Genomic DNA, 288,358 nt, shown 5'->3' on the forward strand with positions numbered 1-288,358 from the left:
CATGCGTGTCAGTGTGCGCGGCCGATGTCGATGTACTACAAACGCAAGAGGACTTGTTGTTTACTACATTAACCTCTTAGGTACGGTTGACTTTTGTGCGCGGCTGTTTCTCTGTACGGCAGAGTTTGACGCGAATTACGCGTAAAAGATATAAAAATGCAATGTGTGATGGATAATACTGTTCTCCACTCAAGCACATTGGAACGAAGTTTTTGATAATTAAATTATTATTTTTCTTAAGGATATGATGCATATACTTTAACTTTAATAATTGAATTTAATAATGAATAATCCAATTGATTGTGATATATTTTAAAGCAGAGTACGACACATAGACGACGCAAATTTCAAACTCATTGCGCGATAGTGTTTTTCAAATTGCTCTTCGTTTTCTATTTCCGAACTACATTTTGAGGTTAAAGATTCTAAAGAAATTCAAGGGTACGGATCGACATGTTAAAAGGAGCATCTGATAATCTATTGTATATATATATTTCATCTGCTTTATATGTATATATATAAATATATATATAATATATATTATAGTCTAGTATAAAATCTTTCAAAAAGATTCTAACTATATTATTGTTCATTAATCTATCAATCTGTAAAAATTCTAATTTCGGTTTACTCGTATAATGTACGTTTACACATACTGAAACCAGTAATAACTGAATTCTATACTGATTCCACTTTTAATAAATTTAAAAAATAGCAAAATATCAAATCTATTAACCCCAAACTAGATTTAATGCAGCCTACTTTTAAACTATTTAAATTAAATTATACTAAATTCATAAATACTATTTAGAATTAAATTTTATATAAATTTTAAATTTTTCGGGTAAACTACATTTTTAAATTTTTTATAAAGGAAATAATATATTTACGACATTACTGTATATACTTAATTGATGGGTCAACTATTAGATTGTAGTGTAAAATATATGCTATTACTATTTTTCAAATTAATTTTAAAAATTTAAATCAACACTGATTATAAAAATTTACTTTATTATTAATAATCAATTTCATTATTTAATTCTAAAAAAAGAAAAATTCAAATTACAATAGTATATATTTATTGAAATGTAATTTTATTAAATTGAACAATAAAAATTGAATTTATTTAAATTTAATATATATACGTGTGTGTGTATATATATATATAGATCTAGGTGTTACTATTTTAATTCTATGTATTCTGCTTGAAAATTGTTAAAATTGTTATAAAACATTTCGAGGATAAGCAAAGTCTGATGCGAGACAAATGATACGTATAATTTACTTCAAACCGTAAGCGAATGTGTCGGTAGAATGAACTAGTACACAGACGCGTAGGAGACATCCGCGAAAGCATAGTACACTAAAGAATGATAGTGTCGCATCGTAGCTAACGCGTTAAAGAGCTTCGTAACGATACACCAGGAACACTCTCCTTACAGGTAGAAACGATACACATACTGAAACTAATAATAATAATAATTTAATTCTATGCTGTTTCTACTATTAATAAATTTTAAACGTAATAAAATATCAAATCTATTAACTCCCAACTAGATTTAATGCACCCTACTTTTAAACTATTGAAATTAAATCATACTAAATTCATAAATAGTATTTAGAATAAATTTTTATATAAATTTTAAATTTTTCGATTAAACTACATTTTTAAATTTTTTATAAAAGAAATAATATATTTACGAAATTACGGTATATACTTAATTGATAGGTCAATTATTAGATTGTAGTGTAATATATATGCTATTACTTTTTTTCAATTTTATTTTAAAAATTTAAATCTACACTGAATATAAAAATTTAATTTAATATTAATAATCATTTTCATTAATTAATTCTTAAAAAAGAAAAATTGAAATTACAATAGTATATATTTATTGAAATGCAATTCTATTAAATCGAACAATAAAAATTTTATTTATTTAATCAGAATATATATACACGTATCAGTATATATATATATATATATATATATATACATCTAGGTGTTGCTATTTTAATTCTATATATTCTGCATGAATATTGTTAACATTGTTATTAAACATTTCGAGGATAAGAATAGTCTGTTGCGAGACAAATGGTACGTATAATGTACCTCAAACGGTAAGCGAATGTGTCGGTAAAATGAACTACTACAAAGACGCGTAGTAGACAACCGTGAAAGCATAGTACACTAAAGAAAGATAGTGTCGCATCGTAGCTAACGCGTTAAAGAGCTTCGTGATGGTACACCAGGAACACTATCCTTACCGGTAGAAACGATACACATACTGAAACCAATAATAATTTAATTCTATGCTGTTTCTACTCTTAATAAATTTTAAAAATAATAAAATATCAAGTCTATTAACTCCCAACTAGATTTAATGCACCCTACTTTTAAACTATTTAAATTAAATTATATTAAATTCATAAATACTATTTAGAATAAATTTTTATATAAATTTTAAATTTTTCGATTAAACTACATTTTAAAATTTTTAGTAAAAGAAATAATATATTTACGACATTACTGTATATACTTAATTGATAGGTCAACCATTAGATTGTATTGTAAAATATCTGCTATTATTATTTTTCAAATTAATTTAAAAAATTTTAATCAACACTGACTATAAAAATTTAATTTAATATTAATAATCATTTTCATTAATTAATTCTTAAAAAAGAAAAATTGAAATTACAATAGTATATATTTATTGAAATGCAATTCTATTAAATCGAACAATAAAAATTTTATTTATTTAATCAGAATATATATACACGTATCAGTATATATATATATATATATATATACATCTAGGTGTTGCTATTTTAATTCTATATATTCTGCATGAATATTGTTAACATTGTTATTAAACATTTCGAGGATAAGAATAGTCTGTTGCGAGACAAATGGTACGTATAATGTACCTCAAACGGTAAGCGAATGTGTCGGTAAAATGAACTACTACAAAGACGCGTAGTAGACAACCGTGAAAGCATAGTACACTAAAGAAAGATAGTGTCGCATCGTAGCTAACGCGTTAAAGAGCTTCGTGATGGTACACCAGGAACACTATCCTTACCGGTAGAAACGATACACATACTGAAACCAATAATAATTTAATTCTATGCTGTTTCTACTCTTAATAAATTTTAAAAATAATAAAATATCAAGTCTATTAACTCCCAACTAGATTTAATGCACCCTACTTTTAAACTATTTAAATTAAATTATATTAAATTCATAAATACTATTTAGAATAAATTTTTATATAAATTTTAAATTTTTCGATTAAACTACATTTTAAAATTTTTAGTAAAAGAAATAATATATTTACGACATTACTGTATATACTTAATTGATAGGTCAACTATTAGATTGTATTGTAAAATATCTGCTATTATTATTTTTCAAATTAATTTAAAAAATTTTAATCAACACTGACTATAAAAATTTAATTTAATATTAATAATCATTTTCATTAATTAATTCTTAAAAAAGAAAAATTGAAATTACAATAGTATATATTTATTGAAATGTAATTTTATTAAATTGAACAATAAAAATTTTATTTATTTAATTTGAATATATGTACGTGTGTGTGTATATATATATATATATAGATCTAGGTGTTACTATTTTAATTCAATATATTCTGCATGAATATTGTTAACATTGTTATAAAATATTTCGAGGATAAGAATAGTCTGTTGCGAGACAAATGGTACGTATAATTTACCTCAAACGGTAAGCGAATGTGTCGGTAAAATGAACTACTACAGAGACGCGTAGTAGACATCCGTGAAAGCATAGTACACTAAAGAAAGATAGTGTCGCATCGTAGCTAACGCGTTAAAGAGCTTCGTGATGGTACACAAGGAATACTTTCTTTATATTTAGAGATGATAATATAAAAAAAATTGTTTTATTTTGCTAATATATGTTTTACAAGATATATGTTGTTATTTTATGTTTTAGATGTAGGATCGCGTTAGTTATTATTATGTTATATAGATAATAAATCCACACTTCTCGAAGCAGAAAAACCTTTATTGCACACACTTAGAAGGGTCACAAACGTATGAAAGAAAAAAAGGCAAGAGGGGTCCTAAAACTATCGATCAGTTCTGTCGACCGTGTCTAGGAACAACTTCGAATTACTTCTGTTGTAACTAGCCGTCAGCATATAGATGGCGAGCGAGAACTCACGTTGTTATTTTCAACACCCCCTCTCAACGGAATTCGAGCGCTCGTCAAACCAATAGTCTCTAGGTGAGCATTATGACTTGGCCTTCCCAAACTTTTCGTTAACAAGTCAGCTGACATCTCATTCGAGGGCATGTAGCAAATTCCAATGATCCCCTGTTGGAAAATCTCACGAACATAGTGATGTCGGACGTCTATGTGTTTCGTACGACCGTGGAACATTGGGTTTTGTACCAGCTTAGCTGCACTCTGGTTGTCGCAGTATATTTTGGTTGCTCTATCTTCAGCTACTCTATCGAACTTGTTTAGGAATCGTCGTAAGTGTACGGCTTCTTTAGTGGCTTCTGTTAGCGCCATGTATTCGGCCTCGGTGCTGGAAATCGCCACACTTTTTTGTTTTCTAGATTCCCATGATATGGCACTATTTGATAATTTGAATATGAAGCCAGTTCTAGATTTCCTATCGACAATATCACCTCGCCAGTCGGAGTCGGTATATCCTGTTAGATCGTCACCAGTGTCTCTGAAACATAGACCAATGTTAGACGTTCCCTTAAGGTAACGTAAAACCCTTTTGGCGGATAACCAATGACTTCTCTTCGGGTTGTCATTAAAACAACTTAGCGCGCTCACAGCATACATTATGTCAGGTCTGGTAGCTATGGCAGCATACATTAGCGATCCGATCAATGACCGATAGGTGCTCGGGTCAAATTCAGGTGAGTCGTCGTCTTTACTAAGGTTTATTTTCGCTTCTAACGGAGTAAGTGCAATTTTAGCATCTCCTAGACCGAATTTCTTCACCATATCTTTAATGTATTTCTCTTGACTTACCCTAACCTCTTTGGTTTCGTTATTTTGGTAGAATTGCAGACCCAAACAAAAATTCAACTTTCCAAGGTATCTCATTTCGAACCTTTTTATTATGTTCTCTTTTAAATGATTAAACAACTTATGGTTGTTAGTTGCTACTATCAAGTGATCCACATAAACTGCCAGTATGAGGATTTTATCTCCATCTCTTTTTGAGTAAACACAAGGATCTTCTTCCATTTGTCTAAGGTTGAGTTCTTTCAAGAAGCCATTCAATTTATCAAACCATTGTTTACCCGATTGCTTCAATCCATATAATGACTTCTTCAAGTGATATACATGATCTTCCTTGCCCGGTACCTCGAAATACTTGGCTTGTTGCATATAAATGTCTTCCTTTAAGTCGCCGTAAGTGTACGCCATGGTTATATCCAATTGATATAAGTCCAATTTCAATTTGGCAGCTAAAGCCATAATGACTCTAATGGAAGTCAATCGAGCCACGGGAGCGAAGGTTTCGTTGTATTCTATGCCCGGTTTTTGAGCAAAACCTCTCGCTACTAATCTAGCCTTTCTGCGCTCAACCTCTCCATTTTCCTTGTATTTGGTCTTTAAGACCCATTTTGATCCAATTGGAGATCTATTCGCTGGGCATTTTACCAATGCCCAAATATCATTCTTAATCAAGCCGTCATATTCTGTTTTCATGGCTTCCTTCCATTTTTCGGCATGGGGTCCAGATAACAATTCATCCACTGACTCGGTCAAATTATCATTGACTAATTGCACCATTTCCTGATCTATTGGGACTGTTTGGTAAATTTTTCTTGGCCTGCCTACGTTTCCTGTACGTATTATGGTTGGTCTTCCTCGCCCCCTCTTAACCACAGATCTATCTTGGCCACTATTTTCATTTTGATCCATGTTTTCATCATCATCGTGTTCTTGCTCTTGAATCTCTTCTGCGGTTTCCTCGTCAAGTTTTTGGTTTATCAATTCATATTTGAATTGTTCATGTTCATTTTCAGTTTCATCATTGTGGCATTCAATATTTTTTAGGAAGGAAACATCTCTACTTATTATAATCTTTCTTTTATTTGGATTCCATAATCTGAATGCTTTTGTTTCGTCGGCGTATCCAACAAAAATGCATTTTGTTGATCTTGCTTCAAACTTACCTTTATCGGACCGCTTATTTAGTGCATAAGCTTCAGTGCAAAAAATTTTTAGATGATTCACATTTGGTTTCCTTTTGTGCCAAATTTCATATGGTGTTTTACCATGAACTGTTGGGCATCTATTTCTAATATATGATGCTGTGTTAACAGCTTCCGCCCAAAAATGAATAGGTAAGTTTGACTGTATCAACATACATCGTGCCATCTCCACGAGTGTCCTGTTCATTCGCTCAGCCACTTCATTTTGCTGAGGTGTATGGGGAGTTGTAAATTCCCTGCGAATACCACAGTTTTCCAATTCATTTGTGAACTCCTTTCCTAGATATTCTAAACCATTGTCAGTCCTGAGGGCTTTTATCCTTTTTCCTGTTTGTCTTTCAACTAAGGCTTTAAATTTCAAGAATGCGCTCTTAACCTCATCCTTTGTCTTGAGGATATACACATGTACTAGCCTTGAAGTGTCATCTATAAAGGTGGCAAAATACCTTGCTCCGCCTACAGATGCTTGTTTTATAGGACCACATACGTCAGAATGTATCAGTTCCAATATTTCTAATTTTCTTGGTTCGGACCTCTTTGGTATTGGGATTGCTGCCTGTTTGCCTTTCAGACATACTTCGCAAGCATTCATTTTACTCCGTCTTATGTCAGGTAGACCGTTTACCATATTCTTATTTATCAATTTCCACAGGTCAGATTCGTTCAAGTGTCCATATTTGTAGTGCCAGTCCATAAGTGTATTTTTGTTTTCACACACCATACCAACATATTCAGGTCTTGTATCTACAATATACAAATCCCTTTTGCGACTTGCGGTGGTAATGATCTCATCCTTCTCCCCAAGTATTGTGGCCGTCGTATTTGTGAACATGATTCTTTTTCCTTTCGCTGTAACTTTTGATACCGAGATCAAATTTGCCTTTAATTCTGGTACGTACAATGAATTTTCCAATCGGAATTTTTTAAGTTTATTTTTTTTGTAACTAAATAGTATTGCAGTACCTTTACCTTTGACTTGTGCTAATTTGTCATTCGCTAATCTTACCCCTTGATTTTTGATTGGCTCTATGGATTCAAAACAGTTTATGTCACAGCACATGTGTGACGTCGCACCACTGTCAATGCACCATTCCTTCGGTAATTCCACATTTGTATTCAACGAGATATCAGTAATAATACTATTACCCTGATTATCTTCGTCCTGAGTGTTGGAAATATGTAGGCATTGTTCAGTGTTGGGTATTTCAGGGACTTGGGCTAGTTGAGCTTTATGATCATCATTTTTTTTCTTCAAACATTGATTCGCCTTATGTCCACGTTTGTAACAATAAAAACATTCAATGTGTTTTGCCTTATTAGCTTTAGTAAGTCCATTCTTATTTAAGAAATTTTTATTTTTGTCATACCTTTTGTATTTGTTTGAATCTTCCACTTGTAGGGCTTCCTGGTGAACGCTCGCAGCATTCGAATTACGACGGGAATTAGCTTCTTCTAATAGCTTTGTCCTGAGTACTTCTGGAGTAGGCAATTGATCCCGCGATTCGATCGCACATCTAAAATTTTCATACGTGTTCGGGACGCTGTATAACAATAGGATTGACAGCAGATCATCAGCAATTTCAATGTCCATTTCCTTTAGCTTATCCACGTGGCTGAAAAAATTGTTTAAATGATCGGACATATTTTCATTACCGGACATTCTCGCGAACAATAATTGTTTCAGGAGCGTGGCCTTCCTTGCGGGTCCTTTGGATTCGTAAACCTTCTTTAATTTATTCCATATTTCGTGTGAAGTTTTGCAATGCTTCACGTGACATAGCTCACTCGAGCTCACGGCAAGAATAATATCAGCTTGGGCTTTACCATCCCTTTTATTCCATAGAGAGGCTTCATCCGCTGCTTGGGGTTTACTTATTGTACCATCCACATATTCCCATAAGTCATCCTTAACGAGTATTGCTTTCATTTGCATTTTCCACGTGTCGTAATTTTCTCTGTTTAGTTTTTCAATATTAGAACTCATTCCGCTCGACATTTTATGTCCTTCTAATTATTGTATTATAACTCAAGCAAATTTTTTTTTTTTTTTGATAAGGCGTCTTTACGATATTCAAAACTGAATCATCGACCACGTGCTCCCCCCCTTTTTTTTTAGGTTATCTTCTGCGCTCCCTAATATTCTCACTATTTAAAATATTTTCAATAAAAATAATTACTAATTATCGAACCTGGGCCCATAACCTGTTGTTATTTTATGTTTTAGAGGTAGGATCGCGTTAGTTATTATTATGTTATATAGATAATAAATCCACACTTCTCGAAGCAGAAAAACCTTTATTGCACACACTTAGAAGGGTGACAAACGAATGAAAGAAAAAAAGACAAGAGGGGTCCTAAAACTATCGATCAGGTCTATCGACCGTGTCTAGGAACAACTTCTAGTTACTTCTTTTGTATCTAGCCGTCAGCATATACATGGCGAGCGAGAACTCACGTTGTTATTTTCAACAATATATATATAACAATATAACAATTATAACATTATGACATTATAACAATTATAACAATTATAAGAATTACACTTGTTTGGCTACTCTGTTAGTGCTGCTTCTCCCTCCTCTTCTTGCCAAATTGCATTCCATCTTCGTTTGTTGACGGAGCCTGTGATGCAAATAGTCGCAAACTAACACACACAGCAATATGCGTGTCAGTGTGCATGGCCAAAACAGAGTTGTAACGCAAAATATTACACACGCCTTTGGCATATGCACTGCTGAATGACCCGGATAAGGTGTGTCTTGTTTCCCGTATATACATTCTACATTTGCGAACATTAGTGAGAAAACTAATCTCTTATAGGCCGCCCAGCGACGAGCCGATGTACTACAAACGCAAGAGGACTTGTTGTTTACTACATTAACCTCTTAGGTACGGTTGAATTTTGTGCGCGGCTGTTTGTCTGTACGGCAGAGTTTGACGCGAATTACGCGTAAAAGATACAACACTGCAATGTGTGATGGATAATACTGTTCTCCACTCAAGCACATTGGAACGAAGTTTTTGATAATTAAATTATTATTTTTCTTAAGGATATGATGCATATACTTTAACTTTAATAATTGAATTTAATAATGAATAATCCAATTGAGTGTGATATATTTTAAAGCAGAGTACGACACATAGACGACGCAAATTTCAAACCTATTGCGCGATAGTGTGTTTCAAATTGCTCTTCGTTTTCTATTTCCGAACTACATTTTGAGGTTAATGATTCTAAAGAAATTCAAGGGAACGGATCGACATGTTAAAAGAAGCATCTGATAATCTATTGTATATATATATTTCAACTGTTTTATATGTATATATATATAAATATATATATAATATATATTATAGTCTAGTATAAAATCTTTCAAAAAGATTCTAACTATATTATTGCTCATTAATCTCTCAATCTGTAAAAATTCTAATTTCGGTTTACTCGTATAATGTACGTTTACACATACTGAAACCAGTAATAATTGAATTCTATACTGATTCCGCTTTTAATAAATTTAAAAAGTAGCAAAATATCAAATTAACCCCAAACTAGATTTAATGCTCCCTACTTTTAAAGTATTTAAATTAAATTATTCTAAAGTCATAAATACTATTTAGAATAAATTATTATACAAATTTTAAACTTCTCGATTGAATTAATTTTTTAAATTTTTTGTAAGAGAAATAATATATATACGACACTAATATAAATATTTAATTGATAGAGCAACTATTAAATTCTATTATAAAATATTTAATATTAGTATTTTGCAAATTAATTTTAAAAATTTAAATTAATATTAATTATTATTATCATTTGTATTAATTATTTCTCAAAAAAGTAAAAATGGAAATTACAATAGTATATATTTATTGAAATGTAATTTTATTAAATAGAAAAATAAAGATTTAATTTATTTAAATTTAACGCATGTACGTGAGTGTGTGTGTGTATATATATAGATCTAGGCATTACTATATTAATTCTATATATTCTGCATGAATATTGTTAGCATTGTTATAAAACATTTCGAGGATAAGAATAGTCTGTTGCGAGACAAATGGTACGTATAATTTACCTCAAACGGTAAGCGAATGTGTCGGTAAAATGAACTACTACAAAGACGCGTAGTAGACATCCGTGAATGCATAGTACACTAAAGAAAGATAGTGTCGCATCGTAGCTAACGCGTTAAAGAGCTTCGTAACGACAAACCAGGAACCGGTAGAAACGATACACATACTGAAACCAATAATAATTTAATTCTATGCTGTTTCTATTCTTGATAAATTTTAAAAATAATAAAATATCAAATCTATTAACTCCCAACTAGATTTAATGCACCCTACTTTTAATCTATTTGAATTAAATTATACTAAATTCATAAATACTATTTAGAATAAATTTTTATATGAATTTTAAATTTTTCGATTAAACTACATTTTTAAATTTTTTACAAAAGAAATAATATATTTACGACATTACTGTATATACTTAATTGATGGGTCAACTATTAGATTGTATTGTAAAATATTTGCTATTAATATTTTTCAAATTAATTTTAAAAATTTAAATCTACACTGATTATAAAAATTTAATTTAATATTAATAATCATTTTTATTAATTAATTCTTAAAAAAGTAAAATTCAAATTACAATAGTATATATTTATTGAAATGTCATTTTATTATATTGGACAATAAAAATTTAATTTATTTAAATTTAATATACTTACGTGTGTGTGGGTATATATATATAGATCTAGGTGTTACTATTTTAATTCTATATATTCTGCTTGAAAATTGTTAAAATTGTTATAAAACATTTCGAGGATAAGAATAGTCTGATGCGTGACAAATGATACGTATAATTTACATCAAACCGTAAGCGAATGTGTCGGTAGAATGAACTAGTACACAGACGCGTAGGAGACATCCGCGAAAGCATAGTACACTAAAGAATGATAGCGTCGCATCGTAGCTAACGCGTTAAAGAGCTTCGTAACGGTACACAAGGAATACTTTCATTATATTTAGAGATGATAATATAAAAAAAATTGTTTTATCTTGCTAATATGTGTTTTACAAGATATATATAACAATATAACAATTATAACATTATGACATTATAACAATTGTAACAATTATAAAAATTACACTCGTTTGGCTACTCTGTTAGTGCTGCTTCTCCCTCCTCTTCATGCCGAATTGCATTCCATCTTCGTTTGATGACGGATCCTGTGATGCAAATAGTCGCAAACTAACACACACACAGCAATATGCATGCCAGTGTGCGCGGCCAAAACAGAGTTGCAACGCATAATATTACACACGCCTTTGGGATATGCACTGCTGAAAGACCCGGGTAAGGTGTGATTTGTTTCCCGTATATACATTCTACATTGCGAACATTAGTGAGAAAACTAATCTCTTATAGGCCGCCCAGCGACGAGTCGATGTACTACAAACGCAAGAGGACTTGTTGTTTACTACATTAACCTCTTAGGTACGGTTGAATTTTGTGCGCGGCTGTTTGTCTGTACGGCAGAGTTTGACGCGAATTACGCGTAAAAGATACAACACTGCAATGTGTGATGGATGATACTGTTCTCCACTCAAGCACATTGGAACGAAGTTTTTGATAATTAAATTATTATTTTTCTTAAGGATATGATGCATATACTTTAACTTTAATAATTGAATTTAATAATGAATAATCCAATTGAGTGTGATATATTTTAAAGCAGAGTACGACACATAGACGACGCAAATTTCAAACTCATTGCGCGATAGTGTTTTTCAAATTGCTCTTCGTTTTCTATTTCCGAACTACATTTTGAGGTTAATGATTCTAAAGAAATTCAAGGGAACGGATCGACATGTTAATAGAAGCATCTGATAATCTATTGTATATATATATTTCATCTGTTTTATATGTATATATATATAAATATATATATAATATATATTATAGTCTAGTATAAAATCTTTCAAAAAGATTCTAACTATATTATTGCTCATTAATCTATCAATCTGTAAAAATTCTAATTTCGGTTTACTCGTATAATGTACGTTTACACATACTGAAACCAGTAATAACTGAATTCTATACTGATTCCACTTTTAATAAATTTAAAAAATAGCAAAATATCAAATCTATTAACCCCAAACTAGATTTAATGCTCCCTACCCTTAAAGTATTTAAATTAAATTATTCTAAAGTCATAAATACTATTTAGAATAAATTTTTATACAAATTTTAAACTTCTCGATTGAATTAATTTTTTAAATTTTTTGTAAGAGAAATAATATATATACGACACTAATATAAATATTTAATTGATAGAGCAACTATTAAATTCTATTATAAAATATTTAATATTAGTATTTTGCAAATTAATTTTAAAAATTTAAATTAATATTAATTATTATTATCATTTGTATTAATTATTTCTCAAAAAAGTAAAAATGGAAATTACAATAGTATATATTTATTGAAATGTAATTTTATTAAATTGAAAAATAAAGATTTAATTTATTTAAATTTAACGCATGTACGTGAGTGTGTGTGTGTATATATATAGATCTAGGCATTACTATATTAATTCTATATATTCTGCATGAATATTGTTAACATTGATATAAAACATTTCGGGGATAAGAATAGTCTGTTGCGAGACAAATGGTACGTATAATTTAACTCAAACGGTAAGCGAATGTGTCGGTAGGTTGAACTAGTACACAGACGCGTAGGAGACATCCGCGAAAGCATAGTACACTAAGGAAAGATAGTGTCGCATCGTAGCTAATGCGTTAAACAGCTTCGTAACGGTACACCAGGAACACTGTCCTTACCGGTAGAAACGATACACATACTGAAACCAATAATAATTTAATTCTATGCTGTTTCTACCATTAATAAATTTTAAAAATAATAAAATATCAAATCTATTAACTCCCAACTAGATTTAATGCACCCTACTTTTAATCTATTTAAATTAAATTATATTAAATTCATAAATACTATTTAGAATAAATTTTTATATAAATTTTAAATTTTTCGATTAAACTACATTTTTAAATTTTTAATAAAAGAAATAATATATTTACGACATTACTGTATATACTTAATTGATAGGTCAACTATTAGATTGTATTGTAAAATATTTGCTATTATTATTTTTCAAATTAATTTTAAAAATTTAAATCAACACTGATTATAAAAATTTAATTTAATATTAATAATCATTTTCATTAATTAATTCTTAAAAAAGAAAAATTGAAATTACAATAGTATATATTTATTGAAATGTAATTTTATTAAATTGAACAATAAAAATTTTATTTATTTAAATTGAATATATATATGTGTGTGTGTATATATATATATATATATATATAGAGAGAGAGAGAGATCTAGGTGTTACTATTTTAATTCTATATATTCTGCATGAATATTGTTAACATTGTTAAAAAACATTTCGATGATAAGAATAGTCTGTTGCGAGACAAATGGTACGTATAATTTACCTCAAACGGTAAGCGAATGTGTCGGTAAAATGAACTACTACAAAGACGCGTAGTAGACATCCGTGAAAGCATAGTACACTAAAGAAAGATAGTGTCGCATCGTAGCTAACGCGTTAAAGAGCTTCGTGATGGTACACCAGGAACACTATCCTTACCGGTAGAAACGATACACATACTGAAACCAATAATAATTTAATTCTATGATGTTTCTACTCTTAATAAATTTTAAACGTAATAAAATATCAAATCTATTAACTCCCAACTAGATTTAATGCACCCTACTTTTAAACTATTGAAATTAAATTATACTAAATTCATAAATAGTATTTAGAATAAATTTTTATATAAATTTTAAATTTTTCGATTAAACTACATTTTTAAATTTTTTATAAAAGAAATAATATATTTACGACATTACGGTATGTACTTAATTGATAGGTCAATTATTAGATTGTAGTGTAATATATATGCTATTACTATTTTTCAAATTAATTTTAAAAATTTAAATCTACACTGATTATAAAAATTTAATTTAATATTAATAATCATTTTCATTAATTAATTCTTAAAAAAGAAAAATTGAAATTACAATAGTCTATATTTATTGAAATGTAATTCTATTAAATTGAACAATAAAAATTTTATTTATTTAATTAGAATATATATACACGTGTGTGTATATATATATATATGTAGTATCGTGGACAAAAGGCCTAAGATATCGGCCGAACCGTATACAATGTTGCGAGAACCGCGGTGTCGTTGGGTACAACAATGTATCGTCGATCTTTTCAACTGAACAGTTTCGTAGAAAAGGCCTACGTGACCCTGGCCACGAGCGTTTTCGTGACACGTGCACTATAGTGCGGGGAAAAAACAAAAGAGACGCTAAAGACAATGTTAGTTAAGACGCAGGCGAGAACGAATGCAAAAGGCGTGCAGTATGGGTTGAGAATCGAGAGCGTGCGAGTGCGGATGCCGAAGACGAGAGTTATAGAGAGTGATTTGAGCGGAATAAGACTTTTGCGTTTTAGTTCAAGTTGAACATTTATCGTTCTCTGTCCAATTAATCCTTGTTATTTTTATTTATCTTAATAAATAGTATTAGGAGAATTTTACAAACCTAAATTATCCTAATCCCATCCTTTTCCGATACTACATATATATAGATCTAGGTGTTACTATTTTAATTCTGTATATTCTGCATGAATATTGTTAACACTGTTATTAAACATTTCGAGGATAAGAATAGTCTGTTGCGAGAAAAATGGTACGTATAATTTACCTCAAACGGTAAGCGAATGTGTCGGTAAAATGAAATACTACAGAGACGCGTAGTAGACATCCGTGAAAGCATAGTACACTAAAGAAAGATAGTGTCGCATCGTAGCGAACGCGTTAAAGAGCTTCGTAACGGCACACCAGGAACACTCTCCTTACCGGTAGAAACGATACACATCCTGAAACCAATAATAATTTAATTCTATGCTGTTTCTACTCTTGATAAATTTTAAAAATAATTAAATATCAAATCTATTAACTCCCAACTTGATTTAATGCACCCTACTTTTAAACTATATGAATTAAATTAAACTAAATTCATAAATAGTATTTAGAATAAATTTTTATATAAATTTTAAATTTTTCGAGTAAACTACATTTTTAAATTTTTTATAAAGGAAATAATATATTTACGACATTACTGTATATACTTAATTGATAGGTCAACTATTAGATTGTAGTGTAAAATATTTGCTATTACTATTTTTCAAATTAATTTGAAAAAATTAAATCAACACTGAATATAAAAATTTAATTTAATATTAATAATCATTTTTATTAATTAATTCTTAAAAAAGAAAAATTGAAATTACAATAGAATATATTTATTGAAATGTAATTTTATTAAATTGAACAATAAAAATTTAATTTATTTAAATTTAATATACATGCGTGTGTGTGGGTATATATATATAGATCTAGGTGTTACTATTTTAATTCTATATATTCTGCTTGAAAATTGTTAAAATTGTTATAAAACATTTCGAGGATAAGAATAGTCTGATGCGTGACAAATGATACGTATAATTTACATCAAACCGTAAGCGAATGTGTCGGTAGAATGAACTAGTACACAGACGCGTAGGAGACATCCGCGAAAGCATAGTACACTAAAGAATGATAGTGTCGCATCGTAGCTAACGCGTTAAAGAGCATCGTAACGGTACACAAGGAATACTTTCATTATATTTAGAAATGATAATATAACAAAAATTGTTTTATCTTGCTAATATGTGTTTTACAAGATATATATATATAACAATATAACAATTATAACATTATGACATTATAACAATTATAACAATTATAACAATTACACTTGTTTGGCTACTCTGTTAGTGCTGCTTCTCCCTCCTCTTCTTGCCAAATTGCATTCCATCTTCGTTTGTTGACGGATCCTGTGATGCAAATGGTCGCAAACTAACACACACACAGCTATATGCATGTAAGTGTGCGCGGCCAAAACAGAGTTGTAACGCATAATATTACACACGCCTTTGGCATATGCACTGCTGAAGGACCCGGGTAAGGTGTGATTTGTTTCCTGTATATACATTCTACATTTGCGAACATTAGTGAGATAACTAATATCTTATAGGCCGCCCAGCGACGAGTCGATGTACTACAAACGCAAGAGGGCTTGTTGTTTACTACATTAACCTCTTATGTACGGTTGAATTTTGCGCGCGGCTGTTTGTCTGTACGGCAGAGTTTGACGCGAATTACGCGTAAAAGATACAACACTGCAATGTGTGATGGATAATACTGTTCTCCACTCAAGCACATTGGAACGAAGTTTTTGATAATTAAATTATTATTTTTCTTAAGGATATGATGCATATACTTTAACTTTAATAATTGAATTTAATAATGAATAATTCAATTGAGTGTGATATATTTTGAAGCAGAGTACGACACATAGACGACGGAAATTTCAAACTCATTGCGCGATAGTGTTTTTCAAATTGCTCTTCGTTTTCTATTTCCTAACTACATTTTGAGGTTAATGATTCTAAAGAAATTCAAGGGTACGGATCGACATGTTAAAAGAAGCATCTGATAATCTATTGTATATATATATTTCATCTGTTTTATATGTATATATATATAAATATATATATAATATATATTATAGTCTAGTATAAAATCTTTCAAAAAGATTCTAACTATATTATTGCTCATTAATCTGTCAATCTGTAAAAATTCTAATTTCGGTTTACTCGTATAATGTACGTTTACACATACTGAAACCAGTAATAACTGAATTCTATACTGATTCCACTTTTAATAAATTTAAAAAATAGCAAAATATCAAATCTATTAACCCCATACTAGATTTAATGCTCCCTACTCTTAAAGTATTTAAATTAAATTATTCTAAAGTCATAAATACTATTTAGAATAAATTTTTGTACAAATTTTAAACTTCTCGATTGAATTAATTTTTTAAATTTTTTGTAAGAGAAATAATATATATACGACACTAATATAAATATTTAATTGATAGAGCAACTATTAAATTCTATTATAAAATATTTAATATTTGTATTTTGCAAATTAATTTTAAAAATTTAAATTAATATTAATTATTATTATCATTTGTATTAATTATTTCTCAAAAAAGTAAAAATGGAAATTACAATAGTATATATTTATTGAAATGTAATTTTATTTAATTGAAAAATAAAGATTTAATTTATTTAAATTTAACGCATGTACGTGAGTGTGTGTGTGTATATATATAGATCTAGGCATTACTATATTAATTCTATATATTCTGCATGAATATTGTTAACATTGTTATAAAACATTTCGAGGATAAGAATAGTCTGTTGCGAGACAAATGGTACGTATAATTTAACTCAAACGGTAAGCGAATGTGTCGGTAGGTTGAACTAGTACACAGACGCGTAGGAGACATCCGCGAAAGCATAGTACACTAAGGAAAGATAGTGTCGCATCGTAGCTAATGCGTTAAACAGCTTCGTAACGGTACACCAGGAACACTGTCCTTACCGGTAGAAACGATACACATACTGAAACCAATAATAATTTAATTCTATGCTGTTTCTACCATTAATAAATTTTAAAAATAATAAAATATCAAATCTATTAACTCCCAACTAGATTTAATGCATCCTACTTTTAAACTATTTAAATTAAATTATATTAAATTCATAAATACTATTTAGAATAAATTTTTATATAAATTTTGAATTTTTCGATTAGACTACATTTTTAAATTTTTAATAAAAAAAATAATATATTTACGACATTACTGTATATACTTAATTGATAGGTCAACTATTAGATTGTATTGTAAAATATTTGCTATTATTATTTTTCAAATTAATTTTAAAAATTTAAATCAACACTGATTATAAAAATTTAATTTAATATTAATAATCATTTTCATTAATTAATTCTTAAAAAAGAAAAATTGAAATTACAATAGTACATATTTATTGAAATGTAATTTTATTAAATTGAACAATAAAAATCTTATTTATTTAATTAGAATATATAACACGTGTGTGTATATATATATATATATATATATATATATATATATATAGATCTAGGTGTTACTATTTTAATTCTATATATTCTGCATGAATATTGTTAACATTGTTAAAAAACATTTCGATGATAAGAATAGTCTGTTGCGAGACAAATGGTACGTATAATTTACCTCAAACGGTAAGCGAATGTGTCGGTAAAATGAACTACTACAAAGACGCGTAGTAGACATCCGTGAAAGCATAGTACACTAAAGAAAGATAGTGTCGCATCGTAGCTAACGCGTTAAAGAGCTTCGTGATGGTACACCAGGAACACTATCCTTACCGGTAGAAACGATACACATACTGAAACCAATAATAATTTAATTCTATGATGTTTCTACTCTTAATAAATTTTAAACGTAATAAAATATCAAATCTATTAACTCCCAACTAGATTTAATGCACCCTACTTTTAAACTATTGAAATTAAATTATACTAAATTCATAAATAGTATTTAGAATAAATTTTTATATAAATTTTAAATTTTTCGATTAAACTACATTTTTAAATTTTTTATAAAAGAAATAATATATTTACGACATTACGGTATGTACTTAATTGATAGGTCAATTATTAGATTGTAGTGTAATATATATGCTATTACTATTTTTCAAATTAATTTTAAAAATTTAAATCTACACTGATTATAAAAATTTAATTTAATATTAATAATCATTTTCATTAATTAATTCTTAAAAAAGAAAAATTGAAATTACAATAGTCTATATTTATTGAAATGTAATTCTATTAAATTGAACAATAAAAATTTTATTTATTTAATTAGAATATATATACACGTGTGTGTATATATATATATGTAGTATCGTGGACAAAAGGCCTAAGATATCGGCCGAACCGTATACAATGTTGCGAGAACCGCGGTGTCGTTGGGTACAACAATGTATCGTCGATCTTTTCAACTGAACAGTTTCGTAGAAAAGGCCTACGTGACCCTGGCCACGAGCGTTTTCGTGACACGTGCACTATAGTGCGGGGAAAAAACAAAAGAGACGCTAAAGACAATGTTAGTTAAGACGCAGGCGAGAACGAATGCAAAAGGCGTGCAGTATGGGTTGAGAATCGAGAGCGTGCGAGTGAGGATGCCGAAGACGAGAGTTATAGAGAGTGATTTGAGCGGAATAAGACTTTTGCGTTTTAGTTCAAGTTGAACATTTATCGTTCTCTGTCCAATTAATCCTTGTTATTTTTATTTATCTTAATAAATAGTATTAGGAGAATTTTACAAACCTAAATTATCCTAATCCCATCCTTTTCCGATACTACATATATATAGATCTAGGTGTTACTATTTTAATTCTGTATATTCTGCATGAATATTGTTAACACTGTTATTAAACATTTCGAGGATAAGAATAGTCTGTTGCGAGAAAAATGGTACGTATAATTTACCTCAAACGGTAAGCGAATGTGTCGGTAAAATGAAATACTACAGAGACGCGTAGTAGACATCCGTGAAAGCATAGTACACTAAAGAAAGATAGTGTCGCATCGTAGCGAACGCGTTAAAGAGCTTCGTAACGGCACACCAGGAACACTCTCCTTACCGGTAGAAACGATACACATACTGAAACCAATAATAATTTAATTCTATGCTGTTTCTACTCTTGATAAATTTTAAAAATAATTAAATATCAAATCTATTAACTCCCAACTTGATTTAATGCACCCTACTTTTAAACTATATGAATTAAATTAAACTAAATTCATAAATAGTATTTAGAATAAATTTTTATATAAATTTTAAATTTTTCGAGTAAACTACATTTTTAAATTTTTTATAAAGGAAATAATATATTTACGACATTACTGTATATACTTAATTGATAGGTCAACTATTAGATTGTAGTGTAAAATATTTGCTATTACTATTTTTCAAATTAATTTGAAAAAATTAAATCAACACTGAATATAAAAATTTAATTTAATATTAATAATCATTTTTATTAATTAATTCTTAAAAAAGAAAAATTGAAATTACAATAGAATATATTTATTGAAATGTAATTTTATTAAATTGAACAATAAAAATTTAATTTATTTAAATTTAATATACATGCGTGTGTGTGGGTATATATATATAGATCTAGGTGTTACTATTTTAATTCTATATATTCTGCTTGAAAATTGTTAAAATTGTTATAAAACATTTCGAGGATAAGAATAGTCTGATGCGTGACAAATGATACGTATAATTTACATCAAACCGTAAGCGAATGTGTCGGTAGAATGAACTAGTACACAGACGCGTAGGAGACATCCGCGAAAGCATAGTACACTAAAGAATGATAGTGTCGCATCGTAGCTAACGCGTTAAAGAGCATCGTAACGGTACACAAGGAATACTTTCATTATATTTAGAAATGATAATATAACAAAAATTGTTTTATCTTGCTAATATGTGTTTTACAAGATATATATATATAACAATATAACAATTATAACATTATGACATTATAACAATTATAACAATTATAACAATTACACTTGTTTGGCTACTCTGTTAGTGCTGCTTCTCCCTCCTCTTCTTGCCAAATTGCATTCCATCTTCGTTTGTTGACGGATCCTGTGATGCAAATGGTCGCAAACTAACACACACACAGCTATATGCATGTAAGTGTGCGCGGCCAAAACAGAGTTGTAACGCATAATATTACACACGCCTTTGGCATATGCACTGCTGAAGGACCCGGGTAAGGTGTGATTTGTTTCCTGTATATACATTCTACATTTGCGAACATTAGTGAGATAACTAATATCTTATAGGCCGCCCAGCGACGAGTCGATGTACTACAAACGCAAGAGGACTTGTTGTTTACTACATTAACCTCTTATGTACGGTTGAATTTTGCGCGCGGCTGTTTGTCTGTACGGCAGAGTTTGACGCGAATTACGCGTAAAAGATACAACACTGCAATGTGTGATGGATAATACTGTTCTCCACTCAAGCACATTGGAACGAAGTTTTTGATAATTAAATTATTATTTTTCTTAAGGATATGATGCATATACTTTAACTTTAATAATTGAATTTAATAATGAATAATTCAATTGAGTGTGATATATTTTGAAGCAGAGTACGACACATAGACGACGGAAATTTCAAACTCATTGCGCGATAGTGTTTTTCAAATTGCTCTTCGTTTTCTATTTCCTAACTACATTTTGAGGTTAATGATTCTAAAGAAATTCAAGGGTACGGATCGACATGTTAAAAGAAGCATCTGATAATCTATTGTATATATATATTTCATCTGTTTTATATGTATATATATATAAATATATATATAATATATATTATAGTCTAGTATAAAATCTTTCAAAAAGATTCTAACTATATTATTGCTCATTAATCTGTCAATCTGTAAAAATTCTAATTTCGGTTTACTCGTATAATGTACGTTTACACATACTGAAACCAGTAATAACTGAATTCTATACTGATTCCACTTTTAATAAATTTAAAAAATAGCAAAATATCAAATCTATTAACCCCATACTAGATTTAATGCTCCCTACTCTTAAAGTATTTAAATTAAATTATTCTAAAGTCATAAATACTATTTAGAATAAATTTTTGTACAAATTTTAAACTTCTCGATTGAATTAATTTTTTAAATTTTTTGTAAGAGAAATAATATATATACGACACTAATATAAATATTTAATTGATAGAGCAACTATTAAATTCTATTATAAAATATTTAATATTTGTATTTTGCAAATTAATTTTAAAAATTTAAATTAATATTAATTATTATTATCATTTGTATTAATTATTTCTCAAAAAAGTAAAAATGGAAATTACAATAGTATATATTTATTGAAATGTAATTTTATTTAATTGAAAAATAAAGATTTAATTTATTTAAATTTAACGCATGTACGTGAGTGTGTGTGTGTATATATATAGATCTAGGCATTACTATATTAATTCTATATATTCTGCATGAATATTGTTAACATTGTTATAAAACATTTCGAGGATAAGAATAGTCTGTTGCGAGACAAATGGTACGTATAATTTAACTCAAACGGTAAGCGAATGTGTCGGTAGGTTGAACTAGTACACAGACGCGTAGGAGACATCCGCGAAAGCATAGTACACTAAGGAAAGATAGTGTCGCATCGTAGCTAATGCGTTAAACAGCTTCGTAACGGTACACCAGGAACACTGTCCTTACCGGTAGAAACGATACACATACTGAAACCAATAATAATTTAATTCTATGCTGTTTCTACCATTAATAAATTTTAAAAATAATAAAATATCAAATCTATTAACTCCCAACTAGATTTAATGCACCCTACTTTTAAACTATTTAAATTAAATTATATTAAATTCATAAATACTATTTAGAATAAATTTTTATATAAATTTTGAATTTTTCGATTAGACTACATTTTTAAATTTTTAATAAAAAAAATAATATATTTACGACATTACTGTATATACTTAATTGATAGGTCAACTATTAGATTGTATTGTAAAATATTTGCTATTATTATTTTTCAAATTAATTTTAAAAATTTAAATCAACACTGATTATAAAAATTTAGTTTAATATTAATAATCATTTTCATTAATTAATTCTTAAAAAAGAAAAATTGAAATTACAATAGTACATATTTATTGAAATGTAATTTTATTAAATTGAACAATAAAAATCTTATTTATTTAATTAGAATATATAACACGTGTGTGTATATATATATATATATATATATATATATATAGATCTAGGTGTTACTATTTTAATTCTATATATTCTGCATGAATATTGTTAACATTGTTAAAAAACATTTCGATGATAAGAGTAGTCTGTTGCGAGACAAATGGTACGTATAATTTACCTCAAACGGTAAGCGAATGTGTCGGTAAAATGAACTACTACAAAGACGCGTAGTAGACATCCGTGAAAGCATAGTACACTAAAGAAAGATAGTGTCGCATCGTAGCTAACGCGTTAAAGAGCTTCGTGATGGTACACCAGGAGCACTATCCTTACCGGTAGAAACGATACACATACTGAAACCAATAATAATTTAATTCTATGATGTTTCTACTCTTAATAAATTTTAAACGTAATAAAATATCAAATCTATTAACTCCCAACTAGATTTAATGCACCCTACTTTTAAACTATTGAAATTAAATTATACTAAATTCATAAATAGTATTTAGAATAAATTTTTATATAAATTTTAAATTTTTCGATTAAACTACATTTTTAAATTTTTTATAAAAGAAATAATATATTTACGACATTACGGTATATACTTAATTGATAGGTCAATTATTAGATTGTAGTGTAATATATATGCTATTACTATTTTTCAAATTAATTTTAAAAATTTAAATCTACACTGATTATAAAAATTTAATTTAATATTAATAATCATTTTCATTAATTAATTCTTAAAAAAGAAAAATTGAAATTACAATAGTCTATATTTATTGAAATGTAATTCTATTAAATTGAACAATAAAAATTTTATTTATTTAATTAGAATATATATACACGTGTGTGTATATATATATATGTAGTATCGTGGACAAAATGCCTAAGATATCGGCCGAACCGTATACAATGTTGCGAGAACCGCGGTGTCGTTGGGTACAACAATGTATCGTCGATCTTTTCAACTGAACAGTTTCGTCGAAGAGGCCTACGTGACCCTGGCCATGAGCGTTTTCGTGACACGTGCACTATAGGGCGGGGAAAAAACAAAAGAGACGCTAAAGACAATGTTAGTTAAGACGCAGGCGAGAACGAATGCAAAAGGCGTGCAGTATGGGTTGAGAATCGAGAGCGTGCGAGTGCGGATGCCGAAGACGAGAGTTATAGAGAGTGATTTGAGCGGCATAAGACTTTTGTGTTTTAGTTCAAGATGAACATTTATCGTTCTCTGTCCAATTAATCCTTGTTATTTTTATTTATCTTAATAAATAGTATTAGGAGAATTTTACAAACCTAAATTATCCTAATCCCATCCTTTTCCGATACTACATATATATAGATCTAGGTGTTACTATTTTAATTCTATATATTCTGCATGAATATTGTTAACACTGTTATTAAACATTTCGAGGATAAGAATAGTCTGTTGCGAGAAAAATGGTACGTATAATTTACCTCAAACGGTAAGCGAATGTGTCGGTAAAATGAAATACTTCAGAGACGCGTAGTAGACATCCGTGAAAGCATAGTACACTAAAGAAAGATAGTGTCGCATCGTAGCGAACGCGTTAAAGAGCTTCGTAACAACACACCAGGAACACTCTCCTTACCGGTAGAAACGATACACATACTGAAAACAATAATAATTTAATTCTATGCTGTTTCTACACTTGATAAATTCTAAACATAATAAAATATCAAATCTATAAACTCCTAACTAGATTTAATGCAGCCTACCCTTAAACTATTTGAATTAAATTAAACTAAATTCATAAATACTATTTAGAATTAATTTTTATATAAATTTTAAATTTTTCGGGTAAACTACATTTTTAAATTTTTTATAAAGGAAATAATATATTTACGACATTACTGTATATACTTAATTGATAGGTCAACTATTAGATTGTAGTGTAAAATATTTGCTATTACTATTTTTCAAATTAATTTGAAAAATTTAAGTCAACCCTGAATATAAAAATTTAATTTAATATTAATAATCATTTTTATTAATTAATTCTTAAAAAAGAAAAATTGAAATTACAATAGTATATATTTATTGAAATGTAATTCTATTAAATTGAACAATAAAAATCTTATTTATTTAATTAGAATATATAACACGTGTGTGTATATATATATATATATATATATATATATAGATCTAGGTGTTACTATTTTAATTCTACATATTCTGCATGAATATTGTTAACATTGTTATTAAACATTTCGAGGGTAAGAATAGTCTGATGCGAGAAAAGTGGTACGTATAACGTACCTCAAACGGTAAGCGAATGTGTCGGTAAAATGAACGACTACAGAGAGGAGTAATAGACATCCGTGGAAGCATAGTGCACTAAAGAAAGATAGTGTCGCATCGTAGCTAACGTGTTAAAGAGCTTCGTAACGGCACACCAGGAACACTCTCCTTACCGGTAGAAACGATACACATACTGAAACCAATAAGAATTTAATTCTATGCTGTTTCTACTATTAATAAATTTTAAAAATAATAAAATATCAAATCTATTAACTCCCAACTAGATTTAATGCACACTACTTTTAAACTATTTAAATTAAATTATACTAAATTCATAAATACTATTTAGAATAAATTTTTATATAAATTTTAAATTTTTCGATTAAACTACATTTTTAAATTTTTAATAAAAGAAATAATATATTTACGACATTACTGTATATACTTAATTGATAGGTCAACTATTAGATTGTATTGTAAAATATTTGCTATTACTATTTTTCAAATTAATTTGATAAATTTAAGTCAACACTGATTATAAAAATTTAATTTAATATTAATAATCATTTTTATTAATTAATTCTTAAAAAAGAAAAATTGAAATTACAATAGTATATATTTATTGAAATGTAATTTTATTAAATTGAACAATAAAAATTTAATTTATTTAAATTTAATATACATGCGTGTGTGTGGGTATATATATATGTCGGAGATGAAAGAACACCGGAACTCCTCCTTGGATTCGAGGGAATACCGCAACTCTGTAACTTAGATTAAACAAATGCCGCTCCGATTATTCGAGATTTATGATCATGAGCTTGGGCTCCAGGCGACAATCAGTCGTCGAACGTAGCCGCGGTCAAAGGGATGAACGTTTTATCTAACAAAGACACAGAGTAACGCTATACCTCTCCTTAAAAGAAATAGTCGTAGCGATACGTGGCAGTAAATACTTCAATAGTTTCTATCCCGCGGCCCGCCACACGGAGATTTTGTCCTCCGGGTAAGATGATCGCCGGGTGTCGGCATGCCTTTGTGGCGTATGTTTAGCTAACGTGAGGACCCGCTATAGATCTTAAGATTTAGTCAAGCGAAGTCCTTCAAGTAGACTTTGTTGCAACTACGGGAAGATAGTAGAAACCTATCTTCCACGAACGTTGTCCCCCGTCAACAACCTCCCCTCAAGGGCGGCCAGCATCTCTTTCAAAACGCCGATATGGAGATCGACCAATTAGCAACAGCGCTAATTTCCCTCACCTTTGGAACGAAAGCTTTCGTTGACGAATCCGAGGATCTCATGTCCTTAGACACACCCATTATAGTTCTCCTCGACGGCATCGTCGTGTCGGAGATTCATTCTTTCGTACGATCTCATCGACGAATGACAGTGCCACCTTACAACCAGTGAATAACTCACATCTAGTTAACAAAGAGTTAGACTTGAACTGTGCGAGAACATACGTTTACCATCCCGTGACCGCGGATTCGTTTCGAACCTAAGATCATTATCACTAGTGCTACGAGTGCTTAATCTTGTTAATAAGCCCGTGCTAATAAACTCTCCGTTGTATCACGACAATGGCTAATTCTAATGAAAATTCATTAAACGCCCATCTCCATAATCCTGACTTCAATCCGACATATATATACATCTAGGCATTACTATATTAATTCTATATATTCTGCATGAATATTGTTAATATTGTTATAAAACATTTCGAGGATAAGAATAGTCTGTTGCGAGACAAATGGTACGTATAATTTAACTCAAACGGTAAGCGAATGTGTCGGTAGGTTGAACTACTACAGAGACGCGTAGTAGACATCCGCGAAAGCATAGTACACTAAGGAAAGATAGTGTCGCATCGTAGCTAGTGCGTTAAACAGCTTCGTAACGGTACACCAGGAACACTATCCTTACCGGTAGAAACTATACACATACTGAAACCAATAATAATTTAATTCTATGCTGTTTCTACTCTTAATAAATTTTAAACATAATAAAATGTCAAATCTATAAACTCCCAACTAGATTTAATGTACCCTACTTTTAAACTATTTGAATTAAATTATACTAAATTCATAAATACTATTTAGAATAAATTTTTATACAAATTTTAAATTTTTCGATTAAACAACATTTTTAAATTTTTTACAAAAGAAATAATATATTTACGACATTACTGTATATACTTAATTGATGGGTCAACTATTAGATTGTATTGTAAAATATTTGCTATTATTATTTTTCAAATTAATTTTAAAAATTTAAATCTACACTGATTATAAAAATTTAATTTAATATTAATAATCATTTTTATTAATTAATTCTTAAAAAAGTAATATTCAAATTACAATAGTATATATTTATTGAAATGTCATTTTATAATATTGGACAATAGAAATTTAATTTATTTAAATTTAATATACTTACGTGTGTGTGAGTATATATATATAGATCTAGGTGTTACTATTTTAATTCTATATATTCTGCTTGAAAATTGTTAAAATTGTTATAAAACATTTCGAGGATAAGAATAGTCTGATGCGTGATAAATGATACGTATAATTTACATCAAACCGTAAGCGAATGTGTCGGTAGAATGAACTAGTACACAGACGCGTAGGAGACATCCGCGAAAGCATAGTACACTAAAGAATGATAGTGTCGCATCGTAGCTAACGCGTTAAAGAGCATCGTAACGGTACACAAGGAATACTTTCATTATATTTAGAGATGATAATATAAAAAAAATTGTTTTATCTTTCTAATATGTGTTTTACAAGACATATATATAACAATATAACAATTATAACATTATGACATTATAACAATTATAACAATTATAACAATTACTCTTATTTGGCTACTCTGTTAGTGCTGCTTCTCCCTCCTCTTCTTGCCAAATTGCATTCCATCTTCGTTTGTCGACGGATCCTGTGATGCAAATAGTCGCAAACTAACACACACACAGCAATATGCGTGTCAGTGTGCATGGCCAAAACAGAGTTGTAACGCATAATATTACACACGCCTTTGGCATATGCACTGCTGAAGGACCCGGGTAAGGTGTGATTTGTTTCCCGTATATACATTCTACATTTGCGAACATTAGTGAGATAACTAATATCTTATAGGCCGCCCAGCGACGAGTCGATGTACTACAAACGCAAGAGGACTTGTTGTTTACTACATTAACCTCTTATGTACGGTTGAATTTTGTGCGCGGCTGTTTGTCTGTACGGCAGAGTTTGACGCGAATTACGCGTAAAAGATACAACACTGCAATGTGTGATGGATAATACTGTTCTCCACTCAAGCACATTGGAACGAAGTTTTTGATAATTAAATTATTATTTTTCTTAAGGATATGATGCATATACTTTAACTTTAATAATTGAATTTAATAATGAATAATCCAATTGAGTGTGATATATTTTGAAGCAGAGTACGACACATAGACGACGCAAATTTCAAACTCATTGCGCGATAGTGTTTTTCAAATTGCTTTTCGTTTTCTATTTCCGAACTACATTTTGAGGTTAATGATTCTAAAGAAATTCAAGGGTACGGATCGACATGTCAAAAGAAGCATCTGATAATCTATTGTATATATATATTTCATCTGTTTTATATGTATATATATATAAATATATATATAATATATATTATAGTCTAGTATAAAATCTTTCAAAAAGATTCTAACTATATTATTGCTCATTAATCTGTCAATCTGTAAAAATTCTAATTTCGGTTTACTCGTATAATGTACGTTTACACATACTGAAACCAGTAATAACTGAATTCTATACTGATTCCACTTTTAATAAATTTAAAAAATAGCAAAATATCAAATCTATTAACCCCATACTAGATTTAATGCTCCCTACTCTTAAAGTATTTAAATTAAATTATTCTAAAGTCATAAATACTATTTAGAATAAATTTTTATACAAATTTTAAACTTCTCGATTGAATTAATTTTTTAAATTTTTTGTAAGAGAAATAATATATATACGACACTAATATAAATATTTAATTGATAGAGCCACTATTAAATTCTATTATAAAATATTTAATATTAGTATTTTGCAAATTAATTTTAAAAATTTAAATTAATATTAATTATTATTATCATTTGTATTAATTAGTTCTAAAAAAGTAAAAATGGAAATTACAATAGTATATATTTATTGAAATGTAATTTTATTAAATTGAAAAATAAAGATTTAATTTATTTAAATTTAACGCATGTACGTGAGTGTGTGTGTGTATATATATAGATCTAGGCATTACTATATTAATTCTATATATTCTGCATGAATATTGTTAACGTTGTTATAAAACATTTCGAGGATAAGAATAGTCTGTTGCGAGACAAATGGTACGTATAATTTAACTCAAACGGTAAGCGAATGTGTCGGTAGGTTGAACTAGTACACAGACGCGTAGGAGACATCCGCGAAAGCATAGTACACTAAGGAAAGATAGTGTCGCATCGTAGCTAATGCGTTAAACAGCTTCGTAACGGTACACCAGGAACACTGTCCTTACCGGTAGAAACGATACACATACTGAAACCAATAATAATTTAATTCTATGCTGTTTCTACCATTAATAAATTTTAAAAATAATAAAATATCAAATCTATTAACTCCCAACTAGATTTAATGCACCCTACTTTTAAACTATTTAAATTAAATTATATTAAATTCATAAATACTATTTAGAATAAATTTTTATATAAATTTTGAATTTTTCGATTAGACTACATTTTTAAATTTTTAATAAAAGAAATAATATATTTACGACATTACTGTATATACTTAATTGATAGGTCAACTATTAGATTGTATTGTAAAATATTTGCTATTATTATTTTTCAAATTAATTTTAAAAATTTAAATCAACACTGATTATAAAAATTTAATTTAATATTAATAATCATTTTCATTAATTAATTCTTAAAAAAGAAAAATTGAAATTACAATAGTACATATTTATTGAAATGTAATTTTATTAAATTGAACAATAAAAATTTTATTTATTTAAATTGAATATATATTTGTGTGTGTGTATATATATATATATATAGAGAGGGAGATCTAGGAGTTACTATTTTAATTCTATATATTCTGCATGAATATTGTTAACATTGATTTAAAACATTTCGAGGATAAGAATAGTCTGTTGCGAGACAAATGGTACGTATAATGTACCTCAAACGGTAAGCGAATGTGTCGGTAAAATGAACTACTACAAAGACGCGTAGTAGACATCCGTGAAAGCATAGTACACTAAAGAAAGATAGTGTCGCATCGTAGCTAACGCGTTAAAGAGCTTCGTAACGACACAGCAGGAACACTCTCCTTACCGGTAGAAACGATACACATACTGAAACCAGTAATAACTGAATTCTATACTGATTCCACTTTTAATAAATTTAAAAAATAGCAAAATATCAAATCTATTAAACCCATACTAGATTTAATGCTCCCTACTCTTAAAGTATTTAAATTAAATTATTCTAAAGTCATAAATACTATTTAGAATAAATTTTTATACAAATTTTAAACTTCTCGATTGAATTAATTTTTTAAATTTTTTGTAAGAGAAATAATATATATACGACACTAATATAAATATTTAATTGATAGAGCAACTATTAAATTCTATTATAAAATATTCAATATTAGTATTTTGCAAATTAATTTTAAAAATTTAAATTAATATTAATTATTATTATCATTTGTATTAATTATTTCTCATAAAAGTAAAAATGGAAATTACAATAGTATATATTTATTGAAATGTAATTTTATTAAATTGAAAAATAAAGATTTAATTTATTTAAATTTAACGCATGTACGTGAGTGTGTGTGTGTATATATATAGATCTAGGCTTTACTATATTAATTCTATATACTCTGCATGAATATTGTTAACATTGTTATAAAACATTTCGAGGGTAAGAATAGTCTGTTGCGAGAAAAGTGGTACGTATAATTTACCTCAAACGGTAAGCGAATGTGTCGGTAAAATGAACTACTACAGAGACGCGTAGTAGACATCCGCGAAAGCATAGTACACTAAAGAATGATAGTGTCGCATCGTAGCTAACGCGTTAAAGAGCATCGTAACGGTACACAAGGAATACTTTCATTATATTTAGAGATGATAATATAACAAAAATTGTTTTATCTTGCTAATATGTGTTTTACAAGATATATATATATAACAATATAACAATTATAACATTATGACATTATAACAATTATAACAATTATAACAATTACACTTGTTTGGCTACTCTGTTAGTGCTGCTTCTCCCTCCTCTTCTTGCCAAATTGCATTCCATCTTCGTTTGTTGACGGATCCTGTGATGCAAATCGTCGCAAACTAACACACACACAGCTATATGCTTGTAAGTGTGCGCGGCCAAAACAGAGTTGTAACGCATAATATTACACACGCCTTTGGCATATGCACTGCTGAAGGACCCGGGTAAGGTGTGATTTGTTTCCCGTATATACATTCTACATTTGCGAACATTAGTGAGATAACTAATATCTTATAGGCCGCCCAGCGACGAGTCGATGTACTACAAACGCAAGAGGACTAGTTGTTTACTACATTAACCTCTTAGGTACGGTTGAATTTTGTGCGCGGCTGTTTGTCTGTACGGCAGAGTTTGACGCGAATTACGCGTAAAAGATACAACACTGCAATGTGTGATGGATAATACTGTTCTCCACTCAAGCACATTGGAACGAAGTTTTTGATAATTAAATTATTATTTTTCTTAAGGATATGATGCATATACTTTAACTTTAATAATTGAATTTAATAATGAATAATCCAATTGAGTGTGATATATTTTAAAGCAGAGTACGACACATAGACGACGCAAATTTCAAAGTCATTGCGCGATAGTGTTTTTCAAATTGCTCTTCGTTTTCTATTTCCGAACTACATTTGGAGGTTAAAGATTCTAAAGAAATTCATGGGTACGGATCCACATGTTAAAAGGAGCATCTGATAATCACTTCTATATATATATTTCATCTGTTTTATATGTATATATATATAAATATATATATAATATATATTATAGTCTAGTATAAAATCTTTCAAAAAGATTCTAACTATATTATTGTTCATTAATCTCTCAATCTGCAAAAATTCTAATTTCGGTTTACTCGTATAATGTACGTTTACACATACTGAAACCAGTAATAATTGAATTCTATACTGATTCCACTTTTAATAAATTTAAAAAGTAGCAAAATATCAAATCTATTAACCCCAAACTAGATTTAATGCTCCCTACTTTTAAAGAATTTAAATTAAATTATTCTAAAGTCATAAATACTACTTAGAATAAATTTTTATACAAATTTTAAACATCTCGATTGAATTAATTTTTTAAATTTTTTGTAAGAGAAATAATATATATACGACACTAATATAAATATTTAATTGATAGAGCAACTATTAAATTCTATTATAAAATATTTAATATTAGTATTATTCAAATTAATTTTAAAAATTTAAATTAATATTAATTATTATTATCATTTGTATTAATTATTTCTCAAAAAAGTAAAAATGTAATTTACAATGGTATATATTTATTTAAATGTAATTTTATTAAATTGAAAAATAAAGATTTAATTTATTTAAATGTAACGCATGTACGTGAGTGTGTGTGTGTATATATATAGATCTAGGTATTACTATTTTAATTCTATATATTCTGCTGGAAAATTGTTAACATTGTTATAAAACATTTCTAGGATAAGAAAAGTCTGATGCGAGACAAATGATACGTATAATTTACTTCAAACCGTAAGCGAATGGTCGGTAAAATGAACTACTACAGAGACGCGTAGTAGACATCCGTGAAAGCATAGTACACTAAAGAAAGATAGTGTCGCATCGTAGCGAACGCGTTAAAGAGCTTCGTAACGACACACCAGGAACACTCTCCTTACCGGTAGAAACGATACACATACTGAAACCAATAATAATTTAAATCTATGCTGTTTCTACTCTTGATAAATTTTAAAAATAATAAAATATCAAATCTATTAACACCCAACTTGATTTAATGCACCCTACTTTTAAACTATTTGAATTAAATTATACTAAATTCATAAATACTATTTAGAATTAATTTTTATATAAATTTTAAATTTTTCGGGTAATCTACATTTTTAAATTTTTTATAAAGGAAATAATATATTTACGACATTACTGTGTATACTTAATTGATAGGTCAACTGTTAGATTATAGTGGAAAATATTTGCTATTACTATTTTTCAAATTAATTTGAAAAATTTAGATCAACACTGAATATAAAAATTTATTTTAATATTAATAATCATTTTTATTAATTAATTCTTAAAAAAGAAAAATTGAAATTACAATAGTATATATTTATTGAAATGTTATTTTATTAAATTGAACAATAAAAATTTAATTTATTTAAATTTAATATACATACGTGTGTGTGGGTATATATATATAGATCTAGGTATTACTATTTTAATTCTATATATTCTGCTTGAAAATTGTTAACATTGTTATAAAACATTTCGAGGATAAGAAATGTCTGATGCGAGACAAATGATACGTATAATTTACTTCAAACCGTAAGCGAATGGTCAGTAGAATGAACTACTACAGAGACACGTATTAGACATCCGCGAAAGCATAGTGCACTAAAGAAAGATAGTGTCGCATCGTAGCTAACGCGTTAAAGAGCTTCGTAACGATACACCAGGAACACTCTCCTTACCGGTAGAAACGATACACATACTGAAACCAATAATAATTTAATTCTATGCTGTTTCTACTGTTATTAAATTTTAGAAATAATAAAATATCAAATCTATTAACTCAAAACTAGATTTAATGCACCCTACTTTTAAACTATTGAAATTAAATTATACTAAATTCATAAATAGTATTTAGAATAAATTTTTATATAAATTTTAAATTTTTCGATTAAACTACATTTTTAAATTTTTTATAAAAGAAATAATATATTTGCGACATTACTGTATATACTGAATTGATGGGTCAACTATTAGATTGTATTGTAAAACATTTGCTATTATTATTTTTCAAATTAGTTTAAAAAATTTAAATCAACACTGATCGTAAAAATTTAATTTAATATGAATAATCGTTTTCATTAATTAATTCTTAAAAAAGAAAAGTTGAAATTACAATAGTATATATTTATTGAAATGTAATTTTATTAAATTGAACAATAAAAATTTAATTTATTTAAATTGAGTATATATACGTGTGTGTGTATATATATACATAGAGCTAAGTGTTACTGTTTTAATTCTATATATTCTGCATGAATATTGTTAACATGGTTATAAAACATTTCGTGGATAAGAATAGTCTGTTGCCAGACAAATGGTACGTATAATTTACCTCAAACGGTAAGCGAATGTGTCGGTAGGTTGAACTACTACAGAGACGCGTAGTAGACATCCGCGAAAGCATAGTACACTAAAGAAAGATAGTGTCGCATCGTAGCTAACGCGTTAAAGAGCTTCGTTACGGTACACCAGGAGCACTATCCTTACCGGTAAAATCGATATACATACTAAAACCAATAATAATTTAATTCTATGCTGTTTCTACTCTTAATAAATTTTAAACATAATAAAATATCAAATCTATTAACTCCCAACTAGATTTAATGGAGCCTACTTTTAAACTATTTAAATTAAATTATACTAAATTCATAAATACTATTTAGAATAAATTTTTATATAAATTTTAAATTTTTCGATTAAACTACATTTTTAAATTTTTTATAAAAGAAATAATATATTTACGACATTACTGTATATACTTAATTGATGGGTCAACTATTAGATTGTATTGTAAAATATTTGCTATTATTATTTTTCAAATTAATTTGAAAAATTTAAATCTACACTGATTATAAAAATTTAATTTAATATTAATAATCATATTTATTAATTAATTCTTAAAAATGAAAAATTGAAATTACTATAGTATATATTTATTGAAATGTAATTTTATTAAATTGAACAATAAAAATTTAATTTATTTAAGTTTAATATATATACGTGTGTGTGTGTGTGTATATATATATATACATCTAGGTGTTACTATGTTAATTCTATATATTCTGCATGAATATTCTTAACATTGTTATAAAATATTTCGAGGATAAGAAAAGTCTGATCCGAAACAAATGATACGTATAATTTACTTCAAACGGTAAGCGAATGTGTCGGTAGGTTGAACTACTACAGTGACGCGTAGTAGACATCCGCGAAAGCATCGTACACAAAAGAAAGATAGTGTCGCATCGTAGCTAACGCGTTAAAGAGCTTCGAAACGGTACACAAGGAATACTTTCTTTATATTTAGAGATGATAATATAAAAAAAATTGTTTTATTTTGCTAATATATGTTTTACAAGATATATGTTGTTATTTTATGTTTTAGAGGTAGGATCGCATTAGTTATTATTATGTTATATAGATAATAAATCCACACTTCTCGATGCAGAAAAACCTTTATTGCACACACTTAGAAGGGTGACAAACGAATGAAAGAAAAAAATGCAAGAGGGTTCCTAAAACTATCGATCAGGTCTGTCGACCGTGTCTAGGAACAACTTCTAGTTACTTCTGTTGTAACTAGCCGTCAGTATATAGATGGTGAGCGAGAACTCACGTTGTTATTTTCGACACCCCCTCTCAACGGAATTCGAGCGCTCGTCAAACCAATTGTCTCTAGGTGAGCATTATGACTTGGCCTTCCCAAACTTTTCGTTAACAAGTCAGCTGGCATCTCATTCGAGGGCATGTAGCAAATTCCAATGATCCCCTGTTGGAAAATCTCACGAACATAGTGATGTCGAACGTCTATGTGTTTCGTACGACCGTGGAACATTGGGTTTTGTACCAGCTTAGCTGCACTCTGGTTGTCGCAGTATATTTTGGTTGCTCTATCTTCAGCTACTGTATCGAACTTGTTTAGGAATCGTCGTAAGTATACGGCTTCTCTAGTGGCTTCTGTTAGCGCCATGTATTCGGCCTCGGTGCTGGAAATCGCCACACTTTTTTGTTTTCTAGATTCCCATGATATGGCACTATTTGATAATTTGAATATGAAGCCAGTTCTAGATTTCCTATCGACAATATCACCTCCCCAGTCGGAGTCGGTATATCCTGTTAAATCGTCACCAGTGTCTCTGAAACATAGACCAATGTTAGACGTTCCCTTAAGGTAACGTAAAACCCTTTTGGCGGATAACCAATGACTTCTCTTCGGGTTGTCATTAAAACAACTTAGCGCGCTCACAGCATACATTATGTCAGGTCTGGTAGCTATGGCAGCATATATTAGCGATCCGATCAATGACCGATAGGTGCTCGGGTCAAATTCAGGTGAGTCGTCGTCTTTACTAAGGTTTATTTTCGCTTCTAACGGAGTAAGTGCAATTTTAGCATCTCCTAGACCGAATTTCTTCACCATATCTTTAATGTATTTCTCTTGACTTACCCTAACCTCTTTGGTTTCGTTATTTTTGTAGAATTGCAGACCCAAACAAAAATTCAACTTTCCAAGGTCTCTCATTTCGAACCTTTTTATTAAGTTCTCTTTTAAATGATTAAACAACTTATGGTTGTTAGTTGCTACTATCAAGTCATCCACATAAACTGCCAGTATGAGGATTTTATCTCCATCTCTTTTTGAGTAAACACAAGGATCTTCTTTCATTTGTCTAAGGTTGAGTTCTTTCAAGAAGCCATTCAATTTATCAAACCATTGTTTACCCGATTGCTTCAATCCATATAATGACTTCTTCAAGTGATATACATGATCTTCCTTGCCCGGTACCTCGAAATACTTGGCTTGTTGCATATAAATGTCTTCCTTTAAGTCGCCGTAAGTGTACGCCATGGTTATATCCAATTGATATAAGTCCAATTTCAATTTGGCAGCTAAAGCCATAATGACTCCAATGGAAGTGAATCGAGCCACGGGAGCGAAGGTTTCGTTGTATTCTATGCCCGGTTTTTGAGCAAAACCTCTCGCTACTAATCTAGCCTTTCTGCGCTCAACCTCTCCATTTTCCTTGTATTTGGTCTTTAAGACCCATTTTGATCCAATTGGAGATCTATTCGCTGGGCATTTTACCAATGCCCAAACATCATTCTTAATCAAGCCGTCATATTCTGTTTTCATGGCTTCCTTCCATTTTTCGGCATGGGGTCCAGATAACAATTCATCCACTGACTCGGTCAAATTATCATTGACTAATTGCACCATTTCCTGATCTATTGGGACTGTTTGGTAAATTTTTCTTGGCCTGCCTACGTTTCCTGTACGTATTATGGTTGGTCTTCCTCGCCCCCTCTTAACCACAGATCTATCTTGGCCACTATTTTCATTTTGATCCATGTTTTCATCATCATCGTGTTCTTGCTCTTGAATCTCTTCTGCGGTTTCCTCGTCAAGTTTTTGGTTTATCAATTCATATTTGAATTGTTCATGTTCATTTTCAGTTTCATCATTGTGGCATTCAATATTTTTTAGGAAGGAAACATCTCTACTTATTATAATCTTTCTTTTATTTGGATTCCATAATCTGAATGCTTTTGCTTCGTCGGCGTATCCAACAAAAATGCATTTTGTTGATCTTGCTTCAAACTTACCTTTATCGGGCCGCTTATTTAGTGCATAAGCTTCAGTGCCAAAAATTTTTAGATGATTCACATTTGGTTTCTTTTTGTGCCAAATTTCATATGGTGTTTTACCATGAACTGTTGGGCATCTATTTCTAATATATGATGCTGTGTTAACAGCTTCCGTCCAAAAATGAATAGGTAAGTTTGACTGTATCAACATACATCGTGCCATCTCCACGAGTGTCCTGCTCATTCGCTCAGCCACTCCATTTTGCTGAGGTGTATGGGGAGTTGTAAATTCCCTGCGAATACCACAGTTTTCCAATTCATTTGTGAACTCCTTTCCTAGATATTCTAAACCATTGTCAGTCCTGAGGGCTTTTATCCTTTTTCCTGTTTGTCTTTCAACTAAGGCTTTAAATTTCAAGAATGCGCTCTTAACCTCATCCTTTGTCTTGAGGATATACACATGTACTAGCCTTGAAGTGTCATCTATAAAGGTGGCAAAATACCTTGCTCCGCCTACAGATGCTTGTTTTATAGGACCACATACGTCAGAATGTATCAGTTCCAATATTTCTAATTTTCTTGGTTCGGACCTCTTTGGTATTGGGATTGCTGCCTGTTTGCCTTTCAGACATACTTCGCAAGCATTCATTTTACTCCGTCTTATGTCAGGTAGACCGTTTACCATATTCTTATTTATCAATTTCCACAGGTCAGATTCGTTCAAGTGTCCATATTTGTAGTGCCAGTCCATAAGTGTATTTTTGTTTTCACACACCATACCAACATATTCAGGTCTTGTATCTACAATATACATATCCCTCTTGCGACTTGCGGTGGTAATGATCTCATCCTTCTCCCCAAGTATTGTGGCCGTCGTATTTGTGAACATGATTCTTTTTCCTTTCGCTGTAACTTTTGATACCGAGATCAAATTTGCCTTTAATTCTGGTACGTACAATGCATTTTCCAATCGGAATTTTTTAAGTTTATTTTTTTTGTAACTAAATAGTATTGCAGTACCTTTACCTTTGATTTGTGCTAATTTGTCATTCGCTAATCTTACCCTTTGATTTTTGATTGGCTCTATGGATTCAAAACAGTTTATGTCACAGCACATGTGTGACGTCGCACCACTGTCAATGCACCATTCCTTCGGTAATTCCACATTTGTATTCAACGAGATATCAGTAATAATACTATTACCCTGATTATCTTCGTCCTGAGTGTTGGAAATATGTAGGCATTGTTCAGTGTTGGGTATTTCAGGGACTTGGGCTAGTTGAGCTTTATGATCATCATTTTTTTTCTTCAAACATTGATTCGCCTTATGTCCACGTTTGTGACAATAAAAACATTCAATGTGTTTTGCCTTATTAGCTTTAGTAAGTCCATTCTTATTTAAGAAATTTTTATTTTTGTCATACCTTTTGTATTTGTTTGAATCTTCCACTTGTAGGGCTTCCTGGTGAACGCTCGCAGCATTCGAATTACGACGGGAATTAGCTTCTTCTAATAGCTTTGTCCTGAGTACTTCTGGAGTAGGCAATTGATCCCGCGATTCGATCGCACATCTAAAATTTTCATACGTGTTCGGGACGCTGTATAACAATAGGATTGACAGCAGATCATCAGCAATTTCAATGTCCATTTCCTTTAGCTTATCCACGTGGCTGAAAAAATTGTTTAAATGATCGGACATATTTTCATTACCGGACATTCTCGCGAACAATAATTGTTTCAGGAGCGTGGCCTTCCTTGCGGGTCCTTTGGATTCGTAAACCTTCTTTAATTTATTCCATATTTCGTGTGAAGTTTTGCAATGCTTCACGTGACATAGCTCACTCGAGCTCACGGCAAGAATAATATCAGCTTGGGCTTTACCATCCCTTTTATTCCATAGAGAGGCTTCATCCGCTGCTTGGGGTTTACTTATTGTACCATCCACATATTCCCATAAGTCATCCTTAACGAGTATTGCTTTCATTTGCATTTTCCACGTGTCGTAATTTTCTCTGTTTAGTTTTTCAATATTAGAACTCATTCCGCTCGACATTTTATGTCCTTCTAATTATTGTATTATAACTCAAGCAAATTTTTTTTTTTTTTTGATAAGGCGTCTTTACGATATTCAAAACTGAATCATCGACCACGTGCTCCCCCCCTTTTTTTTTAGGTTATCTTCTGCGCTCCCTAATATTCTCACTATTTAAAATATTTTCAATAAAAATAATTACTAATTATCGAACCTGGGCCCATAACCTGTTGTTATTTTATGTTTTAGAGGTAGGATCGCGTTAGTTATTATTATGTTATATAGATAATAAATCCACACTTCTCGAAGCAGAAAAACCTTTATTGCACACACTTAGAAGGGTGACAAACGAATGAAAGAAAAAAAGACAAGAGGGGTCCTAAAACTATCGATCAGGTCTATCGACCGTGTCTAGGAACAACTTCTAGTTACTTCTTTTGTATCTAGCCGTCAGCATATACATGGCGAGCGAGAACTCACGTTGTTATTTTCAACAATATATATATAACAATATAACAATTATAACATTATGACATTATAACAATTATAACAATTATAAGAATTACACTTGTTTGGCTACTCTGTTAGTGCTGCTTCTCCCTCCTCTTCTTGCCAAATTGCATTCCATCTTCGTTTGTTGACGGAGCCTGTGATGCAAATAGTCGCAAACTAACACACACACAGCAATATGCGTGTCAGTGTGCATGGCCAAAACAGAGTTGTAACGCAAAATATTACACACGCCTTTGGCATATGCACTGCTGAATGACCCGGATAAGGTGTGACTTGTTTCCCGTATATACATTCTACATTTGCGAACATTAGTGAGAAAACTAATCTCTTATAGGCCGCCCAGCGACGAGCCGATGTACTACAAACGCAAGAGGACTAGTTGTTTACTACATTAACCTCTTAGGTACGGTTGAATTTTGTGCGCGGCTGTTTGTCTGTACGGCAGAGTTTGACGCGAATTACGCGTAAAAGATACAACACTGCAATGTGTGATGGATAATACTGTTCTCCACTCAAGCACATTGGAACGAAGTTTTTGATAATTAAATTATTATTTTTCTTAAGGATATGATGCATATACTTTAACTTTAATAATTGAATTTAATAATGAATAATCCAATTGAGTGTGATATATTTTAAAGCAGAGTACGACACATAGACGACGCAAATTTCAAACCTATTGCGCGATAGTGTGTTTCAAATTGCTCTTCGTTTTCTATTTCCGAACTACATTTTGAGGTTAATGATTCTAAAGAAATTCAAGGGTACGGATCGACATGTTAAAAGAAGCATCTGATAATCTATTGTATATATATATTTCAACTGTTTTATATGTATATATATATAAATATATATATAATATATATTATAGTCTAGTATAAAATCTTTCAAAAAGATTCTAACTATATTATTGCTCATTAATCTCTCAATCTGTAAAAATTCTAATTTCGGTTTACTCGTATAATGTACGTTTACACATACTGAAACCAGTAATAATTGAATTCTATACTGATTCCGCTTTTAATAAATTTAAAAAGTAGCAAAATATCAAATTAACCCCAAACTAGATTTAATGCTCCCTACTTTTAAAGTATTTAAATTAAATTATTCTAAAGTCATAAATACTATTTAGAATAAATTATTATACAAATTTTAAACTTCTCGATTGAATTAATTTTTTAAATTTTTTGTAAGAGAAATAATATATATACGACACTAATATAAATATTTAATTGATAGAGCAACTATTAAATTCTATTATAAAATATTTAATATTAGTATTTTGCAAATTAATTTTAAAAATTTAAATTAATATTAATTATTATTATCATTTGTATTAATTATTTCTCAAAAAAGTAAAAATGGAAATTACAATAGTATATATTTATTGAAATGTAATTTTATTAAATAGAAAAATAAAGATTTAATTTATTTAAATTTAACGCATGTACGTGAGTGTGTGTGTGTATATATATAGATCTAGGCATTACTATATTAATTCTATATATTCTGCATGAATATTGTTAGCATTGTTATAAAACATTTCGAGGATAAGAATAGTCTGTTGCGAGACAAATGGTACGTATAATTTACCTCAAACGGTAAGCGAATGTGTCGGTAAAATGAACTACTACAAAGACGCGTAGTAGACATCCGTGAATGCATAGTACACTAAAGAAAGATAGTGTCGCATCGTAGCTAACGCGTTAAAGAGCTTCGTAACGACAAACCAGGAACCGGTAGAAACGATACACATACTGAAACCAATAATAATTTAATTCTATGCTGTTTCTATTCTTGATAAATTTTAAAAATAATAAAATATCAAATCTATTAACTCCCAACTAGATTTAATGCACCCTACTTTTAATCTATTTGAATTAAATTATACTAAATTCATAAATACTATTTAGAATAAATTTTTATATGAATTTTAAATTTTTCGATTAAACTACATTTTTAAATTTTTTACAAAAGAAATAATATATTTACGACATTACTGTATATACTTAATTGATGGGTCAACTATTAGATTGTATTGTAAAATATTTGCTATTAATATTTTTCAAATTAATTTTAAAAATTTAAATCTACACTGATTATAAAAATTTAATTTAATATTAATAATCATTTTTATTAATTAATTCTTAAAAAAGTAAAATTCAAATTACAATAGTATATATTTATTGAAATGTCATTTTATTATATTGGACAATAAAAATTTAATTTATTTAAATTTAATATACTTACGTGTGTGTGGGTATATATATATAGATCTAGGTGTTACTATTTTAATTCTATATATTCTGCTTGAAAATTGTTAAAATTGTTATAAAACATTTCGAGGATAAGAATAGTCTGATGCGTGACAAATGATACGTATAATTTACATCAAACCGTAAGCGAATGTGTCGGTAGAATGAACTAGTACACAGACGCGTAGGAGACATCCGCGAAAGCATAGTACACTAAAGAATGATAGCGTCGCATCGTAGCTAACGCGTTAAAGAGCTTCGTAACGGTACACAAGGAATACTTTCATTATATTTAGAGATGATAATATAAAAAAAATTGTTTTATCTTGCTAATATGTGTTTTACAAGATATATATAACAATATAACAATTATAACATTATGACATTATAACAATTGTAACAATTATAAAAATTACACTCGTTTGGCTACTCTGTTAGTGCTGCTTCTCCCTCCTCTTCATGCCGAATTGCATTCCATCTTCGTTTGATGACGGATCCTGTGATGCAAATAGTCGCAAACTAACACACACACAGCAATATGCATGCCAGTGTGCGCGGCCAAAACAGAGTTGCAACGCATAATATTACACACGCCTTTGGGATATGCACTGCTGAAAGACCCGGGTAAGGTGTGATTTGTTTCCCGTATATACATTCTACATTGCGAACATTAGTGAGAAAACTAATCTCTTATAGGCCGCCCAGCGACGAGTCGATGTACTACAAACGCAAGAGGACTTGTTGTTTACTACATTAACCTCTTAGGTACGGTTGAATTTTGTGCGCGGCTGTTTGTCTGTACGGCAGAGTTTGACGCGAATTACGCGTAAAAGATACAACACTGCAATGTGTGATGGATGATACTGTTCTCCACTCAAGCACATTGGAACGAAGTTTTTGATAATTAAATTATTATTTTTCTTAAGGATATGATGCATATACTTTAACTTTAATAATTGAATTTAATAATGAATAATCCAATTGAGTGTGATATATTTTAAAGCAGAGTACGACACATAGACGACGCAAATTTCAAACCTATTGCGCGATAGTGTGTTTCAAATTGCTCTTCGTTTTCTATTTCCGAACTACATTTTGAGGTTAATGATTCTAAAGAAATTCAAGGGTACGGATCGACATGTTAAAAGAAGCATCTGATAATCTATTGTATATATATATTTCAACTGTTTTATATGTATATATATATAAATATATATATAATATATATTATAGTCTAGTATAAAATCTTTCAAAAAGATTCTAACTATATTATTGCTCATTAATCTCTCAATCTGTAAAAATTCTAATTTCGGTTTACTCGTATAATGTACGTTTACACATACTGAAACCAGTAATAATTGAATTCTATACTGATTCCGCTTTTAATAAATTTAAAAAGTAGCAAAATATCAAATTAACCCCAAACTAGATTTAATGCTCCCTACTTTTAAAGTATTTAAATTAAATTATTCTAAAGTCATAAATACTATTTAGAATAAATTATTATACAAATTTTAAACTTCTCGATTGAATTAATTTTTTAAATTTTTTGTAAGAGAAATAATATATATACGACACTAATATAAATATTTAATTGATAGAGCAACTATTAAATTCTATTATAAAATATTTAATATTAGTATTTTGCAAATTAATTTTAAAAATTTAAATTAATATTAATTATTATTATCATTTGTATTAATTATTTCTCAAAAAAGTAAAAATGGAAATTACAATAGTATATATTTATTGAAATGTAATTTTATTAAATAGAAAAATAAAGATTTAATTTATTTAAATTTAACGCATGTACGTGAGTGTGTGTGTGTATATATATAGATCTAGGCATTACTATATTAATTCTATATATTCTGCATGAATATTGTTAGCATTGTTATAAAACATTTCGAGGATAAGAATAGTCTGTTGCGAGACAAATGGTACGTATAATTTACCTCAAACGGTAAGCGAATGTGTCGGTAAAATGAACTACTACAAAGACGCGTAGTAGACATCCGTGAATGCATAGTACACTAAAGAAAGATAGTGTCGCATCGTAGCTAACGCGTTAAAGAGCTTCGTAACGACAAACCAGGAACCGGTAGAAACGATACACATACTGAAACCAATAATAATTTAATTCTATGCTGTTTCTATTCTTGATAAATTTTAAAAATAATAAAATATCAAATCTATTAACTCCCAACTAGATTTAATGCACCCTACTTTTAATCTATTTGAATTAAATTATACTAAATTCATAAATACTATTTAGAATAAATTTTTATATGAATTTTAAATTTTTCGATTAAACTACATTTTTAAATTTTTTACAAAAGAAATAATATATTTACGACATTACTGTATATACTTAATTGATGGGTCAACTATTAGATTGTATTGTAAAATATTTGCTATTAATATTTTTCAAATTAATTTTAAAAATTTAAATCTACACTGATTATAAAAATTTAATTTAATATTAATAATCATTTTTATTAATTAATTCTTAAAAAAGTAAAATTCAAATTACAATAGTATATATTTATTGAAATGTCATTTTATTATATTGGACAATAAAAATTTAATTTATTTAAATTTAATATACTTACGTGTGTGTGGGTATATATATATAGATCTAGGTGTTACTATTTTAATTCTATATATTCTGCTTGAAAATTGTTAAAATTGTTATAAAACATTTCGAGGATAAGAATAGTCTGATGCGTGACAAATGATACGTATAATTTACATCAAACCGTAAGCGAATGTGTCGGTAGAATGAACTAGTACACAGACGCGTAGGAGACATCCGCGAAAGCATAGTACACTAAAGAATGATAGCGTCGCATCGTAGCTAACGCGTTAAAGAGCTTCGTAACGGTACACAAGGAATACTTTCATTATATTTAGAGATGATAATATAAAAAAAATTGTTTTATCTTGCTAATATGTGTTTTACAAGATATATATAACAATATAACAATTATAACATTATGACATTATAACAATTGTAACAATTATAAAAATTACACTCGTTTGGCTACTCTGTTAGTGCTGCTTCTCCCTCCTCTTCATGCCGAATTGCATTCCATCTTCGTTTGATGACGGATCCTGTGATGCAAATAGTCGCAAACTAACACACACACAGCAATATGCATGCCAGTGTGCGCGGCCAAAACAGAGTTGCAACGCATAATATTACACACGCCTTTGGGATATGCACTGCTGAAAGACCCGGGTAAGGTGTGATTTGTTTCCCGTATATACATTCTACATTGCGAACATTAGTGAGAAAACTAATCTCTTATAGGCCGCCCAGCGACGAGTCGATGTACTACAAACGCAAGAGGACTTGTTGTTTACTACATTAACCTCTTAGGTACGGTTGAATTTTGTGCGCGGCTGTTTGTCTGTACGGCAGAGTTTGACGCGAATTACGCGTAAAAGATACAACACTGCAATGTGTGATGGATGATACTGTTCTCCACTCAAGCACATTGGAACGAAGTTTTTGATAATTAAATTATTATTTTTCTTAAGGATATGATGCATATACTTTAACTTTAATAATTGAATTTAATAATGAATAATCCAATTGAGTGTGATATATTTTAAAGCAGAGTACGACACATAGACGACGCAAATTTCAAACTCATTGCGCGATAGTGTTTTTCAAATTGCTCTTCGTTTTCTATTTCCGAACTACATTTTGAGGTTAATGATTCTAAAGAAATTCAAGGGAACGGATCGACATGTTAATAGAAGCATCTGATAATCTATTGTATATATATATTTCATCTGTTTTATATGTATATATATATAAATATATATATAATATATATTATAGTCTAGTATAAAATCTTTCAAAAAGATTCTAACTATATTATTGCTCATTAATCTATCAATCTGTAAAAATTCTAATTTCGGTTTACTCGTATAATGTACGTTTACACATACTGAAACCAGTAATAACTGAATTCTATACTGATTCCACTTTTAATAAATTTAAAAAATAGCAAAATATCAAATCTATTAACCCCAAACTAGATTTAATGCTCCCTACCCTTAAAGTATTTAAATTAAATTATTCTAAAGTCATAAATACTATTTAGAATAAATTTTTATACAAATTTTAAACTTCTCGATTGAATTAATTTTTTAAATTTTTTGTAAGAGAAATAATATATATACGACACTAATATAAATATTTAATTGATAGAGCAACTATTAAATTCTATTATAAAATATTTAATATTAGTATTTTGCAAATTAATTTTAAAAATTTAAATTAATATTAATTATTATTATCATTTGTATTAATTATTTCTCAAAAAAGTAAAAATGGAAATTACAATAGTATATATTTATTGAAATGTAATTTTATTAAATTGAAAAATAAAGATTTAATTTATTTAAATTTAACGCATGTACGTGAGTGTGTGTGTGTATATATATAGATCTAGGCATTACTATATTAATTCTATATATTCTGCATGAATATTGTTAGCATTGTTATAAAACATTTCGAGGATAAGAATAGTCTGTTGCGAGACAAATGGTACGTATAATTTACCTCAAACGGTAAGCGAATGTGTCGGTAAAATGAACTACTACAAAGACGCGTAGTAGACATCCGTGAAAGCATAGTACACTAAAGAAAGATAGTGTCGCATCGTAGCTAACGCGTTAAAGAGCTTCGTGATGGTACACCAGGAACACTATCCTTACCGGTAGAAACGATACACATACTGAAACCAATAATAATTTAATTCTATGATGTTTCTACTCTTAATAAATTTTAAACGTAATAAGATATCAAATCTATTAACTCCCAACTAGATTTAATGCACCCTACTTTTAAACTATTTAAATTAAATTATATTAAATTCATAAATACTATTTAGAATAAATTTTTATATAAATTTTAAATTTTTCGAGTAAACTACATTTTTAAATTTTTAATAAAAGAAATAATATATTTACGACATTACTGTATATACTTAATTGATAGGTCAACTATTAGATTGTATTGTAAAATATTTGCTATTATTATTTTTCAAATTAATTTTAAAAATTTAAATCAACACTGATCGTAAAATTTTAATTTAATATGAATAATCGTTTTCATTAATTAATTCTTAAAAAAGAAAAATTGAAATTACAATAGTATATATTTATTGAAATGTAATTTTATTAAATTGAACAATAAAAATTTTATTTATTTAAATTGAATATATATATGTCTGTGTGTGTATATATATATATAGAGAGAGAGATCTAGGTGTTACTATTTTAATTCTATATATTCTGCATGAATATTGTTAACATTGTTAAAAAACATTTCGAGGATAAGAATAGTCTGTTGCGAGACAAATGGTACGTATAATTTACCTCAAACGGTAAGCGAATGTGTCGGTAGAATGAACTTGTACACAGACGCGTAGGAGACATCCGCGAAAGCATAGTACACTAAAGAATGATAGTGTCGCATCGTAGCTAACGCGTTAAAGAGCATCGTAACGGTACACAAGGAATACTTTCATTATATTTAGAGATGATAATATAACAAAAATTGTTTTATCTTCCTAATATGTGTTTTACAAGATATATATATATATAACAATATAACAATTATAACATTATGACATTATAACAATTATAACAATTATAACAATTACACTTGTTTGGCTACTCTGTTAGTGCTGCTTCTCCCTCCTCTTCTTGCCAAATTGCATTCCATCTTCGTTTGTTGACGGATCCTGTGATGCAAATAGTCGCAAACTAACACACACACACAGCAATATGCGTGTCAGTGTGCGCGGCCAAAACAGAGTTCTAACGCATAATATTACACACGCCTTTGCCATATGCACTGCTGAAGGACCCGGGTAAGATGTGATTTGTTTCCCGTATATACATTCTACATTTGCGAACATTAGTGAGATTACTAATATCTTATAGGCCGCCCAGCGACGAGTCGATGTACTACAAACGCAAGAGGACTTGTTGTTTACTACATTAACCTCTTAGGTACGGTTGAATTTTGTGCGCGGCTGTTTGTCTGTACGGCAGAGTTTGACGCGAATTACGCGTAAAAGATACAACACTGCAATGTGTGATGGATGATACTGTTCTCCACTCAAGCACATTGGAACGAAGTTTTTGATAATTAAATTATTATTTTTCTTAAGGATATGATGCATATACTTTAACTTTAATAATTGAATTTAATAATGAATAATCCAATTGAGTGTGATATATTTTAAAGCAGAGTACGACACATAGACGACGCAAATTTCAAACTCATTGCGCGATAGTGTTTTTCAAATTGCTCTTCGTTTTCTATTTCCGAACTACATTTTGAGGTTAATGATTCTAAAGAAATTCAAGGGTACGGATCCACATGTTAAAAGAAGCATCTGATAATCTATTGTATATATATATTTCATCTGTTTTATATGTATATATATATAAATATATGTCGGAGATGAAAGAACACCGGAGCCTCCCCTTTGGAGCGTTGGGAGGACCCCCTTAGCGCTGTAATCCAGATTTCATCATAGCCGCACTAAGAAACTGTTGTAATTCGATCCGACTGTACTTATTCGAAATTTATGATAGTGAACTCGGGCTCGAGGTGACAACCGTTCGCCGAACGTAGTCGCGGTCAAGGGATGAACGTTTTATCTAACAGAGGCATGAAGTAACTCTATAGCTTTCCTTAAAAGAAATACTTGGGACGGGGCACGACGGTAAACATTTCAACGATTTCTGTTCCGTGGGTCGCCACACGCAGACTTTGTCCTTCGGGTAAGACGATTGCCAGATGCCAACGCATCTTCACAGTATATGTTTAGCTGGGCGAGGACCCGCTACGAATATTAAATTTCAATTGCACAAAGTCTCTCAAATAGACAAATGGCCTGTGCCCCGACTACGGGAAGATAAGAGAAATCTATCCTTCCACGAACGACGCTTCTCGCTAGCAACTTTCCCCAAGGACAGCTAATATCTTTCTCTAACCACCAACATGGAAATTGACCAATTAACAGCAACGTCAATTTCCCTCACCCTTCGAGCGAAGACTTTTCTCCGCGAATCCGATGATCTCGTGCCCTTAGGCACACCCATCATAGTTTTCTTCGACAGCGTCACCGCGACGGAGAGTCACTCTCTAGTGCGATCTCATCAGTAATCGACCTGTCTTTTGTATACGAAATAATTGCCCCCGTGCTCTAACATACAGTGTAACTTAGACGCAAACGAAGGGTAAAGTGCAGTATCCGTTGACCGCGGAAACGTTGCCGGAGCCGAGACCATTGTCATAGCGCCGCGAATATCGAAACCTTGTGATTACCTATCGACGCTGTAAATCTCCCTAATTTGTGTCAATAAACTCAACCATTGTTACACCGCACCTATGGCTAATTCCAACGAAGATTCACCGAACACCCCCACCCCCAATCCTGACGTGTATCCGACATCAGAAGTGGGATTCGGATCGGTTATGACGGTGAACGGAATGAGGGCCATTTTGCGCGGCCTAGTGGAGGAGCTGAATTTGAAGCCGAGTACGGAACCTACCAAAACTGTGCTACCGGACTTTAACCCTGACATCCCGGGCGCCTATCCAGTCGCATGGTGTACCACGGCTGGTCTGATTATGAAGGACCACCCCCTACAAGACCGTTCGCTAGCCACCGCTTTGAGCAGTGCTCTGAAGGGTTCCGCAGCAAATTGGTTTTCGCAGGGAGTGTTCGAAGAAGGCCTCACTTGGCCAGCGTTTACGGAACTTTTTACGACGCGTTTTGGTGGCAAGGATACAGCAACCTCGACACTAATGAAGATACTTAACGAACAACCACAGAAGGGCGAAAACACGGCGGCTTTCGCCGCTCGCGTCCGTTTCCTCATAAAGATGAAGTGGCAACATATAACCTTGCCGGAATTATTCAATGCTATCGCCTTTTATCGGGTGAAGTCAGTCGACCGGCGTATCGAACGAGTGGCACTCGAGAAGGATATCCGGACCGAGGACCAATTTTTAAGCGAAATAAGAGTCTTCGCTCACGAGAAGAGGCCGGCGACAAGCAATACACCAACTAGCCCCGAAACCAAACGACACAAGCTGTCCGACCCCCAGAACAAGTGCCTCTACTGCGGTGCCTTTGGACATAAAATGACGGAGTGCCGCCAGAAGATGCGGGCCGAGAAACGGAAGATACGACGTCCAGAAGGAGGCCGACAAGCTACATCATCTAAGCCGGTTTGCTTCAAGTGTCAAGCGGAAGGACACATCGCCTCTGACTGCCCGCTGCGGAAGGAGAGAGGAGACAACAACGGCCAGGAACGTCGAGTCGAATCCTGCGTGGTGGAGGCCCCAACCGGTAAATTAAGCCTCCAGGGTGAGTCGTTCCCATTTTGCTTCGATTCTGGGGCCGAATGCTCGTTAATTAAGGAGTCCGTTGCCCCGAAATTTCCTGGCATACGAACGGCCGAAGTAGTAGTAATGCGAGGGATAGGGAATACATGCGTTAAGAGTACGTCGCAGATCTTGTCCACCGTATGCATCAACGGTTTTGCGCTCGAGATAACTTTTCACGTCCTCCCCGATAGCCACTTAAAATACGATATCATGATTGGTCGCGAAATTTTGAGCCAAGGCTTCGACGTACATATTACGCGCGACAGTCTCAATATTTGCAAAACGAAAATAGTTAACACCTGTAATAGGACTGTCGAAAACGAGATCGATCTCGGTGAAGTAGACACCGAGGTACTCGGTAACGATAAGGGCCGGTTAATTTCCATTCTCGAAAGGTTTAAAAACTCATTCATCACGGGTTTCCCACGTACTCGTGTAACTACGGGCCAGCTAGAGATACGACTAATTGACCCTAACGTTACCGTTCAAAGAAGTCCTTACAGACTTAGCGAGGAAGAGCGAAAAACCGTGCGGGAGAGAATTAGCGAACTAATTAAAGCAAACATTATAAGACCTAGTAAGTCACCGTTCGCAAGTCCTATATTGCTCGTGAAGAAGAAGGACGGCTCGGATAGACTGTGCGTAGACTTCCGAGCGCTAAATAAAAATACGGTTGCGGATCGGTATCCCCTACCCCTTATCGCAGACCAAATTGCGAGATTACAGAACGCGAAATACTTCATTAGCCTGGATATGGCCAGCGGGTTCCACCAAATCCCCATACATCCCAATTCAACGGAGTATACCGCGTTCGTTACACCCGACGGACAATATGAGTATGTAACAATGCCGTTCGGATTGAAAAATGCACCGTCCGTTTTTCAGAGGGCCATCTTTAACGCCTTAGGCGACCTTGCGTATTCTTACGTCGTCGTTTATTTAGATGACGTCTTAGTTATTGCCGACTCGATAGATCAAGCTCTAGAAAGGTTGAACACCGTACTAGATACTCTTGTGAAAGCCGGATTTTCGTTCAACTTCGCGAAATGTTCTTTTCTGAAAACAACGGTACTTTACTTGGGATATATAATCCATAACGGAGAAGTTCGCCCCAACCCGGGTAAAATACACGCCTTACGTTCCTTACCCGCGCCAACGACCGTCACTCAGCTCAGACAATTCATCGGGTTAGCTTCGTATTTCCGTAGGTTCGTCCCTAAATTCTCGCAGATGATGAAACCCCTGTATGCGCTCACCTCAGGTAGCAAAAACATAACATGGTCAGATAGGCACGAGAAAATCAGACAACAGGTAGTTTCCGTCCTGACCGACGCGCCGGTACTAATGATATTCGACCCTAATTACCCAATTGAGCTACATACCGACGCCAGCTCGGAGGGCTACGGAGCGATCTTGATGCATAAAGTCGAAGGTAAAAATAGAGTAATCGAGTACTACAGCAAAAGAACTACCCCCGCGGAATCTAGATATCATTCCTACGAACTAGAAACGTTAGCAGTCGTAAACGCCATCAAGCATTTCCGTCACTACCTACACGGACGAGAATTCCTTGTTGTTACGGATTGCAATTCGCTGAAAGCGTCAAGTAACAAAGCGCATTTGAACGACGGAGTCCACAGGCGGTGGGCCTACTTGCAGACTTTCACCTTCGACATTATGTACCGAAAAGGGAAGAGGATGTCCCACGTAGATTTCTTCTCGCGAAATCTCGTAGACTTAGGCCACCGTAAAATTGATAAAATTGCGGAGAAAGAAACCAACTGGGCCGAAATATCGGAAGACTGGCTACTGGCCGAACAGCGTCGCGACCCGCAAATTATAGAAACTACCCGCAAACTACGAAACGACGAGCTCGCGGAAGATATCGCGAATACCTATGAGTTGCGCTCAGGTATCCTCTATCGCAAAGTGCAGCGGAGGGGTAGAACCCTCTGCTTGCCCATTGTTCCGAGAGGCTTTAGATGGTCCGTTATCAACCATGTGCATCAGTCGATTATGCACTTGGGTTGGGATAAGACGCTCGAGAAGCTGTACGAGTATTACTGGTTCGAAGGAATGGCGATGTACGTTCGCAAATTCGTAGAGAACTGTCATGCCTGTAGAGTTTCGAAGGCAAGCTCGGGTAAGATCCAGGCCGAGCTACATCCTATACCTAAGACCAGCATACCTTGGCATACGGTCCACATGGACATAACGGGTAAGCTAAGCGGTAAAAAGGATTCCAAAGAATATGTCATTGTTTTAGTCGATGCTTTCACGAAGTTTGTACACTTACATCATACCCGTAAGATAGACTCCTTTAACACCATCGAAGCTCTCAAGTCCGCTATATTTTTATTCGGCAGTCCCTGCCGGATAATAGCAGATCAGGGTAGATGTTTTACGGGCAAGGAATTTCAGGAGTTCTGTGAAAGCAAACAAATTAAAGTCCACTTGATAGCGACCGGTGCTAGTAGAGCCAATGGGCAGGTAGAGCGTGTTATGAGTACGTTGAAAAATATGTTCACGGTAGTAGAGACGACCGGTCGATCATGGCAAGACGCGATTGGGGAGATACAATTGGCCCTGAATTGCACCACCAACCGCGTGACTAAAGCGAGCCCACTGGAACTACTAATCGGTAGGACAGCAAGACCGTACGACTTGTTGCTACCTGATAGCGTTGAAGAAAGAGAAATAGATATCTCTGATGTAAGACAACAGGCGACAAAAAATATAGAAAGTAGCGCCAAACAAGACAAAGAAAGATTCGATAACACCAAAGCTAAAGTGGTTAGGTTTAACGTCGGTGATTTCGTATTGCGCAAAATCGAGGAAAGAAACCAAACCAAGTTAGATCCAAAGTTTAGGGGCCCATTCGTAATAGCAGAGATTTTGGAAGGGGATAGATATACTTTAAAGACATTAGATGGCAAACGATCGTATAAATACAGTCATGATAGATTAAGAAAAATGCCGAATAGTTGCGTTCCTGCTGAGTTGGACGTCTGTAGTGATGACAATGGCAGTGACAATGACGATATGACTACACCGATCTCAGAGGATCATTAACACTATGACTATGACATTTAACACAATGTTTCCACACACAAGCCTAGTGCGACCACTCACTATCATTCGATATTTCCACACAAGCCTAGTACGACTACACACTAGCATTCGATATTTCCACACAAGCCTAGTGGGACCACACGCTAGCATTCGATATTTCCACACAAGCCTAGTGCGACCACACACTAGCATTCGATATTTCCACAGAAGCCTAGTGCGAATACACATTAGCATTCGGCATTCCCACATAAGCCTAGTGATACCATACACGCATTCAGTGTCTCCATACACGCCTATTACATCAATGCACCCGCACCCAGTGTCTCCACACACGCCCAGTGCGGTAATATGATCCAACAAACTGAGACTCATCCGTGTACGAAATCGAAAATGATCTGTCATGTCATTACGGTCTGACCGGTGACTCACAAGATGCAACTGGCGCTTTGAATACCAATCATAATGCTACTGACTTTTGCGTTTTTTCTTCCCTACCTTATCATTAAACATCCAATCGAAATTTTTGTTGTTAACCTGGGCCCTTGACCTATTTGGACAGTTAGTTAAGCCATAAAGAAACCAGTACAATATAATTTAGCTAAACTATAAAGGAACAAAATACCAGTTATATCAAGTTTAATATTAGGAAAACCCAATATTTTAGATCCACCCGAGGACGTGTGATAGTCAGAATGGCCGTGTCGGAGATGAAAGAACACCGGAGCCTCCCCTTTGGAGCGTTGGGAGGACCCCCTTAGCGCTGTAATCCAGATTTCATCATAGCCGCACTAAGAAACTGTTGTAATTCGATCCGACTGTACTTATTCGAAATTTATGATAGTGAACTCGGGCTCGAGGTGACAACCGTTCGCCGAACGTAGTCGCGGTCAAGGGATGAACGTTTTATCTAACAGAGGCATGAAGTAACTCTATAGCTTTCCTTAAAAGAAATACTTGGGACGGGGCACGACGGTAAACATTTCAACGATTTCTGTTCCGTGGGTCGCCACACGCAGACTTTGTCCTTCGGGTAAGACGATTGCCAGATGCCAACGCATCTTCACAGTATATGTTTAGCTGGGCGAGGACCCGCTACGAATATTAAATTTCAATTGCACAAAGTCTCTCAAATAGACAAATGGCCTGTGCCCCGACTACGGGAAGATAAGAGAAATCTATCCTTCCACGAACGACGCTTCTCGCTAGCAACTTTCCCCAAGGACAGCTAATATCTTTCTCTAACCACCAACATGGAAATTGACCAATTAACAGCAACGTCAATTTCCCTCACCCTTCGAGCGAAGACTTTTCTCCGCGAATCCGATGATCTCGTGCCCTTAGGCACACCCATCATAGTTTTCTTCGACAGCGTCACCGCGACGGAGAGTCACTCTCTAGTGCGATCTCATCAGTAATCGACCTGTCTTTTGTATACGAAATAATTGCCCCCGTGCTCTAACATACAGTGTAACTTAGTCGCAAACGAAGGGTAAAGTGCAGTATCCGTTGACCGCGGAAACGTTGCCGAAGCCGAGACCATTGTCATAGCGCCGCGAATATCGAAACCTTGTGATTACCTATCGACGCTGTAAATCTCCCTAATTTGTGTCAATAAACTCAACCATTGTTACACCGCACCTATGGCTAATTCCAACGAAGACTCACCGAACACCACCACCCCCAATCCTGACGTGTATCCGACATATATATATAATATATATTATAGTCTAGTATAAAATCTTTCAAAAAGATTCTAACTATATTATTGCTCATTAATCTATCAATCTGTAAAAATTCTAATTTCGGTTTACTCGTATAATGTACGTTTACACATACTGAAACCAGTAATAATTGAATTCTATACTGATTCCACTTTTAATAAATTTAAAAAATAGCAAAATAACACATGTATTAACCCCAAACTAGATTTAATGCTCCCTACTCTTAAAGTATTTAAATTAAATTATTCTAAAGTCATAAATACTATTTAGAATAAATTTTTATACCAATTTTAAAATTCTCGATTGAATTAATTTTTTAAATTTTTTGTAAGAGAAATAATATATATACGACATTAATATAAATATTTAATTGATAGAGCAACTATTAAATTCTATTATAAAATATTTAATATTAGTATTTTTCAAATTAATTTTAAAAATTTAAATTAATATTAATTATTATTATCATTTGTATTAATCATTTCTCAAAAAAGTAAAAATGGAAATTACAATAGTATATATTTATTGAAATGTAATTTTATTAAATTGAAAAATAAAGACTTAATTTATTTAAATTTAACGCATGTACGTGAGTGTGTGTGTGTATATATATAGATCTAGGCATTACTATATTAATTCTATATATTCTGCATGAATATTGTTAACATTGTTATAAATCATTTCGAGGATAAGAATAGTCTGTTGCGAGACAAATGGTACGTATAATTTAACTCAAACGGTAAGCGAATGTGTCGGTAGGTTGAACTACTACAGAGACGCGTAGTAGACATCCGCGAAAGCATAGTACACTAAGCAAAGATAGTGTCGCATCGTAGCAAATGCGTTAAACAGCTTCGTAACGGTACACCAGGAACACTATCCTTACCGGTAAAAACGATACACATACTGAAACCAATAATAATTTAATTCTATGCTGTTTCTACCATTAATAAATTTTAAAAATAATAAAATATCAAATCTATTAATTCCCAACTAGATTTAATGCACCCTACATTTAAACTATTTCAATTAAATTATATTATATTCATAAATACTATTTAGAATAAATTTTTATATAAATTTTAAATTTTTAGGGTAAACTACATTTTTAAATATTTTATAAAGGAAATAATATATTTACGACATTACTGTGTATACTTAATTCATAGGTCAACTATTAGATTGTAGTGTAAAATATATGCTATTACCATTTATCAAATTAATTTTAAAAATTTAAATCTACACTGATTATAAAAATTTAATTTAATATTAATAATCATTTTCATTAATTAATTCTCAAAAAAGAAAAATTGAAATTACAATAGTATATATTTATTGAAATGTAATTCTATTAAATTGAACAATAAAAGTTTTATTTATTTAATTAGAATATATATAAACATGTGTGTATATATATATATATATAGATCTAGGTGTTACTATATTAATTCTATATATTCTGCATGAATATTGTTAACATTGTTATAAAACATTTCGAGGATAAGAATAGTCTGTTGCGAGACAAATGGTACGTATAATTTACCTCAAACGGTAAGCGAATGTGTCGGTAAAATGAACTACTACAGAGACGCGTAGTAGACATCCGCGAAAACATAGTACACTAAAGAAAGATAGTGTCGCATCGTAGCTAACGCGTTAAAGAGCTTCGTAACGACACACCAGGAACACTCTCCTTACCGGTAGATACGATACATATACTGAAACCAACAATAATTTAATTCTATGCTGTTTCTACCCTTGATAAATTTTAAAAATAATAAAATATCAAATCTATTAACTCCCAACTAGATTTAATGCACCCTACTTTTAAACTATTTGAATTAAATTATACTACATTCATAAATACTATTTAGAATTAATTTTTATATAAATTTTAAATTTTTCGGGTAACCTACATTGTTAAATTTTTTATAAAGGAAATAATATATTTACGACATTACTGTGTATACTTAATTGATAGGTCAACTATTAGATTGTAGTGTAAAATATTTGCTATTACTATTTTTCAAATTAATTTTAAAAATTTAAATCAACACAGATTATAAAATTTTACTTTATTATTAATAATCATTTTCATTATTTAATTCTAAAAAAAGAAAAATTGAAATTACAATAGTATATATTTATTGAAATGTAATCTTATTAAATTGAACAATACAAATTTTATTTATTTAAATTTAATATATATACGTGTGTGTGTATAAATATATATATAGATCTAGGTGTTACAATTTTAATTCTATATATTCTGCATGAATATTGTTAACATTGTTATTAAACATGTCGAGGAAAAGAATAGTCTGCTGCGAGAAAAATGGTACGTATAATTTACCTCAAACGGTAAGCGAATGTGTCGGTAAAATTAACTACTACAGAGACGCGTAGTAGACATCCGTGAAAGCATAGTACACTAAAGAAAGATAGTGTCGCTTCGTAGCGAACGCGTTAAAGAGCTTCGTAACGACACACCAGGAACACTCTCCTTACCGGTAGAAACGATACACATACTGAAACCAATAATAATTTAATTCTATGCTGTTTCTACTCTTGATAAATTTTAAAAATAATAAAATATCAAATCTATTAACTCCCACCTTGATTTAATGCACCCTACTTTTAAACTATATGAATTAAATTGAACTAAATTCATAAATACTATTTAGAATTAATTTTTATATAAATTTTAAATTTTTCGGGTAAACTACATTTTTAAATTTTTTATAAAGGAAATAATATATTTACGACATTACTGTATATACATAATTGATAGGTCAACTATTAGATTGTAGTGTAAAATATATGCTATTACTATTTTTCAAATTAATTTTAAAAATTTAAATCAACACAGATTATAAAATTTTACTTTATTATTAATAATCATTTTCATTATTTAATTCTAAAAAAAGAAAAATTGAAATTACAATAGTATATATTTATTGAAATGTAATTTTATTAAATTGAACAATAAAAATTGAATTTATTTAAATTTAATATATATACGTGTGTGTATATATATATATATATATAGATCTAGGTGTTACTATTTTAATTCTATATATTCTGCGTGAATATTGTTAACATTGTTATTAAACATGTCGAGGATAAGAATAGTCTGTTGCGAGAAAAATGGTACGTATAATTTACCTCAAACGGTAAGCGAATGTGTCGGTAAAATGAACTACTACAGAGACGCGTAGTAGACATCCGTGAAAGCATAGTACACTAAAGAAAGATAGTGTCGCTTCGTAGCGAACGCGTTAAAGAGCTTCGTAACGACACACCAGGAACACTCTCCTTACCGGTAGAAACGATACACATACTGAAACCAATAATAATTTAAATCTATGCTGTTTCTACTCTTGATAAATTTTAAAAATAATAAAGTATCAAATCTATTAACACCCAACTTGATTTAATGCACCCTACTTTTAAACTATTTGAATTTTTTTTTTTTTTTTTGCGTGGGGAGGGGAAAATGCTATTACGCATGCCCAGTGACCCGCATCACTGGGTTATGTGGGAGTCGGTCGGATGTCGTTGCCATACCCACTAAAAACCCCTCCTCCTTCTTCCTCCGCTTGGGGGGCAGACAACCCCGGTAAAACCTGTCGGCAGTCATCAGGGTTGTCCTTTCGTGCCCCGTAGAATCTACTTCTTCGGGCCGTTACTGCTCATGTCGTCCTCTCAGCCAGTTCAGAATACTGGGCTGGTCTCCTTCTGCGGTTTTTCGTTGTTTCATGTTCTTGCCCTCATTGCTCCGCGTAGTTGTTGTTTCGCTCGTTCTCCTCCTTGCTTCTCCCCAGGCCCTCGCTGTCACCCTCCTGTGACACATGACGGTCTTGCAGAATTGCCTAAATTTATTCCAGCTCTCGTCCTTGGCGGTCACCGTGGCGATCAGATTGCCCACGTCTATCTTCCCGCCCAGAGCGTTCTCCAGCTCGATCCTTCTGTCCGTCCACTTCGGGCACGCGAAGAGGGCGTGCTCTGCATCGTCGTTCGGGTCTCCACAGTCGAGACAGTTGCTGTCGCTGTCCCTGCCAATCCTTGTCCTATAGACACCGAAGCTCCCATGCCCGGTTAGCAGCTGCATGGTGTGGTGATCGATGTCCATCTTCTTTTTGGTAAATAACAGCGCACTCGGTATTAGCTTCTTTGTGATATTTTCTTTTTTGTAGTTGTTCCACTCCTTCTGCCAGTCCTCTTGGGCCTTCTTGCGAATCGCCTCCAGTTCCTCCTTCAGCTTGCAGTCGTCATCCGTGCCACTCCTGGGCCCATGGATCTTGTTCCTCTCGTAGGTCTCTCCGAGCATCTTTATCTTTATGTAAATCGGGAGATTTCCGGTCAACACGCAAAGTGCCGCGTGGGAGACGGTACGGTATGCCGTCGTTGTTATGCACAGGGCCGTTCGTTGTGCACGTTCCAGCTTTTTCCTGTTCTAGGTCAACTATTAGATTGTAGTGTAAAATATTTGCTATCACTATTTTTCAAACTAATATGAAAAATTTAAATCAACACTGAATATAAAAATTTATTTTAATATTAATAATCATTTTTATTAATTAATTCTTAAAAAAAAAAATTGAAATTACAATAGTATATATTTATTGAAATGTAATTTTATTAAATTGAACAATACAAATTTTATTTATTTAAATTGAATATATATACGTGTGTGTGTATAAATATATCTATATATAGATCTAGGTGTTACTATTTTAATTCTATATATTCTGCATGAATATTGTTAACATCGTTATAAAGCATTTCGAGGATAACAATAGTCTGTTGCCAAACAAATGGTACGTATAATTTACCTCAAACGGTAAGCGAATGTGTCGGTAAGATGAACTACTACAGAGACGCGTAGTAGACATCCGTGAAAGCATAGTACACTAAAGAAGGATAGTGTCGCATCGTAGCGAACGCGTTAAAGAGCTTCGTAACGACACACCAGGAACACTCTCCTTACCGGTAGAAACGATACACATACTGAAACCAATAATAATTTAATTCTATGCTGTTTCTATTCTTGATAAATTTTAAAAATAATAAAATATCAAATCTATTAACTCCCACCTTGATTTAATGCACCCTACTTTTAAACTATATGAATGAAATTGAACTAAATTCATAAATACTATTTAGAATAAATTCTTATATAAATTTTAAATTTTTCGATTAAACTACATTTTTAAATTTTTAATAAAAGAAATAATATATTTACGACATTACTGTATATACTTAATTGATAGGTCAACTATTAGATTGTATTGTAAAATATTTGCTATTATTATTTTTCAAATTAATTTTAAAAATTTAAATCAACACTGATTATAAAGATTTAATTTAATATTAATAATCATTTTCATTAATTAATTCTTAAAAAAGGAAAATTGAAATTACAATAGTATATATTTATTGAAATGTAATTTTATTAAATTGAATAATAAAAATTTTATTTATTTAAATTGAATATATATATGTGTGTGTGTATATATATATATATATAGAGAGAGAGATCTAGGTGTTACTATTTTAATTCTATATATTCTGCATGAATATTGTTAACATTGTTATAATACATTTCGAGGATACGAATAGTCTGTTGCGAGACAAATTACGTATAATGTACCTCAAACGGTAATCGAATGTGTCGATAAATGAACTACTACAGAGACGCGTAGTAGACATCCGTGAAAGCATAGTACACTAAAGAAAGATAGTGTCGCATCGTAGCGAACGCGTTAAAGAGCTTCGTGATGGTACACCAGGAGCACTATCCTTACCGGTAGAAACGATACACATACTGAAACCAATAATAATTTATTTCTATGATGTTTCTACTCTTAATAAATTTTAAACGTAATAAAATATCAAATCTATTAACTCCCAACTAGATTTAATGCACCCTACTTTTAAACTATATGAATTAAATTAAACTAAATTCATAAATACTATTTAGAATTAATTTTTATATAAATTTTAAATTTTTCGAGTAAACTACATTTTTAAATTTTTTATAAAGGAAATAATATATTTACGACATTACTGTATATACTTAATTGATAGGTCAACTATTAGATTGTATTGTAAAATATTTGCTATTATTATTTTTCAAATTAATTTGAAAAATTTAAATCTACACTGATTATAAAAATTTACTTTATTATTAATAATCATTTTCATTATTTAATTCTAAAAAAAGAAAAATTGAAATTACAATAGTATATATTTATTGAAATGTAATTTTATTAAATTGAACAATAAAAATTTTATTTATTTAAATTGAATATATATACGTGTGTGTGTATATATATATATATATAGATCTAGGTGTTACTATTTTAATTCTATATATTCTGCATGAATATTGTTAACATTGTTATAAAACATTTCGAGGATAAGAATAGTCTGTTGCGAGACAAATGGTACGTATAATTTACCTCAAACGGTAAGCGAATGTGTCGGTAAAATGAACTACTACAGAGACGCGTAGTAGACATCCGTGAAAGCATAGTACACTAAAGAATGATAGTGTCGCATCGTAGCTAACGCGTTAAAGAGCTTCGTAACGATACACCAGGAAAACTCTCCTTGCAGGTAGAAACGATACACATACTGAAACCAATAATAATTTAATTCTATGCTGTTTCTACTCTTGATAAATTTTAAAAATAATAAAATATCAAATCTATTAACTCCCAACTAGATTTAATGCACCCTACTTTTAAACTATTTAAATTAAATTATATTAAATTCATAAATACTATTTAGAATAAATTTTTATATAAATTTTAAATTTTTCGATTTAACTACATTTTTAAATTTTTTATAAAAGAAATAATATATTTACGACATTACTGTATCTACTTGATTGATAGGTCAATTATAAAATTGTATTGTAAAATATTTGCTGTTATTATTTTTCAAAATAATTATAAAAATTTAAGTCAACACGGAATATAAAAATTTACTTTAATATTAATAATCATTTTCATTAATTAATTCTTAAAAAAGAAAAACTGAAATTATAATAGTATATATTTATTGAAATGTAATTTTATTAAATTGAACAATAAAAATTTAATTTATTTAAATTTAATATACATACGTGTGTGTGGGTATATATATATAGATCTAGGTATTACTATTTTAATTCTATATATTCTGCTTGAAAATTGTTAACATTGTTATAAAACATTTCGAGGATAAGAAATGTCTGATGCGAGACAAATGATACGTATAATTTACTTCAAACCGTAAGCGAATGGTCAGTAGAATGAACTACTACAGAGACGCGTATTAGACACCCGCCAAAGCATAGTGCACTAAAGAAAGATAGTGTCGCATCGTAGCTGACGCGTTAAAGAGCTTCGTAACGATACACCAGGAACACTCTCCTTACCGTTAAAAACGATATACATACTGAAACCAATAATAATTTAATTCTATGCTGTTTCTACTATTAATAAATTTTAAAAATAATAAAATATCAAATCTATTAACTCCCAACTACATTTAATGCACCCTACTTTTAAACTATTTAAATTAAATTATACTAAATTCATAAATACTATTTAGAACAAATTTTTATATAAGTTTTAAATTTTTCGATTAAACTACATTTTTAAATTTTTTATAAAAAAAATAATATATTTACGACATTACTGTATATACTTAATTGATGGGTCAACTATTAGATTGTATTGTAAAATATTTGCTATTATTATTTTTCAAATTAATTTTAAAAATTTAAATCAAGACTGATCATAAAAATTTAATTTAATATTAATAATCGTTTTCATTAATTAATTCTTAAAAAAGAAAAATTGAAATTACAATAGTATATATTTATTGAAATATAATTTTATTAAATTGAACATTAAATATTTTATTTATTTATTTTGAATATATATACGTGTGTGTGTATATATATATACATATATAGATCTAGGTGTTACTATTTTAATTCTATATATTCTGCATGAATATTGTTAACATTGTTATAAAACATTTCGAGGATAAGAAAAGTCTGATGCTAAACAAATGATACGTATAATTTACTTCAAGCGATAAGCGAATGTGTCGGTAGATTGAACTACTACAGAGACGCGTAGTAGACATCCGCGAAAGCATAGTACACTATAGAAAGGTAGTGTCTCATCGTAGCTGACGCGTTAAAGAGCTTCGTAACGATACACCAGGAACACTCTCCTTACCGTTAAAAACGATATACATACTGAAACCAATAATAATTTAATTCTATGCTGTTTCTACTATTAATAAATTTTAAAAATAATGAAATATCAAATCTATTAACTCCCAACTAGATTTAATGCACCCTACTTTTAAACTATTTAAATTCAATAATACTAAATTCATAAATACTATTTAGAACAAATTTTTATATAAGTTTTAAATTTTTCGATTAAACTACATTTTTAAATTTTTTATAAAAAAAATAATATATTTACGACATTACTGTATATACTTAATTGATGGGTCAACTATTAGATTGTATTGTAAAATATTTGCTATTATTATTTTTCAAATTAATTTTAAAAATTTAAATCAACACTGATCATAAAAATTTAATTTAATATTAATAAACATTTTTATTAATTAATTCTTAAAAAAGTAAAATTCAAATTACAATAGTATATATTTATTGAAATGTCATTTTATTATATTGGACAATCAAAATTTAATTTATTTAAATTTAATATACTTACGTGTGTGTGGGTATATATATATAGATCTAGGTGTTACTATTTTAATTCTATATATTCTGCTTGAAAATTGTTAACATTTTTATAAAACATTTCGAGGATAAGAATAATCTGTTGCGAGACAAATGGTACGTATAATTTAACTTAAACGGTAAGCGAATGTGTCGGTAAAATGAACTACTACAGAGACGCGTAGTAGACATCCGTGAAAGCATAGTACACTAAAGAAAGATAGTGTCGCATGGTAGCTAACGCGTTAAAGAGCTTCGTAACGGTACACAAGGAATACTTTCATTATATTTAGAGATGATTATATAAAAAAAATTGTTTTATTTTGCTAATATGTGTTTTACAAGATATATATATAACAATATAACAATTATAACATTATGACATTATAACAATTATAACAATTACAACAATTACACTTGTTTGGCTACTCTGTTAGTGCTGCTTCTCTCTACTCTTCTTGCCAAATTGCATTCCATCTTCGTTTGTTGGCGGATCCTGTGATGCAAATAGTCGCAAACTAACACACACACAGCAATATGCGTGTCACTGTGCGCGGCCAAAACAGAGTTGTAACGCATAATATTACACACGCCTTTGGCATATGCACTGCTGAAAGACCCGGGTAAGGTGTGATTTGTTTCCCGTATATACATTCTACATTTGCGAACATTAGTGAGAAAACTAATCTCTTATAGGCCGCCCAGCGACGAGTCGATGTACTACAAACGCAAGAGGACTTGTTGTTTACTACATTAACCTCTTAGGTACGGTTGAATTTTGTGCGCGGCTGTTTGTCTGTACGGCAGAGTTTGACGCGAATTACGCGTAAAAGATACAACACTGCAATGTGTGATGGATGATACTGTTCTCCACTCAAGCACATTGGAACGAAGTTTTTGATAATTAAATTATTATTTTTCTTAAGGATATGATGCATATACTTTAACTTTAATAATTGAATTTAATAATGAATAATCCAATTGAGTGTGATATATTTTAAAGCAGAGTACGACACATAGACGACGCAAATTTCAAACTCATTGCGCGATAGTGTTTTTCAAATTGCTCTTCCTTTTTCTATTTCCGAACTACATTTTGAGGTTAAAGATTCTAAAGAAATTCAAGGGTACGGATCGACATGTTAAAAGGAGCATCTGATAATCTATTGTATATATATATTTCATCTGTTTTATATGTATACATATAGAAATATATATATAATATATATTATAGTCTAGTATAAAATCTTTCAAAAAGATTCTAACTATATTATTGTTCATTAATCTATCAATCTGTAAAAATTCTAATTTCGGTTTACTCGTATAATGTACGTTTACACATACTGAAACCAGGAATAACTGAATTCTATACTGATTCCACTTTTAATAAATTTAAAAAATAGCAGAAGATCAAATCTATTAACCCCAAACTAGATTTAATGCTCCCTACTTTTAAAGTATTTAAATTAAATTATTCTAAAGTCATAAATACTATTTAGAATAAATTTTTATACAAATTTTAAACTTCTCGAATGAATTAATTTTTTAAATTTTTTGTAAGAGAAATAATATATATAGGACATTAATATAAATATTTAATTGACAGAGCAACTATTAAATTCTATTATAAAATATTTAATATTAGCATTTTGCAAATTAATTTTAAAAATTTAAATTAATATTAATTATTATTATCATTTGTATTAATTATTTCTCAAAAAAGTAAAAATGGAAATTACAATAGTATATATATATTGAAATGTAATTTTATTAAATTGAAAAATAAAGATTTAATTTATTTAAATTTAACGCATGTACGTGAGTGTGTGTGTGTATATATATAGATCTAGGCATTACTATATTAATTCTATATATTCTGCATGAACATTGTTAACATTGTTATAAAACATTTCGAGGATAAGAATAGTCTGTTGCGAGACAAATGGTACGTATAATGTAACGCAAACGGTAAGCGAATGTGTCGGTAGATTGAAGTACTACAGAGACGCGTAGTAGACATCCGCGAAAGCATAGTACACTAAGCAAAGATAGTGTCGCATCGTAGCAAATGCGTTAAACAGCTTCGTAACGGTACACCAGGAACACTATCTTTACCGGTAGAAACGATACACATAGTGAAACCAATAATAATTTAATTCTATGCTGTTTCTACTCTTAATAAATTCTAATCGTAATAAAATATCAAATCTATTAACTCCCAACTAGATTTAATGCACCCTACTTTTAAACTATTTAAATTAAATCATACTAAATTCATAAATACTATTTAGAATAAATTTTTTTATAAGTTTTAAATTTTTCGATTAAACTACATTTTTAAATTTTTTATAAAAGAAATAATATATTTACGACATTACTGTATATACTTAATTGATAGGTCAACTATTAGATTGTATTGTAAAATATTTGCTATTATTACTTTTCAAATTAATTTTAAAAATTTAAATCTACACTGATTATAAAAATTTACTTTATTATTAATAATCATTTTCATTATTTAATTCTAAAAAAAGAAAAATTGAAATTACAATAGTATATATTTATTGAAATGTAATTTTATTAAATTGAACAATAAAAATTTTATTTATTTAAATTGAATATATATACGTGTGTGTGTGTATATATATATATATAGATCTAGGTGTTACTATTTTAATTCTATATATTCTGCATGAATATTGTTAACATTGTTATAAAACATTTCGAGGATAAGAATAGTCTGTTGCGAGACAAATGGTACGCATAATTTACCTCAAACGGTAAGCGAATGTGTCGGTAAAATGAACTACCACAGAGATGCGTAGTAGACATCCGGTACACCAGGAACACTATCCTTACCGGTAAAAACGATATACATACTGAAACCAATAATAATTTAATTCTATGTTATTTCTACTCTTATTAAATTTTAAAAATAATAAAATGTCAAATCTATTAACTCCCAACTAGATTTAATGCACCCTACTTTTAAACAATTTGAATTAAATTATACTAAATTCATAAATACTATTTAGAATAAATTTTTATACAAATTTTAAATTTTTCGATTAAACTACATTTTTAAGTGTTTTATAAAAGAAATAATATATTTAAGACATTACTGTATATACTTAATTGATGGGTCAACTATTAGATTGTATTGTAAAATATTTGCTATTATTATTTTTCAAATTAATTTTAAAAATTTAAATTAACACTGATTATAAAAATTTAATTTAATATTAATAATCATATTTATTAATTAATTCTAAAAAAAGAAAAATTGAAATTACAATAGTATGTATTTATTGAAATGTCATTTTATTATATTGGACAATAAAAATTTAATTTATTTAAATTTAATATACTTACGTGTGTGTATATATATGGGTATATATATGTGTGTATATATATGTGTGGGTATATATATATAGATCTAGGTGTTACTATTTTAATTCTATATATTCCGCTTGAAAATTGTTAACATTGTTACAAAACATTTCGAGGATAAGAATAGTCTGTTGCGAGACAAATGGTACGTATAATTTACCTCAAACGGTAAGCGAATGTGTCGGTAGATTGAACTACTACAGAGACGCGTGGTATACATCCGCGAAAGCATAGTACACTAAGGAAAGATAGTGTCGCATCGTAGCTAACGCGTTAAAGAGCTTCGTAACGGTACACCAGGAACACTATCCTTACCGGTAAAAACGATATACATACTGAAACCAATAATAATTTAATTCTATGTTATTTCTACTCTTATTAAATTTTAAAAATAATAAAATGTCAAATCTATTAACTCCCAACTAGATTTATGCACCCTACTTTTAAACTATTTGAATTAAATTATACTAAATTCATAAATACTATTTAGAATAAATTTTTATACAAATTTTAAATTTTTCGATTAAACTACATTTTTAAGTGTTTTATAAAAGAAATAATATATTTAAGACATTACTGTATATACTTAATTGATGGGTCAACTATTAGATTGTATTGTAAAATATTTGCTATTATTATTTTTCAAATTAATTTAAAAAATTTAAATCTACACTGATTATAAAAATTTAATTTAATATTAATAAACATTTTTATTAATTAATTCTTAAAAAAGTAAAATTCAAATTACAATAGTATATATTTATTGAAATGTCATTTTATTATATTGGACAATCAAAATTTAATTTATTTAAATTTAATATACTTACGTGTGTGTGGGTATATATATATAGATCTAGGTGTTACTATTTTAATTCTATATATTCTGCTTGAAAATTGTTAACATTGTTATAAAACATTTCGAGGATAAGAATAATCTGTTGCGAGACAAATGGTACGTATAATTTAACTTAAACGGTAAGCGAATGTGTCGGTAAAATGAACTACTACAGTGACGCGTAGTAGACATCCGTGAAAGCATAGTACACTAAAGAAAGATAGTGTCGCATCGTAGCTATCGTGTTAAAGAGCTTCGTAACGACACACCAGGAACACTGTCCTTACCAGTAAAAACGATACACATACTGAAACCAATAATAATTTAATTCTATGCTGTTTCTACTCTTATTAAATTTTAAAAATAATAAAATGTCAAATCTATTAACTCCCAACTAGATTTAATGCACCCTACTTTTAAACTATTTGAATTAAATTAAACTAAATTCATAAATACTATTTAGAATAAATTTTTATACAAATTTTAAACATCTCGATTGAATTAATTTTTTAAATTTTTTGTAAGAGAAATAATATATATACGACATTAATATAAATATTTAATTGATAGAGCAACTATTAAATTCTATTATAAAATATTTAATATTAGTATTTTTCAAATTAATTTTAAAAATTTAAATTAATATTAATTATTATTATCATTTGTATTAATTATTTCTCAAAAAAGTAAAAATGTAATTTACAATGGTATATATTTATTTAAATGTAATTTTATTAAATTGAAAAATAAAGATTTAATTTATTTAAATTTAACGCATGTACGTGAGTGTGTGTGTGTATATATATAGATCTAGGTATTACTATTTTAATTCTATATATTCTGCTTGAAAATTGTTAACATTGTTATGAAACATTTCTAGGATAAGAAAAGTCTGATGCGAGACAAATGATACGTATAATTTACTTCAAACCGTAAGCGAATGGTCGGTAGAATGAACTACTACAGAGATGCGTAGTAGACATCCGCGAAAACATAGTACACTAAAGAAAGATAGTGTCGCATCGTAGCTAACGCGTTGAAGTGCTTCGTAACGACACACCAGGAACACTCTCCTTACCGGTAGATACGATACACATACTGAAACGAACAATAATTTAATTCTATGCTGTTTCTACTCTTGATAAATTTAAAAAATAATAAAATATCAAATCTATTAACTCCCAACTAGATTTAATGCACCCTACTTTTAAACTATTTGAATTAAATTATACTAAATTCATAAATACTATTTAGAATTAATTTTTATATAAATTTTAAATTTTTCGGGTAAACTACATTTTTAAATTTTTTATAAAGGAAATAATATATTTACGACATTACTGTGTATACTTAATTGATAGGTCAACTATTAGATTATAGTGTAAAATAATTGCTATTACTATTTTTCAAATTAATTTGAAAAATTTAGATCAACACTGAATATAAAAATTTATTTTAATATTAATAATCATTTTTATTAATTAATTCTTAAAAAAGAAAAATTGAAATTACAATAGTATATATTTATTGAAATGTTATTTTATTAAATTGAACAATAAAAATTGAATTTATTTAAATTTAATATACATACGTGTGTGTGGGTATATATATATAGATCTAGGTATTACTATTTTAATTCTATATATTCTGCTTGAAAATTGTTAACATTGTTATAAAACATTTCTAGGATAAGAAAAGTCTGATCCGAAACAAATGATACGTATAATTTACTTCAAACGGTAAGCGAATGTGTCGGTAGATTGAACTACTACACAGACGCGTAGGAGACATCCGCGAAAGCATAGTACACTAAAGAATGATAGTGTCGCATCGTAGCTAACGCGTTAAAGAGCTTCGAAACGGTACACAAGGAATACTTTCTTTATATTTAGAGATGATAATATAAAAAAAATTGTTTTATTTTGCTAATATATGTTTTACAAGATATATGTTCTTATTTTATGTTTTAGAGGTAGGATCGCGTTAGTTATTATTATGTTATATAGATAATAAATTCACACTTCTCGAAGCAGAAAAACCTTTATTGCACACACTTAGAAGGGTCACAAACGAATGAAAGAAAAAAAGGCAAGAGTGGTCCTAAAACTATCGATCAGGTCTGTCGACAGTGTCTAGGAACAACTTCTAGTTACTTCTGTTGTAACTAGCCGTCAGCATATAGATGGCGAGCGAGAACTCACGTTGTTATTTTCAACACCCCCTCTCAACGGAATTCGAGCGCTCGTCAAACCAATAGTCTCTAGGTGAGCATTATGACTTGGCCTTCCCAAACTTTTCGTTAACAAGTCAGCTGGCATCTCATTCGAGGGCATGTAGCAAATTCCAATGATCCCCTGTTGGAAAATCTCACGAACATAGTGATGTCGAACGTCTATGTGTTTCGTACGACCGTGGAACATTGGGTTTTGTACCAGCTTAGCTGCACTCTGGTTGTCGCAGTATATTTTGGTTGCTCTATCTTCAGCTACTGTATCGAACTTGTTTAGGAATCGTCGTAAGTATACGGCTTCTCTAGTGGCTTCTGTTAGCGCCATGTATTCGGCCTCGGTGCTGGAAATCGCCACACTTTTTTGTTTTCTAGATTCCCATGATATGGCACTATTTGATAATTTGAATATGAAGCCAGTTCTAGATTTCCTATCGACAATATCACCTCCCCAGTCGGAGTCGGTATATCCTGTTAAATCGTCACCAGTGTCTCTGAAACATAGACCAATGTTAGACGTTCCCTTAAGGTAACGTAAAACCCTTTTGGCGGATAACCAATGACTTCTCTTCGGGTTGTCATTAAAACAACTTAGCGCGCTCACAGCATACATTATGTCAGGTCTGGTAGCTATGGCAGCATATATTAGCGATCCGATCAATGACCGATAGGTGCTCGGGTCAAATTCAGGTGAGTCGTCGTCTTTACTAAGGTTTATTTTCGCTTCTAACGGAGTAAGTGCAATTTTAGCATCTCCTAGACCGAATTTCTTCACCATATCTTTAATGTATTTCTCTTGACTTACCCTAACCTCTTTGGTTTCGTTATTTTTGTAGAATTGCAGACCCAAACAAAAATTCAACTTTCCAAGGTCTCTCATTTCGAACCTTTTTATTAAGTTCTCTTTTAAATGATTAAACAACTTATGGTTGTTAGTTGCTACTATCAAGTCATCCACATAAACTGCCAGTATGAGGATTTTATCTCCATCTCTTTTTGAGTAAACACAAGGATCTTCTTTCATTTGTCTAAGGTTGAGTTCTTTCAAGAAGCCATTCAATTTATCAAACCATTGTTTACCCGATTGCTTCAATCCATATAATGACTTCTTCAAGTGATATACATGATCTTCCTTGCCCGGTACCTCGAAATACTTGGCTTGTTGCATATAAATGTCTTCCTTTAAGTCGCCGTAAGTGTACGCCATGGTTATATCCAATTGATATAAGTCCAATTTCAATTTGGCAGCTAAAGCCATAATGACTCCAATGGAAGTGAATCGAGCCACGGGAGCGAAGGTTTCGTTGTATTCTATGCCCGGTTTTTGAGCAAAACCTCTCGCTACTAATCTAGCCTTTCTGCGCTCAACCTCTCCATTTTCCTTGTATTTGGTCTTTAAGACCCATTTTGATCCAATTGGAGATCTATTCGCTGGGCATTTTACCAATGCCCAAACATCATTCTTAATCAAGCCGTCATATTCTGTTTTCATGGCTTCCTTCCATTTTTCGGCATGGGGTCCAGATAACAATTCATCCACTGACTCGGTCAAATTATCATTGACTAATTGCACCATTTCCTGATCTATTGGGACTGTTTGGTAAATTTTTCTTGGCCTGCCTACGTTTCCTGTACGTATTATGGTTGGTCTTCCTCGCCCCCTCTTAACCACAGATCTATCTTGGCCACTATTTTCATTTTGATCCATGTTTTCATCATCATCGTGTTCTTGCTCTTGAATCTCTTCTGCGGTTTCCTCGTCAAGTTTTTGGTTTATCAATTCATATTTGAATTGTTCATGTTCATTTTCAGTTTCATCATTGTGGCATTCAATATTTTTTAGGAAGGAAACATCTCTACTTATTATAATCTTTCTTTTATTTGGATTCCATAATCTGAATGCTTTTGCTTCGTCGGCGTATCCAACAAAAATGCATTTTGTTGATCTTGCTTCAAACTTACCTTTATCGGGCCGCTTATTTAGTGCATAAGCTTCAGTGCCAAAAATTTTTAGATGATTCACATTTGGTTTCTTTTTGTGCCAAATTTCATATGGTGTTTTACCATGAACTGTTGGGCATCTATTTCTAATATATGATGCTGTGTTAACAGCTTCCGTCCAAAAATGAATAGGTAAGTTTGACTGTATCAACATACATCGTGCCATCTCCACGAGTGTCCTGCTCATTCGCTCAGCCACTCCATTTTGCTGAGGTGTATGGGGAGTTGTAAATTCCCTGCGAATACCACAGTTTTCCAATTCATTTGTGAACTCCTTTCCTAGATATTCTAAACCATTGTCAGTCCTGAGGGCTTTTATCCTTTTTCCTGTTTGTCTTTCAACTAAGGCTTTAAATTTCAAGAATGCGCTCTTAACCTCATCCTTTGTCTTGAGGATATACACATGTACTAGCCTTGAAGTGTCATCTATAAAGGTGGCAAAATACCTTGCTCCGCCTACAGATGCTTGTTTTATAGGACCACATACGTCAGAATGTATCAGTTCCAATATTTCTAATTTTCTTGGTTCGGACCTCTTTGGTATTGGGATTGCTGCCTGTTTGCCTTTCAGACATACTTCGCAAGCATTCATTTTACTCCGTCTTATGTCAGGTAGACCGTTTACCATATTCTTATTTATCAATTTCCACAGGTCAGATTCGTTCAAGTGTCCATATTTGTAGTGCCAGTCCATAAGTGTATTTTTGTTTTCACACACCATACCAACATATTCAGGTCTTGTATCTACAATATACAAATCCCTTTTGCGACTTGCGGTGGTAATGATCTCATCCTTCTCCCCAAGTATTGTGGCCGTCGTATTTGTGAACATGATTCTTTTTCCTTTCGCTGTAACTTTTGATACCGAGATCAAATTTGCCTTTAATTCTGGTACGTACAATGCATTTTCCAATCGGAATTTTTTAAGTTTATTTTTTTTGTAACTAAATAGTATTGCAGTACCTTTACCTTTGATTTGTGCTAATTTGTCATTCGCTAATCTTACCCTTTGATTTTTGATTGGCTCTATGGATTCAAAACAGTTTATGTCACAGCATCACAGCACATGTGTGACGTCGCACCACTGTCAATGCACCATTCCTTCGGTAATTCCATATTTGTATTCAACGAGATATCAGTAATAATACTATTACCCTGATTATCTTCGTCCTGAATGTTGGAAATATGTAGGCATTGTTCAGTGTTGGGTATTTCAGGGACTTGGGCTAGTTGAGCTTTATGATCATCATTTTTCTTCTTCAAACATTGACTCGCCTTATGTCCACGTTTGTGACAATAAAAACATTCAATGTGTTTTGCCTTATTAGCTTTAGTAAGTCCATTCTTATTTAAGAAATTTTTATTTTTGTCATACCTTTTGTATTTGTTTGAATCTTCCACTTGTAGGGCTTCCTGGTGATCGCTCGCAGCATTCGAATTGCGACGGGAATTAGCTTCTTCTAATAGCTTTGTCCTGAGTACATCTGGAGTAGGCAATTGATCCCGCGATTCGATCGCACATCTAAAGTTTTCATACGTGTTCGGGACGCTGTATAACAATAGGATTGACAGCAGATCATCAGCGATTTCAATGTCCATTTCCTATAGCTTATCCACGTGGCTGAAAAAATTGTTTAAATGATCGGACATATTTTCATTACCGGATATTCTCGCGAACAATAATTGTTTCAGGAGCGTGGCCTTCCTTGCGGGTCCTTTGGATTCGTAAACCTCCTTTAATTTATTCCATATTTCGTGTGAAGTTTTGCAATGCTTCACGTGACATAGCTCACTCGAGCTCACGGCAAGAATAATATCAGCTTGGGCTTTACCATCCCTTTTATTCCATAGAGAGGCTTCATCCGCTGCTTGGGGTTTACTTATTGTACCATCCACATATTCCCATAAGTCATCCTTAACGAGTATTGCTTTCATTTGCATTTTCCACGTGTCGTAATTTTCTCTGTTTAGTTTTTCAATATTAGAACTCATTCCGCTCGACATTTTATGTTCTTCTAATTATTGTATTATAACTCAAGCAAATTTTTTTTTTTTTTTTTTTGATAAGGCGTCTTTACGATATTCAACACTGAATCATCGACCACGTGCTCCCCCCCTTTTTTTTTAGGTTATCTTCTGCGCTCCCTAATATTCTCACTATTTAAAATATTTCCAATAAAAATAATTACTAATTATCGAACCTGGGCCCATAACCTGTTGTTATTTTATGTTTTAGAGGTAGGATTGCGTTAGTTATTATTATGTTATATAGATAATAAATCCACACTTCTCGAAGCAGAAAAACCTTTATTGCACACACTTAGAAGGGTCGCAAACGAATGAAAGAAAAAAAGACAAGAGGGGTCCTAAAACTATCGATCAGGTCTATCGACCGTGTCTAGGAACAACTTCTAGTTACTTCTTTTGTAACTAGCCGTCAGCATATAGATGGCGAGCGAGAACTCACGTTGTTATTTTCAACAATATATATATAACAATATAACAATTATAACATTATGACATTATAACAATTATAACAATTATAACAATTACACTTGTTTGGCTACTCTGTTAGTGCTGCTTCTCCCTCCTCTTCTTGCCAAATTGCATTCCATCTTCGTTTGTTGACGGATCCTGTGATGCAAATAGTCGCAAACTAACACACACACAGCAATATGCGTGTCAGTGTGCGCTGCCAAAACAGAGTTGTAACGCATAATATTACACACGCCTTTGGCATATGCACTGCTGAAGGCCCCGGGTAAGGTGTGATTTGTTTCCCGTATATACATTCTACATTTGCGAACATTAGTGAGAAAACTAATCTCTTATAGGCCGCCCAGCGACGAGTCGATGTACTACAAACGCAAGAGGACTTGTTGTTTACTACATTAACCTCTTAGGTACGGTTGAATTTTGTGCGCGGCTGTTTGTCTGTACGGCAGAGTTTGACGCGAATTACGCGTAAAAGATACAACACTGCAATGTGTGATGGATAATACTGTTCTCCACTCAAGCACATTGGAACGAAGTTTTTGATAATTAAATTATTATTTTTCTTAAGGATATGATGCATATACTTTAACTTTAATAATTGAATTTAATAATGAATAATCCAATTGAGTGTGATATATTTTAAAGCAGAGTACGGCACATAGACGACGCAAATTTCAAACTCATTGCGCGATAGTGTTTTTCAAATTGCTCTTCGTTTTCTATTTCCGAACTACATTTTGAGGTTAATGATTCTAAAGAAATTCAAGGGTACGGATCGACATGTTAAAAGAAGCATCTGATAATCTATTGTATGTATATATTTCATCTGTTTTATATGTATATATATATAAATATATATATAATATATATTATAGTCTAGTATAAAATCTTTCAAAAAGATACTAAGTATATTATTGTTCATTAATCTCTCAATCTGTAAAAATTCTAATTTCGGTTTACTCGTATAATGTACGTTTACACATACTGAAACCAGTAATAATTGAATTCTATACTGATTCCACTTTTAATAAATTTAAAAAATAGAAAAATATCAAATCTATTAACCCCAAACTAGATTTAATGCTCCCTACTTTTAAAGTATTTAAATTAAATTATTCTAAAGTAATAAATACTATTTAGAATAAATTTTTATACAATTTTTAAACTTCTCGATTGAATTAATTTTTTAAATTTTTTGTAAGAGAAATAATATATATACGACATTAATATAAATATTTAATTGATAGAGCAACTATTAAATTCTATTATAAAATATTTAATATTAGTATTTTTCAAATTAATTTTAAAAATTTAAATTAATATTAATTATTATTATCATTTGTATTAATTATTTCTCAAAAAAGTAAAAATGTAAATTACAATGGTATATATTTATTTAAATGTAATTTTATTAAATTGAAAAATAAAGATTTAATTTATTTAAATTTAACGCATGTACGTGAGTGTGTGTGTGTATATATATAGATCTAGGTATTACTATTTTAATTCTATATATTCTGCTTGAAAATTGTTAACATTGTTATAAAACCTTTCGAGGATAAGAATAGTCTGTTGCGAGACAAATGGTACGTATAATGTACCTCAAACGGTAAGCGAATGTGTCGGTAAAATGAACTACTACAAAGACGCGTAGTAGACATCCGTGAAAGCATAGTACACTAAAGAAAGATAGTGTCGCATAGTAGCTAACGCGTTAAAGAGCTTCGTGATGGTACACCAGGAACACTATCCTTACCGGTAGAAACGATACACATACTGAAACCAATAATAATTTAATTCTATGCTGTTTCTACCATTAATAAATTTTAAAAATAATAAAATATCAAATCTATTAACTCCCAACTAGATTTAATGCACCCTACTTTTAAACTATTTAAATTAAATTATATTAAATTCATAAATACTATTTAGAATAAATTTTTATATAAATTTTAAATTTTTCGATTAAACTACATTTTTAAATTTTTAGTAAAAGAAATAATATATTTACGACATTACTGTATATACTTAATTGATAGGTCAACTATTAGATTGTATTGTAAAATATCTGCTATTATTATTTTTCAAATTAATTTTAAAAATTTTAATCAACACTGACTATAAAAATTTAATTTAATATTAATAATCATTTTCATTAATTAATTCTTAAAAAAGAAAAATTGAAATTACAATAGTATATATTTATTGAAATGTAATTTTATTAAATTGAACAATAAAAATTTTATTTATTTAAATTGAATATATATATGTGTGTGTATATATATATATGTCGGAGATGAAAGAACGCCGGAGCTCCTCCTTGGATTCGCGGGAATACCGCAACTCTGTAACTTGGATTAAACAAATGCCGCTCCGATTGTTCGAGATTTATGATCATGAGCGTGGGCTCGAGGCGACAATCAGTCGCCGAACGTAGCCGCGGTCAAAGGGATGAACGTTTTATCTAACAAAGGCACGGAGTAACTCTATACCTCTCCTTAAAAGAAATAGTCGTAGCGACACGTGGCAGTAAATACTTCAATAGTTTCTATCCTGCGGCCCGCCACACGCAGATTTTGTCCTCCGGGTAAGATGATCGCCGGGTGTCGGCATGCCTTTGTGGCGTATGTTTAGCTAACGTGAGGACCCGCTATAGATCTTAAGATTTAGTCAAGCGAAGTCCGTCAAATAGACTTTGTTGCAACTACGGGAAGATAGGAGAAACCTATCCTCCACGAGCGTTGCCCCCCGTCAACAACCTCCCCTCAAGGGCGGCCAGCATCTCTTTCAAAACGCCGGTATGGAGATCGACCAATTAGCAACAGCGCTAATTTCCCTCTCCTTTGGAACGAAAGCTTTCTTTGACGAATCCGAGGATCTCATATCCTTAGACCCACCCAATATAGTTTTCCTCGACGACATCGTCGAGACGGAGAGTCATTCTTTCGTACGATCTCATCGACGAATGACAGTGCCACCTTACAACCAGTGAATACCTCACATCTAATTAACAAAGAGTTAGACCTGAACTGTGGGAGAACGTACGTTTACCATCCCGTGACCGCGGATTCGTTTCGAACCGAAGGTCATTATCACTAGTGCTACGAGTGCTTAATCTTGTTAATAAGCCCGTGCTAATAAACTCTCCATTGTATCACGACAATGGCCAATTCTAATGAAAATTCATTAAACGCCCATCTCCATAATCCTGACTTCAATCCGACATCAGAAGTGGGATCAGGGCCATACGTAACGATGGAACAACTCATGGCCATCGTGCGCCAGATAACTCAGCTGCGAGAGCAAAGACCGAGTGAAAGATCTACGATCGTGCCGCTTCCGCGTTTTAACCCCGGAAGCTTGGGTTCTGACCCAGCCGCATGGTGTGCGACTGTTGACGTGATCATGGAAGAAAAACCTTTGCAAGGCGGTGCGCTACTTTGTGCCTTGAGTGCCGCTCTAGAAAGCTCGGCAGCGCAGTGGCTTACACAAGTACCTGCTACTCAAATTTCCTCTTGGCCAAAGTTTAAAGACCGTTACCTTACACACTTTGGTGGGAAAGAGACAGCTCCCACGGCGCTATGGAAGATGAAAAACCAAGCACGACTGGAGGGTGAAACCCTGGGAGATTACAACAGCCGTTTACGTTCCTTCCTGATGGCGAGGTGGGAAAGGTGTACCAAGGACGAGATAGTCAACGCTGCCGTGCTCCTTCATATAGGTTCACAGGACCAGCGCATCCTACGGATAGCACTCACGAACGATATTAAGACCGAGGACCAGCTCACAGGCGAAATGACAGTGCTCTCCGATTCTGTGAAGAGGCTGGCGTCTCCAGTAAGCAACTCCTCCACGAGTCCCGAAGCTAAACGGCATAAGCCTTCTGACTCCCGACACAAGTGCTACCACTGCGGTAGACACGGACATAAAGCATCTGAGTGCCGCGAGAGGACAAGACTGGAGGCGGAGAAACGCAATCGAAAATCAGGGGAAAACAGGGCTGCCACGTCTTCGAAGGTGTCCTGCTACAGGTGTAACGAGGAGGGCCACATCGCGCCCAACTGCCCGACCTTACGTAGAGGAAACCCTGCTACGAAAGAGGAGCGACAGGTTAACTTCTGTGTGGTGGAGGCCCCGACCGGTAAATTAAGTCATCAGGGTGAGTCGTTCCTGTTTTGTTTTGATTCCGGAGCTGAATGCTCATTAATCAAAGAATCGGTAGCTTCAAAATTTTCCGGCAAGAGAACGACCGAGATAGTAGTAATGCGAGGAATTTGGAACACTTGCGTTAAGAGTACGACCCAAATTCTGTCCGCCGTATGTATCAGCGGTCTTACACTGGAGGTAATTTTTCACGTCCTTGCCGACAATTACTTAAAACACGATATTATTATTGGGTGCGAAATTTTAAGCCAAGGCTTCGACGTACACATGACGCGCAATAGCCTCGATATTTGTAAGTCGAAAATGGTTAATCTGGCCGAAATTTCGGAAGACTGGCTACTAGCCGAACAACGTCGTGAACCCCAAATTTCGGGAATTGTCGAAAAGTTGCAAAATGATGAGCTCGCGGAAGACATCGCGAATACTTACGAATTACGGTCCGGTACTCTCTACCGGAAAATTCAAAGAAGAGGCAGGACTCTCAGTTTACCTATTGTTCCAAGAGGGTTTAGGTGGTCCGTTATTAACCATGTGCATCAGTCAATTATGCACTTGGGTTGGGATAAGACGCTCGAGAAACTGTACGAGTATTACTGGTTCGAAGGAATGGCGAAGTACGTTCGCAGGTTCGTAGAGAACTGCCATGCTTGTAGAGTTTCGAAGGCTAGTTCAGGTAAGATACAAGCCGAACTGCATCCCATACCCAAGGCCAGCATACCTTGGCACACGGTCCACATGGATATAACGGGCAAGCTGAGTGGTAAAAGCGATTCGAAGGAGTACGTCATTGTGTTGATCGACGCCTTCACTAAATTCGTATACCTGCATCATACTCGTAGGATAGATTCTCTTAACACCATTAAAGCGCTTAAAGCCGCTATATTTTTATTCGGGAGTCCCTGTCGGATAATAGCGGACCAGGGAAGGTGTTTTACGGGTAAAGAATTTCGCGAGTTCTGCGAAAGCAAACGAATTAAAGTTCACTTGATAGCGACCGGTGCCAGTAGGGCTAACGGACAAGTAGAACGTGTTATGGGCACGTTGAAAAACATGTTCACGACAGTAGAGACGACCGGGCGGCCGTGGCAAGACGCGATTGGGGAAATGCAGCTGGCGTTGAACTGCACCGTCAACCGCGTGACTAATTCGAGCCCTTTACAACTACTAATCGGTAGATCGGCGAGACCGTATGACCTATTGCTACCCGACAATATTGAAGAAAAAGAAGTCGATATCTCCGATGTAAGGCAGCAGGCCGTACAGAACATAGAAAGTAACGCCCAATACGACAAAGAAAGATTTGATAGGAACAAAGCTAAAGTGGTTAGGTTTAACCTCGGCGACTTCGTACTACGCAAGAACGAGGAAAGAAACCAAACCAAGCAAGAGCCGAAATTCAAGGGTCCATTTGCAATAACCGAGATTTTGGAAGGAGATAGATATATTCTAAAAACGCTAGACGGTAAACGATCGTATAAAGACAGTCACGACAGATTAAGAAAAATGCCGGACAGTCGCGTTCCCGCTGAGTTGGACGTCGGTAGTGACGGCAATAACAGTGACCACGACGACATGAGTACCTCGATCTCGGAAGATCCTTAGCACAAAGACCGTAGCACCTTACGGAGTATGTTATGAAGCTCGGAAAAGGGGCAAGTGATGTGTTCACGCGCACCATGAGCTGTAGAGTTATGAAGCTCGGTAAAGGGGCAAGTGATGTGTTCACGCGCACCATGAGCTATAGTGTTATGAAGCTCGACTAAGGGGCAAGTGATGTGTTCACGCGCACCATGAGCTACAGTGTTACGAAGTTTGGTGCGGTCGTGCGATCTAGAAAAACGAGATCCATTGGGGTACGAAATCGAGACTGGTCCATTTCGCCGTTATGACCCGACTGATAACCCACAGGACGCAACTAGCACTTCCAATATTAATTACAACGTTACTAATTCATGTTCTCTTCTATTCCTTTTGTTGTCAAATCTCCGAACAAAATTTTGTTGTTACACTGGACCCTCAGATTATTTAGACATTAAGTTAAATCGTAAACAATGTTAATTGTACCGAGACTAACGTTAAGAAAACTCAATATTGTAGCTACACCCGAGGACGTGTGATAGTCAGAATGGCCGTGTCGGAGATGAAAGAACGCCGGAGCTCCTCATTGGATTCGCGGGAATACCGCAACTCTGTAACTTGGATTAAACAAATGCCGCTCCGATTGTTCGAGATTTATGATCATGAGCTTGGGCTCGAGGCGACAATCAGTCGCCGAACGTAGCCGCGGTCAAAGGGATGAACGTTTTATCTAACAAAGGCACGGAGTAACTCTATACCTCTCCTTAAAAGAAATAGTCGTAGCGACACGTGGCAGTAAATACTTCAATAGTTTCTATCCTGCGGCCCGCCACACGCAGATTTTGTCCTCCGGGTAAGATGATCGCCGGGTGTCGGCATGCCTTTGTGGCGTATGTTTAGCTAACGTGAGGACCCGCTATAGATCTTAAGATTTAGTCAAGCGAAGTCCGTCAAATAGACTTTGTTGCAACTACGGGAAGATAGGAGAAACCTATCCTCCACGAGCGTTGCCCCCCGTCAACAACCTCCCCTCAAGGGCGGTCAGCATCTCTTTCAAAACGCCGATATGGAGATCGACCACTTAGCAACAGCGCTAATTTCCCTCTCCTTTGGAACGAAAGCTTTCGTTGACGAATCCGAGGATCTCATGTCCGTAGACACACCCATTATAGTTCTCCTCGACGGCATCGTCGAGACGGAGAGTCATTCTTTCGTTCGATCTCATCGACGAATGACAGTGCCACCTTACAACCAGTGAATACCTCACATCTAATTAACAAAGAGTTAGACCTGAACTGTGCGAGAACGTACGTTTACCATCCCGTGACCGCGGATTCGTTTCGAACCTAAGGTCATTATCACTAGTGCTACGAGTGCTTAATCTTGTTAATAAGCCCGTGCTAATAAACTCTCCATTGTATCACGACAATGGCCAATTCTAATGAAAATTCATTAAACGCCCATCTCCATAATCCTGACTTCAATCCGACATATATATATAGAGAGAGAGATCTAGGAGTTACTATTTTAATTCTATATATTCTGCATGAATATTGTTAACATTGTTATAAAACATTTCGAGGATAAGAATAGTCTGTTGCGAGACAAATGGTACGTATAATGTACCTCAAACGGTAAGCGAATGTGTCGGTAAAATGAACTACTACAGAGACGCGTAGTAGACATCCGCGAAAGCATAGTACACTAAGGAAAGATAGTGTCGCATCGTAGCTAGTGCGTTAAACAGCTTCGTAACGGTACACCAGGAACACTATCCTTACCGGTAGAAACGATACACATACTGAAACCAATAATAATTTAATTCTATGCTGTTTCTACTCTTAATAAATTTTAAACATAATAAAATGTCAAATCTATAAACTCCCAACTAGATTTAATGTACCCTACTTTTAAACTATTTGAATTAAATTATACTAAATTCATGAATACTATTTAGAATAAATTTTTATACAAATTTTAAATTTTTCGATTAAACTACATTTTTAAATTTTTTACAAAAGAAATAATATATTTACGACATTACTGTATATACTTAATTGATGGGTCAACTATTAGATTGTATTGTAAAATATTTGCTATTATTATTTTTCAAATTAATTTTAAAAATTCAAATCTACACTGATTATAAAAATTTAATTTAATATTAATAATCATTTTTATTAATTAATTCTTGAAAAAGTAATATTCAAATTACAATAGTATATATTTATTGAAATGTCATTTTATAATATTGGACAATAGAAATTTAATTTATTTAAATTTAATATACTTACGTATGTGTGAGTATATATATATATAGATCTAGGTGTTACTATTTTAATTCTATATATTCTGCATGAATATTGTTATCATTGTTATAAAACATTTCGAGGATAAGAATAGTCTGTTGCGAGACAAATGGTACGTATAATTTACCTCAAACGGTAAGCGAATGTGTCGGTAAAATGAATGACTACAGAGAGGAGTAATAGACATCCGTGGAAGCATAGTGCACTAAAGAAAGATAGTGTCGCATCGTAGCTAACGCGTTAAAGAGCTTCGTAACGATACACCAGGAACACTCTCCTTAACGGTAGAAACGATACACATACTGAAACCAATAAGAATTTAATTCTATGCTGTTTCTACTATTAATAAATTTTAAAAATAATAAAGTATCAAATCTATTAACTCCCAACTAGATTTAATGCACACTACTTTTATACTATTTAAATTAAATTATACTAAATTCATAAATACTATTTAGAATAAATTTTTATATAAATTTTAAATTTTTCGATTAAACTACATTTTTAAATTTTTAATAAAAGAAATAATATATTTACGACATTACTGTATATACTTAATTGATAGGTCAACTATTAGATTGTAGTGTAAAATATTTGCTATTACTATTTTTCAAATTAATTTGAAAAATTGAAGTCAACCCTGAATATAAAAATTTAATTTAATATTAATAATCATTTTTATTAATTAATTCTTAAAAAAGAAAAATTGAAATTACAATAGTATATATTTATTGAAATGTAATTTTATTAAATTGAACAATAAAAATTTTATTTATTTAAATTGAATATATATATGTGTGTGTGTATATATATATATAGAGAGAGAGAGAGAGATCTAGGAGTTACTATTTTAATTCTATATATTCTGCATGAATATTGTTAACATTGTTTTAAAACATTTCGAGGATAAGAATAGTCTGTTGCGAGACAAATGGTACGTATAATGTACCTCAAACGGTAAGCGAATGTGTCGGTAAAATGAACTACTACAAAGACGCGTAGTAGACATCCGTGAAAGCATAGTACACTAAAGAAAGATAGTGTCGCATCGTAGCTAACGCGTTAAAGAGCTTCGTGATGGTACACCAGGAACACTATCCTTACCGGTAGAAACGATACACATACTGAAAGCAATAATAATTTAATTCTATGGTGTTTCTACTCTTGATAAATTTTAAAAATAATAAAATATCAAATCTATTAACTCCCAACTAGATTTAATGCACCCTACTTTTAAACTATTTAAATTAAATTATATTAAACTCATAAATACTATTTAGAATAAATTTTTATATAAATTTTAAATTTTTCGATTAAACTACATTTTTAAATTTTTAGTAAAAGAAATAATATATTTACGACATTACTGTATATACTTAATTGATAGGTCAACTATTAGATTGAATTGTAAAATGTCTGCTATTATTATTTTTCAAATTAATTTTAAATATTTTAATCAACACTGACTATAAAAATTTAATTTAATATTAATAATCATTTTCATTAATTAATTCTTAAAAAAGAAAAATTGAAATTACAATAGTATATATTTATTGAAATGTAATTTTATTAAATTGAACAATAAAAATTTTATTTATTTAATTTGAATATATATACGTGTGTGTGTATATATATATGTAGTATCGTGGACAAAAGGCCTAAGATATCTGCCGAATCGTAGACAATGTCGCGAGAGCCGCGGCATCGTCGGGTACATCAAGGTGTCGTCGGTCCTTTTTAAGTTTCGTGGAAAGGGCCCGCGTGACCCTGGCAACGCGCGTTTCGGGACACGTGTCTCGAACGACGGGAAAAGACAAAGAGACGTTAAAGTCAGTATTAGTTGAGAAGCCGGTGAGAACGGATGCGAAAGGTGTGCAGAGTGTGAATTGAGAAGCGAGAGCGAGAGAGTGTAGAAGCCGAAGGGTGTGGATCGGGAAGTCGAAAGCCGCGTCTGAAAATAAGACGTACGACAGCATTGTAATTATTTCGTTGCTTCGAATATTATTAATTAAATCAAAACATCATTACTTGTCCTTTCCTCTAAGACCCATTAAGATACTACATATATATATATAGATCTAGGTGTTACTATTTTAATTCTATATACTCTGCATGAATATTGTTAACATTGTTATAAAATATTTCGAGGATAAGAATAGTCTGTTGCGAGACAAATGGTACGTATAATTTACCTCAAACGGTAAGCGAATGTGTCGGTAAAATGAACTACTACAGAGACGCGTAGTAGACATCCGTGAAAGCATAGTACACTAAAGAATGATAGTGTCGCATCGTAGCTAACGCGTTAAAGAGCTTCGTAACGACACACCAGGAAAACTCTCCTTACAGGTAGAAACGATACACATACTGAAACCAATAATAATTTAATTCTATGCTGTTTCTACTATTAGTAAATTTTAAAAATAATAAAGTATCAAATCTATTAACTCCCAACTAGATTTAATGCACACTACTTTTATACTATTTAAATTAAATTATACTAAATTCATAAATACTATTTAGAATAAATTTTTATATAAATTTTAAATTTTTCGATTAAACTACATTTTTAAATTTTTAATAAAAGAAATAATATATTTACGACATTACTGTATATACTTAATTGATAGGTCAACTATTAGATTGTAGTGTAAAATATTTGCTATTACTATTTTTCAAATTAATTTGAAAAATTGAAGTCAACCCTGAATATAAAAATTTAATTTAATATTAATAATCATTTTTATTAATTAATTCTTAAAAAAGAAAAATTGAAATTACAATAGTATATATTTATTGAAATGTAATTTTATTAAATTGAACAATAAAAATTTTATTTATTTAATTTGAATATATATACGTGTGTGTGTATATATATATATATATATATATATCTAGGTGTTACTATTTTAATTCTATATATTATGCATGAATATTGTTATCATTGTTATAAAATATTTCGAGGATAAGAATAGTCTGTTGCGAGACAAATGGTACGTATAATTTACCTCAAACGGTAAGCGAATGTGTCGGTAAAATGAACTACTACAGAGACGCGTAGTAGACATCCGTGAAAGCATAGTACACTAAAGAATGATAGTGTCGCATCGTAGCTAACGCGTTAAAGAGCTTCGTAACGACACACCAGGAACACTCTCCTTACAGGTAGAAACGATACACATACTGAAACCAATAATAATTTAATTCTATGCTGTTTCTACTCTTGATAAATTTTAAAAATTATAAAACATCAAATCTATTAACTCCCAACTAGATTTAATGCACCCTACTTTTAAACTATTTGAATTAAATTAAACTAAATTCATAAATACTATTTAGAATTAATTTTTATATAAATTTTAAATTTTTCGGGTAAACTACATTTTTAAATTTTTTATAAAGGAAATAATATATTTACGACATTACTGTATATACTTAATTGATAGGTCAACTATTAGATTGTATTGTAAAATATTTGCTATTATTATTTTTCAAATTAATTTTAAAAATTGAAATCAACACTGATTATAAAAATTTAATTTAATATTAATAATCATTTTCATTAATTAATTCTTAAAAAAGAAAAATTGAAATTACAATAGTATATATTTATAGGAATGTAGTTTTATTAAATTGAACAATAAAAATTTTATTTATTTAAATTGAATATATGTATGTGTGTATGTGTATATATATATATATATATATATATATAGAGAGAGAGAGAGAGAGATCTAGGAGTTACTGTTTTAATTCTATATATTCTGCATGAATATTGTTAACATTGTTATAAAACATTTCGAGGATAAGAATAGTCTGTTGCGAGACAAATGGTACGTATAATGTACCTCAAACGGTAAGCGAATGTGTCGGTAAAATGAACTACTACAGAGACGCGTAGTAGACATCCGCGAAAGCATAGTACACTAAGGAAAGATAGGGTGGCATCGTAGCTAGTGCGTTAAACAGCTTCGTAACGGTACACCAGGAACACTATCCTTACCGGTAGAAACGATACACATACTGAAACCAATAATAATTTAATTCTATGCTGTTTCTACTCTTAATAAATTTTAAACATAATAAAATGTCAAATCTATAAACTCCCAACTAGATTTAATGTACCCTACTTTTAAACTATTTGAATTAAATTATACTGAATTCATAAATACTATTTAGAATAAATTTTTATACAAATTTTAAATTTTTCGATTAAACTACATTTTTAAATTTTTTACAAAAGAAATAATATATTTACGACATTACTGTATATACTTAATTGATGGGTCAACTATTAGATTGTATTGTAAAATATTTGCTATTATTATTTTTCAAATTAATTTTAAAAATTTAAATCTACACTGATTATAAATATTTAATTTAATATTAATAATCATTTTTATTAATTAATTCTTAAAAAAGTAATATTCAAATTACAATAGTATATATTTATTGAAATGTCATTTTATAATATTGGACAATAGAAATTTAATTTATTTAAATTTAATATACTTACGTGTGTGTGAGTATATATATATATAGATCTAGGTGTTACTATTTTAATTCTATATATTCTGCTTGAAAATTGTTAAAATTGTTATAAAACATTTCGAGGATAAGAATAGTCTGATGCGTGACAAATGATACGTATAATTTACATCAAACCGTAAGCGAATGTGTCGGTAGAATGAACTAGTACACAGACGCGTAGGAGACATCCGCGAAAGCATAGTACACTAAAGAATGATGGTGTCGCATCCTAGCTAACGCGTTAAAGAGCATCGTAAAGGTATACAAGGAATACTTTCATTATATTTAGAGATGATAATATAAAAAAAATTGTTTTATCTTTCTAATATGTGTTTTACAAGACATATATATAACAATATAACAATTATAACATTATGACATTGTAACAATTATAACAATTATAACAATTACTCTTATTTGGCTACTCTGTTAGTGCTGCTTCTCCCTCCTCTTCTTGCCAAATTGCATTCCATCTTCGTTTGTTGACGGATCCTGTGATGCAAATAGTCGCAAACTAACACACACACAGCAATATGCGTGTCAGTGTGCATGGCCAAAACAGAGTTGTAACGCATAATATTTCACGCGCCTTTGGCATATGCACTGCTGAAGGACCCGGGTAAGGTGTGATTTGTTTCCCGTATATACATTCTACATTTGCGAACATTAGTGAGAAAACTAATCTCTTATAGGCCGCCCAGCGACGAGTCGATGTACTACAAACGCAAGAGGACTAGTTGTTTACTACATTAACCTCTTAGGTACGGTTGAATTTTGTGCGCGGCTGTTTGTCTGTACGGCAGAGTTTGACGCGAATTACGCGTAAAAGATACAACACTGCAATGTGTGATGGATAATACTGTTCTCCACTCAAGCACATTGGAACGAAGTTTTTGATAATTAAATTATTATTTTTCTTAAGGATATGATGCATATATTTTAACTTTAATAATTGAATTTAATAATGAATAATCCAATTGAGTGTGATATATTTTAAAGCAGAGTACGACACATAGACGACGCAAATTTCAAACTCATTGCGCGATAGTGTTTTTCAAATTGCTCTTCGTTTTCTATTTCCGAACTACATTTTGAGGTTAATGATTCTTAAGAAATTCAAGGGTACGGATCGACATGTTAAAAGAAGCATCTGATAATCTATTGTATGTATATATTTCATCTGTTTTATATGTATATATATATAAACATATATATAATATATATTATAGTCTAGTATAAAATCTTTCAAAATGATTCTAACTATATTATTGTTCGTTAATCTATCAATCTGTAAAAATTCTAATTTCGGTTTACTCGTATAATGTACGTTTACACATACTGAAACCAGTAATAACTGAATTCTATACTGATTCCACTTTTAATAAATTTAAAAAATAGCAAAATATCAAATCTATTAACCCCAAACTAGATTTAATTTAATATACATACGTGTGTGTGGGTATATATATATAGATCTAGGTATCACTATTTTAATTCTATATATTCTGCATGAATATTGTTATCATTGTTATAAAACATTTCGAGGATAAGAATAGTCTGTTGCGAGACAAATGGTACGTATAATTTACCTCAAACGGTAAGCGAATGTGTCGGTAAAATGAATGACTACAGAGAAGAGTAATAGACATCCGTGGAAGCATAGTGCACTAAAGAAAGATAGTGTCGCATCGTAGCTAACGCGTTAAAGAGCTTCGTAACGATACACCAGGAACACTCTCCTTAACGGTAGAAACGATACACATACTGAAACCAATAAGAATTTAATTCTATGCTGTTTCTACTATTAATAAATTTTAAAAATAATAAAATATCAAATCTATTAACTCCCAACTAGATTTAATGCACACTACTTTTATACTATTTAAATTAAATTATACTAAATTCATAAATACTATTTAGAATAAATTTTTATATAAATTTTAAATTTTTCGGGTAAACTACATTTTTAAATTTTTTATAAAGGAAATAATATATTTACGACATTACTGTATATACTTAATTGATAGGTCAACTATTGGATTGTAGTGTAAAATATTTGCTATTACTATTTTTCAAATTAATTTGAAAAATTTAAGTCAACCCTGAATATAAAAATTTAATTTAATATTAATAATCATTTTTATTAATTAATTCTTAAAAAAGAAAAATTGAAATTACAATAGAATATATTTATTGAATTGTAATTTTATTAAATTGAACAATAAAAATTTAATTTATTTACATTTAATATATATACGTGTGTGTGTATGTTACATATATAGATCTAGGTATTACTATTTTAATTCTATATATTCTGCATGAATATTGTCAACATTGTTATAAAACATTTCGAGGATAAGAATAGTCTGTTGCGAGACAAATGGTACGTATAATTTACCTCAAACGGTAAGCGAATGTGTCGGTAAAATGAACGACTACAGAGAGGAGTAATAGACATCCGTGGAAGCATAGTGCACTAAAGAAAGATAGTGTCGCACCGTAGCTAACGCGTTAAAGATCTTCGTAACGATACACCAGGAACACTCTCCTTAACGTTAGAAACGATACACATACTGAAACCAATAAGAATTTAATTGTATGCTGTTTCTACTATTAATAAATTTTAAAAATAATAAAATATCAAATCTATTAACTCCCAACTAGATTTAATGCACACTACTTTTATACTATTTAAATTTAATTATACTAAATTCATAAATACTATTTAGAATAAATTTTTATATAAATTTTAAATTTTTCGATTAAACTACATTTTTAAATTTTTAATAAAAGAAATAATATATTTACGACATTACTGTATATACTTAATTGATAGGTCAACTATTAGATTGTATTGTAAAATATTTGCTATTACTATTTTTCAAATTAATTTGAAAAATTTAAGTCAACACTGATTATAAAAATTTAATTTAATATTAATAATCATTTTTATTAATTAATTCTTAAAAAAGAAAAATTGAAATTACAATAGTATATATTTATTGAAATGTAATTTTATTAAATTGAACAATAAAAATTTTATTTCTTTAATTTGAATATATATACGTGTGTGTGTATATATATATATATATATATAGATCTAGGTGTTACTATTTTAATTCTATATACTCTGCATGAATATTGTTATCATTGTTATAAAATATTTCGAGGATAAGAATAGTCTGTTGAGAGACAAATGGTACGTATAATTTACCTCAAACGGTAAGCGAATGTGTCGGTAAAATGAACTACTACAGAGACGCGTAGTAGACATCCGTGAAAGCATAGTACACTAAAGAATGATAGTGTCGCATCGTAGCTAACGCGTTAAAGAGCTTCGTAACGACACACCAGGAACACTCTCCTTACAGGTAGAAACGATACACATACTGAAACCAATAATAATTTAATTCTATGCTGTTTCTACTCTTGATAAATTTTAAAAATTATAAAACATCAAATCTATTAACTCCCAACTAGATTTAATGCACCCTACTTTTAAACTATTTGAATTAAATTAAACTAAATTCATAAATACTATTTAGAATTAATTTTTATATAAATTTTAAATTTTTCGGGTAAACTACATTTTTAAATTTTTTATAAAGGAAATAATATATTTACGACATTACTGTATATACTTAATTGATAGGTCAACTATTAGATTGTATTGTAAAATATTTGCTATTATTATTTTTCAAATTAATTTTAAAAATTGAAATCAACACTGATTATAAAAATTTAATTTAATATTAATAATCATTTTCATTAATTAATTCATAAAAAAGAAAAATTGAAATTACAATAGTATATATTTATTGGAATGTAGTTTTATTAAATTGAACAATAAAAATTTTATTTATTTAAATTGAATATATATATGTGTGTATGTGTATATATATATATATATATATATATATAGAGAGAGAGAGAGAGAGAGAGAGAGATCTAGGAGTTACTATTTTAATTCTATATATTCTGCATGAATATTGTTAACATTGTTATAAAACATTTCGAGGATAAGAATAGTCTGTTGCGAGACAAATGGTACGTATAATGTACCTCAAACGGTAAGCGAATGTGTCGGTAAAATGAACTACTACAGAGACGCGTAGTAGACATCCGCCAAAGCATAGTACACTAAGGAAAGATAGGGTGGCATCGTAGCTAGTGCGTTAAACAGCTTCGTAACGGTACACCAGGAACACTATCCTTACCGGTAGAAACGATACACATACTGAAACCAATAATAATTTAATTCTATGCTGTTTCTACTCTTAATAAATTTTAAACATAATAAAATGTCAAATCTATAAACTCCCAACTAGATTTAATGTACCCTACTTTTAAACTATTTGAATTAAATTAAACTAAATTCATAAATACTATTTAGAATTAATTTTTATATAAATTTTAAATTTTTCGGGTAAACTACATTTTTAAATTTTTTATAAAGGAAATAATATATTCACGACATTACTGTATATACTTAATTGATGGGTCAACTATTAGATTGTATTGTAAAATATTTGCTATTATTATTTTTCAAATTAATTTTAAAAATTTAAATCTACACTGATTATAAATATTTAATTTAATATTAATAATCATTTTTATTAATTAATTCTTAAAAAAGTAATATTCAAATTACAATAGTATATATTTATTGAAATGTCATTTTATAATATTGGACAATAGAAATTTAATTTATTTAAATTTAATATACTTACGTGTGTGTGAGTATATATATATATAGATCTAGGTGTTACTATTTTAATTCTATATATTCTGCTTGAAAATTGTTAAAATTGTTATAAAACATTTCGAGGATAAGAATAGTCTGATGCGTGACAAATGATACGTATAATTTACATCAAACCGTAAGCGAATGTGTCGGTAGAATGAACTAGTACACAGACGCGTAGGAGACATCCGCGAAAGCATAGTACACTAAAGAATGATGGTGTCGCATCCTAGCTAACGCGTTAAAGAGCATCGTAAAGGTATACAAGGAATACTTTCATTATATTTAGAGATGATAATATAAAAAAAATTGTTTTATCTTTCTAATATGTGTTTTACAAGACATATATATAACAATATAACAATTATAACATTATGACATTGTAACAATTATAACAATTATAACAATTACTCTTATTTGGCTACTCTGTTAGTGCTGCTTCTCCCTCCTCTTCTTGCCAAATTGCATTCCATCTTCGTTTGTTGACGGATCCTGTGATGCAAATAGTCGCAAACTAACACACACACAGCAATATGCGTGTCAGTGTGCATGGCCAAAACAGAGTTGTAACGCATAATATTTCACGCGCCTTTGGCATATGCACTGCTGAAGGACCCGGGTAAGGTGTGATTTGTTTCCCGTATATACATTCTACATTTGCGAACATTAGTGAGAAAACTAATCTCTTATAGGCCGCCCAGCGACGAGTCGATGTACTACAAACGCAAGAGGACTAGTTGTTTACTACATTAACCTCTTAGGTACGGTTGAATTTTGTGCGCGGCTGTTTGTCTGTACGGCAGAGTTTGACGCGAATTACGCGTAAAAGATACAACACTGCAATGTGTGATGGATAATACTGTTCTCCACTCAAGCACATTGGAACGAAGTTTTTGATAATTAAATTATTATTTTTCTTAAGGATATGATGCATATATTTTAACTTTAATAATTGAATTTAATAATGAATAATCCAATTGAGTGTGATATATTTTAAAGCAGAGTACGACACATAGACGACGCAAATTTCAAACTCATTGCGCGATAGTGTTTTTCAAATTGCTCTTCGTTTTCTATTTCCGAACTACATTTTGAGGTTAATGATTCTTAAGAAATTCAAGGGTACGGATCGACATGTTAAAAGAAGCATCTGATAATCTATTGTATGTATATATTTCATCTGTTTTATATGTATATATATATAAACATATATATAATATATATTATAGTCTAGTATAAAATCTTTCAAAATGATTCTAACTATATTATTGTTCGTTAATCTATCAATCTGTAAAAATTCTAATTTCGGTTTACTCGTATAATGTACGTTTACACATACTGAAACCAGTAATAACTGAATTCTATACTGATTCCACTTTTAATAAATTTAAAAAATAGCAAAATATCAAATCTATTAACCCCAAACTAGATTTAATTTAATATACATACGTGTGTGTGGGTATATATATATAGATCTAGGTATCACTATTTTAATTCTATATATTCTGCATGAATATTGTTATCATTGTTATAAAACATTTCGAGGATAAGAATAGTCTGTTGCGAGACAAATGGTACGTATAATTTACCTCAAACGGTAAGCGAATGTGTCGGTAAAATGAATGACTACAGAGAAGAGTAATAGACATCCGTGGAAGCATAGTGCACTAAAGAAAGATAGTGTCGCATCGTAGCTAACGCGTTAAAGAGCTTCGTAACGATACACCAGGAACACTCTCCTTAACGGTAGAAACGATACACATACTGAAACCAATAAGAATTTAATTCTATGCTGTTTCTACTATTAATAAATTTTAAAAATAATAAAATATCAAATCTATTAACTCCCAACTAGATTTAATGCACACTACTTTTATACTATTTAAATTAAATTATACTAAATTCATAAATACTATTTAGAATAAATTTTTATATAAATTTTAAATTTTTCGGGTAAACTACATTTTTAAATTTTTTATAAAGGAAATAATATATTTACGACATTACTGTATATACTTAATTGATAGGTCAACTATTGGATTGTAGTGTAAAATATTTGCTATTACTATTTTTCAAATTAATTTGAAAAATTTAAGTCAACCCTGAATATAAAAATTTAATTTAATATTAATAATCATTTTTATTAATTAATTCTTAAAAAAGAAAAATTGAAATTACAATAGAATATATTTATTGAATTGTAATTTTATTAAATTGAACAATAAAAATTTAATTTATTTACATTTAATATATATACGTGTGTGTGTATGTTACATATATAGATCTAGGTATTACTATTTTAATTCTATATATTCTGCATGAATATTGTCAACATTGTTATAAAACATTTCGAGGATAAGAATAGTCTGTTGCGAGACAAATGGTACGTATAATTTACCTCAAACGGTAAGCGAATGTGTCGGTAAAATGAACGACTACAGAGAGGAGTAATAGACATCCGTGGAAGCATAGTGCACTAAAGAAAGATAGTGTCGCACCGTAGCTAACGCGTTAAAGATCTTCGTAACGATACACCAGGAACACTCTCCTTAACGTTAGAAACGATACACATACTGAAACCAATAAGAATTTAATTGTATGCTGTTTCTACTATTAATAAATTTTAAAAATAATAAAATATCAAATCTATTAACTCCCAACTAGATTTAATGCACACTACTTTTATACTATTTAAATTTAATTATACTAAATTCATAAATACTATTTAGAATAAATTTTTATATAAATTTTAAATTTTTCGATTAAACTACATTTTTAAATTTTTAATAAAAGAAATAATATATTTACGACATTACTGTATATACTTAATTGATAGGTCAACTATTAGATTGTATTGTAAAATATTTGCTATTACTATTTTTCAAATTAATTTGAAAAATTTAAGTCAACACTGATTATAAAAATTTAATTTAATATTAATAATCATTTTTATTAATTAATTCTTAAAAAAGAAAAATTGAAATTACAATAGTATATATTTATTGAAATGTAATTTTATTAAATTGAACAATAAAAATTTTATTTCTTTAATTTGAATATATATACGTGTGTGTGTATATATATATATATATATATAGATCTAGGTGTTACTATTTTAATTCTATATACTCTGCATGAATATTGTTATCATTGTTATAAAATATTTCGAGGATAAGAATAGTCTGTTGAGAGACAAATGGTACGTATAATTTACCTCAAACGGTAAGCGAATGTGTCGGTAAAATGAACTACTACAGAGACGCGTAGTAGACATCCGTGAAAGCATAGTACACTAAAGAATGATAGTGTCGCATCGTAGCTAACGCGTTAAAGAGCTTCGTAACGACACACCAGGAACACTCTCCTTACAGGTAGAAACGATACACATACTGAAACCAATAATAATTTAATTCTATGCTGTTTCTACTCTTGATAAATTTTAAAAATTATAAAACATCAAATCTATTAACTCCCAACTAGATTTAATGCACCCTACTTTTAAACTATTTGAATTAAATTAAACTAAATTCATAAATACTATTTAGAATTAATTTTTATATAAATTTTAAATTTTTCGGGTAAACTACATTTTTAAATTTTTTATAAAGGAAATAATATATTTACGACATTACTGTATATACTTAATTGATAGGTCAACTATTAGATTGTATTGTAAAATATTTGCTATTATTATTTTTCAAATTAATTTTAAAAATTGAAATCAACACTGATTATAAAAATTTAATTTAATATTAATAATCATTTTCATTAATTAATTCATAAAAAAGAAAAATTGAAATTACAATAGTATATATTTATTGGAATGTAGTTTTATTAAATTGAACAATAAAAATTTTATTTATTTAAATTGAATATATATATGTGTGTATGTGTATATATATATATATATATATATATATAGAGAGAGAGAGAGAGAGAGAGAGAGATCTAGGAGTTACTATTTTAATTCTATATATTCTGCATGAATATTGTTAACATTGTTATAAAACATTTCGAGGATAAGAATAGTCTGTTGCGAGACAAATGGTACGTATAATGTACCTCAAACGGTAAGCGAATGTGTCGGTAAAATGAACTACTACAGAGACGCGTAGTAGACATCCGCCAAAGCATAGTACACTAAGGAAAGATAGGGTGGCATCGTAGCTAGTGCGTTAAACAGCTTCGTAACGGTACACCAGGAACACTATCCTTACCGGTAGAAACGATACACATACTGAAACCAATAATAATTTAATTCTATGCTGTTTCTACTCTTAATAAATTTTAAACATAATAAAATGTCAAATCTATAAACTCCCAACTAGATTTAATGTACCCTACTTTTAAACTATTTGAATTAAATTAAACTAAATTCATAAATACTATTTAGAATTAATTTTTATATAAATTTTAAATTTTTCGGGTAAACTACATTTTTAAATTTTTTATAAAGGAAATAATATATTCACGACATTACTGTATATACTTAATTGATGGGTCAACTATTAGATTGTATTGTAAAATATTTGCTATTATTATTTTTCAAATTAATTTTAAAAATTTAAATCTACACTGATTATAAATATTTAATTTAATATTAATAATCATTTTTATTAATTAATTCTTAAAAAAGTAATATTCAAATTACAATAGTATATATTTATTGAAATGTCATTTTATAATATTGGACAATAGAAATTTAATTTATTTAAATTTAATATACTTACGTGTGTGTGAGTATATATATATATAGATCTAGGTGTTACTATTTTAATTCTATATATTCTGCTTGAAAATTGTTAAAATTGTTATAAAACATTTCGAGGATAAGAATAGTCTGATGCGTGACAAATGATACGTATAATTTACATCAAACCGTAAGCGAATGTGTCGGTAGAATGAACTAGTACACAGACGCGTAGGAGACATCCGCGAAAGCATAGTACACTAAAGAATGATGGTGTCGCATCCTAGCTAACGCGTTAAAGAGCATCGTAAAGGTATACAAGGAATACTTTCATTATATTTAGAGATGATAATATAAAAAAAATTGTTTTATCTTTCTAATATGTGTTTTACAAGACATATATATAACAATATAACAATTATAACATTATGACATTATAACAATTATAACAATTATAACAATTACTCTTATTTGGCTACTCTGTTAGTGCTGCTTCTCCCTCCTCTTCTTGCCAAATTGCATTCCATCTTCGTTTGTTGACGGATCCTGTGATGCAAATAGTCGCAAACTAACACACACACAGCAATATGCGTGTCAGTGTGCATGGCCAAAACAGAGTTGTAACGCATAATATTGCACACGCCTTTGGCATATGCACTGCTGAAGGACCCGGGTAATGTGTGATTTGTTTCCCGTATATACATTCTACATTTGCGAACATTAGTGAGAAAACTAATCTCTTATAGGCCGCCCAGCGACGAGTCGATGTACTACAAACGCAAGAGGACTAGTTGTTTACTACATTAACCTCTTAGGTACGGTTGAATTTTGTGCGCGGCTGTTTGTCTGTACGGCAGAGTTTGACGCGAATTACGCGTAAAAGATACAACACTGCAATGTGTGATGGATAATACTGTTCTCCACTCAAGCACATTGGAACGAAGTTTTTGATAATTAAATTATTATTTTTCTTAAGGATATGATGCATATATTTTAACTTTAATAATTGAATTTAATAATGAATAATCCAATTGAGTGTGATATATTTTAAAGCAGAGTACGACACATAGACGACGCAAATTTCAAACTCATTGCGCGATAGTGTTTTTCAAATTGCTCTTCGTTTTCTATTTCCGAACTACATTTTGAGGTTAATGATTCTAAAGAAATTCAAGGGTACGGATCGACATGTTAAAAGAAGCATCTGATAATCTATTGTATGTATATATTTCATCTGTTTTATATGTATATATATATAAACATATATATAATATATATTATAGTCTAGTATAAAATCTTTCAAAATGATTCTAACTATATTATTGTTCGTTAATCTATCAATCTGTAAAAATTCTAATTTCGGTTTACTCGTATAATGTACGTTTACACATACTGAAACCAGTAATAACTGAATTCTATACTGATTCCACTTTTAATAAATTCAAAAAATAGCAAAATATCAAATCTATTAACCCCAAACTAGATTTAATTTAATATACATACGTGTGTGTGGGTATATATATATAGATCTAGGTATCACTATTTTAATTCTATATATTCTGCATGAATATTGTTATCATTGTTATAAAACATTTCGAGGATAAGAATAGTCTGTTGCGAGACAAATGGTACGTATAATTTACCTCAAACGGTAAGCGAATGTGTCGGTAAAATGAATGACTACAGAGAGGAGTAATAGACATCCGTGGAAGCATAGTGCACTAAAGAAAGATAGTGTCGCATCGTAGCTAACGCGTTAAAGAGCTTCGTAACGATACACCAGGAACACTCTCCTTAACGGTAGAAACGATACACATACTGAAACCAATAAGAATTTAATTCTATGCTGTTTCTACTATTACTAAATTTTAAAAATAATAAAATATCAAATCTATTAACTCCCAACTAGATTTAATGCACACTACTTTTATACTATTTAAATTAAATTATACTAAATTCATAAATACTATTTAGAATAAATTTTTATATAAATTTTAAATTTTTCGATTAAACTACATTTTTAAATTTTTAATAAAAGAAATAATATATTTACGACATTACTGTATATACTTAATTGATAGGTCAACTATTAGATTGTAGTGTAAAATATTTGCTATTACTATTTTTCAAATTAATTTGAAAAATTGAAGTCAACCCTGAATATAAAAATTTAATTTAATATTAATAATCATTTTTATTAATTAATTCTTAAAAAAGAAAAATTGAAATTACAATAGAATATATTTATTGAAATGTAATTTTATTAAATTGAACAATAAAAATTTTATTTATTTAAATTGAATATATATATGTGTGCGTGTGTATATATATATATAGAGAGAGAGAGATCTAGGAGTTACTATTTTAATTCTATATATTCTGCATGAATATTGTTAACATTGTTTTAAAACATTTCGAGGATAAGAATAGTCATAGCGAGACAAATGGTACGTATAATGTACCTCAAACGGTAAGCGAATGTGTCGGTAAAATGAACTACTACAAAGACGCGTAGTAGACATCCGTGAAAGCATAGTACACTAAAGAAAGATAGTGTCGCATCGTAGCTAACGCGTTAAAGAGCTTCGTGATGGTACACCAGGAACACTATCCTTACCGGTAGAAACGATACACATACTGAAAGCAATAATAATTTAATTCTATGGTGTTTCTACTCTTGATAAATTTTAAAAATAATAAAATATCAAATCTATTAACTCCCAACTAGATTTAATGCACCCTACTTTTAAACTATTTAAATTAAATTATATTAAACTCATAAATACTATTTAGAATAAATTTTTATATAAATTTTAAATTTTTCGATTAAACTACATTTTTAAATTTTTAGTAAAAGAAATAATATATTTACGACATTACTGTATATACTTAATTGATAGGTCAACTATTAGATTGAATTGTAAAATATCTGCTATTATTATTTTTCAAATTAATTTTAAATATTTTAATCAACACTGACTATAAAAATTTAATTTAATATTAATAATCATTTTCATTAATTAATTCTTAAAAAAGAAAAATTGAAATTACAATAGTATATATTTATTGAAATGTAATTTTATTAAATTGAACAATAAAAATTTTATTTATTTAATTTGAATATATATACGTGTGTGTGTATATATATATGTAGTATCGTGGACAAAAGGCCTAAGATATCTGCCGAATCGTAGACAATGTCGCGAGAGCCGCGGCATCGTCGGGTACATCAAGGTGTCGTCGGTCCTTTTTAAGTTTCGTGGAAAGGGCCCGCGTGACCCTGGCAACGCGCGTTTCGGGACACGTGTCTCGAACGACGGGAAAAGACAAAGAGACGTTAAAGTCAGTATTAGTTGAGAAGCCGGAGAGAACGGATGCGAAAGGTGTGCAGAGTGTGAATTGAGAAGCGAGAGCGAGAGAGTGTAGAAGCCGAAGGGTGTGGATCGGGAAGTCGAAAGCCGCGTCTGAAAATAAGACGTACGACAGCATTGTAATTATTTCGTTGCTTCGAATATTATTAATTAAATCAAAACATCATTACTTGTCCTTTCCTCTAAGACCCATTAAGATACTACATATATATATATAGATCTAGGTGTTACTATTTTAATTCTATATACTCTGCATGAATATTGTTAACATTGTTATAAAATATTTCGAGGATAAGAATAGTCTGTTGCGAGACAAATGGTACGTATAATTAACCTCAAACGGTAAGCGAATGTGTCGGTAAAATGAACTACTACAGAGACGCGTAGTAGACATCCGTGAAAGCATAGTACACTAAAGAATGATAGTGTCGCATCGTAGCTAACGCGTTAAAGAGCTTCGTAACGACACACCAGGAAAACTCTCCTTACAGGTAGAAACGATACACATACTGAAACCAATAATAATTTAATTCTATGCTGTTTCTACTATCAGTAAATTTTAAAAATAATAAAGTATCAAATCTATTAACTCCCAACTAGATTTAATGCACACTACTTTTATACTATTTAAATTAAATTATACTAAATTCATAAATACTATTTAGAATAAATTTTTATATAAATTTTAAATTTTTCGATTAAACTACATTTTTAAATTTTTAATAAAAGAAATAATATATTTACGACATTACTGTATATACTTAATTGATAGGTCAACTATTAGATTGTAGTGTAAAATATTTGCTATTACTATTTTTCAAATTAATTTGAAAAATTGAAGTCAACCCTGAATATAAAAATTTAATTTAATATTAATAATCATTTTTATTAATTAATTCTTAAAAAAGAAAAATTGAAATTACAATAGTATATATTTATTGAAATGTAATTTTATTAAATTGAACAATAAAAATTTTATTTATTTAATTTGAATATATATACGTGTGTGTGTATATATATATATATATATATAGATCTAGGTGTTACTATTTTAATTCTATATACTATGCATGAATATTGTTATCATTGTTATAAAATATTTCGAGGATAAGAATAGTCTGTTGCGAGACAAATGGTACGTATAATTTACCTCAAACGGTAAGCGAATGTGTCGGTAAAATGAACTACTACAGAGACGCGTAGTAGACATCCGTGAAAGCATAGTACACTAAAGAATGATAGTGTCGCATCGTAGCTAACGCGTTAAAGAGCTTCGTAACGACACACCAGGAAAACTCTCCTTACAGGTAGAAACGATACACATACTGAAACCAATAATAATTTAATTCTATGCTGTTTCTACTATCAGTAAATTTTAAAAATAATAAAGTATCAAATCTATTAACTCCCAACTAGATTTAATGCACACTACTTTTATACTATTTAAATTAAATTATACTAAATTCATAAATACTATTTAGAATAAATTTTTATATAAATTTTAAATTTTTCGATTAAACTACATTTTTAAATTTTTAATAAAAGAAATAATATATTTACGACATTACTGTATATACTTAATTGATAGGTCAACTATTAGATTGTAGTGTAAAATATTTGCTATTACTATTTTTCAAATTAATTTGAAAAATTGAAGTCAACCCTGAATATAAAAATTTAATTTAATATTAATAATCATTTTTATTAATTAATTCTTAAAAAAGAAAAATTGAAATTACAATAGTATATATTTATTGAAATGTAATTTTATTAAATTGAACAATAAAAATTTTATTTATTTAATTTGAATATATATACGTGTGTGTGTATATATATATATATATATAGATCTAGGTGTTACTATTTTAATTCTATATACTATGCATGAATATTGTTATCATTGTTATAAAATATTTCGAGGATAAGAATAGTCTGTTGCGAGACAAATGGTACGTATAATTTACCTCAAACGGTAAGCGAATGTGTCGGTAAAATGAACTACTACAGAGACGCGTAGTAGACATCCGTGAAAGCATAGTACACTAAAGAATGATAGTGTCGCATCGTAGCTAACGCGTTAAAGAGCTTCGTAACGACACACCAGGAACACTCTCCTTACAGGTAGAAACGATACACATACTGAAACCAATAATAATTTAATTCTATGCTGTTTCTACTCTTGATAAATTTTAAAAATTATAAAACATCAAATCTATTAACTCCCAACTAGATTTAATGCACCCTACTTTTAAACTATTTGAATTAAATTAAACTAAATTCATAAATACTATTTAGAATTAATTTTTATATAAATTTTAAATTTTTCGGGTAAACTACATTTTTAAATTTTTTATAAAGGAAATAATATATTTACGACATTACTGTATATACTTAATTGATAGGTCAACTATTAGATTGTATTGTAAAATATTTGCTATTATTATTTTTCAAATTAATTTTAAAAATTGAAATCAACACTGATTATAAAAATTTAATTTAATATTAATAATCATTTTCATTAATTAATTCTTAAAAAAGAAAAATTGAAATTACAATAGTATATATTTATAGGAATGTAGTTTTATTAAATTGAACAATAAAAATTTTATTTATTTAAATTGAATATATATATGTGTGTATGTGTATATATATATATATATATATATATAGAGAGAGAGAGAGAGATCTAGGAGTTACTATTTTAATTCTATATATTCTGCATGAATATTGTTAACATTGTTATAAAACATTTCGAGGATAAGAATAGTCTGTTGCGAGACAAATGGTACGTATAATGTACCTCAAACGGTAAACGAATGTGTCGGTAAAATGAACTACTACAGAGACGCGTAGTAGACATCCGCGAAAGCATAGTACACTAAGGAAAGATAGGGTCGCATCGTAGCTAGTGCGTTAAACAGCTTCGTAACGGTACACCAGGAACACTATCCTTACCGGTAGAAACGATACACATACTGAAACCAATAATAATTTAATTCTATGCTGTTTCTACTCTTAATAAATTTTAAACATAATAAAATGTCAAATCTATAAACTCCCAACTAGATTTAATGTACCCTACTTTTAAACTATTTGAATTAAATTATACTAAATTCATAAATACTATTTAGAATAAATTTTTATACAAATTGTAAATTTTTCGATTAAACTACATTTTTAAATTTTTTACAAAAGAAATAATATATTTACGACATTACTGTATGTACTTAATTGATGGGTCAACTATTAGATTGTATTGTAAAATATTTGCTATTATTATTTTTCAAATTAATTTTAAAAATTTAAATCTACACTGATTATAAATATTTAATTTAATATTAATAATCATTTTTATTAATTAATTCTTAAAAAAGTAATATTCAAATTACAATAGTATATATTTATTGAAATGTCATTTTATAATATTGGACAATAGAAATTTAATTTATTTAAATTTAATATACTTACGTGTGTGTGAGTATATATATATATAGATCTAGGTGTTACTATTTTAATTCTATATATTCTGCTTGAAAATTGTTAAAATTGTTATAAAACATTTCGAGGATAAGAATAGTCTGATGCGTGACAAATGATACGTATAATTTACATCAAACCGTAAGCGAATGTGTCGGTAGAATGAACTAGTACACAGACGCGTAGGAGACATCCGCGAAAGCATAGTACACTAAAGAATGATAGTGTCGCATCCTAGCTAACGCGTTAAAGAGCATCGTAAAGGTATACAAGGAATACTTTCATTATATTTAGAGATGATAATATAAAAAAAATTGTTTTATCTTTCTAATATGTGTTTTACAAGACATATATATAACAATATAACAATTATAACATTATGACATTATAACAATTATAACAATTATAACAATTACTCTTACTTGGCTACTCTGTTAGTGCTGCTTCTCCCTCCTCTTCTTGCCAAATTGCATTCCATCTTCGTTTGTTGACGGATCCTGTGATGCAAATAGTCGCAAACTAACACACACACAGCAATATGCGTGTCAGTGTGCATGGCCAAAACAGAGTTGTAACGCATAATATTTCACACGCCTTTGGCATATGCACTGCTGAAGGACCCGGGTAAGGTGTGATTTGTTTCCCGTATATACATTCTACATTTGCGAACATTAGTGAGAAAACTAATCTCTTATAGGCCGCCCAGCGACGAGTCGATGTACTACAAACGCAAGAGGACTAGTTGTTTACTACATTAACCTCTTAGGTACGGTTGAATTTTGTGCGCGGCTGTTTGTCTGTACGGCAGAGTTTGACGCGAATTACGCGTAAAAGATACAACACTGCAATGTGTGATGGATAATACTGTTCTCCACTCAAGCACATTGGAACGAAGTTTTTGATAATTAAATTATTATTTTTCTTAAGGATATGATGCATATATTTTAACTTTAATAATTGAATTTAATAATGAATAATCCAATTGAGTGTGATATATTTTAAAGCAGAATACGACACATAGACGACGCAAATTTCAAACTCATTGCGCGATAGTGTTTTTCAAATTGCTCTTCGTTTTCTATTTCCGAACTACATTTTGAGGTTAATGATTCTAAAGAAATTCAAGGGTACGGATCGACATGTTAAAAGAAGCATCTGATAATCTATTGTATGTATATATTTCATCTGTTTTATATGTATATATATATAAACATATATATAATATATATTATAGTCTAGTATAAAATCTTTCAAAAAGATACTAACTATATTATTGTTCGTTAATCTATCAATCTGTAAAAATTCTAATTTCGGTTTACTCGTATAATGTACGTTTACACATACTGAAACCAGTAATAACTGAATTCTATACTGATTCCACTTTTAATAAATTTAAAAAATAGCAAAATATCAAATCTATTAACCCCAAACTAGATTTAATGCTCCCTACTCTTAAAGTGTTTAAATTAAATTATTCTAAAGTCATAAATACTATTTAGAATAAATATTTATACAAATTTTAAACTTCTCGAATGAATTAATTTTTTAAATTTTTTGTAAGAGAAATAATATATATACGACACTAATATAAATATTTAATTGATAGAGCAACTATTAAATTCTATTATAAAATATTTAATATTAGTACTTTGCAAATTAATTTTAAAAATTTAAATTAATATTAATTATTATTATCATTTGTATTAATTATTTCTCAAAAAAGTAAGAATGGAAATTACAACAGTATATATTTATTGAAATGTAGTTTTATTAAATTGAAAACTAAAGATTTAATTTATATAAATTTAACGCATGTACGTGAGTGTGTGTGTGTATATATATAGATCTAGGCATTACTATATTAATTCTATATATTCTGCATGAATATTGTTAACATTGTTATAAAACATTTCGGGGATAAGAATAGTCTGTTGCGAGACAAATGGTAGGTATAATTTACCTCAAACGGTAAGCGAATGTGTCGGTAAAATGAACTACTACAAAGACGCGTAGTAGACATCCGTGAAAGCATAGTACACTAAAGAAAGATAGTGTCGCATCGTAGCTAACGCGTTAAAGAGCTTCGTGATGGTACACCAGGAGCACTATCCTTACCGGTAGAAACGATACACATACTGAAACCAATAATAATTTAATTCTATGATGTTTCTACTCTTAATAAATTTTAAACGTAATAAAATATCAAATCTATTAACTCCCAACTAGATTTAATGCACCCTACTTTTAAACTATTGAAATTAAATTATACTAAATTCATAAATACTATTTAGAATTAATTTTTATATAAATTTTAAATTTTTCGGGTAAACTACATTTTTAAATTTTTTATAAAGGAAATAATATATTTACGACATTACTGTGTATACTTAATTGATAGGTCAACTATTAGATTATAGTGTAAAATATTTGCTATTACTATTTTTCAAATTAATTTGAAAAATTTAGATCAACACTGAATATAAAAATTTATTTTAATATTAACAATCATTTTTATTAATTAATTCTTAAAAAAGAAAAATTGAAATTACAATGGTATATATTTATTGAAATGTTATTTTATTAAATTGAACAATAAAAATTTAATTTATTTAAATTTAATATACATATGTGTGTGTGGGTATATATATATAGATCTAGGTATTACTATTTTAATTCTATATATCCTGCTTGAAAATTGTTAACATTGTTATAAAACATTTCGAGGATAAGAAATGGCTGATGCGAGACAAATGATACGTATAATGTACCTCAAACGGTAAGCGAATGTGTCGGTAGAATGAACTACTACAGAGTCGCGTAGTAGACATCCGCGAAAACATAGTACACTAAAGAAAGATAGTGTCGCATCGTAGCTAACGCGTTAAAGTGCTTCGTAACGACACACCAGGAACACTCTCCTTACCGGTAGATACGATACACATACTGAAACCAACAATAATTTAATTCTATGCTGTTTCTACTCTTGATAAATTTTAAAAATAATAAAATATCAAATCTATTAACACCCAACTAGATTTAATGCACCCTACTTTTAAACTATTTGAGTTAAATTATACTAAATTCATAAATACTATTTAGAATAAATTTTTATACAAATTTTAAATTTTTCGATAATACTACATTTTTAAATTTTTTATAAAAGAAATAATATATTTAAGACATTACTGTATATACTTAATTGATAGGTCAACTATTAGATTGTATTGTAAAATATTTGCTATTATTATTTTTCAAATTAATTTTAAAAATTTAAATCAACACTGATTATAAAAATTTAATTTAATATTAATAATCATTTTCATTAATTAATTCTTAAAAAAGAAAAATTGAAATTACAATAGTATATATTTATTGAAATTCAATTTTATTAAATAGAACAATAAAAATTTTATTTATTTAAATTGAATATATATATGTGTTTGTGTATATATATATATATATATATAGAGAGAGAGATCTAGGTGTTACTATTTTAATTCTATATATTCTGCATGAATATTGTTAACATTGTTATAAAACATTTCGAGGATACGAATAGTCTGTTGCGAGACAAATTACGTATAATGTACCTCAAACGGTAAGCGAATGTGTCGGTAAAATGAACTACTACAGAGACGCGTAGTAGACATCCGTGAAAGCATAGTACACTAAAGAAAGATAGTGTCGCTTCGTAGCGAACGCGTTAAAGAGCTTCGTAACGACACACCAGGAACACTCTCCTTACCGGTAGAAACGATACACATACTGAAACCAATAATAATTTAATTCTATGCTGTTTCTACTCTTGATAAATTTTAAAAATAATAAAATATCAAATCTATTAACTCCCACCTTGATTTAATGCACACTACTTTTAAACTATATGAATTAAATTGAACTAAATTCATAAATACTATTTAGAATTAATTTTTATATAAATTTTAAATTTTTCGGGTAAACTACATTTTTAAATTTTTTACAAAAGAATTAATATATTTACGACATTACTGTATATACTTAATTGATGGGTCAACTATTAGATTGTATAGTAAAATATTTGCTATTATTATTTTTCAAATTAATTTTAAAAATTTAAATCTACACTGATTATAAAAATTTAATTTAATATTAATAATCATTTTTATTAATTAATTCTTAAAAAAGTAATATTCAAATTACAATAGTATATATTTATTGAAATGTCATTTTATAATATTGGACAATAGAAATTTAATTTACTTAAATTTAATATACTTACGTGTGTGTGAGTATATATATATATATAGATCTAGGTGTTACTATTTTAATTCTTTATATTCTGCTTGAAAATTGTTAAAATTGTTATAAAACATTTCGAGGATAAGAATAGTCTGATGCGTGACAAATGATACGTATAATTTACATCAAACCGTAAGCGAATGTGTCGGTAGAATGAACTAGTACACAGTCGCGTAGGAGACATCCGCGAAAGCATAGTACACTAAAGAATGATAGTGTCGCATCCTAGCTAACGCGTTAAAGAGCATCGTAAGGTACACAAGGAATACTTTCCTTATATTTAGAGATGATAATATAAAAAAAATTGTTTTATCTTTCTAATATGTGTTTTACAAGACATATATATAACAATATAACAATTATAACATTATGACATTGTAACAATTATAACAATTATAACAATTACTCTTATTTGGCTACTCTGTTAGTGCTGCTTCTCCCTCCTCTTCTTGCCAAATTGCATTCCATCTTCGTTTGTTGACGGATCCTGTGATGCAAATAGTCGCAAACTAACACACACACAGCAATATGCGTGTCAGTGTGCATGGCCAAAACAGAGTTGTAACGCATAATATTTCACGCGCCTTTGGCATATGCACTGCTGAAGGACCCGGGTAAGGTGTGATTTGTTTCCCGTATATACATTCTACATTTGCGAACATTAGTGAGAAAACTAATCTCTTATAGGCCGCCCAGCGACGAGTCTATGTACTACAAACGCAAGAGGACTAGTTGTTTACTACATTAACCTCTTAGGTACGGTTGAATTTTGTGCGCGGCTGTTTATCTGTACGGCAGAGTTTGACGCGAATTACGCGTAAAAGATACAACACTGCAATGTGTGATGGATAATACTGTTCTCCACTCAAGCACATTGGAACGAAGTTTTTGATAATTAAATTATTATTTTTCTTAAGGATATGATGCATATATTTTAACTTGAATAATTGAATTTAATAATGAATAATCCAATTGAGTGTGATATATTTTAAAGCAGAGTACGACACATAGACGACGCAAATTTCAAACTCATTGCGCGATAGTGTTTTTCAAATTGCTCTTCGTTTTCTATTTCCGAACTACATTTTGAGGTTAATGATTCTAAAGAAATTCAAGGGTACGGATCGACATGTTAAAAGAAGCATCTGATAATCTATTGTATGTATATATTTCATCTGTTTTATATGTATATATATATAAACATATATATAATATATATTATAGTCTAGTATAAAATCTTTCAAAAAGATACTAACTATATTATTGTTCGTTAATCTATCAATCTGTAAAAATTCTAATTTCGGTTTACTCGTATAATGTACGTTTACACATACTGAAACCAGTAATAACTGAATTCTATACTGATTCCACTTTTAATAAATTTAAAAAATAGCAAAATATCAAATCTATTAACCCCAAACTAGATTTAATGCTCCCTACTCTTAAAGTGTTTAAATTAAATTATTCTAAAGTCATAAATACTATTTAGAATAAATATTTATACAAATTTTAAACTTCTCGAATGAATTAATTTTTTAAATTTTTTGTAAGAGAAATAATATATATACGACACTAATATAAATATTTAATTGATAGAGCAACTATTAAATTCTATTATAAAATATTTAATATTAGTATTTTGCAAATTAATTTTAAAAATTTAAATTAATATTAATTATTATTATCATTTGTATTAATTATTTCTCAAAAAAGTAAGAATGGAAATTACAATAGTATATATTTATTGAAATGTAATTTTATTAAATTGAAAACTAAAGATTTAATTTATATAAATTTAACGCATGTACGTGAGTGTGTGTGTGTATATATATAGATCTAGGCATTACTATATTAATTCTATATATTCTGCATGAATATTGTTAACATTGTTATAAAACATTTCGGGCATAAGAATAGTCTGTTGCGAGACAAATGGTAGGTATAATTTACCTCAAACGGTAAGCGAATGTGTCGGTAAAATGAACTACTACAAAGACGCGTAGTAGACATCCGTGAAAGCATAGTACACTATCGAAAGATAGTGTCGCATCGTAGCTAACGCGTTAAAGAGCTTCGTGATGGTACACCAGGAACACTATCCTTACCGGTAGAAACGATACACATACTGAAACCAATAATAATTTAATTCTATGATGTTTCTACTCTTAATAAATTTTAAACGTAATAAAATATCAAATCTATTAACTCCCAACTAGATTTAATGCACCCTACTTTTAAACTATTGAAATTAAATTATACTAAATTCATAAATAGTATTTAGAATAAATTTTTATATAAATTTTAAAATTTTCGATTAAACTACATTTTTAAATTTTTTATAAAAGAAATAACATATTTACGACATTACTGTATAGACATAATTGATAGGTCGACTATTAGATTGTAGTGTGAAATATTTGCTATTACTATTTTTCAAATTAATTTGAAAAATCTAAATCAACACTGAATATAAAAATTTAATTTAATATTAATAATCATTTTTATTAATTAATTCTTAAAAAAGAAAAATTGAAATTACAATAGAATATATTTATTAAAATGTAATTTTATTAAATTGAACAATAAAAATTTAATTTATTTACATTTAATATATATACGTGTGTGTGTATATTACATATATAGATCTAGGTATTACTATTTTAATTCTATATATTCTGCATGAATATTGTCAACATTGTTATAAAACATTTCGAGGATAAGAATAGTCTGTTGCGAGACAAATGGTACGTATAATTTACCTCAAACGGTAAGCGAATGTGTCGGTAAAATGAACTACTACAAAGACGCGTAGTAGACATCCGTGAAAGCATAGTACACTATCGAAAGATAGTGTCGCATCGTAGCTAACGCGTTAAAGAGCTTCGTGATGGTACACCAGGAACACTATCCTTACCGGTAGAAACGATACACATACTGAAACCAATAATAATTTAATTCTATGATGTTTCTACTCTTAATAAATTTTAAACGTAATAAAATATCAAATCTATTAACTCCCAACTAGATTTAATGCACCCTACTTTTAAACTATTGTAATTAAATTATACTAAATTCATAAATAGTATTTAGAATAAATTTTTATATAAATTTTAAATTTTTCGATTAAACTACATTTTTAAATTTTTTATAAAAGAAATAATATATTTACGACATTACGGTATATACTTAATTGATAGGTCAATTATTAGATTGTAGTGTAATATATATGCTATTACTATTTTTCAAATTAATTTTAAAAATTTAAGTCTACACTGATTATAAAAATTTAATTTAATATTAATAATCATTTTCATTAATTAATTCTTAAAAAAGAAAAATTGAAATTACAATAGTCTATATTTATTGAAATGTAATTCTATTAAATTGAACAATAAAAATTTTATTTATTTAATTAGAATATATATACACGTGTGTGTATATATATATATGTAGTATCGTGGACAAAAGGCCTAAGATATCGGCCGAACCGTATACAATGTTGCGAGAACCGCGGTGTCGTTGGGTACAACAATGTATCGTCGATCTTTTCAACTGAACAGTTTCGTCGAAAAGGCCTACGTGACCCTGGCCACGAGCGTTTTCGCGACACGTGCACTATAGTGCGGGGAAAAAACAAAACAGACGCTAAAGACAATGTTAGTTAAGACGCAGGCGAGAACGAATGCAAAAGGCGTGCTGTATGGGTTGAGAATCGAGAGCGTGCGAGTGCGGATGCCGAAGACGAGAGTTATAGAGAGTGATTTGAGCGGAATAGGACTTTTGTGTTTTAGTTCAAGTTGAACATTTATCGTTCTCTGTCCAATTAATCCTTGTTATTTTTATTTATCTTAATAAATAGTATTAGGAGAATTTTACAAACCTAAATTATCCTAATCCCATCCTTTTCCGATACTACATATATATAGATCTAGGTGTTACTATTTTAATTCTATATACTCTGCATGAATATTGTTAACATTGTTATAAAATATTTCGAGGATATGAATAGTCTGTTGCGAGACAAATGGTACGTATAATTTACCTCAAACGGTAAGCGAATGTGTCGGTAAAATGAACTACTACAGAGACGCGTAGTAGACATCCGTGAAAGCATAGTACACTAAAGAATGATAGTGTCTCATCGTAGCTAACGCGTTAAAGAGCTTCGTAACGACACACCAGGAACACTCTCCGTACAGGTAGAAACGATACACATACTGAAACCAATAATAATTTAATTCTATGCTGTTTCTACTCTTGATAAATTTTAAAAATAATAAAATATCAAATCTATTAACTCCCAACTAGATTTAATGCACCCTACTTTTAAACTATTTGAATTAAATTAAACTAAATTCATAAATACTATTTAGAATTAATTTTTATATAAATTTTAAATTTTTCGGGTAAACTACATTTTTAAATTTTTTATAAAGGAAATAATATATTTACGACATTACTGTATATACTTAATTGATAGGTCAACTATTAGATTGTATTGTAAAATATTTGCTATTATTATTTTTCAAATTAATTTTAAAAATTTAAATCTACACTGATTATAAATATTTAATTTAATATTAATAATCATTTTCATTAATTAATTCTTAAAAAAGAAAAATTGAAATTACAATAGTATATATTTATTGAAATGTAGTTTTATTAAATTGAACAATAAAAATTTTATTTATTTAAACCGAATATATATATGTGTGTATGTGTATATATATATATATAGAGAGAGAGAGAGAGAGAGAGAGAGAGATCTAGGAGTTACTATTTTAATTCTATATATTCTGCATGAATATTGTTAACATTGTTATAAAACATTTCGAGGATAAGAATAGTCTGTTGCGAGACAAATGGTACGTATAATTTACCTCAAACGGTAAGCGAATGTGTCGGTAAAATGAAATACTACAGAGACGCGTAGTAGACATCCGCGAAAGCATAGTACACTAAGGAAAGATAGTGTCGCATCGTAGCTAGTGCGTTAAACAGCTTCGTAACGGTACACCAGGAACACTATCCTTACCGGTAGAAACGATACACATACTGAAACCGATAATAATTTAATTCTATGCTGTTTCTACTATTAATAAATTTTAAAAATAATAAAATATCAAATCTATTAACTGCCAACTAGATTTAATGCACACTACTTTTAAACTATTTGAATTAAATTATACTAAATTCATAAATACTATTTAGAATAAATTTTTATATAAATTTTAAATTTTTCGATTAAACTACATTTTTAAATTTTTAATAAAAGAAATAATATATTTACGACATTACTGTATATACTTAAATGATAGGTCAACTATTAGATTGTATTGTAAAATATTTGCTATTACTATTTTTCAAATTAATTTGAAAAATTTAAGTCAACACTGATTATAAAAATTTAATTTAATATTAATAATCATTTTTATTAATTAATTCTTAAAAAAGAAAAATTGAAATTACAATAGAATATATTTATTGAAATGTAATTTTATTAAATTGAACAATAAAAATTTAATTTATTTACATTTAATATATATACGTGTGTGTGTATATTACATATATAGATCTAAGTATTACTATTTTAATCCTATATATTCTGCATGAATATTGTCAACATTGTTATAAAACATTTCGAGGATAAGAATAGTCTGTTGCGAGACAAATGGTACGTATAATTTACCTCAAACGGTAGGCGAATGTGTCGGTAAAATGAACGACTACAGAGAGGAGTAATAGACATCCGTGGAAGCATAGTGCACTAAAGAAAGATAGTGTCGCATCGTAGCTAACGCGTTAAAGAGCTTCGTAACGATACACCAGGAACACTCTCCTTAACGGTAGAAACGATACACATACGGAAACCAATAAGAATTTAATTCTATGCTGTTTCTACTATTAATAAATTTTAAAAATAATAAAATATCAAATCTATTAACTCCCAACTAGATTTAATGCACACTACTTTTAAACTATTTAAATTAAATTATACTAAATTCATAAATACTATTTAGAATAAATTTTTATATAAATTTTAAATTTTTCGATTAAACTACATTTTTAAATTTTTAATAAAAGAAATAATATATTTACGACATGACTGTATATACTTAATTGATTGGTCAACTATTAGATTGTATTGTAAAATATTTGCTATTACTATTTTTCAAATTAATTTGAAAAATTTAAGTCAACACTGATTATAAAAATTTAATTTAATATTAATAATCATTTTATTAATTAATTCTTAAAAAAGAAAAATTGAAATTACAATAGTATATATTTATTGAAATGTAATTCTATTAAATTGAACAATAAAAATTTTATTTATTTAAATTGAATATATATATGCGTGTGTGTATATATATATAGAGAGAGAGAGAGAGAGATCTAGGAGTTACTATTTTAATTCTATATATTCTGCATGAATATTGTTAACACTGTTATTAAACATTTCGAGGATAAGAATAGTCTGTGGCGAGAAAAATGGTACGTATAATTTACCTCAAACGGTAAGCGAATGTGTCGGTAAAATGAAATACTACAGAGACGCGTAGGAGACATCCGAGGAAAGCATAGTACACTAAAGAAAGATAGTGTCGCATCGTGGCGAACGCGTTAAAGAGCTTCGTAACGACACACCAGGAACACTCTCCTAACCGGTAGAAACGATACACATACTGAAACCAATAATAATTTAATTCTATGCTGTTTCTACACGTGATAAATTCTAAACATAATAAAATATCAAATCTATAAACTCCTAACTAGATTTAATGCACCCTACCCTTAAACTATTTGAATTAAATTAAACTAAATTCATAAATACTATTTAGAATTAATTTTTATATAAATTTTAAATTTTTCGGGTAAACTACATTTTTAAATTTTTTATAAAGGAAATAATATATTTACGACATTACTGTATATACTTAATTGATAGGTCAACTATTAGATTGTAGTGTAAAATATTTGCTATTACTATTTTTCGAATTAATTTGAAAAATTTAAGTCAACCCTGAATATAAAAATTTAATTTAATATTAATAATCATTTTTATTAATTAATTCTTAAAAAAGAAAAATTGAAATTACAATAGTATATATTTTTTGAAATGTAATTTTATTAAATTGAACAATAAAAATTTTATTTATTTAAATTGAATATATATATGTGTGTGTGTATATATATATATATAGAGAGAGAGATCTAGGAGTTACTATTTTAATTCTATATATTCTGCATGAATATTGTTAACATTGTTTTAAAACATTTCGAGGATAAGAATAGTCTGTGGCGAGAAAAATGGTACGTATAATTTACCTCAAACGGTAAGCGAATTTGTCGGAAGATTGAACTACTTCAGAGACGCGTAGTAGCCATCCGCGAAAGCATAGTACACTAAAGAAAGATAGTGTCGCATCGTAGCTAACGCGTTAAAGAGCTTCGTAACGGTACACCAGGAACACTATCCTTACCGGTAAAAACGATATACATACTGAAACCAATAATAATTTAATTCTATGCTGTTTCTACTCTTAATAAATTTTAAACAAAATAAAATATCAAATCTATTAACTCCCAACTAGATTTAATTCACCCTACTTTTAAACTATTTAAATTAAATTATACTAAATTCATAAATACTATTTAGAATAAATTTTAATATAAATTTTAAATTTTTCGATTAAACTACATTTTTAAATTTTTTATAAAAGAAATAACATATTTACGACATTACTGTATAGACTTAATTGATAGGTCAACTATTAGATTGTAGTGTGAAATATTTGCTATTACTATTTTTCAAATTAATTTGAAATATTTAAATCAACACTGAATATAAAAATTTAATTTAATATTAATAAGCATTTTTATTAATTAATTCTTAAAAAAGAAAAATTGAAATTACAATAGTATATATTTATTGAAATGTAATTCTATTAAATTGAACAATAAATATCTTATTTATTTAATTAGAATATATAACACGTGTGTGTATATATATATATATATAGATCTAGGTGTTACTATTTTAATTCTACATATTCTGCATGAATACTGTTAACATTGTTATTAAACATTTCGAGGGTAAGAATAGTCTGTTGCGAGAAAAGTGGTACGTATAATTTACCTCAAACGGTAAGCGAATGTGTCGGTAAAATGAACTACTACAGAGACGCGTAGTAGACATCCGCGAAAGCATAGTACACTAAAGAAAGATAGTGTCGCATCGTAGCTAACGCGTTAAAGAGCTTCGTAGCGACACACCAGGAACACTCTCCTTACCGGTAGAAACGATACACATACTGAAACCAATAAGAATTTAATTCTATGCTGTTTCTACTATTAATAAATTTTAAAAATAATAAAATATCAAATCTATTAACTCCCAACTAGATTTAATGCACACTACTTTTATACTATTTAAATTAAATTATACTAAATTCATAAATACTATTTAGAATAAATTTTTATATAAATTTTAAATTTTTCGATTAAACTACATTTTTAAATTTTTAATAAAAGAAATAATATATTTACGACATTACTGTATATACTTAATTGATAGGTCAACTATTAGATTGTATTGTAAAATATTTGCTATTACTATTTTTCAAATTAATTTGAAAAATTTAAGTCAACACTGATTATAAAAATTTAATTTAATATTAATAATCATTTTTATTAATTAATTCTTAAAAAAGAAAAATTGAAATTACAATAGTATATATTTATTGAAATGTAATTTTATTAAATTGAACAATAAAAATTTTATTTATTTAAATTGAATATATATTTGTGTGTGTGTATATATATATATAGAGAGAGAGAGATCTAGGAGTTACTATTTTAATTCTATATATTCTGCATGAATATTGTTAACATTGTTTTAAAACATTTCGAGGATAAGAATAGTCTGTTGCGAGACAAATGGTACGTATAATGTACCTCAAACGGTAAGCGAATGTGTCGGTAAAATGAACTACTACAAAGACGCGTAGTAGACATCCGTGAAAGCATAGTACACTAAAGAAAGATAGTGTCGCATCGTAGCGAACGCGTTAAAGTGCTTCGTAACGACACACCAGGAACACTCTCCTTACCGGTAAAAACGATATATATACTGAAATCAATAATAATTTAATTCTATGCTGTTTCTACTCTTAATAAATTTTAAACAAAATAAAATATCAAATCTATTAACTCCCAACTAGATTTAATTCACCCTACTTTTACACTATTTAAATTGAATTATACTAAATTCATAAATACTATTTAGAATAAATTTTAATATAAATTTTAAATTTTTCGATTAAACTACATTTTTAAATTTTTTATAAAAGAAATAACATATTTACGACATTACTGTATAGACTTAATTGATAGGTCAACTATTAGATTGTAGTGTGAAATATTTGCTATTACTATTTTTCAAATTAATTTGAAAAATCTAAATCAACACTGAATATAAAAATTTAATTTAATATTAATAATCATTTTTATTAATTAATTCTTAAAAAAGAAAAATTGAAATTACAATAGTATATATTTATTGAAATGTAATTTTATTAAATTGAACAATAAAAATTTTATTTATTTAATTTGAATATATATACGTGTGTGTGTATATATATATATATATAGATCTAGGTGTTACTATTTTAATTCTATATACTCTGCATGAATATTGTTAACATTGTTATAAAATATTTCGAGGATATGAATAGTCTGTTGCGAGACAAATGGTACGTATAATTTACCTCAAACGGTAAGCGAATGTGTCGGTAAAATGAACTACTACAGAGACGCGTAGTAGACATCCGTGAAAGCATAGTACACTAAAGAATGATAGTGTCGCATCGTAGCTAACGCGTTAAAGAGCTTCGTAACGACACACCAGGAACACTCTCCTTACAGGTAGAAACGATACACATACTGAAACCAATAATAATTTAATTCTATGCTGTTTCTACTCTTGATAAATTTTAAAAATAATAAAATATCAAATCTATTAACTCCCAACTAGATTTAATGCACCCTACTTTTAAACTATTTGAATTAAATTAAACTAAATTCATAAATACTATTTAGAATTAATTTTTATATAAATTTTAAATTTTTCGGGTAAACTACATTTTTAAATTTTTTATAAAGGAAATAATATATTTACGACATTACTGTATATACTTAATTGATAGGTCAACTATTAGATTGTATTGTAAAATATTTGCTATTATTATTTTTCAAATTAATTTTAAAAATTTAAATCAACACTGATTATAAAAATTTAATTTAATATTAATAATCATTTTCATTAATTAATTCTTAAAAAAGAAAAATTGAAATTACAATAGTATATATTTATTGAAATGTAGTTTTATTAAATTGAACAATAAAAATTTTATTTATTTAAACTGAATATATATATGTGTGTATGTGTATATATATATATATATATATATAGAGAGAGAGAGAGAGAGAGATCTAGGAGTTACTATTTTAATTCTATATATTCTGCATGAATATTGTTGACATTGTTATAAAACATTTCGAGGATAAGAATAGTCTGTTGCGAGACAAATGGTACGTATAATTTACCTCAAACGGTAAGCGAATGTGTCGGTAAAATGAAGTACTACAGAGACGCGTAGTAGACATCCGTGAAAGCATAGTACACTAAAGAAAGATAGTGTCGCATCGTAGCGAACGCGTTAAAGAGCTTCGTAACGACACACCAGGAACTCTCTCCCTACCGGTAGAAACGATACACATACTGAAACCAATAATAATTTAATTCTATGCTGTTTCTACTCTTGATAAATTTTAAAAATAATTAAATATCAAATCTATTAACTCCCAACTTGATTTAATGCACCCTACTTTTAAACTATATGAATTAAATTAAAATAAATTCATAAATACTATTTAGAATTAATTTTTATATAAATTTTAAATTTTTCGAGCAAACTACATTTTTAAATTTTTTATAAAGGAAATAATATATTTACGACATTACTGTATATACTTAATTGATAGGTCAACTATTAGATTGTAGTGTAAAATATTTGCTATTACTATTTTTCAAATTAATTTGAAAAATTTAAATCAACACTGAATATAAAAATTTAATTTAATATTAATAATCATTTTTATTAATTAATTCTTAAAAAAGAAAAATTGAAATTACAATAGAATATATTTATTGAAATGTAATTTTATTAAATTGAACAATAAAAATTTAATTTATTTAAATTTAATATACATGCGTGTGTGGGGGTATATATATATGTCGGAGATGAAAGAACACCGGAACTCCTCCTTGGATTCGCGGGAATACCGCAACTCTGTAACTTAGATTAAACAAATGCCGCTCCGATTATTCGAGATTTATGATCATGAGCTTGGGCTCCAGGCGACAATCAGTCGTCGAACGTAGCCGCGGTCAAAGGGATGAACGTTTTATCTAACAAAGGCACAGAGTAACGCTATACCTCTCCTTAAAAGAAATAGTCGTAGCGATACGTGGCAGTAAATACTTGAATAGTTTCTATCCCGCGGCCCGCCACACGGAGATTTTGTCCTCCGGGTAAGATGATCGCCGGGTGTCGGCATGCCTTTGTGGCGTATGTTTAGCTAACGTGAGGACCCGCTATAGATCTTAAGATTTAGTCAAGCGAAGTCCGTCAAGTAGACTTTGTTGCAACTACGGGAAGATAGTAGAAACCTATCTTCCACGAACGTTGTCCCCCGTCAACAACCTCCCCTCAAGGGCGGCCAGCATTCTCTTTCAAAACGCCGATATGGAGATCGACCAATTAGCAACAGCGCTAATTTCCCTCACCTTTGGAACGATAGCTTTCGTTGACGAATCCGAGGATCTCATGTCCTTAGACACACCCATTATAGTTCTCCTCGACGGCATCGTCGTGTCGGAGATTCATTCTTCCGTACGATCTCATCGACGAATGACAGTGCCTCCTTACAACCAGTGAATAACTCACATCTAGTTAACAAAGAGTTAGACTTGAACTGTGCGAGAACATACGTTTACCATCCCGTGACCGCGGATTCGTTTCGAACCTAAGATCATTATCACTAGTGCTACGAGTGCTTAATCTTGTTAATAAGCCCGTGCTAATAAACTCTCCGTTGTATCACGACAATGGCTAATTCTAATGAAAATTCATTAAACGCCCATCTCCATAATCCTGACTTCAATCCGACATATATATACATCTAGGCATTACTATATTAATTCTATATATTCTGCATGAATATTGTTAATATTGTTATAAAACATTTCGAGGATAAGAATAGTCTGTTGCGAGACAAATGGTACGTATAATTTACCTCAAACGGTAAGCGAATGTGTCGGTAAAATGAATGACTACAGAGAGGAGTAATAGACATCCGTGGAAGCATAGTGCACTAAAGAAAGATAGTGTCGCATCGTAGCTAACGCGTTAAAGGGCTTCGTAACGATACACCAGGAACACTCTCCTTAACGGTAGAAACGATATACATACTGAAACCAATAAGAATTTAATTCTATGCTGTTTCTACTATTAATAAATTTTAAAAATAATAAAATATCAAATCTATTAACTCCCAACTAGATTTAATGCACACTACTTTTATACTATTTAAATTAAATTATACTAAATTCATAAATACTATTTAGAATAAATTTTTATATAAATTTTAAATTTTTCGATTAAACTACATTTTTAAATTTTTAATAAAAGAAAAAATATATTTACGACATTACTGTATATACTTAATTGATAGGTCAACTATTAGATTGTAGTGTAAAATATTTGCTATTACTATTTTTCAAATTAATTTGAAAAATTGAAGTCAACCCTGAATATAAAAATTTAATTTAATATTAATAATCATTTTTATTAATTAATTCTTAAAAAAGAAAAATTGAAATTACAATGGAATATATTTATTGAAATGTAATTTTATTAAATTGAACAATAAAAATTTAATTTATTTACATTTAATATATATACGTGTGTGTGTATATTACATATATAGATCTAGGTATTACTATTTTAATTCTATATATTCTGCATGAATATTGTCAACATTGTTATAAAACATTTCGAGGATAAGAATAGTCTGTTGCGAGACAAATGGTACGTATAATTTACCTCAAACGGTAAGCGAATGTGTCGGTAAAATGAATGACTACAGAGAGGAGTAATAGACATCCGTGGAAGCATAGTGCTCTAAAGAAAGATAGTGTCGAATCGTAGCTAACGCGTTAAAGAGCTTCGTAACGATACACCAGGAACACTCTCCTTAACGGTAGAAACGATACACATACTGAAACCAATAAGAATTTAATTCTATGCTGTTTCTACTGTTAATAAATTTTAAAAATAATAAAATATCAAATCTATTAACTCCCAACTAGATTTAATGCACACTACTTTTATACTATTTAAATTAAATTATACTAAATTCATAAATACTATTTAGAATAAATTTTTATATAAATTTTGAATTTTTCGATTAAACTACATTTTTAAATTTTTAATAAAAGAAATAATATATTTACGACATTACTGTATATACCCAATTGATAGGTCAACTATTAGATTGTATTGTAAAATATTTGCTATTACTATTTTTCAAATTAATTTGAAAAATTTAAGTCAACACTGATTATAAAAATTTAATTTAATATTAATAATCATTTTTATTAATTAATTCTTAAAAAAGAAAAATTGAAATTACAATAGTATATATTTATTGAAATGTAATTTTATTAAATTGAACAATAAAAATTTTATTTATTTAAATTGAATATATATATGTGTGTGTGTATATATATATATATAGAGAGAGAGATCTAGGAGTTACTATTTTAATTCTATATATTCTGCATGAATATTGTTAACATTGTTTTAAAACATTTCGAGGATAAGAATAGTCTGTGGCGAGAAAAATGGTACGTATAATTTACCTCAAACGGTAAGCGAATTTGTCGGAAGATTGAACTACTACAGAGACGCGTAGTAGCCATCCGCGAAAGCATAGTACACTAAAGAAAGATAGTGTCGCATCGTAGCTAACGCGTTAAAGAGCTTCGTACCGGTACACCAGGAACACTATCCTTACCGGTAAACACGATATACATACTGAAACCAATAATAATTTAATTCTATGCTGTTTCTACTCTTAATAAATTTTAAACAAAATAAAATATCAAATCTATTAACTCCCAACTAGATTTAATTCACCCTACTTTTAAACTATTTAAATTAAATTATACTAAATTCATAAATACTATTTAGAATAAATTTTAATATAAATTTTAAATTTTTCGATTAAACTACATTTTTAAATTTTTTATAAAAGAAATAACATATTTACGACATTACTGTATAGACTTAATTGATAGGTCAACTATTAGATTGTAGTGTGAAATATTTGCTATTACTATTTTTCAAATTAATTTGAAAAATTTAAATCAACACTGAATATAAAAATTTAATTTAATATTAATAAGCATTTTTATTAATTAATTCTTAAAAAAGAAAAATTGAAATTACAATAGTATATATTTATTGAAATGTAATTCTATTAAATTGAACAATAAAAATTTTATTTATTTAAATTGAATATATATTTGTGTGTGTGTATATATATATATAGAGAGAGAGAGATCTAGGAGTTACTATTTTAATTCTATATATTCTGCATGAATATTGCTAACATTGCTTTAAAACATTTCGAGGATAAGAATAGTCTGTTGCGAGACAAATGGTACGTATAATGTACCTCAAACGGTAAGCGAATGTGTCGGTAAAATGAACTACTACAAAGACGCGTAGTAGACATCCGTGAAAGCATAGTACACTAAAGAAAGATAGTGTCGCATCGTAGCGAACGCGTTAAAGAGCTTCGTAACGACACACCAGGAACACTCTCCTTACCGGTAAAAACGATATATATACTGAAATCAATAATAATTTAATTCTATGCTGTTTCTACTCTTAATAAATTTTAAACAAAATAAAATATCAAATCTATTAACTCCCAACTAGATTTAATTCACCCTACTTTTACACTATTTAAATTGAATTATACTAAATTCATAAATACTATTTAGAATAAATTTTAATATAAATTTTAAATTTTTCGATTAAACTACATTTTTAAATTTTTTATAAAAGAAATAACATATTTACGACATTACTGTATAGACTTAATTGATAGGTCAACTATTAGATTGTAGTGTGAAATATTTGCTATTACTATTTTTCAAATTAATTTGAAAAATCTAAATCAACACTGAATATAAAAATTTAATTTAATATTAATAATCATTTTTATTAATTAATTCTTAAAAAAGAAAAATTGAAATTACAATAGAATATATTTATTGAAATGTAATTTTATTAAATTGAACAATAAAAATTTAATTTATTTAAATTTAATATACATGCGTGTGTGGGGGTATATATATATGTCGGAGATGAAAGAACACCGGAACTCCTCCTTGGATTCGCGGGAATACCGCAACTCTGTAACTTAGATTAAACAAATGCCGCTCCGATTATTCGAGATTTATGATCATGAGCTTGGGCTCCAGGCGACAATCAGTCGTCGAACGTAGCCGCGGTCAAAGGGATGAACGTTTTATCTAACAAAGGCACAGAGTAACGCTATACCTCTCCTTAAAAGAAATAGTCGTAGCGATACGTGGCAGTAAATACTTGAATAGTTTCTATCCCGCGGCCCGCCACACGGAGATTTTGTCCTCCGGGTAAGATGATCGCCGGGTGTCGGCATGCCTTTGTGGCGTATGTTTAGCTAACGTGAGGACCCGCTATAGATCTTAAGAGTTAGTCAAGCGAAGTCCGTCAAGTAGACTTTGTTGCAACTACGGGAAGATAGTAGAAACCTATCTTCCACGAACGTTGTCCCCCGTCAACAACCTCCCCTCAAGGGCGGCCAGCATCTCTTTCAAAACGCCGATATGGAGATCGACCAATTAGCAACAGCGCTAATTTCCCTCACCTTTGGACCGAAAGCTTTCGTTGACGAATCCGAGGATCTCATGTCCTTAGACACACCCATTATAGTTCTCCTCGACGGCATCGTCGTGTCGGAGATTCATTCTTCCGTACGATCTCATCGACGAATGACAGTGCCACCTTACAACCAGTGAATAACTCACATCTAGTTAACAAAGAGTTAGACTTGAACTGTGCGAGAACATACGTTTACCATCCCGTGACCGCGGATTCGTTTCGAACCTAAGATCATTATCACTAGTGCTACGAGTGCTTAATCTTGTTAATAAGCCCGTGCTAATAAACTCTCCGTTGTATCACGACAATGGCTAATTCTAATGAAAATTCATTAAACGCCCATCTCCATAATCCTGACTTCAATCCGACATATATATACATCTAGGCATTACTATATTAATTCTATATATTCTGCATGAATATTGTTAATATTGTTATAAAACATTTCGAGGATAAGAATAGTCTGTTGCGAGACAAATGGTACGTATAATTTACCTCAAACGGTAAGCGAATGTGTCGGTAAAATGAATGACTACAGAGAGGAGTAATAGACATCCGTGGAAGCATAGTGCACTAAAGAAAGATAGTGTCGCATCGTAGCTAACGCGTTAAAGAGCTTCGTAACGATACACCAGGAACACTCTCCTTAACGGTAGAAACGATATACATACTGAAACCAATAAGAATTTAATTCTATGCTGTTTCTACTATTAATAAATTTTAAAAATAATAAAATATCAAATCTATTAACTCCCAACTAGATTTAATGCACACTACTTTTATACTATTTAAATTAAATTATACTAAATTCATAAATACTATTTAGCATAAATTTTTATATAAATTTTAAATTTTTCGATTAAACTACATTTTTAAATTTTTAATAAAAGAAAAAATATATTTACGACATTACTGTATATACTTAATTGATAGGTCAACTATTAGATTGTAGTGTAAAATATTTGCTATTACTATTTTTCAAATTAATTTGAAAAATTGAAGTCAACCCTGAATATAAAAATTTAATTTAATATTAATAATCATTTTTATTAATTAATTCTTAAAAAAGAAAAATTGAAATTACAATGGAATATATTTATTGAAATGTAATTTTATTAAATTGAACAATAAAAATTTAATTTATTTACATTTAATATATATACGTGTGTGTGTATATTACATATATAGATCTAGGTATTACTATTTTAATTCTATATATTCTGCATGAATATTGTCAACATTGTTATAAAACATTTCGAGGATAAGAATAGTCTGTTGCGAGACAAATGGTACGTATAATTTACCTCAAACGGTAAGCGAATGTGTCGGTAAAATGAATGACTACAGAGAGGAGTAATAGACATCCGTGGAAGCATAGTGCTCTAAAGAAAGATAGTGTCGAATCGTAGCTAACGCGTTAAAGAGCTTCGTAACGATACACCAGGAACACTCTCCTTAACGGTAGAAACGATACACATACTGAAACCAATAAGAATTTAATTCTATGCTGTTTCTACTGTTAATAAATTTTAAAAATAATAAAATATCAAATCTATTAACTCCCAACTAGATTTAATGCACACTACTTTTATACTATTTAAATTAAATTATACTAAATTCATAAATACTATTTAGAATAAATTTTTATATAAATTTTAAATTTTTCGATTAAACTACATTTTTAAATTTTTAATAAAAGAAAAAATATATTTACGACATTACTGTATATACTTAATTGATAGGTCAACTATTAGATTGTATTGTAAAATATTTGCTATTACTATTTTTCAAATTAATTTGAAAAATTTAAGTCAACACTGATTATAAAAATTTAATTTAATATTAATAATCATTTTTATTAATTAATTCTTAAAAAAGAAAAATTGAAATTACAATAGTATATATTTATTGAAATGTAATTTTATTAAATTGAACAATAAAAATTTTATTTATTTAATTTGAATATATATACGTGTGTGTATATATATGTAGTATCGTGGACAAAAGGCCTAAGATATCTGCCGAATCGTAGACAATGTCGCGAGAGCCGCGGCATCGTCGGGTACATCAAGGTGTCGTCGGTCCTTTTTAAGTTTCGTGGAAAGGGCCCGCGTGACCCTGGCCACGCGCGTTTCGGGACACGTGTCTCGAACGACGGGAAAAGACAAAGAGACGTTAAAGTCAGTATTAGTTGAGAAGCCGGAGAGAACGGATGCGAAAGGTGTGCAGAGTGTGAATTGAGAAGCGAGAGCGAGCGAGTGTAGAAGCCGAAGGGTGTGAATCGGGAAGTCGAAAGCCGCGTCTGAAAATAAGACGTACGACGGCATTGTAATTATTTCGTTGCTTCGAATATTATTAATTAAATCAAAACATCATTACTTGTCCTTTCCTCTAAGACCCATTAAGATACTACATATATATATATAGATCTAGGTGTTACTATTTTAATTCTATATACTCTGCATGAATATTGTTAACATTGTTATAAAATATTTCGAGGATAAGAATAGTCTGTTGCGAGACAAATGGTACGTATAATTTACCTCAAACGGTAAGCGAATGTGTCGGTAAAATGAACTACTACAGAGACGCGTAGTAGACATCCGTGAAAGTGTAACCCCAAACTCTTTTGCCCTGACGTCACCTTAGGCGACCACTTCTAAACATTCTCCAGACAGCCGATACTTGAACATTACACATGGCGACCTTGGCGACAATGTATATTGCCGGAGTACCTGAGGGTTCATCTATGTCCTAACGGTCCTTCCACCGAATGTTCTAGAAGCGTAGCAACAGTCACGTACGCCTACAGGGTAGTGGGGATGATGAAGGATGAAAAACAAAAGAAGAAACAGATGTCATCGAAAGTAAGAAGATATTGTAAGAGCCTCAGTCTCGAACGGCCACGGCTAGAGTTCAGAAGTGTATAAACGAGGAAAAAATAAATTTTTTTTTCTTTCCTTTAAATTTCTTCCTTATTTTACGTGACATTTTGGCGATCCTGCCAGGATACATCAACGTTGGATAAAACAAGATTACGGTTTTGGCCTACGGGACATCCGACCAAAGGTGTATCAAGCAACCTGGACTACGAAAAACGGTTTTATTAGTAAGTAGAACCATTTCCTCTAAAAGGATCGATCGATTGCATTCGATAACGTCAGACTCCGACGATCTATTACTCTGAAATGGACAAAAGGGACGATAAGAAAATTACACCTGTCGCTTCGACTAGCGGTGATCCAAACCTGCGGGCAATTTTGGATATGATGCAGCGCCAGCACGAAGAACATAAGGCAGCTATAAATGATTTGTATAAACTAATTCGCGATGAAAGCACTCAACGGATCAAGGAAATAGAACCAATAGGGAAGACTGTGGCCGAACTCAAGCTAGGAGTACAATCCTCCGTAGATACGTCTGAGTTCAACTCAATTATGACAGACGATACTAGTTCTGCCAGCAGAAGCACTACTCGGGACACCCGCATAGTGAAATCTCCGGAAGAACGCGTTCGGATCAAAGAAACTCCAGAAACCTCCGACCCAGCGAACTCCGAGGACGAGGAAGAAGAATCAGCCTCGTACGAACGACATATGTTCGACGCGAAAACCAGCATCGAGTTCATCCCAGTCCTCAACGGTCAAGATGACATTGGAGTGGAGGGATTCATCAAGCGGGTAAGCGAAGCTAGATCGGAATGTAAGGAAAAGCGTGCTTTATTGAAATTAATTTTAACCAAACGCATTGTCGGCGAAGCCGAAAGAAGCATTAGACATTTGGTTATCGAGACGTACGGCGCCTTATTCGAAAATCTGAGGAAGTTCGTATCGATTAACGTAACTTCAAACGGTGCGCGCGATAAATTACAAAGAACTCGGCAAAGTTTTAACGAATCAGTACACGGATACGTCAAAAGATTTCGACACGGTCTTAATGAACTTATGTACGCATTGCAACACGAAATCCGCGATCCTATTCGACGAGCAGTCGCGATAGACCTAGAGAACGAACGCGCAACCAAAACGTTCATACTAAATTTAAAACCCGAGATAGAAATCAGAACATCAAGCATGAAACCGCGCACCTTACAAGAAGCACAAGATGCCGCGTTCGAAGCAGAACTATTAATCGGAGAAATTGAGCGAAACCGCGGAAATCAGTGCAGCCAGCAAATAAGAGCTCACTCATTCGCCCGAGGGAATGTATCGTCACAACGCAAACCCCCACTTAGGAGCGGTCCGATGACTACGCAAAATCGCCTGCCGACAAGCACTCAAATAAACAACGGAGGGAGAATGAAGTGTTTTAAGTGCAACCAAATAGGACATACCGCAAGTTACTGCCGAAAATTTTCAACCGGCCAGCCAGCGAAATCTTCCGCCACCGCGCAGCTACAATATAAACATGGTGAATGCGGGACGAGAAGAGGAAACAGCGCTACCAGAACCTCGAGAGACGTCGTACGAGTACACGCAACAACAGGAAAACTTCTATCCATTGGAGTTCGATCGGGAACAGAAATCAAACGATATTTAATCGATACCGGTGCAGGAATAAATTTAGTTAAAAGATCAAGTGCCATATTTAAACCTAAAAAGACAGTAGCTAAAACATTTTACATGGGCAATGACAAATACCAAACTGACGAAACAGTAGACTTTCAATTCTTTAACATCATGAACACATTTCACGTTGTGCCAGACGATTTTCCTTTAATAGAAGACGGAATAATTGGTTTACCTATGCTCTCTAATTACTCATATCGAATTAACAACGAATCAATACAATTAAACGGGAACGAAATATTTTTCCAGGCGCCGAAAACCATTCTCCCAGGGCAAACCAAAATCGAAACAATTTATCTGGATAAAGTTCCGACGAGAGTATGTTTCTGCAATACTGGTGAGCAACCAACTATAATCACTAATGATCTTTCTTATGAACACGATCTCGATAAAATTGCTAAAATGAAACAAATAATTAGACTAGACCATATTGAAGACAAACTTCGTATTCCTATCGAAAAGATCCTCCTACATTACATAGACGTGTTTGACCTAGAATCCGATACCCTACCTTGTACTAACCTAACAAAACACACTATTACCCTACGCGAAAACAAAATCGTCAATACCAAATCGTACCGACCTCCCGAAGCCCATAAAGCAGAAATTGAAAAACAAATGAAAAAAATGTTAGATAAAAATATCATTGAAGAATCAGATTCTCCTTACAACAGTCCAGTATGGGTAGTACCCAAGAAATCAGACGCATCAGGCAAACAGAAATGGCGTATAGTTATCGACTTTCGAAAATTAAATGAACTTACCGATCAAGACGCCTACCCACTACCGACAATCGACGACATTCTATCACAATTAGGCAACGCCAAATTCTTCTCTGCTCTAGATTTATCTTCGGGATTCCATCAAATACCTATGGACCCCGACTCAAAGAAATATACAGCCTTTAGCACACCTCAGGGACACTTTCACTACAATCGCATGCCATTTGGTTTAAAAAACGCCCCAGCCACCTTCCAACGCATGATGGATACCGCGTTACGAGGATTATTGAACAAATACTGCTTTGTATACCTTGACGACATAATAATATTCGGTAGTACAATTCAACAACACAATGAAAACCTTGCTATAGTATTGCAAAGATTAAAAGAGTTAGGACTAAAAATCCAACCCGACAAATGCGAATTTCTAAAACCTGAATTAGAATACTTAGGACATGTCATAACACACGAGGGCATAAAGCCAAATCCTAAAAAGATCTCCGCAGTTAAAGACTTTAAGATTCCCAAAACACCAACAGACGTAAAGTCATTTCTCGGATTAGCTGGATACTACAGAAAATTCATTAAAAACTTTTCCAAACTCGCCAAACCATTAACAGATCTCACAAAGAAAGACAATCCTTTTAGATGGACAGAAACGCAACAGACAAGCTTTGACACACTAAAAGAAAAGCTATGCTCAGCCCCAGTTTTAGCATACCCAGACTACACGAAAACATTCACACTCACCACAGACGCTTCCAATGAAGGAATAGGCGCAATCTTATCACAAGACGGACATCCTTGTTGTTACATATCACGGACACTCAACCCCCCAGAGAAAAATTATTCTACCACAGAAAAGGAATTATTAGTTATCGTATGGGCAGTTAAGAGACTCAGGCAATACCTGTTAGGAAGACGATTCGTTATTCGAACCGATCACCAAGCACTCACTTGGCTCAAAAATTGCAAAGACCCTTCCTCGCGTTTGATTAGATGGAGACTTAAACTCGAAGAATACGAGTACGATATTCAGTATTGCAAAGGTAAAGAGAACACAGCAGCCGACGCACTTTCCAGAAAAATTTACCAAATTACCGACAAATCAGTCCCAGACACACCTGCAAACTCCGAAAATATTGTAGAACACTTTAACGCATGGTCAGAAGACGCGACACCCCCGAGACGACTTAAAATCACGCCAAACGATCACACCTTCTATCAATTGAATAGAGAAACATTAGGTCCATTCGACAAAGATATTTGGATTCGAAAAATTTTTGAACTAACGAAGAAACACAAGAAAATTGGGATAGGAGACAATAGTTTTACCGAAACCGAAAAAGCTAGGATCAAAGTAACACTCATGTTTATTAATGACCAAATTGAAGAAATAACTTTTGCATACGAACCAATACAAACCATAACTGACGAACAAGCTCTAGACATTATACGCGAAAACCATAACGACATTAGTGGACACTTGGGTATTCAAAAGACATATAGTAAAATCAAAGACCAATTCAAAATCCCACGCTTCATGGAAAAGATAGAAGATTTTATAAAAAATTGCGAAGCTTGTCAACGACAAAAGCTAGTTAGAATCAGACCCAAGGAACAACCCGTAATTTCTCAGACACCAGTAGAGCCAAACGAAAAGATAGCCATGGATCTAATTGGTCCGATGCCTAAAACCACACGTGGAAATCAATACATTCTTTCGATTCACGATGACCTAACGAAATATCTCGTTCTAGTACCACTGAAAACACAACGAACCGAATCGATTATCGATGCACTACTACACCACTACATTTACATCTTCTCAGCACCCAAAACGATACTGACAGACCAGGGACAAAACTTTATTAGCGAACTAATGGAAAAATTCGAAGAAGCATTTAAAATCAAACATATAAAGACCACTAGTTTTCATCCTCAATCTAACGGATCCTTAGAACGAACACACGCCACAGTAAAAGACATGATTCGCACGAGCCTACACGATTCTAATAAAGAATGGGATCAGGTATTAGACTTTATTTGCCTAGGGTATAATACCGCGATACACGATGCAACTGGATTTTCACCCTTCGAACTAACATTTGGAAGAAAAGCCAACCTCCCGTCTTCCGTATCCCGAACTTCCAATTACACCTACGAAGAAATGTTTGCACTATGGCAAAAACAATTGCAAAAATATAGAATGATAGCGAAGAACACTCTTGAACAAAGTAGAAAGAGGTACATGAGAGATCAGACAAGGAAAATCATTAGAACTCAAACCTTATTTAAGGAAGGAGATCGTATACTCCTTCACAACGATCATAAGTCCGATAAATTGGACGACGAATGGTTAGGACCCTACGTTATTAAATCAGTCAAGACACCGTATTATGAGATTCTCATTAGAGATCGAGTTAAGAAAATCCACGGTAACAGAATAAAACCTTATTTTTCAGGACGATCGCCCTTGCCGTCGGCTTTACCACCCTTAACGGATTAAAAATAACCCCTATTGACAATAACGGAATATTTCATGAGAAAATATCCAAAGCATATCTTTATAGCGAACACATAAATGTTATTATAGGACTAGATATTAGTGCTGTATTGGAACAAGTAAGATATATCGAAAAGGGAGTAGCCGAAGTTAGGAATCACTGCGAGACACGAAAAGACTGTAGCATATTACCAGAAATACGCTCTTTACAAGCAAAAATAAATAACGTCAGAACACTTAGCATCGAATTACGATCCTTAGCTCACATTCATCCCAGAAGTAGACGAGGACTAGTAGACGATATCGGATCTATTAGTAAAACTCTTTTTGGAACCCTAGCCGCGAACGATCTAGATATAATCAACAAAAATATAGACAAACTCTTTGAAGAAGGTAACAGCCTAAAAACCATAGTAGCCAACCAGACAGCTTTGATTAAACGAATTTTAAATAACGACGTCATCCAGCGACTGAAACAAGTAGACACAGGTGTAACAAAAGAACTTAAAACGCTTAACAAAAACGAGATCACCTTAATAAAAGTCATAGCTCTAGAAAGCTCACTCTCTGACTTACATTTCCAAATCGACGAAATATTCAATTTAATCATCTTAGGAAAACAAGGAATAATAAGCCCACAGATTATTGATCCCGGAACTTTTATTAACAATTACGCCCAAGTACTAGGTAGCAAAACAGTAGGAAACGCTTTTATACCAAAGGAAGAGAATTTCCAAAATATTTTAGATATCTCAGAACTCACATTGTTTACTCGACAAAACAAAGTTTTCTTTGTAATTTCTGTACCAACAGTTATGGACATGGAATGGGATATAGAGCAAATATATCCCATACCATCTCTCACGAACAAAGTGTTTTTAGCACCTTTAGTAGTTCATCCGATATTTTTAACGTCAGGACTAAATTACATCAACGTCGATCAAAACTACTTGGATAAGCAATGCCGTTCTATATCTGACTTTTACATTTGCAAACAAACTCAGCCGATTCACGACCGTCGAGTGAAGCACGATTGTAACTCTGAAATCTTAAGCGCAGAAAACACTGTCAAATTCTGTAAGGTGGTAGTTTATAACATTGAAGATATAACTTTTATCCCATTAAATGCTGAGAATCATTTTATAGCTATACCAGAAAAACCAATAGATCTGAGCATTTTCGAAGAAAAGACACATCGAATTGTTAGACTAGAGAAACCATCTTTGTTACAAACTAATAAAACCGTAGACATATTGTACAAGAATAACCATATGAGAATCAGTGGTAGTAGCAAGGAAATTTCTTACGAGATTAAAATCAAAACAGTCAATGTAACTAATGATTCAGACTGGATTGTTTTACTAAATAAACTAGAGAAAACTCCAAAACTTATTAACGATAATTACGGATACAAAGACACTCTGGATGGAATCGAAGATCAAACGAATCAACTAACTTTTGCTCATAGAATCGATCAAGTTGAATCACGGGGAATATCTATATTACAAATTATAGGATATTTATCCATTGCTCTCATATGCTTATACTTTCTCAACAAAATAGGAATGCCGAAATTGTGTTTTCATTTATTCTGTTGTAAAATCAAGCGAAACACGACAAATAACAATCCACCAGCCAGCGCTCCGATGCCAATCAACCCGGCACCTATCAACATATTCACCCCGATTCTACCTGTGCCCAGCACCAGCAACGATTCACAAGTAACCTTCGACCTGGAAACACCCAAGGCAAAATTTCACCCATCTATCTTAAAGAGGAAAAGGAACTTCGAGGACTAAGTTCATTCTAAGGAGGGGGGAGTGTAACCCCAAACTCTTTTGCCCTGACGTCACCTTAGGCGACCACTTCTAAACATTCTCCAGACAGCCGATACTTGAACATTACACATGGCGACCTTGGCGACAATGTATATTGCCGGAGTACCTGAGGGTTCATCTATGTCCTAACGGTCCTTCCACCGAATGTTCTAGAAGCGTAGCAACAGTCACGTACGCCTACAGGGTAGTGGGGATGATGAAGGATGAAAAACAAAAGAAGAAACAGATGTCATCGAAAGTAAGAAGATATTGTAAGAGCCTCAGTCTCGAACGGCCACGGCTAGAATTCAGAAGTGTATAAACGAGGAAAAAATAAATTTTTTTTTCTTTCCTTTAAATTTCTTCCTTATTTTACGTGACAAAAGCATAGTACACTAAAGAATGATAGTGTCGCATCGTAGCTAACGCGTTAAAGAGCTTCGTAACGACACACCAGGAAAACTCTCCTTACAGGTAGAAACGATACACATACTGAAACCAATAATAATTTAATTCTATGCTGTTTCTACTCTTGATAAATTTTAAAAATAATAAAATATCAAATCTATTAACTCCCAACTAGATTTAATGCACCCTACTTTTAAACTATTTGAATTAAATTAAACTAAATTCATAAATACTATTTAGAATTAATTTTTATATAAATTTTAAATTTTTCGGGTAAACTACATTTTTAAATTTTTTATAAAGGAAATAATATATTTACGACATTACTGTATATACTTAATTGATAGGTCAACTATTAGATTGAATTGTAAAATATCTGCTATTATTATTTTTCAAATTAATTTTAAATATTTTAATCAACACTGACTATAAAAATTTAATTTAATATTAATAATCATTTTCATTAATTAATTCTTAAAAAAGAAAAATTGAAATTACAATAGTATATATTTATGGAAATGTAATTTTATTAAATTGAACAATAAAAATTTTATTTATTTAATTTCAATATATATACGTGTGTGTGTATATATATATATATATATAGATCTAGGTATTACTATTTTAATTCTATATATTCTGCATGAATATTGTCAACATTGTTATAAAACATTTCGAGGATAAGAATAGTCTGTTGCGAGACAAATGGTACGTATAATGTACCTCAAACGGTAAGCGAATGTGTCGGTAAAATGAACTAGTACACAGACGCGTATGAGACATCCGCGAAAGCATAGTGCACTAAAGAAAGATAGTGTCGCATCGTAGCTAACGCGTTAAAGAGCTTCGTAACGATACACCAGGAACACTCTCCTTAACGGTAGAAACGATACACATACTGAAACCAATAATAATTTAATTCTATGCTGTTTCTACCATTAATAAATTTTAAAAATAATAAAATATCAAATCTATTAACTCCCAACTAGATTTAATGCACACTACTTTTATACTATTTAAATTAAATTATACTAAATTCATAAATACTATTTAGAATAAATTTTTATATAAATTTTAAATTTTTCGATTAAACTACATTTTTAAATTTTTAATAAAAGAAATAATATATTTACGACATTACTGTATATACTTAATTGATAGGTCAACTATTAGATTGTATTGTAAAATATTTGCTATTACTATTTTTCAAATTAATTTGAAAAATTTAAGTCAACACTGATTATAAAAATTTAATTTAATATTAATAATCATTATTATTAATTAATTCTTAAAAAAGAAAAATTGAAATTACAATAGTATATATTTATTGAAATGTAGTTTTATTAAATTGAACAATAAAAATTTTATTTATTTAAATTGAATATATATATGTGTGTATGTGTATATATATATATAGTGTGTTGCGAGACAAATGGTACGTATAATTTAACTCAAACGGTAAGCGAATGTGTCGGTAGGTTGAACTAGTACACAGACGCGTAGGAGACATCCGCGAAAGCATAGTACACTAAGGAAAGATAGTGTCGCATCGTAGCTAATGCGTTAAACAGCTTCGTAACGGTACACCAGGAACACTGTCCTTACCGGTAGAAACGATACACATACTGAAACCAATAATAATTTAATTCTATGCTGTTTCTACCATTAATAAATTTTAAAAATAATAAAATATCAAATCTATTAACTCCCAACTAGATTTAATGCACCCTACTTTTAAACTATTTAAATTAAATTATATTAAATTCATAAATACTATTTAGAATAAATTTTTATATAAATTTTGAATTTTTCGATTAGACTACATTTTTAAATTTTTAATAAAAGAAATAATATATTTACGACATTACTGTATATACTTAATTTATAGGTCAACTATTAGATTGTATTGTAAAATATTTGCTATTATTATTTTTCAAATTAATTTTAAAAATTTAAATCAACACTGATTATAAAAATTTAATTTAATATTAATAATCATTTTCATTAATTAATTCTTAAAAAAGAAAAATTGAAATTACAATAGTACATATTTATTGAAATGTAATTTTATTGAACTGAACAATAAAAATTTTATTTATTTAAATTGAATATATATATGTGTGTGTGTATATATATATATATATATATATATATATATATATATAGAGAGAGAGAGAGAGAGATCTAGGTGTTACTATTTTAATTCTATATATTCTGCATGAATATTGTTAACATTGTTAAAAAACATTTCGATGATAAGAATAGTCTGTTGCGAGACAAATGGTACGTATAATTTACCTCAAACGGTAAGCGAATGTGTCGGTAAAATGAATGACTACAGAGAGGAGTAATAGACATCCGTGGAAGCATAGTGCACTAAAGAAAGATAGTGTCGCATCGTAGCTAACGCGTTAAAGAGCTTCGTAACGATACACCAGGAACACTCTCCTTAACGGTAGAAACGATACACATACTGAAACCAATAAGAATTTAATTCTATGCTGTTTCTACTATTAATAAATTTTAAAAATAATAAAATATCAAATCTATTAACTCCCAACTAGATTTAATGCACACTACTTTTATACTATTTAAATTAAATTATACTAAATTCATAAATACTATTTAGAATAAATTTTTATATAAATTTTAAATTTTTCGATTAAACTACATTTTTAAATTTTTAATAAAAGAAATAATATATTTACGACATTACTGTATATACTTAATTGATAGGTCAACTATTAGATTGTATTGTAAAATATTTGCTATTACTATTTTTCAAATTAATTTGAAAAATTTAAGTCAACACTGATTATAAAAATTTAATTTAATATTAATAATCATTTATATTAATTAATTCTTAAAAAAGAAAAATTGAAATTACAATAGTATATATTTATTGAAATGTAATTTTATTAAATTGAACACTAAAAATTTTATTTATTTAAATTGAATATATATATGTGTGTGTGTATATATATATATAGAGAGAGAGAGATCTAGGAGTTACTATTTTAATTCTATATATTCTGCATGAATATTGTTAACATTGTTAAAAAACATTTCGATGATAAGAATAGTCTGTTGCGAGACAAATGGTACGTATAATTTACCTCAAACGGTAAGCGAATGTGTCGGTAAAATGAATGACTACAGAGAGGAGTAATAGACATCCGTGGAAGCATAGTGCACTAAAGAAAGATAGTGTCGCATCGTAGCTAACGCATTAAAGAGCTTCGTAACGATACATCAGGAACACTCTCCTTAACGGTAGAAACGATACACATATTGAAACCAATAAGAATTTAATTCTATGCTGTTTCTACTATTAATAAATTTTAAAAATAATAAAATATCAAATCTATAAACTCCTAACTAGATTTAATGCACCCTACCCTTAAACTATTTGAATTAAATTAAACTAAATTCATAAATACTATTTAGAATTAATTTTTATACAAATTTTAAATTTTTCGGGTAAACTACATTTTTAAATTTTTTATAAAGGAAATAATATATTTACGACGTTACTGTATATACTTAATTGATAGGTCAACTATTAGATTGTAGTGTAAAATATTTGCTATTACTATTTTTCAAATTAATTTGAAAAATTTAAGTCAACACTGATTATAAAAATTTAATTTAATATTAATAATCATTTATATTAATTAATTCTTAAAAAAGAAAAATTGAAATTACAATAGTATATATTTATTGAAATGTAATTTTATTAAATTGAACACTAAAAATTTTATTTATTTAAATTGAATATATATATGTGTGTGTGTATATATATATATAGAGAGAGAGAGATCTAGGAGTTACTATTTTAATTCTATATATTCTGCATGAATATTGTTAAAATTGTTATAAAACATTTCGAGGATAAGAATAGTCTGATGCGTGACAAATGATACGTATAATTTACCTCAAACCGTTAAGCGAATGTGTCGGTAGAATGAACTAGTACACAGAAGCGTAGGAGACATCCGCGAAAGCATAGTACACTAAAGAATGATAGTGTCGCATCCTAGCTAACGCGTTAAAGAGCATCGTAAAGGTACACAAGGAATACTTTCATTATATTTAGAGATGATAATATAAAAAAAATTGTATTATCTTTCTAATATGTGTTTTACAAGACATATATATAACAATATAACAATTATAACATTATGACATTATAACAATTAAAACAATTATAACAATTACACTTGTTTGGCTACTCTGTTAGTGCTGCTTCTCCCTCCTCTTCTTGCCAAATTGCATTCCATCTTCGTTTATTGACGGATCCTGTGATGCAAATAGTCGCAAACTAACAGACAGCAATATGCGTGTCAGTGTGCATGGCCAAAACAGAGTTGTAACGCATAATATTTCACAAGCCTTTGACATATGCACTGCTGAAGGACCCGGGTAAGGTGTGATTTGTTTCCCGTATATACATTCTACATTTGCGAACATTAGTGAGAAAACTAATCTCTTATAGGCCGCCCAGCGACGAGTCTATGTACTACAAACGCAAGAGGACTAGTTGTTTACTACATTAACCTCTTAGGTACGGTTGAATTTTGTGCGCGGCTGTTTGTCTGTACGGCAGAGTTTGACGCGAATTACGCGTAAAAGATACAACACTGCAATGTGTGATGGATAATACTGTTCTCCACTCAAGCACATTGGAACGAAGTTTTTGATAATTAAATTATTATTTTTCTTAAGGATATGATGCATATATTTTAACTTGAATAATTGAATTTAATAATGAATAATCCAATTGAGTGTGATATATTTTAAAGCAGAGTACGACACATAGACGACGCAAATTTCAAACTCATTGCGCGATAGTGTTTTTCAAATTGCTCTTCGTTTTCTATTTCCGAACTACATTTTGAGGTTAATGATTCTAAAGAAATTCAAGGGTACGGATCGACATGTTAAAAGAAGCATCTGATAATCTATTGTATGTATATATTCCATCTGTTTTATATGTATATATATATAAACATATATATAATATATATTATAGTCTAGTATAAAATCTTTCAAAAAGATACTAACTATATTATTGTTCGTTAATCTATCAATCTGTAAAAATTCTAATTTCGGTTTACTCGTATAATGTACGTTTACACATACTGAAACCAGTAATAACTGAATTCTATACTGATTCCACTTTTAATAAATTTAAAAAATTGCAAAATATCAAATCTATTAACCCCAAGCTAGATTTAATTTAATATACATACGTGTGTGTGGGTATATATATATAGATCTAGGTATTACTATTTTAATTCTATATATTCTGCATGAATATTGTTATCATTGTTATAAAACATTTCGAGGATAAGAATAGTCTGTTGCGAAACAAATGGTACGTATAATTTACCTCAAACGGTAAGCGAATTTGTCGGAAGATTGAACTACTACAGAGACGCGTAGTAGCCATCCGCGAAAGCATAGTACACTAAAGAAAGATAGTGTCGCATCGTAGCTAACGCGTTAAAGAGCTTCGTAACGGTACACCAGGAACACTATCCTTACCGGTAAAAACGATATACATACTGAAACCAATAATAATTTAATTCTATGCTGTTTCTACTCTTAATAAATTTTAAACAAAATAAAATATCAAATCTATTAACTCCCAACTAGATTTAATTCACCCTACTTTTAAACTATTTAAATTAAATTATACTAAATTCATAAATACTATTTAGAATAAATTTTAATATAAATTTTAAATTTTTCGATTAAACTACATTTTTAAATTTTTTATAAAAGAAATAACATATTTACGACATTACTGTATAGACTTAATTGATAGGTCAACTATTAGATTGTAGTGTGAAATATTTGCTATTACTATTTTTCAAATTAATTTGAAAAATTTAAATCAACACTGAATATAAAAATTTAATTTAATATTAATAAGCATTTTTATTAATTAATTCTTAAAAAAGAAAAATTGAAATTACAATAGTATATATTTATTGAAATGTAATTCTATTAAATTGAACAATAAATATCTTATTTATTTAATTAGAATATATAACACGTGTGTGTATATATATATATATATAGATCTAGGTGTTACTATTTTAATTCTACATATTCTGCATGAATACTGTTAACATTGTTATTAAACATTTCGAGGGTAAGAATAGTCTGTTGCGAGAAAAGTGGTACGTATAATTTACCTCAAACGGTAAGCGAATGTGTCGGTAAAATGAACTACTACAGAGACGCGTAGTAGACATCCGCGAAAGCATAGTACACTAAAGAAAGATAGTGTCGCATCGTAGCTAACGCGTTAAAGAGCTTCGTAGCGACACACCAGGAACACTCTCCTTACCGGTAGAAACGATACACATACTGAAACCAATAAGAATTTAATTCTATGCTGTTTCTACTATTAATAAATTTTAAAAATAATAAAATATCAAATCTATAAACTCCTAACTAGATTTAATGCACCCTACCCTTAAACTATTTGAATTAAATTAAACTAAATTCATAAATACTATTTAGAATTAATTTTTATATAAATTTTAAATTTTTCGGGTAAACTACATTTTTAAATTTTTTATAAAGGAAATAATATATTTACGACATTACTGTATATACTTAATTGATAGGTCAACTATTAGATTGTAGTGTAAAATATTTGCTATTACTATTTTTCAAATTAATTTGAAAAATTTAAGTCAACCCTGAATATAAAAATTTAATTTAATATTAATAATCATTTTTATTAATTAATTCTTAAAAAAGAAAAATTGAAATTACAATAGAATATATTTATTGAAATGTAATTTTATTAAATTGAACAATAAAAATTTAATTTATTTACATTTAATATATATACGTGTGTGTGTATATTACATATATAGATCTAGGTATTACTATTTTAATTCTATATATTCTGCATGAATATTGTCAACATTGTTATAAAACATTTCGAGGATAAGAATAGTCTGTTGCGAGACAAATGGTACGTATAATTTACCTCAAACGGTAAGCGAATGTGTCGGTAAAATGAATGACTACAAAGAGGAGTAATAGACATCCGTGGAAGCATAGTGCACTAAAGATAGATAGTGTCGCATCGTAGCTAACGCGTTAAAGAGCTTCGTAACGATACACCAGGAACACTCTCCTTAACGGTAGAAACGATACACATACTGAATCCAATAAGAATTTAATTCTATGCTGTTTCTACTATTAATAAATTTTAAAAATAATAAAATATCAAATCTATTAACTCCCAACTAGATTTAATGCACACTACTTTTATACTATTTAAATTAAATTATACTAAATTCATAAATACTATTTAGAATAAATTTTTATATAAATTTTAAATTTTTCGATTAAACTACATTTTTAAATTTTTAATAAAAGAAATAATATATTTACGACATTACTGTATATACTTAATTGATAGGTCAACTATTAGATTGTATTGTAAAATATTTGCCATTACTATTTTTCAAATTAATTTGAAAAATTTAAGTCAACACTGATTATAAAAATTTAATTTAATATTAATAATCATTTATATTAATTAATTCTTAAAAAAGAAAAATTGAAATTACAATAGTATATATTTATTGAAATGTAATTTTATTAAATTGAACAATAAAAATTTTATTTATTTAAATTGAATATATATATGTGTGTGTGTATATATATATATGTCGGAGATGAAAGAATACTGGAACCTTCCCTTCGGAACTTTGGGAAGACCCCTAGTATTGTAATTTAGATTTCACCATAGCCGAATTAAGAAACTGTTGTCATTCGATTCGACTGTACTTATTTGAGATTTATGATAGTGAGCTCGGGCTCGAGGCGACAACCAGTCGCCGAACGTAGCCGCGGTCAAGGGATGAACGTTTTGTCTAACAAAGGCATGAAGTAACCCTATAGCTCTCCTTAAAAGAAATACTTAGGACGGGGCACGACGGTAAGCATTTCAACGATTTCTGTCCCGTGGCTCGCCACACGCAGACTCTATTCTTTGAGTAAGATGATTACCAGATGTCGACGCGTCTCCACAGTACATGTTCAGCTAGCCCGAGGACCTGCTATAAATCTTAAGGTCTGTTTAACTAAAGTCCTTCAAACCGACAAACAGTCCTCGTCCCAACTACGAGAAAATAGGAGAAATCTATTTTTCTCACCAACGACGCTTCCTCTTCTCGAACTTTCTCTTAAGGGCGGCTAGCACCCTTCCCTAACCACCAACATGGAAATTGACCAATTAACAGTAACGCCAATTTCCCTCACTTTCCGAATGAAGGCTTTTCTCCACGAATCCGATGATTTCGTGCCCTTGGGCACACCCATCATAGTTTTCCTCGACAGCGTTACCGTGATGGAGAACCTCTCTCCGGTACGATCTCAAAGACGATTCAAGTAACTCTCAGATACGTAGTGATTGCCTCGTGCATTAATATTGAGTACAACTTAGACGCTGAGGAAAAGTAGAGTCCGTCATCCCCTTGACCGCGGATTCGTTAGTGAGCCCAGGATCATTGTCATTAGCTTCTCGAGTACCTAATTATCCGATTACTTGTCCAATTCCATCATAATCATATTTGCACTAGTAAATATCTCCTCTATTGCATAATGATCACGTCTAGCGCCAATAGGGATTCGTTTCACGCCCTCAACCCTAACTCAAATCTTAACGACGACCCGACATCAGAAGTGGGATCAGTGCCGATTATAACAGTGCTAGAACTTACGATCATCGTGCGCAAGTCGCAAGTCGTGCGCAATTCAGTCGCTAGTGCAAATCGAGTGTGAAACCTAACAATTATCGCTACCACGTTTTAACCCTTAAAATCGCGTGCTCCGACTCCGCTGCATGGGGCGCAGCTGCCAACCTGATTATGGAAGGAAACTATAATTTCAATAACGAGTGGCGAGTCGACTTCTACGTACTGGAAGCACCAACGGATAGATCAAGTCATCTGGGTGAGTCGTTTCCATTTTACTCCGATTCGGGAGCCGAGCGTTCACTGATTGAAGAGTCCGCGGCCTCGAGATTTTCTGGCAAAGGAATGACTGGCATATTAGTAATGCGAGGAGTAGGAAATACTTGTATTAAACATACGCCTCCCATTTGTTCATCGTGTGTATTAATGATTTTTACATCGAAAATAATTTCTCATGTCCTTGCTGATAGTTATCTAAAATATATCGCGATTAGTTGCGGAACTCTAAGTCTGGTTTTTGACGTAACATTACACAAAATAGCCTCGCTATGTGTAAAACAAAAATGATTGGTGTCTGTAATGAAACCACTGCAAACGAGATCGTCGTTAATGAAGTTGACGCTGATGTACATGGTAATAATAAAAGTCGATCAATTTCTCTTCTCGACAAATTCAAAGATTCATTCGTTACGGGTTTCCTACGTATTCGCGTAAATGCAGGCCGGTTAGAAATACGATTAATTGATCCTAACACCACCGTAGGAGGAAGTCCTTATAGACTTAGCGAGGAGGAGCGAAGAGCGGTACGTGAGAAAACAAGCGTTCTAATTAAAGCAAAATTATAAGGCCTAGTAATTCGCCATTAGCGAGCCATAACTCGTGAAAAAAAAAAAAAAAAAGAAAAAAAAAACGGCTCAGATAGATTACGAGTGGATCCCCGAGATCTAAATCAAAGTATCGTCGCGGATCGGTACTCTTTACTCCTTATTGCGGATCAAGTCGCGAGATTGCAAGAGGCGAGATATTTTATTAGCCTGGATATGGCCAGCGGGTTTCACCAAATTTCTATTTATCCTAATCCAACGGAGTTTACAGCGTTCGTTACCCCGACAGACAATATGAGTAGATAACGATGCCGTTTGGACTGAAAAATTGCACCGTCCGTCTTTCGGAGGGTCATTCGCAAGGCCTTAGGTGACCTCGCTCATTCGTATGTTGTTATTTATTTCAATGACGCCCTAATTATTGCCAACTCGATAGATCAAGCTTTAGAAAGATTGAACACCGTATTAGATACCCTCGTAAAAGCCGAATTCTCTTTTAATTTTGCGAAACGTTCTTTTCTAAAGACATCGGTGCTCTATTTGCGATATGTAATTCATAACGGAGAAGTTCGTCCTAACCCGGGTAAAATACACACCTTAAGTTCTTCACCTGTGCCAATGACCGTCACACAGTTCAGGCAGTTCATAGGGTTAGCTCCGTACTTCGAAAATTCATCCCTAAATTTTCACAGATGATGAGACCCCTGTATGCGCTCATCTCAGATAACAGAAATATAACTTGGACAGATAGACACGAGAAAATAAGACAACAGGTAGTTTCCGCCCTGACCGACGCGCCGGTGCTAACGATATTCAACCCCAATTACCCGATAGAACTACATACTGACGCTAGCTCAGAGAGTTACGGGGTGATTTTGACGCATCAAGCCGAAGGTAAGAACAAGGTAATAGGGTATTACAGTAAAAGAACCAGCCCCGCGGAATCCAGATATCACTCCTATGAACACAATACATTAGCTATCGTAAACGCCGTAAAACATTTCTGTCACTATCTATAGGGACGGGAATTTCTTGTCGTCACGGATTGCAACTCGTTGAAAGCATCGAGTAATAAAGTACATTTAAATGACAGGGACCATAGGTGATGGGCTTACTTGCAGACTTTTATTTCTGACATTATGTATCGGGAAAGTAAACGGACGGCTCACAAATTTCTTGTCGCGAAACCCCACAGGCGTTGACCCTATTAAATTCGACAAAATCAAAGAGAAAATAGTTGACTGGCCGAAATTTCGGAAGATTGGCTTTTAGCGGGACAACGTTGTGATTCTCAAACCTTGGAAATCGTCAAGGGATTGCAAAACGATGGACTCGCGGAAGACATCGCGAATACATACGAATTACGGTTCGGTACTCTGCACCGTAGGATACAAAGAAAAGGCAGGATTCTCTGTGTACCTATAGTCCCAAGATGTTTTAGATAGTCTGTTATTAACCATGTGCACCAGCCAATTATGCACTTAGGTTGGGAGAAAACGCTGGAGAAACTATACGAGTATTACTGGTTCAAAGGGATGGCGAAGTACGTTCGCCGATTCATTGAGAACTGTCATGCTTGTCAAGTTTCGAAAGCTAGTTTAGGTAAGATACAAGCCGAACTGCATCCTATACCTAAGACCAGCATACCCTGGCATACGGTCCACATGGACATAACAGGCAAGTTGAGTGGTAAAAGCAATTCAAAGGAGTACGTCATTGTTTTGATCGACGTCTTCACTAAATTCGTATACCTGCATCATACTCGTAAGATAGATTCCCTTAACACCATTAAAGCGCTTAAATCCGCTATATTTTTATTCGGGAGTCCCTGCCGGATAATAGCAGATCGGGGGAAGATGTTTTAAGGGTAAAAGAATTTCGAGAATTCTGCGAAAGCAAACGAATTAAAGTTCACTTGATAGCGATCGGTGCTAGTAGGGCCAATGGACAGGTAGAGCGTGTTATGGGTACATTGGAAAATATGTTCACGGTAGTAGAGACGACCGGGCGGCCGTGGCAAGACGCGATTGGGGAAATACAGTTGGCTTTGAATTGCACCACCAACCGCGTGACAAACTCGAGCTCATTAGAACTACTAATAGGTAGAACGGCAAGACTTCACGATCTGTTGTTACCCGATAACATCAAAAGTATCGATATCTCCAATATAAGACGACAGGCAATAAAGTGGATGGAAACTAGTGCTAGGTATGATGAGGATGGATTTGACAAAGCTAAAGCTTAAGCGGTTAGGTTTAATCTCGGTGATTTCGTATTACGCAAGAATGAGGAAAGGAATCAAACCAAACTAGATCCAAAATTTAGAGGTCCACTTGTAATAGCAGAAGTCTTGGAAGGAGACAGGTATATCTTAAGGACATTAGACGGTAAGCGACCGTACAAGTACAGTCACGACAGGTTGAGGAAAATGCCAGATGGTCGCGTCCCTGCTGAGTTGGATGTCTGTAGTGAAGGCAATAACAGTGACCATGACGATATGAGCACTTCGACCTCGGAAGATCAGTAGCACTATGCCAGTAACACCCGGCAGAGCGAGTTCGCACGTGTTTCGGGGAAATAATGTGATAAAGCTCAGAGAGAACGTGTGATGTAGTTCAAACGCTTTTTGTGGTAATAGTGTGATGAGGCTCAGTGAGAACATGCGATGTGACTCGTATGCATCTCGGGGCGACAGTGTGATGAGGCTCAGTGAGAACATGCGGTGTGGTTCGCATGCATCTCGGGGCGACAGTATGATAAGGCTCAGTGAGAACATGCGGTGTGATTCGTATGCATCTCGGGGCAACAATATGGTAAAACTCGGTGAAACCGTGGAACAAGGCTCTATGTGCTCACACGATCTAGAAGACCGAGATTCTTTGGAGTGCGAAATCGAAAATGGTCCATCATGCCGTTACGATCCGACTAATGACCTGCAGGATGCAACTATCACCTTGAATACTAACTATAACGCTACTAATTTTCATTATCTTTTATTTCTTTGCTGCCAAACCCCCGAACAGGATTTGTTGCTACACTGGACCCTTGCCTTATTCGAACATCTAGTTAAATTGTGAATAATGTCAATTGTATCGAGTCTAATGTTAGGAAACTCAATATTTTAGTTACACACGAGGACGTGTGATAGTCAGAATGGCCGTGTCGGAGATGAAAGAATACTGGAACCTTCCCTTCGGAACTTTGGGAAGACCCCTAGTATTGTAATTTAGATTTCACCATAGCCGAATTAAGAAACTGTTGTCATTCGATTCGACTGTACTTATTTGAGATTTATGATAGTGAGCTCGGGCTCGAGGCGACAACCAGTCGCCGAACGTAGCCGCGGTCAAGGGATGAACGTTTTGTCTAACAAAGGCATGAAGTAACCCTATAGCTCTCCTTAAAAGAAATACTTAGGACGGGGCACGACGGTAAGCATTTCAACGATTTCTGTCCCGTGGCTCGCCACACGCAGACTCTATTCTTTGAGTAAGATGATTACCAGATGTCGACGCGTCTCCACAGTACATGTTCAGCTAGCCCGAGGACCTGCTATAAATCTTAAGGTCTGTTTAACTAAAGTCCTTCAAACCGACAAACAGTCCTCGTCCCAACTACGAGAAAATAGGAGAAATCTATTTTTCTCACCAACGACGCTTCCTCTTCTCGAACTTTCTCTTAAGGGCGGCTAGCACCCTTCCCTAACCACCAACATGGAAATTGACCAATTAACAGTAACGCCAATTTCCCTCACTTTCCGAATGAAGGCTTTTCTCCACGAATCCGATGATTTCGTGCCCTTGGGCACACCCATCATAGTTTTCCTCGACAGCGTTACCGTGATGGAGAACCTCTCTCCGGTACGATCTCAAAGACGATTCAAGTAACTCTCAGATACGTAGTGATTGCCTCGTGCATTGATATTGAGTACAACTTAGACGCTGAGGAAAAGTAGAGTCCGTCATCCCCTTGACCGCGGATTCGTTAGTGAGCCCAGGATCATTGTCATTAGCTTCTCGAGTACCTAATTATCCGATTACTTGTCCAATTCCATCATAATCATATTTGCACTAGTAAATATCTCCTCTATTGCATAATGATCACGTCTAGCGCCAATAGGGATTCGTTTCACGCCCTCAACCCTAACTCAAATCTTAACGACGACCCGACATATATATAGAGAGAGAGATCTAGGAGTTACTATTTTAATTCTATATATACTGCATGAATATTGTTAACATTGTTTTAAAACATTTCGAGGATAAGAATAATCTGTTGCGAGACAAATGGTACGTATAATGTACCTCAAACGGTAAGCGAATGTGTCGGTAAAATGAACTACTACAAAGACGCGTAGTAGACATCCGTGAAAGCATAGTACACTAAAGAAAGATAGTGTCGCATCGTAGCTAACGCGTTAAAGAGCTTCGTGATGGTACACCAGGAACACTATCCTTACCGGTAGAAACGATACACATACTGAAAGCAATAATAATTTAATTCTATGCTGTTTCTACTCTTGATAAGTTTTAAAAATAATAAAATATCAAATCTATTAACTCCCAACTAGATTTAATGCACCCTACTTTTAAACTATTTAAATTAAATTATATTAAACTCATAAATACTATTTAGAATAAATTTTTATATAAATTTTAAATTTTTCGATTAAACTACATTTTTAAATTTTTAGTAAAAGAAATAATATATTTACGACATTACTGCATATACTTAATTGATAGGTCAACTATTAGATTGAATTGTAAAATATCTGCTATTATTATTTTTCAAATTAATTTTAAATATTTTAATCAACACTGACTATAAAAATTTAATTTAATATTAATAATCATTTTCATTAATTAATTCTTAAAAAAGAAAAATTGAAATTACAATAGTATATATTTATTGAAATGTAATTTTATTAAATTGAACAATAAAAATTTTATTTATTTAATTTGAATATATATACGTGTGTGTGTATATATATATATATATATATATATATATATATATATATATAGATCTAGGTGTTACTATTTTAATTCTATATACTCTGCATGAATATTGTTAACATTGTTATAAAATATTTCGAGGATAAGAATGGTCAGTTGCGAGACAAATGGTACGTATAATTTACCTCAAACGGTAAGCGAATGTGTCGGTAAAATGAACTACTACGGAGACGCGTAGTAGACATCCGTGAAAGCATAGTACACTAAAGAATGATAGTGTCGCATCGTAGCTAACGCGTTAAAGAGCTTCGTAACGATACACCAGGAAAACTCTCCTTACAGGTAGAAACGATACACATACTGAAACCAATAATAATTTAATTCTATGCTGTTTCTACTCTTGATAAATTTTAAAAATAATAAAATATCAAATCTATTAACTCCCAACTAGATTTAATGCACCCTACTTTTAAACTATTTGAATTAAATTAAACTAAATTCATAAATACTATTTAGAATTAATTGTTATATAAATTTTAAATTTTTCGGGTAAACTACATTTTTAAATTTTTTATAAAGGAAATAATATATTTACGACATTACTGTATATACTTAATTGATAGGTCAACTATTAGATTGTATTGTAAAATATTTGCTATTATTATTTTTCAAATTAATTTTAAATATTTAAATCAACACTGATTATAAAAATTTAATTTAATATTAATAATCATTTTCATTAATTAATTCTTAAAAAAGAAAAATTGAAATTACAATAGTATATATTTATTGAAATGTAGTTTTATTAAATTGAACAATAAAAATTTTATTTATTTAAATTGAATATATATATGTGTGTATGTGTATATATATATATGTAGTATCGTGGACAAAAGGCCTAAGATATCGGCCGAACCGTATACAATGTTGCGAGAACCGCGGTGTCGTCGGGTACAACAATGTATCGTCGATCTTTACAACTGAACAGTTTCGTCGAAAAGGCCTACGTGACCATGGCCACGAGCGTTTTCGGGACACGTGCGCTATTGGGCGGGGAAAAAACAAAAGAGACGCTAAAGACAATGTTAGTTAAGACGCAGGCGAGAACGAATGCAAAAGGCGTGCAGTATGAGTTGAGAATCGGGAGCGTGCGAGTGCGGATGCCGAAGACGAGAGTTATAGAGAGTGATTTGAGCGAAATAAGACTTTTGTGTTTTAGTTCAAGTTGAACATTTATCGTTCTCTGTCCAATTAATCCTTGTTATTTTTATTTATCTTAATAAATAGTATTAGGAGAATTTTACAAACCTAAATTATCCTAATCCTATCCTTTTCCGATACTACAAATTGGGGGCTCAGCCGGGATTGAAACCAGACAGAGAACGACACGTTTAACGGAACTAATTGTGCTGAAAAAAAAAGAGTTGAAAATGGCAAATTGTGAAGAGGAACAGTTTTCGACTGAAGAGGTTTCGACGCTGGAGGAGCTAAGAAATAAGCTCGCAAGTCTGAATCTGCCGATATCAGGTTCGAAGTCAGTGCTGATGGCCAGGCTGAACCGAGCGTATAAGGCTGGTCAATCAACTTCGAAGGAATCGAAGCGCGATGAGGAATCGGTAAATCAGCGAAACCTAAGGAGTGGGCAGAGAGCTGAGCGCGATCAGGATGGAGACGAAGACCTCGAGAAGCTGAGGACGAAGGAGTTGAGAGCGCGCCTCGCTAGCTTGGGATTAAAGGTCACAGGGAGAAAATCTGAACTACGCGCACGGCTACAGGCGGCCCTGGAAGGAGACAACGTATCGTCGGAAGAAGAAAGCGACGACGAAAGTGACAATGAAGAAGATGAGAGAGACGTGAAGAAACACGAAGGAGGTACGCGAGCGATGTGCTCGGACCGTGATGAACATCGCCAAAAGGCAGGTACCGTTTCGGTGTTAAGCTTTAAAGACGTCGAAGACGCATTAGAATTGTTTAGCGGTGACAAAGGTGAAAACGTGGAGCGATGGTTCGAATCATTCGAAGAAGTCGCGGACACGTGTATGTGGTCCGACGGTCAGAAGGCAGTCTACGCGAGGAAGCTGCTGAGGGGATCGGCGAAAATATTCGCAAGCTTCGAGTGCCATGCCAGGACTTGGCATGAGCTGAAGAAGGGACTAATCGGAGAGTTCTCCAGAAAGTCCAACAGTAGGCAAGTACACCAAAAGCTTAGTGGGACGAGAAAGAAAAGCGACGAGGCGTGCTTGGCCTACATGTATCGCATGCTGGAAATAGCCAGTCATGCCGATATAGAGGAAGAAGTCAAAGTAGAGTACATCATAGACGGGATAATAGACGAAGAAGTCCATAAATCTATGCTGTATGGTGCTGCATCCATCAAGGAGCTAAGGAAGAGGCTAATCGCGTACGAGGAGCAGAAGAGCCGAAGGACGAAGTCGGTTGCGAAGTCGGCCAGAGTTGAGAGAAACAACAGTCCCAGTCAATGTGGAAGTGCGAGAAAGACGCGTTGCTACAACTGCGGTGATGAAGAACATGTGTGTGCAGAGTGCCCGAACAGGTCGAAGGGACCTAAATGTTTCAAGTGTAAAGAGTACGGACACATCGCATCGAAGTGCGACAATCTGAGCGAGTCCATTAAAGAGGTTGGTAGTGTGTTTCGATTGTTACCGACGAAGCGTGGTAAAGACGTGAAGATCGGAAATTTCGAACTGAGCGCGCTGATAGACACCGGTAGCGAGTTAACTTTGATGCGGTATAATCAGTATGTAAAAATCGGAGCGCCTAAGTTAAGTCAAGACATTATCGAATTTCACAGTATCGGGTCTAAGAGAAATTTTACGCTCGGCAAATTTCCGACAGATATTATTATAGACGGTGAATTGTATCATATAACGATACACGTAGTTCCGAACACTGCGATGCAACACTCGTTGTTGATAGGTACAGACTTCTTGGATACCGTCGAGATAAGCATGAAGAGGGGAGATATCTCCATTCATAGAATAAAAAATGAGAATTCCGATGGGTTTCCAGAGGTCCTTAAAGTAGACATAGAGACAGGAACGCGTGAAGTGGATCTATCTCGTGTTGAGAACGTGCAACATAAGCAGGCAGTTGCAGTTCCCACGAGTGCTTGTCTCAAGGATACCGTCGTAATGAACAAAATTTCGTTAGATGAATCGGTTGCGGCGAACATAACCGCAGTAGCGTCGGGTGGAAACGATACGGACGGTTGCGATCAAGTTTTTGTAGGATGCATCGAGCATCGCGCGAATTGTAGAGTTGTACAAACAAATTCTGTCGCGAATTCTACGAAGCGAAACAAAAGCAAGAATAAGGCGGCTGCAAGAGAATTTGAGGTAGTGCGAAGACGAGCTATCAACGCGACCTCTTGTCGGCGAAGGGCGTTCAACAAGAGACGCAAGAAGGCGACAATCTACAAAACAGGAGATCTGGTGGCGATCGAGAGGACGCAAGGCGGTCCTGGGTTAAAGCTGCATTCAAAGTTCCTTGGGCCGTACCGTGTGGTGAAAGTCCTGCGAAATGACCGCTACGTAGTGCAACGAGAAGGCGAACACGAGGGACCGCGCACGACTTCCACTGCAGCCGACCACATGAAGTGGTGGAACGTTGGTGTTAGTGATGATAGTGAGGACAGTGATGAGCACATCTGAGGGCAGATGTGATTTGTCAGGAATGGCCGAGTGTAGTATCGTGGACAAAAGGCCTAAGATATCGGCCGAACCGTATACAATGTTGCGAGAACCGCGGTGTCGTTGGGTACAACAATGTATCGTCGATCTTTACAACTGAACAGTTTCGTCGAAAAGGCCTACGTGACCATGGCCACGAGCGTTTTCGGGACACGTGCGCTATAGGGCGGGGAAAAAACAAAAGAGACGCTAAAGACAATGTTAGTTAAGACGCAGGCGAGAACGAATGCAAAAGGCGTGCAGTATGAGTTGAGAATCGGGAGCGTGCGAGTGCGGATGCCGAAGACGAGAGTTATAGAGAGTGATTTGAGCGAAATAAGACTTTTGTGTTTTAGTTCAAGTTGAACATTTATCGTTCTCTGTCCAATTAATCCTTGTTATTTTTATTTATCTTAATAAATAGTATTAGGAGAATTTTACAAACCTAAATTATCCTAATCCCATCCTTTTCCGATACTACATATATATAGATCTAGGTGTTACTATTTTAATTCTATATATTCTGCATGAATATTGTCAACATTGTTATAAAACATTTCGAGGATAAGAATAGTCTGTTGCGAGAAAAATGGTACGTATAATTTACCTCAAACGGTAAGCGAATGTGTCGGTAAAATGAAATACTACAGAGACGCGTAGTAGACATCCGTGAAAGCATAGTACACTAAAGAAAGATAGTGTCGCATCGTAGCGAACGCGTTAAAGAGCTTCGTAACGACACACCAGGAACACTCTCCTTACCGGTAAAAACGATATACATACTGAAACCAATAATAATTTAATTCTATGCTCTTTCTACTCTTAATAAATTTTAAACAAAATAAAATATCAAATCTATTAACTCCCAACTAGATTTAATTCACCCTACTTTTAAACTATTTAAATTAAATTATACTAAATTCATAAATACTATTTAGAATAAATTTTAATATAAATTTTAAATTTTTCGATTAAACTACATTTTTAAATTTTTTATAAAAGAAATAACATATTTACGACATTACTGTATAGACTTAATTGATAGGTCAACTATTAGATTGTAGTGTGAAATATTTGCTATTACTATTTTTCAAAATAATTTGAAAAATCTAAATCAACACTGAATATAAAAATTTAATTTAATATTAATAATCATTTTTATTAATTAATTCTTAAAAAAGAAAAATTGAAATTACAATAGTATATATTTATTGAAATGTAATTGTATTAAATTGAACAATAAAAATTTTATTTATTTAATTTGAATATATATACGTGTGTGTGTATATATATATATATATATAGATCTAGGTGTTACTATTTTAATTCTATATACTCTGCATGAATATTGTTAACATTGTTATAAAATATTTCGAGGATATGAATAGTCTGTTGCGAGACAAATGGTACGTATAATTTACCTCAAACGGTAAGCGAATGTGTCGGTAAAATGAACTACTACAGAGACGCGTAGTAGACATCCGTGAAAGCATAGTACACTAAAGAATGATAGTGTCGCATCGTAGCTAACGCGTTAAAGAGCTTCGTAACGACACACCAGGAACACTCTCCTTACAGGTAGAAACGATACACATACTGAAACCAATAATAATTTAATTCTATGCTGTTTCTACTCTTGATAAATTTTAAAAATAATAAAATATCGAATCTATTAACTCCCAACTAGATTTAATGCACCCTACTTTTAAACTATTTGAATTAAATTAAACTAAATTCATAAATACTATTTAGAATTAATTTTTATATAAATTTTAAATTTTTCGGGTAAACTACATTTTTAAATTTTTTATAAAGGAAATAATATATTTACGACATTACTGTATATACTTAATTGATAGGTCAACTATTAGATTGTATTGTAAAATATTTGCTATTATTATTTTTCAAATTAATTTTAAAAATTTAAATCAACACTGAATATAAAAATTTAATTTAATATTAATAATCATTTTCATTAATTAATTCTTAAAAAAGAAAAATTGAAATTACAATAATATATATTTATTGAAATATAGTTTTATTAAATTGAACAATAAAAATTTAATTTATTTACATTTAATATATATACGTGTGTGTGTATATTACATATATAGATCTAGGTATTACTATTTTAATTCTATATATTCTGCATGAATATTGTCAACATTGTTATAAAACATTTCGAGGATAAGAATAGTCTGTTGCGAGACAAATGGTACGTATAATTTACCTCAAACGGTAAGCGAATGTGTCGGTAAAATGAATGACTATAGAGAGGAGTAATAGACATCCGTGGAAGCATAGTGCACTAAAGAAAGATAGTGTCGCATCGTAGCTAACGCGTTAAAGAGCTTCGTAACGATACACCAGGAACACTCTCCTTAACGGTGGAAACGATACACATACTGAAACCAATAAGAATTTAATTCTATGCTGTTTCTACTATTAATAAATTTTAAAAATAATAAAATATCAAATCTATTAACTCCCAACTAGATTTAATGCACACTACTTTTATACTATTTAAATTAAATTATACTAAATTCATAAATACTATTTAGAATAAATTTTTATATAAATTTTAAATTTTTCGATTAAACTACATTTTTAAATTTTTAATAAAAGAAATAATATATTTACGACATTACTGTATATACTTAATTGATAGGTCAACTATTAGATTGAATTGTAAAATATCTGCTATTATTATTTTTCAAATTAATTTTAAATATTTTAATCAACACTGACTATAAAAATTTAATTTAATATTAATAATCATTTTCATTAATTAATTCTTAAAAAAGAAAAATTGAAATTACAATAGTATATATTTATTGAAATGTAATTTTATTAAATTGAACAATAAAAATTTTATTTATTTAATTTGAATATATATACGTGTGTGTGTATATATATATGTAGTATCGTGGACAAAAGGCCTAAGATATCTGCCGAATCGTAGACAATGTCGCGAGAGCCGCGGCATCGTCGGGTACATCAAGGTGTCGTCGGTCCTTTTTAAGTTTCGTGGAAAGGGCCCGCGTGACCCTGGCCACGCGCGTTTTGGGACACGTGTCTCGAACGACGGGAAAAGACAAAGAGACGTTAAAGTCAGTATTAGTTGAGAAGCCGGAGAGAACGGATGCGAAAGGTGTGCAGAGTGTGAATTGAGAAGCGAGAGCGAGCGAGTGTAGAAGCCGAAGGGTGTGAATCGGGAAGTCGAAAGCCGCGTCTGAAAATAAGACGTACGACAGCATTGTAATTATTTCGTTGCTTCGAATATTATTAATTAAATCAAAACATCATTACTTGTCCTTTCCTCTAAGACCCATTAAGATACTACATAATTTTGGGGGCTCGTCCGGGATCTAGAGCGCTAAGTGACAAGTGAAAGGGATATTTCGGAACGATGAGTAACTACATTGCAGGAGAAGCAGATTTGACTGACGAGCAGGTGGCTCAGATGCGAATACCTGAGTTAAAAGACGAGCTGAGAAAACGACGGCTGAGATTAACGGGTAGAAAGCGCGAGTTGGTAGCGCGATTGCTGGCTGCGGTACGTTTAGAGCGGGAACACGGTGCACGAGAAGAAGACGATGACGACGACGATGATTTAGAGGACGACGATGACGATGAGATGGGCGTGATTGGGGACCGGTTAGACTGCAACGATCCAGGGAATCACGATCTCAATAGTCAAATTCGGGCGACTCCAGGGGGAAGACGTCGAAGCCAAGACGAGCGTAAGTGCACAGGGTTAACGTTTGAAGACGTGGAAGGCTCGTTAAAGAAATTTAGCGGAGATGACCTACCGAATGTAACTCAGTGGATAAGAGATTTCGAGGAAATGGCGGAAGTGTGTGGCTGGGCGGACATCCACATGGTGGTTTTCGCGAGGAAGCTTCTCACAGGCTCTGCTCAAGCTTTCGTACGCCAGGAACGATGCATGAAGTTGTCACGACCGGCATACTTCAAATCCGATGGACCGATGATGGAGATAGAGATGTGGCGGCCTTGGCGACAATGTATATCGCCGAAGTGCCTAATGAGTCATCTGTATCCTAACGGTCCTTCCACCGAACGTCCTAGAAGTGTGACAACGGTCACGTACGCCTACAGGGTAGTGGGGATATTAAGGGATGACAAACAAAGAAGAAACAGATGTTACCGAAAGTCAAATTGTAAGAGCTTCAGTCTTGGAAAGTCACGGCTGGAGCTCAGAACAAAATCGCAGTCAGTGTAAATTCAGAAATAAATTCTCTCGTTTTTTTGTTATCTTAATTTTTTCTTTTCGTTCGGGCCTCCTGCTTTTTATTTTACGTGACATTTTTGGCGATCCTGCCAGGATAGTGAAAAGTGTTTGTTCGGAAACCAAAAGACATTCATCATCTACGGAAGATAGAATTATTTGGGACTACGGTCATCCGCAACAACGAAGTAACTATCACGAACCGAGTGAAGTGACAAAGGAAGGTAAACTGGATTCCTTCGTACGTTACCGTGAAAGAAAATCTAGCTTCAGTAGCCAAGACTCATCTTCGCCCGAAAGCAGGAAGATGTCTAAGACAAACGAATCTCAAACTTCTACCTCAACGGATCCAACGTTGCGAACAATATTGGATAGCATTCAAAAACAGCAAGAGAGTATTGCCCGTTTACAAGAGGATATATTACGTTTGTCTATGCAAAGTGACGAAACAAATAGATACTGGGTAACAGAATTCGGAAGTCTTGGGAGAACCGTCGCAGAGCTACGGACTGGGTTCGGATCCCTTGCGACCGATGATTCTGGTTCCATCATTACCGAAAGCAACGAAAGTAAATCGACGGCGATTAATCGCACCGGGAGTACGGTTAGGGCACGCGAACCGACCGGGTTAACGATTCCAGGCATCCCACCTGCGCACATCGACACCGAACAACCCGAGGTTGAAGAAAGAGGCTATTTTCCACCCGCTCTTTCCACTCTGCGAGTTAAGGATGCAATACGTTGTATTCCAATGCTCAACGGAGACGATGATGTAGGTGTGGAAGAATCTATCAAAGAAGTGAGCAGTATGAAAGATCGTTGCATGGAGCAAGATTTATTGCTAAAAGCAATAAAGGTAGAAAAAATAGTAGGAAAAGCAGCTCAAAGTATCCGCAACATCCCCATTGAGTGCTACAGTGATCTGTACAACGCACTGAGGAACAATGTGGCAGCTCAAGTGACTTCGGAAGAATATCGGGAACAATTAAAAGAGTTGAGACAGGGACGAGAAGAATCAGTGCAGAGTTTTAATATTCGGTTCAGAAGAATACTCAACCGTTTACTGTACGCAGTAACCAACGAGTACCCACAACCACTTCTACGCAAGCTAATGATCGAAGAAACTACAAAGAAGATTGTCCGTGTGTACCTAAAGGGACTCAGGTGCGACATAGGCCGAACATTATTAATCATTGAACCCGTGAATCTTGAAGAAGCTGAAAAGAAAGCAGCCGACTTAGAACGCTATTCACGAGAAGAACGGCAAGCCAATTGGTCAAGTAGACGCTTGCCTTCCGCTAGTAATCGCCTCAACAATCAATCAATGCAGGTAAGACGATCTAATACACTATCTAGATCGCCTAACGCACTAGTAGCTCAGAAACCTACCACATTTGACCGAGTAGAGAATAGGCCACCCGCTGAACGCGCGCAAATGAAGTGTTTCAAATGCGGAAAGCTGGGACACATGGCCAACAAATGCCAAAATTTTCTACAACCGAGCCAATACGACCGACCACCCGCAAGAATTCAAGCAGTCCAAGAAAGGGACGAAACACGAGAAGTAACATCGAACCAGAGTATAGACGAACCGCGCGAAACATACGAGTCAACATCACCACAGGAAGATTACTCACAATACCTTTGTCAACCCGAACCACAGAGCGAGTATTTCTGGTCGACACAGGAGCAGGGATAAACCTAGTGAAATGTAACAAAACTGTCAACGCGATACAAATAGGGCCTAGACAAAAATTTTCTATGGGACGAGACAAATACGAAACGAACGAATACGTAACGAAACGAATTTTTGGACAAGACCACATCTTTCACATAGTACCGGATAACTTCCCAATCATCGAAGACGGAATCATTGGGCTACCATGTTTAGAGAAGTATAACTATTCAATATCCAATGACAGAATCCGACTAAATGACAAAACCATTTTATTTCAGAAACCAATACAATTAACTCCTGGAGAAAACAGAGTTCAAACAATCTATCTGGAAGGCAAACCAACTAAAGTATGTTTTATCAACACTGGTGAGCAAAACATTGAAATTTCTAATAATATTCAAAATTCCCATGATGTTTCCAACGTATCAAAACTAAAAAGCCTAGTGAGAACAGATCACATTGAAAAGCCAATCCGCGAATCCATAGAAAAGATTATTCTCCACTACGTTGACATCTTTAATTTAGAAACCGACCTTTTGCCCTGTACTAATTTAACCCAGCACACAATTTCATTAACCAAAGATAAAATCATTAACACACGATCGTATAGACCACCGGAATGTCATCGAGACGAAATTTCGCGACAAATAGGAGACATGTTAAAGAAAAATATTATAGAAGAATCAGATTCCCCTTATAACTCTCCGGTATGGGTAGTTCCGAAAAAATTAGACGCCTCAGGAAAACAGAAATGGAGGATAGTCATTGATTTTAGGAAAATAAATGAACTCACGGAACAAGACGCTTATCCTTTACCTGACATAGACGACATTTTAACACAACTAGGAAACGCGAAGTTCTTTTCGGCGCTTGATTTATCCTCAGGATTTCATCAAATTCCAATGAACGAGAAATCCAAAAAATATGCCGCTTTTTCGACACCGCAAGGCCACTTTCATTTCAATCGAATGCCATTCGGTCTTAAAAACGCACCCGCTACTTTTCAAAGATTAATGGACAGAGCCTTAACTGGACTTGTAGGAAAATATTGCCTTGTTTATTTGGACGACATAGTGATATTCGGAAAAACGATTCAAGAACATAATGAAAACCTCGCGATAGTATTTCAGAGACTCAGAGAATTAGGACTTAAATTGCAACCGGATAAGTGCGAATTCGTAAAACCGGAACTAGAATACTTAGGTCACGTAGTTTCAGCCGAAGGAGTTAAACCAAACTCCAAGAAATTAGACGCTGTAAAAAACTTTCGATTATCCCGCAATGCCACGGACGTTAAATCATTCTTAGGTTTAGCAGGTTATTACCGCAAATTTATTCGGAATTTTTCTAAAATCGCGAAAAGCCTTACAGACTTAACAAAAAAGGACACACCATTCCATTGGACTGACAAACACCAGACTAGCTTTGATACTTTAAAGGACAAACTTTGTAATTCCCCAATACTAGCTTATCCGGACTTTAACAAAACCTTTACCCTAACCACCGACGCAAGTAACGAAGGACTAGGAGCAATACTGTCACAAGACGGTCATCCTTGCTGTTACATTTCAAGGACACTAAACCCACCCGAACGAAACTATACCACGACAGAAAAGGAACTCTTGGCCATCGTATGGGCCGTGAAAAGACTTAGGCAATACTTGTTAGGACGACGCTTCATTATTCGAACCGACCACCAAGCCCTTAAGTGGCTACACAATTGCAAAGACCCCTCTAGTCGACTGATTCGTTGGAGACTTAGACTCGAAGAATACAACTATGAAATCGAATATACAAAGGGTAAGGATAATTCAGCTGCAGACGCCTTATCTAGGGTTCACGCGGTAACTCGCAACGAAATAGTTAATCTCGACCTATTAATTGACCACACTAATTCATTCAACGAATGGAAAAACAACAACGAAAACCCGAAACTCTTAGAAATTAAACCGAATGATCAAACATTTTACCAATTAACTCGAAACGATTTAGGAGAATACGACGAGACACTTTGGATCAGAAAACTTTACAAAATTCTTAAAAATACAACAAAAATCGGCATAGGAAATAACGATTTCACTGAATTAGAGAAAACACAGATTAAACTCATGCTAATATATTTCAACGACACATACAAGGAAATTACTTATGCGCCCAACCCCATCTTAAAACTAGACGAAAGCGAAATACTACAAGCAATAAAGGAAAACCATAACGACACCGTAGGACATTTAGGGATACAGAAAACGTATCAACGGATTAAGGATAAGTTCAAAATCCCCGGCCTTTTTGAAAGAGTAGAAAACTTCGTGAAGACATGCGACACATGTCAAAAGGAGAAACTAACACGTATCAGACCCAAAGAGTCCCCACAGATCTCAGACACACCACTTCACCCTAACGACAAAATCGCTATGGACATCATAGGACCGATGACGAAAATCAAACGCGGAAATCAATATATACTTTCAATTCACGACGAACTTACGAAATATCTGATCCTTGTTCCCCTTAAAACGCAACGAACTGAATCTATAATTAACGCGCTCATTGAGCACTATATTTACATATTTTCGGCACCAAAGACGATTCTGACAGATCAAGGACAAAATTTTGTTAGCGATTTAATGACGAAATTTGAAGAGGCCTTTAAAATTAAACACGTCAAAACAACTTCATTTCACCCACAGAGTAACGGATCCCTCGAAAGAACACATGCCTCGGTTAAAGATTTAATTCGTACTGCGTTACACGACAATGACAAAGAATGGGACGAAGTACTTAATTTCATTTGTTTAGGATACAACACTGCAAAACACGAAGGAACAGGATTCTCCCCCTTCGAATTGACTTTTGGGCGAAAAGCGAACCTACCTTCCGCAATATCCAAATTCCCCACATTTACCTATGACGATATGTACTCACTTTGGCAAAAACAGTTAAATAAATATTGGGAAACAGCTCACAAAACACTTATTCAAAATAAGCAACGCTACAAGCGAGACCAAGAAAGAAAGATTGTTAAAACTCAGACCGTGTTTAGGAAAGGAGACTTTGTTTTAATTCACAATGACCATAAAAGAGATAAGTTGGACATTGAATGGTTAGAACCCTATAGAATCAATGATATGAAAACTCCTTACTACATTATATCTATCGACAATATTAAGAAAAAGATACATGGTAACCGATTGAAAACGTACTTTTTCCAGGATAATGCTGACCCTAGCACTAGTAACAATACCCTTGGTTAGTTGTCTTAAATTCACAGGATAGGAATTACGATTTATAAACAAATCCAACCAATTCTACTACGATCTTAGAGGACCAAGATCAATCTAAACTGGGGGGTATGTCACGACCGGCATACTTCAAATCCGATGGACCGATGATGGAGATAGAGATGTGGCGGCCTTGGCGACGATGTATATCGCCGAAGTGCCTAATGAGTCATCTGTATCCTAACGGTCCTTCCACCGAACGTCCTAGAAGTGTGACAACGGTCACGTACGCCTACAGGGTAGTGGGGATATTAAGGGATGACAAACAAAGAAGAAACAGATGTTACCGAAAGTCAAATTGTAAGAGCTGCAGTCTTGGAAAGTCACGGCTGGAGCTCAGAACAAAATCGCAGTCAGTGTAAATTCAGAAATAAATTCTCTCGTTTTTTTTGTTATCTTAATTTTTTCTTTTCGTTCGGGCCTCCTGCTTTTTATTTTACGTGACAAAGTCCTGGGCGAAGTTTAAAATGGCGCTGGTAGATGAATTCGAAGACGCAGTGAGTGACCGGCAGGTACATCAGGAGTTAGCGCACGTACAAGAACCTCACTACCATGAAGCGATCCGCGATATCATTAGGGGGTATAAGCCAGAGAAGACGCGGGATGTCGGGATAACCGCGAAAATCGTGTTGAAAAGCGACAAACCCGTGGTACGAAGATCGCGACGGCTGGCGCCGTCTGAGAAAAAGGAAGTGGACGATTTGATGGAGGTGTGGACAGACGAGGGTATTATAAAACCATCGGACTCGGAGTATGCGTATACCACGAGTAGAAATCCACTGCCGGGTGCTGTGTATGTGGCTGAGTGTGAGGACGGGCTGATTGCACGGTTGAGAAGCGCACAGAAGAAGGGCATTGAAGTCTGTAAGATTTTAGATGCCGCAACGTGCAGTCAGGCCGATGGATATGTAACCAGAAGGTTAATAGACGAAGAGTGGGGCGTGAATTTCGAAAAACAGCGTCGTGAGTTACGTGAGGACGCGAAAAGGAAGATCGCTGCGACGCAAGAAGAAAACAAAAGGAATTTCGACAAAAGACGGAAGAGTGCGAAGCAGTACCTAAGGGGAGATCTGGTAGCCATTAAGAGAACTCAATTTGGCCCAGGTTTAAAATTCGGGGGAAAATTTTTAGGTCCGTACCGGGTATTGCGAACAATGTGGAATGACCGATACATGGTGGAGAAAGTAGGGGAGCATGAGGGGCCTACGCACACGTCGGCGACCGCCGACTTCATGAAGCCTTGGGTCCTCAACGCCGAAGACGATGCATCCGACGATAGCGAAATTGAAGACCACATCTGAGGGCAGATGTTATTGCAGGATGGCCAAATGTAGTATCGTGGACAAAAGGCCTAAGATATCTGCCGAATCGTAGACAATGTCGCGAGAGCCGCGGCATCGTCGGGTACATCAAGGTGTCGTCGGTCCTTTTTAAGTTTCGTGGAAAGGGCCCGCGTGACCCTGGCCACGCGCGTTTCGGGACACGTGTCTCGAACGACGGGAAAAGACAAAGAGACGTTAAAGTCAGTATTAGTTGAGAAGCCGGAGAGAACGGATGCGAAAGGTGTGCAGAGTGTGAATTGAGAAGCGAGAGCGAGCGAGTGTAGAAGCCGAAGGGTGTGAATCGGGAAGTCGAAAGCCGCGTCTGAAAATAAGACGTACGACAGCATTGTAATTATTTCGTTGCTTCGAATATTATTAATTAAATCAAAACATCATTACTTGTCCTTTCCTCTAAGACCCATTAAGATACTACATATATATATATATATAGATCTAGGTGTTACTATTTTAATTCTATATACTCTGCATGAATATTGTTAACATTGTTATAAAATATTTCGAGGATAAGAATAGTCTGTTGCGAGACAAATGGTACGTATAATGTACCTCAAACGGTAAGCGAATGTGTCGGTAAAATGAACTACTACAGAGACGCGTAGTAGACATCCGTGAAAGCATAGTACACTAAAGAATGATAGTGTCGCATCGTAGCTAACGCGTTAAAGAGCTTCGTAACGACACACCAGGAAAACTCTCCTTACAGGTAGAAACGATACACATACTGAAACCAATAATAATTTAATTCTATGCTGTTTCTACTCTAGATAAATTTTAAAAATAATAAAATATCAAATCTATTAACTCCCAACTAGATTTAATGCACCCTACTTTTAAACTATTTGAATTAAATTAAACTAAATTCATAAATACTATTTAGAATTAATTTTTATATAAATTTTAAATTTTCCGGGTAAACTACATTTTTAAATTTTTTATAAAGGAAATAATATATTTACGACATTACTGTATATACTTAATTGATAGGTCAACTATTAGATTGTATTGTAAAATATTTGCTATTATTATTTTTCAAATTAATTTTAAATATTTAAATCAACACTGATTATAAAAATTTAATTTAATATTAATAATCATTTTTATTAATTAATTCTTAAAAAAGGTATATTCAAATTACAATAGTATATATTTATTGAAATGTCATTTTATAATATTGGACAAAAGAAATTTAATTTATTTAAATTTAATATACTTACGTGTGTGTGAGTATATATATATAGATCTAGGTGTTACTATTTTAATTCTATATATTCTGCTTGAAAATTGTTAAAATTGTTATAAAACATTTCGAGGATAAGAATAGTCTGATGCGTGACAAATGATACGTATAATTTACATCAAACCGTAAGCGAATGTGTCGGTAGAATGAACTAGTACACAGACGCGTAGGAGACATACGCGAAAGCATAGTACACTAAAGAATGATAGTGTCGCATCGAAGCTAACGCGTTAAAGAGCATCGTAAAGGTACACAAGGAATACTTTCGTTATATTTAGAGATGATAATATAAAAAAAATTGTTTTATCTTTCTAATATGTGTTTTACAAGACATATATATAACAATATAACAATTATAACATTATGACATTATAACAATTATAACAATTATAACAATTACTCTTATTTGGCTACTCTGTTAGTGCTGCTTCTCCCTCCTCTTCTTGCCAAATTGCATTCCATCTTCGTTTGTTGACGGATCCTGTGATGCAAATAGTCGCAAACTAACACACACACAGCAATATGCGTGTCAGTGTGCATGGCCAAAACAGAGTTGTAACGCATAATATTTCACACGCCTTTGGCATATGCACTGCTGAAGGACCCGGGTAAGGTGTGATTTGTTTCCCGTATATACATTCTACATTTGCGAACATTAGTGAGAAAACTAATCTCTTATAGGCCGCCCAGCGACGAGTCGATGTACTACAAACGCAAGAGGACTAGTTGTTTACTACATTAACCTCTTAGGTACGGTTGAATTTTGTGCGCGGCTGTTTGTCTGTACGGCAGAGTTTGACGCGAATTACGCGTAAAAGATACAACACTGCAATGTGTGATGGATAATACTGTTCTCCACTCAAGCACATTGGAACGAAGTTTTTGATAATTAAATTATTATTTTTCTTAAGGATATGATGCATATATTTTAACTTTAATAATTGAATTTAATAATGAATAATGCAATTGAGTGTGATATATTTTAAAGCAGAGTACGACACATAGACGACGCAAATTTCAAACTCATTGCGCGATAGTGTTTTTCAAATTGCTCTTCGTTTTCTATTTCCGAACTACATTTTGAGGTTAATGATTCTAAAGAAATTCAAGGGTACGGATCGACATGTTAAAAGAAGCATCTGATAATCTATTGTATGTATATATTTCATCTGTTTTATATGTATATATATATAAACATATATATAATATATATTATAGTCTAGTATAAAATCTTTCAAAATGATTCTAACTATATTATTGTTCGTTAATCTATCAATCTGTAAAAATTCTAATTTCGGTTTACTCGTATAATGTACGTTTACACATACTGAAACCAGTAATAACTGAATTCTATACTGATTCCACTTTTAATAAATTTAAAAAATAGCAAAATATCAAATCTATTAACCCCAAACTAGATTTAATTTAATATACATACGTGTGTGTGGGTATATATATATAGATCTAGGTATCACTATTTTAATTCTATATATTCTGCATGAATATTGTTATCATTGTTATAAAACATTTCGAGGATAAGAATAGTCTGTTGCGAAACAAATGGTACGTATAATTTACCTCAAACGGTAAGCGAATTTGTCGGAAGATTGAACTACTACAGAGACGCGTAGTAGCCATCCGCGAAAGCATAGTACACTAAAGAAAGATAGTGTCGCATCGTAGCTAACGCGTTAAAGAGCTTCGTAACGGTACACCAGGAACACTATCCTTACCGGTAAAAACGATATACATACTGAAACCAATAATAATTTAATTCTATGCCGTTTCTACTCTTAATAAATTTTAAACAAAATAAAATATCAAATCTATTAACTCCCAACTAGATTTAATTCACCCTACTTTTAAACTATTTAAATTAAATTATACTAAATTCATAAATACTATTTAGAATAAATTTTAATATAAATTTTAAATTTTTCGATTAAACTACATTTTTAAATTTTTTATAAAAGAAATAACATATTTACGACATTACTGTATAGACTTAATTGATAGGTCAACTATTAGATTGTAGTGTGAAATATTTGCTATTACTATTTTTCAAATTAATTTGAAAAATTTAAATCAACACTGAATATAAAAATTTAATTTAATATTAATAAGCATTTTTATTAATTAATTCTTAAAAAAGAAAAATTGAAATTACAATAGTATATATTTATTGAAATGTAATTCTATTAAATTGAACAATAAATATCTTATTTATTTAATTAGAATATATAACACGCGTGTGTATATATATATATAGATCTAGGTGTTACTATTTTAATTCTACATATTCTGCATGAATATTGATAACATTGTTATTAAACATTTCGAGGGTAAGAATAGTCTGTTGCGAGAAAAGTGGTACGTATAATTTACCTCAAACGGTAAGCGAATGTGTCGGTAAAATGAACTACTACAGAGACGCGTAGTAGACATCCGCGAAAGCATATTACACTAAAGAAAGATAGTGTCGCATCGTAGCTAACGCGTTAAAGAGCTTCGTAACGACACACCAGGAACACTCTCCTTACCGGTAGAAACGATACACATACTGAAACCAATAATAATTTAATTCTATGCTGTTTCTACACTTGATAAATTTTAAACATAATAAAATATCAAATCTATAAACTCCTAACTAGATTTAATGCACCCTACCCTTAAACTATTTGAATTAAATTAAACTAAATTCATAAATACTATTTAGAATTAATTTTTATATAAATTTTAAATTTTTCGGGTAAACTACATTTTTAAATTTTTTATAAAGGAAATAATATATTTACGACATTACTGTATATACTTAATTGATAGGTCAACTATTAGATTGTAGTGTAAAATATTTGCTATTACTATTTTTCAAATTAATTTGAAAAATTTAAGTCAACCCTGAATATAAAAATTTAATTTAATATTAATAATCATTTTTATTAATTAATTCTTAAAAAAGAAAAATTGAAATTACAATAGAATATATTTATTGAAATGTAATTTTATTAAATTGAACAATAAAAATTTAATTTATTTACATCTAATATATATACGTGTGTGTGAGTATATATATATAGATCTAGGTGTTACTATTTTAATTCTATATATTCTGCTTGAAAATTGTTAAAATTGTTATAAAACATTTCGAGGATAAGAATAGTCTGATGCGTGACAAATGATACGTATAATTTACATCAAACCGTAAGCGAATGTGTCGGTAGAATGAACTAGTACACAGACGCGTAGGAGACATCCGTGAAAGCATAGTACACTAAAGAAAGATAGTGTCGCATCGTAGCTAACGCGTTAAAGAGCTTCGTAACGACACACCAGGAACACTATCCTTACCGGTAGAAACGATACACATACTGAAAGCAATAATAATTTAATTCTATGCTGTTTCTACTATTAATAAATTTTAAAAATAATAAACTATCAAATCTATTAACTCCCAACTAGATTTAATGCACACTACTTTTATACTATTTAAATTAAATTATACTAAATTCATAAATACTATTTAGAATAAATTTTTATATAAATTTTAAATTTTTCGATTAAACTACATTTTTAAATTTTTAATAAAAGAAATAATATATTTACGACATTACTGTATATACTTAATTGATAGGTCAACTATTAGATTGTATTGTAAAATATTTGCTATTACTACTTTTCAAATTAATTTGAAAAATTTAAGTCAACACTGATTATAAAAATTTAATTTAATATTAATAATCATTTATATTAATTAATTCTTAAAAAAGAAAAATTGAAATTACAATAGTATATATTTATTGAAATGTAATTTTATTAAATTGAACACTAAAAATTTTATTTATTTAAATTGAATATATATATGTGTGTGTGTATATATATATATATAGAGAGAGAGATCTAGGAGTTACTATTTTAATTCTATATATTCTGCATGAATATTGTTAACATTGTTTTAAAACATTTCGAGGATAAGAATAATCTGTTGCGAGACAAATGGTACGTATAATGTACCTCAAACGGTAAGCGAATGTGTCGGTAAAATGAACTACTACAAAGACGCGTAGTAGACATCCGTGAAAGCATAGTACACTAAAGAAAGATAGTGTCGCATCGTAGCTAACGCGTTAAAGAGCTTCGTGATGGTACACCAGGAACACTATCCTTACCGGTAGAAACGATACACATACTGAAAGCAATAATAATTTAATTCTATGCTGTTTCTACTCTTGATAAATTTTAAAAATAATAAAATATCAAATCTATTAACTCCCAACTAGATTTAATGCACCCTACTTTTAAACTATTTAAATTAAATTATATTAAACTCATAAATACTATTTAGAATAAATTTTTATATAAATTTTAAATTTTTCGATTAAACTACATTTTTAAATTTTTTATAAAAGAAATAATATATTTACGACATTACTGTATATACTTAATTGATAGGTCAACTATTGGATTGTAGTGTAAAATATTTGCTATTACTATTTTTCAAATTAATTTGAAAAATTTAAATCAACACTGAATATAAAAATTTAATTTAATATTAATAAGCATTTTTATTAATTAATTCTTAAAAAAGAAAAATTGAAATTACAATAGTATATATTTATTGAAATGTAATTCTATTAAATTGAACAATAAATATCTTATTTATTTAATTAGAATATATAACACGCGTGTGTATATATATATATAGATCTAGGTGTTACTATTTTAATTCTACATATTCTGCATGAATATTGATAACATTGTTATTAAACATTTCGAGGGTAAGAATAGTCTGTTGCGAGAAAAGTGGTACGTATAATTTACCTCAAACGGTAAGCGAATGTGTCGGTAAAATGAACTACTACAGAGACGCGTAGTAGACATCCGCGAAAGCATAGTACACTAAAGAAAGATAGTGTCGCATCGTAGCTAACGCGTTAAAGAGCTTCGTAACGACACACCAGGAACACTCTCCTTACCGGTAGAAACGATACACATACTGAAACCAATAATAATTTAATTCTATGCTGTTTCTACACTTGATAAATTTTAAACATAATAAAATATCAAATCTATAAACTCCTAACTAGATTTAATGCACCCTACCCTTAAACTATTTGAATTAAATTAAACTAAATTCATAAATACTATTTAGAATTAATTTTTATATAAATTTTAAATTTTTCGGGTAAACTACATTTTTAAATTTTTTATAAAGGAAATAATATATTTACGACATTACTGTATATACTTAATTGATAGGTCAACTATTAGATTGTAGTGTAAAATATTTGCTATTACTATTTTTCAAATTAATTTGAAAAATTTAAGTCAACCCTGAATATAAAAATTTAATTTAATATTAATAATCATTTTTATTAATTAATTCTTAAAAAAGAAAAATTGAAATTACAATAGAATATATTTATTGAAATGTAATTTTATTAAATTGAACAATAAAAATTTAATTTATTTACATCTAATATATATACGTGTGTGTGAGTATATATATATAGATCTAGGTGTTACTATTTTAATTCTATATATTCTGCTTGAAAATTGTTAAAATTGTTATAAAACATTTCGAGGATAAGAATAGTCTGATGCGTGACAAATGATACGTATAATTTACATCAAACCGTAAGCGAATGTGTCGGTAGAATGAACTAGTACACAGACGCGTAGGAGACATCCGTGAAAGCATAGTACACTAAAGAAAGATAGTGTCGCATCGTAGCTAACGCGTTAAAGAGCTTCGTAACGACACACCAGGAACACTATCCTTACCGGTAGAAACGATACACATACTGAAAGCAATAATAATTTAATTCTATGCTGTTTCTACTATTAATAAATTTTAAAAATAATAAACTATCAAATCTATTAACTCCCAACTAGATTTAATGCACACTACTTTTATACTATTTAAATTAAATTATACTAAATTCATAAATACTATTTAGAATAAATTTTTATATAAATTTTAAATTTTTCGATTAAACTACATTTTTAAATTTTTAATAAAAGAAATAATATATTTACGACATTACTGTATATACTTAATTGATAGGTCAACTATTAGATTGTATTGTAAAATATTTGCTATTACTACTTTTCAAATTAATTTGAAAAATTTAAGTCAACACTGATTATAAAAATTTAATTTAATATTAATAATCATTTATATTAATTAATTCTTAAAAAAGAAAAATTGAAATTACAATAGTATATATTTATTGAAATGTAATTTTATTAAATTGAACACTAAAAATTTTATTTATTTAAATTGAATATATATATGTGTGTGTGTATATATATATATAGAGAGAGAGAGATCTAGGAGTTACTATTTTAATTCTATATATTCTGCATGAATATTGTTAACATTGTTTTAAAACATTTCGAGGATAAGAATAATCTGTTGCGAGACAAATGGTACGTATAATGTACCTCAAACGGTAAGCGAATGTGTCGGTAAAATGAACTACTACAAAGACGCGTAGTAGACATCCGTGAAAGCATAGTACACTAAAGAAAGATAGTGTCGCATCGTAGCTAACGCGTTAAAGAGCTTCGTGATGGTACACCAGGAACACTATCCTTACCGGTAGAAACGATACACATACTGAAAGCAATAATATTTTAATTCTATGCTGTTTCTACTCTTGATAAATTTTAAAAATAATAAAATATCAAATCTATTAACTCCCAACTAGATTTAATGCACCCTACTTTTAAACTATTTAAATTAAATTATATTAAACTCATAAATACTATTTAGAATAAATTTTTATATAAATTTTAAATTTTTCGATTAAACTACATTTTTAAATTTTTTATAAAAGAAATAATATATTTACGACATTACTGTATATACTTAATTGATAGGTCAACTATTGGATTGTAGTGTAAAATATTTGCTATTACTATTTTTCAAATTAATTTGAAAAATTTAAGTCAACCCTGAATATAAAAATTTAATTTAATATTAATAATCATTTTTATTAATTAATTCTTAAAAAAGAAAAATTGAAATTACAATAGAATATATTTATTGAATTGTAATTTTATTAAATTGAACAATAAAAATTTTATTTATTTAATTTTAATATAAATACGTTTGTGTGTATATATATATATATATAGATCTAGGTGTTACTATTTTAATTCTATATACTCTGCATGAATATTGTTATCATTGTTCTAAAATATTTCGAGGATAAGAATAGTCTGTTGCGAGACAAATGGTACCTATAATTTACCTCAAACGGTAAGCGAATGTGTCGGTAAAATGAACTACTACAGAGACGCGTAGTAGACATCCGTGAAAGCATAGAACACTAAAGAATGATAGTGTCGCATCGTAGCTAACGCGTTAAAGAGCTTCGTAACGACACACCAGGAACACTCTCCTTACAGGTAGAAACGATACACATACTGAAACCAATAATAATTTAATTCTATGCTGTTTCTACTCTTGATAAATTTTAAAAATTATAAAACATCAAATCTATTAACTCCCAACTAGATTTAATGCACCCTACTTTTAAACTATTTGAATTAAATTAAACTAAATTCATAAATACTATTTAGAATTAATTTTTATATAAATTTTAAATTTTTCGGGTAAACTACATTTTTAAATTTTTTATAAAGGAAATAATATATTTACGACATTACTGTATATACTTAATTGATAGGTCAATTATTAGATTGTATTGTAAAATATTTGCTATTATTATTTTTCAAATTAATTTTAAAAATTGAAATCAACACTGATTATAAAAATTTAATTTAATATTAATAATCATTTTCATTAATTAATTCTTAAAAAAGAAAAATTGAAATTACAATAGTATATATTTATTGGAATGTAGTTTTATTAAATTGAACAATAAAAATTTTATTTATTTAAATTTAATATACTTACGTGTGTGTGAGTATATATATATATAGATCTAGGTGTTACTATTTTAATTCTATATATTCTGCTTGAAAATTGTTAAAATTGTTATAAAACATTTCGAGGATAAGAATAGTCTGATGCGTGACAAATGATACGTATAATTTACATCAAACCGTAAGCGAATGTGTCGGTAGAATGAACTAGTACACAGACGCGTAGGAGACATCCGCGAAAGCATAGTACACTAAAGAATGATAGTGTCGCATCCTAGCTAACGCGTTAAAGAGCATCGTAAAGGTACACATGGAATACTTTCGTTATATTTAGAGATGATAATATAAAAAAAATTGTTTTATCTTTCTAATATGTGTTTTACAAGACATATATATAACAATATAACAATTATAACATTATGACATTATAACAATTATAACAATTATAACAATTACTCTTATTTGGCTACTCTGTTAGTGCTGCTTCTCCCTCCTCATCTTGCCAAATTGCATTCCATCTTCGTTTGTTGACGGATCCTGTGATGCAAATAGTCGCAAACTAACACACACACAGCAATATGCGTGTGAGTGTGCATGGCCTAAACAGAGTTGTAACGCATAATATTTCTCACGCCTTTGGCATATGCACTGCTGAAGTACCCGGGTAAGGTGTGATTTGTTTCCCGTATATACATTCTACATTTGCGAACATTAGTGAGAAAACTAATCTCTTATAGGCCGCCCAGCGACGAGTCGATGTACTACAAACGCAAGAGGACTAGTTGTTTACTACATCAACCTCTTAGGTACGGTTGAATTTTGTGCGCGGCTGTTTGTCTGTACGGCAGAGTTTGACGCGAATTACGCGTAAAAGATACAACACTGCAATGTGTGATGGATAATACTGTTCTCCACTCAAGCACATTGGAACGAAGTTTTTGATAATTAAATTATTATTTTTCTTAAGGATATGATGCATATATTTTAACTTTAATAATTGAATTTAATAATGAATAATCCAATTGAGTGTGATATATTTTAAAGCAGAGTACGACACATAGACGACGCAAATTTCAAACTCATTGCGCGATAGTGTTTTTCAAACTGCTCTTCGTTTTCTATTTTCGAACTACATTTTGAGGTTAATGATTCTAAAGAAATTCAAGGGTGCGGATCGACATGTTAAAAGAAGCATCTGATAATCTATTGTATGTATATATTTCACCTGTTTTATATGTATATATATATAAACATATATATAATATATATTATAGTCCAGTATAAAATCTTTCAAAATGATTCTAACTATATTATTGTTCGTTAATCTATCAATCTGTAAAAATTCTAATTTCGGTTTACTCGTATAATGTACGTTTACACATACTGAAACCAGTAATAACTGAATTCTATACTGATTCCACTTTTAATAAATTTAAAAAATAGCAAAATATCAAATCTATTAACCCCAAACTAGATTTAATGCTCCCTACTCTTAAAGTGTTTAAATTAAATTATTCTAAAGTCATAAATACTATTTAGAATAAATATTTATACAAATTTTAAACTTCTCGAATGAATTAATTTTTTAAATTTTTTGTAAGAGAAATAATATATATACGACACTAATATAAATATTTAATTGATAGAGCAACTATTAAATTCTATTATAAAATATTTAATATTAGTATTTTGCAAATTAATTTTAAAAATTTAAATTAATATTAATTATTATCATTTGTATTAATTATTTCTCAAAAAAGTAAAAATGGAAATTACAATAGTATATATTTATTGAAATGTAATTTTATTAAATTGAAAAATAAAGATTTAATATATTTAAATTTAACGCATGTACGTGTGTGTGTGAGTGTATATATATAGATCTAGGAATTACTATATTAATTCTATATATTCTGCATGAATATTGTTAACATTGTTATAAAACATTTCGGGGATAAGAATAGTCTGTTGCGAGACAAATGGTACGTATAATTTAACTCAAACGGTAAGCGAATGTGTCGGTAGGTTGAACTAGTACACAGACGCGTAGGAGACATCCGCGAAAGCATAGTACACTAAGGAAAGATAGTGTCGCATCGTAGCTAATGCGTTAAACAGCTTCGTAACGGTACACCAGGAACACTGTCCTTACCGGTAGAAACGATACACATACTGAAACCAATAATAATTTAATTCTATGCTGTTTCTACCATTAATAAATTTTAAAAATAATAAAATATCAAATCTATTAACTCCCAACTAGATTTAATGCACCCTAATTTTAAACTATTTAAATTAAATTATATTAAATTCATAAATACTATTTAGAATAAATTTTTATATAAATTTTAAATTTTTCGATTAAACTACATTTTTAAATTTTTAATAAAAGAAATAATATATTTACGACATTACTGTATATACTTAATTGATAGGTCAACTATTAGATTGTATTGTAAAATATTTGCTATTATTATTTTTCAAATTAATTTTAAAAATTTAAATCAACACTGATTATAAAAATTTAATTTAATATTAATAATCATTTTCATTAATTAATTCTTAAAAAAGAAAAATTGAAATTACAATAGTATATATTTATTGAAATGTAATTTTATTAAATTGAACAATAAAAATTTTATTTATTTAAATTGAATATATATATGTGTGTGTGTGTATATATATATATATATAGAGAGAGAGATCTAGGTGTTACTATTTTAATTCTATATATTCTGCATGAATATTGTTAACATTGTTAAAAAACATTTCGATGATAAGAATAGTCTGTTGCGAGACAAATGGTACGCATAATTTACCTCAAACGGTAAGCGAATGTGTCGGTAAAATGAACTACTACAAAGACGCGTAGTAGACATCCGTGAAAGCATAGTACACTAAAGAAAGATAGTGTCGCATCGTAGCTAACGCGTTAAAGAGCTTCGTGATGGTATACCAGGAACACTATCCTTACCGGTAGAAACGATACACATACTGAAACCAATAATAATATAATTCTATGATGTTTCTACTCTTAATAAATTTTAAACGTAATAAAATATCAAATCTATTAACTCCCAACTAGATTTAATTTAACACCCTACTTTTAAACTATTGAAATTAAATTATACTAAATTCATAAATAGTATTTAGAATAAATTTTTATATAAATTTTAAATTTTTCGATTAAACTACATTTTTAAATTTTTAATAAAAGAAATAATATATTTACGACATTACTGTATATACTTAATTGATAGGTCAACTATTAGATTGTATTGTAAAATATTTGCTATTACTATTTTTCAAATTAATTTGAAAAATTTAAGTCAACACTGATTATAAAAATTTAATTTAATATTAATAATCATTTTTATTAATTAATTCTTAAAAAAGAAAAATTGAAATTACAATAGTATATATTTATTGAAATGTAATTTTATTAAATTGAAGAATAAAACTTTTATTTATTTAATTTGAATATATATACGTGTGTGTGTATATATATATATATATATATATAGATCTAGGTGTTACTATTTTAATTCTATATACTCTGCATGAATATTGTTATCATTGTTATAAAATATTTCGAGGATAAGAATAGTCTGTTGCGAGACAAATGGTACGTATAATTTACCTCAAACGGTAAGCGAATGTGTCGGTAAAATGAACTACTACAGAGACGCGTAGTAGACATCCGTGAAAGCATAGTACACTAAAGAATGATAGTGTCGCATCGTAGCTAACGCGTTAAAGAGCTTCGTAACGACACACCAGGAACACAATCCTTACCGGTAGAAACGATACACATACTGAAACCAATAATAATTTAATTCTATGCTGTTTCTACTCTTGATAAATTTTAAAAATTATAAAACATCAAATCTATTAACTCCCAACTAGATTTAATGCACCCTACTTTTAAACTATTTAAATTAAATTATATTAAACTCATAAATACTATTTAGAATAAATTTTTATATAAATTTTAAATTTTTCGCTTAAACTACATTTTTAAATTTTTAGTAAAAGAAATAATATATTTACGACATTACTGTATATACTTAATTGATAGGTCAACTATTAGATTGAATTGTAAAATATCTGCTATTATTACTTTTCAAATTAATTTTAAATATTTTAATCAACACTGACTATAAAAATTTAATTTAATATTAATAATCATTTTCATTAATTAATTCTTAAAAAAGAAAAATTGAAATTACAATAGTATATATTTATTGAAATGTAATTTTATTAAATTGAACAATAAAAATTTTATTTATTTAATTTGAATATATATACGTGTGTGTGTATATATATATATATATATATATATATATATATATAGATCTAGGTGTTACTATTTTAATTCTATATACTCTGCATGAATATTGTTAACATTGTTATAAAATATTTCGAGGATAAGAATAGTCTGTTGCGAGACAAATGGTACGTATAATTTACCTCAAACGGTAAGCGAATGTGTCGGTAAAATGAACTACTACAGAGACGCATAGTAGACATCCGTGAAAGCATAGTACACTAAAGAATGATAGTGTCGCATCGTAGCTAACGCGTTAAAGAGCTTCGTAACGACACACCAGGAACACTCTCCTTACAGGTAGAAACGATACACATACTGAAACCAATAATAATTTAATTCTATGCTGTTTCTACTCTTGATAAATTTTAAAAATAATAAAATATCAAATCTATTAACTCCCAACTAGATTTAATGCACCCTACTTTTAAACTATTTGAATTAAATTAAACTAAATTCATAAATACTATTTAGAATTAATTTTTATATAAATTTTAAATTTTTCGGGTAAACTACATTTTTAAATTTTTTATAAAGGAAATAATATATTTACGACATTACTGTATATACTTAATTGATAGGTCAACTATTAGATTGTATTGTAAAATATTTGCTATTATTATTTTTCAAATTAATTTTAAAAATTGAAATCAACACTGATTATAAAAATTTAATTTAATATTAATAATCATTTTCATTAATTAATTCTTAAAAAAGAAAAATTGAAATTACAATAGTATATATTTATTGGAATGTAGTTTTATTAAATTGAACAATAAAAATTTTATTTATTTAAATTGAATATATATATGTGTGTATGTGTATATATATATATATATATATATATATATATATATATATATATATATATATATATATATAGAGAGAGAGAGAGAGAGAGAGATCTAGGAGTTACTATTTTAATTCTATATATTCTGCATGAATATTGTTAACATTGTTATAAAACATTTCGAGGATAAGTATAGTCTGTTGCGAGACAAATGGTACGTATAATGTACCTCAAACGGTAAGCGAATGTGTCGGTAAAATGAACTACTACAGAGACGCGTAGTAGACATCCGCGAAAGCATAGTACACTAAGGAAAGATAGGTTCGCATCGTAGCTAGTGCGTTAAACAGCTTCGTAACGGTACACCAGGAACACTATCCTTACCGGTAGAAACGATACACATACTGAAACCAATAATAATTTAATTCTATGCTGTTTCTACTCTTAATAAATTTTAAACATAATAAAATGTCAAATCTATAAACTCCCAACTAGATTTAATGTACCCTACTTTTAAACTATTTGAATTAAATTATACTAAATTCATAAATACTATTTAGAATAAATTTTTATACAAATTGTAAATTTTTCGATTAAACTACATTTTTAAATTTTTTACAAAAGAAATAATATATTTACGACATTACTGTATATACTTAATTGATGGGTCAACTATTAGATTGTATTGTAAAATATTTGCTATTGTTATTTTTCAAATTAATTTTAAAAATTTAAATCTACACTGATTATAAAAATTTAATTTAATATTAATAATCATTTTTATTAATTAATTCTTAAAAAAGTAATATTCAAATTACAATAGTATATATTTATTGAAATGTCATTTTATAATATTGGACAATAGAAATTTAATTTATTTAAATTTAATATACTTACGTGTGTGTGAGTATATATATATATAGATCTAGGTGTTACTATTTTAATTCTATATATTCTGCTTGAAAATTGTTAAAATTGTTATAAAACATTTCGAGGATAAGAATAGTCTGATGCGTGAGAAATGATACGTATAATTTACATCAAACCGTAAGCGAATGTGTCGGTAGAATGAACTAGTACACAGACGCGTAGGAGACATCCGCGAAAGCATAGTACACTAAAGAATGATAGTGTCGCATCCTAGCTAACGCGTTAAAGAGCATCGTAAAGGTACACAAGGAATACTTTCATTATATTTAGAGATGATAATATAAAAAAAATTGTTTTATCTTTCTAATATGTGTTTTACAAGACATATATATAACAATATAACAATTATAACATTATGACATTATAACAATTATAACAATTATAACAATTACTCTTATTTGGCTACTCTGTTAGTGCTGCTTCTCCCTCCTCTTCTTGCCAAATTGCATTCCATCTTCGTTTGTTGACGGATCCTGTGATGCAAATAGTCGCAAACTAACACACACACAGCAATATGCGTGTGAGTGTGCATGGCCTAAACAGAGTTGTAACGCATAATATTTCACACGCCTTTGGCATATGCACTGCTGAAGGACCCGGGTAAGGTGTGATTTGTTTCCCGTATATACATTCTACATTTGCGAACATTAGTGAGAAAACTAATCTCTTATAGGCCGCCCAGCGACGAGTCGATGTACTACAAACGCAAGAGGACTAGTTGTTTACTACATTAACCTCTTAGGTACGGTTGAATTTTGTGCGCGGCTGTTTGTCTGTACGGCAGAGTTTGACGCGAATTACGCGTAAAAGATACAACACTGCAATGTGTGATGGATAATACTGTTCTCCACTCAAGCACATTGGAACGAAGTTTTTGATAATTAAATTATTATTTTTCTTAAGGATATGATGCATATATTTTAACTTTAATAATTGAATTTAATAATGAATAATCCAATTGAGTGTGATATATTTTAAAGCAGAGTACGACACATAGACGACGCAAATTTCAAACTCATTGCGCGATAGTGTTTTTCAAATTGCTCTTCGTTTTCTATTTCCGAACTACATTTTGAGGTTAATGATTCTAAAGAAATTCAAGGGTGCGGATCGACATGTTAAAAGAAGCATCTGATAATCTATTGTATGTATATATTTCATCTGTTTTATATGTATATATATATAAACATATATATAATATATATTATAGTCCAGTATAAAATCTTTCAAAATGATTCTAACTATATTATTGTTCGTTAATCTATCAATCTGTAAAAATTCTAATTTCGGTTTACTCGTATAATGTACGTTTACACATATTGAAACCAGCAATAACTGAATTCTATACTGATTCCACTTTTAATAAATTTAAAAAATAGCAAAATATCAAATCTATTAACCCCAAACTAGATTTAATGCTCCCTACTCTTAAAGTGTTTAAATTAAATTATTCTAAAGTCATAAATACTATTTAGAATAAATATTTATACAAATTTTAAACTTCTCGAATGAATTAATTTTTTAAATTTTTTGTAAGAGAAATAATATATATACGACACTAATATAAATATTTAATTGATAGAGCAACTATTAAATTCTATTATAAAATATTTAATATTAGTATTTTGCAAATTAATTTTAAAAATTTAAATTAATATTAATTATTATCATTTGTATTAATTATTTCTCAAAAAAGTAAAAATGGAAATTACAATAGTATATATTTATTGAAATGTAATTTTATTAAATTGAAAAATAAAGATTTAATTTATTTAAATTTAACGCATGTACGTGTGTGTGTGTGTGTATATATATAGATCTAGGAATTACTATATTAATTCTATATATTCTGCATGAATATTGTTAACATTGTTATAAAACATTTCGGGGATAAGAATAGTCTGTTGCGAGACAAATGGTACGTATAATTTAACTCAAACGGTAAGCGAATGTGTCGGTAGGTTGAACTAGTACACAGACGCGTAGGAGACATCCGCGAAAGCATAGTACACTAAGGAAAGATAGTGTCGCATCGTAGCTAATGCGTTAAACAGCTTCGTAACGGTACACCAGGAACACTGTCCTTACCGGTAGAAACGATATACATACTGAAACCAATAATAATTTAATTCTATGCTGTTTCTACCATTAATAAATTTTAAAAATAATAAAATATCAAATCTATTAACTCCCAACTAGATTTAATGAACCCTACTTTTAAACTATTTAAATTAAATTATATTAAATTCATAAATACTATTTAGAATAAATTTTTATATAAATTTTAAATTTTTCGATTAAACTACATTTTTAAATTTTTAATAAAAGAAATAATATATTTACGACATTACGGTATATACTTAATTGATAGGTCAACTATTAGATTGTATTGTAAAATATTTGCTATTATTATTTTTCAAATTAATTTTAAAAATTTAAATCAACACTGATTATAAAAATTTAATTTAATATTAATAATCGTTTTTATTAATTAATTCTTAAAAAAGAAAAATTGAAATTACAATAGTATATATTTATTGAAATGTAATTCTATTAAATTGAACAATAAAAATCTTATTTATTTAATTAGAATATATAACACGTGTGTGTATATATATATATATATAGATCTAGGTGTTACTATTTTAATTCTACATATCCTGCATGAATATTGTTAACATTGTTATTAAACATTTCGAGGGTAAGAATAGTCTGTTGCGAGAAAAGTGGTACGTATAATTTACCTCAAACGGTAAGCGAATGTGTCGGTAAAATGAACTACTACAAAGACGCGTAGTAGACATCCGTGAAAGCATAGTACACTAAAGAAAGATAGTGTCGCATCGTAGCTAACGCGTTAAAGAGCTTCGTGATGGTACACCAGGAGCACTATCCTTACCGGAAGAAACGATACACATACTGAAACCAATAATAATTTAATTCTATGATGTTTCTACTCTTAATAAATTTTAAACGTAATAAAATATCAAATCTATTAACTCCCAACTAGATTTAATGCACCCTACTTTTAAACTATTGAAATTAAATTATACTAAATTCATAAATAGTATTTAGAATAAATTTTTATATAAATTTTAAATTTTTCGATTAAACTACATTTTTAAATTTTTTATAAAAGAAATAATATATTTACGACATTACGGTATATACTTAATTGATAGGTCAATTATTAGATTGTAGTGTAATATATATGCTATTACTATTTTTCAAATTAATTTTAAAAATTTAAATCTACACTGATTATAAAAATTTAATTTAATATTAATAATCATTTTCATTAATTAATTCTTAAAAAAGAAAAATTGAAATTACAATAGTCTATATTTATTGAAATGTAATTCTATTAAATTGAACAATAAAAATTTTATTTATTTAATTAGAATATATATACACGTGTGTGTATATATATATATGTAGTATCGTGGACAAAATGCCTAAGATATCGGCCGAACCGTATACAATGTTGCGAGAACCGCGGTGTCGTTGGGTACAACAATGTATCGTCGATCTTTTCAACTGAACAGTTTCGTCGAAAAGGCCTACGTGACCCTGGCCATGAGCGTTTTCGTGACACGTGCACTATAGGGCGGGGAAAAAACAAAAGAGACGCTAAAGACAATGTTAGTTAAGACGCAGGCGAGAACGAATGCAAAAGGCGTGCAGTATGGGTTGAGAATCGAGAGCGTGCGAGTGCGGATGCCGAAGACGAGAGTTATAGAGAGTGATTTGAGCGGAATAAGACTTTTGTGTTTTAGTTCAAGTTGAACATTTATCGTTCTCTGTCCAATTAATCCTTGTTATTTTTATTTATCTTAATAAATAGTATTAGGAGAATTTTACAAACCTAAATTATCCTAATCCCATCCTTTTCCGATACTACATATATATAGATCTAGGTGTTACTATTTTAATTCTATATATTCTGCATGAATATTGTTAACACTGTTATTAAACATTTCGAGGATAAGAATAGTCTGTGGCGAGAAAAATGGTACGTATAATTTACCTCAAACGGTAAGCGAATGTGTCGATAAAATGAAATACTACAGAGACGCGTAGTAGACATCCGAGGAAAGCATAGTACACTAAAGAAAGATAGTGTCGCATCGTAGCGAACGCGTTAAAGAGCTTCGTAACGACACACCAGGAACACTCTCCTAACCGGTAGAAACGATACACATACTGAAACCAATAATAATTTAATTCTATGCTGTTTCTACACTTGATAAATTCTAAACATAATAAAATATCAAATCTATAAACTCCTAACTAGATTTAATGCACCCTACCATTAAACTATTTGAATTAAATTAAACTAAATTCATAAATACTATTTAGAATTAATATTTATATAAATTTTAAATTTTTCGGGTAAACTACATTTTTAAATTTTTTATAAAGGAAATAATATATTTACGACATTACTGTATATATTTAATTGATAGGTCAACTATTAGATTGTAGTGTAAAATATTTGCTATTACTATTTTTCGAATTAATTTGAAAAATTTAAGTCAACCCTGAATATAAAAATTTAATTTAATATTAATAATCATTTTTATTAATTAATTCTTAAAAAAGAAAAATTGAAATTACAATAGTATATATCTATTGAAATGTAATTCTATTAAATTGAACAATAAAAATCTTATTTATTTAATTAGAATATATAACACGTGTGTGTATATATATATATATATATATAGATCTAGGTGTTACTATTTTAATTCTACATATTCTGCATGAATATTGTTAACATTGTTATTAAACATTTCGAGGGTAAGAATAGTCTGTTGCGAGAAAAGTGGTACGTATAATTTACCTCAAACGGTAAACGAATGTGTCGGTAAAATGAACGACTACAGAGAGGAGTAATAGACATCCGTGGAACCATAGTGCACTAAAGAAAGATAGTGTCGCATCGTAGCTAACGCGTTAAAGAGCTTCGTAACGATACACCAGGAACGCTCTCCTTAACGGTAGAAACGATACACATACTGAAACCAATAAGAATTTAATTCTATGCTGTTTCTACTATTAATAAATTTTAAAAATAATAAAATATCAAATCTATTAACTCCCAACTAGATTTAATGCACACTACTTTTAAACTATTTAAATTAAATTATACTAAATTCATAAATACTATTTAGAATAAATTTTTATATAAATTTTAAATTTTTCGATTAAACTACATTTTTAAATTTTTAATAAAAGAAATAATATATTTCCGACATTACTGTATATACTTAATTGATAGGTCAACAATTAGATTGTATTGTAAAATATTTGCTATTACTATTTTTCAAATTAATTTGAAAAATTTAAGTCAACACTGATTATAAAAATTTAATTTAATATTAATAATCATTTTTATTAATTAATTCTTAAAAAAGAAAAATTGAAATTACAATAGTATATATTTATTGAAATGTAATTTTATTAAATTGAACAATAAAAATTTTATTTATTTAAATTGAATATATATATGTGTGTATGTGTATATATATATATATATATATATATATATAGAGAGAGAGAGAGAGAGAGATCTAGGAGTTACTATTTTAATTCTATATATTCTGCATGAATATTGTTAACATTGTTATGAAACATTTCGAGGATAAGAATAGTCTGTTGCGAGACTAATGGTACGTATAATTTAACTCAAACGGTAAGCGAATGTGTCGGTAGGTTGAACTACTACAGAGACGGGTAGTAGACATCCGCGAAAGCATAGTACACTAAGGAAAGATAGTGTCGCATCGTAGCTAGTGCGTTAAACAGCTTCGTAACGGTACACCAGGAACACTATCCTTACCGGTAGAAACGATACACATACTGAAACCAATAATAATTTAATTCTATGCTGTTTCTACTCTTGATAAATTTTAAAAATAATAAAATATCAAATCTATTAACTCCCACCTTGATTTAATGCACACTACTTTTAAACTATATGAATTAAATTGAACTAAATTCATAAATACTATTTAGAATTAATTTTTATATAAATTTTAAATTTTTCGGGTAAACTACATTTTTAAATTTTTTACAAAAGAATTAATATATTTACGACATTACTGTATATACTTAATTGATGGGTCAACTATTAGATTGTATTGTAAAATATTTGCTATTATTATTTTTCAAATTAATTTTAAAAATTTAAATCTACACTGATTATAAAAATTTAATTTAATATTAATAATCATTTTTATTAATTAATTCTTAAAAAAGTAATATTCAAATTACAATAGTATATATTTATTGAAATGTCATTTTATAATATTGGACAATAGAAATTTAATTTACTTAAATTTAATATACTTACGTGTGTGTGAGTATATATATATATATAGATCTAGGTGTTACTATTTTAATTCTTTATATTCTGCTTGAAAATTGTTAAAATTGTTATAAAACATTTCGAGGATAAGAATAGTCTGATGCGTGACAAATGATACGTATAATTTACATCAAACCGTAAGCGAATGTGTCGGTAGAATGAACTAGTGCACAGTCGCGTAGGAGACATCCGCGAAAGCATAGTACACTAAAGAATGATAGTGTCGCATCCTAGCTAACGCGTTAAAGAGCATCGTAAGGTACACAAGGAATACTTTCCTTATATTTAGAGATGATAATATAAAAAAAATTGTTTTATCTTTCTAATATGTGTTTTACAAGACATATATATAACAATATAACAATTATAACATTATGACATTGTAACAATTATAACAATTATAACAATTACTCTTATTTGGCTACTCTGTTAGTGCTGCTTCTCCCTCCTCTTCTTGCCAAATTGCATTCCATCTTCGTTTGTTGACGGATCCTGTGATGCAAATAGTCGCAAACTAACACACACACAGCAATATGCGTGTCAGTGTGCATGGCCAAAACAGAGTTGTAACGCATAATATTTCACGCGCCTTTGGCATATGCACTGCTGAAGGACCCGGGTAAGGTGTGATTTGTTTCCCGTATATACATTCTACATTTGCGAACATTAGTGAGAAAACTAATCTCTTATAGGCCGCCCAGCGACGAGTCTATGTACTACAAACGCAAGAGGACTAGTTGTTTACTACATTAACCTCTTAGGTACGGTTGAATTTTGTGCGCGGCTGTTTATCTGTACGGCAGAGTTTGACGCGAATTACGCGTAAAAGATACAACACTGCAATGTGTGATGGATAATACTGTTCTCCACTCAAGCACATTGGAACGAAGTTTTTGATAATTAAATTATTATTTTTCTTAAGGATATGATGCATATATTTTAACTTGAATAATTGAATTTAATAATGAATAATCCAATTGAGTGTGATATATTTTAAAGCAGAGTACGACACATAGACGACGCAAATTTCAAACTCATTGCGCGATAGTGTTTTTCAAATTGCTCTTCGTTTTCTATTTCCGAACTACATTTTGAGGTTAATGATTCTAAAGAAATTCAAGGGTACGGATCGACATGTTAAAAGAAGCATCTGATAATCTATTGTATGTATATATTTCATCTGTTTTATATGTATATATATATAAACATATATATAATATATATATTAGTCTAGTATAAAATCTTTCAAAAAGATACTAACTATATTATTGTTCGTTAATCTATCAATCTGTAAAAATTCTAATTTCGGTTTACTCGTATAATGTACGATTACACATACTGAAACCAGTAATAACTGAATTCTATACTGATTCCACTTTTAATAAATTTAAAAAATTGCAAAATATCAAATCTATTAACCCCAAGCTAGATTTAATTTAATATACATACGTGTGTGTGGGTATATATATATAGATCTAGGTATTACTATTTTAATTCTATATATTCTGCATGAATATTGTTATGATTGTTATAAAACATTTCGAGGATAAGAATAGTCTGTTGCGAAACAAATGGTACGTATAATTTACCTCAAACGGTAAGCGAATTTGTCGGAAGATTGAACTACTACAGAGACGCGTAGTAGCCATCCGCGAAAGCATAGTACACTAAAGAAAGATAGTGTCGCATCGTAGCTAACGCGTTAAAGAGCTTCGTAACGGTACACCAGGAACACTATCCTTACCGGTAAAAACGATATACATACTGAAACCAATAATAATTTAATTCTATGCCGTTTCTACTCTTAATAAATTTTAAACAAAATAAAATATCAAATCTATTAACTCCCAACTAGATTTAATGCACCCTACTTTTAAACTATTTGAATTAAATTATACTAAATTCATAAATACTATTTAGAATAAATTTTTATATAAATTTTAAATTTATCGATTAAACTACATTTTTAAATTTTTAATAAAAGAAATAATATATTTACGACATTACTGTATATACTTAATTGATAGGTCAACTATTAGATTGTATTGTAAAATATTTGCTATTACTATTTTTCAAATTAATTTGAAAAATTTAAGTCAACACTGATTATAAAAATTTAATTTAATATTAATAATCATTTTTATTAATTAATTCTTAAAAAAGAAAAATTGAAATTACAATAGTATATATTTATTGAAATGTAATTTTATTAAATTGAACAATAAAAATTTTATTTATTTAAATTGAATATATATATGTGTGTGTGTATATATATATATATACAGAGAGAGATCTAGGTGTTACTATTTTAATTCTATATATTCTGCATGAATATTGTTAACATTGTTAAAAAACATTTCGATGATAAGAGTAGTCTGTTGCGAGACAAATGGTACGTATAATTTACCTCAAACGGTAAGCGAATGTGTCGGTAAAATGAACTACTACAAAGACGCGTAGTAGACATCCGTGAAAGCATAGTACACTAAAGAAAGATAGTGTCGCATCGTAGCTAACGCGTTAAAGAGCTTCGTGATGGTACACCAGGAACACTATCCTTACCGGTAGAAACGATACACATACTGAAACCAACAATAATTTAATTCTATGCTGTTTCTACCATTAATAAATTTTAAAAATAATAAAATATCAAATCTATTAACTCCCAACTAGATTTAATGCACCCTACTTTTAAACTATTTAAATTAAATTATATTAAATTCATAAATGCTATTTAGAATAAATTTTTATATAAATTTTAAATTTTTCGGGTAAACTACATTTTTTAATTTTTTACAAAGGAAATAATATATTTACGACATTACTGTATATACTTAATTGATAGGTCAACTATTGGATTGTAGTGTAAAATATTTGCTATTACTATTTTTCAAATTAATTTGAAAAATTTAAGTCAACCCTGAATATAAAAATTTAATTTAATATTAATAATCATTTTTATTAATTAATTCTTAAAAAAGAAAAATTGAAATTACAATAGAATATATTTATTGAATTGTAATTTTATTAAATTGAACAATAAAAATTTAATTTATTTGCATTTAATATATATACGTGTGTGTGTATGTTACATATATAGATCTAGGTATTACTATTTTAATTCTATATATTCTGCATGAATATTGTCAACATTGTTATAAAACATTTCGAGGATAAGAATAGTCTGTTCCGAGACAAATGGTACGTATAATTTACCTCAAACGGTAAGCGAATGTGTCGGTAAAATGAACGACTACAGAGAGGAGTAATAGACATCCGTGGAAGCATAGTGCACTAAAGAAAGATAGTGTCGCATCGTAGCTAACGCGTTAAAGAGCTTCGTAACGATACACCAGGAACACTCTCCTTAACGGTAGAAACGATACACTTACTGAAACCAATAAGAATTTAATTGTATGCTGTTTCTACTATTAATAAATTTTAAAAATAATAAAATATCAAATCTATTAACTCCCAACTAGATTTAATGCACACTACTTTTATACTATTTAAATTAAATTATACTAAATTCATAAATACTATTTAGAATAAATTTTTATATAAATTTTAAATTTTTCGATTAAACTACATTTTTAAATTTTTTATAAAAGAAATAATATATTTACGAAATTACGGTATATACTTAATTGATAGGTCAATTATTAGATTGTAGTGTAATATATATGCTATTACTATTTTTCAATTTTATTTTAAAAATTTAAATCTACACTGAATATAAAAATTTAATTTAATATCAATAATCATTTTCATTAATTAATTCTTAAAAAAGAAAAATTGAAATTACAATAGTATATATTTATTGAAATGCAATTCTATTAAATTGAACAATAAAAATTTTATTTATTTAATCAGAATATATATACACGTATCAGTATATATATATATATATATATATATATACATCTAGGTGTTGCTATTTTAATTCTATATATTCTGCATGAATATTGTTAACATTGTTATTAAACATTTCGAGGATAAGAATAGTCTGTTGCGAGACAAATGGTACGTATAATGTACCTCAAACGGTAAGCGAATGTGTCGGTAAAATGAACTACTACAAAGACGCGTAGTAGACAACCGTGAAAGCATAGTACACTAAAGAAAGATAGTGTCGCATCGTAGCTAACGCGTTAAAGAGCTTCGTGATGGTACACCAGGAACACTATCCTTACTGGTAGAAACGATACACATACTGAAACCAATAATAATTTAATTCTATGCTGTTTCTACTCTTAATAAATTTTAAAAATAATAAAATATCAAGTCTATTAACTCCCAACTAGATTTAATGCACCCTACTTTTAAACTATTTAAATTAAATTATATTAAATTCATAAATACTATTTAGAATAAATTTTTATATAAATTTTAAATTTTTCGATTAAACTACATTTTAAAATTTTTAGTAAAAGAAATAATATATTTACGACATTACTGTATATACTTAATTGATAGGTCAACTATTAGATTGTATTGTAAAATATCTGCTATTATTATTTTTCAAATTAATTTAAAAAATTTTAATCAACACTGACTATAAAAATTTAATTTAATATTAATAATCATTTTCATTAATTAATTCTTAAAAAAGAAAAATTGAAATTACAATAGTATATATTTATTGAAATGTAATTTTATTAAATTGAACAATAAAAATTTTATTTATTTAATTTGAATATATGTACGTGTGTGTGTATATATATATATATATAGATCTAGGTGTTACTATTTTAATTCAATATATTCTGCATGAATATTGTTAACATTGTTATAAAATATTTCGAGGATAAGAATAGTCTGTTGCGAGACAAATGGTACGTATAATTTACCTCAAACGGTAAGCGAATGTGTCGGTAAAATGAACTACTACAGAGACGCGTAGTAGACATCCGTGAAAGCATAGTACACTAAAGAAAGATAGTGTCGCATCGTAGCTAACGCGTTAAAGAGCTTCGTGATGGTACACAAGGAATACTTTCTTTATATTTAGAGATGATAATATAAAAAAAATTGTTTTATTTTGCTAATATATGTTTTACAAGATATATGTTGTTATTTTATGTTTTAGATGTAGGATCGCGTTAGTTATTATTATGTTATATAGATAATAAATCCACACTTCTCGAAGCAGAAAAACCTTTATTGCACACACTTAGAAGGGTCACAAACGTATGAAAGAAAAAAAGGCAAGAGGGGTCCTAAAACTATCGATCAGTTGTGTCGACCGTGTCTAGGTACAACTTCGAATTACTTCTGTTGTAACTAGCCGTCAGCATATAGATGGCGAGCGAGAACTCACGTTGTTATTTTCAACACCCCCTCTCAACGGAATTCGAGCGCTCGTCAAACCAATAGTCTCTAGGTGAGCATTATGACTTGGCCTTCCCAAACTTTTCGTTAACAAGTCAGCTGGCATCTCATTCGAGGGCATGTAGCAAATTCCAATGATCCCCTGTTGGAAAATCTCACGAACATAGTGATGTCGGACGTCTATGTGTTTCGTACGACCGTGGAACATTGGGTTTTGTACCAGCTTAGCTGCACTCTGGTTGTCGCAGTATATTTTGGTTGCTCTATCTTCAGCTACTCTATCGAACTTGTTTAGGAATCGTCGTAAGTGTACGGCTTCTTTAGTGGCTTCTGTTAGCGCCATGTATTCGGCCTCGGTGCTGGAAATCGCCACACTTTTTTGTTTTCTAGATTCCCATGATATGGCACTATTTGATAATTTGAATATGAAGCCAGTTCTAGATTTCCTATCGACAATATCACCTCGCCAGTCGGAGTCGGTATATCCTGTTAGATCGTCACCAGTGTCTCTGAAACATAGACCAATGTTAGACGTTCCCTTAAGGTAACGTAAAACCCTTTTGGCGGATAACCAATGACTTCTCTTCGGGTTGTCATTAAAACAACTTAGCGCGCTCACAGCATACATTATGTCAGGTCTGGTAGCTATGGCAGCATACATTAGCGATCCGATCAATGACCGATAGGTGCTCGGGTCAAATTCAGGTGAGTCGTCGTCTTTACTAAGGTTTATTTTCGCTTCTAACGGAGTAAGTGCAATTTTAGCATCTCCTAGACCGAATTTCTTCACCATATCTTTAATGTATTTCTCTTGACTTACCCTAACCTCTTTGGTTTCGTTATTTTGGTAGAATTGCAGACCCAAACAAAAATTCAACTTTCCAAGGTATCTCATTTCGAACCTTTTTATTATGTTCTCTTTTAAATGATTAAACAACTTATGGTTGTTAGTTGCTACTATCAAGTGATCCACATAAACTGCCAGTATGAGGATTTTATCTCCATCTCTTTTTGAGTAAACACAAGGATCTTCTTCCATTTGTCTAAGGTTGAGTTCTTTCAAGAAGCCATTCAATTTATCAAACCATTGTTTACCCGATTGCTTCAATCCATATAATGACTTCTTCAAGTGATATACATGATCTTCCTTGCCCGGTACCTCGAAATACTTGGCTTGTTGCATATAAATGTCTTCCTTTAAGTCGCCGTAAGTGTACGCCATGGTTATATCCAATTGATATAAGTCCAATTTCAATTTGGCAGCTAAAGCCATAATGACTCTAATGGAAGTCAATCGAGCCACGGGAGCGAAGGTTTCGTTGTATTCTATGCCCGGTTTTTGAGCAAAACCTCTCGCTACTAATCTAGCCTTTCTGCGCTCAACCTCTCCATTTTCCTTGTATTTGGTCTTTAAGACCCATTTTGATCCAATTGGAGATCTATTCGCTGGGCATTTTACCAATGCCCAAACATCATTCTTAATCAAGCCGTCATATTCTGTTTTCATGGCTTCCTTCCATTTTTCGGCATGGGGTCCAGATAACAATTCATCCACTGACTCGGTCAAATTATCATTGACTAATTGCACCATTTCCTGATCTATTGGGACTGTTTGGTAAATTTTTCTTGGCCTGCCTACGTTTCCTGTACGTATTATGGTTGGTCTTCCTCGCCCCCTCTTAACCACAGATCAATCTTGGCCACTATTTTCATTTTGATCCATGTTTTCATCATCATCGTGTTCTTGCTCTTGAATCTCTTCTGCGGTTTCCTCGTCAAGTTTTTGGTTTATCAATTCATATTTGAATTGTTCATGTTCATTTTCAGTTTCATCATTGTGGCATTCAATATTTTTTAGGAAGGAAACATCTCTACTTATTATAATCTTTCTTTTATTTGGATTCCATAATCTGAATGCTTTTGTTTCGTCGGCGTATCCAACAAAAATGCATTTTGTTGATCTTGCTTCAAACTTACCTTTATCGGGCCGCTTATTTAGTGCATAAGCTTCAGTGCCAAAAATTTTTAGATGATTCACATTTGGTTTCCTTTTGTGCCAAATTTCATATGGTGTTTTACCATGAACTGTTGGGCATCTATTTCTAATATATGATGCTGTGTTAACAGCTTCCGCCCAAAAATGAATAGGTAAGTTTGACTGTATCAACATACATCGTGCCATCTCCACGAGTGTCCTGTTCATTCGCTCAGCCACTTCATTTTGCTGAGGTGTATGGGGAGTTGTAAATTCCCTGCGAATACCACAGTTTTCCAATTCATTTGTGAACTCCTTTCCTAGATATTCTAAACCATTGTCAGTCCTGAGGGCTTTTATCCTTTTTCCTGTTTGTCTTTCAACTAAGGCTTTAAATTTCAAGAATGCGCTCTTAACCTCATCCTTTGTCTTGAGGATATACACATGTACTAGCCTTGAAGTGTCATCTATAAAGGTGGCAAAATACCTTGCTCCGCCTACAGATGCTTGTTTTATAGGACCACATACGTCAGAATGTATCAGTTCCAATATTTCTAATTTTCTTGGTTCGGACCTCTTTGGTATTGGGATTGCTGCCTGTTTGCCTTTCAGACATACTTCGCAAGCATTCATTTTACTCCGTCTTATGTCAGGTAGACCGTTTACCATATTCTTATTTATCAATTTCCACAGGTCAGATTCGTTCAAGTGTCCATATTTTAGTGCCAGTCCATAAGTGTATTTTTGTTTTCACACACCATACCAACATATTCAGGTCTTGTATCTACAATATACAAATCCCTTTTGCGACTTGCGGTGGTAATGATCTCATCCTTCTCCCCAAGTATTGTGGCCGTCGTATTTGTGAACATGATTCTTTTTCCTTTCGCTGTAACTTTTGATACCGAGATCAAATTTGCCTTTAATTCTGGTACGTACAATGCATTTTCCAATCGGAATTTTTTAAGTTTATTTTTTTTGTAACTAAATAGTATTGCAGTACCTTTACCTTTGATTTGTGCTAATTTGTCATTCGCTAATCTTACCCTTTGATTTTTGATTGGCTCTATGGATTCAAAACAGTTTATGTCACAGCATCACAGCACATGTGTGACGTCGCACCACTGTCAATGCACCATTCCTTCGGTAATTCCATATTTGTATTCAACGAGATATCAGTAATAATACTATTACCCTGATTATCTTCGTCCTGAATGTTGGAAATATGTAGGCATTGTTCAGTGTTGGGTATTTCAGGGACTTGGGCTAGTTGAGCTTTATGATCATCATTTTTTTTCTTCAAACATTGATTCGCCTTATGTCCACGTTTGTGACAATAAAAACATTCAATGTGTTTTGCCTTATTAGCTTTAGTAAGTCCATTCTTATTTAAGAAATTTTTATTTTTGTCATACCTTTTGTATTTGTTTGAATCTTCCACTTGTAGGGCTTCCTGGTGATCGCTCGCAGCATTCGAATTGCGACGGGAATTAGCTTCTTCTAATAGCTTTGTCCTGAGTACATCTGGAGTAGGCAATTGATCCCGCGATTCGATCGCACATCTAAGGTTTTCATACGTGTTCGGGACGCTGTATAACAATAGGATTGACAGCAGATCATCAGCGATTTCAATGTCCATTTCCTTTAGCTTATCCACGTGGCTGAAAAAATTGTTTAAATGATCGGACATATTTTCATTACCGGACATTCTCGCGAACAATAATTATTTCAGGAGCGTGGCCTTCCTTGCGGGTCCTTTGGATTCGTAAACCTCCTTTAATTTATTCCATATTTCGTGTGAAGTTTTGCAATGCTTCACGTGACATAGCTCACTCGAGCTCACGGCAAGAATAATATCAGCTTGGGCTTTACCATCCCTTTTATTCCATAGAGAGGCTTCATCCGCTGCTTGGGGTTTACTTATTGTACCATCCACATATTCCCATAGGTCATCCTTAACGAGTATTGCTTTCATTTGCATTTTCCACGTGTCGTAATTTTCTCTGTTTAGTTGTTCAATATTAGAACTCATTCCGCTCGACATTTTATGTTCTTCTAATTATTGTATTATAACTCAAGCAAATTTTTTTTTTTTTTGATAAGGCGTCTTTACGATATTCAACACTGAATCATCGACCACGTGCTCCCCCCCCCCCTTTTTTTTAGGTTATCTTCTGCGCTCCCTAATATTCTCACTATTTAAAATATTTCCAATAAAAATAATTACTAATTATCGAACCTGGGCCCATAACCTGTTGTTATTTTATGTTTTAGAGATAGGATCGCGTTAGTAATTATTATGTTATATAGATAATAAATCCACACTTCTCGAAGCAGAAAAACCTTTATTGCACACACTTAGAAGGGTGACAAACGAATGAAAGAAAAAAAGACAAGAGGGGTCCTAAAACTATCGATCAGGTCTATCGACCGTGTCTAGGAACAACTTCTAGTTACTTCGTTTGTAACTAGCCGTCAGCATATAGATGGAGAGCGAGAACTCACGTTGTTATTTTCAACAATATATATATAACAATATCACAATTATAACATTATGACATTATAACAATTACACTTGTTTGGCTACTCTGTTAGTGCTGCTTCTCCCTCCTCTTCTTGCCAAATTGCATTCCATCTTCGTTTGTTGACGGATCCTGTGATGCAAATAGTCGCAAACTAACACACACACAGCAATATGCGTGTCAGTGTGCATGGCCAAAACAGAGTTGTAACGCATAATATTACACACGCCTTTGGCATATGCACTGCTGAAGGACCCGGGTAAGGTGTGATTTGTTTCCCGTATATACATTCTACATTTGCGAACATTAGTGAGAAAACTAATCTCTTATAGGCCGCCCAGCGACGAGTCGATGTACTACAAACGCAAGAGGACTTGTTGTTTACTACATTAACCTCTTATGTACGGTTGAATTTTGTGCGCGGCTGTTTGTCTGTACGGCAGAGTTTGACGCGAATTACGCGTAAAAGATACAACACTGCAATGTGTGATGGATAATACTGTTCTCCACTCAAGCACATTGTAACGAAGTTTTTGATAATTAAATTATTATTTTTCTTAAGGATATGATGCATATACTTTAACTTTAATAATTGAATTTAATAATGAATAATCCAATTGAGTGTGATATATTTTAAAGCAGAGTACGACACATAGACGACGCAAATTTCAAAGTCATTGCGCGATAGTGTTTTTCAAATTGCTCTTCGTTTTCTATTTCCGAACTACATTTTGAGGTTAAAGATTCTAAAGAAATTCATGGGTACGGATCGACATGTTAAAAGGAGCATCTGATAATCAATTGTATATATATATTTCATCTGTTTTATATGTATATATATATAAATATATATATGTCGGAGATGAAAGAATACTGGAACCTTCCCTTCGGAACTTTGGGAAGACCCCTAGTATTGTAATTTGGATTTCACCATAGCCGAATTAAGAAACTGTTGTCATTCGATTCGACTGTACTTATTTGAGATTTATGATAGTGAGCTCGGGCTCGAGGCGACAACCAGTCGCCGAACGTAGTCGCGGTCAAGGGATGAACGTTTTGTCTAACAAAGGCATGAAGTAACCCTATAGCTCTCCTTAAAAGAAATACTTAGGACGGGGCACGACGGTAAGCATTTCAACGATTTCTGTCCCGTGGCTCGCCACACGCAGACTCTATTCTTTGAGTAAGATGATTACCAGATCACATGTCGACGCGTCTCCACAGTACATGTACAGCTAGCCCGAGGACCTGCTATAAATCTTAAGGTCTGTTTAACTAAAGTCCTTCAAACCGACAAACAGTCCTCGTCCCAACTACGAGAAAATAGGAGAAATCTATTCTTCTCACCAACGACGCTTCCTCTTCTCGAACTTTCTCTTAAGGGCGGCTAGCACCCTTCCCTAACCACCAACGTGGAAATTGACCAATTAACAGTAACGCCAATTTCCCTCACTTTCCGAATGAAGGCTTTTCTCCACGAATCCGATGATTTCGTGCCCTTGGGCACACCCATCATAGTTTTCCTCGACAGCGTTACCGTGATGGAGAACCACTCTCCGGTACGATCTAAAAGACGATTCAAGTAACTCTCAGATACGTAGCGATTGCCTCGTGCATTAACATTGAGTACAACTTAGACGCTGAGGAAAAGTAGAGTCCGTCATCCCCTTGACCGCGGATTCGTTAGTGAGCCTAGGATCATTGTCATTAGCTTCTCGAGTACCTAATTATCCGATTACTTGTCCAATTCCATCATAGTCATATTTGCACTAGTAAATATCTCCTCTATTGCATAATGATCACGTCTAGCGCCAATAGGGATTCGTTTCACGCCCTCAACCCTAACTCAAATCTAAACGCCGCCCCGACATATATAATATATATTATATTCTAGTATAAAATCTTTCAAAAAGATTCTAACTATATTATTGTTCATTAATCTCTCAATCTGCAAAAATTCTAATTTCGGTTTACACGTATAATGTACGTTTACACATACTGAAACCAGTAATAATTGAAATCTATACTGATTCCACTTTCAATAAACTTAAAAAATAGCAAAATATCAAATCTATTAACCCCAAACTAGATTTAATGCTCCCTACTTATAAAGAATTTAAATTAAATTATTTTAAAGTCTTAAATACTATTTGGAATAAATTTTTATACAAATTTTAAACATCTCGATTGAATTCATTTTTTAAATTTTTTGTAAGAGAAATAATATATATACGACAATAATATAAATATTTAATTGATAGAGCAACTATTAAATTCTATTCTAAAATATTTAATATTAGTATTTTGCAAATTAATTTTAAAAATTTAAATTAATATTAATTATTATTATCATTTGTATTAATTATTTCTCAAAAAAGTAAAAATGGAAATTACAATAGTATATATTTATTGAAATGTAATTTTACTAAATTGAAAGATATAGATTTAATTTATTTAAATTTAACGCATGTACGTGTGTGTGTGTGTATATATATATAGATCTAGGCATTACTATATTAATTCTATATATTCTGCATGAATATTGTTAACATTGTTATAAAACATTTCGGGGATAAGAATAGTCTGTTGCGAGACAAATGGTACGTATAATTTACCTCAAACGGTAAGCGAATGTGTCGGTAAAATGAATGACTACAGAGAGGAGTAATAGACATCCGTGGAAGCATAGTGCACTAAAGAAAGATAGTGTCGCATCGTAGCTAACGCGTTAAAGATCTTCGTAACGATACACCAGGAACACTCTCCTTAACGGTAGAAACGATACACATACTGAAACCAATAAGAATTTAATTCTATGCTGTTTCTACTATTAATAAATTTTAAAAATAATAAAATATCAAATCTATTAACTCCCAACTAGATTTAATGCACCCTACTTTTAAACTATTTAAATTAAATTATATTAAACTCATAAATACTATTTAGAATAAATTTTTATATAAATTTTAAATTTTTCGATTAAACTACATTTTTAAATTTTTAGTAAAAGAAATAATATATTTACGACATTACTGTATATACTTAATTGATAGGTCAACTATTAGATTGAATTGTAAAATATCTGCTATTATTATTTTTCAGATTAATTTTAAATATTTTAATCAACACTGACTAGAAAAATTTAATTTAATATTAATAATCATTTTCATTAATTAATTCTTAAAAAAGAAAAATTGAAATTACAATAGTATATATTTATTGAAATGTAATTTTATTAAATTGAACAATAAAAATTTTATTTATTTAATTTGAATATATATACGTGTGTGTGTATATATATATATATATAAATCTAGGTGTTACTATTTTAATTCTATATACTCTGCATGAATATTGTTAACATTGTTATAAAATATTTCGAGGATAAGAATAGTCTGTTGCGAGACAAATGGTACGTATAATTTACCTCAAACGGTAAGCGAATGTGTCGGTAAAATGAACTACTACAGAGACGCGTAGTAGACATCCGTGAAAGCATAGTACACTAAAGAATGATAGTGTCGCATCGTAGCTAACGCGTTAAAGAGCTTCGTAACGATACACCAGGAAAACTCTCCTTGCAGGTAGAAACGATACACATACTGAAACCAATAATAATTTAATTCTATGCTGTTTCTACTCTTGATAAATTTTAAAAATAATAAAATATCAAATCTATTAACTCCCAACTAGATTTAATGCACCCTACTTTTAAACTATTTAAATTAAATTATATTAAACTCATAAATACTATTTAGAATAAATTTTTATATAAATTTTAAATTTTTCGATTAAACTACATTTTTAAATTTTTAGTAAAAGAAATAATATATTTACGACATTACTGTATATACTTAATTGATAGGTCAACTATTAGATTGAATTGTAAAATATCTGCTATTATTATTTTTCAGATTAATTTTAAATATTTTAATCAACACTGACTAGAAAAATTTAATTTAATATTAATAATCATTTTTATTAATTAATTCTTAAAAAAGAAAAATTGAAATTACAATAGAATGTATTTATTGAAATGTAATTTTATTAAATTGAACAATAAAAATTTAATTTATTTAAATTTAATATACATGCGTGTGTGTGGGTATATATATATAGATCTAGGTATTACTATTTTAATTCTATATATTCTGCTTGAAAATTGTTAACATTGTTATAAAACATTTCTAGGATAAGAAAAGTCTGATGCGAGACAAAGGATACGTATAATTTACATCAAACCGTAAGCGAATGTGTCGGTAGAATGAACTAGTACACAGACGCGTAGGAGACATCCGCGAAAGCATAGTACATTAAAGAATGATAGTGTCGCATCGTAGCTAACGCGTTAAAGAGCATCGTAACGGTACACAAGGAATACTTTCATTATATTTAGAGATGATAATATAACAAAAATTGTTTTATCTTGCTAATATGTGTTTTACAAGATATATATATATATATAACAATATAACAATTATAACATTATGACATTATAACAATTATAACAATTATAACAATTACACTTGTTTGGCTACTCTGTTAGTGCTGCTTCTCCCTCCTCTTCTTGCCAAATTGCGTTCCATCTTCGTTTGTTGACGGATCCTGTGATGCAAATAGTCGCAAACTAACACACACACAGCAATATGCGTGTCAGTGTGCATGGCCAAAACAGAGTTGTAACGCATAATATTGCACACGCCTTTGGCATATGTACTGCTGAAGGACCCGGGTAAGGTGTGATTTGTTTCCCGTATATACATTCTACATTTGCGAACATTAGTGAGAAAACTAATATCTTACAGGCCGCCCAGCGACGAGTCGATGTACTACAAACGCAAGAGGACTAGTTGTTTACTACATTAACCTCTTAGGTACGGTTGAATTTTGTGCGCGGCTGTTTGTCTGTACGGCAGAGTTTGACGCGAATTACGCGTAAAAGATACAACACTGCAATGTGTGATGGATAATACTGTTCTCCACTCAAGCACATTGGAACGAAGTTTTTGATAATTAAATTATTATTTTTCTTAAGGATATGATGCATATATTTTAACTTTAATAATTGAAATTAATAATGAATAATCCAATTGAGTGTGATATATTTTAAAGCAGAGTACGACACATAGACGACGCAAATTTCAAACTCATTGCGCGATAGTGTTTTTCAAATTGCTCTTCGTTTTCTATTTCCGAACTACATTTTGAGGTTAATGATTCTAAAGAAATTCAAGGGTACGGATCGACATGTTAAAAGAAGCATCTGATAATCTATTGTATGTATATATTTCATCTGTTTTATATGTATATATATATAAACATATATATAATATATATTATAGTCTAGTATAAAATCTTTCAAAAAGATACTAACTATATTATTGTTCCTTAATCTCTCAATCTGTAAAAATTCTAATTTCGGTTTACTCGTATAATGTACGTTTACACATACTGAAAGCAGTAATAATGGAATTCTATACTGATTCCACTTTTAATAAATTTAGAAAATAGCAAAATATCAAATCTATTAACCCCATACTAGATTTAATGCTCCCTACTCTTAAAGTATTTAAATTAAATTATTCTAAAGTCATAAATACTATTTAGAATAAATTTTTATACAAATTTTAAACTTCTCGATTGAATTAATTTTTTAAATTTTTTGTAAGAGAAATAATATATATACGACACTAATATAAATATTTAATTGATAGAGCAACTATTAAATTCTATTATAAAGTATTTAATATTAGTATTTTGCAAATTAATTTTAAAAATTTAAATTAATATTAATTATTATTATCATTTGTATTAATTATTTCTCAAAAAAGTAAAAATGGAAATTACAATAGTATATATTTATTGAAATGTAATTTTATTAAATTGAAAAATAAAGATTTAATTTATTTAAATTTAACGCATGTACGTGAGTGTGTGTGTGTATATATATAGATCTAGGCATTACTATATTAATTCTATATATTCTGCATGAATATTGTTAACATTGTTAAAAAACATTTCGATGATAAGAATAGTCTGTTGCGAGACAAATGGTACGTATAATTTACCTCAAACGGTAAGCGAATGTGTCGGTAAAATGAACTACTACAAAGACGCGTAGTAGACATCCGTGAAAGCATAGTACACTAAAGAAAGATAGTGTCGCATCGTAGCTAACGCGTTAAAGAGCTTCGTGATGGTACACCAGGAGCACTATCCTTACCGGTAGAAACGATACACATACTGAAACCAATAATAATTTAATTCTATGATGTTTCTACTCTTAATAAATTTTAAACGTAATAAAATATCAAATCTATTAACTCCCAACTAGATTTAATGCACCCTACTTTTAAACTATTGAAATTAAATTATACTAAATTCATAAATAGTATTTAGAATAAATTTTTATATAAATTTTAAATTTTTCGATTAAACTACATTTTTAAATTTTTTATAAAAGAAATAATATATTTACGACATTACGGTATATACTTAATTGATAGGTCAATTATTAGATTGTAGTGTAATATATATGCTATTACTATTTTTCAAATTAATTTTAAAAATTTAAATCTACACTGATTATAAAAATTTAATTTAATATTAATAATCATTTTCATTAATTAATTCTTAAAAAAGAAAAATTGAAATTACAATAGTCTATATTTATTGAAATGTAATTCTATTAAATTGAACAATAAAAATTTTATTTATTTAATTAGAATATATATACATGTGTGTGTATATATATATATGTAGTATCGTGGACAAAATGCCTAAGATATCGGCCGAACCGTATACAATGTTGCGAGAACCGCGGTGTCGTTGGGTACAACAATGTATCGTCGATCTTTTCAACTGAACAGTTTCGTCGAAAAGGCCTACGTGACCCTGGCCATGAGCGTTTTCGTGACACGTGCACTATAGGGCGGGGAAAAAACAAAAGAGACGCTAAAGACAATGTTAGTTAAGACGCAGGCGAGGACGAATGCAAAAGGCGTGCAGTATGGGTTGAGAATCGAGAGCGTGCGAGTGCGGATGCCGAAGACGAGAGTTATAGAGAGTGATTTGAGCGGAATAAGACTTTTGTGTTTTAGTTCAAGTTGAACATTTATCGTTCTCTGTCCAATTAATCCTTGTTATTTTTATTTATCTTAATAAATAGTATTAGGAGAATTTTACAAACCTAAATTATCCTAATCCCATCCTTTTCCGATACTACATATATATAGATCTAGGTGTTACTATTTTAATTCTATATATTCTGCATGAATATTGTTAACACTGTTATTAAACATTTCGAGGATAAGAATAGTCTGTTGCGAGAAAAATGGTACGTATAATTTACCTCAAACGGTAAGCGAAAGTGTCGGTAAAATGAAATACTACAGAGACGCGTAGTAGACATCCGTGAAAGCATAGTACACTAAAGAAAGATAGTGTCGCATCGTAGCGAACGCGTTAAAGAGCTTCGTAACGACACACCAGGAACACTCTCCTTACCGGTAGAAACGATACACATACTGAAACCAATAATAATTTAATTCTATGCTGTTTCTACACTTGATAAATTCTAAACATAATAAAATATCAAATCTATAAACTCCTAACTAGATTTAATGCACCCTACCCTTAAACTATTTGAATTAAATTAAACTAAATTCATAAATACTATTTAGAATTAATTTTTATATAAATTTTAAATTTTTCGGGTAAACTACATTTTTAAATATTTTATAAAGGAAATAATATATTTACGACATTACTGTATATACTTAATTGATAGGTCAACTATTAGATTGTAGTGTAAAATATTTGCTATTACTATTTTTCAAATTAATTTGAAAAATTTAAGTCAACCCTGAATATAAAAATTTAATTTAATATTAATAATCATTTTTATTTATTAATTCTTAAAAAAGAAAAATTGAAATTACAATAGTATATATTTATTGAAATGTAATTCTATTAAATTGAACAATAAAAATCTTATTTATTTAATTAGAATATATAACACGTGTGTGTATATATATATATATATATATATAGATCTAGGTGTTACTATTTTAATTCTACATATTCTGCATGAATATTGTTAACATTGTTATTAAACATTTCGAGGGTAAGAATAGTCTGTTGCGAGAAAAGTGGTACGTATAATGTACCTCAAACGGTAAGCGAATGTGTCGGTAAAATGAACGACTACAGAGAGGAGTAATAGACATCCGTGGAAGCATAGTGCACTAAAGAAAGATAGTGTCGCATCGTAGCTAACGAGTTAAAGAGCTTCGTAACGATACACCAGGAACACTCTCCTTACCGGTAGAAACGATACACATACTGAAACCAATAATAATTTAATTCTATGCTGTTTCTACTCTTGATAAATTTTAAAAATAATTAAATATCTAATCTATTAACTCCCAGCTTGATTTAATGCACCCTTCTTTTAAGCTATATGAATTAAATTAAACTAAATTCATAAATACTATTTAGAATTAATTTTTATATAAATTTTAAATTTTTCGATTAAACTACATTTTTAAATTTTTAATAAAAGAAATAATATATTTACGACATTACGGTATATACTTAATTGATAGGTCAACTATTAGATGGTATTGTAAAATATTTGCTATTACTATTTTTCAAATTAATTTGAAAAATTTAAATCAACGCTGAATATAAAAATTTAATTTAATATTAATAATCATTTATATTAATTAATTCTTAAAAAAGAAAAATTGAAATTACAATAGTATATATTTATTGAAATGTAATTCTATTAAATTGAACAATAAAAATCTTATTTATTTAATTAGAATATATAACGCGTGTGTGTATATATACATATATATAGATCTAGGTGTTACTATTTTAATTCTACATATTCTGCATGAATATTGTTAACATTGTTATTAAACATTTCGAGGGTAAGAATAGTCTGTTGCGAGAAAAGTGGTACGTATAATTTACCTCAAACGGTAAGCGAATGTGTCGGTAAAATGAACTACTACAGAGACGCGTAGTAGCCATCCGCGAAAGCATAGTACACTAAAGAAAGATAGTGTCGCATCGTAGCTAACGCGTTAAAGAGCTTCGTAACGACACACCAGGAACACTCTCCTTACCGGTAGAAACGATACACATACTGAAACCAATAATAATTTATTTCTATGCTGTTTCTACTCTTGATAAATTCTAAACATAATAAAATATCAAATCTATTAACTCCCAACTAGATTTAATGCACCCTAATTTTAAACTATTTAAATTAAATTATATTAAATTCATAAATACTATTTAGAATAAATTTTTATATAAATTTTAAATTTTTCGATTAAACTACATTTTTAAATTTTTAATAAAAGAAATAATATATTTACGACATTACTGTATATACTTAATTGATAGGTCAACTATTAGATTGTATTGTAAAATATTTGCTATTATTATTTTTCAAATTAATTTTAAAAATTTAAATCAACACTGATTATAAAAATTTAATTTAATATTAATAATCATTTTCATTAATTAATTCTTAAAAAAGAAAAATTGAAATTACAATAGTATATATTTATTGAAATGTAATTTTATTAAATTGAACAATAAAAATTTTATTTATTTAATTTGTATATATATACGTGTGTGTGTGTATATATATATATATATAGATCTAGGTGTTACTATTTTAATTCTATATACTCTGCATGAATATTGTTAACATTGTTATAAAATATTTCGAGGATAAGAATAGTCTGTTGCGAGACAAATGGTACGTATAATTTACCTCAAACGGTAAGCGAATGTGTCGGTAAAATGAACTACTACAGAGACGCGTAGTAGACATCCGTGAAAGCATAGTACACTAAAGAATGATAGTGTCGCATCGTAGCTAACGCGTTAAAGAGCTTCGTAACGATACACCAGGAAAACTCTCCTTGCAGGTAGAAACGATACACATACTGAAACCAATAATAATTTAATTCTATGCTGTTTCTACTCTTGATAAATTTTAAAAATAATAAAATATCAAATCTATTAACTCCCAACTAGATTTAATGCACCCTACGTTTAAACTATTTAAATTAAATTATATTAAACTCATAAATACTATTTAGAATAAATTTTTATATAAATTTTAAATTTTTCGATTAAACTACATTTTTAAATTTTTAGTAAAAGAAATAATATATTTACGACATTACTGTATATACTTAATTGATAGGTCAACTATTAGATTGAATTGTAAAATATCTGCTATTATTATTTTTCAGATTAATTTTAAATATTTTAATCAACACGGACTAGAAAAATTTAATTTAATATTAATAATCATTTTTATTAATTAATTCTTAAAAAAGAAAAATTGAAATTACAATAGAATGTATTTATTGAAATGTAATTTTATTAAATTGAACAATAAAAATTTAATTTATTTAAATTTAATATACATGCGTGTGTGTGGGTATATATATATAGATCTAGGTATTACTATTTTAATTCTATATATTCTGCTTGAAAATTGTTAACATTGTTATAAAACATTTCTAGGATAAGAAAAGTCTGATGCGAGACAAAGGATACGTATAATTTACATCAAACCGTAAGCGAATGTGTCGGTAGAATGAACTAGTACACAGACGCGTAGGAGACATCCGCGAAAGCATAGTTCATTAAAGAATGATAGTGTCGCATCGTAGCTAACGCGTTAAAGAGCATCGTAACGGTACACAAGGAATACTTTCATTATATTTAGAGATGATAATATAACAAAAATTGTTTTATCTTGCTAATATGTGTTTTACAAGATATATATATATATAACAATATAACAATTATAACATTATGACATTATAACAATTATAACAATTATAACAATTACACTTGTTTGGCTACTCTGTTAGTGCTGCTTCTCCCTCCTCTTCTTGCCAAATTGCATTCCATCTTCGTTTGTTGACGGATCCTGTCATGCAAATAGTCGCAAACTAACACACACACACAGCAATATGCGTGTCAGTGTGCATGGCCAAAACAGAGTTGTAACGCATAATATTGCACACGCCTTTGGCATATGTACTGCTGAAGGACCCGGGTAAGGTGTGATTTGTTTCCCGTATATACATTCTACATTTGCGAACATTAGTGAGAAAACTAATATCTTACAGGCCGCCCAGCGACGAGTCGATGTACTACAAATGCAAGAGGACTAGTTGTTTACTACATTAACCTCTTAGGTACGGTTGAATTTTGTGCGCGGCTGTTTGTCTGTACGGCAGAGTTTGACGCGAATTACGCGTAAAAGATACAACACTGCAATGTGTGATGGATAATACTGTTCTCCACTCAAGCACATTGGAACGAAGTTTTTGATAATTAAATTGTTATTTTTGTTAAGGATATGATGCATATACTTTAACTTTAATAATTGAATTTAATAATGAATAATCCAATTGAGTGTGATATATTTTGAAGCAGAGTACGACACATAGACGACGCAAATTTCAAACTCATTGCGCGATAGTGTTTTTCAAATTGCTCTTCGTTTTCTATTTCCGAACTACATTTTGAGGTTAATGATTCTAAAGAAATTCAAGGGTACGGATCGACATGTCAAAAGAAGCATCTGATAATCTATTGTATATATATATTTCATCTGTTTTATATGTATATATATATAAATATATATATAATATATATTATAGTCTAGTATAAAATCTTTCAAAAAGATTCTAACTATATTATTGCTCATTAATCTGTCAATCTGTAAAAATTCTAATTTCGGTTTACTCGTATAATGTACGTTTACACATACTGAAACCAGTAATAACTGAATTCTATACTGATTCCACTTTTAATAAATTTAAAAAATAGCAAAATATCAAATCTATTAACCCCATACTAGATTTAATGCTCCCTACTCTTAAAGTATTTAAATTAAATTATTCTAAAGTCATAAATACTATTTAGAATAAATTTTTATACAAATTTTAAACTTCTCGATTGAATTAATTTTTTAAATTTTTTGTAAGAGAAATAATATATATACGACACTAATATAAATATTTAATTGATAGAGCCACTATTAAATTCTATTATAAAATATTTAATATTAGTATTTTGCAAATTAATTTTAAAAATTTAAATTAATATTAATTATTATTATCATTTGTATTAATTAGTTCTCAAAAAAGTAAAAATGGAAATTACAATAGTATATATTTATTGAAATGTAATTTTATTAAATTGAAAAATAAAGATTTAATTTATTTAAATTTAACGCATGTACGTGAGTGTGTGTGTGTATATATATAGATCTAGGCATTACTATATTAATTCTATATATTCTGCATGAATATTGTTAACATTGTTTTAAATCATTTCGAGGATAAGAATAGTCTGTTGCGAGACAAATGGTACGTATAATGTACCTCAAACGGTAAGCGAATGTGTCGGTAAAATGAACTACTACAGAGACGCGTAGTAGACATCCGTGAAAGCATAGTACACTAAAGATAGATAGTGTCGCATCGTAGCGAACGCGTTAAAGAGCTTCGTTATGACACACCAGGAACACTCTCCTTACCGGTAGAAACGATACACATACTGAAACCAATAATAATTTAATTCTATGCTGTTTCTACTCTTGATAAATTTTAAAAATAATTAAATATCTAATCTATTAACTCCCAGCTTGATTTAATGCACCCTTCTTTTAAGCTATATGAATTAAATTAAACTAAATTCATAAATACTATTTAGAATTAATTTTTATATAAATTTTAAATTTTTCGATTAAACTACATTTTTAAATTTTTAATAAAAGAAATAATATATTTACGACATTACGGTATATACTTAATTGATAGGTCAACTATTAGATGGTATTGTAAAATATTTGCTATTACTATTTTTCAAATTAATTTGAAAAATTTAAATCAACGCTGAATATAAAAATTTAATTTAATATTAATAATCATTTATATTAATTAATTCTTAAAAAAGAAAAATTGAAATTACAATAGTATATATTTATTGAAATGTAATTCTATTAAATTGAACAATAAAAATCTTATTTATTTAATTAGAATATATAACGCGTGTGTGTATATATACATATATATAGATCTAGGTGTTACTATTTTAATTCTACATATTCTGCATGAATATTGTTAACATTGTTATTAAACATTTCGAGGGTAAGAATAGTCTGTTGCGAGAAAAGTGGTACGTATAATTTACCTCAAACGGTAAGCGAATGTGTCGGTAAAATGAACTACTACAGAGACGCGTAGTAGACATCCGTGAAAGCATAGTACACTAAAGATAGATAGTGTCGCATCGTAGCGAACGCGTTAAAGAGCTTCGTTATGACACACCAGGAACACTCTCCTTACCGGTAGAAACGATACACATACTGAAACCAATAATAATTTAATTCTATGCTGTTTCTACTCTTGATAAATTTTAAAAATAATTAAATATCTAATCTATTAACTCCCAGCTTGATTTAATGCACCCTTCTTTTAAGCTATATGAATTAAATTAAACTAAATTCATAAATACTATTTAGAATTAATTTTTATATAAATTTTAAATTTTTCGGGTAAACTACATTTTTAAATATTTTATAAAGGAAATAATATATTTACGACATTACTGTATATACTTAATTGATAGGTCAACTATTAGATTGTAGTGTAAAATATTTGCTATTACTATTTTTCAAATTAATTTGAAAAATTTAAGTCAACCCTGAATATAAAAATTTAATTTAATATTAATAATCATTTTTATTTATTAATTCTTAAAAAAGAAAAATTGAAATTACAATAGTATATATTTATTGAAATGTAATTCTATTAAATTGAACAATAAAAATCTTATTTATTTAATTAGAATATATAACACGTGTGTGTATATATATATATATATATATATAGATCTAGGTGTTACTATTTTAATTCTACATATTCTGCATGAATATTGTTAACATTGTTATTAAACATTTCGAGGGTAAGAATAGTCTGTTGCGAGAAAAGTGGTACGTATAATGTACCTCAAGCGGTAAGCGAATGTGTCAGTAAAATGAACGACTACAGAGAGGAGTAATAGACATCCGTGGAAGCATAGTGCACTAAAGAAAGATAGTGTCGCATCGTAGCTAACGAGTTAAAGAGCTTCGTAACGATACACCAGGAACACTCTCCTTACCGGTAGAAACGATACACATACTGAAACCAATAATAATTTAATTCTATGCTGTTTCTACTCTTGATAAATTTTAAAAATAATTAAATATCTAATCTATTAACTCCCAGCTTGATTTAATGCACCCTTCTTTTAAGCTATATGAATTAAATTAAACTAAATTCATAAATACTATTTAGAATTAATTTTTATATAAATTTTAAATTTTTCGATTAAACTACATTTTTAAATTTTTAATAAAAGAAATAATATATTTACGACATTACGGTATATACTTAATTGATAGGTCAACTATTAGATGGTATTGTAAAATATTTGCTATTACTATTTTTCGAATTAATTTGAAAAATTTAAGTCAACCCTGAATATAAAAATTTAATTTAATATTAATAATCATTTTTATTAATTAATTCTTAAAAAAGAAAAATTGAAATTACAATAGTATATATCTATTGAAATGTAATTCTATTAAATTGAACAATAAAAATCTTATTTATTTAATTAGAATATATAACGCGTGTGTGTATATATACATATATATAGATCTAGGTGTTACTATTTTAATTCTACATATTCTGCATGAATATTGTTAACATTGTTATTAAACATTTCGAGGGTAAGAATAGTCTGTTGCGAGAAAAGTGGTACGTATAATTTACCTCAAACGGTAAGCGAATGTGTCGGTAAAATGAACTACTACAGAGACGCGTAGTAGACATCCGTGAAAGCATAGTACACTAAAGATAGATAGTGTCGCATCGTAGCGAACGCGTTAAAGAGCTTCGTTATGACACACCAGGAACACTCTCCTTACCGGTAGAAACGATACACATACTGAAACCAATAATAATTTAATTCTATGCTGTTTCTACTCTTGATAAATTTTAAAAATAATTAAATATCTAATCTATTAACTCCCAGCTTGATTTAATGCACCCTTCTTTTAAGCTATATGAATTAAATTAAACTAAATTCATAAATACTATTTAGAATTAATTTTTATATAAATTTTAAATTTTTCGGGTAAACTACATTTTTAAATATTTTATAAAGGAAATAATATATTTACGACATTACTGTATATACTTAATTGATAGGTCAACTATTAGATTGTAGTGTAAAATATTTGCTATTACTATTTTTCAAATTAATTTGAAAAATTTAAGTCAACCCTGAATATAAAAATTTAATTTAATATTAATAATCATTTTTATTTATTAATTCTTAAAAAAGAAAAATTGAAATTACAATAGTATATATTTATTGAAATGTAATTCTATTAAATTGAACAATAAAAATCTTATTTATTTAATTAGAATATATAACACGTGTGTGTATATATATATATATATATATATAGATCTAGGTGTTACTATTTTAATTCTACATATTCTGCATGAATATTGTTAACATTGTTATTAAACATTTCGAGGGTAAGAATAGTCTGTTGCGAGAAAAGTGGTACGTATAATGTACCTCAAACGGTAAGCGAATGTGTCAGTAAAATGAACGACTACAGAGAGGAGTAATAGACATCCGTGGAAGCATAGTGCACTAAAGAAAGATAGTGTCGCATCGTAGCTAACGAGTTAAAGAGCTTCGTAACGATACACCAGGAACACTCTCCTTACCGGTAGAAACGATACACATACTGAAACCAATAATAATTTAATTCTATGCTGTTTCTACTCTTGATAAATTTTAAAAATAATTAAATATCTAATCTATTAACTCCCAGCTTGATTTAATGCACCCTTCTTTTAAGCTATATGAATTAAATTAAACTAAATTCATAAATACTATTTAGAATTAATTTTTATATAAATTTTAAATTTTTCGATTAAACTACATTTTTATATTTTTAATAAAAGAAATAATATATTTACGACATTACGGTATATACTTAATTGATAGGTCAACTATTAGATGGTATTGTAAAATATTTGCTATTACTATTTTTCAAATTAATTTGAAAAATTTAAATCAACGCTGAATATAAAAATTTAATTTAATATTAATAATCATTTATATTAATTAATTCTTAAAAAAGAAAAATTGAAATTACAATAGTATATATTTATTGAAATGTAATTCTATTAAATTGAACAATAAAAATCTTATTTATTTAATTAGAATATATAACGCGTGTGTGTATATATACATATATATAGATCTAGGTGTTACTATTTTAATTCTACATATTCTGCATGAATATTGTTAACATTGTTATTAAACATTTCGAGGGTAAGAATAGTCTGTTGCGAGAAAAGTGGTACGTATAATTTACCTCAAACGGTAAGCGAATGTGTCGGTAAAATGAACTACTACAGAGACGCGTAGTAGACATCCGTGAAAGCATAGTACACTAAAGATAGATAGTGTCGCATCGTAGCGAACGCGTTAAAGAGCTTCGTTATGACACACCAGGAACACTCTCCTTACCGGTAGAAACGATACACATACTGAAACCAATAATAATTTAATTCTATGCTGTTTCTACTCTTGATAAATTTTAAAAATAATTAAATATCTAATCTATTAACTCCCAGCTTGATTTAATGCACCCTTCTTTTAAGCTATATGAATTAAATTAAACTAAATTCATAAATACTATTTAGAATTAATTTTTATATAAATTTTAAATTTTTCGGGTAAACTACATTTTTAAATATTTTATAAAGGAAATAATATATTTACGACATTACTGTATATACTTAATTGATAGGTCAACTATTAGATTGTAGTGTAAAATATTTGCTATTACTATTTTTCAAATTAATTTGAAAAATTTAAGTCAACCCTGAATATAAAAATTTAATTTAATATTAATAATCATTTTTATTTATTAATTCTTAAAAAAGAAAAATTGAAATTACAATAGTATATATTTATTGAAATGTAATTCTATTAAATTGAACAATAAAAATCTTATTTATTTAATTAGAATATATAACACGTGTGTGTATATATATATATATATATATATAGATCTAGGTGTTACTATTTTAATTCTACATATTCTGCATGAATATTGTTAACATTGTTATTAAACATTTCGAGGGTAAGAATAGTCTGTTGCGAGAAAAGTGGTACGTATAATGTACCTCAAACGGTAAGCGAATGTGTCGGTAAAATGAACGACTACAGAGAGGAGTAATAGACATCCGTGGAAGCATAGTGCACTAAAGAAAGATAGTGTCGCATCGTAGCTAACGAGTTAAAGAGCTTCGTAACGATACACCAGGAACACTCTCCTTACCGGTAGAAACGATACACATACTGAAACCAATAATAATTTAATTCTATGCTGTTTCTACTCTTGATAAATTTTAAAAATAATTAAATATCTAATCTATTAACTCCCAGCTTGATTTAATGCACCCTTCTTTTAAGCTATATGAATTAAATTAAACTAAATTCATAAATACTATTTAGAATTAATTTTTATATAAATTTTAAATTTTTCGATTAAACTACATTTTTAAATTTTTAATAAAAGAAATAATATATTTACGACATTACGGTATATACTTAATTGATAGGTCAACTATTAGATGGTATTGTAAAATATTTGCTATTACTATTTTTCAAATTAATTTGAAAAATTTAAATCAACGCTGAATATAAAAATTTAATTTAATATTAATAATCATTTATATTAATTAATTCTTAAAAAAGAAAAATTGAAATTACAATAGTATATATTTATTGAAATGTAATTCTATTAAATTGAACAATAAAAATCTTATTTATTTAATTAGAATATATAACGCGTGTGTGTATATATACATATATATAGATCTAGGTGTTACTATTTTAATTCTACATATTCTGCATGAATATTGTTAACATTGTTATTAAACATTTCGAGGGTAAGAATAGTCTGTTGCGAGAAAAGTGGTACGTATAATTTACCTCAAACGGTAAGCGAATGTGTCGGTAAAATGAACTACTACAGAGACGCGTAGTAGCCATCCGCGAAAGCATAGTACACTAAAGAAAGATAGTGTCGCATCGTAGCTAACGCGTTAAAGAGCTTCGTAACGACACACCAGGAACACTCTCCTTACCGGTAGAAACGATACACATACTGAAACCAATAATAATTTATTTCTATGCTGTTTCTACTCTTGATAAATTCTAAACATAATAAAATATCAAATCTATAAACTCCTAACTAGATTTAATGCACCCTACCCTTAAACTATTTGAATTAAATTAAACTAAATTCATAAATACTATTTAGAATTAATTTTTATATAAATTTTAAATGTTTCGATTAAACTACATTTTTAAATTTTTAATAAAGGAAATAATATATTTACGACATTACTGTATATACTTAATTGATAGGTCAACTATTAGAATGTATTGTAAAATATTTGCTATTACTATTTTTCAAATTAATTTGAAAAATTTAAGTCAACACTGATTATAAAAATTTAATTTAATATTAATAATCATTTTCATTAATTAATTCTTAAAAAAGAAAAATTGAAATTACAATAGTATATATTTATTGAAATGTAATTTTATTAAATTGAACAATAAAAATTTTATTTATTTAATTTGAATATATATACGTGTGTGTGTGTATATATATATATATATAGATCTAGGTGTTACTATTTTAATTCTATATACTCTGCATGAATATTGTTAACATTGTTATAAAATATTTCGAGGATAAGAATAGTCTGTTGCGAGACAAATGGTACGTATAATTTACCTCAAACGGTAAGCGAATGTGTCGGTAAAATGAACTACTACAGAGACGCGTAGTAGACATCCGTGAAAGCATAGTACACTAAAGAATGATAGTGTCGCATCGTAGCTAACGCGTTAAAGAGCTTCGTAACGATACACCAGGAAAACTCTCCTTGCAGGTAGAAACGATACACATACTGAAACCAATAATAATTTAATTCTATGCTGTTTCTACTCTTGATAAATTTTAAAAATAATAAAATATCAAATCTATTAACTCCCAACTAGATTTAATGCACCCTACGTTTAAACTATTTAAATTAAATTATATTAAACTCATAAATACTATTTAGAATAAATTTTTATATAAATTTTAAATTTTTCGATTAAACTACATTTTTAAATTTTTAGTAAAAGAAATAATATATTTACGACATTACTGTATATACTTAATTGATAGGTCAACTATTAGATTGAATTGTAAAATATCTGCTATTATTATTTTTCAGATTAATTTTAAATATTTTAATCAACACGGACTAGAAAAATTTAATTTAATATTAATAATCATTTTTATTAATTAATTCTTAAAAAAGAAAAATTGAAATTACAATAGAATGTATTTATTGAAATGTAATTTTATTAAATTGAACAATAAAAATTTAATTTATTTAAATTTAATATACATGCGTGTGTGTGGGTATATATATATAGATCTAGGTATTACTATTTTAATTCTATATATTCTGCTTGAAAATTGTTAACATTGTTATAAAACATTTCTAGGATAAGAAAAGTCTGATGCGAGACAAAGGATACGTATAATTTACATCAAACCGTAAGCGAATGTGTCGGTAGAATGAACTAGTACACAGACGCGTAGGAGACATCCGCGAAAGCATAGTTCATTAAAGAATGGTAGTGTCGCATCGTAGCTAACGCGTTAAAGAGCATCGTAACGGTACACAAGGAATACTTTCATTATATTTAGAGATGATAATATAACAAAAATTGTTTTATCTTGCTAATATGTGTTTTACAAGATATATATATATATAACAATATAACAATTATAACATTATGACATTATAACAATTATAACAATTATAACAATTACACTTGTTTGGCTACTCTGTTAGTGCTGCTTCTCCCTCCTCTTCTTGCCAAATTGCATTCCATCTTCGTTTGTTGACGGATCCTGTGATGCAAATAGTCGCAAACTAACACACACACAGCAATATGCGTGTCAGTGTGCATGGCCAAAACAGAGTTGTAACGCATAATATTGCACACGCCTTTGGCATATGTACTGCTGAAGGACCCGGGTAAGGTGTGATTTGTTTCCCGTATATACATTCTACATTTGCGAACATTAGTGAGAAAACTAATATCTTACAGGCCGCCCAGCGACGAGTCGATGTACTACAAATGCAAGAGGACTAGTTGTTTACTACATTAACCTCTTAGGTACGGTTGAATTTTGTGCGCGGCTGTTTGTCTGTACGGCAGAGTTTGACGCGAATTACGCGTAAAAGATACAACACTGCAATGTGTGATGGATAATACTGTTCTCCACTCAAGCACATTGGAACGAAGTTTTTGATAATTAAATTATTATTTTTCTTAAGGATATGATGCATATACTTTAACTTTAATAATTGAATTTAATAATGAATAATCCAATTGAGTGTGATATATTTTGAAGCAGAGTACGACACATAGACGACGCAAATTTCAAACTCATTGCGCGATAGTGTTTTTCAAATTGCTCTTCGTTTTCTATTTCCGAACTACATTTTGAGGTTAATGATTCTAAAGAAATTCAAGGGTACGGATCGACATGTCAAAAGAAGCATCTGATAATCTATTGTATATATATATTTCATCTGTTTTATATGTATATATATATAAATATATATATAATATATATTATAGTCTAGTATAAAATCTTTCAAAAAGATTCTAACTATATTATTGCTCATTAATCTGTCAATCTGTAAAAATTCTAATTTCGGGTTACTCGTATAATGTACGTTTACACATACTGAAACCAGTAATAACTGAATTCTATACTGATTCCACTTTTAATAAATTTAAAAAATAGCAAAATATCAAATCTATTAACCCCATACTAGATTTAATGCTCCCTACTCTTAAAGTATTTAAATTAAATTATTCTAAAGTCATAAATACTATTTAGAATAAATTTTTATACAAATTTTAAACTTCTCGATTGAATTAATTTTTTAAATTTTTTGTAAGAGAAATAATATATATACGACACTAATATAAATATTTAATTGATAGAGCCACTATTAAATTCTATTATAAAATATTTAATATTAGTATTTTGCAAATTAATTTTAAAAATTTAAATTAATATTAATTATTATTATCATTTGTATTAATTAGTTCTCAAAAAAGTAAAAATGGAAATTACAATAGTATATATTTATTGAAATGTAATTTTATTAAATTGAAAAATAAAGATTTAATTTATTTAAATTTAACGCATGTACGTGAGTGTGTGTGTGTATATATATAGATCTAGGCATTACTATATTAATTCTATATATTCTGCATGAATATTGTTAACATTGTTTTAAATCATTTCGAGGATAAGAATAGTCTGTTGCGAGACAAATGGTACGTATAATGTACCTCAAACGGTAAGCGAATGTGTCGGTAAAATGAACTACTACAGAGACGCGTAGTAGACATCCGTGAAAGCATAGTACACTAAAGATAGATAGTGTCGCATCGTAGCGAACGCGTTAAAGAGCTTCGTTATGACACACCAGGAACACTCTCCTTACCGGTAGAAACGATACACATACTGAAACCAATAATAATTTAATTCTATGCTGTTTCTACTCTTGATAAATTTTAAAAATAATTAAATATCTAATCTATTAACTCCCAGCTTGATTTAATGCACCCTTCTTTTAAGCTATATGAATTAAATTAAACTAAATTCATAAATACTATTTAGAATTAATTTTTATATAAATTTTAAATTTTTCGATTAAACTACATTTTTAAATTTTTAATAAAAGAAATAATATATTTACGACATTACGGTATATACTTAATTGATAGGTCAACTATTAGATGGTATTGTAAAATATTTGCTATTACTATTTTTCAAATTAATTTGAAAAATTTAAATCAACGCTGAATATAAAAATTTAATTTAATATTAATAATCATTTATATTAATTAATTCTTAAAAAAGAAAAATTGAAATTACAATAGTATATATTTATTGAAATGTAATTCTATTAAATTGAACAATAAAAATCTTATTTATTTAATTAGAATATATAACGCGTGTGTGTATATATACATATATATAGATCTAGGTGTTACTATTTTAATTCTACATATTCTGCATGAATATTGTTAACATTGTTATTAAACATTTCGAGGGTAAGAATAGTCTGTTGCGAGAAAAGTGGTACGTATAATTTACCTGTAACGGTAAGCGAATGTGTCGGTAAAATGAACTACTACAGAGACGCGTAGTAGCCATCCGCGAAAGCATAGTACACTAAAGAAAGATAGTGTCGCATCGTAGCTAACGCGTTAAAGAGCTTCGTAACGACACACCAGGAACACTCTCCTTACCGGTAGAAACGATACACATACTGAAACCAATAATAATTTATTTCTATGCTGTTTCTACTCTTGATAAATTCTAAACATAATAAAATATCAAATCTATAAACTCCTAACTAGATTTAATGCACCCTACCATTAAACTATTTGAATTAAATTAAACTAAATTCATAAATACTATTTAGAATTAATTTTTATATAAATTTTAAATTTTTCGATTAAACTACATTTTTAAATTTTTAATAAAGGAAATAATATATTTACGACATTACTGTATATACTTAATTGATAGGTCAACTATTAGAATGTATTGTAAAATATTTGCTATTACTATTTTTCAAATTAATTTGAAAAATTTAAGTCAACACTGATTATAAAAATTTAATTTAATATTAATAATCATTTTCATTAATTAATTCTTAAAAAAGAAAAATTGAAATTACAATAGTATATATTTAGTGAAATGTAATTTTATTAAATTGAACAATAAAAATTTTATTTATTTAATTTGAATATATATACGTGTGTGTGTGTATATATATATATATATAGATCTAGGTGTTACTATTTTAATTCTATATACTCTGCATGAATATTGTTAACATTGTTATAAAATATTTCGAGGATAAGAATAGTCTGTTGCGAGACAAATGGTACGTATAATTTACCTCAAACGGTAAGCGAATGTGTCGGTAAAATGAACTACTACAGAGACGCGTAGTAGACATCCGTGAAAGCATAGTACACTAAAGAATGATAGTGTCGCATCGTAGCTAACGCGTTAAAGAGCTTCGTAACGATACACCAGGAAAACTCTCCTTGCAGGTAGAAACGATACACATACTGAAACCAATAATAATTTAATTCTATGCTGTTTCTACTCTTGATAAATTTTAAAAATAATAAAATATCAAATCTATTAACTCCCAACTAGATTTAATGCACCCTACTTTTAAACTATTTAAATTAAATTATATTAAACTCATAAATACTATTTAGAATAAATTTTTATATAAATTTTAAATTTTTCGATTAAACTACATTTTTAAATTTTTAGTAAAAGAAATAATATATTTACGACATTACTGTATATACTTAATTGATAGGTCAACTATTAGATTGAATTGTAAAATATCTGCTATTATTATTTTTCAGATTAATTTTAAATATTTTAATCAACACGGACTAGAAAAATTTAATTTAATATTAATAATCATTTTTATTAATTAATTCTTAAAAAAGAAAAATTGAAATTACAATAGAATGTATTTATTGAAATGTAATTTTATTAAATTGAACAATAAAAATTTAATTTATTTAAATTTAATATACATGCGTGTGTGTGGGTATATATATATAGATCTAGGTATTACTATTTTAATTCTATATATTCTGCTTGAAAATTGTTAACATTGTTATAAAACATTTCTAGGATAAGAAAAGTCTGATGCGAGACAAAGGATACGTATAATTTACATCAAACCGTAAGCGAATGTGTCGGTAGAATGAACTAGTACACAGACGCGTAGGAGACATCCGCGAAAGCATAGTACATTAAAGAATGATAGTGTCGCATCGTAGCTAACGCGTTAAAGAGCATCGTAACGGTACACAAGGAATACTTTCATTATATTTAGAGATGATAATATAACAAAAATTGTTTTATCTTGCTAATATGTGTTTTACAAGATATATATATATATAACAATATAACAATTATAACATTATGACATTATAACAATTATAACAATTATAACAATTACACTTGTTTGGCTACTCTGTTAGTGCTGCTTCTCCCTCCTCTTCTTGCCAAATTGCATTCCATCTTCGTTTGTTGACGGATCCTGTGATGCAAATAGTCGCAAACTAACACACACACAGCAATATGCGTGTCAGTGTGCATGGCCAAAACAGAGTTGTAACGCATAATATTGCACACGCCTTTGGCATATGTACTGCTGAAGGACCCGGGTAAGGTGTGATTTGTTTCCCGTATATACATTCTACATTTGCGAACATTAGTGAGAAAACTAATATCTTACAGGCCGCCCAGCGACGAGTCGATGTACTACAAATGCAAGAGGACTAGTTGTTTACTACATTAACCTCTTAGGTACGGTTGAATTTTGTGCGCGGCTGTTTGTCTGTACGGCAGAGTTTGACGCGAATTACGCGTAAAAGATACAACACTGCAATGTGTGATGGATAATACTGTTCTCCACTCAAGCACATTGGAACGAAGTTTTTGATAATTAAATTATTATTTTTCTTAAGGATATGATGCATATACTTTAACTTTAATAATTGAATTTAATAATGAATAATCCAATTGAGTGTGATATATTTTGAAGCAGAGTACGACACATAGACGACGCAAATTTCAAACTCATTGCGCGATAGTGTTTTTCAAATTGCTCTTCGTTTTCTATTTCCGAACTACATTTTGAGGTTAATGATTCTAAAGAAATTCAAGGGTACGGATCGACATGTCAAAAGAAGCATCTGATAATCTATTGTATATATATATTTCATCTGTTTTATATGTATATATATATAAATATATATATAATATATATTATAGTCTAGTATAAAATCTTTCAAAAAGATTCTAACTATATTATTGCTCATTAATCTGTCAATCTGTAAAAATTCTAATTTCGGTTTACTTGTATAATGTACGTTTACACATACTGAAACCAGTAATAACTGAATTCTATACTGATTCCACTTTTAATAAATTTAAAAAATAGCAAAATATCAAATCTATTAACCCCATACTAGATTTAATGCTCCCTACTCTTAAAGTATTTAAATTAAATTATTCTAAAGTCATAAATACTATTTAGAATAAATTTTTATACAAATTTTAAACTTCTCGATTGAATTAATTTTTTAAATTTTTTGTAAGAGAAATAATATATATACGACACTAATATAAATATTTAATTGATAGAGCCACTATTAAATTCTATTATAAAATATTTAATATTAGTATTTTGCAAATTAATTTTAAAAATTTAAATTAATATTAATTATTATTATCATTTGTATTAATTAGTTCTCAAAAAAGTAAAAATGGAAATTACAATAGTATATATTTATTGAAATGTAATTTTATTAAATTGAAAAATAAAGATTTAATTTATTTAAATTTAACGCATGTACGTGAGTGTGTGTGTGTATATATATAGATCTAGGCATTACTATATTAATTCTATATATTCTGCATGAATATTGTTAACATTGTTTTAAATCATTTCGAGGATAAGAATAGTCTGTTGCGAGACAAATGGTACGTATAATGTACCTCAAACGGTAAGCGAATGTGTCGGTAAAATGAACTACTACAGAGACGCGTAGTAGACATCCGTGAAAGCATAGTACACTAAAGATAGATAGTGTCGCATCGTAGCGAACGCGTTAAAGAGCTTCGTTATGACACACCAGGAACACTATCCTTACCGGTAGAAACGATACACATACTGAAACCAATAATAATTTAATTCTATGCTGTTTCTACTCTTCATAAATTTTAAAAAAAATTAAATATCAAATCTATTAACTCCCACCTTGATTTAATGCACCCTACTTTTAAACTATTTAAATTAAATTATATTAAATTTATAAATACTATTTAGAATAAATTTTTATATAAATTTTAAATTTTTCGATTAAACTACATTTTTAAATTTTTAGTAAAAGAAATAATATATTTACGACATTACTGTATATACTTAATTGATAGGTCAACTATTAGATTGTAGTGTAAAATATTTGCTATTACTATTTTTCAAATTAATTTGAAAAATTTAAATCAACACTGAATATAAAAATTTAATTTAATATTAATAATCATTTTTATTAATTAATTCTTAAAAAAGAAAAATTGAAATTACAATAGAATATATTTATTGAAATGTAATTTTATTAAATTGAACAATAAAAATTTAATTTATTTAAATTTAATATACATGCGTGTGTGTGGGTATATATATATATAGATCTAGGTATTACTATTTTAATTCTATATATTCTGCTTGAAAATTGTTAAAATTGTTATAAAACATTTCGAGGATAAGAATAGTCTGATGCGTGACAAATGATACGTATAATTTACATCAAACCGTAAGCGAATGTGTCGGTAGAATGAACTAGTACACAGACGCGTAGGAGACATCCGCGAAAGCATAGTACACTAAAGAATGATAGTGTCGCATCGTAGCTAACGCGTTAAAGAGCATCGTAACGGTACACAAGGAATACTTTCATTATATTTAGAGATGATAATATAACAAAAATTGTTTTATCTTTCTAATATGTGTTTTACAAGATATATATATATATAACAATATAACAATTATAACATTATGACATTATAACAATTATAACAATTATAACAATTACACTTGTTTGGCTACTCTGTTAGTGCTGCTTCTCCCTCCTCTTCTTGCCAAATTGCATTCCATCTTCGTTTGTTGACGGATCCTGTGATGCAAATAGTCGCAAACTAACACACACACAGCTATATGCGTGTAAGTGTGCGCGGCCAAAACAGAGTTGTAACGCATAATATTACACATGCCTTTGGCATATGCACTGCTGAAGGACCCGGGTAAGGTGTGATTTGTTTCCCGTATATACATTCTACATTTGCGAACATTAGTGAGATAACTAATATCTTATAGGCCGCCCAGCGACGAGTCGATGTACTACAAACGATGTACTACAAACTAGAGGACTTGTTGTTTACTACATTAACCTCTTAGGTACGGTTGAATTTTGTGCGCGGCTGTTTGTCTGTACGGCAGAGTTTGACGCGAATTACGCGTAAAAGATACAACACTGCAATGTGTGATGGATAATACTGTTCTCCACTCAAGCACATTGGAACGAAGGTTTTGATAATTAAATTATTATTTTTCTTAAGGATATGATGCATATACTTTAACTTTAATAATTGAATTTAATAATGAATAATCCAATTGAGTGTGATATATTTTAAAGCAGAGTACGACACATAGACGACGCAAATTTCAAACTCATTGCGCGATAGTGTTTTTCAAATTGCTCTTCGTTTTCTATTTCCGAACTACATTTTGAGGTTAGTGATTCTAAAGAAATTCAAGGGTACGGATCGACATGTTAAAAGAAGCATCTGATAATCTATTGTATATATATATTTCATCTGTTTTATATGTATATATATATAAATATATGTCGGAGATGAAAGAACACCGGAGCCTCCCCTTTGGAGCGGTGGGAGGACCCCCTTAGCGCTGTAATCCAGATTTCATCATAGCCGCACTAAGAAACTGTTGTAATTCGATCCGACTGTACTTATTCGGAATTTATGATAGTGAGCTCGGGCTCGAGGTGACAACCGTTCGCCGAACGTAGTCGCGGTCAAGGGATGAACGTTTTATCTAACAGAGGCATGAAGTAACTCTATAGCTTTCCTTAATAGAAATACTTGGGACGGGGCACGACGGTAAACATTTCAACGATTTCTGTCCCGTGGCTCGCCACACGCAGACCTTGTCCTTCGGGTAAGACGATTGCCAGATGCCAACGCATCTTCACAGTATATGTTTAGCTGGGCGAGGACCCGCTACGAATATTAAATTTCAATTACACAAAGTCTCTCAAATAGACAAATGGCCTGTGCCCCGACTACGGGAAGATAAGAGAAATCTATCCTTCCACGAACGACGCTTCTCGCTAGCAACTTTCCCCAAGGACAGCTAATATCTTTCTCTAACCACCAACATGGAAATTGACCAATTAACAGCAACGTCAATTTCCCTCACCCTTCGAGCGAAGACTTTTCTCTGCGAATCCGATGATCTCGTGCCCTTAGGCACAACCATCATAGTTTTCTTCGACAGCGTCACCGCGACGGAGAGTCACTCTCTAGTGCGATCTCATCAGTAATCGACCTGTCTTTTGTATACGAAATAACTGCCCCCGTGCTCTAACATACAGTGTAACTTAGACGCAAACGAAGGGTAAAGTCCAGTATCCGTTGACCGCGGAAACGTTGCCGGAGCCGAGACCATTGTCATAGCGCCGCGAATATCGAAACCTTGTGATTACCTATCGACGCTGTAAATCTCCCTAATTTGTGTCAATAAACTCAACCATTGTTACACCGCACCTATGGCTAATTCCAACGAAGATTCACCGAACACCCCCACCCCCAATCCTGACGTGTATCCGACATCAGAAGTGGGATTCGGATCGGTTATGACGGTGAACGGAATGAGGGCCATTTTGCGCGGCCTAGTGGAGGAGCTGAATTTGAAGCCGAGTACGGAACCTACCAAAACTGTGCTACCGGACTTTAACCCTGACATCCCGGGCGCCTATCCAGTCGCATGGTGTACCACGGCTGGTCTGATTATGAAGGACCACCCCCTACAAGAGCGTTCGCTAGCCACCGCTTTGAGCAGTGCTCTGAAGGGTTCCGCAGCAAATTGGTTTTCGCAGGGAGTGTTCGAAGAAGGCCTCACTTGGCCAGCGTTTACGGAACTTTTTACGACGCGTTTTGGTGGCAAGGATACAGCAACCTCGACACTAATGAAGATACTTAACGAACAACCACAGAAGGGCGAAAACACGGCGGCTTTCGCCGCTCGCGTCCGTTTCCTCATAAAGATGAAGTGGCAACATATAACCTTGCCGGAATTATTCAATGCTATCGCCTTTTATCGGGTGAAGTCAGTCGACCGGCGTATCGAACGAGTGGCACTCGAGAAGGATATCCGGACCGAGGACCAATTTTTAAGCGAAATAAGAGTCTTCGCTCACGAGAAGAGGCCGGCGACAAGCAATACACCAACTAGCCCCGAAACCAAACGACACAAGCTGTCCGACCCCCAGAACAAGTGCCTCTACTGCGGTGCCTTTGGACATAAAATGACGGAGTGCCGCCAGAAGATGCGGGCCGAGAAACGGAAGATACGACGTCCAGAAGGAGGCCGACAAGCTACATCATCTAAGCCGGTTTGCTTCAAGTGTCAAGCGGAAGGACACATCGCCTCTGACTGCCCGCTGCGGAAGGAGAGAGGAGACAACAACGGCCAGGAACGTCGAGTCGAATCCTGCGTGGTGGAGGCCCCAACCGGTAAATTAAGCCTCCAGGGTGAGTCGTTCCCATTTTGCTTCGATTCTGGGGCCGAATGCTCGTTAATTAAGGAGTCCGTTGCCCCGAAATTTCCTGGCATACGAACGGCCGACGTAGTAGTAATGCGAGGGATAGGGAATACATGCGTTAAGAGTACGTCGCAGATCTTGTCCACCGTATGCATGAACGGTTTTGCGCTCGAGATAACTTTTCACGTCCTCCCCGATAGCCACTTAAAATACGATATCATGATTGGTCGCGAAATTTTGAGCCAAGGCTTCGACGTACATATTACGCGCGACAGTCTCAATATTTGCAAAACGAAAATAGTTAACACCTGTAATAGGACTGTCGAAAACGAGATCGATCTCGGTGAAGTAGACACCGAGGTACTCGGTAACGATAAGGGCCGGTTAATTTCCATTCTCGAAAGGTTTAAAAACTCATTCATCACGGGTTTCCCACGTACTCGTGTAACTACGGGCCAGCTAGAGATACGACTAATCGACCCTAACGTTACCGTTCAAAGAAGTCCTTACAGACTTAGCGAGGAAGAGCGAGAAACCGTGCGGGAGAGAATTAGCGAACTAATTAAAGCAAACATTATAAGACCTAGTAAGTCACCGTTCGCAAGTCCTATGTTGCTCGTGAAGAAGAAGGACGGCTCGGATAGACTGTGCGTAGACTTCCGAGCGCTAAATAAAAATACGGTTGCGGATCGGTATCCCCTACCCCTTATCGCAGACCAAATTGCGAGATTACAGAACGCGAAATACTTCATTAGCCTGGATATGGCCAGCGGGTTCCACCAAATCCCCATACATCCCAATTCAACGGAGTATACCGCGTTCGTTACACCCGACGGACAATATGAGTATGTAACAATGCCGTTCGGATTGAAAAATGCACCGTCCGTTTTTCAGAGGGCCATCTTTAACGCCTTAGGCGACCTTGCGTATTCTTACGTCGTCGTTTATTTAGATGACGTCTTAGTTATTGCCGACTCGATAGATCAAGCTCTAGAAAGGTTGAACACCGTACTAGATACTCTTGTGAAAGCCGGATTTTCGTTCAACTTCGCGAAATGTTCTTTTCTGAAAACAACGGTACTTTACTTGGGATATATAATCCATAACGGAGAAGTTCGCCCCAACCCGGGTAAAATACACGCCTTAAGTTCCTTACCCGCGCCAACGACCGTCACTCAGCTCAGATAATTCATCGGGTTAGCTTCGTATTTCCGTAGGTTCGTCCCTAAATTCTCGCAGATAAACCCCTGTATGCGCTCACCTCAGGTAGCAAAAACATAACATGGTCAGATAGGCACGAGAAAATCAGACAATAGGTAGTTTCCGTCCTGACCGACGCGCCGGTACTAATGATATTCGACCCTAATTACCCAATTGAGCTACATACCGACGCCAGCTCGGAGGGCTACGGAGCGATCTTGATGCATAAAGTCGAAGGTAAAAATAGAGTAATCGAGTACTACAGCAAAAGAACTACCCCCGCGGAATCTAGATATCATTCCTACGAACTAGAAACGTTAGCAGTCGTAAACGCCATCAAGCATTTCCGTCACTACCTACACGGACGAGAATTCCTTGTTGTTACGGATTGCAATTCGCTGAAAGCGTCAAGTAACAAAGCGCATTTGAACGACAGAGTCCACAGGCGGTGGGCCTACTTGCAGACTTTCACCTTCGACATTATGTATCGAGAAGGGAAGAGGATGTCCCACGTAGATTTCTTCTCGCGAAATCTCGTAGACTTAGGCCACCGTAAAATTGATAAAATTGCGGAGAAAGAAATCAACTGGGCCGAAATATCGGAAGACTGGCTACTGGCCGAACAGCGTCGCGACCCGCAAATTATAGAAACTACCCGCAAACTACGAAACGACGAGCTCGCGGAAGATATCGCGAATACCTATGAGTTGCGCTCAGGTATCCTCTATCGCAAAGTGCAGCGGAGGGGTAGAACCCTCTGCTTGCCCATTGTCCCGAGAGGCTTTAGATGGTCCGTTATCAACCATGTGCATCAGTCGATTATGCACTTGGGTTGGGATAAGACGCTCGAGAAGCTGTACGAGTATTACTGGTTCGAAGGAATGGCGAAGTACGTTCGCAAATTCGTAGAGAACTGTCATGCCTGTAGAGTTTCGAAGGCAAGCTCGGGTAAGATCCAGGCCGAGCTACATCCTATACCTAAGACCAGCATACCTTGGCATACGGTCCACATGGACATAACGGGTAAGCTAAGCGGTAAAAAGGATTCCAAAGAATATGTCATTGTTTTAGTCGATGCTTTCACGAAGTTTGTACACTTACATCATACCCGTAAGATAGACTCCTTTAACACCATCGAAGCTCTCAAGTCCGCTATATTTTTATTCGGCAGTCCCTGCCGGATAATAGCAGATCAGGGTAGATGTTTTACGGGCAAGGAATTTCAGGAGTTCTGTGAAAGCAAACAAATTAAAGTCCACTTGATAGCGACCGGTGCTAGTAGAGCCAATGGGCAGGTAGAGCGTGTTATGAGTACGTTGAAAAATATGTTCACGGTAGTAGAGACGACCGGTCGATCATGGCAAGACGCGATTGGGGAGATACAATTGGCCCTGAATTGCACCACCAACCGCGTGACTAAAGCGAGCCCACTGGAACTACTAATCGGTAGGACAGCAAGACCGTACGACTTGTTGCCACCTGATAGCGTTGAAGAAAGAGAAATAGATATCTCTGATGTAAGACAACAGGCGACAAAAAATATAGAAAGTAGCGCCAAACACGACAAAGAAAGATTCGTTAACACCAAAGCTAAAGTGGTTAGGTTTAACGTCGGTGATTTCGTATTGCGCAAAATCGAGGAAAGAAACCAAACCAAGTTAGATCCAAAGTTTAGGGGCCCATTCGTAATAGCAGAGATTTTGGAAGGGGATAGATATACTTTAAAGACATTAGATGGCAAACGATCGTATAAATACAGTCATGATAGATTAAGAAAAATGCCGAATAGTTGCGTTCCTGCTGAGTTGGACGTCTGTAGTGATGACAATGGCAGTGACAATGACGATATGACTACACCGATCTCAGAGGATCATTAACACTATGACTATGACATTTAACACAATGTTTCCACACACAAGCCTAGTGCGACCACACACTAGCATTCGATATTTCCACACAGGCCTAGTACGACCACACACTAGCATTCGATATTTCCACACAAGCCTAGTGCGACCACACACTAGCATTCGATATTTCCACACAAGCCTAGTGCGACCACACACTAGCATTCGATATTTCCTCACAAGCCTAGTGCGAATACACACTAGCATTCGGCATTCCCACATAAGCCTAGTGATACCATACACGCATTCAGTGTCTCCATACACGCCTATTACATCAATGCACCCGCACCCAGTGTCTCCACACACGCCCAGTGCGGTAATATGATCCAACAAACTGAGACTCATCCGTGTACGAAATCGAAAATGATCTGTCATGTCATTACGGTCTGACCGGTGACTCACAAGATGCAACTGGCGCTTTGAATACCAATCATAATGCTACTGACTTTTGCGTTTTTTCTTCCCTACCTTATCATTAAACATCCAATCGAAATTTTTGTTGTTAACCTGGGCCCTTGACCTATTTGGACAGTTAGTTAAGCCATAAAGAAACCAGTACAATATAATTTAGCTAAACTATAAAGGAACAAAATACCAGTTATATCAAGTTTAATATTAGGAAAACCCAATATTTTAGATCCACCCGAGGACGTGTGATAGTCAGAATGGCCGTGTCGGAGATGAAAGAACACCGGAGCCTCCCCTTTGGAGCGTTGGGAGGACCCCCTTAGCGCTGTAATCCAGATTTCATCATAGCCGCACTAAGAAACTGTTGTAATTCGATCCGACTGTACTTATTCGAAATTTATGATAGTGAACTCGGGCTCGAGGTGACAACCGTTCGCCGAACGTAGTCGCGGTCAAGGGATGAACGTTTTATCTAACAGAGGCATGAAGTAACTCTATAGCTTTCCTTAAAAGAAATACTTGGGACGGGGCACGACGGTAAACATTTCAACGATTTCTGTCCCGTGGCTCGCCACACGCAGACTTTGTCCTTCGGGTAAGACGGGAAGATAAGAGAAATCTATCCTTCCACGAACGACGCTTCTCGCTAGCAACTTTCCCCAAGGACAGCTAATATCTTTCTCTAACCACCAACATGGAAATTGACCAATTAACAGCAACGTCAATTTCCCTCACCCTTCGAGCGAAGACTTTTCTCCGCGAATCCGATGATCTCGTGCCATTAGGCACACCCATCATAGTTTTCTTCGACAGCGTCACCGCGACGGAGAGTCACTCTCTAGTGCGATCTCATCAGTAATCGACCTGTCTTTTGTATACGAAATAATTGCCCCCGTGCTCTAACATACAGTGTAACTTAGACGCAAACGAAGGGTAAAGTCCAGTATCCGTTGACCGCGGAAACGTTGCCGGAGCCGAGACCATTGTCATAGCGCCGCGAATATCGAAACCTTGTGATTACCTACCGACGCTGTAAATCTCCCTAATTTGTGTCAATAAATTCAACCATTGTTACACCGCACCTATGGCTAATTCCAACGAAGATTCACCGAACACCCCCACCCCCAATCCTGACGTGTATCCGACATATATATATAATATATATTATAGTCTAGTATAAAATCTTTCAAAAAGATTCTAACTATATTATTGCTCATTAATCTATCAATCCGTAAAAATTCTAATTTCGGTTTACTCGTATAATGTACGTTTACACATACTGAAACCAGTAATAACTGAATTCTATACTGATTCCACTTTTAATAAATTTAAAAAATAGCAAAATAACAAATGTATTAACCCCAAACTAGATTTAATGCTCCCTACTCTTAAAGTATTTAAATTAAATTATTCTAAAGTCATAAATACTATTTAGAATAAATTTTTATACAAATTTTAAAATTCTCGATTGAATTAATTTTTTAAATTTTTTGTAAGAGAAATAATATATATAAGACATTAATATAAATATTTAATTGATAGAGCAACTATTAAATTCTATTATAAAATATTTAATATTAGTATTTTTCAAATTAATTTAAAAAATTTAAATTAATATTAATTATTATTATCATTTGTATTAATTATTTCTCAAAAAAGTAAAAATGGAAATTACAATAGTATATATTTATTGAAATGTAATTTTATTAAATTGAAAAATAAAGATTTAATTTATTTAAATTTAACGCATGTACGTGAGTGTGTGTGTGTATATATATAGATCTAGGCATTACTATATTAATTCTATATATTCTGCATGAATATTGTTAACATTGTTATAAAACATTTCGAGGATAAGAATAGTCTGTTGCGAGACAAATGGTACGTATAATTTAACTCAAACGGTAAGCGAATGTGTCGGTAGATTGAACTACTACAGAGACGCGTAGTAGACATCCGCGAAAGCATAGTACACTAAGCAAAGATAGTGTCGCATCGTAGCAAATGCGTTAAACAGCTTCGTAACGGTACACCAGGAACACTATCCTTACCGGTAAAAACGATACACATACTGAAACCAATAATAATTTAATTCTATGCTGTTTCTACTCTTAATAAATTTTAAACGTAATAAAATATCAAATCTATTAACACCCAACTAGATTTAATGCACTCTACTTTTAAACTATTTGAATTAAATTATACTACATTCATAAATACTATTTAGAATTAATTTTTATATAAATTTTAAATTTTTAGGGTAAACTACATTTTTAAATTTTTTATAAAGGAAATAATATATTTACGACATTACTGTGTATACTTAATTGATAGGTCAACTATTAGATTGTAGTGTAAAATATATGCTATTACCATTTATCAAATTAATTTTAAAAATTTAAATCTACACTGATTATAAAAATTTAATTTAATATTAATAATCATTTTCATTAATTAATTCTTAAAAAAGAAAAATTGAAATTACAATAGTATATATTTATTGAAATGTAATTCTATTAAATTGAACAATAAAAGTTTTATTTATTTAATTAGAATATATATACACGTGTGTGTATATATATATATATAGATCTAGGTGTTACTATATTAATTCTATATATTCTGCATGAATATTGTTAACATTGTTATTAAACATTTCGGGGATAAGAATAGTCTGTTGCGAGAAAAATGGTACGTATAATTTACCTCAAACGGTAAGCGAATGTGTCGGTAAAATGAACTACTACAGAGACGCGTAGTAGACATCCGCGAAAACATAGTACACTAAAGAAAGATAGTGTCGCATCGTAGCTAACGCGTTAATGAGCTTCGTAACGACACACCAGGAACACTCTCCTTACCGGTAGATACGATACACATACTGAAACCAACAATAATTTAATTCTATGCTGTTTCTACTCTTGATAAATTTTAAAAATAATAAAATATCAAATCTATTAACTCCCAACTAGATTTAATGCACCCTACTTTTAAACTGTTTGAATTAAATTATACTAAATTCATAAATACTATTTAGAATAAATTTTTATACAAATTTTAAATTTTTCGATTAAACTACATTTTTAAATTTTTTACAAAAGAAATAATATATTTACGACATTACTGTATATACTTAATTGATGGGTCAACTATTAGATTGTATTGTAAAATATTTGCTATTATTATTTTTCAAATTAATTTTAAAAATTCAAATCTACACTGATTATAAAAATTTAATTTAATATTAATAATCATTTTTATTAACTAATTCTTAAAAAAGTAATATTCAAATTACAATAGTATATATTTATTGAAATGTCATTTTATAATATTGGACAATAGAAATTTAATTTATTTAAATTTAATATACTTACGTGTGTGTGAGTATATATATATATAGATCTAGGTGTTACTATTTTAATTCTATATATTCTGCTTGAAAATTGTTAAAATTGTTATAAAACATTTCGAGGATAAGAATAGTCTGATGCGTGAAAAATGATACGTATAATTTACATCAAACCGTAAGCGAATGTGTCGGTAGAATGAACTAGTACACAGACGCGTAGGAGACATCCGCGAAAGCATAGTACACTAAAGAATGATAGTGTCGCATCCTAGCTAACGCGTTAAAGAGCATCGTAAAGGTACACAAGGAATACTTTCATTATATTTAGAGATGATAATATAAAAAAAATTGTTTTATCTTTCTAATATGTGTTTTACAAGACATATATATAACAATATAACAATTATAACATTATGACATTATAACAATTATAACAATTATAACAATTACTCTTATTTGGCTACTCTGTTAGTGCTGCTTCTCCCTCCTCTTCTTGCCAAATTGCATTCCATCTTCGTTTGTTGACGGATCCTGTGATGCAAATAGTCGCAAACTAACACACACACAGCAATATGCGTGTCAGTGTGCATGGCCAAAACAGAGTTGTAACGCATAATATTTCACACGCCTTTGGCATATGCACTGCTGAAGGACCCGGGTAAGGTGTGATTTGTTTCCCGTATATACATTCTACATTTGCGAACATTAGTGAGAAAACTAATCTCTTATAGGCCGCCCAGCGACGAGTCGATGTACTACAAACGCAAGAGGACTAGTTGTTTACTACATTAACCTCTTAGGTACGGTTGAATTTTGTGCGCGGCTGTTTGTCTGTACGGCAGAGTTTGACGCGAATTACGCGTAAAAGATACAACACTGCAATGTGTGATGGATAATACTGTTCTCCACTCAAGCACATTGGAACGAAGTTTTTGATAATTAAATTATTATTTTTCTTAAGGATATGATGCATATATTTTAACTTTAATAATTGAATTTAATAATGAATAATCCAATTGAGTGTGATATATTTTAAAGCAGAGTACGACACATAGACGACGCAAATTTCAAACTCATTGCGCGATAGTGTTTTTCAAATTGCTCTTCGTTTTCTATTTCCGAACTACATTTTGAGGTTAATGATTCTAAAGAAATTCAAGGGTACGGATCGACATGTTAAAAGAAGCATCTGATAATCTATTGTATGTATATATTTCATCTGTTTTATATGTATATATATATAAACATATATATAATATATATTATAGTCTAGTATAAAATCTTTCAAAATGATTCTAACTATATTACTGTTCGTTAATCTATCAATCTGTAAAAATTCTAATTTCGGTTTACTCGTATAATGTACGTTTACACATACTGAAACCAGTAATAACTGAATTCTATACTGATTCCACTTTTAATAAATCTAAAAAATAGCAAAATATCAAATCTATTAACCCCAAACTAGATTTAATGCTCCCTACTCTTAAAGTGTTTAAATTAAATTATTCTAAAGTCATAAATACTATTTAGAATAAATATTTATACAAATTTTAAACTTCTCGAATGAATTAATTTTTTAAATTTTTTGTAAGAGAAATAATATATATACGACACTAATATAAATATTTAATTGATAGAGCAACTATTAAATTCTATTATAAAATATTTAATATTAGTATTTTGCAAATTAATTTTAAAAATTTAAATTAATATTAATTATTATTATCATTTGTATTAATTATTTCTCAAAAAAGTAAAAATGGAAATTACAATAGTATATATTTATTGAAATGTAATTTTATTAAATTGAAAAATAAAGATTTAATTTATTTAAATTTAACGCATGTACGTGAGTGTGTGTGTGTATATATATAGATCTAGGCATTACTATATTAATTCTATATATTCTGCATGAATATTGTTAACATTGTTATAAAACATTTCGGGGATAAGAATAGTCTGTTGCGAGACAAATGGTACGTATAATTTAACTCAAACGGTAAGCGAATGTGTCGGTAGGTTGAACTAGTACACAGACGCGTAGGAGACATCCGCGAAAGCATAGTACACTAAGGAAAGATAGTGTCGCATCGTAGCTAATGCGTTAAACAGCTTCGTAACGGTACACCAGGAACACTGTCCTTACCGGTAGAAACGATACACATACTGAAACCAATAATAATTTAATTCTATGCTGTTTCTACCATTAATAAATTTTAAAAATAATAAAATATCAAATCTATTAACTCCCAACTAGATTTAATGCACCCTACTTTTAAACTATTGAAATTAAATTATACTAAATTCATAAATAGTATTTAGAATAAATTTTTATATAAATTTTAAATTTTTCGATTAAACTACATTTTTAAATTTTTTATAAAAGAAATAATATATTTACGACATTACGGTATATACTTAATTGATAGGTCAATTATTAGATTGTAGTGTAATATATATGCTATTACTATTTTTCAAATTAATTTTAAAAATTTAAATCTACACTGAATATAAAAATTTAATTTAATATTAATAATCATTTTCATTAATTAATTCTTAAAAAAGAAAAATTGAAATTACAATAGTCTATATTTATTGAAATGTAATTCTATTAAATTGAACAATAAAAATTTTATTTATTTAAATTGAATATATATGTCGGAGATGAAAGAATACTGGAACCTTCCCTTCGGAACTTTGGGGAGACCCCTAGTATTGTAATTTAGATTTCACCATAGCCGAATTAAGAAACTGTTGTCATTCGATTCGACTGTACTTATTTGAGATTTATGATAGTGAGCTCGGGCTCGAGGCGACAACCAGTCGCCGAACGTAGTCGCGGTCAAGGGATGAACGTTTTGTCTAACAAAGGCATGAAGTAACCCTATAGCTCTCCTTAAAAGAAATACTTAGGACGGGGCACGACGGTAAGCATTTCAACGATTTCTGTCCCGTGGCTCGCCACACGCAGACTCTATTCTTTGAGTAAGATGATTACCAGATGTCGACGCGTCTCCACAGTACATGTTCAGCTAGCCCGAGGACCTGCTATAAATCTTAAGATCTGTTTAACTAAAGTCCTTCAAACCGACAAACAGTCCTCGTTCCAACTACGAGAAAATAGGAGAAATCTATTTTTCTCACGAACGACGCTTCCTCTTCTCGAACTTTCTCTTAAGGGCGGCTAGCACCCTTCCCTAACCACCAACATGGAAATTGACCAATTAACAGTAACGCCAATTTCCCTCACTTTCCGAATGAAGGCTTTTCTCCACGAATCCGATGATTTCGTGCCCTTGGGCACACCCATCATAGTTTTCCTCGACAGCGTTACCGTGATGGAGAACCACTCTCCGGTACGATCTAAAAGACGATTCAAGTAACTCTCGGATACGTAGTGATTGCCTCGTGCATTAACATTGAGTACAACTTAGACGCTGAGGAAAAGTAGAGTCCGTCATCCCCTTGACCGCGGATTCGTTAGTGAGCCTAGGATCATTGTCATTAGCTTCTCGAGTACCTAATTATCCGATTACTTGTCCAATTCCATCATAGTCATATTTGCACTAGTAAATATCTCCTCTATTGCATAATGATCACGTCTAGCGCCAATAGGGATTCGTTTCACGCCCTCAACCCTAACTCAAATCTTAACGCCGCCCCGACATCAGAAGTGGGATCAGTGCCGATTATAACAGTGCTAGAACTTACGATCATCGTGCGCAAGTCGCAAGTCGTGCGCAATTCAGTCGCTAGTGCAAATCGAGTGTGAAACCTAACAACTATCGTTACCACGTTTTAACCCTTAAAATCGCGTGCTCCGACTCCGCTGCATGGGGCGCAGCTGCCAACCTGATTATGGAAGGAAACTATAATTTCAATAACGAGTGGCGAGTCGACTTCTACGTACTGGAAGCACCAACGGATAGATCAAGTCATCTGGGTGAGTCGTTTCCATTTTACTCCGATTCGGGAGCCGAGCGTTCACTGACTGAAGAGTCCGCGGCCTCGAGATTTTCTGGCAAAGGAATGACTGGCATATTAGTAATGCGAGGAGTAGGGAATACCTGTATTAAACATACGCCTCCCATTTGTTCATTGTGTGTATTAATGATTTTTACATCGAAGATAGTTTCTCATGTCCTTGCTGATAGTTATTTGAAATATGATGTCGCGATTAGTTGCGGAACTCTAAGTCTGGTTTTTGACGTAACATTACACAAAATAGCCTCGCTATGTGTAAAACAAAAATGATTTGTGTCTGTAATGAAACCACTGCAAACGAGATCGTCGTTAATGAAGTTGACGCTGATGTACATGGTAATAATAAAAGTCGATCAATTTCTCTTCTCGACAAATTCAAAGATTCATTCGTTACGGGTTTCCTACGTATTCGCGTAAATGCAGGCCGGTTAGAAATACGATTAACTGATCCTAACACCACCGTAGGAGGAAGTCCTCATAGACTTAGCGAGGAGGAGCGAAGAGCGGTACGTGAGAAAACAAGCGTTCTAATTAAAGCAAAAATTATAAGGCCTAGTAATTCGCCATTAGCGAGCTGTAACTCGTGAAGAAAAAGGAAAAACGGCTCAGATAGATTACGAGTGGATCCCCGAGATCTAAATCAAAGTATCGTCGCGGATCGGTACCCTTTACTCCTTATTGCGGATCAAGTCGCGAGATCGCAAGAGGCGAGATATTTTATTAGCCGGGACATGGCCAGCGGGTTTCACCAAATTTCTATTTATCCTAATCCAACGAAGTTTACAGCGTTCGTTACCCCGACAGACAATATGAGTAGATAACGATGCCGTTTGGACTGAAAAATTGCACCGTCCGTCTTTCGGAGGGTCATTCGCAAGGCCTTAGGTGACCTCGCTCATTCGTATGTTGTTATTTATTTCAATGACGTCCTAATTATTGCCAACTCGATAGATCGAGCTTTAGAAAGATTGAACACCGTATTAGATACCCTCGTAAAAGCCGGATTCTCTTTTAATTTTGCGAAACGATCTTTTCTAAAGACATCGGTGCTCCATTTGCGATATGTAATTCATAACGGAGAAATTCGTCCTAACCCGGGTAAAATACACACCTTAAGTTCTTCACCTGTGCCAACGACCGTTACACAACTCAGGCAGTTCATAGGGTTAGCTCCGTACTTCCGAAAATTCATCCCTAAATTCTCACAGACGATGAAATCCCTGTATGCGCTCATCTCAGATAACAGAAATATAACTTGGACAGATAGACACGAGAAAATAAGACAACAGGTAGTTTCCGCCCTGACCGACGCGCCGGTGCTAACGATATTCAACCCCAATTACCCGATAGAACTACATACTGACGCTAGCTCGGAGAGTTACGGGGTGATTTTGACGCATCAAGCCGAAGGTAAGAACAAGGTAATAGGGTATTACAGTAAAAGAACCAGCCCCGCGGAATCCAGATATCACTCCTATGAACACAATACATTAGCTATCGTAAACGCCATAAAACATTTCTGTCACTATCTATAGGGACGGGAATTTCTTGTCGTCACGGATTGCAACTCGTTGAAAGCATCGAGTAATAAAGTACATTTAAATGACAGGGACCATAGGTGATGGGCTTACTTGCAGACTTTTATTTTTGACATTATGTATCGGGAAAGTAAACGGACGGCTCACAAATTTCTTGTCGCGAAACCCCACAGGCGTTGACCCTATTAAATTCGACAAAATCAAAGAGAAAATAGTTGACTGGCCGAAATTTCGGAAGATTGGCTATTAGCGGGACAACGTTGTGATTCTCAAACCTTGGAAATCGTCAAGGGATTGCAAAACGATGGACTCGCGGAAGACATCGCGAATACATACGAATTACGGTTCGGTACTCTGCACCGTAGGATACAAAGAAAAGGCAGGATTCTCTGTGTACCTACAGTCCCAAGATGTTTTAGATAGTCTGTTATTAACCATGTGTACCAGTCAGTTATGCGCTTAGGTTGGGAGAAAACGCTGGAGAAACTATACGAGTATTACTGGTTCGAAGGGATGGCGAAGTACGTTCGCCGATTCATTGAGAACTGTCATGCTTGTCATGTTTCGAAAGCTAGTTTAGGTAAGATACAAGCCGAACTGCATCCTATACCTAAGACCAGCATACCCTGGCATACGGTCCACATGGACATAACAGGCAAGTTGAGTGGTAAAAGCAATTCAAAGGAGTACGTCATTGTTTTGATCGACGTCTTCACTAAATTCGTATACCTGCATCATACTCGTAAGATAGATTCCCTTAACACCATTAAAGCGCTTAAATCCGCTATATTTTATTCGGGAGTCCCTGCCGGATAATAGCAGATCGGGGGAAGATGTTTTAAGGGTAAAAGAATTTCGAGAATTCTGCGAAAGCAAACGAATTAAGGTTCACTTGATAGCGATCGGTGGTAGTAGAGCCAGTGGACAGGTAGAGCGTGTTATGGGTACATTGGAAAATATGTTCACGGTAGTAGAGACGACCGGGCGGCCGTGGCAAGACGCGATTGGGGAAATACAGTTGGCTTTGAACTGCACCACCAACCGCGTGACAAACTCGAGCTCATTAGAACTACTAATAGGTAGAACGGCAAGACTTCACGATCTGTTGTTACCCGATAACATCAAAAGTATCGATATCTCCAATATAAGACGACAGGCAATAAAGTGGATGGAAACTAGTGCTAGGTATGATGAGGATGGATTTGACAAAGCTAAAGCTTAAGCGGTTAGGTTTAATCTCGGTGATTTCGTATTACGCAAGAATGAGGAAAGGAATCAAACCAAACTAGATCCAAAATTTAGAGGTCCATTTGTAATAGCAGAAGTCTTGGAAGGGGACAGGTATATCTTAAGGACATTAGACGGTAAGCGACCGTACAAGTACAGTCACGACAGGTTAAGGAAAATGCCAGATGGTTGCACCCCTGCCGAGTTGGATGTCTGTAGTGAAGGCAATAACAGTGACCATGACGATATGAGCACTTCGACCTCGGAAGATCAGTAGCACTATGCCAGTAACACCCGGCAGAGCGAGTTCACACGTGTTTCGGGGAAATAATGTGATAAAGCTCAGAGAGAACGTGTGATGTAGTTCAAACGCTTTTTGTGGTAATAGTGTGATGAGGCTCAGTGAGAACATGCGATGTGACTCGTATGCATCTCGGGGCGACAGTGTGATGAGGCTCAGTGAGAACATGCGATGTGACTCGTATGCATCTCGGGGCGACAGTGTGATGAGGCTCAGTGAGAACATGCGATGTGACTCGTATGCATCTCGGGGCGACAGTGTGATGAGGCTCAGTGAGAACATGCGATGTGACTCGCATGCATCTCGGGGCGACAGTGTGATGAGGCTCAGTGAGAACATGCGATGTGATTCGTATGCATCTCGGGGCGACAGTATGATAAGGCTCAGTGAGAACATGCGATGTGATTCGCATGCATCTCGGGGCGACAGTATGATAAGGCTCAGTGAGAACATGCGGTGTGGTTCGCATGCATCTCGGGGCGACAGTATGATAAGGGCTCAGTGAGAACATGCGGTGTGGTTCGTATGCATCTCGGGGCAACAATATGGTAAAGCTCGGTGAAACCGTGGAACAAAGCTCTATGTGCTCACACGATCTAGAAGACCGAGATCCTTTGGAGTGCGAAATCGAAAATGGTCCATCATGCCGATACGATCCGACTAATAACCTGCAGGATGCAACTATCACCTTGAATACTAACTATAACGCTACTAATTTTCATTATCTTTTATTTCTTTGCTGCCAAACCCCCGAACAGGATTTGTTGCTACACTGGACCCTTGCCTTATTCGAACATCTAGTTAAATTGTGAATAATGTCAATTGTATCGAGTCTAATGTTAGGAAACTCAATATTTTAGTTACACACGAGGACGTGTGATAGTCAGAATGGCCGTGTCGGAGATGAAAGAATACTGGAACCTTCCCTTCGGAACTTTGGGAAGACCCCTAGTATTGTAATTTAGATTTCACCATAGCCGAATTAAGAAACTGTTGTCATTCGATTCGACTGTACTTATTTGAGATTTATGATAGTGAGCTCGGGCTCGAGGCGACAACCAGTCGCCGAACGTAGTCGCGGTCAAGGGATGAACGTTTTGTCTAACAAAGGCATGAAGTAACCCTATAGCTCTCCTTAAAAGAAATACTTAGGACGGGGCACGACGGTAAGCATTTCAACGATTTCTGTCCCGTGGCTCGCCACACGCAGACTCTATTCTTTGAGTAAGATGATTACCAGATGTCGACGCGTCTCCACAGTACATGTTCAGCTAGCCCGAGGACCTGCTATAAATCTTAAGATCTGTTTAACTAAAGTCCTTCAAACCGACAAACAGTCCTCGTTCCAACTACGAGAAAATAGGAGAAATCTATTTTTCTCACGAACGACGCTTCCTCTTCTCGAACTTTCTCTTAAGGGCGGCTAGCACCCTTCCCTAACCACCAACATGGAAATTGACCAATTAACAGTAACGCCAATTTCCCTCACTTTCCGAATGAAGGCTTTTCTCCACGAATCCGATGATTTCGTGCCCTTGGGCACACCCATCATAGTTTTCCTCGACAGCGTTACCGTGATGGAGAACCACTCTCCGGTACGATCTAAAAGACGATTCAAGTAACTCTCGGATACGTAGTGATTGCCTCGTGCATTAACATTGAGTACAACTTAGACGCTGAGGAAAAGTAGAGTCCGTCATCCCCTTGACCGCGGATTCGTTAGTGAGCCTAGGATCATTGTCATTAGCTTCTCGAGTACCTAATTATCCGATTACTTGTCCAATTCCATCATAGTCATATTTGCACTAGTAAATATCTCCTCTATTGCATAATGATCACGTCTAGCGCCAATAGGGATTCGTTTCACGCCCTCAACCCTAACTCAAATCTTAACGCCGCCCCGACATATATATGTGTGTATGTGTATATATATAAATATATATATATATATATATATATATATATATATATATATAGAGAGAGAGAGAGAGAGAGATCTAGGAGTTACTATTTTAATTCTATATATTCTGCATGAATATTGTTAACATTGTTATAAAACATTTCGAGGATAAGAATAGTCTGTTGCGAGACAAATGGTACGTATAATGTACCTCAAACGGTAAGCGAATGTGTCGGTAAAATGAACTACTACAGAGACGCGTAGTAGACATCCGCGAAAGCATAGTACACTAAGGAAAGATAGTGTCGCATCGTAGCTAGTGCGTTAAACAGCTTCGTAACGGTACACCAGGAACACTATCCTTACCGGTAGAAACGATACACATACTGAAACCAATAATAATTTAATTCTATGCTGTTTCTACTCTTAATAAATTTTAAACATAATAAAATGTCAAATCTATAAACTCCCAACTAGATTTAATGTACCCTACTTTTAAACTATTTGAATTAAATTATACTAAATTCATAAATACTATTTAGAATAAATTTTTATACAAATTTTAAATTTTTCGATTAAACTACATTTTTAAATTTTTTACAAAAGAAATAATATATTTACGACATTACTGTATATACTTAATTGATGGGTCAACTATTAGATTGTATTGTAAAATATTTGCTATTATTATTTTTCAAATTAATTTTAAAAATTTAAATCTACACTGATTATAAAAATTTAATTTAATATTAATAATCATTTTTATTAATTAATTCTTAAAAAAGTAATATTCAAATTACAATAGTATATATTTATTGAAATGTCATTTTATAATATTGGACAATAGAAATTTAATTTATTTAAATTTAATATACTTACGTGTGTGTGAGTATATATATATATAGATCTAGGTGTTACTATTTTAATTCTATATATTCTGCTTGAAAATTGTTAAAATTGTTATAAAACATTTCGAGGATAAGAATAGTCTGTTGCGAGAAAAATGGTACGTATAATTTACCTCAAACGGTAAGCGAATGTGTCGGTAGGTTGAACTACTACAGAGACGCGTAGTAGACATCCGCGAAAGCATAGTACACTAAAGAAAGATAGTGTCGCATCGTAGCGAACGCGTTAAAGAGCTTCGTAACGACACACCAGGAACACTCTCCTTACCGGTAGAAACGATACACATACTGAAACCAATAATAATTTAATTCTATGCTGTTTCTACTCTTGATAAATTTTAAAAATAATTAAATATCAAATCTATTAACTCCCAACTTGATTTAATGCACCCTACTTTTAAACTATATGAATTAAATTAAACTAAATTCATAAATACTATTTAGAATAAATTTTTATATAAATTTTAAATTTTTCGATTAAACTACATTTTTAAATTTTTAGTAAAAGAAATAATATATTTACGACATTACTGTATATACTTAATTGATAGGTCAACTATTAGATTGAATTGTAAAATATCTGCTATTATTATTTTTCAAATTAATTTGAAAAATCTAAATCAACACTGAATATAAAAATTTAATTTAATATTAATAATCATTTTCATTAATTAATTCTTAAAAAAGAAAAATTGAAATTACAATAGTATATATTTATTGAAATGTAATTTTATTAAATTGAACAATAAAAATTTTATTTATTTAATTTGAATATATATACGTGTGTGTGTATATATATATGTAGTATCGTGGACAAAAGGCCTAAGATATCTGTCGAATCGTAGACAATGTCGCGAGAGCCGCGGCATCGTCGGGTACATCAAGGTGTCGTCGGTCCTTTTTAAGTTTCGTGGAAAGGGCCCGCGTGACCCTGGCCACGCGCGTTTCGGGACACGTGTCTCGAACGACGGGAAAAGACAAAGAGACGTTAAAGTCAGTATTAGTTGAGAAGCCGGAGAGAACGGATGCGAAAGGTGTGCAGAGTGTGAATTGAGAAGCGAGAGCGAGCGAGTGTAGAAGCCGAAGGGTGTGAATCGGGAAGTCGAAAGCCGCGTCTGAAAATAAGACGTACGACAGCATTGTAATTATTTCGTTGCTTCGAATATTATTAATTAAATCAAAACATCATTACTTGTCCTTTCCTCTAAGACCCATTAAGATACTACATAATTTTGGGGGCTCGTCCGGGATCTAGAGCGCTAAGTGACAAGTGAAAGGGATATTTCGGAACGATGAGTAACTACATTGCAGGAGAAGCAGATTTGACTGACGAGCAGGTGGCTCAGATGCGAATACCTGAGTTAAAAGACGAGCTGAGAAAACGACGGCTGAGATTAACGGGTAGAAAGCGCGAGTTGGTAGCGCGATTGCTGGCTGCGGTACGTTTAGAGCGGGAACACGGTGCACGAGAAGAAGACGATGACGACGACGATGATTTAGAGGACGACGATGACGATGAGATGGGCGTGATTGGGGACCGGTTAGACTGCAACGATCCAGGGAATCACGATCTCAATAGTCAAATTCGGGCGACTCCAGGGGGAAGACGTCGAAGCCAAGACGAGCGTAAGTGCACAGGGTTAACGTTTGAAGACGTGGAAGGCTCGTTAAAGAAATTTAGCGGAGATGACCTACCGAATGTAACTCAGTGGATAAGAGATTTCGAGGAAATGGCGGAAGTGTGTGGCTGGTCGGACATCCACATGGTGGTTTTCGCGAGGAAGCTTCTCACAGGCTCTGCTCAAGCTTTCGTACGCCAGGAACGATGCATGAAGTCCTGGGCGAAGTTTAAAATGGCGCTGGTAGATGAATTCGAAGACGCAGTGAGTGACCGGCAGGTACATCAGGAGTTAGCGCACGTACAAGAACCTCACTACCATGAAGCGATCCGCGATATCATTAGGGGGTATAAGCCAGAGAAGACGCGGGATGTCGGGATAACCGCGAAAATCGTGTTGAAAAGCGACAAACCCGTGGTACGAAGATCGCGACGGCTGGCGCCGTCTGAGAAAAAGGAAGTGGACGATTTGATGGAGGTGTGGACAGACGAGGGTATTATAAAACCATCGGACTCGGAGTATGCGTATACCACGAGTAGAAATCCACTGCCGGGTGCTGTGTATGTGGCTGAGTGTGAGGACGGGCTGATTGCACGGTTGAGAAGCGCACAGAAGAAGGGCATTGAAGTCTGTAAGATTTTAGATGCCGCAACGTGCAGTCAGGCCGATGGATATGTAACCAGAAGGTTAATAGACGAAGAGTGGGGCGTGAATTTCGAAAAACAGCGTCGTGAGTTACGTGAGGACGCGAAAAGGAAGATCGCTGCGACGCAAGAAGAAAACAAAAGGAATTTCGACAAAAGACGGAAGAGTGCGAAGCAGTACCTAAGGGGAGATCTGGTAGCCATTAAGAGAACTCAATTTGGCCCAGGTTTAAAATTCGGGGGAAAATTTTTAGGTCCGTACCGGGTATTGCGAACAATGTGGAATGACCGATACATGGTGGAGAAAGTAGGGGAGCATGAGGGGCCTACGCACACGTCGGCGACCGCCGACTTCATGAAGCCTTGGGTCCTCAACGCCGAAGACGATGCATCCGACGATAGCGAAATTGAAGACCACATCTGAGGGCAGATGTTATTGCAGGATGGCCAAATGTAGTATCGTGGACAAAAGGCCTAAGATATCTGCCGAATCGTAGACAATGTCGCGAGAGCCGCGGCATCGTCGGGTACATCAAGGTGTCGTCGGTCCTTTTTAAGTTTCGTGGAAAGGGCCCGCGTGACCCTGGCCACGCGCGTTTCGGGACACGTGTCTCGAACGACGGGAAAAGACAAAGAGACGTTAAAGTCAGTATTAGTTGAGAAGCCGGAGAGAACGGATGCGAAAGGTGTGCAGAGTGTGAATTGAGAAGCGAGAGCGAGCGAGTGTAGAAGCCGAAGGGTGTGAATCGGGAAGTCGAAAGCCGCGTCTGAAAATAAGACGTACGACAGCATTGTAATTATTTCGTTGCTTCGAATATTATTAATTAAATCAAAACATCATTACTTGTCCTTTCCTCTAAGACCCATTAAGATACTACATATATATATATATATAGATCTAGGTGTTACTATTTTAATTCTATATACTCTGCATGAATATTGTTAACATTGTTATAAAATATTTCGAGGATAAGAATAGTCTGTTGCGAGACAAATGGTACGTATAATTTACCTCAAACGGTAAGCGAATGTGTCGGTAAAATGAACTACTACAGAGACGCGTAGTAGACATCCGTGAAAGCATAGTACACTAAAGAATGATAGTGTCGCATCGTAGCTAACGCGTTAAAGAGCTTCGTAACGACACACCAGGAAAACTCTCCTTACAGGTAGAAACGATACACATACTGAAACCAATAATAATTTAATTCTATGCTGTTTCTACTCTTGATAAATTTTAAAAATAATAAAATATCAAATCTATTAACTCCCAACTAGATTTAATGCACCCTACTTTTAAACTATTTGAATTAAATTAAACTAAATTCATAAATACTATTTAGAATTAATTTTTATACAAATTGTAAATTTTTCGATTAAACTACATTTTTAAATTTTTTACAAAAGAAATAATATATTTACGACATTACTGTATATACTTAATTGATGGGTCAACTATTAGATTGTATTGTAAAATATTTGCTATTATTATTTTTCAAATTAATTTTAAAAATTTAAATCTACACTGATTATAAAAATTTAATTTAATATTAATAATCATTTTTATTAATTAATTCTTAGAAAAGTAATATTCAAATTACAATAGTATATATTTATTGAAATGTCATTTTATAATATTGGACAATAGAAATTTAATTTATTTAAATTTAATATACTTACGTGTGTGTGAGTATATATATATATAGATCTAGGTGTTACTATTTTAATTCTATATATTCTGCTTGAAAATTGTTAAAATTGTTATAAAACATTTCGAGGATAAGAATAGTCTGATGCGTGACAAAGGATACGTATAATTTACATCAAACCGTAAGCGAATGTGTCGGTAGAATGAACTAGTACACAGACGCGTAGGAGACATCCGCGAAAGCATAGTACACTAAAGAATGATAGTGTCGCATCCTAGCTAACGCGTTAAAGAGCATCGTAAAGGTACACAAGGAATACTTTCATTATATTTAGAGATGATAATATAAAAAAAATTGTTTTATCTTTCTAATATGTGTTTTACAAGACATATATATAACAATATAACAATTATAACATTATGACATTATAACAATTATAACAATTATAACAATTACACTTGTTTGGCTACTCTGTTAGTGCTGCTTCTCCCTCCTCTTCTTGCCAAATTGCATTCCATCTTCGTTTGTTGACGGATCCTGTGATGCAAATAGTCGCAAACTAACACACACAAAGCTATATGCGTGTAAGTGTGCGCGGCCAAAACAGAGTTGTAACGCATAATATTACACACGCCTTTGGCATATGCACTGCTGAAGGACCCGGGTAAGGTGTAATTTGTTTCCCGTATATACATTCTACATTTGCGAACATTAGTGAGATAACTAATATCTTATAGGCCGCCCAGCGACGAGTCGATGTACTACAAACGCAAGAGGACTTGTTGTTTACTATATTAACCTCTTATGTACGGTTGAATTTTGTGCGCGGCTGTTTGTCTGTACGGCAGAGTTTGACGCGAATTACGCGTAAAAGATACAACACTGCAACGTGTGATGGATAATACTGTTCTCCACTCAAGCACATTGGAACGAAGTTTTTGATAATTAAATTATTATTTTTCTTAAGAATATGATGCATATACTTCAACTTTAATAATTGAATTTAATAATGAATAATCCAATTGAGTGTGATATATTTTGAAGCAGAGTACGACACATAGACGACGCAAATTTCAAACTCATTGCGCGATAGTGTTTTTCAAATTGCTCTTCGTTTTCTATTTCCGAACTACATTTTGAGGTTAATGATTCTAAAGAAATTCAAGGGTACGGATCGACATGTTAAAAGAAGCATCTGATAATCTATTGTATGTATATATTTCATCTGTTTTATATGTATATATAGATAAACATATATATAATATATATTATAGTCTAGTATAAAATCTTTCAAAATGATTCTAACTATATTATTGTTCGTTAATCTATCAATCTGTAAAAATTCTAATTTCGGTTTACTCGTATAATGTACGTTTACACATACTGAAACCAGTAATAACTGAATTCTATACTGATTCCACTTTTAATAAATTTAAAAAATAGCAAAATATCAAATCTATTAACCCCAAACTAGATTTAATGCTCCCTACTCTTAAAGTGTTTAAATTAAATTATTCTAAAGTCATAAATACTATTTAGAGTAAATATTTATACAAATTTTAAACTTCTCGATTGAATTAATTTTTTAAATTTTTTGTAAGAGAAATAATATATATACGACACTAATATAAATATTTAATTGATAGAGCAACTATTAAATTCTATTATAAAATATTTAATATTAGTATTTTTCAAATTAATTTTAAAAATTTAAATTAATATTAATTATTATTATCATTTGTATTAATTATTTCTCAAAAAAGTTAAAATGTAATTTGCAATGGTATATATTTATTTAAATGTAATTTTATTAAATTGAAAAATAAAGATTTAATTTATTTAAATTTAACGCATGTACGTGAGTGTGTGTGTGTATATAAATAGATCTAGGTATTACTATTTTAATTCTATATATTCTGCTTGAAAATTGTTAACATTGTTATAAAACATTTCTAGGATAAGAAAAGTCTGATGCGAGACAAATGATACGTATAATTCACCTCAAACGGTAAGCGAATGTGTCGGTAGGTTGAACTACTACAGAGACGCGTAGTAGACATCCGCGAAAGCATAGTACACTAAAGAAAGATAGTGTCGCATCGTAGCGAACGCGTTAAAGAGCTTCGTAACGACACACCAGGAACACTCTCCTTACCGGTAGAAACGATACACATACTGAAACCAATAATAATTTAATTCTATGCTGTTTCTACTCTTGATAAATTTTAAAAATAATTAAATATCAAATCTATTAACTCCCAACTAGATTTAATGCACCCTACTTTTAAACTATTTAAATTAAATTATATTAAACTCATAAATACTATTTAGAATAAATTTTTATATAAATTTTAAATTTTTCGATTAAACTACATTTTTAAATTTTTAGTAAAAGAAATAATATATTTACGACATTACTGTATATACTTAATTGATAGGTCAACTATTAGATTGAATTGTAAAATATCTGCTATTATTATTTTTCAAATTAATTTGAAAAATCTAAATCAACACTGAATATAAAAATTTAATTTAATATTAATAATCATTTTCATTAATTAATTCTTAAAAAAGAAAAATTGAAATTACAATAGTATATATTTATTGAAATGTAATTTTATTAAATTGAACAATAAAAATTTTATTTATTTAATTTGAATATATATACGTGTGTGTGTATATATATATGTAGTATCGTGGACAAAAGGCCTAAGATATCTGCCGAATCGTAGACAATGTCGCGAGAGCCGCGGCATCGTCGGGTACATCAAGGTGTCGTCGGTCCTTTTTAAGTTTCGTGGAAAGGGCCCGCGTGACCCTGGCCACGCGCGTTTCGGGACACGTGTCTCGAACGACGGGAAAAGACAAAGAGACGTTAAAGTCAGTATTAGTTGAGAAGCCGGAGAGAACGGATGCGAAAGGTGTGCAGAGTGTGAATTGAGAAGCGAGAGCGAGCGAGTGTAGAAGCCGAAGGGTGTGAATCGGGAAGTCGAAAGCCGCGTCTGAAAATAAGACGTACGACAGCATTGTAATTATTTCGTTGCTTCGAATATTATTAATTAAATCAAAACATCATTACTTGTCCTTTCCTCTAAGACCCATTAAGATACTACATAATTTTGGGGGCTCGTCCGGGATCTAGAGCGCTAAGTGACAAGTGAAAGGGATATTTCGGAACGATGAGTAACTACATTGCAGGAGAAGCAGATTTGACTGACGAGCAGGTGGCTCAGATGCGAATACCTGAGTTAAAAGACGAGCTGAGAAAACGACGGCTGAGATTAACGGGTAGAAAGCGCGAGTTGGTAGCGCGATTGCTGGCTGCGGTACGTTTAGAGCGGGAACACGGTGCACGAGAAGAAGACGATGACGACGACGATGATTTAGAGGACGACGATGACGATGAGATGGGCGTGATTGGGGACCGGTTAGACTGCAACGATCCAGGGAATCACGATCTCAATAGTCAAATTCGGGCGACTCCAGGGGGAAGACGTCGAAGCCAAGACGAGCGTAAGTGCACAGGGTTAACGTTTGAAGACGTGGAAGGCTCGTTAAAGAAATTTAGCGGAGATGACCTACCGAATGTAACTCAGTGGATAAGAGATTTCGAGGAAATGGCGGAAGTGTGTGGCTGGTCGGACATCCACATGGTGGTTTTCGCGAGGAAGCTTCTCACAGGCTCTGCTCAAGCTTTCGTACGCCAGGAACGATGCATGAAGTCCTGGGCGAAGTTTAAAATGGCGCTGGTAGATGAATTCGAAGACGCAGTGAGTGACCGGCAGGTACATCAGGAGTTAGCGCACGTACAAGAACCTCACTACCATGAAGCGATCCGCGATATCATTAGGGGGTATAAGCCAGAGAAGACGCGGGATGTCGGGATAACCGCGAAAATCGTGTTGAAAAGCGACAAACCCGTGGTACGAAGATCGCGACGGCTGGCGCCGTCTGAGAAAAAGGAAGTGGACGATTTGATGGAGGTGTGGACAGACGAGGGTATTATAAAACCATCGGACTCGGAGTATGCGTATACCACGAGTAGAAATCCACTGCCGGGTGCTGTGTATGTGGCTGAGTGTGAGGACGGGCTGATTGCACGGTTGAGAAGCGCACAGAAGAAGGGCATTGAAGTCTGTAAGATTTTAGATGCCGCAACGTGCAGTCAGGCCGATGGATATGTAACCAGAAGGTTAATAGACGAAGAGTGGGGCGTGAATTTCGAAAAACAGCGTCGTGAGTTACGTGAGGACGCGAAAAGGAAGATCGCTGCGACGCAAGAAGAAAACAAAAGGAATTTCGACAAAAGACGGAAGAGTGCGAAGCAGTACCTAAGGGGAGATCTGGTAGCCATTAAGAGAACTCAATTTGGCCCAGGTTTAAAATTCGGGGGAAAATTTTTAGGTCCGTACCGGGTATTGCGAACAATGTGGAATGACCGATACATGGTGGAGAAAGTAGGGGAGCATGAGGGGCCTACGCACACGTCGGCGACCGCCGACTTCATGAAGCCTTGGGTCCTCAACGCCGAAGACGATGCATCCGACGATAGCGAAATTGAAGACCACATCTGAGGGCAGATGTTATTGCAGGATGGCCAAATGTAGTATCGTGGACAAAAGGCCTAAGATATCTGCCGAATCGTAGACAATGTCGCGAGAGCCGCGGCATCGTCGGGTACATCAAGGTGTCGTCGGTCCTTTTTAAGTTTCGTGGAAAGGGCCCGCGTGACCCTGGCCACGCGCGTTTCGGGACACGTGTCTCGAACGACGGGAAAAGACAAAGAGACGTTAAAGTCAGTATTAGTTGAGAAGCCGGAGAGAACGGATGCGAAAGGTGTGCAGAGTGTGAATTGAGAAGCGAGAGCGAGCGAGTGTAGAAGCCGAAGGGTGTGAATCGGGAAGTCGAAAGCCGCGTCTGAAAATAAGACGTACGACAGCATTGTAATTATTTCGTTGCTTCGAATATTATTAATTAAATCAAAACATCATTACTTGTCCTTTCCTCTAAGACCCATTAAGATACTACATATATATATATATAGATCTAGGTGTTACTATTTTAATTCTATATACTCTGCATGAATATTGTTAACATTGTTATAAAATATTTCGAGGATAAGAATAGTCTGTTGCGAGACAAATGGTACGTATAATTTACCTCAAACGGTAAGCGAATGTGTCGGTAAAATGAACTACTACAGAGACGCGTAGTAGACATCCGTGAAAGCATAGTACACTAAAGAATGATAGTGTCGCATCGTAGCTAACGCGTTAAAGTGCTTCGTAACGACACACCAGGAACACTCTCCTTACCGGTAGATACGATACACATACTGAAACCAACAATAATTTAATTCTATGCTGTTTCTACTCTTGATAAATTTTAAAAATAATAAAATATCAAATCTATTAACTCCCAACTAGATTTAATGCACCCTACTTTTAAACTATTTGAATTAAATTATACTAAATTCATAAATACTATTTAGAATTAATTTTTATATAAATTTTAAATTATTCGATTAAACTACATTTTTAAATTTTTAATAAAAGAAAAAATATATTTACGACATTACTGCATATACTTAATTGATAGGTCAACTATTAGATTGTAGTGTAAAATATTTGCTATTACTATTTTTCAAATTAATTTGAAAAATTGAAGTCAACCCTGAATATAAAAATTTAATTTAATATTAATAATCATTTTTATTAATTAATTCTTAAAAAAGAAAAATTGAAATTACAATGGAATATATTTATTGAAATGTAATTTTATTAAATTGAACAATAAAAATTTAATTTATTTACATTTAATATATATACGTGTGTGTGTATATTACATATATAGATCTAGGTATTACTATTTTAATTCTATATATTCTGCATGAATATTGTCAACATTGTTATAAAACATTTCGAGGATAAGAATAGTCTGTTGCGAGACAAATGGTACGTATAATTTACCTCAAACGGTAAGCGAATGTGTCGGTAAAATGAATGACTACAGAGAGGAGTAATAGACATCCGTGGAAGCATAGTGCTCTAAAGAAAGATAGTGTCGAATCGTAGCTAACGCGTTAAAGAGCTTCGTAACGATACACCAGGAACACTCTCCTTAACGGTAGAAACGATACACATACTGAAACCAATAAGAATTTAATTCTATGCTGTTTCTACTATTAATAAATTTTAAAAATAATAAAATATCAAATCTATTAACTCCCAACTAGATTTAATGCACACTACTTTTATACTATTTAAATTAAATTATACTAAATTCATAAATACTATTTAGAATAAATTTTTATATAAATTTTAAATTTTTCGATTAAACTACATTTTTAAATTTTTAATAAAAGAAATAATATATTTACGACATTACTGTATATACTTAATTGATAGGTCAACTATTAGATTGTATTGTAAAATATTTGCTATTACTATTTTTCAAATTAATTTGAAAAATTTAAGTCAACACTGATTATAAAAATTTAATTTAATATTAATAATCATTTTTATTAATTAATTCTTAAAAAACAAAAATTGAAATTACAATAGTATATATTTATTGAAATGTAATTTTATTAAATTGAACAATAAAAATTTTATTTATTTAATTTGAATATATATACGTGTGTGTATATATATGTAGTATCGTGGACAAAAGGCCTAAGATATCTGCCGAATCGTAGACAATGTCGCGAGAGCCGCGGCATCGTCGGGTACATCAAGGTGTCGTCGGTCCTTTTTAAGTTTCGTGGAAAGGGCCCGCGTGACCCTGGCCACGCGCGTTTCGGGACACGTGTCTCGAACGACGGGGAAAGACAAAGAGACGTTAAAGTCAGTATTAGTTGAGAAGCCGGAGAGAACGGATGCGAAAGGTGTGCAGAGTGTGAATTGAGAAGCGAGAGCGAGCGAGTGTAGAAGCCGAAGGGTGTGAATCGGGAAGTCGAAAGCCGCGTCTGAAAATAAGACGTACGACGGCATTGTAATTATTTCGTTGCTTCGAATATTATTAATTAAATCAAAACATCATTACTTGTCCTTTCCTCTAAGACCCATTAAGATACTACATATATATATATAGACTATTTACTATTACTATTTACTATTTACTATTTACTATTTACTATTTACTATTACTATTTACTATTTACTATTTACTATTTTAATTCTATATACTCTGCATGAATATTGTTAACATTGTTATAAAATATTTCGAGGATAAGAATAGTCTGTTGCGAGACAAATGGTACGTATAATTTACCTCAAACGGTAAGCGAATGTGTCGGTAAAATGAACTACTACAGAGACGCGTAGTAGACATCCGTGAAAGTGTAACCCCAAACTCTTTTGCCCTGACGTCACCTTAGGCGACCACTTCTAAACATTCTCCAGACAGCCGATACTTGAACATTACACATGGCGACCTTGGCGACAATGTATATTGCCGGAGTACCTGAGGGTTCATCTATGTCCTAACGGTCCTTCCACCGAATGTTCTAGAAGCGTAGCAACAGTCACGTACGCCTACAGGGTAGTGGGGATGATGAAGGATGAAAAACAAAAGAAGAAACAGATGTCATCGAAAGTAAGAAGATATTGTAAGAGCCTCAGTCTCGAACGGCCACGGCTAGAGTTCAGAAGTGTATAAACGAGGAAAAAATAAATTTTTTTTTCTTTCCTTTAAATTTCTTCCTTATTTTACGTGACATTTTGGCGATCCTGCCAGGATACATCAACGTTGGATAAAACAAGATTACGGTTTTGGCCTACGGGACATCCGACCAAAGGTGTATCAAGCAACCTGGACTACGAAAAACGGTTTTATTAGTAAGTAGAACCATTTCCTCTAAAAGGATCGATCGATTGCATTCGATAACGTCAGACTCCGACGATCTATTACTCTGAAATGGACAAAAGGGACGATAAGAAAATTACACCTGTCGCTTCGACTAGCGGTGATCCAAACCTGCGGGCAATTTTGGATATGATGCAGCGCCAGCACGAAGAACATAAGGCAGCTATAAATGATTTGTATAAACTAATTCGCGATGAAAGCACTCAACGGATCAAGGAAATAGAACCAATAGGGAAGACTGTGGCCGAACTCAAGCTAGGAGTACAATCCTCCGTAGATACGTCTGAGTTCAACTCAATTATGACAGACGATACTAGTTCTGCCAGCAGAAGCACTACTCGGGACACCCGCATAGTGAAATCTCCGGAAGAACGCGTTCGGATCAAAGAAACTCCAGAAACCTCCGACCCAGCGAACTCCGAGGACGAGGAAGAAGAATCAGCCTCGTACGAACGACATATGTTCGACGCGAAAACCAGCATCGAGTTCATCCCAGTCCTCAACGGTCAAGATGACATTGGAGTGGAGGGATTCATCAAGCGGGTAAGCGAAGCTAGATCGGAATGTAAGGAAAAGCGTGCTTTATTGAAATTAATTTTAACCAAACGCATTGTCGGCGAAGCCGAAAGAAGCATTAGACATTTGGTTATCGAGACGTACGGCGCCTTATTCGAAAATCTGAGGAAGTTCGTATCGATTAACGTAACTTCAAACGGTGCGCGCGATAAATTACAAAGAACTCGGCAAAGTTTTAACGAATCAGTACACGGATACGTCAAAAGATTTCGACACGGTCTTAATGAACTTATGTACGCATTGCAACACGAAATCCGCGATCCTATTCGACGAGCAGTCGCGATAGACCTAGAGAACGAACGCGCAACCAAAACGTTCATACTAAATTTAAAACCCGAGATAGAAATCAGAACATCAAGCATGAAACCGCGCACCTTACAAGAAGCACAAGATGCCGCGTTCGAAGCAGAACTATTAATCGGAGAAATTGAGCGAAACCGCGGAAATCAGTGCAGCCAGCAAATAAGAGCTCACTCATTCGCCCGAGGGAATGTATCGTCACAACGCAAACCCCCACTTAGGAGCGGTCCGATGACTACGCAAAATCGCCTGCCGACAAGCACTCAAATAAACAACGGAGGGAGAATGAAGTGTTTTAAGTGCAACCAAATAGGACATACCGCAAGTTACTGCCGAAAATTTTCAACCGGCCAGCCAGCGAAATCTTCCGCCACCGCGCAGCTACAATATAAACATGGTGAATGCGGGACGAGAAGAGGAAACAGCGCTACCAGAACCTCGAGAGACGTCGTACGAGTACACGCAACAACAGGAAAACTTCTATCCATTGGAGTTCGATCGGGAACAGAAATCAAACGATATTTAATCGATACCGGTGCAGGAATAAATTTAGTTAAAAGATCAAGTGCCATATTTAAACCTAAAAAGACAGTAGCTAAAACATTTTACATGGGCAATGACAAATACCAAACTGACGAAACAGTAGACTTTCAATTCTTTAACATCATGAACACATTTCACGTTGTGCCAGACGATTTTCCTTTAATAGAAGACGGAATAATTGGTTTACCTATGCTCTCTAACTACTCATATCGAATTAACAACGAATCAATACAATTAAACGGGAACGAAATATTTTTCCAGGCGCCGAAAACCATTCTCCCAGGGCAAACCAAAATCGAAACAATTTATCTGGATAAAGTTCCGACGAGAGTATGTTTCTGCAATACTGGTGAGCAACCAACTATAATCACTAATGATCTTTCTTATGAACACGATCTCGATAAAATTGCTAAAATGAAACAAATAATTAGACTAGACCATATTGAAGACAAACTTCGTATTCCTATCGAAAAGATCCTCCTACATTACATAGACGTGTTTGACCTAGAATCCGATACCCTACCTTGTACTAACCTAACAAAACACACTATTACCCTACGCGAAAACAAAATCGTCAATACCAAATCGTACCGACCTCCCGAAGCCCATAAAGCAGAAATTGAAAAACAAATGAAAAAAATGTTAGATAAAAATATCATTGAAGAATCAGATTCTCCTTACAACAGTCCAGTATGGGTAGTACCCAAGAAATCAGACGCATCAGGCAAACAGAAATGGCGTATAGTTATCGACTTTCGAAAATTAAATGAACTTACCGATCAAGACGCCTACCCACTACCGACAATCGACGACATTCTATCACAATTAGGCAACGCCAAATTCTTCTCTGCTCTAGATTTATCTTCGGGATTCCATCAAATACCTATGGACCCCGACTCAAAGAAATATACAGCCTTTAGCACACCTCAGGGACACTTTCACTACAATCGCATGCCATTTGGTTTAAAAAACGCCCCAGCCACCTTCCAACGCATGATGGATACCGCGTTACGAGGATTATTGAACAAATACTGCTTTGTATACTTTGACGACATAATAATATTCGGTAGTACAATTCAACAACACAATGAAAACCTTGCTATAGTATTGCAAAGATTAAAAGAGTTAGGACTAAAAATCCAACCCGACAAATGCGAATTTCTAAAACCTGAATTAGAATACTTAGGACATGTCATAACACACGAGGGCATAAAGCCAAATCCTAAAAAGATCTCCGCAGTTAAAGACTTTAAGATTCCCAAAACACCAACAGACGTAAAGTCATTTCTCGGATTAGCTGGATACTACAGAAAATTCATTAAAAACTTTTCCAAACTCGCCAAACCATTAACAGATCTCACAAAGAAAGACAATCCTTTTAGATGGACAGAAACGCAACAGACAAGCTTTGACACACTAAAAGAAAAGCTATGCTCAGCCCCAGTTTTAGCATACCCAGACTACACGAAAACATTCACACTCACCACAGACGCTTCCAATGAAGGAATAGGCGCAATCTTATCACAAGACGGACATCCTTGTTGTTACATATCACGGACACTCAACCCCCCAGAGAAAAATTATTCTACCACAGAAAAGGAATTATTAGTTATCGTATGGGCAGTTAAGAGACTCAGGCAATACCTGTTAGGAAGACGATTCGTTATTCGAACCGATCACCAAGCACTCACTTGGCTCAAAAATTGCAAAGACCCTTCCTCGCGTTTGATTAGATGGAGACTTAAACTCGAAGAATACGAGTACGATATTCAGTATTGCAAAGGTAAAGAGAACACAGCAGCCGACGCACTTTCCAGAAAAATTTACCAAATTACCGACAAATCAGTCCCAGACACACCTGCAAACTCCGAAAATATTGTAGAACACTTTAACGCATGGTCAGAAGACGCGACACCCCCGAGACGACTTAAAATCACGCCAAACGATCACACCTTCTATCAATTGAATAGAGAAACATTAGGTCCATTCGACAAAGATATTTGGATTCGAAAAATTTTTGAACTAACGAAGAAACACAAGAAAATTGGGATAGGAGACAATAGTTTTACCGAAACCGAAAAAGCTAGGATCAAAGTAACACTCATGTTTATTAATGACCAAATTGAAGAAATAACTTTTGCATACGAACCAATACAAACCATAACTGACGAACAAGCTCTAGACATTATACGCGAAAACCATAACGACATTAGTGGACACTTGGGTATTCAAAAGACATATAGTAAAATCAAAGACCAATTCAAAATCCCACGCTTCATGGAAAAGATAGAAGATTTTATAAAAAATTGCGAAGCTTGTCAACGACAAAAGCTAGTTAGAATCAGACCCAAGGAACAACCCGTAATTTCTCAGACACCAGTAGAGCCAAACGAAAAGATAGCCATGGATCTAATTGGTCCGATGCCTAAAACCACACGTGGAAATCAATACATTCTTTCGATTCACGATGACCTAACGAAATATCTCGTTCTAGTACCACTGAAAACACAACGAACCGAATCGATTATCGATGCACTACTACACCACTACATTTACATCTTCTCAGCACCCAAAACGATACTGACAGACCAGGGACAAAACTTTATTAGCGAACTAATGGAAAAATTCGAAGAAGCATTTAAAATCAAACATATAAAGACCACTAGTTTTCATCCTCAATCTAACGGATCCTTAGAACGAACACACGCCACAGTAAAAGACATGATTCGCACGAGCCTACACGATTCTAATAAAGAATGGGATCAGGTATTAGACTTTATTTGCCTAGGGTATAATACCGCGATACACGATGCAACTGGATTTTCACCCTTCGAACTAACATTTGGAAGAAAAGCCAACCTCCCGTCTTCCGTATCCCGAACTTCCAATTACACCTACGAAGAAATGTTTGCACTATGGCAAAAACAATTGCAAAAATATAGAATGATAGCGAAGAACACTCTTGAACAAAGTAGAAAGAGGTACATGAGAGATCAGACAAGGAAAATCATTAGAACTCAAACCTTATTTAAGGAAGGAGATCGTATACTCCTTCACAACGATCATAAGTCCGATAAATTGGACGACGAATGGTTAGGACCCTACGTTATTAAATCAGTCAAGACACCGTATTATGAGATTCTCATTAGAGATCGAGTTAAGAAAATCCACGGTAACAGAATAAAACCTTATTTTTCAGGACGATCGCCCTTGCCGTCGGCTTTACCACCCTTAACGGATTAAAAATAACCCCTATTGACAATAACGGAATATTTCATGAGAAAATATCCAAAGCATATCTTTATAGCGAACACATAAATGTTATTATAGGACTAGATATTAGTGCTGTATTGGAACAAGTAAGATATATCGAAAAGGGAGTAGCCGAAGTTAGGAATCACTGCGAGACACGAAAAGACTGTAGCATATTACCAGAAATACGCTCTTTACAAGCAAAAATAAATAACGTCAGAACACTTAGCATCGAATTACGATCCTTAGCTCACATTCATCCCAGAAGTAGACGAGGACTAGTAGACGATATCGGATCTATTAGTAAAACTCTTTTTGGAACCCTAGCCGCGAACGATCTAGATATAATCAACAAAAATATAGACAAACTCTTTGAAGAAGGTAACAGCCTAAAAACCATAGTAGCCAACCAGACAGCTTTGATTAAACGAATTTTAAATAACGACGTCATCCAGCGACTGAAACAAGTAGACACAGGTGTAACAAAAGAACTTAAAACGCTTAACAAAAACGAGATCACCTTAATAAAAGTCATAGCTCTAGAAAGCTCACTCTCTGACTTACATTTCCAAATCGACGAAATATTCAATTTAATCATCTTAGGAAAACAAGGAATAATAAGCCCACAGATTATTGATCCCGGAACTTTTATTAACAATTACGCCCAAGTACTAGGTAGCAAAACAGTAGGAAACGCTTTTATACCAAAGGAAGAGAATTTCCAAAATATTTTAGATATCTCAGAACTCACATTGTTTACTCGACAAAACAAAGTTTTCTTTGTAATTTCTGTACCAACAGTTATGGACATGGAATGGGATATAGAGCAAATATATCCCATACCATCTCTCACGAACAAAGTGTTTTTAGCACCTTTAGTAGTTCATCCGATATTTTTAACGTCAGGACTAAATTACATCAACGTCGATCAAAACTACTTGGATAAGCAATGCCGTTCTATATCTGACTTTTACATTTGCAAACAAACTCAGCCGATTCACGACCGTCGAGTGAAGCACGATTGTAACTCTGAAATCTTAAGCGCAGAAAACACTGTCAAATTCTGTAAGGTGGTAGTTTATAACATTGAAGATATAACTTTTATCCCATTAAATGCTGAGAATCATTTTATAGCTATACCAGAAAAACCAATAGATCTGAGCATTTTCGAAGAAAAGACACATCGAATTGTTAGACTAGAGAAACCATCTTTGTTACAAACTAATAAAACCGTAGACATATTGTACAAGAATAACCATATGAGAATCAGTGGTAGTAGCAAGGAAATTTCTTACGAGATTAAAATCAAAACAGTCAATGTAACTAATGATTCAGACTGGATTGTTTTACTAAATAAACTAGAGAAAACTCCAAAACTTATTAACGATAATTACGGATACAAAGACACTCTGGATGGAATCGAAGATCAAACGAATCAACTAACTTTTGCTCATAGAATCGATCAAGTTGAATCACGGGGAATATCTATATTACAAATTATAGGATATTTATCCATTGCTCTCATATGCTTATACTTTCTCAACAAAATAGGAATGCCGAAATTGTGTTTTCATTTATTCTGTTGTAAAATCAAGCGAAACACGACAAATAACAATCCACCAGCCAGCGCTCCGATGCCAATCAACCCGGCACCTATCAACATATTCACCCCGATTCTACCTGTGCCCAGCACCAGCAACGATTCACAAGTAACCTTCGACCTGGAAACACCCAAGGCAAAATTTCACCCATCTATCTTAAAGAGGAAAAGGAACTTCGAGGACTAAGTTCATTCTAAGGAGGGGGGAGTGTAACCCCAAACACTTTTGCCCTGACGTCACCTTAGGCGACCACTTCTAAACATTCTCCAGACAGCCGATACTTGAACATTACACATGGCGACCTTGGCGACAATGTATATTGCCGGAGTACCTGAGGGTTCATCTATGTCCTAACGGTCCTTCCACCGAATGTTCTAGAAGCGTAGCAACAGTCACGTACGCCTACAGGGTAGTGGGGATGATGAAGGATGAAAAACAAAAGAAGAAACAGATGTCATCGAAAGTAAGAAGATATTGTAAGAGCCTCAGTCTCGAACGGCCACGGCTAGAATTCAGAAGTGTATAAACGAGGAAAAAATAAATTTTTTTTTCTTTCCTTTAAATTTCTTCCTTATTTTACGTGACAAAAGCATAGTACACTAAAGAATGATAGTGTCGCATCGTAGCTAACGCGTTAAAGAGCTTCGTAACGACACACCAGGAACACTCTCCTTACAGGTAGAAACGATACACATACTGAAACCAATAATAATTTAATTCTATGCTGTTTCTACTCTTGATAAATTTTAAAAATAATAAAATATCGAATCTATTAACTCCCAACTAGATTTAATGCACCCTACTTTTAAACTATTTGAATTAAATTAAACTAAATTCATAAATACTATTTAGAATTAATTTTTATATAAATTTTAAATTTTTCGGGTAAACTACATTTTTAAATTTTTTATAAAGGAAATAATATATTTACGACATTACTGTATATACTTAATTGATAGGTCAACTATTAGATTGAATTGTAAAATATCTGCTATTATTATTTTTCAAATTAATTTTAAATATTTTAATCAACACTGACTATAAAAATTTAATTTAATATTAATAATCATTTTCATTAATTAATTCTTAAAAAAGAAAAATTGAAATTACAATAGTATATATTTATGGAAATGTAATTTTATTAAATTGAACAATAAAAATTTTATTTATTTAATTTCAATATATATACGTGTGTGTGTATATATATATATATATATATAGATCTAGGTATTACTATTTTAATTCTATATATTCTGCATGAATATTGTTAACATTGTTTTAAAACATTTCGAGGATAAGAATAATCTGTTGCGAGACAAATGGTACGTATAATGTACCTCAAACGGTAAGCGAATGTGTCGGTAAAATGAACTACTACAAAGACGCGTAGTAGACATCCGTGAAAGCATAGTACACTAAAGAAAGATAGTGTCGCATCGTAGCTAACGCGTTAAAGAGCTTCGTGATGGTACACCAGGAACACTATCCTTACCGGTAGAAACGATACACATACTGAAAGCAATAATAATTTAATTCTATGCTGTTTCTACTCTTGATAAGTTTTAAAAATAATAAAATATCAAATCTATTAACTCCCAACTAGATTTAATGCACCCTACTTTTAAACTATTTAAATTAAATTATATTAAACTCATAAATACTATTTAGAATAAATTTTTATATAAATTTTAAATTTTTCGATTAAACTACATTTTTAAATTTTTAGTAAAAGAAATAATATATTTACGACATTACTGCATATACTTAATTGATAGGTCAACTATTAGATTGAATTGTAAAATATCTGCTATTATTATTTTTCAAATTAATTTTAAATATTTTAATCAACACTGACTATAAAAATTTAATTTAATATTAATAATCATTTTCATTAATTAATTCTTAAAAAAGAAAAATTGAAATTACAATAGTATATATTTATTGAAATGTAATTTTATTAAATTGAACAATAAAAATTTTATTTATTTAATTTGAATATATATACGTGTGTGTGTATATATATATATATAGATCTAGGTGTTACTATTTTAATTCTATATACTCTGCATGAATATTGTTAACATTGTTATAAAATATTTCGAGGATAAGAATGGTCAGTTGCGAGACAAATGGTACGTATAATTTACCTCAAACGGTAAGCGAATGTGTCGGTAAAATGAACTACTACGGAGACGCGTAGTAGACATCCGTGAAAGCATAGTACACTAAAGAATGATAGTGTCGCATCGTAGCTAACGCGTTAAAGAGCTTCGTAACGATACACCAGGAAAACTCTCCTTACAGGTAGAAACGATACACATACTGAAACCAATAATAATTTAATTCTATGCTGTTTCTACTCTTGATAAATTTTAAAAATAATAAAATATCAAATCTATTAACTCCCAACTAGATTTAATGCACCCTACTTTTAAACTATTTGAATTAAATTAAACTAAATTCATAAATACTATTTAGAATTAATTGTTATATAAATTTTAAATTTTTCGGGTAAACTACATTTTTAAATTTTTTATAAAGGAAATAATATATTTACGACATTACTGTATATACTTAATTGATAGGTCAACTATTAGATTGTATTGTAAAATATTTGCTATTATTATTTTTCAAATTAATTTTAAATATTTAAATCAACACTGATTATAAAAATTTAATTTAATATTAATAATCATTTTCATTAATTAATTCTTAAAAAAGAAAAATTGAAATTACAATAGTATATATTTATTGAAATGTAGTTTTATTAAATTGAACAATAAAAATTTTATTTATTTAAATTGAATATATATATGTGTGTATGTGTATATATATATATGTAGTATCGTGGACAAAAGGCCTAAGATATCGGCCGAACCGTATACAATGTTGCGAGAACCGCGGTGTCGTCGGGTACAACAATGTATCGTCGATCTTTACAACTGAACAGTTTCGTCGAAAAGGCCTACGTGACCATGGCCACGAGCGTTTTCGGGACACGTGCGCTATTGGGCGGGGAAAAAACAAAAGAGACGCTAAAGACAATGTTAGTTAAGACGCAGGCGAGAACGAATGCAAAAGGCGTGCAGTATGAGTTGAGAATCGGGAGCGTGCGAGTGCGGATGCCGAAGACGAGAGTTATAGAGAGTGATTTGAGCGAAATAAGACTTTTGTGTTTTAGTTCAAGTTGAACATTTATCGTTCTCTGTCCAATTAATCCTTGTTATTTTTATTTATCTTAATAAATAGTATTAGGAGAATTTTACAAACCTAAATTATCCTAATCCCATCCTTTTCCGATACTACAAATTGGGGGCTCAGCCGGGATTGAAACCAGACAGAGAACGACACGTTTAACGGAACTAATTGTGCTGAAAAAAAAGAGTTGAAAATGGCAAATTGTGAAGAGGAACAGTTTTCGACTGAAGAGGTTTCGACGCTGGAGGAGCTAAGAAATAAGCTCGCAAGTCTGAATCTGCCGATATCAGGTTCGAAGTCAGTGCTGATGGCCAGGCTGAACCGAGCGTATAAGGCTGGTCAATCAACTTCGAAGGAATCGAAGCGCGATGAGGAATCGGTAAATCAGCGAAACCTAAGGAGTGGGCAGAGAGCTGAGCGCGATCAGGATGGAGACGAAGACCTCGAGAAGCTGAGGACGAAGGAGTTGAGAGCGCGCCTCGCTAGCTTGGGATTAAAGGTCACAGGGAGAAAATCTGAACTACGCGCACGGCTACAGGCGGCCCTGGAAGGAGACAACGTATCGTCGGAAGAAGAAAGCGACGACGAAAGTGACAATGAAGAAGATGAGAGAGACGTGAAGAAACACGAAGGAGGTACGCGAGCGATGTGCTCGGACCGTGATGAACATCGCCAAAAGGCAGGTACCGTTTCGGTGTTAAGCTTTAAAGACGTCGAAGACGCATTAGAATTGTTTAGCGGTGACAAAGGTGAAAACGTGGAGCGATGGTTCGAATCATTCGAAGAAGTCGCGGACACGTGTATGTGGTCCGACGGTCAGAAGGCAGTCTACGCGAGGAAGCTGCTGAGGGGATCGGCGAAAATATTCGCAAGCTTCGAGTGCCATGCCAGGACTTGGCATGAGCTGAAGAAGGGACTAATCGGAGAGTTCTCCAGAAAGTCCAACAGTAGGCAAGTACACCAAAAGCTTAGTGGGACGAGAAAGAAAAGCGACGAGGCGTGCTTGGCCTACATGTATCGCATGCTGGAAATAGCCAGTCATGCCGATATAGAGGAAGAAGTCAAAGTAGAGTACATCATAGACGGGATAATAGACGAAGAAGTCCATAAATCTATGCTGTATGGTGCTGCATCCATCAAGGAGCTAAGGAAGAGGCTAATCGCGTACGAGGAGCAGAAGAGCCGAAGGACGAAGTCGGTTGCGAAGTCGGCCAGAGTTGAGAGAAACAACAGTCCCAGTCAATGTGGAAGTGCGAGAAAGACGCGTTGCTACAACTGCGGTGATGAAGAACATGTGTGTGCAGAGTGCCCGAACAGGTCGAAGGGACCTAAATGTTTCAAGTGTAAAGAGTACGGACACATCGCATCGAAGTGCGACAATCTGAGCGAGTCCATTAAAGAGGTTGGTAGTGTGTTTCGATTGTTACCGACGAAGCGTGGTAAAGACGTGAAGATCGGAAATTTCGAACTGAGCGCGCTGATAGACACCGGTAGCGAGTTAACTTTGATGCGGTATAATCAGTATGTAAAAATCGGAGCGCCTAAGTTAAGTCAAGACATTATCGAATTTCACAGTATCGGGTCTAAGAGAAATTTTACGCTCGGCAAATTTCCGACAGATATTATTATAGACGGTGAATTGTATCATATAACGATACACGTAGTTCCGAACACTGCGATGCAACACTCGTTGTTGATAGGTACAGACTTCTTGGATACCGTCGAGATAAGCATGAAGAGGGGAGATATCTCCATTCATAGAATAAAAAATGAGAATTCCGATGGGTTTCCAGAGGTCCTTAAAGTAGACATAGAGACAGGAACGCGTGAAGTGGATCTATCTCGTGTTGAGAACGTGCAACATAAGCAGGCAGTTGCAGTTCCCACGAGTGCTTGTCTCAAGGATACCGTCGTAATGAACAAAATTTCGTTAGATGAATCGGTTGCGGCGAACATAACCGCAGTAGCGTCGGGTGGAAACGATACGGACGGTTGCGATCAAGTTTTTGTAGGATGCATCGAGCATCGCGCGAATTGTAGAGTTGTACAAACAAATTCTGTCGCGAATTCTACGAAGCGAAACAAAAGCAAGAATAAGGCGGCTGCAAGAGAATTTGAGGTAGTGCGAAGACGAGCTATCAACGCGACCTCTTGTCGGCGAAGGGCGTTCAACAAGAGACGCAAGAAGGCGACAATCTACAAAACAGGAGATCTGGTGGCGATCGAGAGGACGCAAGGCGGTCCTGGGTTAAAGCTGCATTCAAAGTTCCTTGGGCCGTACCGTGTGGTGAAAGTCCTGCGAAATGACCGCTACGTAGTGCAACGAGAAGGCGAACACGAGGGACCGCGCACGACTTCCACTGCAGCCGACCACATGAAGTGGTGGAACGTTGGTGTTAGTGATGATAGTGAGGACAGTGATGAGCACATCTGAGGGCAGATGTGATTTGTCAGGAATGGCCGAGTGTAGTATCGTGGACAAAAGGCCTAAGATATCGGCCGAACCGTATACAATGTTGCGAGAACCGCGGTGTCGTTGGGTACAACAATGTATCGTCGATCTTTACAACTGAACAGTTTCGTCGAAAAGGCCTACGTGACCATGGCCACGAGCGTTTTCGGGACACGTGCGCTATAGGGCGGGGAAAAAACAAAAGAGACGCTAAAGACAATGTTAGTTAAGACGCAGGCGAGAACGAATGCAAAAGGCGTGCAGTATGAGTTGAGAATCGGGAGCGTGCGAGTGCGGATGCCGAAGACGAGAGTTATAGAGAGTGATTTGAGCGAAATAAGACTTTTGTGTTTTAGTTCAAGTTGAACATTTATCGTTCTCTGTCCAATTAATCCTTGTTATTTTTATTTATCTTAATAAATAGTATTAGGAGAATTTTACAAACCTAAATTATCCTAATCCCATCCTTTTCCGATACTACATATATATATATATATATATATATATATATATATATATATATATATATACAGAGAGAGAGAGAGAGAGAGAGAGAGAGAGAGAGATCTAGGAGTTACTATTTTAATTCCATATATTCTGCATGAATATTGTTAACATTGTTATAAAACATTTCGAGGATAAGAATAGTCTGTTGCGAGACAAATGGTACGTATAATGTACCTCAAACGGTAAGCGAATGTGTCGGTAAAATGAACTACTACAGAGACGCGTAGTAGACATCCGCGAAAGCATAGTACACTAAGGAAAGATATTGTCGCATCGTAGCTAGTGCGTTAAACAGCTTCGTAACGGTACACCAGGAACACTATCCTTACCGGTAGAAACGATACGCATACTGAAACCAATAATAATTTAATTCTATGCTGTTTCTACTCTTAATAAATTTTAAACATAATAAAATGTCAAATCTATAAACTCCCAACTAGATTTAATGTACCCTACTTTTAAACTATTTGAATTAAATTAAACTAAATTCATAAATACTATTTAGAATTAATTTTTATATAAATTTTAAATTTTTCGGGTAAACTACATTTTTAAATTTTTTATAAAGGAAATAATATATTTACGACATTACTGTATATACTTAATTGATAGGTCAACTATTAGATTGTATTGTAAAATATTTGCTATTATTATTTTTCAAATTAATTTTAAAAATTTAAATCAACACTGAATATAAAAATTTAATTTAATATTAATAATCATTTTCATTAATTAATTCTTAAAAAAGAAAAATTGAAATTACAATAATATATATTTATTGAAATATAGTTTTATTAAATTGAACAATAAAAATTTAATTTATTTACATTTAATATATATACGTGTGTGTGTATATTACATATATAGATCTAGGTATTACTATTTTAATTCTATATATTCTGCATGAATATTGTCAACATTGTTATAAAACATTTCGAGGATAAGAATAGTCTGTTGCGAGACAAATGGTACGTATAATTTACCTCAAACGGTAAGCGAATGTGTCGGTAAAATGAATGACTATAGAGAGGAGTAATAGACATCCGTGGAAGCATAGTGCACTAAAGAAAGATAGTGTCGCATCGAAGCTAACGCGTTAAAGAGCTTCGTAACGATACACCAGGAACACTCTCCTTAACGGTGGAAACGATACACATACTGAAACCAATAAGAATTTAATTCTATGCTGTTTCTACTATTAATAAATTTTAAAAATAATAAAATATCAAATCTATTAACTCCCAACTAGATTTAATGCACACTACTTTTATACTATTTAAATTAAATTATACTAAATTCATAAATACTATTTAGAATAAATTTTTATATAAATTTTAAATTTTTCGATTAAACTACATTTTTAAATTTTTAATAAAAGAAATAATATATTTACGACATTACTGTATATACTTAATTGATAGGTCAACTATTAGATTGAATTGTAAAATATCTGCTATTATTATTTTTCAAATTAATTTTAAATATTTTAATCAACACTGACTATAAAAATTTAATTTAATATTAATAATCATTTTCATTAATTAATTCTTAAAAAAGAAAAATTGAAATTACAATAGTATATATTTATTGAAATGTAATTTTATTAAATTGAACAATAAAAATTTTATTTATTTAATTTGAATATATATACGTGTGTGTGTATATATATATGTAGTATCGTGGACAAAAGGCCTAAGATATCTGCCGAATCGTAGACAATGTCGCGAGAGCCGCGGCATCGTCGGGTACATCAAGGTGTCGTCGGTCCTTTTTAAGTTTCGTGGAAAGGGCCCGCGTGACCCTGGCCACGCGCGTTTTGGGACACGTGTCTCGAACGACGGGAAAAGACAAAGAGACGTTAAAGTCAGTATTAGTTGAGAAGCCGGAGAGAACGGATGCGAAAGGTGTGCAGAGTGTGAATTGAGAAGCGAGAGCGAGCGAGTGTAGAAGCCGAAGGGTGTGAATCGGGAAGTCGAAAGCCGCGTCTGAAAATAAGACGTACGACAGCATTGTAATTATTTCGTTGCTTCGAATATTATTAATTAAATCAAAACATCATTACTTGTCCTTTCCTCTAAGACCCATTAAGATACTACATAATTTTGGGGGCTCGTCCGGGATCTAGAGCGCTAAGTGACAAGTGAAAGGGATATTTCGGAACGATGAGTAACTACATTGCAGGAGAAGCAGATTTGACTGACGAGCAGGTGGCTCAGATGCGAATACCTGAGTTAAAAGACGAGCTGAGAAAACGACGGCTGAGATTAACGGGTAGAAAGCGCGAGTTGGTAGCGCGATTGCTGGCTGCGGTACGTTTAGAGCGGGAACACGGTGCACGAGAAGAAGACGATGACGACGACGATGATTTAGAGGACGACGATGACGATGAGATGGGCGTGATTGGGGACCGGTTAGACTGCAACGATCCAGGGAATCACGATCTCAATAGTCAAATTCGGGCGACTCCAGGGGGAAGACGTCGAAGCCAAGACGAGCGTAAGTGCACAGGGTTAACGTTTGAAGACGTGGAAGGCTCGTTAAAGAAATTTAGCGGAGATGACCTACCGAATGTAACTCAGTGGATAAGAGATTTCGAGGAAATGGCGGAAGTGTGTGGCTGGGCGGACATCCACATGGTGGTTTTCGCGAGGAAGCTTCTCACAGGCTCTGCTCAAGCTTTCGTACGCCAGGAACGATGCATGAAGTTGTCACGACCGGCATACTTCAAATCCGATGGACCGATGATGGAGATAGAGATGTGGCGGCCTTGGCGACAATGTATATCGCCGAAGTGCCTAATGAGTCATCTGTATCCTAACGGTCCTTCCACCGAACGTCCTAGAAGTGTGACAACGGTCACGTACGCCTACAGGGTAGTGGGGATATTAAGGGATGACAAACAAAGAAGAAACAGATGTTACCGAAAGTCAAATTGTAAGAGCTTCAGTCTTGGAAAGTCACGGCTGGAGCTCAGAACAAAATCGCAGTCAGTGTAAATTCAGAAATAAATTCTCTCGTTTTTTTTGTTATCTTAATTTTTTCTTTTCGTTCGGGCCTCCTGCTTTTTATTTTACGTGACATTTTTGGCGATCCTGCCAGGATAGTGAAAAGTGTTTGTTCGGAAACCAAAAGACATTCATCATCTACGGAAGATAGAATTATTTGGGACTACGGTCATCCGCAACAACGAAGTAACTATCACGAACCGAGTGAAGTGACAAAGGAAGGTAAACTGGATTCCTTCGTACGTTACCGTGAAAGAAAATCTAGCTTCAGTAGCCAAGACTCATCTTCGCCCGAAAGCAGGAAGATGTCTAAGACAAACGAATCTCAAACTTCTACCTCAACGGATCCAACGTTGCGAACAATATTGGATAGCATTCAAAAACAGCAAGAGAGTATTGCCCGTTTACAAGAGGATATATTACGTTTGTCTATGCAAAGTGACGAAACAAATAGATACTGGGTAACAGAATTCGGAAGTCTTGGGAGAACCGTCGCAGAGCTACGGACTGGGTTCGGATCCCTTGCGACCGATGATTCTGGTTCCATCATTACCGAAAGCAACGAAAGTAAATCGACGGCGATTAATCGCACCGGGAGTACGGTTAGGGCACGCGAACCGACCGGGTTAACGATTCCAGGCATCCCACCTGCGCACATCGACACCGAACAACCCGAGGTTGAAGAAAGAGGCTATTTTCCACCCGCTCTTTCCACTCTGCGAGTTAAGGATGCAATACGTTGTATTCCAATGCTCAACGGAGACGATGATGTAGGTGTGGAAGAATCTATCAAAGAAGTGAGCAGTATGAAAGATCGTTGCATGGAGCAAGATTTATTGCTAAAAGCAATAAAGGTAGAAAAAATAGTAGGAAAAGCAGCTCAAAGTATCCGCAACATCCCCATTGAGTGCTACAGTGATCTGTACAACGCACTGAGGAACAATGTGGCAGCTCAAGTGACTTCGGAAGAATATCGGGAACAATTAAAAGAGTTGAGACAGGGACGAGAAGAATCAGTGCAGAGTTTTAATATTCGGTTCAGAAGAATACTCAACCGTTTACTGTACGCAGTAACCAACGAGTACCCACAACCACTTCTACGCAAGCTAATGATCGAAGAAACTACAAAGAAGATTGTCCGTGTGTACCTAAAGGGACTCAGGTGCGACATAGGCCGAACATTATTAATCATTGAACCCGTGAATCTTGAAGAAGCTGAAAAGAAAGCAGCCGACTTAGAACGCTATTCACGAGAAGAACGGCAAGCCAATTGGTCAAGTAGACGCTTGCCTTCCGCTAGTAATCGCCTCAACAATCAATCAATGCAGGTAAGACGATCTAATACACTATCTAGATCGCCTAACGCACTAGTAGCTCAGAAACCTACCACATTTGACCGAGTAGAGAATAGGCCACCCGCTGAACGCGCGCAAATGAAGTGTTTCAAATGCGGAAAGCTGGGACACATGGCCAACAAATGCCAAAATTTTCTACAACCGAGCCAATACGACCGACCACCCGCAAGAATTCAAGCAGTCCAAGAAAGGGACGAAACACGAGAAGTAACATCGAACCAGAGTATAGACGAACCGCGCGAAACATACGAGTCAACATCACCACAGGAAGATTACTCACAATACCTTTGTCAACCCGAACCACAGAGCGAGTATTTCTGGTCGACACAGGAGCAGGGATAAACCTAGTGAAATGTAACAAAACTGTCAACGCGATACAAATAGGGCCTAGACAAAAATTTTCTATGGGACGAGACAAATACGAAACGAACGAATACGTAACGAAACGAATTTTTGGACAAGACCACATCTTTCACATAGTACCGGATAACTTCCCAATCATCGAAGACGGAATCATTGGGCTACCATGTTTAGAGAAGTATAACTATTCAATATCCAATGACAGAATCCGACTAAATGACAAAACCATTTTATTTCAGAAACCAATACAATTAACTCCTGGAGAAAACAGAGTTCAAACAATCTATCTGGAAGGCAAACCAACTAAAGTATGTTTTATCAACACTGGTGAGCAAAACATTGAAATTTCTAATAATATTCAAAATTCCCATGATGTTTCCAACGTATCAAAACTAAAAAGCCTAGTGAGAACAGATCACATTGAAAAGCCAATCCGCGAATCCATAGAAAAGATTATTCTCCACTACGTTGACATCTTTAATTTAGAAACCGACCTTTTGCCCTGTACTAATTTAACCCAGCACACAATTTCATTAACCAAAGATAAAATCATTAACACACGATCGTATAGACCACCGGAATGTCATCGAGACGAAATTTCGCGACAAATAGGAGACATGTTAAAGAAAAATATTATAGAAGAATCAGATTCCCCTTATAACTCTCCGGTATGGGTAGTTCCGAAAAAATTAGACGCCTCAGGAAAACAGAAATGGAGGATAGTCATTGATTTTAGGAAAATAAATGAACTCACGGAACAAGACGCTTATCCTTTACCTGACATAGACGACATTTTAACACAACTAGGAAACGCGAAGTTCTTTTCGGCGCTTGATTTATCCTCAGGATTTCATCAAATTCCAATGAACGAGAAATCCAAAAAATATGCCGCTTTTTCGACACCGCAAGGCCACTTTCATTTCAATCGAATGCCATTCGGTCTTAAAAACGCACCCGCTACTTTTCAAAGATTAATGGACAGAGCCTTAACTGGACTTGTAGGAAAATATTGCCTTGTTTATTTGGACGACATAGTGATATTCGGAAAAACGATTCAAGAACATAATGAAAACCTCGCGATAGTATTTCAGAGACTCAGAGAATTAGGACTTAAATTGCAACCGGATAAGTGCGAATTCGTAAAACCGGAACTAGAATACTTAGGTCACGTAGTTTCAGCCGAAGGAGTTAAACCAAACTCCAAGAAATTAGACGCTGTAAAAAACTTTCGATTATCCCGCAATGCCACGGACGTTAAATCATTCTTAGGTTTAGCAGGTTATTACCGCAAATTTATTCGGAATTTTTCTAAAATCGCGAAAAGCCTTACAGACTTAACAAAAAAGGACACACCATTCCATTGGACTGACAAACACCAGACTAGCTTTGATACTTTAAAGGACAAACTTTGTAATTCCCCAATACTAGCTTATCCGGACTTTAACAAAACCTTTACCCTAACCACCGACGCAAGTAACGAAGGACTAGGAGCAATACTGTCACAAGACGGTCATCCTTGCTGTTACATTTCAAGGACACTAAACCCACCCGAACGAAACTATACCACGACAGGAAAGGAACTCTTGGCTATCGTATGGGCCGTGAAAAGACTTAGGCAATACTTGTTAGGACGACGCTTCATTATTCGAACCGACCACCAAGCCCTTAAGTGGCTACACAATTGCAAAGACCCCTCTAGTCGACTGATTCGTTGGAGACTTAGACTCGAAGAATACAACTATGAAATCGAATACACAAAGGGTAAGGATAATACAGCTGCAGACGCCTTATCTAGGGTTCACGCGGTAACTCGCAACGAAATAGTTAATCTCGACCTATTAATTGACCACACTAATTCATTCAACGAATGGAAAAACAACAACGAAAACCCGAAACTCTTAGAAATTAAACCGAATGATCAAACATTTTACCAATTAACTCGAAACGATTTAGGAGAATACGACGAGACACTTTGGATCAGAAAACTTTACAAAATTCTTAAAAATACAACAAAAATCGGCATAGGAAATAACGATTTCACTGAATTAGAGAAAACACAGATTAAACTCATGCTAATATATTTCAACGACACATACAAGGAAATTACTTATGCGCCCAACCCCATCTTAAAACTAGACGAAAGCGAAATACTACAAGCAATAAAGGAAAACCATAACGACACCGTAGGACATTTAGGGATACAGAAAACGTATCAACGGATTAAGGATAAGTTCAAAATCCCCGGCCTTTTTGAAAGAGTAGAAAACTTCGTGAAGACATGCGACACATGTCAAAAGGAGAAACTAACACGTATCAGACCCAAAGAGTCCCCACAGATCTCAGACACACCACTTCACCCTAACGACAAAATCGCTATGGACATCATAGGACCGATGACGAAAATCAAACGCGGAAATCAATATATACTTTCAATTCACGACGAACTTACGAAATATCTGATCCTTGTTCCCCTTAAAACGCAACGAACTGAATTTATAATTAACGCGCTCATTGAGCACTATATTTACATATTTTCGGCACCAAAGACGATTCTGACAGATCAAGGACAAAATTTTGTTAGCGATTTAATGACGAAATTTGAAGAGGCCTTTAAAATTAAACACGTCAAAACAACTTCATTTCACCCACAGAGTAACGGATCCCTCGAAAGAACACATGCCTCGGTTAAAGATTTAATTCGTACTGCGTTACACGACAATGACAAAGAATGGGACGAAGTACTTAATTTCATTTGTTTAGGATACAACACTGCAAAACACGAAGGAACAGGATTCTCCCCCTTCGAATTGACTTTTGGGCGAAAAGCGAACCTACCTTCCGCAATATCCAAATTCCCCACATTTACCTATGACGATATGTACTCACTTTGGCAAAAACAGTTAAATAAATATTGGGAAACAGCTCACAAAACACTTATTCAAAATAAGCAACGCTACAAGCGAGACCAAGAAAGAAAGATTGTTAAAACTCAGACCGTGTTTAGGGAAGGAGACTTTGTTTTAATTCACAATGACCATAAAAGAGATAAGTTGGACATTGAATGGTTAGGACCCTATAGAATCAATGATGTGAAAACTCCTTACTACATTATATCTATCGACAATATTAAGAAAAAGATACATGGTAACCGATTGAAAACGTACTTTTTCCAGGATAATGCTGACCCTAGCACTAGTAACAATACCTTTGGTTAGTTGTCTTAAATTCACAGGATAGGAATTACGATTTATAAACAAATCCAACCAATTCTACTACGATCTTAGAGGACCAAGATCAATCTAAACTGGGGGGTATGTCACGACCGGCATACTTCAAATCCGATGGACCGATGATGGAGATAGAGATGTGGCGGCCTTGGCGACAATGTATATCGCCGAAGTGCCTAATGAGTCATCTGTATCCTAACGGTCCTTCCACCGAACGTCCTAGAAGTGTGACAACGGTCACGTACGCCTACAGGGTAGTGGGGATATTAAGGGATGACAAACAAAGAAGAAACAGATGTTACCGAAAGTCAAATTGTAAGAGCTTCAGTCTTGGAAAGTCACGGCTGGAGCTCAGAACAAAATCGCAGTCAGTGTAAATTCAGAAATAAATTCTCTCGTTTTTTTTGTTATCTTAATTTTTTCTTTTCGTTCGGGCCTCCTGCTTTTTATTTTACGTGACAAAGTCCTGGGCGAAGTTTAAAATGGCGCTGGTAGATGAATTCGAAGACGCAGTGAGTGACCGGCAGGTACATCAGGAGTTAGCGCACGTACAAGAACCTCACTACCATGAAGCGATCCGCGATATCATTAGGGGGTATAAGCCAGAGAAGACGCGGGATGTCGGGATAACCGCGAAAATCGTGTTGAAAAGCGACAAACCCGTGGTACGAAGATCGCGACGGCTGGCGCCGTCTGAGAAAAAGGAAGTGGACGATTTGATGGAGGTGTGGACAGACGAGGGTATTATAAAACCATCGGACTCGGAGTATGCGTATACCACGAGTAGAAATCCACTGCCGGGTGCTGTGTATGTGGCTGAGTGTGAGGACGGGCTGATTGCACGGTTGAGAAGCGCACAGAAGAAGGGCATTGAAGACTGTAAGATTTTAGATGCCGCAACGTGCAGTCAGGCCGATGGATATGTAACCAGAAGGTTAATAGACGAAGAGTGGGGCGTGAATTTCGAAAAACAGCGTCGTGAGTTACGTGAGGACGCGAAAAGGAAGATCGCTGCGACGCAAGAAGAAAACAAAAGGAATTTCGACAAAAGACGGAAGAGTGCGAAGCAGTACCTAAGGGGAGATCTGGTAGCCATTAAGAGAACTCAATTTGGCCCAGGTTTAAAATTCGGGGGAAAATTTTTAGGTCCGTACCGGGTATTGCGAACAATGTGGAATGACCGATACATGGTGGAGAAAGTAGGGGAGCATGAGGGGCCTACGCACACGTCGGCGACCGCCGACTTCATGAAGCCTTGGGTCCTCAACGCCGAGGACGATGCATCCGACGATAGCGAAATTGAAGACCACATCTGAGGGCAGATGTTATTGCAGGATGGCCAAATGTAGTATCGTGGACAAAAGGCCTAAGATATCTGCCGAATCGTAGACAATGTCGCGAGAGCCGCGGCATCGTCGGGTACATCAAGGTGTCGTCGGTCCTTTTTAAGTTTCGTGGAAAGGGCCCGCGTGACCCTGGCCACGCGCGTTTCGGGACACGTGTCTCGAACGACGGGAAAAGACAAAGAGACGTTAAAGTCAGTATTAGTTGAGAAGCCGGAGAGAACGGATGCGAAAGGTGTGCAGAGTGTGAATTGAGAAGCGAGAGCGAGCGAGTGTAGAAGCCGAAGGGTGTGAATCGGGAAGTCGAAAGCCGCGTCTGAAAATAAGACGTACGACAGCATTGTAATTATTTCGTTGCTTCGAATATTATTAATTAAATCAAAACATCATTACTTGTCCTTTCCTCTAAGACCCATTAAGATACTACATATATATATATATAGATCTAGGTGTTACTATTTTAATTCTATATACTCTGCATGAATATTGTTAACATTGTTATAAAATATTTCGAGGATAAGAATAGTCTGTTGCGAGACAAATGGTAAGTATAATGTACCTCAAACGGTAAGCGAATGTGTCGGTAAAATGAACTACTACAGAGACGCGTAGTAGACATCCGTGAAAGCATAGTACACTAAAGAATGATAGTGTCGCATCGTAGCTAACGCGTTAAAGAGCTTCGTAACGACACACCAGGAAAACTCTCCTTACAGGTAGAAACGATACACATACTGAAACCAATAATAATTTAATTCTATGCTGTTTCTACTCTTGATAAATTTTAAAAATAATAAAATATCAAATCTATTAACTCCCAACTAGATTTAATGCACACTACTTTTATACTATTTAAATTAAATTATACTAAATTCATAAATACTATTTAGAATAAATTTTTATATAAATTTTAAATTTTCCGGGTAAACTACATTTTTAAATTTTTTATAAAGGAAATAATATATTTACGACATTACTGTATATACTTAATTGATAGGTCAACTATTAGATTGTATTGTAAAATATTTGCTATTACTATTTTTCAAATTAATTTGAAATATTTAAGTCAACACTGATTATAAAAATTTAATTTAATATTAATAATCATTTTTATTAATTAATTCTTAAAAAAGAAAAATTGAAATTACAATAGTATATATTTATTGAAATGTAATTTTATTAAATTGAACAATAAAAATTTTATTTATTTAAATTGAATATATATTTGTGTGTGTGTATATATATATATATAGAGAGAGAGATCTAGGAGTTACTATTTTAATTCTATATATTCTGCATGAATATTGTTAACATTGTTTTAAAACATTTCGAGGATAAGAATAGTCTGTTGCGAGACAAATGGTACGTATAATGTACCTCAAACGGTAAGCGAATGTGTCGGTAAAATGAACTACTACAAAGACGCGTAGTAGACATCCGTGAAAGCATAGTACACTAAAGAAAGATAGTGTCGCATCGTAGCTAACGCGTTACAGAGCTTCGTGATGGTACACCAGGAACACTTTCCTTACCGGTAGAAACGATACACATACTGAAAGCAATAATAATTTAATTCTATGCTGTTTCTACTCTTGATAAATTTTAAAAATAATAAAATATCAAATCTATTAACTCCCAACTAGATTTAATGCACCCTACTTTTAAACTATTTAAATTAAATTATATTAAACTCATAAATACTATTTAGAATAAATTTTTATATAAATTTTAAATTTTTCGCTTAAACTACATTTTTAAATTTTTAGTAAAAGAAATAATATATATACGACATTACTGTATATACTTAATTGATAGGTCAACTATTAGATTGAATTGTAAAATATCTGCTATTATTACTTTTCAAATTAATTTTAAATATTTTAATCAACACTGACTATAAAAATTTAATTTAATATTAATAATCATTTTCATTAATTAATTCTTAAAAAAGAAAAATTGAAATTACAATAGTATATATTTATTGAAATGTAATTTTATTAAATTGAACAATAAAAATTTTATTTATTTAATTTGAATATATATACGTGTGTGTGTGTATATATATATATATATATATATATATATATATAGATCTAGGTGTTACTATTTTAATTCTATATACTCTGCATGAATATTGTTAACATTGTTATAAAATATTTCGAGGATAAGAATAGTCTGTTGCGAGACAAATGGTACGTATAATTTACCTCAAACGGTAAGCGAATGTGTCGGTAAAATGAACTACTACAGAGACGCATAGTAGACATCCGTGAAAGCATAGTACACTAAAGAATGATAGTGTCGCATCGTAGCTAACGCGTTAAAGTGCTTCGTAACGACACACCAGGAACACTCTCCTTACAGGTAGAAACGATACACATACTGAAACCAATAATAATTTAATTCTATGCTGTTTCTACTCTTGATAAATTTTAAAAATAATAAAATATCAAATCTATTAACTCCCAACTAGATTTAATGCACCCTACTTTTAAACTATTTGAATTAAATTAAACAAAATTCATAAATACTATTTAGAATTAATTTTTATATAAATTTTAAATTTTTCGGGTAAACTACATTTTTAAATTTTTTATAAAGGAAATAATATATTTACGACATTACTGTATATACTTAATTGATAGGTCAACTATTAGATTGTATTGTAAAATATTTGCTATTATTATTTTTCAAATTAATTTTAAAAATTGAAATCAACACTGATTATAAAAATTTAATTTAATATTAATAATCATTTTCATTAATTAATTCTTAAAAAAGAAAAATTGAAATTACAATAGTATATATTTATTGGAATGTAGTTTTATTAAATTGAAGAATAAAAATTTTATTTATTTAAATTGAATATATATATGTGTATGTGTATATATATATATATATATATATATATATATATATATATATATATATATATATATATATAGAGAGAGAGAGAGAGAGAGATCTAGGAGTTACTATTTTAATTCTATATATTCTGCATGAATATTGTTAACATTGTTATAAAACATTTCGAGGATAAGAATAGTCTGTTGCGAGACAAATGGTACGTATAATGTACCTCAAACGGTAAGCGAATGTGTCGGTAAAATGAACTACTACAGAGACGCGTAGTAGACATCCGCGAAAGCATAGTACACTAAGGAAAGATAGGTTCGCATCGTAGCTAGTGCGTTAAACAGCTTCGTAACGGTACACCAGGAACACTATCCTTACCGGTAGAAACGATACACATACTGAAACCAATAATAATTTAATTCTATGCTGTTTCTACTCTTAATAAATTTTAAACATAATAAAATGTCAAATCTATAAACTCCCAACTAGATTTAATGTACCCTACTTTTAAACTATTTGAATTAAATTATACTAAATTCATAAATACTATTTAGAATAAATTTTTATACAAATTGTAAATTTTTCGATTAAACTACATTTTTAAATTTTTTACAAAAGAAATAATATATTTACGACATTACTGTATATACTTAATTGATGGGTCAACTATTAGATTGTATTGTAAAATATTTGCTATTGTTATTTTTCAAATTAATTTTAAAAATTTAAATCTACACTGATTATAAAAATTTAATTTAATATTAATAATCATTTTTATTAATTAATTCTTAAAAAAGTAATATTCAAATTACAATAGTATATATTTATTGAAATGTCATTTTATAATATTGGACAATAGAAATTTAATTTATTTAAATTTAATATACTTACGTGTGTGTGAGTATATATATATATAGATCTAGGTGTTACTATTTTAATTCTATATATTCTGCTTGAAAATTGTTAAAATTGTTATAAAACATTTCGAGGATAAGAATAGTCTGATGCGTGACAAATGATACGTATAATTTACATCAAACCGTAAGCGAATGTGTCGGTAGAATGAACTAGTACACAGACGCGTAGGAGACATCCGCGAAAGCATAGTACACTAAAGAATGATAGTGTCGCATCCTAGCTAACGCGTTAAAGAGCATCGTAAAGGTACACAAGGAATACTTTCATTATATTTAGAGATGATAATATAAAAAAAATTGTTTTATCTTTCTAATATGTGTTTTACAAGACATATATATAACAATATAACAATTATAACATTATGACATTGTAACAATTATAACAATTATAACAATTACTCTTATTTGGCTACTGTGTTAGTGCTGCTTCTCCCTCCTCTTCTTGCCAAATTGCATTCCATCTTCGTTTGTTGACGGATCCTGTGATGCAAATAGTCGCAAACTAACACACACACAGCAATATGCGTGTGAGTGTGCATGGCCTAAACAGAGTTGTAACGCATAATATTTCACACGCCTTTGGCATATGCACTGCTGAAGGACCCGGGTAAGGTGTGATTTGTTTCCCGTATATACATTCTACATTTGCGAACATTAGTGAGAAAACTAATCTCTTATAGGCCGCCCAGCGACGAGTCGATGTACTACAAACGCAAGAGGACTAGTTGTTTACTACATTAACCTCTTAGGTACGGTTGAATTTTGTGCGCGGCTGTTTGTCTGTACGGCAGAGTTTGACGCGAATTACGCGTAAAAGATACAACACTGCAATGTGTGATGGATAATACTGTTCTCCACTCAAGCACATTGGAACGAAGTTTTTGATAATTAAATTATTATTTTTCTTAAGGATATGATGCATATATTTTAACTTTAATAATTGAATTTAATAATGAATAATCCAATTGAGTGTGATATATTTTAAAGCAGAGTACGACACATAGACGACGCAAATTTCAAACTCATTGCGCGATAGTGTTTTTCAAATTGCTCTTCGTTTTCTATTTCCGAACAACATTTTGAGGTTAATGATTCTAAAGAAATTCAAGGGTGCGGATCGACATGTTAAAAGAAGCATCTGATAATCTATTGTATGTATATATTTCATCTGTTTTATATGTATATATATATAAACATATATATAATATATATTATAGTCAAGTATAAAATCTTTCAAAATGATTCTAACTATATTATTGTTCGTTAATCTATCAATCTGTAAAAATTCTAATTTCGGTTTACTCGTATAATGTACGTTCACACATACTGAAACCAGCAATAACTGAATTCTATACTGATTCCACTTTTAATAAGTTTAAAAAATAGCAAAATATCAAATCTATTAACCCCAAACTAGATTTAATGCTCCCTACTCTTAAAGTGTTTAAATTAAATTATTCTAAAGTCATAAATACTATTTAGAATAAATATTTATACAAATTTTAAACTTCTCGAATGAATTAATTTTTTAAACTTTTTGTAAGAGAAATAATATATATACGACACTAATATAAATATTTAATTGATAGAGCAACTATTAAATTCTATTATAAAATATTTAATATTAGTATTTTGCAAATTAATTTTAAAAATTTAAATTAATATTAATTATTATCATTTGTATTAATTATTTCTCAAAAAAGTAAAAATGGAAATTACAATAGCATATATTTATTGAAATGTAATTTTATTAAATTGAAAAATAAAGATTTAATTTATTTAAATTTAACGCATGTACGTGTGTGTGTGTGTGTATATATATAGATCTAGGAATTACTATATTAATTCTATATATTCTGCATGAATACTGTTAACATTGTTATAAAACATTTCGGGGATAAGAATAGTCTGTTGCGAGACAAATGGTACGTATAATTTAACTCAAACGGTAAGCGAATGTGTCGGTAGGTTGAACTAGTACACAGACGCGTAGGAGACATCCGCGAAAGCATAGTACACTAAGGAAAGATAGTGTCGCATCGTAGCTAATGCGTTAAACAGCTTCGTAACGGTACACCAGGAACACTGTCCTTACCGGTAGAAACGATACACATACTGAAACCAATAATAATTTAATTCTATGCTGTTTCTACCATTAATAAATTTTAAAAATAATAAAATATGAAATCTATTAACTCCCAACTAGATTTAATGCACCCTACTTTTAAACTATTTAAATTAAATTATATTAAATTCATAAATACTATTTAGAATAAATTTTTATATAAATTTTAAATTTTTCGATTAAACTACATTTTTAAATTTTTAATAAAAGAAATAATATATTTACGACATTACTGTATATACTTAATTGATAGGTCAACTATTAGATTGTATTGTAAAATATTTGCTATTATTATTTTTCAAATTAATTTTAAAAATTTAAATCAACACTGATTATAAAAATTTAATTTAATATTAATAATCGTTTTTATTAATTAATTCTTAAAAAAGAAAAATTGAAATTACAATAGTATATATTTATTGAAATGTAATTCTATTAAATTGAACAATAAAAATCTTATTTATTTAATTAGAATATATAACACGTGTGTGTATATATATATATATATAGATCTAGGTGTTACTATTTTAATTCTACATATCCTGCATGAATATTGTTAACATTGTTATTAAACATTTCGGGGGTAAGAATAGTCTGTTGCGAGAAAAGTGGTACGTATAATTTACCTCAAACGGTAAGCGAATGTGTCGGTAAAATGAACTACTACAAAGACGCGTAGTAGACATCCGTGAAAGCATAGTACACTAAAGAAAGATAGTGTCGCATCGTAGCTAACGCGTTAAAGAGCTTCGTGATGGTACACCAGGAGCACTATCCTTACCGGTAGAAACGATACACATACTGAAACCAATAATAATTTATTTCTATGATGTTTCTACTCTTAATAAATTTTAAACGTAATAAAATATCAAATCTATTAACTCCCAACTAGATTTAATGCACCCTACTTTTAAACTATTGAAATTAAATTATACTAAATTCATAAATAGTATTTAGAATAAATTTTTATATAAATTTTAAATTTTTCGATTAAACTACATTTTTAAATTTTTTATAAAAGAAATAATATATTTACGACATTACGGTATATACTTAATTGATAGGTCAATTATTAGATTGTAGTGTAATATATATGCTATTACTATTTTTCAAATTAATTTTAAAAATTTAAATCTACACTGATTATAAAAATTTAATTTAATATTAATAATCATTTTCATTAATTAATTCTTAAAAAAGAAAAATTGAAATTACAATAGTCTATATTTATTGAAATGTAATTCTATTAAATTGAACAATAAAAATTTTATTTATTTAATTAGAATATATATACACGTGTGTGTATATATATATATATGTAGTATCGTGGACAAAATGCCTAAGATATCGGCCGAACCGTATACAATGTTGCGAGAACCGCGGTGTCGTTGGGTACAACAATGTATCGTCGATCTTTTCAACTGAACAGTTTCGTCGAAAAGGCCTACGTGACCCTGGCCATGAGCGTTTTCGTGACACGTGCACTATAGGGCGGGGAAAAAACAAAAGAGACGCTAAAGACAATGTTAGTTAAGACGCAGGCGAGAACGAATGCAAAAGGCGTGCAGTATGGGTTGAGAATCGAGAGCGTGCGAGTGCGGATGCCGAAGACGAGAGTTATAGAGAGTGATTTGAGCGGAATAAGACTTTTGTGTTTTAGTTCAAGTTGAACATTTATCGTTCTCTGTCCAATTAATCCTTGTTATTTTTATTTATCTTAATAAATAGTATTAGGAGAATTTTACAAACCTAAATTATCCTAATCCCATCCTTTTCCGATACTACATATATATAGATCTAGGTGTTACTATTTTAATTCTATATATTCTGCATGAATATTGTTAACACTGTTATTAAACATTTCGAGGATAAGAATAGTCTGTGGCGAGAAAAATGGTACGTATAATTTACCTCAAACGGTAAGCGAATGTGTCGATAAAATGAAATACTACAGAGACGCGTAGTAGACATCCGAGGAAAGCATAGTACACTAAAGAAAGATAGTGTCGCATCGTAGCGAACGCGTTAAAGAGCTTCGTAACGACACACCAGGAACACTCTCCTAACCGGTAGAAACGATACACATACTGAAACCAATAATAATTTAATTCTATGCTGTTTCTACACTTGATAAATTCTAAACATAATAAAATATCAAATCTATAAACTCCTAACTAGATTTAATGCACCCTACCATTAAACTATTTGAATTAAATTAAACTAAATTCATAAATACTATTTAGAATTAATTTTTATATAAATTTTAAATTTTTCGGGTAAACTACATTTTTAAATTTTTTATAAAGGAAATAATATATTTACGACATTACTGTATATACTTAATTGATAGGTCAACTATTAGATTGTAGTGTAAAATATTTGCTATTACTATTTTTCGAATTAATTTGAAAAATTTAAGTCAACCCTGAATATAAAAATTTAATTTAATATTAATAATCATTTTTATTAATTAATTCTTAAAAAAGAAAAATTGAAATTACAATAGTATATATCTATTGAAATGTAATTCTATTAAATTGAACAATAAAAATCTTATTTATTTAATTAGAATATATAACACGTGTGTGTATATATATATATATATATATAGATCTAGGTGTTACTATTTTAATTCTACATATTCTGCATGAATATTGTTAACATTGTTATAAAACATTTCGAGGGTAAGAATAGTCTGTTGCGAGAAAAGTGGTACGTATAATGTACCTCAAACGGTAAACGAATGTGTCGGTAAAATGAACGACTACAGAGAGGAGTAATAGACATCCGTGGAACCATAGTGCACTAAAGAAAGATAGTGTCGCATCGTAGCTAACGCGTTAAAGAGCTTCGTAACGATACACCAGGAACGCTCTCCTTAACGGTAGAAACGATACACATACTGAAACCAATAAGAATTTAATTCTATGCTGTTTCTACTATTAATAAATTTTAAAAATAATAAAATATCAAATCTATTAACTCCCAACTAGATTTAATGCACACTACTTTTAAACTATTTAAATTAAATTATACTAAATTCATAAATACTATTTAGAATAAATTTTTATATAAATTTTAAATTTTTCGATTAAACTACATTTTTAAATTTTTAATAAAAGAAATAATATATTTACGACATTACTGTATATACTTAATTGATAGGTCAACAATTAGATTGTATTGTAAAATATTTGCTATTACTATTTTTCAAATTAATTTGAAAAATTTAAGTCAACACTGATTATAAAAATTTAATTTAATATTAATAATCATTTTTATTAATTAATTCTTAAAAAAGAAAAATTGAAATTACAATAGTATATATTTATTGAAATGTAATTTTATTAAATTGAACAATAAAAATTTTATTTATTTAAATTGAATATATATATGTGTGTATGTGTATATATATATATATATATATATATATATAGAGAGAGAGAGAGAGAGAGAGAGATCTAGGAGTTACTATTTTAATTCTATATATTCTGCATGAATATTGTTAACATTGTTATGAAACATTTCGAGGATAAGAATAGTCTGTTGCGAGACTAATGGTACGTATAATTTAACTCAAACGGTAAGCGAATGTGTCGGTAGGTTGAACTACTACAGAGACGCGTAGTAGACATCCGCGAAAGCATAGTACACTAAGGAAAGATAGTGTCGCATCGTAGCTAGTGCGTTAAACAGCTTCGTAACGGTACACCAGGAACACTATCCTTACCGGTAGAAACGATACACATACTGAAACCAATAATAATTTAATTCTATGCTGTTTCTACTCTTAATAAATTTTAAACATAATAAAATGTCAAATCTATAAACTCCCAACTAGATTTAATGTACCCTACTTTTAAACTATTTGAATTAAATTATACTAAATTCATAAATACTATTTAGAATAAATTTTTATACAAATTTTAAATTTTTCGATTAAACTACATTTTTAAATTTTTTACAAAAGAAATAATATATTTACGACATTACTGTATATACTTAATTGATGGGTCAACTATTAGATTGTATTGTAAAATATTTGCTGTTATTATTTTTCAAATTAATTTTAAAAATTAAAATCTACACTGATTATAAAAATTTAATTTAATATTAATAATCATTTTTATTAATTAATTCTTAAAAAAGTAATATTCAAATTACAATAGTATATATTTATTGAAATGTCATTTTATAATATTGGACAATAGAAATTTAATTTATTTAAATTTAATATACTTACGTGTGTGTGAGTATATATATATATAGATCTAGGTGTTACTATTTTAATTCTATATATTCTGCTTGAAAATTGTTAAAATTGTTATAAAACATTTCGAGGATAAGAATAGTCTGATGCGTGACAAATGATACGTATAATTTACATCAAACCGTAAGCGAATGTGTCGGTAGAATGAACTAGTACACAGACGCGTAGGAGACATCCGCGAAAGCATAGTACACTAAAGAATGATAGTGTCGCATCCTGACTAACGCGTTAAAGAGCATCGTAAAGGTACACAAGGAATACTTTCTTTATATTTAGAGATGATAATATAAAAAAAATTGTTTTATCTTTCTAATATGTGTTTTACAAGACATATATATAACAATATAACAATTATAACATTATGACATTATAACAATTATAACAATTATAACAATTACTCTTATTTGGCTACTCTGTTAGTGCTGCTTCTCCCTCCTCTTCTTGCCAAATTGCATTCCATCTTCGTTTGTTGACGGATCCTGTGATGCAAATAGTCCCAAACTAACACACACACAGCAATATGCGTGTCAGTGTGCATGGCCAAAACAGAGTTGTAACGCATAATATTTCACACGCCTTTGGCATATGCACTGCTGAAGGACCCGGGTAAGGTGTGATTTGTTTCCCGTATATACATTCTACATTTGCGAACATTAGTGAGAAAACTAATCTCTTATAGGCCGCCCAGCGACGAGTCTATGTACTACAAACGCAAGAGGACTAGTTGTTTACTACATTGACCTCTTAGGTACGGTTGAATTTTGTGCGCGGCTGTTTATCTGTACGGCAGAGTTTGACGCGAATTACGCGTAAAAGATACAACACTGCAATGTGTGATGGATAATACTGTTCTCCACTCAAGCACATTGGAACGAAGTTTTTGATAATTAAATTATTATTTTTCTTAAGGATATGATGCATATATTTTAACTTGAATAATTGAATTTAATAATGAATAATCCAATTGAGTGTGATATATTTTAAAGCAGAGTACGACACATAGACGACGCAAATTTCAAACTCATTGCGCGATAGTGTTTTTCAAATTGCTCTTCGTTTTCTATTTCCGAACTACATTTTGAGGTTAATGATTCTAAAGAAATTCAAGGGTACGGATCGACATGTTAAAAGAAGCATCTGATAATCTATTGTATGTATATATTTCATCTGTTTTATATGTATATATATATAAACATATATATAATATATATATTAGTCTAGTATAAAATCTTTCAAAAAGATACTAACTATATTATTGTTCGTTAATCTATCAATCTGTAAAAATTCTAATTTCGGTTTACTCGTATAATGTACGATTACACATACTGAAACCAGTAATAACTGAATTCTATACTGATTCCACTTTTAATAAATTTAAAAAATTGCAAAATATCAAATCTATTAACCCCAAGCTAGATTTAATTTAATATACATACGTGTGTGTGGGTATATATATATAGATCTAGGTATTACTATTTTAATTCTATATATTCTGCATGAATATTGTTATGATTGTTATAAAACATTTCGAGGATAAGAATAGTCTGTTGCGAAACAAATGGTACGTATAATTTACCTCAAACGGTAAGCGAATTTGTCGGAAGATTGAACTACTACAGAGACGCGTAGTAGCCATCCGCGAAAGCATAGTACACTAAAGAAAGATAGTGTCGCATCGTAGCTAACGCGTTAAAGAGCTTCGTAACGGTACACCAGGAACACTATCCTTACCGGTAAAAACGATATACATACTGAAACCAATAATAATTTAATTCTATGCCGTTTCTACTCTTAATAAATTTTAAACAAAATAAAATATCAATTCTATTAACTCCCAACTAGATTTAATGCACCCTACTTTTAAACTATTTGAATTAAATTATACTAAATTCATAAATACTATTTAGAATAAATTTTTATATAAATTTTAAATTTTTCGATTAAACTACATTTTTAAATTTTTAATAAAAGAAATAATATATTTACGACATTACTGTATATACTTAATTGATAGGTCAACTATTAGATTGTATTGTAAAATATTTGCTATTACTATTTTTCAAATTAATTTGAAAAATTTAAGTCAACACTGATTATAAAAATTTAATTTAATATTAATAATCATTTTTATTAATTAATTCTTAAAAAAGAAAAATTGAAATTACAATAGTATATATTTATTGAAATGTAATTTTATTAAATTGAACAATAAAAATTTTATTTATTTAAATTGAATATATATATGTGTGTGTGTATATATATATATATAGAGAGAGAGATCTAGGTGTTACTATTTTAATTCTATATATTCTGCATGAATATTGTTAACATTGTTAAAAAACATTTCGATGATAAGAGTAGTCTGTTGCGAGACAAATGGTACGTATAATTTACCTCAAACGGTAAGCGAATGTGTCGGTAAAATGAACTACTACAAAGACGCGTAGTAGACATCCGTGAAAGCATAGTACACTTAAGAAAGATAGTGTCGCATCGTAGCTAACGCGTTAAAGAGCTTCGTGATGGTACACCAGGAACACTATCCTTACCGGTAGAAACGATACACATACTGAAACCAACAATAATTTAATTCTATGCTGTTTCTACCATTAATAAATTTTAAAAATAATAAAATATCAAATCTATTAACTCCCAACTAGATTTAATGCACCCTACTTTTAAACTATTTAAATTAAATTATATTAAATTCATAAATGCTATTTAGAATAAATTTTTATATAAATTTTAAATTTTTCGGGTAAACTACATTTTTTAATTTTTTACAAAGGAAATAATATATTTACGACATTACTGTATATACTTAATTGATAGGTCAACTATTGGATTGTAGTGTAAAATATTTGCTATTACTATTTTTCAAATTAATTTGAAAAATTTAAGTCAACCCTGAATATAAAAATTTAATTTAATATTAATAATCATTTTTATTAATTAATTCTTAAAAAAGAAAAATTGAAATTACAATAGAATATATTTATTGAATTGTAATTTTATTAAATTGAACAATAAAAATTTAATTTATTTACATTTAATATATATACGTGTGTGTGTATGTTACATATATAGATCTAGGTATTACTATTTTAATTCTATATATTCTGCATGAATATT

At 31.6% G+C, this 288,358-nt stretch overlaps 2 long non-coding RNA genes across 2 annotated transcripts; both read right to left on the bottom strand.

Moving 5' to 3' along the window:
• Positions 1-75,593: 75,593 nt before the first annotated feature.
• LOC126927369 (uncharacterized) lies at positions 75,594-190,961 on the bottom strand. Its single transcript, XR_007715421.1, has 2 exons — positions 190,637-190,961; positions 75,594-75,768 (listed from the first exon to the last, which is right to left on the bottom strand). It is a non-coding gene; the product is annotated as an uncharacterized LOC126927369 (long non-coding RNA).
• LOC126927368 (uncharacterized) lies at positions 82,163-125,087 on the bottom strand. The gene is made up of 2 exons (XR_007715420.1): positions 124,909-125,087; positions 82,163-82,569 (listed from the first exon to the last, which is right to left on the bottom strand). It is a non-coding gene; the product is annotated as an uncharacterized LOC126927368 (long non-coding RNA).
• Positions 190,962-288,358: the final 97,397 nt, after the last annotated feature.

The sequence above is a fragment of the Bombus affinis genome, unplaced genomic scaffold (genome assembly GCF_024516045.1).
Source record: "Bombus affinis isolate iyBomAffi1 unplaced genomic scaffold, iyBomAffi1.2 ctg00000083.1, whole genome shotgun sequence".
NCBI lineage: Eukaryota > Metazoa > Arthropoda > Insecta > Hymenoptera > Apidae > Bombus > Bombus affinis.